This window comes from Euleptes europaea, chromosome 15 (assembly GCF_029931775.1).
Source record: "Euleptes europaea isolate rEulEur1 chromosome 15, rEulEur1.hap1, whole genome shotgun sequence".
Taxonomy (NCBI): domain Eukaryota; kingdom Metazoa; phylum Chordata; class Lepidosauria; order Squamata; family Sphaerodactylidae; genus Euleptes; species Euleptes europaea.
Genome location: NC_079326.1, coordinates 5,221,959 through 5,510,316, shown reverse-complemented (window position 1 = coordinate 5,510,316; position 288,358 = coordinate 5,221,959). Strand labels below are relative to the sequence as shown.

Here is a 288,358-nt window from a genome sequence, read left to right as displayed (position 1 = left end):
TTGAACAATGAAGATTCTTTTTATTGCTTATTTCAATATATTAAAAAGCGAGTTCCAAAGCATAAGACAGAGTATAGAATCATAGAATCATAGAGTTGGAAGGGACCACCAGGGTCATCTAGTCCAACCCCCTGCCCAATGCAGGAAATTAACAACTACCTCCCCCCCCCCACAACCCTCGCCCCGCAATGCAGGATCCCACAATCAAAGCACTCCCGACAGATGGCCATCCAGCCTCTGCTTAAAGACCTCCAAAGACTGGGACTCTACCACCCTCCGAGGCAGTGCATTCCACCATCGAACAGCCCTCACCGTCAGGAAGTTCTTCCTAATGTTTAGGTGGAATCGCTTTCTATTAGTTTAAATCTATTACTCAGTGTCCTAGTCTCTGGAGCAACAGAGAACAAGCTAGTTCCCTCATCAACATGCCATCCCTTCAAATATTTAAACATGGCTATCATGTCTCCCCTCAACCTTCTCTTCTCCAGACTAAACGAACCCAGCTGCCCAAGTCTCTCCTCATAGGGCATGGATTCCAGACTTTTGACCATTCTGGTCGCCCTCCTCTGAACACACTCCAACTTCTCAACATCCTTCTTAAATTGTGGAGCCCAAAACTGGACACAGTATTCCAAGTGAGGTCTGACCAATGCAGAATATAGTGGTAGTATTACTTCCCTTGATCTAGACACAATACTCCTGTTGATGCAGCCCAGAATTGCATTGGCCTTCTTAGCCGCCATACCACACTGTTGACTCATGTTTAGTTTGTGGTCCACTAAGACTCCCAGATCTCTTTCACATGAATATAGGCAGAGTTGCAACAGGCTATTGTAAATATTTTCCACAGAGTATACAGATCATAATATGCACAAAATACAATTGTATATGTACCAACCACCGCAGGGAAGGTCTCTGATAGATTTCCGAATTCTAAACAATGCCAGGCCCCTTTTATTTTTTTTGGCATGGGAATTCTAATCTGTGGTTTTACATTTTCAATCATTTTATGACATTGTCTCAGGAATCTTTAAACTTTCCCCAAACAACTGAAACCTTCTAAAATTAATCCTTTTCACCTTTTTCGCACCTCACAAGGTTTCTTTATATGGCCAGAGGCAAGGTTTGCTGATATAAACATAATCAGATCTTCAGTGGCAAACCCATCACTAAGAATAAAGTGAGAAAGTCCTAGGAAAGATGCCTGAAGCATCCTGTAAAGGGATCCAATGCAAGAAAATTACCCCCCATTTTAGGATTTAAAAGGGAAACTTTATTCCAGTAATCTCATGTTTATACTTAGCGAAGGTCATTTTGGCTGTGAGCCCAGGCTTTTCTGCTGCTAGTTAATGATGACGCTACTGCATGAGGCTTTTGCTTGCATGCCAGTTACTGACAAGAAATCCAGCTTTTAATTAACATACGTTGCATGAATATATATTCTTTAAGGCTAAACATGACTAGTGCTGCTACAATCCAAAAGTTACCACTAGCCAATCAAACATCATAGGGAAAATCTAGTGTGAAACAGCTGAATTCATCTCTGAGCAAAATTCATCCAGATGTTTGATACCTTTACACCAGGATTTAACAAAGACCTGGAATTCCTAAGCCATTGCAGGTGTGAGCAAAACTTTAAAAAAAACCTGATAATCAATTATGGCTAATAACTTGGATCCACCATGGATGGGATTTCCATCCATAGAGCAAGGATTCATCCCCTTCCCCTCCATTCCAAAATTCTCCTCATGTAGAAAAGGAGCTACCCAGGACCATCATGAGAAAAGATTTATAAGTCTCTCACAAAAGGGGAGGTCAGTGGAATCCACACAGAAATTCTTCAGTAGATCTAAGCCATTGTGAATTATCTCTGTACTTTTCTTGATTACCTTTGAATTTTACATAATTGTATTCTTACTACACTTCCTGTATTTCATTTGTCGTTAACCCTGCGGTTTCTGTTATTTTCTCTCCATGAACTCATATATAGAATCATAGAGTTGGAAAGGACCAACAGGGTCATCTAGTCCAACCCCCTGCACAATGCAGGAAATTCACAGCTACCTCCTCCCACACACACACACCAGTGACCCCCTACTCCATGCCCAGAAGATGGCCAAAAACAAAACCCTCCAGGATCCCTGGCCAATCCGGCCTGGAGGAAAATTGCTTTCTGACCCCAAAGAGGCAATCGGCACTACTCTGGGCATGCAAGAAAGGGCCACGAGAGCCAAACACTGGTGCAACCCTTCCTGCCCTCCCTCTCATGATCTGCCTAAGTTCACAGAATCAGCATTTCTGACAGATGGCCATCTAGCCTCTGCTTAAAAACCTCCAATTTCTGCCTATTGAAACATCTGACAAAATGGGCTGTAGTCTAGTCTTTAAGGCACCAAAGATTTCCTGCTTATTTTTGCTACAAGAGACTAGCACAGCTACCCACCCCCTGAAATCAATGGGCAGCATACCTGAAGCATCAAGAGGAAGGGTCCAGACTGGCAGCTGAATCTGAGTGTGATTTGCTTATATAAATATCTGTTATTTTAATTTTGAAGTCAGGAGGAAGCTGGGCTCATTACTTAAGACTCTGCTTTGAGCTCTGTTCCCGTACTATGTCTTTCTTCTCCCTCCTTGTCCTGTAGTTCCATTATGTTGTTAACCCAGTGTAAATTCCTGGGGCTGGGGTTCTCAGAGATGAATGTAAGGCAACTGGTAAATGATTTTAACCATGTAGCAACAGTGCCACCTTATGACACTTCACCTCAAAGACAGCTTTAACTATACAGATGAATAAAGCAAGTTTTGCTGATTTCTGGGTCACCTAGAATGAAGTTGACTTCAGGTGTCTATCTGACCAGTTAAAAGATGGAATAGAGATGATTTACTTCCTAGGGTAGGATACACAACTGTACGTTTTCCCTCTGACAAACCCAGTGACCACTGGGACTGCTTGTGTAGACAAAAGTATAGTATGAGAACTTGTCCTTTATAGGACCTGGGAATGTGGACAACACACTGCAGATAAATCTGCCAGACTACAATGAAGAGGCTGAAGGAAATGGAAGGGAAAGATTTCTGACCAAGGAATGAAGATAGCAAGTTGAAGGTTAAATGTCAAGATACCAAGAGCTGCATGAGGGTGAGCACACACGGAAAAGTGAAAGAACCCAAAATACAAATTTATTTATTATTTCAACTTGCTACCCTGCCGGTGGGCTCAGAGCAGCTTACAAAGAATATAAATATCTCATTAATTCAATAAACCATTAAAACAACATTTAAAATAGCCCTGTAAAAAAAATCATATAAAACAGTTATACAAAATAACCTAAGGCACCGCTAGAGTGTAAAACATAATGCTACAACTCGGTGAGCAGATGGAATAGAATCCCAGATTGATATAGGAACAGATGTAACAACAGCAGGGGTTAGGGAGGCAAGCATTTATACATAGGGAGCCGTAGCTGGACTCGACCATAGGCCTGGTGGAACAACTCTGTTTTACAGGCCCTGTGGAACTCTTTAAGGACTTTGTCAGGCCTCAGCAACACGTTGTATTTCTTGCAAAGGAACTTCCCTCCAGACATTGCAGCGAGTTAAAAGTTTATTTCAGAAAGACAGTGAGTTCAGCAGGTCATAGAGACTTAAGGCTAGAATACAGACATGGGGAAATATCGGTACATATATAGGGTAAATACAATGGGGTTGATTAGGTTTTAGAAACAAAGAAACAATACAGAAATTAACTACCGGTAAAGACTTAAGACAACGCATCCGGGAAATAAACTCGTGCGTTAACTGGCTGATCTTCCCGGGGTTCCGGCATTGTCTTGTGGGACCCGGTATCAGATCAGCGATTACTCGGGCGGGTCTCCATTGAGGTGCAGCTCTTGGGCAGGTGACCGGGTGCAAACGGGGAGGAATGGAGTGCACAAAAAACTCCATTTTGTCTGTGCGGGGAACCATCTTGTTTCTTATCCGGGGCTGGCAGAGAGCCTATCTGACATCTCGCCTTCCCAAAGACCCCCTCCCCGGGTTCCCAGGTTTGTTGGGACAACTCCGGTGGAATTCAGCGATCGGGAAGGGGGCGTTCACGTGCACCGCAGAAACCCATTCATCATGGCTAGAGTTCAGGTGCTTCCAGTGCACAAGGTATTCCAGCTGACCCCTCCGTAGTCTGGAATCCAGGACCTTAGAAATTTCAAAATGTTGTTCCCCCTGAACCATGATAGGGGTTGCAGCCAAAGGGTTGGGATGCCACTCGGGGGTGGGGGAAAACGGTTTTAAAAGACTGATGTGGAATACCGGGTGTACTCCCTGCAAAGTTTTAGGGAGGTCTAGTTCAGCGGTGACCTCATTAATGACCTGGGATATGTAAAACGGACCCACATATTTCTGGCATAATTTCTTACACGGGCGCAACGACTTCAAATTCTTTGTGGAGAGGTAGACCTTCTCCCTGACCTTAAGTTCCCATTGGGGCGCTCTGTGCTTGTCTCCGACGGTTGCAGTCCCGGGGTTGCTTCTTCCTGGTTTCCCCCATTGAGAGGGGCCGTTCTCTGCCAGTCCCCCTGGCAGGGTTCCTCCTCCACTCGGAACGGGTTGTTGGAGCGAAAGGACATCTTATCCTAATGCTAATTATTACAAAAATAAAAAAGTGATTCTAGCCTACTGTCAGCCTCAGCAACACGTTGCGTTTCTTGCAAAGGAACTTCCCTCCAGACGTTGCAGCGAGTTAAAAGTTTATTTCAGAAAGACAGCGAGTTCAGCAGGTCATAGAGACTTAAGGCTAGAATACAGACATGGGGAAATATCGGTACATATATAGGGTAAATACAATGGGGCTGATTAGGTTTTAGAAACAAAGAAACAATACAGAAGTTAACTACCGGTAAAGACTTAAGACAACGCATACAGAAAATAAACGCGTGCGTTAACTGGCTGATCTTCCCGGGCTCCCGGCATTGTCTTGTGGGACCCGGTATCAGATCAGCGATTACTCAGGCGGGCCTCCATTGAGGTGCAGCTCTTGGGCAGGAGACCGGGTGCAAACGGGGAGGAATGGAGTGCACAAAAAAACTCCATTTTGTCCATGGGGGGAACCATCTTGTTTCTTATCCGGGGCCGGCAGAGAGCCTATCTGACAGTCTTGCAGGGCCCTGGTCTCATTAGAGAGACTATTCCACCAGGCAGGGACCAGGTCAGAAAAAGCCCTGGCTCTAGTCGAGGCCAGCCAGACACTCCTCGGGTGGGGGACCACCAGAAGATTGGGATTAGCTGAACGAAGAGTCCTCTGGGGAACATACCAGGAGAGGTGACCCCACAGATACGAAGGTCCCAGACCGTGTAAGACTTTAAAGGTAATGACCAGCACCTTGAATCTGATCCCATATTCCAGCTGGAGCCAGTGCAGCGGTTTAAGCAGTGGCGAAATGTGAGCCCATAAGAGGTCCCCGTAAGAAGTCTCACTGCAGCATTTTGTACCAGCTGGAGCTTCTTTGTCAGCCTCAAGGGCAGCCCTACATAGAGCAAGTGACAGTAGTCTAGCCTGGAGGTGACTGTTGCATGGATCACTGTAGCTAAGATGGGGCGGGAGAGGTAAAGCACCAACTGCTGGGCTCAACAGAGATGGAAAAAAGCCACCCCGGCCACATCTGTGACCTGGGCCTCCATAGATAAGGAAAAATCCAAGGACACACCCAGGCTCCTGACAGTGGGCACAGGTGTTAACTGCACATCATCAAGAGCCAGGAGTCGGCACCCTGCCCCAAGGCCACCCCGGCTGAGCCACAGGACCTCTGTATTCATTGGATTAAGCTTCAGCGAGCTTTGCCTCAACCACCCAGTCACAGCATCTAAGCACCTGGCCAGTGTGTCTGAGGCAGAGTCTGGATGGGCACTGATCAACAGATAAAGCTGGGTGTCATCAGCATACTGATGACACCCCAGCCTGAAACTCCGGACAAGCTGGAAAAGAGGACACATATAGATTTTAAACAACAGGGGAGAGGATCGCACCTCGCGGCACCCCACACACCAAAAGGTGCCACTGTGACACCTCTTCCCCAAGCATCACTCTCTTCCCTGACCACAGAGAAAAGAACCCAGCCATTGAAGGGCTCAGCCCCGGACCTTGATGTTGGCGAGGTGGTGGTCTAAAAGGTCATGATCGACCATGTCAAAGGCTGCTGACGAATCCAATAATATCAGCAGTCCCGCCCCAATCCAGTTGTTGAAGTTCATCTGTGAGGGTGACCAGAGCTGTCTCCATCCCAAGCCAGACTGGAATGGGTCCAGGTCTGATGCTTCATCCAGAAAAGCCTGATGCTGCTTGGCTGCAGCTCTCTCAACTACCTTTCCTGGGTATGCAAGATTGGACACTGGGCAGTAGTTGGCAAGGTCTCCTGGATCTAATTAGGGCTTCTTTTAAGAGCAGACGCACCATTGCCTCCTTTAAACCCCTTGGGAAGATCCTGGTGTCAAAGGATGCATTGATAATCTCTCTCAGGGGGGCCCACATCACCTCCCGGGAGGCCTTGACCAACCAGGAAAGACATGGGTCCAAGAGGCAAATGGTGGGCCTTACAGCCATCAGGACTCTGTCGACATTGTCCGGAGAAAGCCAGCTGAAATGGTCCAGAATTGGACCAGAAGACAGGCAAGGGACCTCCAGTTCCCTTACTGTATCAAGGTGGGCCGGAAGGTTGTGGCGGAGCAACAAGACTTTATCCACAATAAAGCCTGAAAAAGCCTCACAGCTGTGGGCTGAATTTAAATTTAAATTTGGCTATCTTCCTGTAAGGGACGTTAATGAACTAATAACTCTAAATAATTGTGCCAGGCGACAGCTAGCAGATGCAGTTTCAGCTACATAGTATTCTTTTTTAGCAGCTTTCATTGCCACCTCATAGGCTTTCATAAGCATCCTATAAGGTGTTCTTGCAGACTCGTCATGAGTACGCCACCAAAATAACTCAGAAACATTTGGCTAGTTCCTAGTAGGATTCAGAAATGTTTCATTCTTTTCACTGCCAATGGGTGCCTCTTCTGTTCTTCCCATAAAGGTAAAGTTCCCCTGTGCAAGCACCGGGTCATTCCTGACCCATGAGCAATTCTCTGATTTTGACCTGGCAATGATCATTTATGCTCTCATAGCATTTAGATTCCATGGACTGCTAATGAGATGTCTGCTAGTTCAAGTGCTTTGCCAGTATATTGAGAGTCAACATTAAAGAAGAACATATTTGTCTGGCAAATCAGATTTCCGTTCCAAGACCTACCAGATCAATCACCGTACTTGCCTAACTTCCTGTAGGTGGGCTCCACATTTACCAGAAAAACAGTAGCTCCATGCTTTATGTGGGATTACCTTTGAAGTTGATTTGGAAGTACTAGCTGTCAGTGGCAGGACATACTGGCCTGTCTCCAAGGAACTGTTGGTAGTATTTCAGTGGTCCTGCTGAGGCTTCATTTGTTTGCTATGAATCTCTATAACCAAGGGATGCTGTCTCATGATTTTATCCCTGTCTATATTCATTTGGTCACCCTTTCCCTTCTACCCCATAATAATCTCAAATTGGGATAATGCCAAATTATTAAATGCATGTTTTCTCTCCCTTGAAACTTCAAGGAAAAACAGCTTGAGCTTTATTTATTTTATCATTCTTATAACCCGCTGTACCCCAGCATAGCCGGGCTCAGATGCCCACGGAACCCCCTACATTTTAAGCCAGGCACAAAGCTTGAGAGCTTTATTTGGAAAATATCTATCAGCTTGTTGTCTTAATATATAGAGTTACGTTGTCTTCAGACACTTACCACTCTCAGCAGTTAACACTCTCATGCTGTTGTAATATGTCCCATTTAAATGTAAGAAATACTGCAACTGCCTTGCCAAAGGCACATAGTGAATGTCAAGATTAATAGCTCCCATAATTTTACTTGTCTTGCAGGTTATTTGGCTTTTTAAAAATGGTAGGAACCATGACATTTCAGAGCAAGCTCTGGCTTCCTGTTCCTTCTCTTATATTGTCATTGATCAGAAGAGGAACATATCCCCCTCACAACCACACACATTTCAGGCAACATGCATGCCTTCCAGCTGCAGTGCCTATTGTGCAGAGTTAACATTAAGCCTCACTGAAATTTGTAGTACTTACAGTGCCATTCTAAGTTGAATTTCCAGTCTGGAAATTTGTGTGGATTTAGGGATGGTGCCTGAAGAGGCCATAGTTTGAGTATGGTAAAGGTCTTGAAAGCACAGACACAATGGGGAGAGCAAGTGAGTGAGCAGAGTGAGAAGCCGGGTGTATGTGCATATTTGCTTGCGCTGCATTTCTGTTAAGCTCAAGCGAGGAACTCTCTCTCCCCTGCCGCCCTCCTCGTGAAGTCTGCTGAGTCTAAAGGAAATAACAACAACAATAACAACAATAATATAACTCTTGTTAAATCGAGACCCTGCACAAATGAAAGGGGGGGTTAGTACAACACCCAATGTTCCTTCATTCTTCTGTTAGTCCCCCCAAAAAAAAATTTTAAGTGCCCAAAATGTTTGCAAGAGAAGAGGGGATGGGGATTTGGGAAGCGGCAATGCAGTGTGTGTGTTTAACAGAGTGGGCAGAGAAATGAATGTCTTCAAAATGTCCACACCTCTGGGGAAGTCATCCTGGAAATGGCTAAAGGGGAAACATGGTCATAAAAGCGTTTGTAGATAACACGGCAATACAACAAATGCAAAACGGCTTCAACCCCAAACTGAGGGAAACTGGTGTGGACAAGAATAAATATAATGTCTCATTGAACTAGTGTCAGGAGCAGGCCATGAAGCCAGTTCATGGTTGTGCTCCCAGGTGTTGTTTTGCAGTTCTCTCCAAGGCCAGTCCGTGCCCCGTGTTTAGACTTCAGAGATTCCTTTAGTGTGGGAATTGCCAAGTACTCCTTCCTGCCTCTGGGAGGGGGGTTGCCTGGGTTACTGGTTATCACCTTTTGCTTTTCTATATATGCCATGTGCCTTACTTCAGCCCCTTACTAGTATCATTCTGAATATAGTTTCTGTAACCTGTCGATTCTACCCAATAAAACTGCTTTCGTGGATTTGCCGTCTGCTGAATTCTGTTTGAGGGATGGAGCGCAGGGCTAGAGCTTACAACTAGGTGCAGAAACAGCCAGAGTCTGGACATTTTGTTCCCTTATGTTGGACTTACTCCCACATAAGCATGTTTAAGGCTTGCAGGCTATCATACTATAGTCCATTAGTGGCTGGATCTTGTTGTATTTGCAGGTGGGAGACATCAGACCATTACACCTAGAGGCTAAAATTACCTCACTGCACCAACTGCTTGATGCACATCATTATTGCCAAAAGACCTGATGGGAAATGTCCTGTCCTTTTAATAGAGTCTTAATGTGTGAAAATAGGCTGCTGAAGCTCACTGTGGCATGGAAGTAAATATCACCTGGCAAATAACACCCCATTAAGCCCCTATTAAAGTCATAGGACATTTTATCTCCAGGCATATAGCAACCCTGTTGCCCAGTGTAAGGAGCTCTGTTGGGCTTGCACAGCAGCTCATGAACTGAACTAGGAAGAACTGGCGCCAGAGCATAGCTGAGCGAATCCCCTTGCTTTAGTGCAAGACCCTAGGCAGCTATGTTAGGATGACTTCTCCTTCCTTGCCCTGCATGACACAGCTGTAGCATGTATAAGGTGTACATAAAGTAATAGAGGTTAAGTATTTAAGTGGAGGTGCAGGCATTGCCATTCTTTTGCCCCCTCTTAATCACACTAATGGTGGCTGACTGAGCCAGGTAATTTACAGGCCCCTATCAAAGCAGCTGCAGTGCTAGAGAATTCCTGGTGAGAAGGGGGTAGGGTGTGGTGGGTGGGAAGCTAACATATCACCCACATATATAAAATCATCATCATCACTCATCCCATATATTCAAACCTAGCCACTCTAGATAAGAAGAGCTAATAGTTTTTGTTTAGGTACCAATCCTTAACAGACGCTCACATTAAACACTTTGTTCAGATAAGAAGTGGATGGCCTTTTCAGCCATTTACCCCCTTCCCCCCCCCCCGGGGCAGGAATATGATCAGCCTATTAAGGTTAGTGCCACTTCTGCACACACATTAAGACAGAGAGCCATTCTCTTAATGAACGTACACTTCCTTGATGGGATTTAATTGGCGCCTGGCAGGGGATCTGCACTTGCTAAAGAGGTAGAAAGTTCAAGGGAGAAGAAAAACAGTTAAGAGTCATTACAAATTTAACCAGCTGTGTTAAAGCCCAAAAGCTTAGAATTAAAAGCTTTTAAGGAGTTTCAGTCAGACTCATTGAGTCATCAAAATTTAAAGGCAGAATGACTCAAAAGTGGATGTTAACTGGGTCTTTAGCTAGAATAACAGGAGGAAGAAAGACCAGGCAGGGGAAGCACAAGAGATCCTGATAATATTGATATTTTTAAGCAGTTATAAATCCAGTGCTTAAACTACAGAGTGTGGCAGGAGGACAGCATGATGTCAATGGCCCATAAATGATAAGTTGCCGTAGAGGGGAACAACCTAGCCCTATGATGGTACAATGCTCACAGTGGCCCACTGAAGTGAATGGTTGCCATCCTGTTGGAATCTCACTGTAAAGTAACCTGTGTTGAGCTCCTACCATCTGTTGTATTTTATCCCATCTCCTCCAAGGGGCTTAGGGTGATATACACACTTCTCTCCCCACCCCCATTTTGCTTCCATAACAACCCTGTGAAGAGAAAGTGACTGGCCCCAGGTCATTCAATACACTTCATGGCTGAGTGGGGATTTGAACCCAAGTCTCCCGGGTTCTAGTCTGACACAGTAACCACTAAAGATGCACTGAATCCAACTGTTTAAGTCCCACTGAAAACAGTAGAAATTAAGTGCACATTAAATGAGTGTCTGTAGTCACTTGGATTAAGAAAATGCAGATGGAATTCCTTCTTTGGATACAGTGGGATTTAGCAGGAACTGTGTTCATAGAGACCTGAGTGTACAGAAAGTGAGAGCTCCCTTGATAGACTGCAAAGGTTTAAGGAATAGAACCCTGAAAAATAAAGACAAATTCAGAACATCTGGAATACCTGCATGACCCCAATATGCTTCACCCACATTTTTAAAACCATATTTCTTTTCTGATTTATAAACCTGCTTCTAAAATGTTCACCTGTTCCTCCTGGCTCTTTCTGAATGATTCTCCAGAACTCCTTGGATTTCTGATTCTGCAAAGGCTTAAGATGGGTGGGTTACAATCAAGTAACAAAAAATATCCTTAAAAAGATAAGTAGATCCACCCCCAGTTCTGCAAGGAAAGCACCAAATTCTAGCAAGGTAAACTGAATGCCATTGTCAGAAATTAGTCCTTTAGGATTCCCATTGCTACTGAAAACTGTAGAGAGAATTTTAATCAGTATAGCAGGAGAAATTTTTGATTTAAATGCTAGATTAAGACCATTTACTGAAATAGTCTATTAGGGTGATAAGTCATAGTATAGCAATGGTTCACTGAAGCAATGCCAAAGGCCTCCACAATGTCAATTGCAACCTTTCCCCCATGCAGCATGTGGGACAGGAGCTGGCTGTAACGGCGCTGGATTTGTCACTGCTGTCTTATTATGGAGCTTACAGGTAACACAAGCTTTAATAGTTTGGGACTCCTAGAATTACAACTGATCTCCAGCCAAAAGTGAACAGTTCCCCTTGAGAAAATGGCTACTTTGGAGGGTGGGCTCTATGGCAATTACCCAGCTGAAGTCCCTCCCAAAATGTTGCCATTCCTAGGCTCCACTCCCACATCTCCAAAAAATTTCAAACCCAGAGTTGTCAACCGAAACTCCACCCCTGGGCACCAATGCAGAACTTGTAGTCACTATTTGGTCCATATGATGACTTGTAGTGCATTTTGGACAAGGTGTATGAATATGGACTACAATTCCTCTGGTACAAATAGCCAGTGCACACTTTCTTCCTTTAGAGACCGCTGTATCAGTTTGCTAGCAAATAATTATCAGACATCTGAATCCAAGCAGTAAAAGAAATTGCCCTCTCATCTGGGCTTTGAAGAGAGGGTGCAGGTGAGTTCAGAGACAGACGATACCTCTTCTTCACCACAATGATATATCAAGCAACGGAGTACAAATGGGCATAACAACTGCTACATTGCTTTGTAAGTCAGCATAGACCCAGGCCAAATGTCCTTTCTACTTCCTGTTTCCTGTTCTATCATAGTACATCTCCCAGCAGGCAGCACTTTCCAACTCCACTATTATAGCTCTGAAAACCACAGGTCTATTGTGCCAGATCAGGTGAATGGGAATAGCACTTTCATGTAAGCTATGTGGACTTACAGATGCCAGGCAGGGCTTGGCAACCAGAGGGGGACTTATCAGTGGCAGGGGCCTCACTAGTGACATAATGACATATCTAAGGATTTGCTGATGTCACTTCCGGGTGCACACGGAGTGATGTCAGCACATAGGGATGATGCTGGAGTTCCTTCCCATTTGCTGCCACTTTTCTTCCCATCGACCAACTGAGTGGCAATGGGGAAGTGCCTACAGGGGGCAGGGGTCTGGAAAGCCTGCTGGACAATCACCAGATCTCAAAAGCCACTACTGAATAATCAGTGCTGCAAAAATGACAGCTGATACTGCCCAGAGCCTAAGGGTTATGCTCTATTGCACTGTACCAATGGGAAGAGACTACCTTTGATTTTCCTGTACGTTAGACCTAAAGTAAGGTTGCCAGTAAGCTGTGCATATCAATATACCTGAACCGAAAATAAACCCAAAATTAGCCATTTCGGCATTATTTGGGTTCCAGTTTTACCAAACACCAAAATCCTGAAGCTGAATAGGTGATTCCCCAAAAAGCCGGATAATTATTCGCCTTTTTTGGTTTGACTATTCCCCTTTGCTCAGATGCATGGCTCTGTGCTTTCTCCCATTTCTCTCTCTCTCTCTTTTTTTTACTGGTTTTGAGGTCAGGATCATGTAACTGGAGCCAACTTGGTCTGACCAACCATTCAGTGGATTGATCTGGATCAAGCATAAGGGTTTTTTAAAAGACAGGGCTCACCAAGTCCCATCTGGAGGGATATACCTTCCAACTAAAAAGAACAGCTTCATCAGCTGTTCACACCACCAGGCTTCTGAAAGAGACTTCCTCACCCGCATCGATAAGCAATCTCCTTCAAATAGCCCCCGTGGTCAAGACTTCGGCTGGCTCCAATATGATCCCCTCCCCCGTAAACCTGCTGTCAAACTGAAGGTCTCTCCAAGTAGAGGCTTTGTTTCCCCATACCATGACCATCTATTGAAATCAGATTTCTGATGACTATGATAAAGGACTTTTCACAGGATGTCATTTGCCACAAAAGAAATGTTTTATGTGCCTTATTTTTCTTGCCATTAAGTTTTTCCCCTCAGTTTGGAAGCTAATTTGCATGGACATCATGCTATCTGCCCCAGATATGAACAGAACCCCCAGACTTTGAGGTGCCAGCTTGTCTCTGGCTCTTTCCGCCAGATCTCAGCAATGCTGAACTTCTGAGCCTGAAAACCGATGGACAGCTTGGCTCACAAATGCCTGGAGTATGGGGGTGACCCCTTTACTGGCCCATAAAATTGGACCCCCTGTCCCAAAGTTTACCAAACTTCAGTGACCACCTAAGGAGAGTCCCTTGCAGCCACGCTGCAAACTTGGGGATTCTACCTCCAAAAATGCCCCCACAGGAACTTCGGAAAAAAATCCCCATAGACTATAATGGACCAAAAATTTTTTGTAAACCCAGTAATAAAGCCGAATGCCAATATTTACTGGTATGAGTGTTTGACTTATTCTGGGTTTACTGGAAAAAAAATCGGGCCCAATAAACCTGCAATTTGCCTTTTTTTTTTTTTTTTTTTTTTTTGCACAACCCTAGTTGCCAGTAGGGATGAATGCCTCAAGGTGGGGACCTGGGTAATCCCCTGGAATTAGCTCATCTCCAGATTACAGACATCAGTTCCCCTGGAGAAAATTGATTTTTCGGAGGGTGGACTCTACGGCACTGTCCCTGAAGTCCCTGTCCTCCCAACCTAGATCTGGCAACCCTACCTTCCATTCCCCCACTGGTGGCTGGGGGAACCTGGCAACCCTAGTTGCCAGTTTTTAATCCAGTCTCTGTAGCTGTTCCTTTAACAATTGGCACATTTTCAAGTTTAGTCCCCTCCTGCAAAAAATTTTACCTGCCAATTTTTGCATATCAGACTTCAAGTACAAGAGCAGGAGAGGCCCAATTGGCAACCCTGGTCTAAGCGCAAAATCCTCAGAGGCTGAAGGAGACTGAGGGCCAGCTCTGCCTGCCTTTCTCTTACTGTAGCTAATTGGATATTTCAGTCAGAGGGGACTGAAAGGGGGTATCATGTTGCTGTCTTACCATCATGTCTAGAGATCCTAGGAATCTAAAAGCACAGAGGTAGACATGACTGAATTACATTGGTTCTCATAATTCTCTTTCTGATTTTTTTAACATTAACAAACGCCTGTCAGTGCATGCATAATAGTATATACCAGATCAGAATTAAACTCTTCTTAAGATTTAGCCCAAAGATGCTAGGGCAACATTCAGGTAAAGCCTGGGAAATACAAACAGAGTTCACTTAAAGTTGAAATTGGGGGGGGGGGTAATGTAAAATTCATTGTTATGTTGCATTTAGCAATAGGCGGAATAAGTATTGAATGTAGCAAGCTTTATGTTACCTTACAATTAGTTTAAAAGAGCTGATATCATAGTTGTTGTTGTTTTTGAATAAAGGAATCCCCAAAGTCAAACCTGGAAATTCTGAAATTCCAAAAGTGTGAAATGTTGTATTGGTGTAAGAATTCATTTTTGGCTGTCCAGCAAAGAGCATGTCTGATTTTCAGATACATCCATGCTAATGGATGTTATACCTTTATTTGTGCATTAGCTTTTTCTGGAAGCTGGAACTTTTGAGAAGTGATGGTTTCCTTTTATTTATTGCAACTAAGTTTGCCAGGCCCTCACTGGTAACCAGCAGGAGATTCAGGGTGGGGACATAGGAGACCTGTGATGTCATGTGTGCCACTACCTCACTTCCAGGAAAAACCCAGAAGTGATGTAGGATAGCTGTAGGAATCACTTGGATTCCTAGAGCTACCTGATGTCGCTTCTGAGTTTTCCCCAGAAGTCATGCAGTGGTGCACATAATGCTGACTTTCCCCCCCTCGCCACCATTCTAAGCAGTGGCAGGTTGTGAGGGCCTTTGTGTATGTGTCTCTGCTTCCCATCACCTGCTATCAGTGAACTCGTAAAAGCAGTTCACACCTTTTGGTCTCAGGCGCCAGGCCTGATCGCCCCATGTATCTTCCCCCCCGCTGTTCTTCCTGTCAGTACTCCCTCAGGCCGATGCGGCCTTGGAAGTGTGATAGCTTCACCAGACTTCCTGGGACTCGTCTGATGTTTTGTATTATGCCAAGCTTGTAACTTCCCATAACAATAAGTGTGAACCCCAGTGCCCCAGTGCCCTGGAGTCAATATATTCTGTAAACCCGATTAGCCCCTCACTTGCAACTTGCTACCTGTGCCTGTCTCATCTCCTGATGTCTTCAATAAATCCTTTGTTTCTTTATCAACGTCTGAACATTTGATTTTGAGAAGTAAACTCAGAGAGAGGGGATCTCTCACATTAAGTTGCAAGTCTTTGCCTCTCGAACTGCTGCTGTACCTTTTGGGACAGAATGTCAGGCGATGAGGAAAACACCCCTACTACCCCTGACGCACCGGACGGACCGGTGGTACCGGAGAAACCGGATCCCAAGGAGGAGGGTGCCAAGCCAAAGAAGCCTAGGGGTCCCGTCCCCGACCAAGGCCGAGGACTTTTTAACAATTGGCTGGACTCCCCCAAGGGTTGGTCTCTCTCCCGAACCGCGGCGAAGGATCGCCGTTTGGCCTTCCCCAGCACGGGACTTGAGGGGGACCCGGCGCGCAAGGAGGCCCTGATGGAGGAGGAACGCAGGCAGTGGCTGGAGGATCGCCAAGCCATGCAGGAACAGATGGAGTCCATGCGGCGGGTGATGGGTGAGATGGCCGCGGCCCTGGACGCGTTGAAAGTGCAACCGCCTGCCGGCAACCCCCCGGACGGAACACCGGCAGCCCCCCCCGCGCCTCCTAGCCTCCCGTCCCGTCGGGACCTGAAAGTCACCTATGACGGTTCAGGAGACCAGTTGACCTTTTTCATGGTCCAAGTGGACATTTTTATGCGAGAACAAGGCCGAACCTTCACTTCCGAGGAGTCCCGGGTGCAGTACGTGGCTTCCCTGCTGCAAGGGGAGGCGGCCGCCTGGATGGTGTTGCAGTATGAACTCCGCTCGCCGGTGCTGCGAACCCTGGATGAGTTTATGGTAGCACTCCGAAACCGCTTCGAGGACCCGACTCTGGGTGAGCGGGCTAAAGCCTCCCTGATGCAACTGCGCCAAGGGACCAAGTCGGTGGCGCAGTATGCAAGTGAGTTCCAATCACTAGCCAGCCGAATCCTGGACTGGAGTGAGGCCACTTTGGTACAGTGTTTCAGGGAGGGCCTCAACCCGGACCTCCAGCATTGGGCTTTTATGCAAGGGAACCCCCCGGATGTGGAAGGTTGGGTTCGCCACGCTGCCGACATCGAGAATCGCAAACAACTCCTGACCTTGTCCAAACAACGCGTTGGACGAGACCCGAGACCCCGGAGTGACCGGGGCCGAGACTTCCGACCGGGAGGGAGCGGGGGTCCCTCGGCCGCTGAACGCCGCAAGCGTTTTGAGACCGGCGTCTGCCTGACCTGTGGAGGAAAGGGACACTTTGCGTCGCAATGCCCCTCTCGTGCGGGTCGTCCAAACCCCCCTCGCCAAGCCCCGACCGAACCGCAGAAGGCGGCCGCTGAGGACCAGCCCCGCCGCAGGAGCGGGCCACCGGGCCGGCGTTCCGGCGCACCCTCCGCTCTCCATGCGCGCCCCCAGGATGTGATCTCCACCTCTACAGGCCCAACGGGGTCCCGGATTACAAATACTACTTTTGATTCGGACGGATCCCCGAATGCCACCACTCCATCCCCCTCTTCCAGCGAGGAGGAAGAATGGGAACAGCCGGCAAAAAACGCCGTCGGTCTGCTGTAGAGGGGGCTCCGCAGCAGACCGCCCCTGTCGTTGTGCAAGGAGCTCCACCGATGGTAAGCGCCCAAGAGGACAATGTGTATGTACGTGTTCACCTGTCCCTACCCAAAGGGGGTCCCAGTTTAGAATTCCCCGCTTTGGTTGACTCGGGGTGTGCCCGCACTATGATCAGTGAGGAAGCTGCCAAGAAACTGGGAGTCCGGCGCAAGCGGCTTCCGGGACCCCTCCGCTTTTCCCAAATGGACGGGAGCGATTTTAAACGGGGCCCAGTGACCCACCGAACTGCAGCCGTGATTATGTCGGTGGGAGAACATTGTGAACGCTTGTATTTTACCATCGCCCCTATTGTAACCCCAGTGGTGTTAGGGATGAACTGGCTACGGGGACATAACCCCTCCATCGACTGGGTTAAACGGGTGCTCTCGTTTCCCGAAAGCCCCTGTGGGTTGCATGACAAGGAACGGGTACTCAAAACTCCGGCCGCCGCATTGGTAGGGTCCCCCAACCCGATCTCCATTCCTCCTCAACTTCCCACAGAGTACTCGCAGTTTGCGGATGTCTTTGATGTTAAAGAATGTGACGAACTACCTCCCCACAGAGAGACGGACTGTGCCATCGAAATCGTGGGGGAAGGCAAACTGTCTAAAGGGAAGGTCTATCCCATGAGCCCTAGTGAGAAGGCGGTGTTGCGGGACTATTTGGACGCCAACTTGGCGAGGGGTTTCATACGCCCTTCCAAAGCTCCTTATTCGGCCCCGGCCTTCTTTGTGAAGAAAAAGACGGGAGATCTAAGACTGTGTATTGACTTTCGTAGGCTAAACGCGGTCACCCAGTCTAACGCTTACCCTCTCCCTCTTATTCCCGACCTTTTAGCACAATTAAAGGAGGGCCGAATCTTCACCAAACTGGACTTAGTGGAAGCATACCATCGCATCCGCATTAAAGAAGGAGACGAACCCAAAACGGCCTTTTCCAGCTGTTTTGGAATGTTTGAATACCTAGTCATGCCGTTCGGACTTTCGGGGGCCCCCAGTGTGTTTATGCAATTGATTAATGAGGTTTTACATGATTTGCTGTTTCGGGGGGTGGTGGTATTTCTCGATGACATACTTATTTACTCTGAAACCATGGAAGAACATGTGCGCCTAGTGCGAGAAGTGCTCCAGCGGCTGCGGGAGCACAAACTGTATGCTAAGGTATCCAAATGTGAGTTCCACCAACCTTCCATTACATTTCTTGGGTACGTGATTTCCCACCAAGGTTTAGAAATGGACCCCGCAAAGGTCCAGGCGGTGCGAGATTGGGAACCCCCCACTACCCGCCGCCAGCTTCAGCAATTTTTGGGGTTCGCTAACTTTTACCGAAACTTCATTCCCAACTTTGCCCAAGTTGCGCTTCCTCTCACCAATCTGTTGCGCACCAAGGACAAGGGGGCTAGCGCCGCGCTTCCCTCAGCCCGTTTGCAATGGTCCCCCCAGTGCCAGCAGGCTTTTGAGTGTTTAAAACTACTTTTTTCATCCGAACCCGTTTTGGCTCACCCGGATTGCACCAAGCCTTTCGTGGTGCAGGTGGATGCCTCGGATGTGGCCATGGGTGGGGCCCTATTGCAGAGGGATGAAGGGGGGCGGTTGAGACCATGCGCCTACTTCTCCAAAAAGTTTTCCCAGTCCGAAATCAACTGGGCTATTTGGGAGAAGGAGGCGGCGGCGGTCAAACATGCCCTCACCATATGGAGGCACTTTTTGGAAGGTGCCGAACTGCCGTTTGAAGTGTGTACCGATCACAAGAATCTCGAGGCTCTCAAGGGAGCTAGAAAGCTCAACGCCAAACAAATTCGGTGGGCCCAATTCTTCGCCAAATTCCGGTTCACTCTCAAACATGTCCCGGGTAAAGACAATGCCCTAGCCGACGCTCTGTCTCGACTTCCCCAGTATCGCAACGATTTCGATCGCTCTGTCGACTCCCTGTTCACGCCCGAGCAGCGTGGGGAGATCCCCGGCTTAGCCGTCACCACCCGCTCCCAAGCCCACCAACCAGAGACCCCCCCTACGCTCAAGGGTATCCCGGAAGCCTTCCAACAGCGGCTCCGGGACGCTTCCTTACAGGAGGAGGAGCACCATCTCCTCCCTACTGGCCTGGAACGAACCAACACTTGGTGGATGCAGGGGGGGAAACTGTATGTCCCATCCTCCCTTCGCAAGGAGGTATTGGGACTTGTACATGGTGCCAGATTGGCGGGTCATTTTGGCTTCATTAAAACACTTCACCTGGTACGGAGGCAGTTCTGGTGGCCCGGTATGAGAGCCGATGTGGAGCTATATGTGCGCAGCTGCCCCACTTGCGCCACAGCTAAGAAACGGATGGGAAAACCCCCCGGGCTTCTCAAACCGCTGGAGAACCCCTCCCGCCCCTGGGAGGTCATAGCCATGGATTTTATCACCGACCTACCTCCTAGTCGGGGAAAAACGGTTCTCTGGGTAATCACGGACCTTTTTTCCAAACAGGTCCATTTTGTTCCATGTGCAGGTCTTCCTTCAGCCCAGGGTTTGGCTAAACTATTTGTTACACATGTCCTCAGGCTACACTCGGTACCGAGGAAGGTCCTCTCCGACCGGGGGGTCCAGTTTGTTGCCAAATTCTGGCGAGCATTTCTAAAGCTCATGGGGGTGGAGGAACAGGGTTTGTCTTCCGCCTATCACCCCCAAACGGATGGTCAAACGGAACGAGTAAACGCGGTGGTAGAATGTTATTTGCGTTGCTATGTAAATTTCCACCAGGATGACTGGGTCGATCTGCTGCCATTCGCCGAATATGCGTACAACAATGCGCCTCATTCCTCTACCGGCTTTAGTCCCTTCCAAGTAATATACGGGACGGAATTCGGTCCTTTCGGTTCCGCCCCCGTCACGCCAGAGCTCCAAACCACCCCTGATCTTCAGGAGTGGATCCAGGCAGTTAAATCTACCTGGCCGTGGCTGCTCAAAAATCTTGAGAAGGCGAAAAGCAAGTACAAGGAACAAGCAGACAAACACCGGTCCCCGGGATGGGAGCTAAAGGTGGGGGAGCAAGTGTATCTGTCTACCAAAAACCTCCGCTCTCTTCGTCCCTGCAAAAAACTGAGCGACCGTTATGTGGGACCTTTCCCCATTACCAGAGTGATCAATGAGGTTACCGTGGAACTGAAGCTCCCAAAGACTCTCAAGGGAGTCCACCCTGTTTTTCATATTAGTCTCCTCAAACCGTATGTGGCAGCTCCCCAGTTCCACCCCCCTCCCGACCATGAGATTCCTACTGTGGTAGGAGGGGATACCCATCTGGAAATATCCAAGGTCTTAGATTCCAAATGGAAGAAGGGGAAACTGTTCTACTTTGTTCGTTGGAAAAACCTTGGGTCCGCTCACGACGAGTGGGTGGCCGCACCCCACATGGCGGCTCCTCGCTTGGTCCGAGAATTCCACCTCGCTTATCCCGATAAGCCTCGCCCTCTCGAGGACCCCGGAGGGGGGCCTTAAGGGGGGCAGAATGTGAGGGCCTTTGTGTATGTGTCTCTGCTTCCCATCACCTGCTATCAGTGAACTCGTAAAAGCAGTTCACACCTTTTGGTCTCAGGCGCCAGGCCTGATCGCCCCATGTATCTTCCCCCCCGCTGTTCTTCCTGTCAGTACTCCCTCAGGCCGATGCGGCCTTGGAAGTGTGATAGCTTCACCAGACTTCCTGGGACTCGTCTGATGTTTTGTATTATGCCAAGCTTGTAACTTCCCATAACAATAAGTGTGAACCCCAGTGCCCCAGTGCCCTGGAGTCAATATATTCTGTAAACCCGATTAGCCCCTCACTTGCAACTTGCTACCTGTGCCTGTCTCATCTCCTGATGTCTTCAATAAATCCTTTGTTTCTTTATCAACGTCTGAACATTTGATTTGGAGAAGTAAACTCAGAGAGAGGGGATCTCTCACACAGGTAAGGATAGCAGCTGGCAGGAAGTGTGTAACTAGCAGGACCCCTCCCGGTAAAGGGTGCCATGAAGGCATGGGGACCAAATACTGGCATAGAACAAGACACTGTTCCACTTAAAATGGAGGCCCCTGGACTTCCGGCGGAGAATTCAGCCTGCCAGGTGCAGCTTTCGTCACGGGATCCCAGCCGCTTACATGGGAGGCCCCCCCCAGGCCTGGGGGGAGTGGCCCAAAGAGGAGAATATACTCCGTAAAGCCCCCCTTTTTATACGGGGGTCCGACTGCCAGCAAAAACACCACAGAGGCATCTGGTGATGAAAGAAGCAGCTGGGGGTGAGTCGACTGAGAACATGGCGGCCCTCCAGCTAAACTTCCTTCCCCCCCCCCACTTCCGCCTAATGGAAACTTTTAGTAACTGTTGGCTAAAGCAAGTTTGAATTTAAAATAAAAAGAACTTACCATCCGAGCATGCCATTTTTGATATAATAAGGGGCTGCATGTGAGTGAAGAGTAAGAAGAGAGAGCGATCGACAAAAGTGGGGTGGGACCATTTACTCTCAAGCGACTATTTACCTCTGAACCAGTGTTAAAGCACCCTGATCCTGATCAGATGTTTATAGTTCAGGTTGATGCCTCAGACGTGGCAATGGGGGGTGCACTCCTACAGCAAGGGAGGGATGGTCTTCTACATCCATGCACTTACTTCTCTAAGCAGTTCGCGCAATCTCAGCTCAACTAGCCAATCTGGGAAAAGGAAGCGGCTGCCGTCCACCATGCCCTTACGGTGTGGAGACAGTTTTTGGAGGGGTCTAAAGTCCCTTTTGAAGTGTGGAGCGATCACAAGAACCTGGAGGCGCTCACGGGGGCCCGTAAACTGTCCGCGAAACAAGTTCGCTGGGCGGACTTCTTTGCTCAGTTCCGTTTCGTATTAAAACATGTGCTGGGGAAACAAAATGTCCTGGCTGATGCTCTATCCAGACTTCCCCAATATCCAACCAAGGTTGAACGCCCCACGGAGTCCCTGTTCACTCCTGCTCAAAGAGGTTTGCTGCCCACTCTAGCAGTCCAAACCCTATTGCAAGCCTGGCTCCCATCACAGCCTCCATGGGGGGGGACTTCAAGCCCAACCACACCATTCAGCCCGACCGCGCCACCCCCCTCGCCTCCTTCACCAGCTCCACCGGCACCCGGTCACTCTGACAATCCGGCCATCCAACCCCCCTCGGAGGCATCCCCTCCCTCCAACATGGAGCCCACACTGCCAGATGGGTTGGATCTCACGGACTCTTTTTTGGCCTCACTTCGTTCCGCTTGCCAAGCCGAACTCTCTGTGCAAGCCCTCCCCTCTGCTCTAACGGAACATAGAAGTTTGTGGTACAAGGACTCTAAGCTGTATGTGCCTAAAGAGCTCCGGAAAGAAGTCCTACAGCTAGTCCATGGAGCCAAAACCACGGGACGCTTTGGTTTTCTAAAAACATTACATTTATGACGGAGGCAGTTTTGGTGGGCGGGCATGTGAACTGACGTGGATTCATTCATCTGCAGCTGCCCAGTCTGCGCTATGGTCAAAAGGGCCCAGGGGAAACCTCCCGGATTGTTGCAACCATTAGAGACCCCCACTAGACCTTGGGAAGTGGTTGCTATGGATTTTATGACTGACCTCCCCCTCAGCGAGGGAAAAACTGTACTTTGGGTAATCACGGACCTGTTCTCTAAACAGGTGCATCTCGTCAGGGAAGTGATTGCTATGGATTTTATGACTGACCTCCCCCTCAGCGAGGGAAAAACTGTACTTTGGGTAATCACGGACCTGTTCTCTAAACAGGTGTATCCCATCCGCCCCAAAACTGGCCAGCCTCTTTGTGTCACATGTCTTCCATTTACATTCCTTTCCGCGCAAGGTGATAAGCGACCACGGAAGTAACTACGTGGCTAAATTTTGGAAAGCTTTCTTAAAATTAGTGGGGGTAGAACAAGGTCTCTCAAGTGCTTTCCACCCTCAAACCGATGGTCAAACCAAAGAGTGAATGCTGTACAAAAAGCTACTTGCGCTGTTATGTTAACTATCATCAGGAAGATTGGGTTGAATTGTTACACTTTGCTGAATATGCATACAATAATGCTGTGCATCAATCCACTGGATTCAGCCCCTTTCTGGCTGTTTATGGGCAAGACTTCGGACCCATAAGCCATACCGATGTCTCCAGGGTGGAGGGGGGTGAAAGTGTTGCTAACTGGGTTCACACAATTCAGACAACCTGGCCTTGGCTGGTACGAAATCTGGAGCGAGCTAAACGTAAATACAAAGCTCAAGCTGATAAACATCGCTCACCAGGCAAAGACTACGCAGTGGGGGACATGGTTTATTTGTCCACCAAAGATTTACGGTCTAACCGCCCGTGTAACAAACTCAGTGCCAAGTACGTAGGTCCCTTCCCCATTGCTCATATCATTAACCCAGTGACTGTGGAACTTTCACTCCCAAAATCACTCAGACGGATCTATCCTGTCTTTCATGTCAGTTTACTGAAGCCACATGCGCCTTCTCCCGAGTGGCATCCTGAACCACTTCCTGAAATACCGGTAATGGTTGGGGGGTGGAAAATTTTGAGATTGCAAAGATCTTGGACTCATGTATCCATCATGGGTCTCTCCACTATTTAGGTCGTTGGAAACATTTCGGCTCCGCTCATGATGAGTGGGTACGCGCACGAGATGTGTCTGCACCCCGTTTGGTCCGCCAGTTCCATACTGCCTACCCTCATAAGCCAGCACCTCCGAATGGACCAGTGGGAAATGGTGGGGAGGGGGCCTAAAGGAGGGCGGGATGTCAGGCCGGCTTTCCACTGCTCTCAGCAGCCTGTCAGACTGAGAATGTTTTAGTTTCGATTCCACCAGGTGCCTCTCAAGGTTGAACTTGCTAACTGCTGAATTCCTGTTCCAGCGCTATCTCCCATGGGAATGGCTCCTCGTTAGAGGGGGGCCCGCCATGACCCATTGTGACTCGTACTTTCCCTTATAGGCCCTGCTCTGTGCTCCCCGTTTCCATTCGTGCCAATTTACCTGTAGCTCTGCAAACCTGTATGTTTTCCAGTAAATCAGCTCTTTTGGACTCCTCGTCTGTGGATGCTGTTTGTGGGATTACCACGGGGACAAGTGGTTACAGCCCAGCCGGTCCAGAAAGCCTACTACAACCAAGGCACAAAAGCCTGGGAATTCCATCAGGGTAGCCAGGTGCTGGTGTGGAGTTGCATTTTGGGGTCAGGGAGGGAGACCCCTGGTGGGGGCCCTTTAGAGTGACGAATGTTGTCAGTTCCAGCATGTACGAAGTGCAGTGTGGGACCCGGGGTCAGGGGCAGAAGCAGGTACGTGGACAACCTCAAAGAATGTGTAGAAAGAAAGAATGAGGAGACAGAATGTAATCTCGGGGCAGACCCCTTAGAGCTATCCGAGGGGTTAGTACCCTGGATGGAAGGGGAAACAAGCCAGATGCCCCCACAGGTGGATACGACCTTGGAGCCAGAACAACGAAACCAAATTAAAGAACTGCTGGGCCACTTACCCCCAGTGTTTGCACAAGAGCCTGGACAGACCACCTAGGACCCCCGAGGGAAAGGTGGCCAGAGCACCATGGTGCCCTATTCCATGATGGTAATGGGAGGCAGAAGAAAAGGGGGTAAAAAAATGCTGGCAATGGGGGTTATAGAGCCCTCCCAGAGCACCTGGAGGAGCCCTATTGTATTGGTCCCAAAGCCTGACCAGACAGTATGGGTCTATGTTGATTACTGGGAGGTCAATAAGTTGGCCCAGTTTGATGCCTACCCCATGCTGAGGGAAGATGTTCTGATTGATCAGTTGGGATCAGCCCAATATATCTCTGTGCTCAATCTTACAAAGGGGTACTGGCAAATTCCTATGAGGCCAGAAGACCGAGAGAAAACCACCTTTGCCACCCCATTAGGGCTATACCAATTTCGCGTCATGCCATTCGGGCTGCATGGGGCCATGGCCACGTTTCAACAGCTGGTGGACCAGGTCCTGGTGCAGTGCCAGGGATTTGCTCTGGCCTATATAGACAACATTGTGATCTTTAGCCCATATTGGGAATCCCACTTACACCATCTGGAGATCGCCTTAAGAGCCTTGCATGATGCTGGCCTCAAGGCCAATCCTGCCAAAGGTCATCTAGGCTTTTGCAAACTCCAGTATCTGGGCTATGCCATTGGGAAGGGTCGACTGGATCCTCTACCAAAGAAGATAACGAATCTAGAGACAGCTCCACCACCGCACACCAAACAACAGCTTCACTGGTTCTTGGGGATCGTGGGGTACTACAGTACGTTTGTATGCCACTTTGCCAGTAGGGCGGCTCATTGACTGACTGTCTTCAAAAGAGCCTAACTGACTCCAGTGGACAGTTGTACAGGATAAAGCCTTCCAACACCTGCACGCGGCATTATCTCGCAACCCCATGCTGAAGAATCTGGATTTTTCCAAACCATTTGTGGTCCATACAGATGCCTCCTATGCAGGCCTAGGAGCCGTACTGGTACAAGAGCACAACTGGCAGGAACAGCCCATCCTATTTCTCAGCAGGAAGCTACAGGTGGCTGAACATAAATATGCAACAGTGGAGAAGGAGGCCCTGGCCATTAAATGGTCTGTCAGAGTTCTGCGGTACTACTTGACCAACAATCCATTTGTGCTAGTAACAGATCATGCCCCACTAGTATGGCTGAGTAGAATGAAAGACCATAATGCCCGGGTCCTTCAGTGGTATGTGTTGCTCTTACCATTCCAGTTCGCCATCCAGCATCGAACAGGCGTGCAAAACCTGCTGGCTGATTATATGTCACGGGCATTCAAGCCACCAGAGGAGGGTGTGATGTCTCTGCAAAGAGGGTGTGTGTGTCCCGAAACAAGGCCCCATGGGGCCGCCTTAGATCCTTCCCTCCACCCACTCTCCTGGGCTCCGAGGCCAGGAGGGAAGTTAGAAGCTGGGGACTCCGACAACTCAGACAGGGAGACGCCACCCACACCAGACCCAGGCCTTTGTCCCCACACTTCCTCACTTACCAGCAAGCTGGGCAGGGAAAGGGAAGCTGAGGCTGAAGCCGAGCCAAGAGCTGCCGCCCACACGCTCCTTCTCTTTCACAGGGTCAGCGGCCATGGAAGGAGGAAAGAGCTGGTGGATGGGCTACCTAGAGGCCCTCAATGAGGGAGTTGGAGGAAAGCCGGCTGGGAGCTGGTAAGTTGACGCTGCCGCTGTGCGGCAGTTCCAAAGACCCACTGAACAGCTGGGTGTCGGGCGAGCCTGTGTAGGGTGGGGCCGAGGAAGGCGAGACATTGGCAGCATTGGGAAGGCTAGAGAGGCTGATGTAAGCCCGCCTCCCCTTTACATGGTATCGGTGGGGTAGGGATTAGAGGAAAATGGATGGAGCCTAGGCTGGCTGGCATAAAAAGGTCAGTGTGAGCTGAGGCTGGGGAGGAGGGAGGTCAGAGGCTTGGCTGTCTGGCTGCATACAGAGACCCTGGCTTCCTCTGAAGGAGAGGCAAATTCAGACTTCCCCTCAGAGTGGTCTGAGGCTGCGGAGGCTCTACTGATGGGACAGCTGCTGGTTGCTACAGCTAAGGGGGTGGGGCGCTGGGAGTCAGTGCCCCACATAAAGCAAATAAACTATTTAAATATATTTAGGCAGATCATGAGAGGGAGGGCACCTTGGCCATCTTATGGGCATGGAGTATGGGTCACTGGGTGTGTGGGGCAGAGGTAGTTTGGAATTTCCTGCATTGTGTAGGGCCGTGTTGGCGAACCTATGGCACGGGTGCCACTTCCGGCACGCGTAGCCCTCTCTGCCGGCACGCGTGGTTCCTCCAGGCTGCTGGCCATTCCGGCTCTGCCCTGCCCCGGATGGGGGAAAATGTGCATCTGGAGAGTGGCAAATCCAAGGCAAAACTTCTCATGCTTGAGTGGCCTCTTTCTTTCTCCGTCTCCCTCCGTCCTTTTCTTTCCCTATTTTTCTTTCTCTCCCTCGCTCCATTTCTTTCTCCCTTTCTCTTTTTCTTTCTTTCTTTCTTTCTCTCCCTCCCTTTCTTCCCTTCCCCCCTCCCTTCCCTTTCTTCCTTCTTTCCTTCCTTCCGTCTTTCCCTCCAGAGGCTTCTCCGGCGCCCTCTGGGTCGGTGCGGGCGGAGGGGCGTGCAGTCCTTTTCCACCTTTGAAGTGGCCACAAGCCATCCTCCAAACACCTTTCCATTTGTCTTGATATGTAGAGAGAAAACACTAAGGAACTAGTTCCCAATCTCCAGGTACTAGCTGGAGATCTCCTGCTATTACAAGTGATCTCCAACCAATAGAGATCAGTTCCCCTGGAAAAAATTGCCACTTTGGCAATTGGACTCTATGGCACTGAAGTCCTTCCCCAAACCCCGCCCTTCTCAGGCGCCACCCCAAAAACCTCCCACTCATGACAAAGAGGAACTTGGCAACCCTAGCCTCTCCCTCTGGGCCCCCTCTGGGGGTGGTATTCAGGTTAAATTGCCGCATTGGCACTCGGCGATAAATAAGTGGGTTTTGGGTTGCAGTTTGGGCACTCGGTCTCTGAAAGGTTCGCCATCACTGGTGTAGGGGGTTGGACTAGATGACCCTGGTGGTCCCTTCCAACTCTATGATTCTATGAAATATCATAAAACAACATCAAGTAAAACAGTAATCATTGGCTATATCATCAAACTTTTAAAAACTTCATTTGAAGGTGTAGTAGGATAAAAATTGCTTATATCCCATCAAAATGGAGGAGAGGACAATGATGCAAACTACTTTAGTTCCAACCTGTAGGGAGGCAGGTATAAATGAAATAAATAAAACAAAGAAACATCCAAATTACCACCAGGGAGCACTATGTAGAGAGTCAAATTGTGTGTGTGTGTGTGTGTGTGTGTGTGTGTGTGTGTGTGTGTGTGTGTGTGTGTAAAGTGCCGTCAAGTCACAGCCGACTTACGGCGACCCTGTATGGGGTTTTCAAAGCAAGAGACTATCAGAGGTGATTTGCCATTGCCTTCCTCTGCATAGCAACCCTGGTATTCCTTAGTAGTCTCTCATCCAAGTACTAACCAGGGCTGACCCTGCTTAGCTTCCCATATCTGATGAGATCGGGCTAGCCTGAGTCATCCAGGTCAGGGCAGTACAATTTTACCCCCTTCTTTTCCTCCAAAATGCTGATTTTCTTTCTCTGGTAAAATTCAGATACACTCTTTCTTGTTATTCTCTGGCCCACACTCTGGTCTATATTAGGACCATGTAAACCAGTTTCATAGCCTCATCCCATCTTTGTTAAGGGGCAGATCTCCAGATATAGAAAGGGGGCGTATCCATGTGATTGATTGTGTTCACAGTGCGTGCATCTGGGTTACAGTACACTGTAGCAGTGCTTGCCTACCAATTAATATAAAAAGGCAGCACGGCTGAGGGGGTTGCTTTTTATCCTTCAGGTCTGGCAGCTACCCCAAGGGCAAAATTCTGCCTAGCTGTCCAAAGAAAGAGCAATGCTCCCTTGCCTATTTACCTTAGCTAGCTGCTAAGCTGACACAAATAGGTTGCCGCTTGCCTCAAGACCAACAACATAGCCATGTGAGTTCCTCTTAATCCACATACTGAATCATGCCGTATCCATTGTGGATGAAAAATGGACTGTGCAAGAGGGTGACACACAAAAGAACAGTCTTGTAAGTCATTGGAAGTTAGGCCTTTACAAGAACTGCAAATGCAAGCCAAAGCATGGAAAGAGGGGGGAGGTGATCCATTCTGTGATAACTCTCACCGTGGAAGTTCCCTGAAGCAACGGCAGGCCGCTCACTTTAACCGTACTATTATTTATGACAAGTGAAGTGGGCCATAAAGGCAGGGTTGGGAAGAGGCTGTTCAGATGGAACAAGATGCTCTTCAGCGGCTGCTCAGGGGACAGCAAAATGTTTGCGCTCTGCTAATTGCCTCATAAATTGGTTTTATTCTTGTGGCTGAGGCTAACCTCCCAATTTAAAGTTCATAAAAGGACTCCGTGTGCTAGTTCAGCAGCAGTGAAAAGAGCTGTTTGCTGGAAGGGGCAGAGGGCAAGGGGGGTCTGAAGCTGTTGTGAATGACCATTATAAGCTTTAGGTAAGAATGAATACCGTGCCCCTTTTTAAGGTTGTGCTAACATTTACTTGGGTCCAAGTCTGGAAAAGACAATAAAAGCCAAGATCTAAACACTTTCCACTGCCTCTCTCCCCTCCCCCCATCAGCTGTTTCCTGAGGGCCCATTCCCATTAATCAAGGGCATCAGCCACTGCTGGACTTTGCTAACTCTGAAACCATGACGGCATCAAGGTATTTGATGTTTACGGAGAGAAAATTGATATACACTACTAGCACAGCTTAATGAAGAAACCTACAGTTCATATCATACTTTAGCTGAAAAGCTCAAGCCATGACCTCAGAGAACCTTCTGTTGTCCCAGTGCTTGCCCCCTAGCTTGCAACACAGGGGCCTTAAAGGGCTGTTGTAAGGATTATGGACATAATGCAAATGAAGTGCTTTGAAATAGTGTAGCTGTTTCAGTCTTTTAGCCTGGGAATAACTGGAGGCATTTCTATCAGGGGAAGAAAGTGGGAAGTACCTTCCTGGCTGCTGAATAAGATCTGGTCTGAGTTTCCAGTCATTCCACCTCTCTGTCAGGTATTTAATAAACTAGTTGCATCCCAATAAGGAACAACAAAACTTGTTTTCATAAACGTTGGAGTAGCTTCCAGATTTTGGTATTTGTATCATTGCTATAAAGGCTTGGATGGGGTGACCCAATGTACACAGCATTGTAACTAGAAGATAGGGACAAGAAAAGTCTCCCACCCCACAGACTGCAATCACACTGTGGTTTACCTCATGCAACACATTATTATTATAATTACAGCCTGCTTCTGACAGTGCAAAGAGGCTGGAAAATAATGATTTTAAGTGAATGATTTTTATCCCACACTTTGTGCACAAAGGCTGCCAACCCCTCTTCTTCCCAAAAATGCTGCTGGGTGGCCTAAATATTTTAAATGTGTAGCTCACAAACTCAGTGAAACTATGTTTAGGTACAGCAATGTACACTACAATCCAAATAGTAGCTGCTAGGAGGCAGGTGAATCAAACACATTCTCCTATGCTGCACAACAATTCTAATAATATTAGGACAGCCCATTAACACACATTGGGTACTGCAGTTTCTACCAAGTTAGCTGGCTTCATGGTAGCTTTTTTGCTAGTGCAATACCACCTGCACTTCTCTGAATGTCTCTCTTCTTTTTTTTTGTACTATGTTGTAATGCATTCAGTTGTGAAGGGTGTTTTCAGTCTGATGGTGCTGAATATTCTTCTTTGCTGATGCCATCGTGACTTCACACAGTATAGTCTTTCCATGTCAGTCATTACACCCCACTCAAAATTCCCATTGGTGCATAGGTTCATATAACCGGCTTGTAATGCTTTAAGTAATGCTATCCATGTCATATATGATGAAATTAATATGAGCCTCTTTCTTCAGGAGGAGCAGTAGGGATGAAAGCTGTTTGCAGTTGTGGAGGAACCTTTACATGCAGGCCATAGAATGGAAACTTGGTTGTTCTCCTTCCCCGGCCTGATTACAACTCAGTTAACTCCAAAGCACAGCCTCATACACTGGGTACAACTCAGGAGAATGTAGCCACCACCCCTATATTTCACTCAAAACAACAGGAAACTGCTGCTTATTTACCATGTTCTTCGTATTGTTGATTGCAAATGGACTGGGACATTTTTGCACTTGACCTTTAAGAGGCCTTTGTGCCTTTCTTGGTCTGTGCACAAATGTGAGGAATGTGGGATAAGGCAGGAGAGAACCATTTGTAAGTAGGCTGCACTTTACAGTGACTTTCAACCTTTCTACTGTTAGGGCACTTTCCCCACATTACCATTCTGGCATGCTGTGCTTCAAGGGTGTTCTGAACATAGTCAATGATGTATGTTACGATTAAGGTCAAAACAAACAAGATGCTAAGATATCCATGGCTCAATTTTTGCAGCACCTTTTCAAGCATGATCAGGGAGAGGCAAGAGAAAGAATCCTTTTCACCTGTAAAGAAAAAGATGAGTACCCCTTTCTCTCTCCCCCCCCCCCACCAAATAGATCATTTACAGCAGGATAAGGGGAAATTCCTCAGTGTTGGTTTTGCTTGGTTTTTCCTTCACGTTTGATACTGTTGATTGCAGTGTTCATGAAATGTTTGGAAACTAATTGTAATGTTTCTGGGTTCCAAAATAGGGATCAAAAGAATGAGGAGTAGTTCAAACAGGGAGCAACTCAAACAGGTTCATGCAAGCACTCTCCTCTAACTGAACTGCCTACTTGAACATGTGACCATAGGGAAGGTCTTCAAATTAACAAACTAGACTAATATAAGGGAATATCTTGAAAGTATAAATTCTATCGCAACACTAATGTGGAGGGGCAGAGTGCTTTGGAAAAGTTTATGTCATTATTGACTCACTGATCAAAAAGTGGTAGTATAGGAGGAGTTGGCCATGTGGGATCCATTGCATAGGAGCTCTGTCAGCATTTGGTGCTTTCCCCATGCTGTTTAATACCTATGTGAGGCCCCTCAATGACATCATTCATAGCTGATGGTACTTAGCTATATGTTTTTTCGAATAAGCCCATCAGGTGCTGCTGCTTGGTCTTGGGGCAATGCCTGACTGTGCAGTGGTCATATGGCTGTGGGAGAAGAAGGGTCGAGCTACACATTACATTTTCCCCTGGTCTATGAGATCAGACATCCTGTGCTGGGAACTCAGTTTCCAAGTGTCTGTGGAGAGGGGGACTTAACCCTTCTTCCCATGTTGTTTTCCTGACCTGAAACTTCCCTAGGGGGTGCTACTTGTCCCAGCTGGGCAACCTAGGTGTACCCTATCATTACATGTGGAGCCCCAAACAAGGCAAATAGCACCCCAGACTGTTTTAGGTTGGGAAATGGCAAGGGGAAAGGCTGAAGGCCCTTCTTTCATGCTCCACAGTCCAAATACTAATTGGGCCCATGCATACCTGGGAATTAAGTTCCTAGCATGAACACCCAATGCTTCTGACTGTGCAGACCCAAGGAGTATGACCTGGTGAAAAATATAATGTGTATTTGATCTCCAAGTTGACACTGAATCCAGACAAGATGGAGCTGATGTTGGTTGTGTTGCGGGAGCTGGAGGATTGTGCCAACGCCCAGGAATAACCACCAGTACCAGTGGCGCTTGTAGAAAATGCAGTTGTTTATTCACAGTGCTATACACACACTCTTCCACCACTATCTCCCGACATTAGACTCATGGAGTCAAATACTTATATACAGATGCCATCTCCAGGCAGCAATTAGTGTTACAGGCTGAGTCACCCTCAAGGTGCAACTCATTACCTTCAGGCTGAGTCACCCTACAGGTGCAACTCATAACTCAGTCTCAGGCCTTCTAGGGGCTTTCCAGGTTATTACATCAGCTTAGCTTGACACTTATATCCCCTGAATCTAAATCCACCTGTCATAGCTAATATGAACAGACTTGCATATTCTGTCAGGTTGATAAGGCTGACATTTTGTATTGGGTGAGATGTACTCTACTCTGTTAACAGCCTGGGTGTGTTTATTTGTTTGCTTATTTATAATCTTCCTTTCTGGTTAAGATCCTCCACTCCTGAAGGATAAAAATTCTTCTTTTAAGCTCCATATAGTCCAGGGTTTAGCTTCCAATCTTGAGTCAGCTAAACCTGGCCATGCCCATTCATGCTGTCATAACCTTAAGGCTCAACTTCTCTAATGCACCCTATGTGGGGCTGTTATGCATGGGTTTCTTCACCATTAGCAATCTTGGCCATTTCTACATGGGTTATTTGTGCTGTGGTCAATACTGTTGGAAGTATGTTTTTTTCCTCTGCTTCCCTACAGCATCATGGTGCATTCTGGCATTTCCCTGCTTTTCTATGATCTCTGTCAAACGTTCATAGCTGCAAAGCTTTGGGAAAGATTGCAGCAAAGCCAATTGCCCATTTAAAAACAAACAGAAAAAATCCTGATTATACAGGGTGGAGGGTCACTGCTTCTGGGGGACTGGGACAGGGAAGCTATGGGGAATCCTGCCATGTGGTAGCCCTGTTGCTATTATGCTGTATTGACAGCTGTGGCAGCAGTGGAGAAACTATACTAGCCTGTTCCCATTGTAAGCATACGGGCCGCCTAAACTCCCGGACTGGACATGGCAACCCGATATGCAGTCACACGACTACTGTTCCAGCCGCACGTGTGCCCCAAACGCTACTGGGATGGCCGCAGCGCGCTCCGTTGAAACTGACATGGCTGCTCCTGTGCGCTTTGTGCAGCCGGCAGCTAGGAAGCAGAGGCAAGGGCAACCTCCAGTGAACCTGAGAGACTCCATGTTCCTGTGCAGACTCTGATCCAGCCGCAGCCATGTTGTGGAAAGCAGACAGTCACGTAGTCAGCGCCAATACCCCCCTCTCCCATTGCAATATCAGCAGCTTAATGGGCAATCAGCAGCGATCCTGATATCAGCGATGAGTCATTCCTCCAGCTATGCTGCAGCGATCCCCAGACATTAGCAGAGATTGCGCCTTTTGTTTCAGAACGTTAATCACTTCAGCAAAGATCTCCCGGTTCCTCCCGGGTTGCAAAAGCCATTGGAATTAGAATAGATTTCTACATTCTCATTACCCAACCCCGGCAGCCGAAGATTAATCCTTTTTGTCACCTAGGAGGGCTAATCCCAGCACCCCGTCCCCAGAAAAACAGTATATCTGGGGTGCCCCCAGCCCATAATGTTACCTTAGGTCTTTCCTGACATACTTGCCATTACTCTGTTGGTCTGGTTTTTGCGCAGCTTGACCACGCTCCCTCCCGCCTCGCTGGCCGAGTCTACGGGAACCCCTTGCCCCCACCTTTGCTCTTATTTTCTGCTATCTTAGTCTACTGGAACTTGGACATCTCCTCTTCAAGAACGGTAAATATTACCCCACCAACGATCCCTGCCAAATGGACATCTGTCTGTATTCTACTACCTTTTGAATTCTTAGATTCTGTGTATGTTTGTGTTGCACCACTGAATGCTTGAAACAACATAAACTCTCTTAATTTGTAAATCCCTTGTCTGTCTTTATTCTTAAAGTCACAGTTAATGGCCTCTGGTATAGTTGGTTGATCTCGCTATAGAAATATTAAAGTTACCAATCTGCTCAGCTAATTCCCCATTCAAAGAGCATTTCGGGTAACACGATGTAGAAAACACCCTTTTCATTGCTTCTTGTTTCAAAATCAGAAAGTTTACCTTTGTATTACAGATGTGGGAAAAGCACTTCAGATATTATGGGTTTAAAAAAGCCCTTAAAGGTAAAGTTCCCCTGTGCAAGCACCGGGTCATTCTTGGCCAATGGGGTGATGTCACATCCCGACATTTACTAGGCAGACTTTGTTGCGGGGTGGTTTGCCAGTGCCTTCCCCAGTCATCTTCCCTTTACCCCCAGCAAGCTGGGTACTCATTTCACCAACCTTGGGAGGATGGGAGGCTGAGTCAACCTTGAGCTGGCTAATTTTCTCAGAACTGTACCGTGGAGCTGCAGCACCAGATTCTCTAAAGTCTCTAGTGTTAAAATTTAGCATTTCTATGGTGAAGAATCTGTAGCTAATTTAAGGGTTGCTCCCCCCCCCCCATTTCTGTTGACTCTGAGGGGGTATTTGTATCCTCCAATTGAATTGCAAGTAATTCCATGAGGGTGGTTGGGCTTAATTAAATACAAATGTGAAGCAAGTTTAAGTAAGGGCAATTAGATGGAAAGCCTGTGTGGCTGGATATGAATGCTGATTAACCTAATAACAGACCATAATGCAGCTTTATGGGAACTAAATGGTTTGTTTAATGGATAGAATGGCTCATAGTGTATTATATATAAAGTCCCTAACAATAAACATTTAATTAGCAACTCCTCTTCTGTTTTTCCTCAGTGCGCAAAGCAAAATGGTTAATTAAAAAAAAGTCACTGGATTGGAGTTATTTATGTCTCAGTGAAAACTAATCTGGGGTAACAAATGCACTGGGGTAACAAATGTAAAATGTGTGTTCCTCTTAGGTTCTGGAAGGTATGAACAGGCTGATATTTTATCATGTAGTATTTTACATCTTCCAAGGGAGTACCCCATCTTGTCCTTCTAACAACCCTGAGAGGTGGGTGAGGCTGAGAGTGAGTAATCCATGGTTACCCTCTAATCCTATGACTGAAAGAAAACTGCAGAAACGGGAAAAGCATACTCCTCTGGCATGGAATTCTTAAATCTTTGAACAAAGACCTCAAACAGACATGTTGTGACATTTAAAAAACCTCGCAGCCTGCTTTCTTTTAATGCCTTAATTTGCCCATCCTTTTTGTTTCTGAAATTGTTCAGAATTCTCCACCCTGATTCAAACATGCAAGTCACCGTACTGGACAAGTTGACATTGTGGTCATGCATGTGTGGGTAATGTGTTGTTTTGACCCTGTGTTATCTGTGCTGTCTGTTGGGCTTTAATAAGGACACTTGTCCATGTTCCCATCTTTCATTATTCTGGCAGCACCAGAATTGCACCCACATCATTCCTTCCCCCTGTAGCAGAATAAGAGGTCACATGGAAGCAGCTGCTGTTGGGGAAAGGGCAACACCACATGCTTTTTTGAACACTGGAGGGTGATATGCTTATCTGCGCAGCAGAATCAAGGTATTTTCTCCCTATTTTGTCATGCTCAAATGTGGTGTCCCTCATCATCCACAAGGAACTTGACACTTTCCTTTTTCCTGCAGTAATCTTCTTGTTTCTGTCTTTGTTCTCTCTGAAGAAGTATATACTCATGGCTATCGTTCCTCCATGAGAGGTGCAGGCGAGCTTCAATATACCTGCCACACATATTTACATGCATGCAATCAGCTAGGGCTCGTTTGTAGCAATAGTGTCTAGATAGAAGTGATCTGGTGGCTTTAAGCCAAATGCTGTAAAATAGCTGAGCTTTGTTGCTGTACAATTAACTCTGCAATTCAGGCTCTAATAAGCATAAAGCCACACCATTTCCTAACAGCTACAAAAGTGACAAGAGCCAAAGCAGCATTGCCCAGTTTCCTCAACTCTCCTCAGGAAGAGGAACACAGCTGTTCATGATTTGGAGCCCTCCTTGCCACCTATTGTCCCTCCTACTCAAAGTTGGTGCTTTAATGTGCAAGAGGGTAACTGGCAGAGATGGGTATATTTTCCCACCATTTGAGGTGTTTCTTGGACTTCCTATCAAATGTGTGCAGGAAAGGGGAGGGGAAGGTTTGTGCACTATTTACAGCACTATGGTGAAGTGAATGTGCAACTTTGAGATCCTAAAGATGAACGGCCTAAGAGTATGAAAAATAAAAACCAGTGAGTTCAAAACAGTAATCAGGACTTTCATCCATTAATTGGGAGACAGCTTATTTTATTTGCCTTTAACATGTATTGTTATAGAGGTTACAGCTATTAGATGTAAAAAAAAGATAACCTGGTTCCCAACCTTTAAGAAATTATATAGAAGGGAGTTGGACAGCTGGTCTTGCAGGGGTGAGAACAGCTATATAGGTTTGAAATGTCATCTTTTACAGATGGAGGAGCCTCATCACCCTTTGGCAGCTGGCCACCCTAATAAAAAGCTTTATTTCCTGTCAAAACATTTGCTATTCTACCAAACACACATGTTTCAGAGATCACATATAAGGCCAAACTAAGCTCTCTCCCTTTATGGGTAATCTGGGTGGGGTAAGAACTTTACTACACATTATGTACACAGGTATGGTAAAAGGGTAATCTATAACCATATTAAGATCATCTGGGTGGCCTATGGCTCAGTGGTAGAGCATCTGCTTGGCACGCAGGATGTCCCAAGAACAATCCCTGGTATCTCCAGTTAAAAGGATCAGGTAGTAGGTGATGTGAAAGGCTGCCATCTGATACTCTGTAGAGCAGCCGCCAGTCTGAGTGGTCATTACTGAGCTTGATGGATCTACTTCAGTATAAAGCAGCTACTTCATGTGTCCTCCAATGAAAGAATAGGCTGAGAGAGAGAGCTATTAGCCCCTTATAGCTAATGAAAACTTCCATCAGTTTTAGGGGTATTGTGCTTCTAAATAGTTGTATTGGGCTGAGCTGAACACTGAATATTGGCAGGCAGCAGGTCTGCCATCCAGCCAGCTATTCACAATAGCTTCTTGAGCTACTCCCTCCTTAGCAAAAACAGCTCAACTGTCAGAAACCAGCAAATGAACCATAGGTGCTTGCTACTTTTGCTGTTCCTGCCTTATTTATTTATAGCCTTGCAAATTGGACAGTACAGAAGCTAGGACAGACTGATTGACAATCACAGTTTGTTTCATTTCTACTGTTAATGAAGAAGAAAGGGACGCCGTGCCTTAGTAGAGGAGCAGTGATAGATTTGGCTCAGGCACAGGTCGTCCTGAGACAAAGCTGCCAGCCCCACATCTGCAGCATCCTTAATTTATGGTGTTACTGAATGTCCTGCTGTGGCTGCTTTCCAAGGACACACTCCATTCAGAGGAGGCAGCACCATTATAGTAATAGGGGTGCAGATGTTATTTATGGATTGGACATTGCTACTTTCTGATATCTCGTCTGTAACTGTCCCTCAAATATTAGAAATACAAACACCATCACACAGATACAGAGATTAGGCAACCAACTCTTTGCTCAAGGCAGACTTCTGTAAACTTGGTTAGGGTTTTCACTAAGAGCATCCCATCATTTCCCCAAAATAAAAAGACCATAAATCTATCCATTCATCATTAATGCTCCGGGAAAGGTGGTAAATAGATCCGATTTAATTCTTAGCCTGGACTTGTGCAGTCAGTTAATTTTAAATATGACCAGTTCTGACAATACTTTGCATGTACTAGAAGATGCATGCCTGTAACTTAGCTAAGAAGAAGAGTTGGTTTTTATATGCCGACTTTCTCTACCACTTAAGGAAGAATCAAATCAGCTTACAATCTCTTTCCCTACCCCTGCCCACAACAGACACCCTGTGAGGTAGGTGGGGCTGAGAGAGCTCTAAGAGAACTGTGATTAGCCCAAGATCACCCAGCTAGCTTTATGTGGAGGAGTGGGGAATCAAACCCTGTTCTCCAGATTTAAGTCCACTGCTCCTAACAACCACTCTTAACCACTACACCACGCTGGCATTGCCACACTTTCTTCTTCTCATGCTGATCCACACAGAAGAATCAGAAGAATCATGGAAATGAACTCCTGGAGTGTCAGGAATATTTCCCAAATGCTACAGTAGTTAAAAACTCTACAGTTATGCTACAAACAAATACAAATGCATGCAGCTAGGGCAAGTAAAGCATGGTTAAAAAAAGACCAAGGCCTTTTATGCATGGTGGGGTGTGTGTGACCGGACCCTTCTCTGCTTTGGCTGTAAAATGCCCACTCGGTTCAGTTAAAATGAAAGAATCCTACTTCAGGGCTTGCGATGTATATATATATATTACAGCCAATTACAAAGCCATGTTTTCATGGGGGAGGGACTCAAAAGCTCTGCATTTTTACTGGAGATGCATAATTGATCACAAGGTACTCCTGGAATTTCTTCAGGGCAAAAAGCCCCCATAAATTGAGTTTTGAGAATTTGGATGAGAAAACAGAGTTGCAGTTACCTGTAACTGCCGTTCATCTAGGTCTTCAGTGCAGGCACACATAGGGACTCCACTTGCACAAGCCAACATTCAGAATTATTTTAGCTTCCAGACACTAGGGGGCGCTGCATGCTGTAATGCACAGGCATGGCTCCACAGAAAAACAGTGTGTTGCAACCCTTCTCTCAGATCCCCCTGAGCCGGAGTCAGGAACCAAGGAGCTCACAGCAGGGCAAGAGGGAGGGTTGTGTGTCTGCACTGAAGACCTAGATCAGTAGTGGCAAACCTATGGCACATGTGCCAGAGGGGGGCCGCAGAGCCCTCTCTGTGGGCACGCGCGCCATCGCCCCAGCACAGAAAAGCAGCCCCAGCAGCAGCAGGAGAGGCGGCGGGAGGGATTCCCCAAGCCGCCTCATGGTGGCGACCCCTGCCTGCAGCCCCGGCTCTTGCACCGGGCAGCCTCTCTCCTCTCCTTCTTTTGGCAGCCACGAGGGGAGGGGAGGGGTGGGGAGAAAGTTAAGCTCTCCGGGTCCTCTCGCTGTTGCTGGGATGCCTGCGAGCTTCCCTCTCTCCCCCCCTCGGCGGTGCAGAGCGACCTTGCTGCGGCCGCCCCCAGGTGCCAGGACCGGCCGGGATGGGTGGCGGCATGTCCGGGCTCTCCTCGAGCGGGAGCTGCCGCGCTGCTCCTGCTTTGCGCCGCCAGCGTCTGTCCTGCACGGCGTGAGCGGCGGAGAGACTAGAGCTGGCTCCGGCTGCCTGCACTGCGCCCAGCCCTGCCCTTGGAGGAGGAGTCCCGCCGGGGCAACCTCCGCCCTCTCTTCTCACCCAGAACTGCTGCTGCTTGCGTGGCCTGGCCAACTTTGGAGGGTGGACTCTATGGCATTATACCCTGCTGAAATCCCTCTCCAAACTCCACTGTCCCCCAAATATCCATGAATTTCCCGGCCTGGAGTTAGCAACTGTTTCCCCAGGACATACTCCTTACAAGCACAGTGCGTTTTTCCCAGGAGAACTTTTCCAAAACCTCAATATTCAGGTTAAATTGCCATGTTGGCACTTTGCGATAAATATGTGGGTTTTGGGTTGCTGTTGGGCACTCGGTCTCTAAAAGGTTCGCCATCACTGATCTAGATGAACAGCAGTTCCAGGTAAGTGCAACTCTGTTTTCATCTGTGGTCTTACGGGGACCACACAGGGATAGTCCCAAGCCTTACCAGGATGGTGGGGAGCTCCACTCTCTCACAGGAACGATGACTGGAGGACCATCTTCCTCACTGACACTTTCTCTTGCCTGTAGGTCCAAGGCGTAATGGCGGATAAAGGTGTCGGCTGACAACCAAGTAACTGCTCTGCAGATTTCCTTGATGGATACCCCTTGTAAACAAGTAGCCGACAAAGCCTGCATCCTCGTGAAGTGGGCACGAATCTCCACCAGACATGGGATCCCAGCCTCTGGTTAACATAACCTAATTGTAGACACAATCCATCTGGACAGCATCTGCTGGGATGCCCTCTTACCCTTCTTGGGCCCCAAGTGGCACACAAACAAGGACATATCTTTCCTAAAACCCTTTACCCTGTGCACGTAAAACAGTAAAGCCCTCTAAACGTCCAAAGAATGGAGTGCTTTCTCTGAGTCAGACAAAGGGTTAGAGAAAAACACTGGCAAAATGATCTCCTGGTTTGAATGAAAGGCTATAGCTACTTTTGGTAAAAATTTGCCCATGGCCTAAGCATCACATGCTCAGGAAACACCCTCATGAAAGGTGGCTCCATCTGTAACCCAGCAATCTTGCTCAGCCTGCAGGCTGAAGTTATGGCCACCAGAAAACAGGTCTTCATGGAGACTAGGTGCCAGGAGCAAGAGGCCAAAGGTTCAAAAGGGGACCCCATAATCTTTGCCAAAACCAGTGAGAGAGACCACTTAGGAATGGTAGGGGTTCTAGAGGGAAAGAAATTAAATAAACCTTTCAGGAAGGTTTTAGACGTTCTATGCAAGAATACCATAGAACCCTCCACCTGCTCATGGTGGGCCAAGATGGCCACTAAATAGGCTTTGATGGAAGAGAAGTCCATACCCTTATTATCTATGCATAGGTTACACACGAGGCTGGAGACAGAGTTCCAACAACAACCGCTTTATTCATTTAACAGGGAAGAGAGAACTAACTTAACTGCAAAACACCCCAACGGATTGATAGATAGATAGATAGATAGATAGATAGATAGATAGATAGATAGATAGATAGATAGATAGATAGATAGATAGATAGATAGATAGATAGATAGATAGTTTATTTGCAGCCCTTGGCCAGATAAAACAAGATACATGGACTAAAATGGTCTTACCGACAAAAGTTTACAGTCCGAGTCTTAAGTCACTTAAAAATATATAAATAAATAAAATAATAACATCCAAGTTACATCTGCCATTTGGACTAAGAGACTACTCTGTGGCAACAAATTTTCATTGCAGCCGTACAAAATTTTGCTACCTGAGAAGTAATTGGGGGATTATCTCCTTGTAGGAGCTTTTCTATCTTTTCTCTTTCCCTGTCAAGTCCCATTCTCAGTATGAGGGGCTCAATAAACTTAGAACGGGGTATAGTGTAAAAGTTACAGTTCAGGAGAACATGGTCAGTGGTTTCTAAATCCCCGGATTTGCAGGGGCATAGTCTCTCTGCCCTGGGTATCTTCTTGAATTTCCCCTCTAACATAGCAGAGGATAAGGCTGCGCACCTAGCCAAGGTAAAAGCCCTCCTATATTTGTTTATCTCTAAGTAACGGAGATAGGCTGCCAGTGCAAGGATAAATTTGGAGTGGGGGGAGCCATAAATAGGGGCACTCTTGCTAGATCTACTTGTCGCTCGATACCTTTAACCCTTTGGTTTATAGTTGACTTAGCTTGATCCCATCCTAACTGAAGTAGTGCTAGGGGAGTAAAACCCAGGTTATTTAGTTTGTCTTCAATGGCTATTATCCACTTTGACCTAAAGGTATCACAAATAATCAGTGGAAGAAGACCCTTGGGGTTGAAATTATTTTTCAGCCAGAAATAAAGCGAGGACAAGACAAACCTTGCCTCCACCTTCATCATGCCAGTTTCTAAACGGATCATAGCATTTGATACACATCTTGGCAATTGCAGGGCATCTCTAAGAAACTTGGATTGCACTCGTTCCATAGGAATAAGACATGAGGGTGGAGAGTCAAGTTGTGTTCAATATAACATTTGTGCTAGAGTTTTCGCCTGAAAAGGTTTAAGGGCAGCTGGAATATAGTGTGCCCCTTTGGTCCGGAGAAAATTTATTATTGAACGGGCTGATCTTTCCCCTAAACTGGCAACATAGGTATTATGGGCCAGCTTGGAGCCAGATGCCTGGATTGTCGTTCCAAGATATTTGAATTGGGTTACCTGTTCCAACCTATGGCCATTTATGCTCCACCTCCTATAATTAGGGCGATTAACAAAAGTCCGCATTTCGAAAACTTAATCCACTTAACACCATACAACCTTCTAGTAGATAGTCTGCGGGCCTGGAGAAGGACCTACTTAACTGTTAACTCCGGGCTCGCCATACAAATCCCACAAACAGACTTCCAGGCAGGTTTTCCTACGAAAGCTGGTTTATTAAGAAACATACAGTGAATTGCAGAAATTGACTTGTAACTTAGCAAGGGCACTAATGGGAGGGGAACTACAGGGATGGGTTCTATAAGGACAAAAGTACACTTTCAGGACAACTGCTGGTTGCTAGGGCAACCCCTTAGATAGCATAGTTTCCCAGAAAAGATCAAAGACTAAACAGAGCTAGAGATGAACAACAGTTAGACCTTGAAACACCACCTGGCCTAACCACTGGGCGCCTTTCCCAGGCAAGGTGCCTGACATTAACCCCCTCTGAAAATTCTATTCCAGGAGCTCTATCCTCCAAGCTGCCAAGTGCAGATGGTCGACCTGTGGGTGGTATCATCTCTCCATCCTCAGTAGGTCCGACCATGGTGGGAACAGTGTTTACCGACCCCTGGACATGGACATGAGGGTTGTGAACCAAATCTGTCTTGGCCATAATGGGGCATTCACTATTCTGTACCATCTACTCTCATCTTCCCCAACATCCTTGTTATCAGGGGAATTGGTGGAAATGCATAAAGCAGCTGTCAAGAAGTTGAGGTCCCTCAATTTCTTGGATTGCAGGATTTCTTTTGGGTTCAGGCCTAGAAGCCTATGAATGTTGTGTTGTTGGGATTTTAGACCAGCAAAATAAGTTTCCTTTTGAAAACTGCTTCTGTGGAGGGAGTAAGGTAAGCCCTAGCTGGTGCTTGTTAAAGCCTTCTCTCCCCTTTCTGGAATGCAAGGCCGTGCATTGCCATAGTAACAAATCGGTCAGCCATCATGACAATGTCCAGGTGCAGGTAGTTCTGTAAGCTTCCTCACCTGAACACATCAATGAAGGAATCAGCATTTCTGACCAAGCGCTTAATTACCAGCTAATTGCTTTCGTTTTCTCAATTGGCCTCTATGAGCTCATCCTTTTGAGAAAACGGATATAAGGACAGACCAGTCCTGAGTAAATCATTCATGCTTTGGGGTACAGCAGGAGAGCTGTGCGGGCAGCATCACAACCCATTTGATTTTGGCCCTTGAGGGGGAAACTTTGGACAATCTTTTGAAACTCTTGAATGCTGGAAGCATCTTTGGAACTTGGTAACTATAAATCTGATGCAAGAAACCTTTGCCAATCCTTTTGAACCAAAAAGGCTTTTGAATGTACTAGTTAGCTATGCTAAATAGTTTATTATTTTCTTGCTTGAAACTTCATGAACCTTTTCTTTCCTGTAAACCAGCCTGAATCTTATAATAAATTGTTAGCCTTTAAATGGATTGTGTCTTTTGATTTTGGGATTCCAAGCCTAAATTCTAAGTGCCTTGTTTGAGTGAAAAAACCACCTACCAAAAGAACCTAAGACATTTTGTGAGTGTAATCTTTCCCTGGCAGGCTTCTACCTTGCAGGGTAAGTGTTGCACTTAACTTTTGAAGCTTGGCAGGGGTTACTCTGGACCCCGTGCCTGGAGGCTTAACATTTGGTCCAGAGTTGGTGGCAGCTACTGATTAAACTTGGGGTGAAAGCCTGGAGTTTAATGTTTTGTCCCTTTTGGGAAACTTTTGACTAAACCAAAGCAGCTCCAGCTGGTGGAGACTGGTTGGAGCTCTTTGACAGCAGCGTTCCCTGCCAGGTGATCTGAAAAGTGTTGCCCAGGGAGCACCTGCCTCTGCCCGCTAGAGACCAAAAACTGGGGGGCTTGGCATTTTCTCTGCTTGCAAAAAGGTCCACAGGAGGCACCCCCATACATCAAAGACCTGGGACAGGTACATGTTGTTCAAAGACCACTCATGCTGGGGCATAAAGGATCAACTGAGAGCATCCGCTCTCACATTGTGCAATCTAGCAATGTGCACGGCCTGAAGCATAACATGATGTTATAACATTTGGCCAATGCCAAATGACTATTGCCTCCTGGCAAAGGACCCCGTCCCACCCTGCTTGTTTAAATAAAACATAGCAGTGACATTGTCCATGCGGATGAGAGTGGACTGGTCTGTGAGGGTATCTGAAAGAGTTTAGGGCATAACGAATTGCTCTGAGTTCTAATACATTTATAAGCATTATCGCCTCCACCCACAACCATCTGCCCTGCACCAAGTATTCCTCACACATAGCCCCCCAGCCCAATAGGGAAGCATCCATAGTGAGCACCAGATTGTAGTCTGTAACTCCAAAGCTCACCCCCTGGGACAGATTATAGGCATCTCACCACCAATCCAGTGTAGCCAAAAATGGGGCATGGGATTGAGAATTCCCTAGGCATGTATCCCAGCCCTGTACTGAGAAAGAAACCAGAGCTGCAAGGAACGCATATGTAGTAGCGCCCAGGGAAGAACAGCTGTAGTGGATGCCGTAAATCCCCATATGAAACCTTTGAACTCTTAGGTATCTATTAAGCTTGCTGATAACTTCCTATCTCAGAAAGTGGACGGGGAAACAAGGGGATCTGCTATCTTTGACTTGATTCTCACCAACAGGGAAGAACTGGTTGATGAGGTTAAAGTAGTAGGCACTCTGGGTAGTGGTGACCATGTAATCTTGGAATTTACAATCTTGGGGAAAGGAAAAACTGTACATAGTCAGACATATAGGTTGGACTTTAGGAGAGCAAATTTTAACAAACTTAAATCTATGCTGGAAGAATCTCATGGTCAGAAATACTTGAGGAGAAGGGAGTTCAAGAAGGGTGGGAGTTTCTTAAAAATGAAATACTGAAGGCGCAATCACAAACCATTCCTATGAGTAGGAAAAATGGGAGGTGCCTAAAGAGGCCAGGGTGGCTCCATAAACAGCTTTTTAAAGAGTTGAGAAATAAAACTCATTTAGGAAGTAGAAGGAGGGCCTTATAACCAAAGAACAATATAAACAAATAACTAGTGCTTGTAGGTAGTGTTAGGAAAGCTAAAGCTCAGTATGAGCTTAGACTATCGAGAGATGCTAAACACAACAAAAAGGGGTTCTATTCCTATGTAGACCCAACAAGAGATGGATTGACTCAATAAAGGAAGCCACAGCCTTCAATTTGCAAGATCTGAGCAAGGCTGTCAAAGATAGGACATTTTGGAGGACTTTCATTCATAGGGTCGCCATGAGTCGGAAGCGACTTGACGGCACTTAACACACACATTCCTATGTACAGAGTAAGAATAAGAACAAGGACATGATAAGCCCACTGCGGGGACCTAAAAGTGAAATTGTAACAGGAGATGAAGAGAGGGCAGAACTGCTCAATTCCTACTTTTCCTCAGTCTTTTCTTGCAAGGGAAACGGTGCTCAACATTGCATAAACAGAATACATGATGAGGGAAGGGAGTGGCAGCCTAGGATTGGCAGAAGACTGGAGGTGGGCAAATGTTGTCCCCATCTTCAAGAAGGGGAAAAAGGAGGACCCAAGTAACTACTGACCCATCAGCTTGACGTCTATACTGGGAAAGGTTTTTGAACAAATTATCAAGCAGTCAGTTGTTCAGCATTTAGAAAAGATGGATCTGATTACTAAGAGCCAGCACGGGTTTCTCAAGAACAAGTCATGTCAGACTTATCTCATCTCCTTTTTTGAGAAAGTTACTACCTTGCTGGATCAGGGGAATGCAGTAGACATAGTTTATCTTGATTTCAGTAAGGCTTTTGATAAGGTTCCCCATAATATTCTTGTTGACAAATTGGGAAAATGTGATTTAGATCCTGTTACTGTTAGGTGGATCTGTAATTGGTTGACAGATAACACCCAAAGATTGCTTGTTAATGGTTCCTCTTCCACTTGGAGAGGAGTGACTAGTGGAGTGCCTCAGGGATCTGTCCTGGGCCCTGTGTTGTTCAACATCTTTATAAATGATTTAGATGAAGAAATACAGGTGATACTTATTAAATTTGCAGATGATACTAAATTGGGAGGGGTAGCAAATATGGTAGAAGGATACAGGATGATCTTCACAGGCTGGAGAATTGGGCTAAAACCAATAAAATGCATTTCAACAGAGATAAATGTAAAGTTCTGCATTTAGGTAGGAAAAATCAAAGGCATAATTATAGGATGGGAAGACTTGTTTGAGCAGTAGTGTGTGTGAAAAGGATCTTGGGGTCTTAGTAGACCAAACACTCAACATGAGTCAGCAGTGTGATGCGGTGGCTAAAAAGGCAAATGGGATCCTGGGCTGTGGCAACAGAAGTATAGTGTCCAGATCACGCAAAGTGATGGTATCGCTTTACTCTGCTCTGGTTAGTCCTCACCTAGAGTATTGTGTTCAGTTTTGGGCACCATAATTTAAGAAGGATGTAGACAAGCTGGAACGTGACCTGGGTCTTGCAGATTCTAGTCTGAAACACTAACCATTACACCCCATGGGCTTCCATGGGGTGGCTGCTGTTGAACAGTAGCAAGCGGCTGGGCCCTGGTGTGTCATGCAAGTTGTGTGGTGGCAAGACAACTGGTGGTTGCTCCTCCCTCAAAGGCCAAAACTGCACAGGAAAGGGCTCTGACCTCTACCCCTGCCTTTTCCTGAAAGAAACCAAGGCTGGAACCAGCTGGCAATACGGTTATGGTTTCCTAGCAATTACCACTGAGGGTATCAATTTCTTAAAGTTACAAGTGATTGTTTTATTATTGGGTGTTAACACCCCCCAATGTATTTTTTTAAGATTTCAGATTTTTCTGCAAGATGTGTATTGTCTATCCATAGACTCAATCTCTGGATTTAAGTATCCACAGATGGGCCATGTTGAGTATTAGATATACTGACTAGCAAGAACCTGCAAGGACTTGCAGGAGTGGGGAAGAGATCTAATTTATTCTCCCCCACTTTCTTCTTTCCCTTCCCTGAAAGCCCCCATTGCCTCTCCCCTTTTCCTGCTTCCTTCTCTCCTTCCTACCAAACAGAAAATATACCTTTATCTGTCCTTCTGTCTTCAGAAAGCAGACTCTATCTAGGAAAACTAAGGCACACTTGCATGGTATTAACCTTTAAAAACTTGTGGGGGTACATAATTCCCCCCCCTGTATACCCCTACCATTATTTCCCCTTTTCCTCTTTCTGTCAACCCACACATCCTCTCCCCTTTCCTTGCTTCATTCTCTCCTTCTCAGCCATTCACTAACCTGTCTTTTAGCTGCCTGCCGTCTTCAGCTATATTTACTATTTATTTACTTAATTTATACCCTGCCTTTCTCCACAGTAGAAAAGAGCAAGAGTCCAGTAGCACCTTAGAGACTAACACAATTTCTGGCAGGGTGTGAGCTTTTGTGAATCACAGCTCACTTCTGCAGATACTTTCACTTCTTTAGCTGTAACTCATGAAAGCGCATACCCTGCCAGAAATTGTGTTAGTCTCTAAGGTGCTACTGCTCTTTTCTACGGTTACAGACAGACACGGCTACCCATCACGATCTTTCTCCTCAGTGAGGACCATAGTAGCTTACATTGTTCTCCTCTCCTCTTTTTTTATCCTCACAACATCCCTGTGAGGTAGGTTAGGCTGAAAGCATGTGATGGGCACCTAGTGAGTTTCCATGGTGGACTGGTGATTTAAACCTGGATCTTGCAAACCCTACTGTACACCACACTGGCTTTCATGGGGTATCTGCTGTTGAACAGTAGCAATATATCCTCTGGATATATTAGCCTCAGAACATCCAGGCTGTAGGGTGAAGGGGTCATCAAGTTTAGATAGGAGGGTGAAGGAGTTCCTCACAGCTGAAAGACTGAGAGCCAACCACGAGGTAGTTCACAACTTTCAAAAAACAGATGATCCTCTGAAAAGGTATGAGGAACTAATACAAGGTCTTAAATCCCTTCTGTTTAGTAACATAGAAAAAAGAGCAACAAAGGCTAAACCTGTTTCCAAGCTGTGGTTTGATCACTCTTTTGCTATTGGCAAAAAAACACCCTGATTTCTGCATATAAATTCGCAGTAGGGCCTGATAAAACAAAGACAGGCAGGGAGTATACTTTGCCTTACTGACTCAGAAAAAAGAGTATAAAGCCCTGAACCAACTCTGCAAGAAAGAATATAATAAAAAGGTATGGGCCAATTTGATTGAGGCAGCAAAGAATAAAAATCAGCCCCTCTTCTGGAAATTAGTTACAGAAGGAAACTCCAAGGTCACTTCCCCTCTGTCAACTTGTATTCCGCCAGATAGATGGGTCTCCTTTTTCCAATCAATTTATGAACGACCCCTCAAATTATATACCAATCAGTTTGCTAATTATAATAAGCAAGATATACTCAAAACATCTATTGGAGAAGTTAGTAGACTGGTTAGACAAAAAGAACATATTGGCAGAAGAACAAGTGGGATTCAGAACAGGCAGATCTACAGTAGACTAATCCCTTATCTTACGGTATTGGAGAAAAATGGCTCAGGGAGAAATACATCACTCCACGCAGTGTTCATAGATCTAAAAGAGGCTTTTGACACGGTTCCTAGGGGGAGACTGTCAGGCATGGGTCTGTGAATGGTATGTGGTGGTTTGGCCAGGTGCTGGCCAAGGTCGCTGTATTATGCCGCTCTTGGGATGTTTAGACTGTCTGCCGTGGGAAGCTACCTCCAGCTCCGAACCTGCTCCGGGGAGGGGGGGTTGCCATGGTACCCTGAGCTGGCCTGCTTTACTCCTTCTATATATGCCATGGGATGTACTTTAACTAGTAACTTTAACTAGTAACTTTAACTAGTAACCTCTTGATTCTCAGCTTCTGCTACCTGTAGAGTATTCCTAATAAATCAGCTTACGTTGGACTGTGGGTCTATCGAGCCTGTTTATGGGTTTACCACGGGACTAGAGCTCACATTAGGTTACTAGTCTCATTTGTCACCATCCTCTGGCTGGAGCCCTGGAGGGTTCGCCGAGGAATCCGCTCCCTCAGGTTGGAGCTTGGGACGAGTTCCCCGAGGACCCTAACCTTCTGCGTGCTACCCTTGAGGAGGCGCGTCGGACTCACGCTGAGTCCACCCAGCTGGTTGGATTGGTGGTAGACCAGTGGATTGACTTGAAGCAGCAGCCCCGTGGGAAATGCAGGAAGCTGACCTCCTTGCCCAAAACGAACTGTGGTGGAGGGACGCTTTATTGGAGGAGGCTCGGTTGGCACAAGAGGACTTTGCCCTCCTGGCTCAATTAGTGACTGGCCTCGGAGCATGCGGTAAGATGCGAGGAAACTCGACTGCACCAGCCCGGGGGCTCACTTCCCTTTCCACCATGGTGGAGGGTCAGGGAGGCGTGTTGCTGGATCCAGGCCAATTTACCCTGGGTGCTCAAAATGCGGCCGGCCGGACCCTGCTATGCCTCATGGATCTCCCTCGTGACACGGCATCGGAGGAAGACGTCTGGAAAGTCTTGGAACCAGAGTATGGCCCTTCCTCTGCGGATCTAGCTTGGCAGGCTCAACCGCTGCAAACGGACTACCGTGAACTGAAGTTACTGCTGCAGCAAGCGGCCGAGCCGCTCATGGTGACTGCCTGCAGCGCCACTCTGGAGGCGGCCCGGGCCCAAGCGGCCCGGCAACAGGTGACGGAGCAACTTTTGGCGGAGACGGCTGCGGCTCAAACGAGAGCGGCCCTGGAATGGGCAGTGGCAGCCGGCGCACGACCTAAAAACGTCGGGGGTCCAGACTGGCCCTCTCTCTCATCGTTCCCTTCATTTTCTCCGGAACCCTATGTGCCTCGGGATGTAAGCCGTAGATGACGGCTCGCCTTTGCATCTGATGTGCCGGATTACCTTGATGAGGGGGAGCTGGACGAAGAGGATTCCGACGACTGGAACACAAACCTCTGCGTTAGCCAAGCCTGACAGACTGGGCGGGCTGAGGAGGAGATATACTGGGGGGGCTGAGGAGGAGATCAAAACCGAGAACTACTGGAGCATATGGCCCAAATGCAAGACCAAATGGATGTGTTAGTGCTCGAGTAGGGACGCTTGCATCGGGCTCCACCATCAGTCCCAGGGCAGGAGCCAGTTCCTGGGCAACCGCCAATACCTGGGCAGCAACCAACACCTAGGCAGCAGCCGGCTCCTGGACAGCCGCTATCAGCGCTACCTCCGGGGTTGCCAGCCCAGCCAAGGGCCCCAATCCAACCGGTAGCGCCGGGAATACCGTGGCAGCCCCGTCTTCCTTTGCAAAGGGAGTTGTGGGTAACTTTTGACAGTTCTGCGGAAGCATTGCCTTGCTTTCTGCACCAAGTGGATAGTTTTATGAGGGAACAGGGGCATACTTTCCCCACTGAGGATAGTCGAGTGCGGTTTGTCTCGTTCCTTTTAACCAAGAGGGTGGCTGAGTGGATGATCCTACAGTTCGACACCTGGGCCTGATCCGTTCGCTCGCTCAACGAGTTTATGCGAGCATTACGGAGGCGTTTTGATGACCCATTCCGAGGCGAGAAGGCTAAGACCGCTATCCTGCAGCTGCGGCAAGGATCCTCCTCAGTGAGGGAGTTTGTCGATGACTTTCAAAGGCTTGCCAGTAAAATAGTGGATTGGAACGAAGCCACCCGGGTCCACTACTTCAGGGAGGGTTTACGCCCTGACATCCTGTCTTCCCCTAAGTCTGCTATGGGTTCTTTTCCCTAAGAAGGAAGACAGAGTTGAGTTCCTATCAAGGTCAGGCTGCAGCCATGCAGAACAGTTGCTTTTAGCAATTAGTTCATTCTTTTGTCTGTAGGGGCATTTGCAGTTTTCTTCTCATTTATCTTTGTATCTTTTACTCAACTACTTCAGCATGGGTGTGTCATTTTGAGTTTTTGTTCCAGCCATGCACACTGTCCAGTGCTGTTTCTAGGGTGTTCATTTAAAATAGATTTTCAGGGTGTTTGTTTTAAATAGCAGCTTACAATATTCTCTTCTCCTTTTTATCCGTGCAACAACACTGTGAGATAGGTTAGACTGAAAGTATGTGACTGGTCCAAAATCACCCACTGAGATGCCACAGCAAGATGAGTAATCAAACCTGGGTCTCCCAGACCCTACTCTGAAGCTCTAACTTTGAAGATCTAACAGGCAACCCTAGATAGGCCTGGCACCAATGAATCCTCCCTCAAAGACCTGGACCCTGCCTTCTCCCCATGCCCTTTCACTCCCAGCATCCCAGCCTGGAATACTGTGGTTGCCTAGCAACAACCACTGAAGTAATTAGTTGCTTAAAGCTACAGGCACTCCTTTTATCATTTTCAGGCTTTTGAAATCCTTTTTACAAGTTTCACATTTTTCTGCATTCCTGGGGTGTTTTCCAGGTTTGTAGAAAGACCTGTCTTGCCCTTCACAGCTCCAGCCACCAGGTTTAAGTATCCTCAGATTTATCTGACTTTGCTATTAGTGTATACCCAAGAAACTTGCGGGAGCAGCTATCCCATTTCCCCCACCTTTGCTTCCACACCTCTCCCCCTACTTCCCTCAGACTCTCACTTTCTCCCTCCTGCCATCCCTTTACTTACTCTCTCCTTCATGGCTGTCACTTTCTCTCTTTATACTTCCCACCCCATCACTTTTTCTCTTTCTGCCCCCATCACCTCCCATCCTCCCACCTGCTCCACCCTCCAGAGCAGCAGTGGTAACAGCTGCTCTCCTGGAATCCCAACTACAGAGATCAGTTCCCATTAGGGTTGGCAGCTCCAGGTTGGGGAATTCCTGGAGATTTGGAGGTAGAGCCTTGGGAGGGTGAGGTTTGGGGAAGGAAGCATCCTCAGCGGGGTATACTGCCCTAGATTCCACACTCCAAAGCAGCCATTTTCTTCAGAAGAAATTATCTCTGTCATCTGGAGTTGTAATTTTGGGTGATCGCCAGCCCTCACCTGAAGTTTGGCAACCCTAGTTCCCCTGGAAGAAATGGCTGCTTTAGGGGGCAGAGTCTATGGCATTATACCCTTCTGAGGTCCCTCCCTAGCTCAAATCCCACTCTCCCCAGGCTCCACCTCTCAAATCTCCAGGAACTTTCCAGCTTACATTAGCCTCCTCTCCTCCTTTTATCCACACAACAACTCTGTGAGGTAGGTTAGGCTGAAAGTATGTGACTGGTCCAAAATCACCCAGAGGCTTACTGCACCACTAATTTACTCCAAATTATTAGCGTGGTTGAACTATGTGGCTTGGCTGCTCAGTCAGATTTCCCCCGCGCACCTTGGCTAAATTCATCGCTGCATTTACAACTGCCTGTCTGCACTTTACCCCGGGGAGCGTCGCATAATTCATGATGTCATGGATGTGCGACAAGCTCCCCTTCCCCCCTTTTTAATATTTTGCAAACTTCTCCCCGGCAGCCTGCAGCCTGGGGACTGCATCTCCACTCAGACCCCCTGCTGTCCCTATAAAAATGTCCACAAGCACATACAAATTGGGACAAGCAGCGTGAGAAGCTGGGCAGAACTTGTATAGGGTTGAGCAAGGGAGATTGCAAGACCAAGCAAGGAACTCTCTACCGTTGCTGCCACCTTCGTTTGAAAACTGCAGTCCCACAGTCTTCACAGAACTCATTTAATTATAATAAACACTGCACAAAGTTGCTGGTGTGTCTGCAAAGCCCCTGTCCTGGAGGAATCCCTGCTCAGAGAGCTTGTATAACTGCTCTCCAAATTTCTCTGCAACTTTTTTTTTTAGTTCACTTTAGGCACAGACGGGTGCCTGAGGATTCATTTTTTAAAAAGCTACACTAAAAGTGACAAAAGACTGCTCAAAGCTGGAAATCATTCCCATCTTACCTTGGGGGTATTGCACCGGGAGGAAAATGGGGGCGGGGGGAGGGGGAGAGAAGAGAGAAGAAACTGAAACAATCATTCTACTGCGGACAGAACAAAAGCAACAAGTACAGCCTCCTCCGTAACAACAGAAACAAAAGAGACTGGCTGGAGAATGGGTCGCTTCTTTGCAGGCTTTAAACACTATGCTTGACACCCCGATCCCTTTTTTAAAAAGAAGAGGAACGATCCAACATTACTCCAACTGCATTTATTTTTTTAAAAAAATTGTCAGAAAATGGCCACCGGAGGGAAAGGGGAGGGGACATGGGCTACACAGTGGGTGTGGGCGGCAGAGGGGCGGGGAAAATAAACAGCATCTTAAAGCTATCTGCACCTCAGGGGAAGCCGTCTGGGAAACGGAGAAAGGAAAAAGATCGCCTTATAAGTGTTTCTGGAAACCACATGGATTAAACGACAGCGAAACGGTTCCACCACCAAAGGGAGGGGGGAAGGTGCTACCGTGAATCGATAAAACGTCTCAACAAACGTTTCAAACAGTGAGTGCATTAGCTCTTCCAGTGAGCTTCCTCAGAAAAATGGGGATTCGAAACAGGGCCTCCTAAACCTTACTGTAAAGCTCTAACTGCTATAGCACACTGGCTTTCATAGGGTGGCTGCCATTGAACCATAGCAAACAGCCAGACCTAGTTGAGTCATGCAAGTCAGGTGGTATCAAGTTACCCACAGATTGCTGCCAGGCCTAGGGTTGCCCACCTCCATGTGGGACCTGGAAATCCCCTGGAATTACAACTGAACTACAGACAACAGTGATCTGTTCCCTCCCCCAGCCTTTTACTCACAGAAACTGAAGCCTGGAGTGGTGTGGTTGCCTTGCTACAGCCACTGAGGGAATTTGTTGCTTAAAGCTACAGGAGCGCCTTTTATCATTTTTGGGTTTTTAAACCCCCAATGTATCTTTTGTAGATTTCACATTTTTCTGCAAACCTGGGCCCTTTTCAGGTTTTTAGAAAGATCTGGCTTGCCTGTTCACAACTCCAATCAGCGGATTTAAGTATCCAAAGATTTGGCTGACTTCTCCGTCAACTTACCCCCTCTATTTCTCCACCCCCCTTCTTGTCAATATCCTCCACCAATCTCTCTTTCTCCCACTCCTTACCTTACTGGCTGCAGCAACTGCAGTGTCAGGAAGCTACTCCAGATCCAGAGGAGCTCCACTATCGCCCAGCCAGGCATGGCCCCAGGCCTGACAGTGTTGTTTGGGACCTGCTCTGGGCCTGCGGAGGCTCCAGGACTCTACCACCAATGCAGACGGGTCCAGAGAGGCTCCTGGACCCCGCTGTCAATGCAGTCAGGCTCAGAAAGGCTCCCGTACACTGCCACCAATGTGGACAGACCTGGAGAGGCTCTGTTGTCTGCCACTACCAGATAGGAAGAAAAAGGTAAGTGCATTGTCTGTGCATGTGCAGACAATGCTTTTTTTATTTTGGGGGAATCTAAACCCCCAGTGTATTTTTTAAGGTATCAGATTTTTCTGCAAACTTGTGTGTGTGTGTGTGGGGGGGGGAAACAAGTGCAGAAACATCTGTTTAGAGTCACTGTGACCACGATCTAACAAGGGGGGGGTCACACTTGAGAAACAGATGTATAGATATTATGTTAAGAGGTGTGTTGGACTATAACTGCATACATATTTATATTTCATTACAGAACACCACATCTCATGAGCTCTAAAGGACACTAGAGTGGAAAAGACCCCTCTGAAGCAATATCATAAAGCCTAATAGTTAATGCCAATAAAGGTACTGTTTACTGTTAAAAAAAAAAAAGCCTAATTAGTTGCACCAGTATGGCTCAGACATAATGCAGGGCCCTTTCAGGTTGGAAAAAGATCTTGAGGGGAGAAGGCTTGAGCCCAGTCTCCTCATCCACTGAGATCCTGATCCAAATCAGGCCCTGCATGTCTGGGAATTGCATTCCTGGGATTCACCAGTGTACATCTGATCATGTGGCCCCAAGGAAAAAATATAGTTAGACCTGAGGGTTTCCACTGTTCAAAGATCTTACAGAGTTAGACCATACTTTGTATGTAGGTGTGCATGCACACAAAAGGCAGGATGCATTGTAAAATGTCCTAAAGAAAGTGGAAGAGGGGAAAAAAGAACAGAACACAATGAAGGATGACACGAATTATATTTCTGAATATTTCCAAGGGGAAAAAACATATGGGATAAATAAATCAATGTAGTACATGTCACTCAAAGTGGAACTCACAATTCTCAATACACTGGGATCCTTTTTCCTTTTTGTAAAACAAGGGAAACTCACCAAAAAAATTGTGTTCCTTGGGAAACAAAGGTTGAACTAAGTGGATGAAACAACATAAGAAGTAATAATGCTCAAAGTACAGAGAATCAGTCAGTGAGTTATACTGGAAAGCAAGGGCAGCATCCAGCAAGCCTCAGATAGGATAGGAAAGTTCCACCAGTCAAAAAGCAGAGCTCAAGTTAGCTGTGTATCTGCAGTGGAAAGAATTAGGCTGAAAACCTCAAAATGTACTCTTTTTACACACTCCATGGCAAATACATCAGTGCAACATAACCTTATTTCCCAGCATTATTGTGGTAAAAAAAAATCATGTATGATATGTGAAAGAGTCAAGGCAACCTGCTTTTGAGGACAGTGTCTGTGGACAGTTTGATATAACTTGCTGCTCAGAAAAGTAACTTTTTTTGCCCAGGAAATCTTGTTGAGTAGGGAGACATTCAGGAAATTCCTAAACCACAATGGCAAAAAACAAAACAAAAAAACCCCACTCTGATTTGGCCAACTCTGGCTAGCAAAACATTTCTATATGATTGTTCCATTCACTAACATCCAAAATCCATAGTCTGAATCCTAACACTTTGTCTCTCCCTCCATAGTGCCAAAAAACTTACTTTCATACAATACTACAAAAGGCAGCTTCCAAACACCTTGAAAATATCATCTCCAAATGAATGATACACTATCTCCAAAGCATCAGTGCAGAATGTGATATATGACACTGCACTCAGAGCATTTACACAACTCCTACAATTGCAAAGCACTGCCTGGACCAGGACCATCCAAGGTTCTACTCTGTCCAGCAGAGCTTTGGGCAGATGAGGAATCCAGATTCTTTCATCCCTAAACGGCGCAAATAACTAGGACTATGTTAAACAGGAAATGTGCCATCTATAGTACTAGTTTCTTCTTGTTCTATCAGCAGCACTCTTAACCTTAACTGAATGCTTGTGCTACATTAATCCAGCATTCAATGTCCTGTAGGCTCACTCTTAATAGAAATTTTTCTTAGTGACCTTTTACTAATGCACTGGGTGGCTGATTGTCAGTAGTTAACATGCAGTAAATGTTGTCAGCCTGAATTCAACCAAACTGCTCACATACTATGGAGCACTGGAGCGTAGTTCTCCATGGAGGTAACTAAACTCTATAACCGTGTTGGCGAACATATGGCACACGTGCCACTTCTGGCACACGTTGCCCTCTCTGCTGGCAAGCGCGGTTCCTCCCAGCCGCTGGCCTTTCCGGCTCTGCCCCATCCCGGATGGGGGAGGCTGTAGGCACGTGGCCGCCCTGCTGGGCTGCGGGGGCCCACGTGGAGGAGTGGGCTGGGGGCGCACGCGCACACACTTGTGTCGGGGGGGCTGGACTCCCGGCCCGCCAGAAGCCCCCCCCGTGCCCCTCTTCGGTTGGGCCAGTTCAAGGATGTCAGCCCTTCTTGCCTTTGAGGAACCTGCAGGGGAAAGGTAGGTTGTGGGGGTCGGCTCCTGCCTGGGGGGGGGTGTCGTCAGCGCTTCGCCCCCCTCCCCCCAGCCAGGCACCCGACAGCGGAGGTTTGTCGGCGGGCGGAGGGAAGGACGGGTGGGAGGTGCTTTTATCCTGCCGTCCTGACCCCTTTTCTCCCCCGCGTGTGGGGGCTAGCCCCCGCCGGTTTCTGGGAAGTCCGGAGGGGGCCCGGGGAGGCCTGGGCTCGGGACAGGTGTTATTGGCCATTTGTGAATGGGAGGTTTTGCCTTGGATTTGCCACTCAGATGCACAACTCAACAATAACCCCCCCTGCAGAGATTTGAGAATGCAGATGGGGAAAATGTACAGTGATTGTCAGTCATTGTCATGATTTAATTTTATGGATACCTTACTTACTTTTTTCCCTCCTCAGAGGCCATGTCTACCCACTGGCAATCTTGACGGTAGACCTGGACTCCGAGGAGGGGAAAAAGTCCCCCTTCAGAGGCCAGGTCTACCAATGGGCTTCTATGGGCCTCCGGAGGCCAGGTCTACTGCCAAGAAAGCCAATGGGTAGACCTGGCCTCCCAATGGGACTCAGCCTGAGGCCAGGTCTACCAATAGGCTTTTATGGCGGTAGACCAGACCTCCAGGCGAGGACTCCGGACGGGGAGGGGGAAATGGCAGGGACTTACAATTTAATTTTTATCAATAAATAAGATCATTATTAAGTATGATATCGAGTTTTATTCAGTGTACCTACCTATATAGTTTAAGAAATTTGGCTCTCAAAAGAAATCTCAATCATTGTACTGTTGATATTTGGCTCTGTTGACTAATGAGTTTGCTGACCACTGGCCTAGGGCTGTGCCGTGTTGCCATGGTGCGCATTGGCACTCGGCGATAAATAAGTGGGTGTTGGGTTGCAGTTTGGGCACTCGGTCTCTAAAAGGTTCGCCATCACTGCACTATAATGAATCAATGCAGTGAGCTCCACCAGGGAGTTTGCAATAATACTTGGCCAACAAGCCAGAGGAACAGGATTTCTAAACTTGTTCTTTGTACCATCTGCTCATCTACAATCTGTGTCCAGTTATGGACTCCAGGCTAATTTAAATATCCCTATAGAACTTTGAAATTGTATAACCCTGCAGAACAGAGGCTTGTTTAGTTATGTGGGGGGGATGTCAGCCAACTATGTTTTCCTTTAAGCTCTTCCAATTATTTTGTACAGTTGTACCATGGCTTTGCCTGAATGACTTTTTTTTAAACAAAGATTACGGTCAGCTAGCAGCTGGGAAACTTCCAATATATGGCAAACTGGGGTGTCCTTTGAAAGAGGACCAGTCTTACCTTTTCAAAACACTTGAATATCTTTGTAAAAGCTGTCTCAACTTGCCATGCTACATGAATTTACACTCGCTCTTCAGTTTGCTATCTATTTCCTTACCTTCATATTACAGTCTGATGTTTGAACCAAGTTATGCCAAGTCATGGGCCTTTTTAAGGAGATGTTGTTTACAAATTTTAGCTTCCTTAGAATTCAGGGAGGCAAAAAAGGTAGTTAGCACCTTGCAGTAGCTGCTTAACTAATCTACCAAAATGAAGCCACATCATACCCCAAAAACGTATTAATTCCATTGCTCAAAGTCGGCTGCGACTTGACGGCACTTTACACACACTCATATGGTGACCATCAACCTTTCATGAAAACAACTTGAGGGAACTTAGAGGATAACTGTTCATCATCCCTTTCACCTAAAAAAAATCCTCCAGAAAGTGACCTCACACGCTTCAGGCACACAACACAAAAATAGACAGAAAAGCACCTACAGCTTCCCCACTTGCTTTCCTTCCTTCCCTATCTCTTAGATTATGCCACAATAAAAATTGCAGAAACGCATTCCTTTCAAACAATTGGCTTGCTATCAATCACCATGTGATATCAATATTTTTGTATCCATTTCTGTTGTGGCGAAACTCAGTCTAGATTCCCAATACCATCCAAAGAAATACTTGTACATTACCGCTGATATCTCTGGTTTTTCTCAGTTTGGGAAGTTTGAACAGGGCATGTTGTGAATTTAGCATTCTATGCACTGTGAGATCTAAACCTCGAAAACGCCCACAATTGAGAATGTGGGTAAATACTGGATATATTTAATTTTTTAAAATTGAAATCCTCAACCAGAACAAAATAAAAAATATAACAAAATTTAACAACAGTGGTGGCAAGTCTACAGAGAAGCAGCTATAAAAGGTTTTCAAATATTTAAAAATATGTCCATGGGCAGTTGTCTATATGCCATACGTTCAAATGTTGATAAGGTTGCAAGGTGCTCAATGAACTGGATTACTAGAGATGGACATTTATTTCTCCAGTGTTGTAATATTAGTCTTTTAGCTACAGTAAGGGCACGCAGGGCAATTTTCATTGACCAGGAGACAGGCAAATAGTTTAAAAATGCAAAAGCATCCTCAAAGATCAATGACTATTTAATATTGGGTGAATATTGGATGAATGGGAAAACTACCCACCACCTGGGTTTCCGGTTCTGGTCTGACAGTGCAGGACATCTGTAGCCTACGTCTGAAGGCTGAGCTCTGTTTAGCAGCTGCCAATTTTAACTATTTTTTCTTAATTTTTTATTTTGTTTTTATCCTCCCTATTTACTTTTGTACTTTCCTATTTCTTTGTTGAGTTTCATTATCTCTATTATGCAGCTTCTATCGCCTCTAAGTAGTTTTTATCTTAATGTTTCTCCCTCCCCCTCCTCTCTGTTGTATACTCAAGGGACAGTGTGGATGAGGGAGTGGCAAGAAACTCTTCAGCCCTGTTGGAGCTCTTGAAGCTTTCAGGCGTTTATTTTTAAAGTTTTAAAATACCTGTTTAGGGGGGTTGGCTTATCCTTATAAAGGGAGCCTGTTTTTTGTTTTTTAAAGTAAATATACTTTGGGAGAAGGCAGGCAATTTGAAATAGCATATTCTGCAGCAATTTATAATTTACAACCTATCAGTGTCTCCATTGGCAGTAAATCTTTATTGGTGGCTAGGTAATCAACTTAAATCTACAATTTTTAACTGTTTAAAAATTAATCTTTGGGGGGCTGGCGAGGGGTACTCTTCTGGCCTGGAGAAAGCAAGACTCACCCCCTGCTTCTATAGACTTGGGGTGGAGTCAATTACATTTACAAGCTCAATTCCCAGTTCTAACCCTGAGTTGAGTTATGAAGGCTAGCTCTCCTTTTAGCCTTCTTAAAATAATATAAGCTTTTATTTTTTTTAAAGATCGCTAGGGAATCCTTCAAAAAGAAATTGAGATCCATCATTTTCCTATCAAAAACTGCCGTCTTCTAACATCTGAGTAGAAACATAAGACCAGTTCACACACAGCCTTTTCTTACACCAGTACCACACCGGTACTACACCAGTGTAGTGGTTAAGAGCGGTGGTTTGGAGCTGTGGACTCTGATCTGTAGAACCGGGTTTGATTCCCCACTCCTTCACATGAGTGGCAGAGGCTAATCTGTGTGTGTGTGTGTGTTAAGTGCCGTCAAGTCGCTTCCGACTCATGGCGACCATATGAATGAAAGTCCTCCAAAATGTCCTATCTTTGACAGGCTAATCTAGTGAACTGGATTTGTTTCCCCACTCCTACACACAAAGCCAGCTGGGTGACCTTGGGCAAGTTACAGCTCTGTCAGAGCTCTCTCAGCCCCACCTACCTCACAGCATGCCTGTTGTGGGGAGGGCAAGGGAAGGTGATTGTAAGCTGGTTTGAGTCTCCCTTAAGTGGTAGAGAAAGTCGGCATATGAAAACCAACTCTTCTTCTTCTTCTTCTTCTTTTCCTAAGCTCAAAATCCAATGGGCCATAAAATCTACTTGTTTGCACTGGGTAAATATATCGGCCTGTTATACCAGTAACCCAACCTTACTATATCATGGTCCCAATCCTACATTCCATGCGTGTTCTATACCTTCACTGACACTTGCATTCACACCTTGTGCAAGAACCAGGCTGCAGGGGTTTCATTTTTATTGTCAAATGAATGATTCCTTTTTAATGGATCAACTTTCTTCAGAAGCAAATAGAGATCAAGTGAAACACACCTTTGTTCCCCCCCTGCTGCAGCAACCGAAAATTTTTTAATGACAGACCTGAAACTATAAACTCATCACTGTTATTTCAAAGATGAAGAGCTATACCAATTTGTACAGCATCAGGACACAGTATCAATAAGGACACAATACAATACTGGATGGCTGCTTTTCCATAATAAACAAAGTGAAGTGTTGATCAGAAAAGTTTTATAACACTTGCCTGGAAATCAGACACACATATACACACATCAAAAAGAAAAAGAAGTAACAGTGAATGAGAAGTCAGCATAACTTCCAAATACACCAACAGCCAAAGAAGCAAGTGTTTAGACATCATCATGTCATCAATGTAGCTATCATAATACTTTTGTCATCTTTTTAAAAAATCCATAGTTCCCTCCCCCCCCATAAAAATAGATATTATACTGAGATATTCCATATTGGGTAAACATGTTTTAATTTATATTTCTTTATATATGCCTCCTAATGTTGCCCCAAGGTGGAGGACAAACTGGGTTACAAATGCATAAAAATAGAGTTTTTAGGACAGACTGTGAGTAAAGTGAGAATAAGGATTTACAAGTGCAACAATGCAGTCACTTACAACCTTTCAGTGGACTGGACTCGGGAAGATGACTATTTTTGGAATACAGAAGACTTTAAACAACATCAGCTTGGCTGGGAGCATCACCAAATCCAGAACATATTGAATCTATAGAGAAGCCTCTTTGAGACAGATCTGAATCTTAATTACATGGCTGTAAAAACTGGAGCCATTCCATTAAAGAAAGGTGAATGGGTTCTAAATTCATTGACAAACTAACCAAATAATACTCTCTCACACACAGCTTTCTCCAAAACCCTTGGCATTGTATACACACCAATGACCATGCAATGATTCTGACAGTGATTCACATCCACAATACAAAATTGGACCATTTCCTTTTTTGCTGAGCAAAGCAGAAGTCCCATCTTTCAACCCAGAGCAAAAGGCTCTCTGCTTTCTCTCTCTTAAACACCCAGAGTGTTCTACAAGGAAGAGACCTGCTAAGCTGGGTTTTTTTAGTCATCTATCTTGGCTTGCCATGCTTTGCTAAAAGCAGCTTTTATAAGATTCTTAAATGCAACAATACCACATCATATGCCAGTGAAATGGGAGGAAGCCTGTCCAAGAGGAGTCCCTTCAAGCCAAAACAAAAACAAAAAATCCAAGCCAAAGAGCAACCTGGAAACAAATAAATGCAGCCACAGAAAGATCTGAAAAGCTCACTAACTGCATCCATAATTCAAGTAAAGTTTATCCTTTTTAGGGATCAGGTACAGGCAAAGAAACCTCTTGCTTTTGATAGGACCATTGCTCAATTTGAAAACTGCCTAGCAACTTGCTCACTTATAACAATATGCAAAACAGCAAACAGGAGCAATATAAGCAATAAGAATCCCAGTACATAATAGACCAGCAGTTTCAAACTTTCTGCTAGAAGAACTTTATTCTACCTCTGCCATGTGACCTCTGAGCATTGCAGAGGATTATGGGTCATGTTCCTTGGCATTCACATTCAGTTCACAGGATGCCTGTTGGACCTCAGAGTTGCCCAGCATAGACTCAGAGGGCACCACAGAACATACTTGAAATTCTCAGGTGGTTATACAGTGCCGGAGAAGAAGGAAGGAAAGTTTGCCTTCTCTTCCTGTCTTCTCCTTAGGCACACCATGGAAAACCACAAAGGAACACCACTTCCAAACTGACAGCTTGCAGTGCTGTGATTTAAAGGGAAGATATATCAATGTCAACTAGCTATGTTTTCTAAATAAAGCCTTATTACACTTCACTTTCCCTCCTGATCGCATGAGCCACTGCCATGGCAAGAGGATGGAGTGTAGCAACTGTGGCATAAGGAGGGCTTTTTAAATTTTTTTGCAAATGGCAATGGTGCCCACGCAGCCAGAGAATTACAGGGGTGTAGCAGCAGGGGAAATGTTGCTATACCATGGACCACCACCACTGTAAGAATGCTTATACACAGCAGTACAGGGAGAATAGGCATGGCATTGGGATCTACCCACCTTGCCTCTGAAGCCTCAGAAAGGGCATCCCAGAAAATACTGAGCCAGCTAAACTGCCACAAGTGTATGCATTTGGTATTATAATGGAACATCCATTGGCAGGTTCTACAACCAGGTAGACTTGACATGCAATAGGGTACCACTATAGCTACAACACTGGAAATCACTGTGCACTGTCGCAGCTACCTATAAAGCTCAGGCTGTCCAGCACACCTGCCCCCTGTGCATGGGACGAAACAGGTGAATAGCATTTTGCCTGCAAAATTCTCCCACTGTAAGCAATTTTCCTGCCCGCATTTCAAGCTACAGTAAAAAGTTCTTTTAAAAAATCTAATAACCTATTTATATTTTTTTAAAGAACGTTTAGCTTTTTAAAAAGACATCAATTAGCAGGTGCCAGTGTAATATTTCAAAGATCACATGGCAGAAGGAGCTTTGGATCAGGTTATGCTTTCTGATATGCACTTACATTTGCATTTAAATATATAAAATCACAGTTCTTGTTACACTTTTCCAAAGGGAAGAACACACACACACATTTTTACATATACATTTCTTTTCAACAGCATGGGCTTATAGCTGCAGGTCTGAATAACTGCAGGGTCAGAAATCTGGGGGATGCCACATAAGCAACCTTAGCCACAAGACAGGTTGACCTCACTTGCCCACAGGGTAAACTTGAGTGTGTAGTTTTAGGGGAAATGGACAGTTAGTATTTCAGGGCTCATGATGCTGCACACCCTTGTTCCATTTCACACAAAATTGCTCAGCCACCTAGGTTAACAACTTTCTGAATAGCAACACTGTTCAAATCAAAAGGAAAAGGGATGTTTTCAACCTGCCTTTCTTTGTTATTTATATATTGATACTAACACTTTGAATTCAATGTACTTCTAAAACCTTGTTTTCTGTGAAGAACACAACTTTTAGGCTTTTGTTCCTTTAAAAAATTTCTCCTTTTTCAGACTTCTCTGGGAGAGGGGGGAAAGACTTCTTGCTTTCTTCTGCAGAGAAGCTACATAGCAGCTCCAGGACTTCACTGCACTCGTTCTGTGAAATTCTCTGGGAAAACTCCTCGGCATTGGTCAAATTCTTTGTGCTGCAGCCAATCAGATTCTTTCACACCCATCAGCCATCCTTCATCCTGTCACAGAAAAAGTTAGGGTTAAGAGAAATAATTTATGCATGTAGTTTGAGCAGCATACAGGAGGATTCAGTTGTTAGGTTACTGACAATGGGTAAAGAAATCCCCCCCCCCATATTTTGTTGCCCACTGGCAAATGCAAACCTTATCTGAAGGAGGTGACTGTTAGGCTGCATACATTTTAGACAAGAGCTACATGCCAATGACCACATTAAGCTTAAGCTAACCAGCTTTGCAATATGAGCTTTCCATTCCAAGTATTACACCAAACATACCCTTTAGGTTTTCCTGGAATTGTCATACTATATCATTCTGTTTATATAGCTCAGCGCCAAATTTCTTAGTGTATTTAAAACATACTACAAGTAGGTATTCCCCAATCCCAGCTGAATTTTTCAAGTGCTGCACCAACACTTGCCCTGACCTGGGTGGCCCAGCCTGATCTTATCAGATCTGAGAAACTACGCAAGGATGGCTTTGGTTATTACTTGGATGGGAAACCACCAAGGAAATCCAGGGTTGCTATGCAGAGGCAGGCAATGGCAAACCACTTCTGCTTCTCTCTTGCCTTGAAAACCCTACGGGATCACCATAAATCAGCTGTGACTTGGCAATATTTTATACCACCACTCCCACAGCCAACAATTCTCCTACCTTCCTTTAATCAGCAGATTGGTTGATAGTTTCCAAGGCATAATGAGTGATCCTTTGAAAATGGGAAGGTATTGTAAGATAAAGGTAATGAAGCCCACTTTGAGAAGGTGTCACAGTAATTTCACTATAGATTGAGAGAAGTGGTCAGTTCACAGAGCTTATCACTGCATTCCCACCTTCCATGCAGAGCAAATGTGATAGGTACAGCTAGGCTGACAATGCCTTTCATTATTTGTAACACAGCATCATGATGCTAATTAAATGCTGCATCAATTCTTGTAGCATCTCATAACATTTCACTGAAAATGTATTGCCAAGTGCTACTCTCATGCTTGTCATCAACCCCTTCTTTCTACAAGTATATCAACTAATGGGGCTGGTATGATTGTCCAAACCTCCAATCATTCAGAGGACTTTTTAGGGGTGACTGAAACAGAAAAGAGAAGTGATCATTGCCAGACAGAACATTTTCCTCACCAGACTTAATGCTGGTATGTAATTGCATGTGCAACATGGGGAAGGGGGGAGAGAATTTGCTTAAGATAAATACATTCTAATTTGATAAGCAAATTAAACACATTTCAAAGGTTCTCTGAGCTAAGAGGAGATTTATTTTATTTGTTCTCTCAATTCTAGCTCACTCACTTTGGGAAGAGAGTTTGCTTTAGAACCAAAATAATAAAGACTGGCTCCAAAAACAGGATCGTAGTGCCATCTGCTGGGCAGCTTATTTATAACATCTCAAAACCTGGAAAGATACTTTTATTTCAGACATTTTCATACACATGGCTTAAAGAGGCTGTTGCTTCAATTGGCTTGGTAATGGCTAATGGGACAGAATGCCCATTTCCATTATAAATGTCTTACATCCATGTGAACAACCATCCACCATTAATTTAAATAGCTGGGGAAAGGCTCAACTCGTGCATCCTTTCCTTACCTGTTCCTCAGGGTTGTCAAATGGAACCACCAGGACAACATCCCCAGTCTTCAATTGCAGCTCATCACTGTCAGTGGCTGAATAGTCATGCATAGCTTGTACCTGCAAAGGAATAATGGCTCTGCTGAGGCAAAAAGATCTTTGGAGATCAGACCCCTAATTACTTATGGTGACAGTTCCTTCTACTCTGAGGTAAGGAGGGCACCTGGAGAGATGGGTGATTCCCTTCCTGTGGTCAGGGTAGGCAGGATCAAATTTTACTTCCTGTTCCTGCCTGGAATCGCCCACCCTCTTCAATTTCAATGATTCCGAGATAGGGTTCCAGCAGGAAGATGACTGCAATAAAATGGTTTCATTAGCTCATGCCCCTTTGGAATGCCGCTTTTATGAGGAACTTAGGTCACGTTATATCTTTCCCCTTTCAACATATAAATCTAATGCCTCTGTGTCTGGCATAATGGCTTTTTCATTAAGTGACAGGAATCCCAAGGCTACATTGCCAGTGGCAAGATTTATTTCAGTCCTTATATCCCTCAAACATTAGATCTAAAATTATGCTGTTCAAGATCAATGGCTCAAGGAGCTTCTAAGGGATAAAGGAAAGGTAATAAAATGGTTAAAACCTGTAGAAGTGTAGGGGCCATATAGGCTCTCATGAGTAAAGAATCACCAAAGAACATGGCTGGATAATTGTAAACTTCATATAATTTAAATGACTCAACACAACAAAAAGGAACGTAATAACGAGGAACATAAGAACAGTGCAACAATTATATGCTGTCAAGGTCCAGCCTTGAAGCATAGGTGGGGGAAACATAGCCCCCCCTTATGTCCTGAGTCTACTGTCGTGGGTTGCATACCAACCCGGACCTTCGTCCTCAGTGCTCCAGACTTCACCCTGGATGGGGACCAGATGCCCTCCCTACCTCAGAGTAATCAGGGGTCCGTTCTCACTCTGAGGGGGAGGACCTCTGGAGAGACGGGATGTCCAAGAGCTCCAATGGTTGTCGGGTGGGATTGTCCATTGTGTGTGATGTGCTGGAGCATTCTGCAGAGGAATATGGAGGGCCGTATGGCCACCTTGCAGATTTCCTCCATGGAAGCCTGTTTGTCAAAGGCTGCCGATGTGGCTGTGCTCCTTAGGGAGTGTGCTGTGATTCCTTTGGGAACCAGCACATTGCAAGCTTTGTAGGGCTCTTTGATGCACTTGCACAGGGTGCAGCTGATAGCCACCTTGGACATTCTCTTGCCCTTATTGGGGGCAGAGAGGGAGATGAATAATGCATGTCCCTCTGATGTCCTGTGTGCAGTCAAGGTATATACGCAGGGTGCGCCTGATGTCTAGGGTATGCCATCCCCTCTCCCTGGGTGAGGCTGTGGGCAGAAGGATGGAAGGTGGCATGTGGAGTTGACCTTTGGGGTGAAGATGGTGTCTGGCCAAAGGAGATCTTGTCTCAATTGAAATACGCAGAGGCCTTCCCTTGACGACAACGCGCCCAGCTCTGAGACCCTGTGATCAGAGGTGATTGCCTTGAGGATGATCATTTTTATGCTCAGATATTGTAATGGCACCTCCCACAAGAGTTCGAAGGGGGGCCTGGTCAGGGCCATCAGAACTACGTGGAGCCCCAGGTGGAAAATCTGTGAACCCCAGAAGGCAATGCCTGTGTGGTGCCCTTGAGGACTGAGACGACGTGGGAGTGTCTTGTGAGTTGATGGCTCTCGAGGACTGGGTGGATCGCGGTGATGGTCATGACGTTTCTATGTAGTGTTGAAGGTTTGAGGCTTTGTTGTATCCCATCCTTTAGGAACAACAATATTCCAGCGATTGTGGGGTGCAAGGGGTTCACTTGCTTTCATCTGCACTGATGCACGACTGCACCAGTGCACAAAGGCCTTCCACGTGACACTGTTGATGTGTTATGTGGATGGTCTGGGACACTCTAGGATGGTATTGACTACTTCAGAGTCATACCCCAGTTCTAGGAATTGGGGCCTCTCAAGAGCCAAACGGTCAAGTTCAGCCAGCCTCGGTCTGGATGTGAGAGGGGCCCCTGTTGGAGTATGTTCCGTGATAGGGAAATTCTCCATGGTTCCTGGATTGATAGTTTCCTGAGGGTCGAGTACCAAGGCCTGTGGGGCCAGTCCAGTGCTATGAATAGGATCATGGCCCTCTCCTGACGAACTTTCCTTAAAGCCCTAGGGATTACTGGAAGTGGTGGGAAAGCAAAGAGCAGTTCCTTTGGCCATGATAACATCAAGGCATCGACTTCTTCCGCCTGATGGTGGGCATACCTCACAAAGAAGCAAGGCATCTGATGGTTGGTTGGGGAGGTGAAGAGATCCACTACTGGTGTCCCAAACCACTCTTGTGATCGGTCCAAACATGTCCTGGTGTAGGGCCCACTCCCCTTCGTCGATCCTCTGGCAACTGAGCCAGTTCAAGTCTCCCTGGATATGCTCTGCCCTGATGAACAACAGATGCTTTTCTGCCCAGAAGAGAATCCCTTCGGCTTCCTTGTGGAGTGTCGTGGACCTGGAGCCACCTTGGTTGTTCAGGTGCGCTTTGGCCAAGATGTCCATCTGGATCAGGACATGGTGGCCCTGGATGATGTGGTGAAAGGTCATCAGGGCCCTGTATATAGCCCTCAGTTATAGCTGATTGATGTACATCAATTGTTCTGTTGAAGTCCACAGCCCTGGGTCAATTGTTGGTTGATGGTACCCCCCATCCATCTAGACTGGCATCTGTGAAGCTCTGTATGGTGTGGTTGTGGATGTAGGGTTGTCCTTTCCTGAGATTTGAGGGCTTGGACCACCAAAGGAGACCCTGTTTAGTTGCTGTTGGGATGGTTAGGCGAGGGTTCCTCTTCTACAAGATCTGGCTCTGGTAGGGTTTGAGGAACCATTCCAGCAGTCACACATGTAATCGGGCCCATCATCATGCCTTAAAGCTTGGCAAGGGATGACAGCCCTGTGGATCTGGCTCTGATTACTTTTTTCAGGTGTGAGATTTCAGTGATCTTCTCCCTGGGAAGGGCGAAGGTGTTGTGCCTGGTGTCTATGAGTACACCCAGATGCAGGATTTGTTGTGTGGGGATGAGAGTACTCTTGGTGCAGTTGAGGAGGTATCCTTGTTGCTCCAGTACCTGGATAACTCTGGCAGTGTGACTGACAGCTGTTTCTGTGGTGGAGGCGCAGACCAGGATGTTGTCCAGATGCGGATGAATGTGGATGTTCTCCTTCCTGAGGAGTGCAACCAGTGTGATGAGGACTTTGGAGAAAACCCTTGGAACTGAGGATAGTTTAAATGGTAGGGCCTTGAACTAGAAATGCTGTGTCCGTAGGCAAAGCACAGGAAGCGTCAGTGCACAGCATGAATGAAGATGTGCAGGTATGCCTCCATCAGGTCGACTGATGACATGAAGGTCCCTGGGTGAAGGGCTTCCATGACGGACTGCAGTGTCTCCATGAAAAAGTGTTTTGGCTGTATGAATACTGTTGATGAACTTGAGGTCCAAGATGGTGCGCCAGTCCGTTCCTTTTGGGAATGGTGAAAAAGGTGGAGTGACTCCAGAGGATCTCTCATCTGGAGGGACCAGCTTGATGGCCCCATGTTTTGTAGATGGTTGGTTGCTGCCAAGGTTCTCCAGTATTTTTCCGGTTTGTGTGATGTGGGTGATGGGACGAACCAGTCTGGGGGGACCTGTAGGAACTGTATTAGGTAGCCCACCTGAATTAGTTGTTGAATCCACAGGTCTGGCTCTGCACATTCTCACTGTTTGCAGAAGAGTTGTAGTCGTCCCCCCACTTGTTCCTGCTTGGCGTCACTGTTGCTTTGGCTTGGAGAAGCGGTCTGTCTTGTCAGGTTTGTGGTTCAGGTACTGATTGGTTTTGGTGAATCAGTTTCCTCCTTTGAAGGAGCCCCTTCTGCTTGACCAGGCCTGACATCGAGGTTCATGTTGTGAGCATGGTAAGGCATGAAAGGATCGAAAGGATGGATATGACGAGGACGATGAGCCCCTGCTGTCCTTCCTGAGGCTTCGTGTCATAGCCTTCTTTTTGTCCCTGGTTTCCACCAGGATTGACGCCAGCTAATCCCTGAAGAGGCATCCGCCTTGGAATGTGTAGGCTAGTAGGATGGCTTTGGAGGTATAGTCTGCCTGCCACGCTCTGAGCCATAAGTCCCAGTAATAGGGGCATCCTCTAGGGGGAGCTGCAGCAATTCCATGGAATGAAGGGCTAGCGTATACATTTTCTTAGGCCCAGTAGGAAAGTGCCTGCTGGATAGGGGCTTTTCCCACTCCATCTTCAAAACATTCTCGAAGCTCTCTGGAAATGGGACTGTTTTGGTGGAGCTGTGCTTGCATGGGAAGAACTCTTTAGGTCCCCTTTAGGTCCATTCTCTCTGATCTCCTTCCTCGCTCTGTGGGTTCAGATAGGTCCAGGGTCATAATGACCTACATTAGGAGACTCTGGTAGTCATATCCGGCAAAGAGCCTGATCTGCTGCTCTTCAGTTGGAACTTCCTTGGAAGAGGAGGAGAATTCCCCTTCCTCTCATTCCTCCTTATCTGAATCCCAGTGGGGGGGGGGGGAGCCTTGCCTGTGGGTAGGGTCTCTGGAGAGCACAGGTTGGAGGCAATCATTGCTCGTGCTGGGCCCTTTCCCCTCCCCCATTGGAGTACTGGCCTGGGTGGCCTGGGAGCCTCCGACTGAGTCGGAGGTGGCTGGGGCCTGCTAGAAGGGGAACTCCTCCCTGAGGGCCCTTCTCATGAGTGCCAAGAATTCCTCGGCCTGCCACTCCCCTTTTGCCTAGAGAATGGGAGCCGGCACCTGATCATGCGGCAGCTGGTGTTCCAGCAGGTCCTGGGGGGTCGCAGCATCCGCCAGTGGCTCCTGAAGGCCCTTGTTGTCCTTCTAGGCCAAATGGGCTGTGCAGGCCATTCCTGCAGCCACTCCCTCTGGCTGCGTCTTTTTTGCAGCCTTTTTATCTGATTCCGGCTTCTTCCATTTCCATGTGGAAAGCCAGGACCTCTTTGTTGCAGTTTCTGCGGCTGCGGAGGGTTGGGCGGTTGCCTGCCGCATCGGTTCCTCTGTTGCTTTGCAGCTGTGGGAGACCTGAGTGGCCAGCTGCCGCATTGTTGGGATGAACCTGTCCACGTGGTCCTCAGGGGCAAGGAACCCATCTGCAATGGTTCCTATTCCTTCTGCCATGACTCGGCTCGTGTCATGTGCGGGATGTCCTCCTGTGCAGGATGGAGGCTTGAACCTCTGATTGCTCCAGTAGAGGTAAAGCTCCCCCCCCCCCCCCAAGGTAGAGGACAGGGGGAACAGAAAAGGGCTGTTTTCTTCTGAGTGGTTATTGCTTTGGAGCAACTGCTGCTGCCGCATTTATTTATTTATTTATTTATTTATTTCCATTTGTTACCCCGCTCTTCCCAGCCAAAGCCAGGCTCAGAGCGGCTTACAGAATATAAAAGTCATATTAATCAATAAAAGCATTAAAACATTTAAAAATAGCCCTATAAAATTATAATCATTATACTAATTTACCTAGGCACCTCTAACATACGCGTCATAATACAACAACCCAGCTAGGCAAGCAGATGGAAGGCACCAGATGGAATAAAAGGTGTTAATCGCAATGGGGAGATTAGGGAGGCCAGTCTTTATATATAGGAACCGTAGCTGGCCTCAAACATAAGCCTGGTGGAATAGCTCTGTTTTATAGGACCTGCGGAACTCCTTGAGGTCCCGCAGGGCCTTGGTCTCGCTACTGAGGCTATTCCATCAGGCAGGGGCCAGGGCAGAGAAAGCCTTCCTGTGCAAGGCAGGAAGGAAACTGAAGAGGCCGGGCGATTCCGGGCAAGAACCTACCCTGACCACAGGAAGGGAATCACCCTTCTCTCCAGATGCCCTCCCCCTCAGAGTGAGAACTTTTGATTTACCTAATACACAAGTGCTTCTCGTTTTTACAAGGCTGCAACCCCACTATATACCAAACAATTGAATGCCTGGTTAAATATTTCCCTATTGTGGCATATATTTGAACCATGAAGTTCTGCAGTATACCTCTCTCTGGGAGATATAAATGATGAATGACATGAATAGCTATGCTTTATTTTGGCTCCTAAACCAAGTTCCTTAGAAGAAGGAAGTACTGGAGTGTATGAAACTTGTGTATTTGTTCATGAGCCAATAGCCAAAATCTCAAATAAGTTGAAACACAAATTTGTTTTGTTACAATTTAGCACATTTTTAGGTTGCCACCTGTAATATGGGAATAACCAGGCTATTAATTGTTGTACATATTCTGAAATTATGTATGTAAGTCACTTTGTTCATTTAAAAAATAAACACATTATTTCAATAGCACTTTGCATACTAGAAAGTGTGCTACAATTCTTATTTCATCACATAATAACTCCATGAATATTAAGCTGAGAGAGATACTATATGTCTTCCTAGGATGAATGTTCAGATAGGTTTTCCTTGCTTACCTTGAACAGGAAACCTGGTGGCATATCAGCTCTCTCAGAGGGAGCTCCGCTTTCAACTGTTCCATTGACTGTGGCTGGGAAGGTCTCCACAACTACAGCAGGCAAAGAACTCTAAGGACAGGAGAATGAGGTAAAAGACAGAGGTAAAAATGGACCACTTCAAACAGTAGCATACAATTGATGAAAAGCACAGGGAATCTGTCTTGGTTTCTTGCTCAAAACAGCTCCCAGATGTGGGTCTTCTGCTTAAAATCCCTTGGGTTTTTCTTTCCCCCTTCTATGGTGCACGGCTTATGGCCCAAAGTAACCATTAAGGTGAAGAAAACCATTAATGACAAGATGGGAGTAAAAAAGAACATGAGAAGGTGGCAAATATTAGAGGGAAAGCAGGGTTTACAAAGATTAGTGGAACAAACAGCATGTTCTGCCAAAAGGGTTCAAACAAGGAGAAGTTTACAGTGGTAGGCAGAAGTTTTTTTTTTTTTTGCCATGATCTAAAATTATTTGTGTTCCTCTTGGATGACTCAGTACACCTCAGCACCTTTTTGTCCACTTCAGCTAACAAGTTCGTCAACTGACTTTGTGAGGGAACATACTTTTTGTAGCCTCTGGTCAGATTGTTCAGAATTGGTGAGAACATGGACAGGGCAGGGGTAGACATGCCAAGCTTTTTTTGGGGGGGGGGGTTTCAGTGCCATTTTTTAAAAAAAACAATTAGCCCTCTATACTTTGCCTAAAGGGAGTTGTCAGAACAACTGCCTCCTGGTACTTCTGGCCACATGAAAAAGCAAGGAAGACCATAGGAAGGAAAGGGTGGATAGTCTTCCTAATTTGGGCCCACTGCAACCGCTGCCATGTGCTAAGCTGTGTGTGTCAAGGAGAAGAGGGAAGGCCATCTGTGGATCATAAATAAGGGGTCAAGATGAAATTGTATCTTCATGGTTCTACTTGAAGATTCGAGCAAATACTAGAACATTCCAGCCTGAATGAGTTCCTATATGGCTATTCTAGGGGGAGATGAACAGATACCAATCTAGTTTGTCCCTACAAGCCAAAGGGGGGGAGCCTTAGAGGAGGAAATTACCCACTCCCTTGCCTATATTCTTACTGAGGCAGATCCTGAGTCAGTTTCGGTTTTAGCTGCTTCGGCTCCAGCTTCTTTGTCTGCTGCCTCAGCACCAGCGGCTTCTGTGGACTGCAATACAAAAGCCAGTTAAAATTCCTGCCATTCCAGTGTGCAAACACATGCCTTTTTGAAGACCTGCCACTACCGGCCCCAATTTTAGGGCTTGCCTGAACTCTGGGTCAGTAGCAAGTTGAGTGCGTTCACTTAGCTGAACTGCAACATCTACAAAGGAAATATTTGGGTATCCATGCCAGGCACTCCCAGTTTATGGGCTGGCTGGCACAATTCATAGGGTACCACTTCAATGAGAAGCAAAACACCCCTGGACAGAACATAATTCACACTCATACATTTCAAGGCCATTTCAAGGCATTTTCAAGCATTAAGCTGACAGGAGGCGCACCTTCTCTCATCCTCCACTGTTATAAATACAGTCATCTGTCAATAATGTCTTTTGGCTAGATACATAGAACAAGCTGGTCACCCTCTGCACCCAAGAATAAATGGTATAAAATCTGACACTAAAAAGGCATGTTCTCCTGTAGGAGAACATTTCAAGCTACCACAACACTGCTGCAGGCCGTCACCATTCCTTAACAAAAGAACTTCAAGAGAAGATATGAGTTAGAAATTGCTGAATAAGAATTACTGCTGTTGTGTCACTGGGTACTTTTTATACTTTTGAGCTTTACACAGAAATGTCACAGTCTGCACCTCTTACATTGATGCATGGGATTCTAATCCATAGACTTATTCTGACATAAGAGCCTTCTACACATGAACCTTCCATGTGTTGACTGAATAGGTGGAGAGAGAGAGCAGGCTTGAGCACACTGGCCTTCCTCATGATCGCCAGCTCATGATCGCCTGGGAACCTATGTATGGAAGGCAGTGTCAATGCATATACTCCCTTCCTGTGACTGGCAATGTTAGGAAAGCAGCATTCTGAATCATGGAGAAGGAGAGTACTTGTGGACAATGGCTCCTGACATAGGCACCATGCTCACAAGCCGGCAATAAGGGGAGGTGGGCCTGGGCCAGAGCACTCATGCTCGCTCTCCCTTCTTTAAGATGCCTCACAATTCCTTGTTGTTTCTGTTCACGTGGAAGAGAAACCAGAGGAGTATCATTCGTAACTGCAACATTCACAATACAAAGCTTATTGAAGCAAGGAACACCTTCAACTCCCACATGGAAACATGCTTTTGCATTCACCTCTGTCTGGTTTTGCTGCTGGATTTGAGATCTGACACAAGACAAAAAGGGTACCAAAGAAATACCCCACACACACTTTTTGCATTGTTGTTGATCACTGTGCATATCTGTAGCATCCATGTGTGCAATTGCACTGCTTCAAAATACACATTTCGCAATGTACAAATTATTTAAATGTGGGCAACAGACAAAAAATTCCTGCCATGTCAACAAGTCTAGGGAAGAAAACATCAAAGCTATGAACTTTAGTTTGACAATAAACTTGCTTACAACAGACCCTGCCTTTTGGACACAGAATAAATAGATGCATAGAACTCACTCAGAATAAACAGATGGCATAGAATAGTAGGAGGTCAGATTGGGAGATGACACAAGCCCCACTGATCAGTATGTCAAACATGCCTGAGCTAGAGTTTGATGCATCATAGGCTAGCCCTAAAGTGGGCAGTGACAGTTATGAATTGGCAGGAAACAGCACTCCCTTTTCCATCAGAAAGAAAAGAATATCAAAGACTCTGCCAACTCCTGGGGGGAAAGGCCACCCAAGTTCTCCATCTCAACATATTCTCTTCCAGGGATGGTACAATTCTCAGTACCAGTATGGTCTATGGGTGGTTCGTTCAAGCAGATAATAGAGACTATAGAACTGGAGAAGACACAAACCCATAGGATTCACTAACAGTGCAATCCTAAGGGAGGGATAGTTAAGTAGTGCCCAAGTATGGCACAAGCCACACCACCTCCTGAGCGGCTTGCTACCAAACACAACCTGAAAATGCTATTTTTAGAAGAAAAAAAACTGAAACCACTCCATTGAGTTAACAGGGATGTGTCATGATTTGTGCAGGCACAAGTTGGCACCTGCAAAAGGGGCGTTTCCTGGGCAAAAAAAACTTAGGGAGCGAACTAATGTCTGCTCCGCCCTCAGGAATGCCTCCTTTGGCGCCTCCAGAGGTGTTTCGGCCTCCCCTTAAGGATTGCTCTGTTACTGGGACAAAAACTGCTTTGGCGGAAAGCCCACGATGAATCCCAAATCCTCCAAGGCAAACAGTGCCAGTTTTCTCAACATCGACATTACATGGTGCGAGAGGACAATGGAACATTAGCTGATAACGGTTACCTACATCTAACACAATTCTTAACTCATTTACAGTGGTCTATTATATCCAGTATAAATATGCCAACATCTGGAAGCTCTTAATATGACTTATTAAGAACTTTAAAAGTCTTCAAGGATCACAAAGATAAATTCCAAAATATTGCCCCCAGGGAAGACTGGCTCTTGCAATGCATTGAAACCTGTGTTGTGTTCAATTAAACTATTTCCTATTGGAATCTCTCTTTCTGTGTCTTGGATTTATGGTGCTACTCAGTTCTTTGCCAGCCAGTTAATAACAAAGGCAGAGCTTAGTACTTTGTTTTATGTATTTCTCTATTTATATTCTGGCTTTCTACCCCCAGCAGATCCCAAGGCAGTTTCTTAAAGCCTCTTTGCTGCTTTTCTTGTTTTAGGGCATCATAGGGGTACTCTGAATTTAGGCTAAATGACAAACTAGTCTGTCCTACAAACCATAATATTTTGTTTTACTTTTTCACTTACTAGACCTGTATAAAAATCCCAATTATTATATTGGTAAAAAGTAACTTATGAAAGCAGACCAAGGACTATCATAACTGAAAGTTATCCTCTGTGAGCAGAATATGTATCCAAGAGTGGTCACTCTGTATACTTTCCAGGTAATATAACAACAGTATATCCCAAAGATTTCAGGAAGGTCATACCAGAAGATACACTCCAAATACCCTATGTATATTCTAACAACAGCCAATTATGTTGAGGCTGAGGGATTTAGGAATGTTTAGTCTGGAGAAGAGGAGGCTGAAGGGGAACATGATTGCTCTAAGTATTTGAAGGGCTGTCACTTAGAGGGGGCAGGGAGCTGGTCCTGTTGGCAGCAGAGAATAGGACTTGCAATAATGGGTTTAAATTATAGGCAGTAAGGTACCGACTGGATACTGGTGGGGGGAATTTACAGTAAGAGTTGTTCAATACTGGAATTGGGAGGAGGTGAGCTCCCACCCACTGGCAGTCTTTAAGCAGTGGCTGGACAAATACTTGTCAGGGATGTTCTAGGCTAATCCTGCATTTAACAGGGGTGTTGGACTAGATGGCCTGTATGGTGCCTTTCAACTCTATGATTCTACGTGTTAATGTCATTAGAAATAAGGATGACACAAAAGCAACTGTATGCATTTTGAGCACAAGGAACCTAAACAGCAGAGGTGCCTGAGTTAAAGCATGTCACCAAATTCTCTTGGGCTCCCAGCACATGCAAGATAACAGAACACAACTCTTGTCTCTCCCACTTCCCTTTCATCAGTAAAACTCAGTAGATCAAATTAGGAATTACTAGTGGCAAAGGACAACAGAGACATTGGCAATTCTAACACAAAGTAGTCCTGCTTTAACCTAGAAGGTGGAGGCAATCAACAATACTGCAACAACATACAAACACCTTGTTAAATGTAACAGCCTTGGGAAGTTGCCACTGATGAAATTATGCTAGATGCTCCAGGACCTGCCATCACTTTACCACTAGACACTGCCAACTTTTTCAGAGACATTACATTGGAGGTGTTTCACTCTCTCTCCTTGTGACAAAAGGCTAGGAAAAGATGCCAGCTACAGGAGGCCTGTGTGCAGAGGTGACAGATTTAGCCAGCCCATGGATATTCCATAGATCAACACCTGGAAAAGCCCTGTGATAGAGTACAGCAGTCAAAACATGGATGTTAGGACCATTTTGAACAGAGGACAATTTCAAACACTTGCACTTACTTGACTGACCTCAGTCTCAGTGGCCTGGCTGGGCCAGTCCACCACGAATTCACTAGTGCTAGGATTATCGGCAGGAAACTGATCCATAGATTGTATGCTGCTAGAGGGAGTCTTTTCAGGCTGATGGAGAGAATTTTGAGGGAAGAATAAGAGGAGAGAAGTAGACATGGGAAGAGGGGCATGGGTACAGAAAGATTGAAAAATGAGAAGAGTGCAGTGAGAAGATAGCAGACTATGAAACAGTCCCAGGATAAGTAGATCTGCTGGACAGGGAAAGAGTCAAGTGCTTTTGAATGAATGGTGGAGAAAAGGAAACTAACATTACCTGTAAACCCAATGCCCTGGCAACACTATGTCATTCACTGACCCTGGGTGGTTTGACTGTAAAGGCACTGTTAGGGTGAGAACTAGTTTCAGGCATTATCATTGAAATTGTCCTGGATTTATACTAACAGAAGCATCAGCCTGCCCACTTCCTTAGTATGTCCTGGTTTAGCTTTATACAGCCAATTGTCTTGGTAGTGCAATCCTATGCAAAGTTACTCCAGTTGTAACTCATTGGTTTCAGAGGGTTTACATCAGAATAACTCTGCATAGGACTGAACTCTTAGACAGTTTCCATTGCCTTCTATATTGTAGCTTCCTAACCCTGGAAGGGAGCACTGCCTGGGTAGCTTGCTTCCTGCTGCAGGAAATGGGCCACACTTTAAACTCTGCTGTTGAATCAAACATAACATTTTATTTCATCTGTAATTTTGCAACATAGAAGGAAGCAGGATGTACTTCACATTGATGATGCAGTTGTTTTGAAAAAAGAGGATTAACATTAAAAGAGATGGAAAATTGCTAAGAAATGCACTACTCACTTGGGTATTGCGAGAATTTGAAAATTTGAGATGAGCAAAATTCCTAAACTAGTTTGTGAGCCATGGATTCCAGACATGGAATGTATGCATATACCTTGCTGAGCTAAATTAAGCCTGAAGCTACAAGTAGAATTTGAGTTTAGATCTACAAGGTACAGGCTGAGTTGGCTTATGCTGTTTTCGAACACATATGATGTGTTGCTATTTTATTTGGAATCCATTTTATAGCTTGCCCTTTTAATAAAATTCTTGTCCCTCACGCCCTCTATGACCTCTTAAAACCCTTTTCCTGAGTTCTGCTCAAATAGGCTGGGAATAAAGGGTGAAAAACAGAACATTTGTCTGGAGAATGAAGAAGAATGCTGTATTGCCTGCCATTTGATCAAAATACACTCTCTCAGGGCCAGCAGCAAGAGGATATTTAATTAAAAAAATAATTTTCTTGAGTAAAATATAACAAAGAATTATTTGGAATGGTCTTAGACTACCTAAAACCAAGCCAACTTGATACAGTGCTTCTAGTAGTAACATCAACAGTAAATGAACACCATATCACAGAGACTGTTTCACTTAAAAATACATGTTTTTAATCTGAAATTAATAAATCATTTAGCCATTTAACTATTTCAATCCTAATATTAGTATGTGGCTAGTATACTTTAAAAGCAGATTGTAAATAATCCCTTCTCAAGGACATTTGTAAATAAAACAGAGCATGTCATTATAAAAGGACACCTCATTGCAACAAATGACATTTTAAGGGAAATACTGCATATGAGATAGATGCCAAGCACTGTGGGCTACGGAAACATAAGTACCTGTCCCCACTGCCTAAAGAAATGTGGCATGCATTTCCATACAGCATTGTTTTTCTGGAGTGGATGCACATAACAAAGTGTGAAATATGCTCTCAAATTCATATGTAATCACACCATCAACACAGAGTCACTGAGACCCTACCTAATGTAATGTCACCTCTGACTGGGCTGCCACCACTTGCACAGAGGACAGAAAGGTAACAGACCAGAATAGACCCTGCCATGGCATTCCTTCTTAATCAAGGAGCCTTACAGTATTTTCAATGGCTCTTCTTCTTTTCAATGGCTTGATTTTAGGGATTGTGGGTATAAAATAATATGCTTCAGCCTGGGCTTTAAATTTTAAATTATTAGCTTTAAATTAACAGTACAATCCTAAAATAAGTTACACCCTCTGCTTATGTCTGCACTGTGTATATTAACTATGATGGCCAATTTTATGAGCCTATGCAAGTTTTTAAAAAGGATATTTTTGTTCTATATGCTATTGCAATAGGAAATAAAATGTTGCAGGTGGCCTTTCTTTTTAACAATGAGGCAGGTTTGGTTTATTAAGGTGCAAATTATTTTGGACTTACCTCAAAAAAAATCCTATGAATGTCTACTCAGAAATAAATCCTACTGAATAGTCAGTACACATAACATTGCAGCCTGACATCACAACCCTAAACAGAGTTACGCCCTTCTAAATCCATTGAAGTCAACGGGTTTAGAAGTGTGCAACTCTGCTTAGGATCCCACAGTCAATTTACTGGAAGTTTAACTACAGAATACTTTCATCTGGGGACAGTCCTAGCCTCAGCACACAACTCCTGCTTTAAATTAGTATATTTTAGCTGGGATAAATAGCAAACAACCAAAAGGCAAGTGGAGCAATGTTTATGTCTCTTAACCTGAACCAAGTCGACTACAAATCCAATGTTATTCTATACATTGTGAGGTCACAAACAGAAAAATCTGTTTACTAAATATTTATACGTATCTTGGACATTTTTTAAAGTGTAGGATAAAAAAAGGTTTAATTACAAGTTTAAGTGAGCAAGGGGAAGTTGAAGGAAAACTAGTATAGAAAATGCTTAGGAAGACACCACTGGGGAAGACACATTCAGCTGCTTGAGTTGAGGCTAGGGTTGCCAACCACCAGGTAGTTAAGCAAAGCAAGAGTAGGCACTTATGGCAAGAAAAGCACTACAAAAGAATGCTGAACAACATGTTTGTAATGACTAATTAAACAAACAACACAACCAAGAACAGAAGGAAATTCCTGTTACATGTGTAGAAAAGTCACCTCGTTCCTGCGGTGTAGACAGGTAAGTGAAGTGACTAAATATCAAAGTCCTGGAATGCCATGAGTAGAGAAAATAGGCTTCCGGTAATGAGTCCTATTTCGCTGGTGCTTTGTCAATTCAGGCAATCCTGTGATGTTCCGTCAAGGTTCCACGGAACATATGTTCCGGACAAGAGGGCATATCCCTCTTGTCCGGAACATATGTTCCGTGGAACCTTGACGGAACATCACAGGATTGCCTGAATTGACAAAGCACCAGCGAAATAGGACTCATTACCGGAAGCCTATTTTCTCTCTACTCATGGCATTCAAGGACTTTGATATTTAGTCACTTCACTTACCTGTCTACACCGCAGGAACGTGGTGACTTTTCTACACATGTAACAGGAATTTCCTTCTGTTCTTGGTTGTGTTGTTTGTTTAATTTGTCATTACAAACATGTTGTTCAGCATTCTTTTGTAGTGCTTTTTGTGACATAAGTGCCTACTCTTGCTTTGCTTAACTTCCTTGTAAGGCACTAGTGATTTTGTTTGATTTCCAACAACCACCAGGTAGTAGCTGGAGATCTCCTGCTATTACCACTGATCTCCAGCCGACAGAGATCAGTTCCCCTGGAGAAAATGGCAGCTGTGGCAACTGGACTCTATGGCATTGAAGTCCCTCCTCTCCCTCCGCTCTCCTCAGGCTCCGCTGCAAAAACCTCCCGCCGGTGGCAAAGAGGGACCTGGCAACCTTAGTTGAGGCCCTTCTGATGGAGAACCAAGGGAAATAAACCAGGCCAAGGTATTTCTTTTAAAGGGCCAGTTGCACCTTACAGGCATCAAGCTGGTGAACATAAGTAACCTGGGTATGTACATTTAAAACATATGAAACTCCTCCTGCAAAGACATAGAATTAATAAAGACAACAGAAAATCCACAAATGTGATGGACAAAAGTTTACGTTAGCAAATAAACATACATTTCAACATGCCCAGTGGTCTTGCAGAAAATATGGAAGCTAAATGTTTTTAGATGCATTTTGGGCCAACTGATTTCACTGTGTGTAGGGACATGTGCCAAGAAAAAAAATTATTATAATTTTGAATCTGGGATGTGGGGGGGTGTTTACCATGATGACTGATTTTTGGGTAGGATATTACCGGTTCAGGATTCAAATCCAAGTGGGTTTTTGGGTTCTGGTGTTTCAGAACAATTATTTTCAATGGAGAACCAAGCTGAGGGTTTGAGGAAGCTGTTTTTAAAGACAATGGCACAACATTTGCACAGAACCCAGCCTTGCCTATAATCTTAAGACCCCACCCCCTACGTTTCAAGCAGATTGAACAAAAGGGATTTGATTTTACAGACTTCCAAGGAAGGTCCCATTGAGAGGAAATGGCATCAATCACTGGTATTAAAAAAAACTCTGCATTCCTTTCATTTTCCTACATTCACAGAGACTGACAATTTTAAAAAATTACTTTTGCCAAAAAAATCTGTGTCTGTCATCCTTCTTTGATGTGGTCTATTGTTTGTTTTCTTTCATAAAATGAGGGAAAAGGAAGGGAAGGAGAACAGCAGATCTGCTATTATTGCACATGGGGGACTTTTTAATGGGGAGATGAAGTGGCACGTTCAACCAAATGACCTCAAAATTTCAGGGGAGCTAGTGCTTCCTGTCCACGCCCCAAGTTTCAAGTGAATGGGAACAAGGGGTCCAGTTCTACGGGCCCCTGAACAAGATGCCCCCAGGCATTCTACTTGCAAAGAAAAAAAGGGCTCTGCTCCCAGGGAGGGAAGGAGAAGCGACTTAGAATGGCAGCTCTGCCAGGCCATGCACCTGGCTTGCACTATCCAAAAGCCACCTTCCCTGGGCTAGTGCCTGGGAAATTTGGAGAATCAAAGAAAAACAAGATGTTTGCTGATGATGATGGCAAGCTCCCATACGCAAAAAGAAAAGGGTTTTTTTTTGGGGGGGGGTTATAATGCCTAAGAACCTGAGATTTGTGTAACCATTCCAAAAAACCACTGTAACAACCAGAAACAGTGATTTCGAAGTATATTTTCAGCTTGGAATGCACACCCCTATCTGTGCGCAGAAGATGAAAGGAGGGTCGGTGGTAAATATACCTCCATATCTGCTATCAGAGGCCCATAGCAATAAATATAACAATATAGGAAGAACTTCAATAAAAGGGTAAATTTGATGGCTGTTGAGAAGTATGCATACTCCACAATTGGGGACAAGAACGAAAGGCCATGCAGTCATTTCAAGTTATGAAGCAGAAGCAGATGCCAAAAAGCAACAAGGTTTAAGCTTCAGGAAATGTCATCAATATGTACTGTCAAAGCACAAGATGGGGGCTGCAACATACTACTTTAGAGCAATACACTGAAGAGGATGGTAATGGAAAATCAAGACAAGAATGACAAGCTTTGCATAGTAATTGACAACAAAGATATTGTTAACACACGCTGAGCAACACATGGTGTAGTTTACTGCACTGAGGGATATATTAAAAGAAAACTTACCTCCCATAAATCCCAAGGCAAAGACTAAGCATAGCAAAGAGCAACAGGAATAGAAACATATTAAGATATAATTATTCCAGCCAACAAACAAAGTACAGCCATATGTACAAAGTGTCCATGTACCACCCAGGTTGTTGCTGTTTTTTTAACCTAATTTAAGGGTAGACATTTAAGAACATACCATTCCCTGACATGAATTCAACATTACTATAAATTATTTTGGAGTGATCATTTCAGTACTTGTGTTTTAATTTTATTTAAAGTACTTGTCTCCTACTAAATAAAGGTGATTCAGAAGACAAGTTTTCATCTCACCATGTAGTGATTTGTGCAACTGTCACATGAGAACAGGGACATCCTTGTAGAGATGAGCAATCTACAGAAGCCTAGTGCATAACATACCAAGGGCATTGTGATAGCCTACCATGTGTCAATGGCACCAGAGTGCATTGGATGTCTTCAGGGAACTCTGTTCCCTGAAGATCTCCTACCAAATAGGGCCAGAAAAAAGCCACCATGTGTTAAGGGAGTAAAAAAAATACAACAGCCATTCAAAGCCATCCCAGATAACACAATGGATGCAGGTGCAAAATCCTTAGATTAACTTCCTATTAATATTGTCAGGAAAAATATCATAGGAAAGCCTTGTCAGAGTTTTCCAAAAAGGTTCATAATTGGAGGGTGGTGCAGAGCAGTGGCTAAGATAGTAACCTCCAGGAAGGTGACTTTTTCTCAGTCCCAGCCCTTTCAATTACAGTGTGGAGATGACAACACTATCCTACCCAATAGGGCTGTTGTTAAGGATTACTGTGATAATACATGTAAAGCACTCTAACAATAATATGTAAATGCAAACTATTGTTACAGAGTGTAAAGGGCAAGGTTTATATGAGACTGTCTGCAAGTATATTTTAAAAAAATACTTTCAGGACTCTCTCAGTTCCTATGGACACACAACCCTTCCCACCAGACTGACGAGGTTCCCCAAATGCTTAATATTTCATGGAGTCAATGAACAGCAACGGTAGACCAACCTGGGCTGCAGGCGTGGGTGACTTCCCTACAGGACTGTTATCTGGCTTAACGGGATCAAAATCCAGATCCAACAGGCTGGCTCCCTCCTGGAAGGGCCCAGGGGCATCAAACTTGGCAGCATTAAGGGGAAAAAGCAGTGCTGAGTATTAGTCAAATATGGGAAGAAATTAGTATGTGGAAGGTGTTATCCAGGTGCTGGAGATGCAAAAGTGATGTGTAAAGTCATGTAGTACAAACAACAAACGCTCACAAATTCCCACAGAATGCTTAATATCTTTGTAAAGAAAGACAGCCATGAAACAAAAAAGCACCAGTATCTCACATAACTGTTATCCAGACTAAGTTTCTATGTTATTGACAGTCACTTCCATCACACTGCAGCCCTGGGTGATACATAAAAGATCCTCTTCTGGTTTCAGTCATCTGTTACTTTTCTAAATGGGGACCAACTTCTCAAACGTCTTGCCTAAAATCCTTAGGTCAGCAACATTTTATTCAGCCGTAGCACCTACGCTGCTGCTGGAGACACCTGGGGCTACCTCGAAAGGACTGGATTTCAGGGAAATCTCTACTTTAGCCTCACAGCTCGCAATTCTGCCATAATCAGGAATACAGTACATGCTTCTCTGCTTAGAAGTTAGCTTTTCCCACTCCTTTCTTGTTTGGTCTGTCCTGACTGTAATGCTTTCCATAGCAGAATGCTGTGTTGAACAGCAATAATAATGCAAATTCTCTTAGCCCTTTTCAAGGCTTTCAACCTATCAAAGTTCTGTCTTCTAAGGGTAATATAATGATATAATCTTACCAATTGGAATTACTCTTACTGGAGCTATCAACCCTTCCTTTGTGGTGGCAGCACAACTATACAGTTACACGCACATTCAAACAGGGCATAATGGCCCTATTCCCGCAGAATGATTTACACAGTATACAGCTTTCACAGCTTGCTATTTCTGTAAAAAAGCAGTTTTGTTCAGAGATTTCATCATTATTTTATTTGACCCTAACAGTTCATAGTTTTTCTGGTCTTAGGCAAGGTAACAAACTCCAACTAGGGCAATATACTGAAGATTTCTGAAACAGTAGAATATCTAGTTAAACATAAGGCCCCAACTGAGGGATGTAAAATTGATGGTGCATCCAAACAGAAGCCTTCATAATTTTGATACAAACACAAGCACCTTACTTAAAGAGAGAACCCCTCTGTTCCACACAGCTGTAGTTCTCTATCAACTGCACTTCATATTTAATGCAATCTTTTTGTAGTATCTTTCTCTTGCTTCCATTAGAATGTGCTACCAACAGATGCGGTTCTTTTTCTCACCATTTCCTTATCTCAAAGAAATGAAACTTAAACTAAAGTGATGACTTGTCATCTAAAGATTTCTGGTGTATAGATTCCAGCTGAGATCTATAGGTGCTAGTCTTTCTTGCTTGAAGAAAAAAACAAAAAACAAAAAGACTGAAGTCAAATATTATAGCGATGTTGGACTCTTACCTGTCACTGAGTCACCTGTACCATGTGTCAATGAGTCCTTTTATTTGGGTTTTCCTTCCCATTCCACCCCCACCCCAATCAGCCCAACAACATACTGAAACTTTCACAGGGAAAGCATTCATGGCTAGAAATTTTCCAGTGGTTTCTGCTCTAAGCACCATATGCATCAGTTGGAAATCCATACTCCTTTAAAACGATGCTGTCCAGTTCAGGTGTCCTGTACTCTAGTGCAAGTTCAAAGCCAAATGCTCTGTTTACACAAGTGTTTACACATTAACATACAAAACACACAATATGGTGTAACAGTTGTTGAGGCATGCTGCATGGAAAGGATAGGTGTAGACAAGGATAGAAGGCTGCTCAGTGGCCCACGGCTTTCTCTAATACGCAAGCGTGCATGGGGCATACAATCAGAATTTGTGGACTAGAAACAGCTGCTTGGTCTCCCTAAGAAACATCAATTCTCTTCTCTACTGCTGCAAAAGTTCTTACAGTCTTCTCTGCCATTTCCAGTTACCTCAGAGGTCTCTGTTAGATCTATCATATATTCCTGAGGAGGGGGAGAAAGTTTGGTGTATGTTTGTATATGTCTGATTCATAAGCATAAAATCTACCTGTTGACTATTACAAAGGCCCCATTTTTCAGTGAGGAAGTACATTTGTGGCCTGGCTGTACTGCTCTGGAGCACAGGTGACAGCTCATAGGGTGGCCTGCTCCTCCAGATTGCAGCTGACTGCTCATATACAGGGTTGCCAGATCCCAGTTTGCCATGGGTGGGAGATTTGGGGGTGGAGCCTGAGGAGGGCAGGGTTTAGAGAGGGGAGGGACTTCAATGCCATAGAGTCCAATTGCCAAAATGGCCATTTTCTCCAAGGGAACTGATTTCTACCAGCTGGAGATCAGTTGTAATAGCAGGAGATCTTCTGCTATTACCTGGAGGTTGGTAACCCTACTCATATAACAGAATGCTTCTCCATTCAAAAAGGTTGCATCTACATAGCTATTTAGTATGTCAGAGAAATGTTAAGGCAAGGACCCTTTGTTCTGATCTTTGTGGGGGATTTTTAAATTTGTTGTGTTTATTAAAACATTTTTACCCTTTTTTCCCTTACAGTCCATGTGACTCAAGGCGTCTTACAAGCCAGCACAGAGGGAAAAGGCATAAAAACCAACCAGATGGGTCTTTTTGTATTGATTTAATAGTTGTTACCTTGCACTTTCACCCCTAAAAGGGAAATCAAGTGAAGCAGCAAAAATGGGGCAGCAAAAACATAGATTTACTACCTCATTAACAACTAGGCCCAAGGCTGAGTACATAAGAAGTCTAAAAAAAAAAAAAAGTCCATTTGGATTTTTCTGGAAATAGCCACAAACAATAGCACACCTAGGCATGCCTGGTTGCTGGGCTGGTGATACCTTGGTGCTTGAATGAAAAATCCAAATGGCAACCCCACCTCCCACTTAGCAATAATACAATAAAATGAAGAACTCGACACCTTCTGATACTGTAAAAAAGTGCCACCTGAGGCAATATCCTCATAGCAACTCTAAGTATGACTTGCCCTCCCTGTTGCAGATTCTGCCTTCCCCCACAGAATTTGTCCCTGCCGATTTTGCTGTGTGTAGTGTTGCCAGCTGCCTGGAGGAAAAAAAATGTTCCTGTGCCTAACATGGGCTTAATGGGATGTTATTTACCAGGTGATGTAATTTACCTCCATGCAATGAAAATCTTCACCTGTCCATTTCCACAAATTAAGCCTTTATTAAAAGAGCTGGGACATTTTTCTCCTCCTCACAGGCATTCTTACACATGGCCATTAAGTCTTTACACCTGCATTCTCCGGGGTCTTATTTTAATCCTCAACAGTACAAATACAGGACTTTGTGCATGCATGCACCCCTCCCTTCTGCATGTTGGTATAATTTTTCTGCCACAGGCTACCTATCTGCCTCCTGTAATTCCTTCATTTCTGATCTCTCAACAAAGGAGATCTCTACATGCTATTGTTCCTTATCACTAAAATTAAGAGACAGAGAGATCTGAAAGAGCTGTCACATTTCCTCTGCTAGAATTGGCTCATGTCTCCATTGTCACTACTTCCTGGCCAGACAGGAAACGATGCCTGATACTCTTTCATATTTCCATTTAGGTAAATTCAAAATTGTTCTCTCACTAGTCATGACCAGAGCCTGGTGTTTTTAAAATAACTAGGTGGCAGCTTTATAAGCTTCCTTGGAGCGCCTAAAAGGAATCCTAATCCAACAGCTCACGCTCTCCACATGACTTTGTGAGATGACCCCTCAGCCCTTGAAACCTGTGGCCTAAACTTGCCTTTTTTCCCAATTCCAGGCCCCTTGTGCAACGTTTCAGCCGTCGAACAGGAGGAAGAGGTAAAAGCCGCAGGCCACCGTGCTGAGGTAAGGAAGGAAGAGTGGAATCAGGAAACAGAATGGCTAGAGGTGTCACTCAATGAATAATGAAAATGATGGTGACAATGATGGATTTGAATTGTGGCAATGTAGCCAGAAAACTAGTCAGGATGCTTTCCTTCCATCCGCTCCCCCCACTGGAATTTAAAGATCCTTAGGATGAGCTAGTGATAAAGATTCACATTTGCTTGTCCAGGAACTCTTTTGGGCACTAAGCTACAATAGAATTTCCCCCCAGTCATTTCTCAAGCTTTACAAGGTTAGCTTGAGTGGCCATAGGATGCCGAATTGTTGAAGGATGCTAGTGATTTTTAGAAGAGACTTCAAACATAGGCTACTGGGATAGAAGTGATCTGTCCGGAGGATACAGATTAAAGCCCCACAGAGAGTTGCAGAATGTAAAGTCACAAACCCATCTCTCTTATAGAAATACTACTCATGTGAACAAGCTACTCATTCCTATTTCTAAGGAGAACAGCTTGATTTTGAAGCTTTCAAAACCACACATGTGCTTTATATAGCTATTTCATGTGTCTTTGCAAGCCAGGCCTGGTTCATAGTCTCAAAAATACCAGACACAAAGCAACCATCTCATTAAAGTACATGGAAGAAGTAATATAAGAGTCAAAAATAGGGTTGCCAACCTCCAGGTACTAGCTGGAGATCTCCTGCTATTACAACTGATCTCCAGCCGATAGAGATCAGTTAACCTGGAGAAAATGGCTGCTTTGGCAATTGGACTCTATGGCATTGAAGTTCCTCCCCTTCCCAAACCCTGCCCTTCTCAGGCTCTGCCTTAAAAATCTCCAGGTATTTCCTAACCCGGAGCTGGCAACCCTAGACAAGAAGCATGCATCAAAGTCAAATGCCAGGGAGGCACTGTTCCATTTCCGGAGGGAGAAAAATCAAGTGACCAAGGGACAAAGCATTAGGATTTTCTATACATGTTCTGTAAGAATATATCTTATCCAGCATATATACATATTTGGCTGAGGAGAGATGGGTTTGGTCTCCATGGCCTTAGCAGCTGTGATAAAGATAAGAAGCAAGACAGATTGAGGTGGAACCACTCCACACTGCCTGCTTCCCTCTTCCCTCAGTCACAGACAGACCACAGCCTAATAAAATGGAATTAAAAGCTCACTATTCTATTTGCCTACTTCAAATCCTATTGGCTCTCTACAGCCACCTGACTTCCCCGGCCAGAGAAGTTTTCATGGCCTGACACCTCTAATAAGGAAGAAATAAAAAATGAAGTTGAAGTGGATAAAGGATGAGGGAAAGAGGCAGGGAAGAAGGAGAAGCTAACCTGTGAGGGGGTTGTCACACTGATCTCTGGGACAAAATTGTCATCAAACAGGTTGATGATGTTCTCCTGCTTCATCTCCTTGGACGGAGTGAGTTTTGGAGGTGGCGGCACGGGAGGGCCTTTCCTCAACTGCATGCAAGCGAACACATGGCGACAGCACAGACAGCAACACCCAAAAAACCAGAGACAGGAACCTAGTTAGCAAAAACTTAAAAAAATAAAAAAACTCACACCAATGAAGGATCTACAGGGAGGTAAAACACAAACAAAACAAGCATGGGAGGAGGGGGAAACAGTCACACACTTCCAAAAGAAGGCTTCGCATCATTAGTTACACTTCGGTCGTGGGCAGGTTTCCCTTCTGCAGAGGAGAAGCGTAACACAATTAATATGCATAGGATATATCATGCATACATAATTAGAGTCTGTGCAACCTTCTGGAGGACAAGGTAGGAATGCGCACGCTACAATAGAAAGTGCTGAAAGTTTGGGGAAGATGGCAGGCGCTACTCTTGCTAGCAATACCTATTTGGATAGAAAATGAAGACACCCAAGCCAACTCTACTGGCTCCTAAAGAAAGCATGCTCCCAACAAGCTGAAACCCACTCTTTATGATGGATACTGGGCCATCTTCACCACTCGGAATCACACCTCTGCAGACTAAGCAAAAATGGAATGAGATCCAACAGAAATCAGGACCAACTCAAACACAGCATACTTGTGCTACAACAGGATAAAATTATGCTGGACTGGACATTCCTACTCTATATTACATTAGGAGGTTTTTTTTTATCATCCCGAGCAAAATTTAGAGGAGGATACATGCAGGATTTTGCCTTTTCTTCCATCATCCTTCTTCATTCAGTTTTATGCATCAAACTGAATACATTAAGAAATTCTGCATTAGCTGAATTAGTCCCATTTCTTAAGTAGAATGTTAGAACAGAATGTATCGTAGCAATTGACCATTCCACGTCAAACATTATGCAAATTCCTCTTGTTACTCTCTACCAATCCTAGAACCATAATTTCCTAGGACAGGCGTCTCCAACATGGTGCCCATGGGCACCATGGCATCCACCAGCACCTTTCCTGTCAGTTGCCAAGTGTTTTTTAAGTGCCTGGGGCCAGGAGGGGCTTTTGCCCAGCAAGACTTCTGATTGGCTGTGCAGATTTTTTTTTTTTTTGCCAAAAAAGGCTTCCTATGCAAGCTTCATATCTTATTGGCTTTTGGGTAGAAATGCTGCAGTTTTGATTTCCAATAAAGGACTGATTGAAAGGTCCAGTTCTAACTCTTGGGAATAGGAGGGAATGTATGAGAAAACATGCCTGTCTGCCTGCACCAGCTCTCAAAAGGGGCTCTGTTTTCCTTCCTCTGATACTTAAATAGCATTTCACCCTCAACCATTCTTACTATGGACTACAGATCAGATGGAAACCCTATACTCTGTATAGAATAGGTTAAAACTGGGCAATATTTTTTTACTAAATTCAAAAAAAGACCCAGTAGTTGTAATTTCTTCATGTCTTTTTTGCATGCCATTACATGTATTCAGAGGTCTTTAAAAAAAGAATATCACTTTTGGACCAATCCATTCTCCTTTCACTGTGTTGAATGATCTCATTCTAGAGCTCTAACAAGGAAACCAAGATCACAACATCATCCTTCTAGCAGGTAGGTGATCCATTTGTATGCATCCATCTATAAGCAAACTATCCAACATTTAAATAGTGCTGCAAGCAACTGTATGAGGGGAGATACTGCTATTTGAACCTACCCTTTCACACTGGTCATCTTCAGAGGCCCTGCTTTGGTTGCCCCGCCATCTGAGGCTAGAAGGGCTTTCTTGGTCATGGCACCAAAACTTTGGAGCTCCCTCCCCAGGGAAATTTTCCTGCTATTAGTTTCTTCTTCCAGTGGATGAAGACTTTTTTGTTTCATTTGGCATATCCTCAGTATCGATTATTGGTCCTCCTCCCTGGTTCTGATGTTGCATAATTCTTCATATTTATTGAACTATTTTATAAATTTAAAGATGGTTTTTAATTATTCAAATGTTTCAATGGTTTCATGTTCATAGCCTTGGAGACCCTGATTGGGTGGAAAGGTGGCATAAAAATGTTTTAAATAAATAAATATTATCATTATTAATAATGATAATAACAATAATAATCCCTTATGATCTGCTCTATCCTCTGGCTATATCTTCTCTTTATTACCTGATTTCTAGGGTTGATGCAGTTCTTCTTGCATTTGTTTTTTTATTATTTCATTTTTAATAACAAAATCCATTATTGATTTACATTGTAGAAATTGATCCTCTCTATAGCTGTGCAGAGAATTAAATCACAGTGTTTAAAGGCCCAGAGGCACAACACCAGAGTTCCTGAGCTGGCCAAAAGAATAGCAACAGAAGCAATTTTACTCTTTTCGAAAACGGCTCAAAATGTTTTGAGAACCCTTCTGTCTCCCACAAGATACGCAAGTGTATAGAACAAGAACTATTAGTTTTTTTCAGATATTTGGTGGTGGTGGTGGTGGTGGTGGTGGTGTGTGTGTGTGTGTGTGAAAAGCTAATCACTGTGGCAAGAAGAACTTAGTTGAACCCTGGTCTGTCAACATTGCTTAGCCACCATGGTGTAATGGTTAAGAGTGGAGGCTTGGAACGGTGGACTCTGATCTGGAGAACCGGGTTTGATTCTCCACTCCTCCATGTGAGTGGCAGAGGCTAATCTGGTGAACTGGATTTGTTTCCCCACTCCTACACATGAAGCCAGCTGGGTGACCTTGGGCTAGTCACAGTCAGCCCCACCAACTTCACAGGGTGTCTGTTGTGGGGAGGGGAAGGGAAGGTGATTGTAAGCTGGTTTGATTCTTTCTTAAGTGATAGAGAAAGTCGGCATATAAAAACCAACTCTTCTTCTTCTGATGTTCTTTCAAAAGTTCAAATTGAAGCTCACACCCAATTTAGTAATCTACCTGCAGGTACAACCGATGACCCGTGCTATTAAGATGTACTCTCAAGTGATCAACAAAGCTTCTGCTTTGCAAATGTCTTCATTATCTGTGTATAAGGCATATAAATTCTTATAAAGGAATTAATCCTGTCTTTCCTTTAGATGTTTTATGCTCTTTTGGCTCCTTTGCCTTATAAGTCTAATGCATTACATGACCAGGATTAGGTATGGTAGCTAGTCTAAACATGTCTTAAAGGAGAACCACCAGCTGATGGCAGTGTTCACCACATGTTCTATTTTGTGTTTATGCATTGCATTCAACAGCCTCTTCAGCTATTATAGCTTGGATGAGATTTAGGTATTCTATTAGCCTTCAAAGCCAGATACAGGCAGTAATTTCTTTTCAGGGAGTTGAACATGGCTCTAAGCAAAGTTACACCCTTCAAAATCCATTGACATCAATTAGTTTAGAAAGGTGTGACACTGCTTAGAATGGCACTGTTTGTTGCTTATGTTGGACACTCATCTCATTGTCATCTTTATTCTGATTTGGTAGGCTTTTGCAGTAATTTCACAACTAACAAACTCTATTTGATTCTAGACAATAGAGCAGAAAATAAAAGGAGAATATACTATTGATAACACTGGCACTATTATATTGTCTTTGGGTCTCCTAAGGCTATCATCCAAGTCCAGCTAAGAGCAACCATTCAGATTTGCCCCATCATGAGAAAGAGAAGCTTGTTCAACATTGTTGGGATGCAGATAACTAGCAAAAGTAACACAGCTCAGCCAAACTACCAACTCTTGAAAGTCTTGAATGCACAAGGCCATCTTCCTAGAATTATGAAGGTATGTCATTTTCTAAAGGAATGCAGAGCAAGAAAGCCACACAGTTAGCAGTGCCCTGCATGAAAACTCCATAAAATCCAGTACTTCTCAGACTGTAGGCTGAGATCCAAAAGTAGGTGAAGGCCAGGAGGGTCACAAGACCAGAAGGACAGGGCGAGCTGTGGAAAGATGCTCTGTGCCTGCAAGCAGTTTACAAACATTAACATCCTTTGCTCTGCAAGTCATTCTCTCAGAAAGGGAAAGATAGGCTCAGCCTGCCAAGCACAAGGCGAGTGCTGCACAGAGAGGTTCTCTAACCAACCAGTCCAACAACTTCTCACCAAGCTGAGCCCTGGCATGAGGGGACATTTGTAACCTATGCCTATCACCTCCTGGTAATAATAGGGCAGTGGTAAGAAGTGAGGCAACATTTTAAAAATGTGTCATCAATATTTTAAAGAAAACTTGTCCTTAAAAAAACTTTTGGAATAGGAGTTGCACCCATAAATATTTGAATTGGGGAAACCTTTAAGTTAATGGTATTTAGAAAGACAATATAGGAGCATCTGTCCTTCACAATTTATTGACATGAGGTGAAACAGTCAGCCTCCCACCAAATGACTGACATGTATAATAAAAGGAACAAAAAGAAATTGTTCCCAGGACCAAGGGAACTCTGAGGAGACATACCCAGCAGTACAAAAGTGTAGATTAAAAATAATAATAAAGGCCACCAGGAAGTATCTCAGAACAGAAGTACCTTCTGTGAACAGGAAATAAGTCGCCATTGTTACTTTGAAGGGATAAGGACTATGTAATCTTCACTGAGTGGTCTGAACAAACAGGAATTTGGCACTCCAAATGTGTGGCTTGAACGTACCCAGCATGCCAATTCCTTGTCTGAAAAATACTGTCATTCCAGGCCCCCTATATGTAAGGAAGCAGGATTCTGAAGTGAGACAGGGAAATCAGGCATGCCAACATCTTGCTGTATTCAACTGGAGCTTATGTCAGGAAGCATCCCATGAAACCACCTGAGAAGTTACTTTTCAAAGCAGAATACCTGGTTTGAATCGCATGTTTTAACATATCTGGGCCTATTTCATGTTCACACTAAGCATTTTTTTTCCTCCAGAGAGGTTGGTCTTCTACTAAATTACCTTTCCAGTTTAGATTGGGTCTGTCAATTTAATAAAAAGCCCTGTCAGATGCAAACTCCATTTTCAAGGGTCCTGTCTTACATTAGGAAAATCCTTTCCTTCTCCCAGACAGCCTTTTCATATGTCTACACTAAAAAGAATGGAACTTATCCTGCACTTATATATCCCACAAGTACAACTCAGCAAGCGGTACTGTAATTCAACCTCCTTAAGTAACAATCTGGTACACAGTTCAGAATAAAAATAATTTCATTTTTTTTAAAAAACAAAAACCCTGGAACCTATACCATAGTTCTGACCGCAGAAAATTTCTCCATTCGCAGTTTGGTGCTTTAAGAGGAAGGGGGAAACAACTACCTTTGTGTGGCCAACATAAACTGTCGGAGTTGCAAGGCTGTCAGATTAGTTTGACAGACAGCATTTAGATCAAGTGAGTCTGTAAAGATGCAACAGGTCTGGAAACTCCCTGGAGAGCCTGAGGGAGCTGGCCAGAACTGGTTATGGCCAGAAGACTGATGCAATGTATTGAAACGTCTGTATGACTAGGCAAACTACTGTGATTGGTGCCTGAGACAACATTGTGTATATAACTGAATGCAACTAGAGCCCATGTGTTGGGATGCTATAAGCGGAGGAGGAGTGTGTAAGGATTTGTATGATATCTGTGCGCTGTAAAATAAACGAGCACTGCTTTTCTAGTAGCAAGGAGTTCTGGTGGTGTTTTCCTGGACCAACTGCATAATTTGCTGGCACCCACATCATAAATAACAAAAAGGATAAATAAAAGCCATTCACACTGTATATTTGAGAAAGTTTACAGGTCAGCAAGAATTTTTTTAAAATTGTATTTTTCAGACACAACTTTATATATTGGAAAATAATACAAATATTTTTAGGGCTGACTCACATTTGCCTTTTTTTCTGATATACATACTGGGGTGCTACCATCCCTACTGGTAGTAATTCACATAAACTCCAGCTGGTGAGAAAACCACAATGGCAATACAAAGAAGCATCCAGATTTCCAGATAGAGGGTTCACATTGTTATTACAGGCCTACCATTCCCAATGCTCTGTTAGTGTGAGTGGCGTACTCCTGCAACAGGGCTTCCCACTATCATTGTGACCACATAGGTCACTCAAACCCAGTTTTTTTTTAATGCTTACAGAGGACAGGATCTGTTCTGTAGTCTTTGTGCCATATTGAATTTCAAAGAGCAGTCCACACAAACTATGAGAACCAGAACTCTTGAAATTGTCACCTGTATGTCTTTACCCTGTATCTAAGTCAATTGATTTACCTGCTTACCTAATTTACCCTTTCCAACTAACAAAACCACCTGCCTTGCTTTTTAGGCATCAAATTGTCTTCCTTATTCTACTAGGTGCCTGGTTTCATTGACTTCCCATTTCATTGACTTCCTGTTTCACTATTTCTAGTGGTCTTCAAGAAGCTGTACCAACACCAACACATGCCGACCCCGGCCTTCTTTGCTTAGCCATACCTTTTCTTGCTTTTATGTACAATCATTTACCAGACATAGTAGAGAACAAGACAAGGTTAGTCTTGCATGACGGACCCATTGTGCTGCTGAAGAGGAACTACTGTGGCCCATTTCTACTCAAAGACATTGCATTAAACCAGAACAACATTAAAAGAAATTCAGGATGCTTCCAGTATCTAGAACTGAAGAAGAGTGGAGAGAAGACAAGGATTCAACATTCAGTAGTCACTAGAGAAACCTGAGCAGGATAGAGGTGACCTTGCATCTCCCAAAAAAACAAAGCAGAGGCAGCAACCCTCACTACCTGAGATGGAGACTTAGGGATGCCTCCCCCAGGGGTTTCCAGAGTGGATGGCTCCAGCTCATGGTTGATTGCCTTGGTCTCAGGGCTGGTGATGGGAGTCCCATCAGGTGGAGATGAAGGGGTTTTGTTTGCTTTTGCAGGGGTACTGTCACTGCAGGAAAGAGAGAAAGAAAGAGAGGTTCAGAATCAGCATTTTAATGTGTCATTTAACAATTCTTGGAGACATGGCACAGGGATGCTACAGAAATGCTCCTTGCCTGGGGCCCTTCAGTGTGTCTGCATGTGTACCTTCTACCTGAGAAAGGAAAACCAAGAGCATAAAGTAGCAACAATATATTATTCCTAGACCATAAGAGAAGGTCCAGTGGCCTGTTGGCATATGGGATGAGGGATTCCTTTTGGTAGGAATAAAAGTGTGCTGATGATCAATACCTGGCCCATAATGATAGCGCATGCAATAAATTGTTAGAACCTGTGATTTCAACTATGAAGAGATGGATTTTGATTAAAATACTGCTTAGTTTTAAACAGCATATCCAGTATGTGAAGCAAGAACTTCAGCCTCATTCTGCATTGCACAGTAGCTACCACAGTCTCCAAAACCCAAAAGTCATTCACTAGCCATGAGAAGTGCCTACTGATAGAGCTCACACTAAAGCTATACATAATGTAGCCGGCTAAAGAGGAGAGCAGAGAAGCTGCACTGAACCATCTTGTTTGTTTGAGAAACAAGCATCAGAGGTGGTTTGCATGGCCACAAACACAGATGGCTTTAAAAGATGGTCAGACAAATTCATGGAAAATAGGGCCATCAAAAGCCATTAGCCACAAAGACTTAAGGGAACCGTCATATCCAGAGGCAACAAATCACTGAATTCCAGTGCTAGAAGGCAACATCAGGAGAAGGTCTTGGCCTCTATGCCCTGTTTGTTGTCACTCCAGGACAACTGGTTGGCTGCTGTGTGAAACAAGATGCTGACTCAGATGGACCATGGGTCTGATCTGGCAGGGTTCTTGTGTCCTTAAAATTCAACATTTGCTCTTTTCAAAAATCCTCTATGGCTGCATTTTTATGAGGCTCTCTTAACTCAATAGGACTCATTTCTAAGAAAACATACTCTACAAGGTTACCATTTGACCGGCAGTGAATTACATGGAAGGTATAGGTTCAAGTAATAAGAGGTGAGCCAACAAAACACACCCACAACCATTTCTACCCAACTGCCTTGCTGGGACCTTATTCAGTAAGGTTCCAGACTTTTAAGCTTCAAAAGCCAAACTGACGGCACACAGATAATTTAGTCATAAGATGGTAGAAAGGCAACACTGAGAGCTCTCTCAGTGCAGAGTAACACAGAAATATATGCCGCTGTGCAAATTTTATTTAGCAGGCTAATTAGTAGATGAATGAAAAAACCTGGCTCCCTTGCAGGCTACATAATTTCTAGGGACAATGTAGAAGCACTGAACAGAATTAATTTTGTTCCTCTTCACAACTGAAAAGCAGTGCCTTCAGGATAAAACCATAATTTATGTCACTCCAGGATATGACAGAAGAAGAAAGGGTGTGGGGAAGGCAGAAAGAAACATTATAATAATTTTCTAGAAAGAAAAAAAACAGATGGTTTTGTGGGAGAGGCAAATCCACCAGAGGGGATGAAGAACACAGACACTGGAAGAGCTGTGATTTCCTTGTGCCTTGTGGTGAAAAACAAAACAAATCTCCTCACACTTGAGCTTTCTTCTTAACTGGTACCCCCTGTTATCAGTATCCTCAAAGTGGGGCCACCAACGTTTGGACTGAATCCTGTAGTAGTTCCTTGAAAAAAAGCTTGATATACTGACATTAGCATATGACAATATTTAGCTCCATGCCATGGGAAACTTCACATGCCGATTTCTGCATATCAGGTCATTGCCCATTACAGAAAGAGCAACTTTTATTTGCTATGTTAAGCAACTATCTGTAGTGCGTGTGCACAGCATGAGCAGACAGGAAGGTATTACTATCATTCCTCCCCCCAATGATGCTTTTGGAATACATACAGATGCTTCATTTTAAGGTCTACTAAAAAACCCTGGATTTTTAATTGAGGTGCAAAAACAAGGAAGATATTAGAACAAAGACTTAAAACACGTTATTTGGATTATTCAGACACACAAAGAACCCAAAACAATTCCAAGGCAGAGCAGATGGAACCATGCAAGGAATTCCATTCCAGCCACCAAGTCAACAATACACTATGCTATTAGACATCAGTCTTGTTTTTGAACTTTAACATCCCAGTCACAGCTTTCACAGAATGCAGCTTGCCATACCAGTACCTGCTGATCTTTTTCCTCAGCCTGGAGAACAGTTTAGTTTTCTTTCTGTTGAGGATGGCACACATCAATGATCTCCGTCACAAAACAACATAACTACACTAACAGATGCACAAGCCAACACAGTTATCATGAAGATACTAAACCAAACATAAATCAGACAGGCTTGGTCCAGACTTCACACGATGGATATTGAACCTTCTCGGTAAAGAAACATCCACTAACTGCTATGCAAATGCTTCGAGGTTAGGTCGGGGTAAAGGCCTCCTTCCTTCCCTTTGCACACTACTTATCACCATCTCTCCCTCTAGGCCCCTAAAAGTTATAACAGAAAGTATGGTGGGAATGGTTGAGAATCAAAGTGGGTACCCTGAATCACATTCAGGAGCTGCCCATTGCCCCTCACAAGTCCCTTATTAGAATGAACTGAGAATACTCTTGTACTCATTGGAATCTGACAGTGCAATCCTAGGGTGGGGATGTGCTCAGAGATTGACCTTTACACCAGCATATCTCTTGAGTTACGCTGCCATAAGGGCTAGTTACACTGGTGCAAACCCCCAGTGCTATTCCACCACTCTCAAGCACCACCACAGCCCCACACCAGTGTGTTTTGTGGCAGTTCTAGGACCACGGCTGGAGTTAGTCAGCTCCATAAGCACTTTCAGCCCAGGAACACCCAAGCCCAGTTGCACTGCAGTTGTGCGGGAGTAGGGATGTTAGCCTCCAGGTGAGACCTGGGGATCCCCTGGAATTACAGCTCATCTCCAGTCTACAGAGATCAGTTCCCCTGGAGAAAATGGATGCTTTGTGGGGTAGACTCCATCCCCAAATCCAGGCTCCATCTCCAAATCTCCAGGAGATTCCTAACCTGGATCTGACAACCCTACCCCATTTCCCCAACCAGTGGCCAAGGGGGACCTGGAACCCTATGCAGGAGCACATGAGCCACAGCCTCCTGGCACCATGGCCCCTCGTGCACAAGGGGGATTGGTGCATCATAAAAGCTGAGAGAGATGGTGTGGGGAAGGGGCCCATATTTTCAGCTCCGCACTGGGCTGTAAGCTCATTCCTTTAGCAGGCTCCCATCTCCCACCCAGACAGGGTGCTTTATTGGTGTTGTGTGGTGGAGCCCCTCCATTCTATGTGGAGTACGTTGCCAAACAACCCTTAACTCATTCACTTTCAGGAACACAGCCTTGAGCAGCTGCTGCCATGGTGGATGGATCATTAGCAGTCGCTGAGCGCTTCAACACAGGACTGGTGAGAGTAGTTCAGATGGCACCAGCCTGTGCCTCGGGGGGGGGGGGGGTGAGTTGCAGCAGAGTTCTGCCCCATGGGCCACATAGTGGAGTCGCTGGTGGGACATGACCAACATGGCTGCACCCTGCAAGACATTCCTGGCCACTTGTTGCTGCATGTGTCTCTGTTTTGCTTTCCTGCAAGTGAGGATTCAAGGGAGACCTCTGGGTGTGGTTAGTGCCGTTTCCCCCCACACACTCTGCTCAGTCTGCTGTTCCAGCCTGCCCCCTGGAGTGGTGTTGCACCTAGCCAGCCCTTCCAAGTTCCACCTGAGACACCAGCCCACTTAGATGCATACAGTGCCAGGGAAGGCTTAGTCCATCTCCCCATGGCCTCAGGGAGGTGGCAACTTGAGTCATCAGACCTCACCATGCTTTCAAGTTCAATAAACTCTATCTTGTGTTACAACTGAGTCTCTGTCTGTTTGGTTCTGACTGCATGGCAGGTGCTCCACACCCCTCCCTGCCCCACTCCATCCCCACCCCATCTGTGACTCCCCCAAGGTCTGCCTGATGACGTACAAGAGGGAGGGCTCTTGGGTGGCTCTGGATGGTTGTGCAAGTGGCCTCTGGTCCCTCGTCATGGTCTTCTGCCAAACATAGCAGGGGCCTAGCAGAACCTCCAAGGCTGACCTCACACCTGGTCCCCCCTCTCAACTCAATGGCTGCAGTGTGAAGGGGGGATGGGCCAGTGGGTGGAATGAGCCACTGTGGGATGGTGGTTAGAGTGTCAGACTAAGATCTCAGAGCCTTAGGTTCAAACCCCCACTCGTGCCATAGAAGCTAGCTGGGTGGCCTTGGGCCAATCACACAAACTCAACCTAACCTCCCACACAGGATTGGTGTGAAGATAAATGGAGGATAGGAGAAAGATGTAAACCACTTTGGATCCCCATTGAGAAGAAAGGTGGGATATGAATGCAGTAAATGAAGTAAATAAATGCGTGCCTGCTCTAAGAAGGGGGGGTTCTCTGGGGAGGTATCACTGAGGGGGCAGGGGATTGTGAAGTACCCAGAGTCAATGGCTGGGTAGTAGGCATTGCAGCAGACAGACTTGATATCTTTGAAGAGGGTGGGGAGGGTGTTGGAAGGGGAGACGGGCATCTGACTCAGGTCCTAGATGCTGTAGCAGGGCACTCTCTCCTTCTGGCATCTTAGAATGTATCACTAGAGAGGCCACTCACTGTGCCCCTAAATCTTCCCTTTTCATCACCTCACAATTCTTATTACAAGGCCCCTTTGTCTTCAAACCAGTGTTGTGCTGGCAAACATCACAGCAAGAGTAATAGGACAAAAAGAATCCATCTCAGGATAGAAGTGTAGCTTCCATTGTGGCAGAGCTTCTTCCAAATTGTTATCAGAAATAATTGAATTGAAATAGAAACACTAAAATTTGAAAAAGTTGCATTGAATCAAAGCAGTTAGAGCAACCAAGATGAAGTTAAAGAGATAAAGCCAAGGGCCAAAACAGATGCAAGAAGTGACATCAGTGTTTTGGAAAGAATAATGGCTGTTGCATGGGGCTCAGATTCAGATTGGGGCCATGATGCAGGAGGAAAATTAACCTTTCCAACTTCCATGTGCTTTCACCAATTGAAAATGATCACCCAAACATTGTGATTGCCCTGTCAAGGGAAATGATATTCACCCTCCCTTTGTTCAGTGTTTTTCTTTTAGAGGACTAATATGTAGGTGTACAATTTCACAGCAAGCACAACCACCAGGTAAAGATACCACGTAATGTGTGTTGCTCATTGACTTCCAATCTCTTCTCTCTCCTTCTGGCATCTTAGATTTTAACATTTTAACTAGCGTCAGTTGTTGGGAAGAACTGTGCATATGAATGATACTTTAACAGCAGTAATCTAACCATGGGTTCAAGCTAATGTTCCATATAAGAGGTTAAGAAATGGCAGACCACAGGGCTTCCTTAGTCAATTGCCCTTCAATTTCACATTTGAAAACATCTGTGCATGTGTATGCAACAGAGTGACTGAGCACAAGACCAGATGTAAAGCAGTAGGTGAAGATTCCACACTAGCTTCCATTTGCTTTCCTAAAGCAGCGCATCCAAGCCCCGGTTATCTTTTCCTTAATGCTGTTGGCACATTTATCGCATTACTGCACACACAGCTGGGAGTCTGAGTTCCTAAATTGCTTCATCACTCATGAATTTGGGAGAGAGCCAGAGGCCATCTCATCCATTTAGTGAGGCCTGCCTTCCCCTTAACTGTAAGAACTTTGAGGAGGAGGCAGAAAATTTACATTCAATCCCAACAATAAAATTCCTTCTTTTTCCTCTTGCTATAAAGTTGTGTTGGTGTGTTTAGCAAACAAAGTTCTAAGACACATTGAATTTCTTTCCAAAGAATAACAAAGTAGATTGGCTGAAAAGTGGTAAAGAGTTCTTTCAAAAACAGAAATGGATCATGGTGACTGTTATGTATGTACATAGTTAGGATAGTAAGCAGGGGGAAACCGAGGAGCTTGAGTTCCAGGCGAAGGCTCCTAAGCCCTGCTCGCGCGATTGGCCCGAGCCAGCGCGCCCCATTGGCCCTAAGCCAGGTCGCGCTATTGGCGACCCGGGGGTTGTTCCCTCCTATCACGGATCAGGGGGGAGTGGCCGCACGCGGCCAGGGGGAATATAAGCGGGGCCGGTTTTCACAGTTCTCAGTTCTGTCTTGTACTACAATAAAGCGTTGTTGTTGGAACTCCGTCTCGACCTCGTGTGTCCTCCCCATGCGGACTTAACAGTGATCAGTTTGCCTGACCTTTTCCTTCAACAGCACATAAGCTTTCCTATTTCTAGAACAAAGGTGTCCAATTAATAGAAAGCAGAGTAAGAAGGGGCTTTACAGTCCATCTAGAACAACCTCCCACTCAATCATTTAGTGAAATACATAATCTTTCCAACGTAATAACTCCTCTTTCTGGGACAGACAAGGACCCAATTGCCTATTATCATAGGGAACTAAAAGGAAGGGGAAATGAAACCTTCTACATGTAACAGCTGCATGGAGACAGGGGTGAGATAGCAATGGAGGAACTTGCTCATTTAACAGAGTAGTTCTCATATTAAGGACAGCCCTTAAAAAACTGCCCTCCTGCTTAACTAAATGGACTCCTAAATGCATTTCTTCATGAGTTAATCCTATCAATTTATACTAAATTTGCAAGAGATATCTCACTCCATCTTTGAAATTATGAATTGTCTGAAAGAGTCACAGGGGCTGTCTTCAGCCCCACAGCTGAGAAATAGTTTGACATATTTGGAAACAGACCTTTAAATAGCATCCTAGCACACAGAAATGTAGATGGCTAAGTTCTTCCCCAACGGTATATCTCCATATCAGAAAAAGCTGCAGTTACTAAACTCTTTTGTGGCAGTCTGCCATTAGAGGCACAGTAGAAAAGAGCAAGAGTCCAGTAGCACCTTAAAGATTAACACATTTTTTGGAAGGGTATGTCAGGTGCAGGCCATGAGGATGGTATGTGGTAGTGTTGTTGTGCTGCTTCCAGGTGCTGTTGTGCTATTCTGTTCAAGGCCAGTCTAAGCCCCATTTTTAGTCTTCATAGATTCCCATACTGTGGGAATTGCCGAGTGCTCCTTCCTGCCTGTTGGAGGGGTTGCCTGGATAACCGGTTATCTCCTTTTGCTCTCCCATATATGCTATGTGCCTTGCCTTTGACCCTTACTAATGTCCTTTTGAATATGGCTTCTGAAACCTGTCGATTCTAACCAATAAAACTGCTTTCGTGGATTTGCCGTCTGCTGAAATCTGTTTATGGGTTTGCCTCAGGGCTAGAGCTTACAGGGTATGAGCTTTCGTGAGTCACAGCTCACTTCTTCAGGTATCTGAAGAAGTGAGTATTGACTCAAGAAAACTCATACCCTTTCAGAAATTTAAGGTGCTACTGGACTCTTGCTGTTTTCTACTGCTACAGACAGTCTAACACAGCGACCGATCATGATCTATCTCCATTAGAAGCAAAGAGACAGGAAAAATGTTGCAGCCACCCCTGAGAACACCACCCATTTAAAAGCACAAGGGATATTATTTCCTATCTCTTCCCTTTTCTTGTGAATTCTCTCCCTCTTCTTCCCCTTCAGATACTACTGTATTAAAAACAATGTGCCTTTGATGAAATAGTACTTTTTTCAACAGTGATTCCCACCTTCACAGTATTCAGTGTATGTTAAGAACAGAATGTCTGGCGCCTACTGGGAGACGGTGGAAGGATGGCTCTAGAAAAGGAACAGACAGGAAGGCACTGAGTGACTCTGTTCTTGAGTTGGCCAGAAGAAAACAGGCAGAAATGGCAACCAGTGCAAAACAGAAGGAGCTACATGTTATCCTATGCAGAGTTACTTCCATCTAAACCCAATGAACTTGGACTGCATAAGCTTGCACTGGCACAAACACTGCATGGCCAACTTGCTGCAACGCAAGGCGGTTCTCTCATAGCCCTTGAGAAAAAGTAGTCAGTCAGTGCTCACTAACCTTGGCTGAGCTTTAACAGGATAGGTGCTGGTTCCATGTTCTTTCTCTAGATCCACAAGGACATCATTCAAGTTTTGGTTCAACTGAAACAAAAAAAAATATTTTAAAAAAAGCTAAACGGGAAAAGACTGAAAGTCAGTACAAAAAAGAAGATTCAGAATCCATATCAGAAATGTATAAGAACACCAACAGCCCCAGGAAGAGGGCACTGCCCGAAGGGAAATGGTCTTGTTCCAATTTCTTCTACTTAACAGTCACATAACCCTATGTGCATCATTTGACATCCAGAAACAGGAACCATATGAGCAAAATCTGTATCTCATTTACCCAACAAATTCAGCTCATGTCTCTTCTGTTTCCTGTCTTTATTCCATTCTGCCCCAACAACCACACACTTGCACTATTATTGAACCCTTGCATCAACGCAGGGTCTTTGTTTCTCTTTGGGAACTAATGCCTTCCTTCTGCTCTTTCTTCCCATCTGCAACTATGAAACTTGCCTACAACTGCAGACTTGGTTGCTATGGAATCAGAGTCTACGGGGGACACACACACACACACAAGATTTTAGGACAAGCGTAACATCCACACTGGGGAAGGAGGAGGGATTTAATCCATGCTGACAGCCATGTGTCTGATATGGCAGCAATTCAGTTGACCTTCTCTATCCACAGCTCTAATAAAAGGCAAATAATTCTTATGAAAACTTTCACACACATAACTTTCACCATGAGAAAACAGCATACAAAACCTTGTTACTAAGTAATAACAAACTGTCCAAAAGCTTGCTTCACAACATGCTACAGTGTGCCAAACTCACTTTAAGTAGGAGAGATTTCCTGCCCTACAAATTGAGTGACAGAATGACCCCACTGGATTTTACGTTTCACCTTTGCACAAATTGGCATAGACTTCTGCAGCCATTGTCAAATTCTTACAGACATTTTGGGGGCTAAACTGAGAACCTCTGCCACAACCAGAGGATCTGACTTTAAGGCCCAGAACATGGTCTGGATGCATATAATGTAACAACCTTCCTGAAGCTAAACACATGTGCATCTGGTCAGTGTGTGGATGTGGGAGCATCTGGAACACTATGTATTTTATACAGTCTTGAGTTCTCTGGCAAAAAGGCAAGATATAAAACAAAATAAATAAAAATATATAGATAAATGCTAGGATTCCACTGTCACTTTCTTCCTGATTCTCTGTGGGACATAAACAGACAGTATAAAGGTAAAAGTAGTCCCCTGTGCAAAAAACCAGGTCATTTCTGACTCATGGGGTGATGTCACATTACAACATTTACTAGGCAGACTATTTTTACGGGGTGGTTTGCCATTGCCTTCCCCAGTCATATACACTTTACCCCCAGTGAACTGGGTACTCATTTTACCAGCCTCAGAAGGCTGAGTCAACCCTGAGGCAGCTACCTGAAACTGACTTCCATCAGGATCAAACTCAGGTTGTGAGCAGAGCTTTGACTGCAGTACTGCAGCTTATCACTCTGAGTCATGGGGCACAGGACAGACTATGTACCTAGGGGTAAAATTAAGCTGTGACAGAAGCGGTTCCTCCCATCTTCTGCTTCAAGCCCCTTGAGAAAGAGAAAACTAGTAAAACAATTAAGTTACTTTCACCCCCATATGTATGAAATGCTTTTTCGATTGTCTCCAGCATTCTGTTCTTCTAAAGTATTTCTATCTTGCTTATTCCCTTCCACAAAAATGGAAACCACATAGTAAGATAATGAAACCCATGAAGATTTCTTGAACTTCAACTGGGAGTGCATAATTTCCTTATTCTGCATTCACTCTCTTGATACCTACATTTAGTAATTCCCTATTGTAGAATTTGTGCAAAAGCACTCATAGAACACTGAATGACTGTAGACCATAGTGGTGGAGTCAGTTTCAGTAAACTCCCACATGGAGATATTTAGTTTTCTAAAGCAAGTGTGAATTTCTTAAATGTATGCATTATACAAAATACCCTTTAGGATAGTCTATCTACGTTCAGGTCACTTAAGGGAATTATGTAGGACGATAGTATGTCAGTAATCTTGAAAATGTGCCACAGCTGAGTCTCCACAAGAAAAAAAGGAAATCCCTTAAGCATTCCAAAGTCTAACAACAATGAATTAGATGGATGAATTAATAAGGCCCATGGAAAGACTGATCAATTAAAAAATAAATGGAGGGAACAAGACCATATAGAATAACGACTTATTTTAAAGGTGCCCCAAAGGAAGACATCAATTAGTCTGTAAAATGAAGTTGGAAATGGTATTACTCCAGAGTCCCATAAAGTGATGCAGTCAGCCATGCTAAGGCAATCAAAATGGGGGCGGAACACACCCAGGAGCTTTATCGATAATATGCAACAGGAAAAGAGAGTATCATTCATCCTCACCTTGCTCATTTCCTTATGGAAGTTCTCCTCCAAGCCTGCAATACTCTGGAATGTGTTGACATAAAATCCAACACGACTGGTAGACAAAACACAATACAAGTCAATGGAGCCAAAAGGGTGGTTCAAAAATATATTGTTAGCTGCCCATTCCACCCCATTCTTCCAAATTTCCAATTCTTCAGGCACTTGAAGGGCCACAGTGGTAAGCATGGACCACATCACATGAGCTTCACTGGACCGATGCAACAGTTTGGTTTTTCATGTGGCTACCCCAAATCTCTTTCATATATTCTCCAATAAGTAAATACATTATCAAGCTACAGAACTGCCTCCTGGGCTCTGTCAGGCTGCTATCTCGGTTTCGTTATTGCCTCTGTCTCTGCGTTGTATTGTCTGCCCCCCAAGGTCGCATACCTAGGCCTGGGAACCCAGCTCCTGAGAAACTGTATTCAGCCTGTACGTGTAATCTCCCGCCTTCCCTGCCTTATAATATCTCCCAGCTAGTGAGCCTCTCATAGCTGTCATTTTATTCGTTTGCACTGTATGCCTAATTGACCAGTAAAAGCCATCTGTTTGGACTCTATATGACTTTGTGGTGATTTCTGGTTCTGTGGGCCAAGGGCTGACATTATGACAGCTATCTCCTTCTCTTCACCATTCTACTAGCCAGGCTGGAGCCCAGGGGGGTTCGCCTGCCATTTGGATGGGAGCTGTGCTCTCCAGGTGATCTACACCCTGGAGCCCTTCTCTGAGGATCCTACTCTGTTACAAGACTTAATCGCTGAACTTTTCCGGACGACCCGAGAGGTTTGCCGCTTGAGGGGACTGGTACAGGAACAGTGGCAATCTCTTAAAGGACGTCTCTGGATGTTAACGTCGGAGGATACTGATGCTCGTCTAGATCTTCAGGACTTGGATCAATTACTGGACGATGCCCGATTGGCGACTGAGGATTTACAAATATTAACTGGACTTCTGGATAATCTTATTTCTCGAGAAACTCTTTCTACCATGGCGGGAGCCCCACCGGAGGGTTTTTCCCTGATCCCGAATGCAGCCAGCTGTCAGGCTGAGGCCAAACGAGTCGCTATTAGCACCGCTCTTCTCCTTGTGGAATGTACAAAGGACACCCCGGTAGCCACCTTGGCTCAAGTTTTGACCTCGACCTTCGGAGCCGAGGCACCCGCACTGGCGGTTCGAGTACAACCTCTGCTGGGCGGGGAACCCGACCCCATACTCTCACTCCTGGAGACAGAACTTTTGCCGCGCATTACGGCAGAGGCTGCCCTGAGACTTGAGAACGCCAAAGTTCTTGCGGATCAGCAAGCCGCCGAAGCGGCTAAGGTCGCAAGAGAGAGAGAGGCTGCGGAAGCAGCCAGGGCGGCGGCAGCAAGGATTAGGAATCAGGCGAACGTGGACACGCGCCCTAAAGGCAATGTACTAGGGCTATCAGGTCTGTCCTTTTCCCCGGCGTTTGTCCCGTCGCGCGCGACCCAACGCGCACGCCGTTTGGCTGACCGACGTCGAGACTCAGAAGAGTCTGAAGACGAGGATTTATATGGGGATAGCTCTCAATGGGCCACAAGCTTCCGGACCAGTAAGCCTCATCTTACTGGTGGCCCAAGTGAGGAGGCTCATCTCTTAAGAGCCCAGAATCGGGAGCTCTCCGACCGTGTTGATCAACTCCAGGAAGTAATGGAACGTATGCTTCAGGAGAACAGGCAATTACAACAAACCCTGATAGCTCTGAGACAGCCCGTTCCGATACCGGGTCAGGGGGTACCCGTACAGCCACCCGCTAATGTGCCTGCTCCACCCTTGCCTCCTGGAGCTCCTGTTGCTCCTCCGCCCGGACCACCCGTGCAACCACCCGCTAATGTGCCTGCTCCACCCTTGCCTCCTGGAGCTCCTGTTGTCCCTCCGCCCGGACCACCCATGCAACCGGGTCAACCTGCGCCCGGCCCTTGGAAGCAACTCAAATTGAGGACTACGTATGACGGATCTCTCGAGACTTTGCCTTGTTTCTTGCATCAAGTGGACAGTTATATGCGAGAACAGGGACAACTTTTCCCCACGGAAGACAGCCGGGTGCGTTACGTAGCTTCCCTTCTGACAGGTAAAGCGGCTGACTGGATGGTCCTCCAGTTTGACACCCGCTCTCGTGCTATTCGTTCCCTCAACAACTTCATGACTGCCCTGAGAAGGAGGTTTGAGGACCCCTTCCTGGGGGAAAGAGCCAAAACGGAACTCTTACAATTAAAACAAGGCTCTGCTACAGTTCGAGAATTTGCCGATGAATTTCAACGACTGGCAAGTAAAATTGTAGGTTGGCCCGAGACCACCCTGATCCATCATTTCAGGGAAGCCTTGCATCCTGACATTTTGAACTGGTCTTACATGCGAGGCGATCCCGATACCCTCGAAGACTGGATCCTATTAGCCGAGGAAGTGGAAAGCCGCCGACGCTTCATTTCTCTCGTCCGTCAAAAGCACAAGGAAAAAGGCACCCAAAAGCCTCAACCCAAGGCACCACTGCTCGTCCCACGAAATCCCCCACGTCCGCCCCAGGAACGTGAAGCCCGATTTCAGAGGGGTGCCTGTCTTACTTGCGGAGAAATGGGCCACTTTGCAGCCGTTTGCCCACGCCGCCAGGAAATATTTCGTCCCAGCACAACAACCCGCGCCCGAGGTCGTCCACCACGCAGAGGCACCGCGGCCACCCGCAGCGCAGCTCCGGGAAGACCCACACCCTCTGCACTCCATGCCGGGGACCCAGCCTCCCTGCCTACTACCAACGACCCCGCCGGGTCTCGGATTACAAGTGCCCCATTGGGGGACGATTTTCCCTCTTCGGATGAGGAAAATCCTTGGATTTCTCCAGCCTTAAACCTGGAATCTCCCCTCGACTTGTCAAAAAACGGCTCCGGTCTGTGGTGAATGGAGCGTCTCCACAGACCTCTCAGGATCTTCCTATCAAACCGAATGCTCCTACCAAAATTAAAGACGTGGACTCCACCGTCTACGTGGATGCAGTTTTACAGCAACTTAACGGTGGCCCACAAATCCCCGTCAAAGCACTAATTGACTCCGGTTGCTGTCGCACTCTCATAAGCGAAACCACTTTTGCTGCACTCAGAGCCGACTCTGAGGCTTTACCCGCCCCCGTCCAATTTGCCCAAATGGACGGAAGCCATTTCCAGGGGGGTCCAGTTGATCACCGCACCATAGGGGTGGCAATGGGAATTGGTTCCCACTGGGAACAAATAGACTTCACTATAGCCCCTATCCGATTTGAAGTGGTCTTGGGAATTAACTGGATTAAAGGACATAGTCCCAGTATTGATTGGGATACAAACACTATCTCCTTCGCTAGTCCCACCTGCGACCAACATCGGCAAAACTTTGCTCTGCCATATCCGCCCGTTCCAGCATTAACCTCTACTGCCCCAGCACCACCGGCTCTACCCGCTGTATACCGAGACTTTGAAGATGTCTTCGACCTTAAGGAATGTGATGCCTTACCCCCCCACCGGGCCTCAGACTGTGCGATTGAAGTGGTAAAGGACTGCACATTAACCAAGAGTAAGATTTACCCTATGAGCGCTTCCGAGCGCACTGTCCTCCGGGACTTTTTGGACAAAAACCTCGCCAGAGGGTTCATTCGCCCTTCGAATGCCCCAAACTCGGCCCCCGCGTTTTTCGTCCGGAAAAAAGAGGGCGACCTTCGCCTGTGCATTGACTTCAGAAAGCTCAATGCGGTTACCCAGACCAATGCCTATCCTATCCCATTAATATCCGATATTTTGGGACAATTACAGGAAGGCCGTGTGTTCTCTAAATTAGACTTGGTGGAAGCTTACTACCGAGTCCGTATCCGCGAAGGGGATGAGCACCTCACTGCCTTCTCTAGCTGTTTCGGAATGTATGAATTCCTTGTGATGCCGTTCGGATTAAAAGGGGCTCCGGGGGTCTTCATGCAACTCATCAATGAAATCCTACATGACCTTCTATATCGTGGGGTGGTGGTCTACTTAGATGATATTCTCATTTATTCGAAAACTATGGACGAGCATGTGGCTCTGGTCAGGGAAGTTCTGCAACGCCTGCGTAACCATCAACTTTTCGCAAAACTAGCTAAGTGCGAATTTCACCAAAGCAAACTCACGTTTTTGGGATACATCATCTCCCACCAAGGTCTTCGCATGGACCCCGCCAAAGTCCAAGCCGTCCTCGATTGGACTCCCCCCACCAACCGGAAGCAAGTCCAGCAGTTTCTGGGATTTGCAAACTTCTATCGAGGATTCATCCCTAACTTCGCCCAGGTGGCTCTACCCATTACGGACCTACTGAAAACTAAGGGAAAAATAAGCTCGGCTGCCTTGCCCTCCGCGAAAATCCTATGGACTGAGCAATGCCAAGCCGCCTTTCTAGCCCTCAAACGCCTCTTCACTTCGGAGCCGGTGCTACAGCACCCAGACCCAAATCAAATGTTCATTGTGCAAGTCGATGCTTCCGATGTAGCCATGGGAGGGGCTCTCCTCCAGCAAGGACCGGATGGTCTTCTTCACCCTTGCGCTTACTTTTCAAAAAAATTTGCGCACGCTCAATTAAACTGGCCCATCTGGGAGAAAGAGGCCTCAGCAGTTCATCATGCACTGACTCTATGGCGACAATTCTTGGAGGGGTCTAAAGTCCCCTTTGAGGTTTGGACCGATCACAAAAATCTAGCTGCCCTCACGGGGTCCCATAAGCTATCGGCGAAACAACAACGGTGGGCGGAGTTCTTTGCGCAGTTCCGTTTCACCCTGAAGCACGTCCCTGGGAAACAGAACGTTCTTGCGGATGCCCTCTCCCGTTTACCACAATATCCGGTAAAACTCGAAAGACCCACCAACTCTCTGTTCACCCCTATGCAACGTGGGGCTCTACCTATGCTGGCTGTACAAACTCGATCCCAGCATCAACACACCTTACCCAACGTACAAGCTCCGCCAGCTCAACCGGCTGCCCAGCCGCCACCACAACAAACCGGAGTTCCCGCCCTTCCTACTCCTCCGACCGCCCAGCCGCCTGCAGTCTGCGCGCCGCCGCACATAAGCACTAGCCCCATAACTGTTTCTAAGATCTCCATGGCCGACGGGGGGGCCCCCTCCAAAATCCCCATTTCCGAGTCCTTTTTAACTGTCCTTCGGGATCAGTGCCTTTTAGAACGTTCCGCTCATACCCTACCTCCTGGTGTTTTGGAACAAGGAGGATCCTGGTACAAGGACTCGAAATTATATGTCCCCAAGGCTCTCCGAAAGGACGTTTTACATTTAGCCCATGGAGCCAAAACAGCTGGGCACTTTGGGTTCCTGAAAACCCTTCACTTATTGCGCAGACAGTTCTGGTGGGGGGGAATGCGTTCCGACATTGACTCCTTCATCCGCAGCTGTCCCGTTTGTGCCGCTGCGAAACGATCGCAGGGCAAACCCCCGGGACTGCTACAACCTCTTGAAACGCCCAGCAAACCTTGGGAAGTGATTGCTATGGACTTCATGACTGATCTCCCTCTCAGTGGGGGTAAAACTGTATTGTGGGTTGTTACTGATTTGTTTTCTAAGCAAATACATTTGATTCCATGCGCAGGAATCCCCTCTGCTCAGAAACTGGCCCGCCTCTTCGTGACGCATATCTTTCGTTTACATTCGTTTCCGCGTAAGATAATTTGTGACCGCGGCAGTGGTTTCGTTTCTAAGTTTTGGAAAGCTTTCCTCAAGTTGGTGGGAGTGGAACAAGGGTTGTCTAGTGCATACCATCCTCAAACTGATGGTCAAACTGAACGTGTCAATGCTGTACTTGAATGTTATTTACGCTGTTATGTTAACTACCACCAGGATAACTGGGTAGAACTGTTACCTTTAGCAGAATATGCCTACAATAATGCCATGCATCAATCCACAGGTTTTAGCCCATTTTTTGCTGTGTATGGACAAGATTTCAGTCCCATCGCTCCTACAGATGATATAGAGGGGGAGGGGAACCCCGACATTGCCTCCTGGGCACACGCCCTCCGTACCACTTGGCCCTGGCTCGTTAGCAACCTCGACCGAGCCAAACGTAAATACAAAGCACAAGCTGACAAACATCGCTCCCCCGGGGGTGATCTGCAAGTGGGTACTTTGGTTTACCTTTCCACCAAAAATCTCCGTTCCACCCAACCGTGCCATAAGCTCAGTGCCAAATACATTGGCCCTTTCCCCATCACCCGGGTCATAAACCCTGTCACGGTGGAACTGGCTCTCCCCAAATCCTTGAGGCGTGTGCATCCTGTTTTCCACATTAGCCTCCTCAAACCCCATGTTGCTTCTCCACGATGGCATCCGGACCCACCTCCTGCGCAACCCATCATGGTGGGGGGGGAGGAACACTTCGAAGTCTCCAAGATCCTTGACTCCCGTGTTCACCATGGCAACCTGCAATATTTGGTCCGTTGGAAACATTTCCCCCCTGCCTATGACGAATGGGTACGTGCACGGGATGTCTCCGCCCCCGACCTCGTCGACGCCTTTCACATTGCTTACCCAGATCGGCCAGCCCCCTTGCGAACTGGGAGGGGGCCTTGAGGGGAGCAGAATGTCAGGCTGCTATCTCGGTTTCGTTATTGCCTCTGTCTCTGCGTTGTATTGTCTGCCCCCCAAGGTCGCATACCTAGGCCTGGGAACCCAGCTCCTGAGAAACTGTATTCAGCCTGTACGTGTAATCTCCCGCCTTCCCTGCCTTATAATATCTCCCAGCTAGTGAGCCTCTCATAGCTGTCATTTTATTCGTTTGCACTGTATGCCTAATTGACCAGTAAAAGCCATCTGTTTGGACTCTATATGACTTTGTGGTGATTTCTGGTTCTGTGGGCCAAGGGCTGACAGGCTCACCTATTCCATAGTGAAGGCAGTTCTTCTTGAAGATCAATGTTCATCTCCTCAAACACTTTTTGAGCTTTTACTAACTCTTCTTCAGCCTAGAGAAGAGAGTGAGAATGATCAACACAGTCCATATAGAAACACTCATGGGGCAGGGGACACATGTGCTCATTGTACGTTCTTTACACAGGACCTGCCTAGGGTCTTCCTGACTATTACAATCCAGTTTCTTATAGATGTATTGCCCAAGAGTCTCTTGCAATTCACTTCTATATAAGAGAAGGATTTTTCATGTCTGGGCATGGCCTACAACTGGCATAGAAAAGCCCAATAAACAAAGTGAGAAAATGCCCAAAGTGATGAAGATGTTAAAAGAGTAGGAGGCTCAGGTAATCTGCCCTTCCTGTTTCTTGACATCTCAATAATGTCAGTTTGAATCATGTCCAAAACAACTCTTAACCTTAGACCCGTGGCAACCATACTGTAGCCAGGGGTAACTGAAGAACTGGAGGGGTTGAAAAGCACCTTAAAGACTAACAAAAATATTTTCTGGTAGGGTATGAGCTTTCATGAGCCACAGCTCACTTCTTCTCTGAAGAAGTGAGCTGTGGCTCACGAAAGCTCATACCCTACCAGAAAATATTTTTGTTAGTCTTTAAGGTGCTACTGGACTCTTGCCCTTTTTGACTACTGCAAACAGACTAACACGGCTACCCACTGTGGAGGGGTTGAGTGAGCTAACCTTGGCTGGGCTGATGCAAACTTGCAAGCCTGAGCTGAAGAACCAGCAAAGCAGAGGAAGCCCATGAGGTGGGTATAGGCAGAAACTGGTGCCGTGGGGAGGGGCTGATTGGCCGTAGTGGTTACTATTGGCAGAGATGGCATTCCCCTGGGTCTGCAGAGGGCCTGGAAGAGCCAAGGAGGGGGTGGGCCACATTTGAGCAAATGGGTCCAAATATTAAGAAGAGCTTTGAAGGAAGTGTCCAGAGGATCTGGGGTGGTTGGAGTGAGGGGGCAATGGGACAGATGGACGCACAGATAGGAGTGAAGAAACTCCCCAGGACCCATGCCTGGCTGATACTGTACCCAACATGCAAAGTGGAATAAAAGATGTTTACTGGCCACCTGTTGTCTACAAGTTTGTGGGAGCCACCATGGACCAGCACCCTATTCCTAGCCCACTGGGCACCCCCTCCTGCACGTGGCCCAGAGCATTTCTGCCCCACTGCACACATACATCTGAATTATGGTAAGCAAAAGCTGTATATTCAGAAGCGACCATGGTAGATTCCTGCTACACTAAATTGTAAAATCTCACATACATTAAAACAGAAACATGAACTTAGGTTGCCAGGATAAGGTTTTTTAAAAGGCACAGAATGTCCTTGAGCAGGATGAAATATTCTAAAATAAAGAACAATTATTCATCTTGTCAGTTGGCCACCTGAGCAGAGCACTAATTCAGACCATAAATGATGGGGTAATATGATGTTCTTCCCTCTTCATAGTTTAGAGAAGGTGACCAAGACTCTGTAGTGGACAGTGATATGTCAGGACTGCTTATCCGGGAATTCTGAATTAGGAGCCATGGATACAAAATGAAAACAGGTCTTAGTTTTTACAAGGATAAACCAACCATTATCTAACAGGGATCCTCAATTTCAGTTAACTCCAGACTTCAGTTAACTCCAGACTCACATGCCACCTAATGGTTCCATGTATTCTTCATCACCACACTTGTCTTCCCTGCCCAGTTCCCTCTCTTTCCACCCAATAAAGGTAAGAATTTTCATGTGTAGTCACAGGACCGAACACATTTATTCAGTAAGTGATGACTGCTTATGATGTCACATCAGCTAACCTGACCCTCACCCAAATTCCCTGACTTTCTTCTCAAAAAATTCTAGATAATCCCCCAGAAACCAATGAGAATTATGACCCCTTTGCACAGATATCCAAGAATGTTATTGGCAGCGCAACATTCAGGTCAATGTGAATCTGAGGGGCTCTTCTGTGAATACTGAACAATGATTTTATGAAACATAGTTGCACTTACCTGTAACTGCTGTTCATTGAGGTCTTCAGTACAGGCACACATATGGGGCTGCACTTGCACAGGCCTACTATCAGAGGTTTTTCAAGCTAAAGCCACTAGGGGGTGCAGTGGGCCAGTCCTGAAAAGGAGTTCCGACACCAATCCATGTGCTTTCCGGATGCTGCGCCCCCTTCCCTCAATTCCCCCTGAGCCACCAGAGTCAGACCATAAGCCTAAGAGCTCACAGCGGGGTAGGAGGGAAGGATGTGTGCCTGCACTGAAGACCTCAATGAACAGCAGTTACAGGTAAGTGCAACTCTGTTTTCATTTTCGGTCTTCAAGTGCAGCCCCACATATGGGACCATCCCAAGCCACTTACCAGGAAGGTGGGATGAGGTCTTCACATCAAATAACGATTTAAGCGCAGCTTTCCCCACTGATGCTTCTTCTCTCGCCTGTAGGTCCAGTGCATAGTGTTTCATAAATGCATCCGCTGATGACCATGTCGCTGCTCGGCACACCTCAGCAATGGAGACGCTCTGCAGACATGCAGCTGACGAAGCATGTGCTCTGGTAGAATGGGCATGGACACCCAACAGGCATGGAACCCTTGCCTTCTCGTAACATAAATGAATAGTGGCTACAATCCACCTAGAGAGGGATTGTGGCGAGGCCCTTCTGCCTTTCTTAGGTCCCATATGGCAAACAAACAGGGACATGTCCTTTCTAAACTCCCTAGTGTGGTGTATGTAAAACAGTAAAGTTCATCTAACATCTAACGAATGTAGTGCTCTCTCTGCCTCTGAAGACGGGTTAGGGAAAAACACTGGGAGTATCAATTCCTGATTAAAATGAAACCTGGAAACAACCTTTGGCATAAACTGAGCCGCAAAACCACCCTCTGTGGAAACACCTTTAAAATGGGGAATCCACTCTGAGAGCCACCAGCTCACTTACTCTGCGTGCTGATGTAAATGGCTACCAGAAAACAAGCTTTCATAGAAGCCAAATGGGACAAGATGCTAATGGCTCAAACGGGGCCCCCATCAATTTTTCTAGAACCAGAGACAAAGACCACTGCAGAATAATGGGTGTTCTGGGCAGAAAAGAGTTTAAAAGTCCCTTAAGGAACCTCTTAGACATTCTATGAGAGAACACTGTAGACCCCTCCACATACTCATGGTATGCTGAGATGGCTGTTAAGTACACCTCAATGGATGAGAAGGCCAGCCCCTTCTTTCTTAATTCCAGAAGGAAATCAAAGACTATTGATAAGGTTGCTCTCTCAGGAGGCACCTACACCATTCAACAAAACGCCCCCATTTTGTCTCATAGGATTTTCTGATAATCGGCTAATCTTGCCATGGATGCATATTCAAGCATTTTTGTAATCCACTCCACTAACTCTGGTGTCTTCTTGTCTTTCCAATACTTTGCAAACAAGATTCTAGCTGCGGTCATCGCGTATTGGTACAGTTCCTTGTTGACTGGTTTGATTTGGGGTGGAGTCATTCCAAGCAGGAAATATTTGGCTTCTACGTTGAAGTTCACTTGAAACATCATCTGTAGTTCTGCGTGAATCATCTTCCAATACTTCTGTGCTTTCTTACATGTTCACCATTGATGGAAATAGGTTCCTTCAGTTTCAGAACACTTCCAGCAGTTTGCTTGATTTGACTTATACATTTTTTGTAAATCCTTCGGTGCAAGATGCCATCTATAAAACATTTTATACCAATTCTCTCTAATGGCTTGTGAGCTGGAAAACTTAATTTCTTCCTTCCACATTTTTCCCACGTTCGCATAGGAATCATCTCGCCAAAATTTTGCATCCACTTAACCATACAGACTTTCACCTGTTCAGAAGCTGTTTCTATGGTTATTAACTTGTATATCTTTGAAAGAAGATGGTCCAGTGATTTAATAATCATTTGTTCAAACTCTGCTTTCTCTTAGGTTCTTGTGGGCTATCCGGGCTGTGTGACCGTGGTCTTGGTATTTTCTTTCCTGACGTTTCGCCAGCAGCTGTGGCAGGCATCTTCAGAGAAGTAACACTGAAGGACAGTGTCTCTCAGTGTCAAGTGTGTAGGAAGAATAATATATAGTCAGAAGGGGGTTGGGTTTGAGCTGAGTCATTGTCCTGCAAAGTATTAAAGGTAATGTGCTAATCATTGTCCTTGATTAGTATCAACTTGATTAGTATCAAGATAATGTGCTAATGAGGGTGTGGTATGTTAATGTGGAACCATTGTATCCTGAAGTGATCTGTTAACATGTGGAATCCAAAGCTAATCCGCATGGCTATTGTGGACTGCAGTCTTTGTTAGTCTGGAGGTTTTCAGGACAGGAAGCTTTCTCTCTTTTCCTTTTTGTAAATAGTCCATTCTTAATGCATGGGTAACTTGTTGATAGGCGAACCATGAGATCTTGATGTTTGCCTCTATCAGCTCTTGAAGTATTTTAATTTTTCCATCTTCCTTAAGAAGATCTTTATAGGTTAAAAAGTCATTTTTAGATCTGCCTGCAAAGTCCATATATGCCTCTGCCGGTGACATCAACCCGGGCGGAGATAAGCTGAAAGTCCTCTTTAATGCGTTCCACACTTTTAGCATTTGGAATGTTAAATACTCCTGATTCTTATCCCTTGGGATTGACAGCGGTTTATCCAGCCATAACCAATAGTGGAAACCCTGTTCCAAACAGGCTTTCTCAAGTCTTGGGTTTTCAGGTCTTAAGATCCATTCTGTCATTGCCACTAGGGTAGCTGCCTGATGATATAGCTTCAGGTTTGGCATAGCCAACCCTCCTCTGCTTTTGTCATCTTGTAATATGGAAAATCTTATTCTCGGTTTCTTGCCACTCCACTCAAATTTATTGATGACACGTTGCCACTTAGCGATTGTCTTAGAAGTTATTCCGAATGGTAGCATCAGAAAAAGAAAGTTGAGCCTTGGTAACATTTTCATTTTGATTGTTGCCATTTAGCCCAACCAAGATATCTGAAGTCTATTCCATCTTTGGAGGTCCTCTTCTATTATGGCCCATAACTCTTTATAATTTAGGTCAAATAAAGTATCTGTGCCTGTAGGGATTTTTATTCCTAAATACTTTATAGATTTCTTTGGAATTGTACATTGTAACATATCTTGAATCTCAACTTTGTCCTCTGTGGAGATGTTAAATGTGATCAGATTTGTCTTTTGTTTATTCAATTTATACCCTGAATAGTAAGTAAAGGTATCAATTTGGTGAATAATCTCCTTCATTGAGGTCTTCGGGTTTTGACAGATTAACACCACATCATCTGCATAACTTCAAATTTTATATTCTTGTTCTTCATATTTTATTCCTTGAATTTTTGGATCAGCTCTAATTTTATTAGCCAACACTTCCATTGCTAAATTAAACAGTAGTGAAGATAGTGAGCAACCTTGCCTTGTTCCTTTTTCTATCTTCAACTGAGTTGTCAGCATCCCATTGATAAGCAGTCTCACTTTCTGCGTGGCATATATAGCTTTTACAGCAGTTAGAAACTGTTCTCAACATTCTATTTGTCTTAGTATGTTAATAAGAAAGTTTCAGGAAACATTATCAAAAGCTTTCTCTGCGTCAAGAAATAACATAGCCACTTTCCGCTTAATGGACTTAATATAATTGATTGCAGCCAACACCACCCTGACATTGTCCTTCAACTGATGCTTTGGTATAAACCCAGTTTGATCTGGTTGAATTGTCTTCGAAATGCATTTCTTTAGTCTTTCAGTTAAAATTTGTGCCAATATTTTGTAGTCCACATTCAATAAAGAGATTGGTCTGTATACCCGTGGGGAACATCTGTCCCTCTCCTCTTTGGGGATTAGTGAGATATGGGCTTCTTTCCATGATTCGGGTATTTTACCCTCTTGAAGTAAGTCATTAAAAACTTTTTGCAGTAGAGGTATTAGAACCTGTTCCATCGTTCTATAGTAACTAGCTGTAAATCCATCTGGTCCTGGAGCTTTGTCCAATTTTAACTTCCTGATGGCATCAACAATCTCTTGGATCGTGACCTTCTGATTTAGTAGTTGACGGTCCTCGGATGAAAAGCCCCGCAGATTGGCTGATTGAAGATATGAATCTAAATTTGACTGGTCTGTATCAGTATTTTGATAATGCTCTGTATAAAAGGTTGAGAAAGCTACTTGAATATCTTCTTCTTTATTCATCAATTGACCATCATTCATGACTGCCAATATCCTTCTTTTCTCCGATTCCTTCTTTAACATATTGGATAATAATTTTCCCGGTTTGTTGGCTTGCTTGAAGTATTTATGTCTGACAAATCTTAGTTTTTTCTGCATTTCTTCTACTTCAAGTCCATCAATTTTGTGCTTCAAATCACGAATTTTTACCAAATCTTGTTTATTTCCAGATTTCTTGTGTTCTTCCTCTAGCTGTCATAGCTGTTGATATAGGTTTTCCAATTGTTGTTCTCTTTCTTTCTTCAATTTCAACGCAATTGCGATCAATCTCCCTCTCGTATATGCTTTACTTGTATCCCAGACAGGCTTTGCATCTACATCTGCGGTGGAGTTTCTTTCAAAAAAATCTTTAATCTCTTCTTGACATTGTTTTGATATATCTTGTCTGAGTAGTAAATTGTCATTCATACGCCTTCTTCTGAGACCTTTTCTTTCCCCTCAAAACTTCAGTAACAACGGATTATGGTCTGCAAAAGTCACTGGTAGAATAGTCACCTCTTCTAAATGATTGAGTAGAGTATCGGAAATCAGTCCTAAATCAATTCTCGATTAGAAATAGTGTCTATTAGAGAAGACGGTGTAGTCTCTCTCTTTTGGATGTTTAAATCGCCACACATCAGTTACACCCCAGTCTTTCAAAAATTGAAATACTATCTTGGGTAATTTATTTCTTTTGGATTTAGTTGATTTGTCTACCTTTGGATCCATAACTCCGTTCACATCTCCGATAATCAAGATTTCTCCTTGGTGAATGCCGATTAGGTCTTCAAAAAAGACCTTAATTTTTTTTTCTTTTGCTTGGTTAGGTGCATATAAATTTGCAATGATGTATTTTTTGCCATTAGCTCCTTGAGCCACTAAGATCACATATCTTCCCTTCTTATCTTTCAGTGAGTCTAGAATTGTGAGTTTGTTCCCCTTGACATAAATTGCGACCCCTTTCTTCTTCTTCACTGATGAAGACGTGTATACAGTTCCTAATTTTGTATATTCCAAAAAATTTTCATGTGTGTTTTTAATGTGTTTCTTGGATGCAAATCAAATCAGAGGTTTCCTTGATCAACTTGTGAAATATCTTCTTCCTTTTAGCTGGTGAGTTCAGTCCGTTGACATTTACCAATATGATCTTTATATTCTCCATCTTAACTTGTTCCAGTTGCTTCACCTTCCTTCAGTTCGTCCAATTCTTCTTCCTCCTCCGATTGGACTCCTTCCAATGCTAAGATCTCAGCTTGTCTCCTTTCTTCTTGGGTTATTTCCAGAAGAGTTTCAGGGGAAACAAACGGTTTGGCTGCACTGGCTAGTTCGTTGAGCTGCTCTCTCTCATGTCTAGGTGTCTGTGGGTCAACTTGAACTAATCCTAGGACTGCTTCTCTGAGTTCTTTCTTGTGTTGTCTCCTTTTCCTCAAGAGTTCCTCTGCTATAGCTCCTCCTTCAGGATCCTCTTGATCTTCACTGGTTCCTCCTTTATGGTATTTATAGGCTAGTTCGGCCGCAAGTTGGTCTGCTTCTTCTCTGTTCCTAACTAGTCTTCTCCCACCTGGTAGTGAGATGTCCAAAATGTATGGTGCGACCCAACGAAATCTAATATTTCTTTTTTGTAGGACTGCTCTTAACTCATCAAACGGTTTTCTTTTCTGAATTACTGCTGGTGGCAGATCTGAGAAAACCAGAATTTATTTCCCTTCACGTTTGAGACGTTTCTCCCTTTGAAGACGTAGAATCTCGTCTCTTGCCTTTTGATGTGTGAATTTAACTAAAATGTCTCTAGGTCTGTGTTGGCGAACCTATGGCATGCGTGCCGGACCTGGCACGCAGAGCTCTCTCTGTGGGCACATGCAGAGCCGTCGCGTCGGCCTAGGCCAGGGCTGTGTTGCCGCCCCTCTCTCTCTCTCAGCTGAGCTGAGGCCGCTTCCTTGCCTGGCCCAGCTCAGCCTCCAGAGGACGCCAGCCAGCCTCCTTTCGCTGGGGGTTGGGGAAAGCCTCCCCCAGGTCCGGTTTTGCTTTTGCCGGCCCCACCGCAGTGGGTGACATCAGGTCTCCTCCCACGGCCAGGGGGCGGGTCGCCTCACCGGGCTGGGCAGCGCAGCCTCCCTCCTGCAGCCCTGCAAAGGCAGGCAGGCCGGCCGGCCGGCCAGCAAAAGCAAGAGGCAGGCAGGAGTGCGTCAGGCTGGAGCTCCGCCGAGCGCCTTGGGGAGCGAGCGAGCCCCTCCGGTGCCCCCCAGGATGAGAGCCAGGTAGCGCGCAGGAGCCTCTTTCCCCGATGGTGAACCTCATGTGGTCGAAGCGGCCGCAGCTCAGCTGTTTGTTGGCGCCACTCGCCTCTCTGGCTCTGCGCTTGAAGACCGGGCCCCCAGGGAGAAAGAGCGAGAGAGAAGCGAGTCCTGCTCTAGGAGGCCAGGTCATCCGAGCTGGTAGACCTGGCCTCTGGGAAAAGCCACCCGGGCTGGTAGACCTGGCCCCCGGGAGGGAGAGAGAGAGAGGGGGGGGCAAGCGATCCCTGCTCCGGGAGACCAGGTCATCCGAGATGGTATACCTGGCCCCTGGGAAAAGCCACCTGCTGGAGGCCAGGTCATCCGAGAGGGTAGATAGACCTGTCTCTCTCTCTCTCTCTTCCCCTCCTTACCCCTGGGGAGAAATGGAGCCATCCCTCCTTTCAATAAAAAGTTGTTTGTATAATTGAAAGCTCTGTTATTGTGTTTTTCTTTTAAGAACATGTTAAAGTATGAGTTGTTTTTTCTAAACTAAAATCTCAGTTTTCAGGTTAAATTGCTATGTTGGCACTTGGCGATAAATAAGTGGGTTTTGGGTTGCAGTTTGGGCACTTGGTCTTTAAAAGGTTCGCCATCGCTGCTCTAGGTGTTTGGAATATGCCTAATTTATCCTAAATGTCTTCTCAATTTGCAGAAATTCTTGCAGTTCATAAGTTTCTTGTAGCAATTGTTGCAATTCTGTTTCAAGGTCTGTTAAGCCAATTTTTTCTCCAAGCCCCCTAAATTTCAGATTATTCTCAAGATTAACAATGTCCTAAAGATCAAAACGTTCTTCTCCTTGACTATGCTTATCTTTGTGCAGGCTCAAAGTGATGGCTTGTTGTACTAATTCTTCTTCTATCTTCTGTTGTCTAGTTTGAAGTGCTTTAATGACTTTGGTGTTGTCGTCTATTTTTTTCTCAATCTAGATAATGTCTCTTGTAAAGAGTTCTGTTTTTTATTGCTCTCTTGCAATTTTTTATTGCTGTCTTGCAAGCTCTGCTGTAGGGTTTCTTGCAGACTTATTTTGTTTTCTTCCTGCTTCTTAGCATTTTCCTCACTTAGTCTTATTATTAAATTCCTAAGGTCTTCCACTTGAGTATCTTCGTCACCAGAGTTTTTCCTTTCCCTTTCCTGTTTTTAGGCATGCCTGCATGGTGCAAAAACTGATGTAAGTTTGCCCCCAGAGATTGTATAGTACTCCTTACAACTGTTGTCTCCTCTTCATCTGCTGTTTCTGATGTTGCTGGTGTTTTTGACAGATGCTTCTTCTTTGTCTGATTTATGTGCTTTTTCATATTAATTCATACGTTCAAATTATAACAATCAGTTTTTACTGATCTATAATTCATTGAGACACCCCTTACATCAATTTAAAAAACCTTTCAATTATCAATAAATTTGTTATTTAATTAATTACTACTATTGATCCTGATTCAACTTCCCAGCATTTATTCAAATTAATATAATTAGTAGATTAATTTGTTAATAATTATTACTATGACTGTTCCCAAAATTAACTTATTAAAATTTGTTAGATTCCATTTAGTCCCTCAGTCTGTAATTAATAGGAAAGACATACACTTTAAACAGGGCTCAATGTATTAGTAGCTATGGGCAATAGTTAATTGCGGGGGAGCTATTGTTTTTCTGGCCACTTGGTGTTGCTGCTGTCCACTTTACTGAAGTCTCTTCTATCCTCCAGGTTAAGTAGCCCACTTTCTTGAAGAAGCCGGATATGGAGGTTGTTTCAGTGGGCACAATGCCAAGATCAATGAACAAAAGGTCAGAGTTTCCTTCTTGAGCTCCTTTCTCACAGAATATCTCTTATCTCTGATGCCCCAAACAGTTTCAGTTGAAGCTGAGATCACTTGTCAGCTTAAGTTCCCCTCCTTCATTATGCCACCGTTCACCCCGTCACAGTAAAATCGAAACCAATCTTCCCTGCAAGTTTTGCAGCCTGAGCTGGTCCCCTCCCGATTTGCTCAATGCAATCGGCCCCGCTAGAGTCCAGTCCAAGAAAAGCCCTTAGATCAGGGGCCTTTATTCTTGCTAACTGGCAATTTCACTTAGCTTTCGGTTTCTCCTCGGATCTTAGTCTGCCGTCATCCCCATCACCCTCGAAGTCACATTTTTGTCATCTCGATTGGTTGTTTCCAGTTGCCTGTTATCTTTGCAAGGCTTTTATTAGATGCACGGCTCGATCCAAACACATCTCCGTAATCGATCGTCAGGTGTGCTTGCCAGGATTTAGGAATCAGGGTGTGGGAGAAAAGGAAAATAGAAGGGGGGGAGAGATGGCGGGCGCAGGTCGGCTCGGGTGAGCCCGACACAGTACCGGCTTTGCCTGGACCCGCTGGGAGTTGCAGGGGTCCAGAACTCATGGACCTCGAAGAGGGGGGATCAGAACATCAGTTCTCCTCCCCCAGGGGGGTCTAAGAGGCTAGACTCCCCTCCAGTCGGTGTGTGCTGAGAGCAGCTCAGTGAGGGCTTTGCTGCTCTTCGGCCATGTCCGCCGGAAGTCACCCCAAAGAGCTTCTCAGAGCCGGGGAAGTGGACCGATTCCTATTCTTCGGTTGTGACCCTCAGACAGATGAGACCAATCTGACAGACGGTGACAAAAATCCCTTCGAAGGGTGGGTCAGTTCCGAGGCAAATTTCTTCAAGGGCTCCCTCGTCCCCAGGGCTTGTTCCCAAAGAGCAGCTTTAAGTTTTAGCACTCTATCATTCCTTGCCTTGGTAGTGAATTTTTGGCAAGCTTTGCAAGCTGCAACATTGTTCTCTTCCCCCAGACAGAGCAGGCATCACTCATAATCATCAGGTTGAGTTAACTTTTCACTATACTGAGTGCATTTCTTAAATAAACTCTTCTGAGCCATCTCCCATCGTAGAGACGATCCAAAGGGAGAAAATCCAACTTGCCTCTTATTTCTTTAGAATCGAAACTTGCAGAGCTTGGCTAAATGCAACTGACTCCAATAGCAGCAAAAAAGGAACTGAGGGAAGGGGGCACAGCATCCGGAAAGCACATGGATTGGGGCCGGAACGCCTTTCCGGGACCGGCCCACTGCGTCCCCTAGAGACTTTAGCTTGAAAAACCTCCAATAGTAGGCCTGCACAAGCGCAGTCCCATATGTGGGACTGTACTTGAAGCCCGAAAATGAACACCATTTCAAAGGATATTGTCAAGCTGTGAAAGTTACAAGCAAGAGCAATCACAGTGATCAATGGGTTGGAGCAACTTTCCCAAACACAAAAATCACTGCATTTAGGGTTTTTAAAAAATAAAAAATAAAAAAGATGTCTAAGGGGTGTGAGGTGCCTGGTGACACATTGAATGGTTTGAAGAAAGTAAATGCAGAGCATTTTTCTCTCCCTCTCTCAATGAATTGCAACAGATTCAGGACAATTAGAAGGAAGCACTCATTTGTGCAATACTTAATGTATGGAATTTGCTGCTATAAGATGGCTTTTAAAATGGAGAATTCATGGAGGACAGGGCATTCAATGTCAAATAGCCATGAGGGTTCAATGGAACCTTCATGTTCACAAGCATTATATCTTTAAAAAACAGTTGTTGGGGAAAACAGAGAAGGGCTGCTGCCATCACACCTTGTTTGTGGGCTTCCTGGAAACACCTGGCTGGTCAGTGTGGGAAACTGGATGCTGGACTAGATGAACCCTGGGTCTAATCAGCAAGGCCTCTGTTATGTTATAAAGTGATACTCAGTGGCTTGGGGGCCAAATGTAGCTCTGTGACATGCCACTTGTGGCTCTACTGAGCAGTGTTCTCCAATTTGGTACCTGCCTCATGTTTCAGAAAACTTACCAAGTTGGGCTTTTAGTTGGCAAGTGGTTCCCACCCTGAAAAAGCTGCTCCCAGAATACCAAGCTGCAAGCCTTCCTGAGGTGCTGGCCTCATACCAGGGATGGAAATAAATATGGCTCTCCATGAGCCAGTGAGTCCTACTGAGTTAGAGCCATCACCACAGAACTTTTAAGGAGCCAAATAGACTAAAAGCAGTAGTTTATTTCCACCTGAAAACATACATCTTCAAAGTTTCCATGTAATGTCACCTGGAGTCTAATGCAATACAAAGAAACAGTGGATCTCAAGTCTGCTTAATCCGGTAGCTTGTCATAGCAAGGAAAGAAACATAAACAACTTGTTTCTATTTAACCTCAAGGAGCAGGAAAGTCACAAGGTCACAAGCCTCAATGGACTGCTTACAGCATACATCACTATCATATACTGGACTCCTGAAAACTTCTATTATCAAAAGAGACCAGGGCTCTGTGTCCTTGTGAAAAAATACAAGTGAGATTCCAAAATGTCTGTGCAGGATGCTAATTGCAGAAACACTACTGAATACTGGGTCAGATTCTCTGGCTGAAACATAGTTTTGATACTTCTTAGAGAAGGCATCTGCTATAATGGTACACAAATGGCCTTTTTTCTTATGAATTAATGTTTTTTTTTTTTATCTCATTTTGGATAGACAGACAAGAGGAATGATAGATATATCTTTATGAAGAGAAAATCCCATATACTTATTGTCCAAATTAACCAACAGCCAGAATTCAGTTGAAAGGATCTAGAAAAGCAATCTATGTGACTATGTACTTATTGTGACATCCCAGTATGAGGAAAAGAAACATCCAAGGCAACATTCACTCTAGAAATGAGAAAAAAGAAAGGATTCTGAGGCCCAATCATGATCCCATGGATTCTCCATGGGATTTGCACCACCACTGGTAACCAGCCAGAGGATTATTGTGATTTAAAATTATAAGAAACACTGTCTAAAGCATTGTCAAAGGGCTGATAATAAATAAATTAAAGACAGACCCTACTTATAGACTTCAGGTTGAATGGAGAAAGATAGCTCAGAAATGGAAAAGGGTATAATAGGAACCAAATACTGAATCTGTCCTATTGCTTCTTAAAGAGATTGCTAGCCCAATCATACAGAAGGGCTATTTTCCATACTACCTTTTTATATCACAGGAGCATTTCCACAAATCACTTGTTTTATGTTTAAAAACATTCCATCATAGTGGAAATTGCTTTCTGCTCCCACCAAAGCCACTCTTATCAGTTGAGAGCTATCAAAAAAAATAGCAAAAATCACAGATATAAAAACTTCTAAGTGAAAAATATTGCTGTGTACTGATACCTACTTTCCAGACTAGATTTCTACTCACATAATTCTGAAATCCATCCTAGTGGAAGGTAATATGTATCTACCTCCCATTGGTTTATCCACTGCAACACAAATAGTGATAATTCCCTGTTTTACTATACTTGTTTAATATGCTTTTTGTTATTTACATAATCCTTTAAAACCATATTTCATTGCTATAGCTTCTTTTTAAACCATGTACAGCCCATTGTGCTCAAGCCATCCCTGTATCATGACACCACTGGGAATTACCTAAAATGCTACCAAAAAACTGAATTTCCAATTAAAATCTACTAGCAGATTTTAGAGTTTGCTTGCCACCAGGCTATTGTTCTGGACTACTTCACAAAACAAAAGCACCAGTGCTGCTTTTAGTCAGCATTTCAATGGAATTGTGGGAAAGCAAGAATTTGCTGTGCTGAGCAGTTCTTCTCCATCCACCCCCAATCACCCTAAAAACAGCTTACTAAACAGAGCATACTGCTTGAGCAGTAACTGAATTTAGGCCTTAGCCCTCTCTAGAAGTGTCTTCATTTCAATTTTCACTTTGTCAGGGGCAGCAGGCTTTGTCTACCCAGCAAAATTTGTTTTCAGACCCTAAAGAAAGACTGGAATTATGGCAGATAGTGAGAAACTGAGAGCATGACTACATTTACATTAAGAGGTAGAGACATTTTAACTACCAACTGTAAAATCATCTAGCCCAGAGTGGTAATCACCACCTGCCCATCCCCTAAGCCTAGTTCACCCCCTCCTGAAAATAAGGTTGCCAACTCCAGCTTGGGGAAATTCCTGGAGATACAGGACCAGTGTCTGGGAAGGGCAGAGGGCTCAGCAAGGATATAATTCCATAGATCCCACCCTTTGAAGCTGCCATTTCCTCCACAGGAACTGCTCTCTGTAGTCTGAAGATCAGTTGTAATCCCAGAACTCCAGGCCCCTCCTAGAGATTAGTAACCCTACCTGAAAAGTGATGCCCAAATTGTTTTTTCCTTCTCCTCGCATAGTCAAAAACAAGAGGGAGAGCAGTGGAAATACTGATAAATACTGATAAAGGACCTAGATAGATTATTAATTGAATAAATATCCAGTACGATATGAATGATTAACTCAAAACGAACTCCTTGGAGGATAGATTATACTGTATGCATGTGGATGATTGAGTATGTAATGTGTGTTTTTCTTTTTGAAAATTTCTAATAAAAATATTGTTAAAAAAACAAGAGGGGAAGCAGTAAGAGAAAGAAAGGAATAGGAGCGACTGTGTCATCAGGAAGTCTTGGTGGCCGCCATATTGAGAAGGTGATCACTACATTCAGACATCATGATTAAACCTTGTTAATTCACAGTTCTGTTTATTGAATTAACCATGGTTAGGGCAGGAAATGATCAAACCATGGTTAGGGCAGGAAATGATCAAACCATGGTTAGGGCAGGAAATGATCAAAACTGTCTGCTAGGAAATCCTAGTTTCTCTGCTGCAATTGAAAGGCAATTGCAGGAGGAATGGTTAAGATTTTAGGTCTGTTCTGCAGCTGTGACTATGTCCTAGGGGTGGTGCTACCAGATTAAACCAGACCAAACCAGATTTTCCTCCACTGAGAAGTACTGACTAGGCAAATTAGTACAAATCAGGATTAACAAACCAGGATACAACTCTTCCTACGCATCCCAGTTTGTGGCCCTCTTGTTAACTCAAACCAGCATTCAGACATCACACTAACCTAGAGTCAAAGCACTATTTATAAAATATGGTTTAATGTGATGTCTGCGCAAAGCCTAGTTCAGTAGGAATCTCTCTTATCTGCAAATGTGAGCAGTTTCATGTTAGTCCACTGTCATGCCCCCCAAGCATGTAACTTGGAGAATATAGGTTTCCCAAAGTGAAGGTTAATATCTAACTAACCAACCAATCAACCCCCCCACAATCCTAAAAAAAAATATTAAAAGTTTTCCCAGAGTTTTGGGGAGCAAGAGCTTGAAGCTAAGTCTGTTAGATCTACAGTTTGGCTCATCTATACTACAAGTTTGAAAAAGTTTTAAAACCAAATTCAAACTGGCTTTCTTCCCCATAAATCTACATTGTTGACCAAGGCTCATTAAGGTTGCTCTGGAAACAGGCTGACGGAGTCACATACCTCAGCCCAAAGTTGGTGCAGTAAGCCAAATGGGAACCACTTCATTTGGTAGTCAAGAGGTCAGTGCTTCTCTTGTACATATAAAGAGTTCCTATTCAAGGTTTTTAGCCATGGAATCCATGGGACTTGTGGAAGCATGTTACAGAAGAACAGGAAAGAGACTTAAGATGTGGACACTAGTACGGACTCAGGCCATTTGCAGTGGAAGTAACAAGATTAGTTAATTTGGAATCCTATCAACAGCTTGTTAAATCTAAAAGCAATCTGTTGCAGCAAATTGGGCAGTTGTACTATAAACCAGGCCAAAAAGAAGCAAAAGAGATCTTTGGGGTCATTTTTTTCTTTAATAAGTCAGGGCAAGCTTTCTAGGAACCTATGTTGCTGGCAACATAAAAAGAACTGGAAAGAAAGACATCTGAATTCTTATTTTCAGAAGTCTCACTTTTGAGTTCATTTTATCTAGCCAAAGTCAAACTATTCCTGCAAGTTCAACCTGCATTCACCCTTTATTCTTTTTATATACTTAGCAAACAAAAACAAAATAACTCCAAACCAACCAATATGTAAGGAGTAAAAAAAATCAAAAACCTTTAATGGCATAAAAAAGAGCATGTTAAGATAGTACAATACGTATCAAGTTCAATATAATACAATAGTAGAGTTCCACTATAAGCACCAAAGAACACAAGCAATTGGCATAACTATTACTTGTCAATACTAAAATCAATAGCTAAAATCTTTGCCAAATATTCGGCAACTGCTTCTGTAGAGTTGGGGGACTTATCCGCTAGTAAAAGTTGGGTAGTCCTATTCACTGGGCCAGGGAAATGTAAGGAGTCATTACTCTTGCTGTTTCAGAATCTCTTCTAAAATTAATTCATTCATCTTGTTATGTGATGCCAAGATTGGGGCAGGCTGCCCTCTGGGTGGTCTGCATAGTCAAATGTTAAACTACCATCCAAGAATTCACATTTATAAAACTCCCAATTTGCAAACAGAAATTCATTTGCTGACAAGCCCCAGGAAAGTAACAGTTAGTTCCTCAGGAACACACTAGAAATTTGGTTCCTTCCAGCCAAGGCAAAGATTTATTGTCCACTTATAGTTACGGAGTTTTTATACTTCTTCTGTTGCTCAGACCCTCATGATCTGCCAGTTGCATCATCTATTCCCCCAAGTGTGCTTAGGAATTTAAGTGCCAAAATACAGTTTCCCTCCCCCAATGCAAGCAGTGATGAATTGCAGATTTTATTGGTTTATTACAGAGCTCCATCCCATATGACTCATGGATTTTAAGGATACCTGGCTGGCTTCCATTTTTCCTGGCAAAAAGCTTCATAGCACAGCCCATAATCCAAAGCAGAGGGAGCCTCCAAACACATGTGGAAGCCGCCCTCCTAGTGCTTGCTCAAGGTCCAATTACAGAACCCCATGAGGGGGAGGGCAAAACCACTGGACTTCTATCCAACTTTGAAGGTGAGATACAAAATAGGATGTCCATACTGAGGCTGAAGTTTCCAGGTCACAAGGAAGACTGGAGAGAAAACTGCCTCTCTGCTGTCCCTCCTCAGCTAGCCATATGCTTAGCTAGAGAACAGGGGGAGGGCAGCAAGCACATCAGTGCCTTTTCTTCCCTTCAGACGCCCAGGAAATATGGGCTGAGGAGGGAGAGAAGACCGTGATCAGAGAACTGGGAAGTTAAGTAGCAGCAAGTGAAGGAGGGTTTCAACATGGGAAAGGTAGCAGATGGAACAGGTCAATACTGGGAAGATTTTTCTACTTAAAGACATTTAGTTGCTCCCCAGAAATGGAGGGATATAGTACAAGAATGGGTTCTATAAAGTGGCAGAGATGAGCTTGCCATCAATGTTATCCCACATGTAGCACCTCATAAACCACAGGCATTATACCAGTATGCCAGTAGTCAGCACAAGCACCCTCAGAGCCAAATCTGACCTCCTCAATACCATCACAGCTCTCCCACGCTATTCTTTTCTACACAGGAGAGAAAGGTGTGGTAGAAACAGTGGCCATGGAATTGAAACTTGCTGACAGTAAAACAGAATTCCAGTAGCAATGGAGAAACCAAAATTTCCAGGATGAACTGGCACCCAGGGGAAGTCGGGGAGAGAGCGGGACATGGGGGAAGCCATCATCAATGGTATGATTCTGGGGGGGGGGGAACTCATAAGTGATGTCATGCCTCTCTAGGAATTGCCCAAATCTTTATGGCAAAACTATAGATTTCTAGAGTGGATTGACATCATTGCCAGATTTTTCATGGAAGTAACATCATGATGTCACCAACAGTTCCCTCCCCCCCGCCCCCAGTTATTTTTCTCTAGAGCAGCAGGAGTGGAAAACAGAATCAAAGGGATCCTCCACTTCTGGTGTAAAACTGGCAGCCCAGTTCAGAGATCACTTCATCAGATGCTATGGAAAGGAAATCATTTTGGAGATATTTATAAGAAAAATCACTGGGGAAGGGGAGGAGTTAGAGCAGAGAAAGGCTTGGTGTGAATACTTTCAAAAATCTTTCAGGTATGATTTCCTGTGTAAGGGAATGTTTTTGATAGACCTGTGTTTCTACATTGATGTGGGACCAGCACAGAGAAACTTGAGTCACAGGCCATTAATGCATGGCCGCTTTGTCCCTCTTTTCTCCCGGGAATGTAGCGAATTGGTGAGGTCTACACACACGTACTTTTCCCGCGTGCACGTTCAACCCTTCTCCTTTGGTACATCCCCAGGAGAACCCCTTTTCTCTGTTATCACAACTTAAATGGAAGGACCGCGCAACAGAGGAAGGAGTTCGCCTGTGCGTGCTGGGCGCCCAGGTCAACTCCCCACCGGGAGACTTCTGGGCCCCGACAGCAGCAGCTGTGGCTCCTTTCCCCGCCGGGTAGAAGGCAGTACCCGACCCGGCGGGGGCAGCAGCAACAGTGGTGGCACCTTTTCCTCCCCCCCACCCTGCGCCTCTCCCTCTCCCCCCTCTCTCCCCCCATCCCCCATCTCCCCCCAGAACCAGCCAGAGTTACAGGCCCAAACAGCCCACATTCAATTGGCCTGCAGCCTGGGGACGTGAGCGCAGTGTGGTGGCCGCTTCAACAACCCCCACCGCCTCCACCCACTGTCAGCTTCCCCTCGGCTCTGCCTGGGGACGGGAACGCACAGCGGCAGCTGCTTCAACAGTCCCCGCCACCTCCACCCACTGTTGAAGCAGCTGCCGCTCTGCGCTCCCCCCCCCCCGGGCGAAGCCAAGGGGAAGCCGGCAGTGGGTGGAGGTGGCGGGGATTGTTGAAGCACTCTGTGCTCCCGTCCCCGTGGCCTCCACCCACTGTTGAAGCCGCCGCCACTCTGCACTCCCATCCCCACGTGGAGCCCAGGGGAAGCCGGCAGTGGGTGGAAGCAGGACAGGAGCGCAGAGCGGCTGCTACTTCAACAGTCCTCGCCACCTCCACCCAACTCCTAGCTTCCCCTCGGCTCTGCCCAGGGAGGGGTGAGCAGAGCAGCAGCAGCTGTCGCACAGCCCATGCTCCCTCCGCCAGTCGCTGCCGCCTCCTCCTGCTTCCCCCCCTCACCTCCACCAGAAGAAGGCAAAGGAGGGTGGCTCCTTCCTGCCTCTGCCCGCAGACCGGACCCCACATTTCTCTCTCCCCACCGGCGCGCTTTATCAGTCCATGTGTTCAACTTTTTGAATGCATAACTAAAAGGCACGCTATAGAGGAGGAAGAATTTTTTTTAAAGGCCATGCGTTAATGGCCACAATTTTACAGAAAGGGGTAGCTAACAAGGGGGGGGGGGCTTAGAGTGGATGCTGCCTGTGGATTAAAAGCATAGTACAAAGTTTGGGACAGAAATAGCACGTGCAGGGTTAGAGAGCAAGGTAAGCAGACTGTCACCTGGTTCCGCAGCAGATTAGTCTGAGCTACGAGATGCGCTTGTAGCTTTCCTTGGCACCACTGAGGCGCAGCTTTCTCGAGCAACGAGACAGGCTGTGGGATAGCATTTTCAAGACAAAAACGAGAGAACAGATGGACATCTTTTGAGGGTGTGTTTTTTTTTTTAAAGAAAAGTAAAAGTGTTACAGGGGCAGGTTGAGCAAACAACCACAGAAAAAGGAAGAAAAAAGACACATTAAGAGACAAGTACGGGGTGATTCATATGCAGCATGCCAAATTGAGCAGTAATTAACAACTCCCACAGTATGCTCAGAGGGCACCAACAGGTCAGGAGAGCTTACGAACAGTCCAGCTGCAGAGTGCAACAGAGAAGAAACTGTTAGTCATTTAGAAGGCAACGAATTCCAGCTTTGGGGTTTCCCTTGGTGAGATACCAGCAACTTTCAGAGAAGAGGGGATTAAACAGACATAGTTATTACAGACATGCAGATTTAGAACTTGCAGCACTTCATTTTTTTTCCAAAGCATAATATAACATGAGTAGCAATGTATGCTCTTAAAAGTAGGCCTTTCATCAACTGGATGGCAGCGAGAGAGATACCTGACAGGCGCTGGTTCTGTGGGTGCTGAAGGATTAAGATGGGGTCTTGACCATACTTCTCCCTGCCACACTAGCTGATATGGAGCCCTTTCTGGTCAGAATTTGGGAAGTAAACACTGCAAATTGAGCAGTAAGGTAGACAATGGTGTCCTAAGAAACACCATGTTACACAAAAGGGGGGAAAGAATTTCTCTGAGAACCAATACGGCTGGGGTCCTCCTAGTCTGAAGAGGAATTACTTAGAACTCTCTCAGTGCATTCCTGAAGGGGGGTGAATGCTCTTAGGAGCCGGTGTGACCTCATGTCTGTACCACTTGCACCATGCAAACTGGAACAGACACTGGCATTGGGGCACTTATGCTGGCCCCCCTGGACTGTGATGGCAGCACAGCCCTCGGATGCGGGCGCAACCTCCCACCAAACATGCCTAGTAAACATGCCATTTTTGCATGGTCAATTTTGATGCTCGCTCAAAGCTCTTTTTTAAAATGCGCCTTTAAAAATGCCTTTTCATGGTCCCGACGCAAAAGGCGAAGTTCCACTCCTTTCACTCGCCAGCTCCTTTGTTCCTGATTGCATAGCCATTAGCAAATGCATAGCTAACGCGCCTCTGTTGTTTTGCATTGTTCCTTGAGGGGGATTCTTCGTGGCAAACACCAAAGGTTGGGTTAAATGGGCTCTTTGGTAATGCGAAGCAGGTAAGCACCAGCTTTGCAGTCACTTCCGGAATGATGGTTCAGCGTGCAAAATTCAAAAAAATATGTGGGGCAATTCAGCCTGGAACGCGCTGCTAATTACCATGCAAAAATGGCCTAGGATTGTGCCATTTAGACCTTGTATGTGCTGAGGTTAATTACTCTGATGCTATGCTAACAGAGGAATGAGTGAAGCAAAACTATTTTGGTCCTTAGGGTGGAGGCAAAAGCAGCAACCCACTCTGTTTAGTATTACTAATCTGCATCACCTCTCCCCTGTCCTTGCATGAAGAAAGAGAATTTCGACTTAGACTGTGCCTTTCCCATAAATCTCTAACCAAATCTCTTAGAAAAATAAAGGCAAGTATTCAGTGAGGAATCCCAGGGATATAGAGAACTGAATTATTCTATTAATAACAAAATGTTGATCCTGTCAGAGCAAAGGAGCAATGTTCATTAAGCGGTTAATGCAGAAGATATTTAAACGTGGGTTCTAGGTGGGATATTCGTCCCACGCTCATGAAATCTTCCCAACTCATGTCTCTGTTGACTTGGTCAGTAACACTTAAAAACATCTGAGTGGCCTCAGATGGGAACATGTAGCATCTGTACCTTCCAAGAAGTGCAATATAGCCCCCAAAAGGTCCAGGGTTTGGATGCAATCTCCTCTACCCTCATGCATCAAAGATGGCACTGCCTCCAAGATCCTATTGGTCCATCAGTAGACAAGGAGTAGAGAGCCATCCTATTAAGACTCCTAAGTGCTTTGACCTTCAAGAAGGAACAAGGGGAGTACCAAGAAAGGATGGTTCTCAGAGAAATTATTCATGCTGAGCCAGCACAGAGAGAAGCTTTCATCCTTTATGGGCCTCTCTTTTTCCTTTCTTTCATTTTGTCATCTCAACATAATTATGTGCCTTGCCATGGCCACTGTGAACAACCACTTTAGTGCTGTTTTTTTCAAACTAGTACTAGTGCCTGTAAAACACTATAAAAAACTAGACCAGAGATTTTAAATTATAAGTTCATCGTTTTCACACTGAAAGTAAACAGCAATTAATTTCAAGTCTGTTTAAAAATGCATTGTCACCTATTCAAGAATAAGATGGCAATCATGCTATCTCTAACAAGTACACTTCACCTTGGCAATTTTGGCTTCATCTTTCTTCTTTGCTGTCTGTAGAGATTCATAATGGTGCCTGGCACTGTCATAATCCACAAGTTTCCTCCCCCGTTTAGCAATGCGAGACTGGAAGAGAAGTGAAAGGGACAAAAGAGAACAATCATTGCCGAATTCCAGTCATGTAATCTAATGGAATAAGAAGCTCTACAGCCCAAATGTACAAGCATTTGGTTCAGTATGCCATTACTTGGCAATAATCTGAGAGACAATTTATGGAAGGCAATTTAGAAGGCAACATGGTGCACTGAATGAATGCAGTACCACTTATCTTCTTCATAGTATGAGTTGGACCCTGTGGCAGAATTTCTGCAAACAGAAGGGCTGTGATTTCCAACAATTCCTTAATCCCACTGTAGACTTCCAACTCTGTTGTCCCCTGTCCCCCAATGACAGCATATGGCCGGGGTGGGGAACCTTTTTCCTGCCAAGGGCCATTTGCAAATTTTAACATCATTCGGGGGCCATACCAGGCGTAGATCTCCCAGCCGGGGGGGGGGGAGAGGTTAGGGTTGCCAGGTCTCAAGCCACCACCTGGAGGTTGGCAACCCTAGGGGAGGCTACACAGAGAAGGAAGGAAGGAAGGAAGGAAGGAAGGAAGGAAGGGGAGGGAGGGAAGGAAGGAAGGGGAGGGAAGGAAGGAAGGAAGGGGAGGGAAGGAAGGAAGGAAAGGAAGAGAAGGAAGAGAAGGAAGAGAAGGAAGGAAGGAAGGAAGGAAGGAAGGAAGGAAGGAAGGAAGGAAGGAAGGAAGGAAGGAAGGAAGGAAGGAAGGAAGGAAGGAAAGAAAGAAAGAAAGAAAGAAAGAAAGAAAGAAAGAAAGAAAGAAAGAAAGAAAGAAAGAAAGCAAGCAAGCAAGCAAGCGCAGGCTGGGAGTGATGGGGGGGGGAAGAGCCTTCACAGCTTCCCCTTCCCCAACACACTCACACACATAAACACACACACACACACACATATGCAAGCTCCCAGCCGCGCCCGGCTGGGAGCAATGGGGGGGAGCATTCGCGGCTTCCCCTTCCCAAACACACACACGCATGCACGCGCCCGGCCGGGAGTGATCACGGCTTCCCCTTCCCACACACACACATACACCAACACACCCGGACGTGCAAGCAGCCGGGAGCGATCGGGGGAAGCCTTCCCGGCTTCACGCACGCATGTGCATGGCCCTGCAGTGGCAATGGCGGCGGCTTCCGCAGGAGAGTCTGTGGGCCACAGCCAATGATGTCGCGGGCCGTTTACGGCCCACGGGCCAGAGGTTCCCCACCCCTGGCATGTGGGGAGGGCATTTGGGACAGCAGCAAGAGGGGGAGACAAGAAAAATGAAAATCCCTTCCATCAGCTGAAATGCTCTTCAAAGTCTCTGCCTACATATACAACTGCTTTTGGTATGTATTTGGGTAATTAAAAACAGCCTGGCCAGTAGTGATAACAATGAACCAGGCTCACTGCTGACCTCCCATGTCGCCACCAATTGGGCCTGAGTTGATCAGTAACCACAACGGTGGCAACAAAAAACCCATGCCTCATCCTGTGTTGCAGGCCTGGGTCTGAACCAAGCAGTTTCTGCAGCGCTGGGTTCTGCTCAGCTTGCAACCAGCTGTTCAGGAGAGTGGTCCCCTAGAAACTTTCCTGTTAAGTAAAACCAACCATCTATCACTGGACTTCTTTATACATGCCAATCACCAGAGCTGCACAAAGAACAGGTGGCCTGGTAAACTGTTGCCATCTGCGTAGCAAAATAAAAATAAAAAATTACTCATTTATCTAGAGTAGAACTCTCAAACTGCAAAGCGCATCTTATTCAAGATAAACTGGTTAACATAAAAAGGAAGAGATGCACTAAAACCTAGGTAGGCATATGTATAAGGCAGCCACTGTGGTGTAAAGCAGAGTGTAGGGGGCTGAACTAAGGAGAACTGAATTCAACTTCTTGCCAAACTATAAAACTATGGGTGGTTTGGAGAAGTCATTATCCGAGAGCCCCAACCTATCTCATAGGGCTGTTTAGTTTTTATATGGGATAACTATACGTATCCACTGGGCTCTTTGGAAGAAGGGCAAATGGGGTAAGTGCATTTAATGTAATGCTGGACAAGACCATTGGATATCTTCTCGTGTTGCATACCATAAAAATCAGAGACAGGGAAGCCAAACATAGAAGGTACTTCCCCTTGCTCTGCTCCCAATCAAATTTTCTAACTTTTTCAGAGCAAAAAGTGGCCCACACCATAAGAACTGCATTTCTACCACCACTTGACATAATGGAAGAGATTCATTCCATTTGCACAGGTAGATGTTGCTGTTTGAAGGAACTGTTATTCCTTCTGAAATACTAGGTAACATTCTAGAATGGAACGACTGGCATTAAGTATTGTATATGTCATTCCTAAGGGACACTGAAAACAATTCAAGGGATTTATACAGTATTATCTCCAAACACATGTGGCTTTTGCTCTGTTTATACCCCAGCCTGTACACTGTGCTCTCTCGCCCTGCCAGACCAGATATAATTGTCATTTCACGCTTTCTCTCTACTTTAATTAAATTTCACAATATAGTTCTGAGTGATGCTGCTGGCCATCTTTCAAGAATTCTGCCAAATTACAAACCAGACAGATTTCAGATGATCATAATAAGGAAGACGTTTTCTGTTAAGTATTTGGCCTAAGCCCATTAAAAATCCACTGACACCCACTCCCAACCTGCAGCACAGGTTCACCTCACCACATTTTCCCCAGACGTTTTAATTTGTGACACAAATTACTGATTCAGCTTAACCTCACACTCCAGCAATGAGTCTTTTCAGAATCAACCTCTAGAGGAATGTATAACAGGTAGTTGCTCTAAAAGGTAAAGCACCGGGTCATTCCTGACCCGTGGGGTGACGTCACATCCCGACATTTCCAAGGCAGACTTTGTTTACGGGGTGGTTTGCCAGTGCCTCCCCCAGTCGTCTTCCCTTTACCCCCAGCAAGCTGGGTACTCATTTCACCGACCTCGGAAGGATGGAAGGCTGAGTCAACCTTGAGCCGGCTACCTGAAACCGACTTCCACAGCAGACGGAGAGTAATTTAGTTGAGAATAAGTAATTTAGTTGAGAACTTATCATCAAGATCCTTGATGGAGGAAGAAATTAATATCTTGGATTTATGTTTATCATTTGTCCCAACTCCACTATACAATAGCTTTCAATGACCAAATTAATCAGGTCATTGAAATTAAGAACTTTTTAAAATGATACCCAGAATACTTTCATTAAACATTTTCATCCAAAATCTACATCAGTTCTCCCTAGGAATTACTGGAAATGCTACGTTTTTCCTCAGAAGTGACATCATGCCATCAGGCCAATTGCCTTTTCCCCCCTTCCCATGCCAATCAGAGCAGTGGCCGGAATTAGGAGCTGGGGCAAAGAGTCCCCCAACCCCACTGGGGACTTGGCAACCCTAGTGCAAAGTAACCAGCGTGCCTGCTCCAACCTGAGGAGGGAGAAGCCATCTGTCTCAGCCTTGGTTTCTGAAGCCTTGCCAGTTATGAAGCCACTGCTGTTAAACGGCTTCCAGCAAGTAGCTTTCTAAGGCAAAGGTTACTTTTGCTACTCTCTGTGGCATCAACCAAACAAAAATGCGCTATGAAGGATGATGCATGCAGCTGCTTAAGGCTACATGAAATAGATAACCATGAGAGTGAGGGAAAGCCAGATATGGACACTGCAGAAGGGGATTAAATACGGTATTTGATTTCACTGGGATGAAGCCAAGCTGACCTTTTCCATGTGGGAACATAGTTACAAGCCCTGCCCATATGGCAAGTACATTTCCTTTACAACTTTCTCAAAGCCATTTGATTCTTGGGAAAGGAGCACTCACAGGATAAGGTCTGGTTCTGGGAAAGAAAGAAAAAACTTGTAGAAAGGGACTATACCTTTCCCTGGATAAAAGAGATTTTTACCAGATGCATGCAATGATTCCCTCAAGTGTGTTGCCAACAACAACAGATCCTTCACAGTTAATATTCCTTGGGGTGCAGAGGGATGTTTCAGAGAAGAAGGAAAAAAGGGGCAGAGGCATTCTACCCTAGAGGCAAAGGAAAACTTTAAATATGATGATGTACACAAGGGGTCCCCAATCTTTTTGAGCCTGCAGGCACATTTGGTCAGTGCAGCAACAAAATGGCTGACACAAAAAGGCTGACCCCTGATGTACACTATCATGTCGCTCAGCCACAAAGTCAACTTTGCATGGCCTTTATTTTCCATTTTTTTTGAAAGTTATAATCTTACCAACTTGAAATAGCTCTGCTTCTGCACCAACTATTATTCAAGATCTGCAAGTAGGTTGTAGGTTGGATCCTAGACTCTGTCCAGAAGGTACTCACAGATCGCTCATAAAGATCCCTCCCCCTCAGCAGTCCCCTGAGGGCCAAACTATGTGACACTTTTTTCCAAGTTGAGTTTGGGTTCCCCTGACCCAACTCACATTTTTCTCATTCAGACATCAACTGCTGGGAACAAATATCCTAAGTACCACAGGAGCCTGATTTGGATTGGGACCATGGGGAGGAGGGGGAGAACGGGGTTCCTCCATGCCACTTTTCCAACTCAAAACAGTCCTTGGGGTGTTTTTTGCCCCAATGTGGGCTGCAACTGCACACGCAGCCCCCAGGGCCATTTTGCATCAGAAAAATAGCATGGGAGTAGGCTGAAGCCCTTTTCCACTGTGGCCATGATTCAAGTTGGACCTTTGCATACCTTGGGAAATTAATTCCTAGAAACCAATGTCTGACTCAGGGGAATGAGAGTCGGGTTGAGGGAACACCGACCCAGATCAGGAAAAAAGTCATACCTTGTTTAATCCTAAGACCTCTGAACACCTACTGCTTGGAGTCACAGGGGCAGCTGTGAACAGAGGGACTCAAGTGATGTCACCGCTCTTTCAGTAGTGGAGCTCCTGCTGGGGCAAGAACAAAGCGGAGGCAATATTGCCCAACTCCCTTTACATACAGGCCCATGGAATTTTCTGCACAGGGTGCCCAGGACTCCAACCTATGCTTGCCGGAGGTCTCGGGATTCTCAGGGGAAGAGAGAGATGGGCAAGGTTCACACCTGCCCTGATTCACAGTGTGTAGGGTACAACGCTTTACTCATATTTTCTATTTAGCAAATACTGCAGAACACGGGATCTGTGCTGGGCCCTGTGTTGTTCAATATCTTTATAAATGATTTGGATGAAGGAATAGAGGGGATGCTTATTAAATTTGCAGATGATACTAAATTGGGAGGGGTAGCAAATATGGTAGAAGACAGAGCCAAGATGCAGGATGATCTTGACAGGCTGGAGAAATGGGCTAGAACTAATAAAATGCACTTCAACAAAGACAAATGTAAAGTTCTGCATTTAGGTAGGAAAAATCAAATGAATAATTATAGGATTGGGGAGACTTGTTTGAGGAATAGTGTGTGTGAAAAGGATCTTGGGGTCTTAGTAGACCAAACACTGAACATGAGTCAGCAGTGTGATGCTGTAACTAAAAAGGCAGACACAGTCTTGGGCTGCATCAACAGAAGTATAGTGTCCAGATCACGCGAAGTGATGGCATCGCTTTACTCTGCTCTGGTTAGACCTCAACTAGAGTACTGTGTTCAGTTTTGGGCACCACAACTTAAGAAAGATGTAGACAAGCTGGAACATGTCCAGAGAAGGGCAACAAAGATGGTGAGGGGTCTGGAGACCAAGTCCTATGAGGAAAGGTTGAAGGAGCTGGGTATGTTTAGCCTGAAGAGGAGAAGACTGAGAGGGGATATGATAACCATGTTCAAGTACTTGAAGGGCTGTCATATAGAGGAGGGTGCCGAGTTGTTTTCTGTTGCTCAAGAAGGTCGAACCAGAACCAACGGGTTGAAATTAAATCAAAAGAGTTTCCGTCTAGACATTAGAAGAATTTTCTAACAGTTAGAGCGGTTCCTCAGTGGAACAGGCTTCCTCGGGAGGTAGTAAGCTCTCCTTCCCTGGAGGTTTTTAAGAAGAGGTTAGATGGCCATCTGTCAGCAATGCTGATTCTGTGACCTTAGGCAGATGATGAGAGGGAGGGCATCTTGGCCATCTTATGGTCACTAGGGGGGGGGGGAGTAGTTGTCAATTTCCTGCATTGTGCAGGGGGTTGGACTTGATGGCCCTGGTGGTCCCTTCCAACTCTATGATTCTATGATCTGTGCAGAAAATATGTTCCACCCTAAACTACTTCTTTTTAAAAAGCATTGAGAAAGGTACCAATGCATTAATGACCATTTTTTATTTTAGAGCCCTGACTATGAAACTGGAGGGGGGGTGGGAGAACCCTGAATAAATTTTGTGACTAGGCTAATTTTATATACACTTTAAATGATCAGTTAAAGAAAATGCAACTGCTGCATTCCACAGCCAGAGGTCAGAGCGATGCAAAAAAAAAAAAAAACAACGTTTCACTAGGAATACATTAAAAGAAGGAACCTAGAGAAGAGAAAGTGGAACTAGTGCATAACAAAACACAGCAGTGAACATCTGCCAGGAAATTAGGCAAGAATTTCTCATCATACTTATGCTTTACACATGCTTTACACATTCTGTGGAGTTAAATGTAACAACAGCCCTATTCACTTGCTGGACAAATACATGATGTTGGACATTACATGTTCTATACAGCAATTATATTTTATCTATCAAAATTAGGACAGGGATAGGTAAAGAACGCACATCCTGCCTACACATCAGACTTCAGAATGAGAGTTGGAAGGGGTCTTACAGGCCATCTAGTCCAACTTCCTGCTCAAGGCATGTTGCCAACCTCCAGGTGGCACCTGGATATCTCTTGCTATTACAACTGATCACCAGATGACCAAGATCAGTTCTCCTGGAGAAAGTGGCTGTTTTGGAGGGCGGACTCTACAGAATTATGCTCTGCTGAGGTCCCCGCCCCCAACCCTGCCTTCCCCAGGCTCCACCCCCAAAATCTCCAGGTATTTCCCAATCCAGAGCTGGCAACCCTATCAATGCAGGAAATCCAAAAGATCCCCAACAGCCCCTGAAGACCTCCTGGCAGGAAGCGCCTACCCCACCCAAAAGTAATAGGTTTCATTGTTCAGCTGCTCTTACCATTATGAGGTGTCTTCTAATGTTCAACTGAAATCTACCCTCTTGTATCTTAAGCCCATCATATGTTGTCTCGCCCTCTAGAACAGCAGAGAAACCCCTTCAGGTATCTGAAGAGTGCAGTCACACTCCACTCAGTCTTCTCTCCTGGCTAAACATATCCAGTAGTGGAAGAAAGAAGAGGGGAATAAAACCCAACCTAAAAACAGAAGCTGGGTACCCAAGGCTGGGTGGAAAGAAAATATATGTGTGTGTGTGTGTGTGTGTGTGTATAAATAATGAAAATATAATTTATTAGAAGCTCTATATAAAGGTTAAAATTATTTAAAAGCATTAAAATAGCACAATGGCATTTCCTGAGGTTGATAACTGTAACCACATACCAAACGCGTTTCGGCTATAGGGCCTTCATCAGTGGTTAATTAAAACCTTTGTTAACTGTTTGTATATGTACTTATTAATTTATTTCTGTAAATGTGTGCAGTCTTAACAAAGGTTTTAATTAACCACTGATGAAGGCCCTATAGGCCAAAACACATTATTGCCCTCCTCCGAACAGGTTTTGATCTTACATCTTTCTTAAAGTGTGGCACCCAGAACTAGACACAGTAATCCAGACGAGGTCTGACTATCAGGGAACAGAGTTAAACTATTACTGCTCATTATTCAGATTCTATGTTTCTCTTATAGACTAATCCTGAGTGGGTGGGTAGTTAGGGGACAGTCAGGGATAGCGCATCCACATCGCCTTTTGAGAGGCTTCCCAGCCCGCCCACCCCAAAAAAATAGGGAAAAAATTACTTTTTACAAAACCCCATTAAACTTCTCCATTGAGTTTACGGGGCTACGCCAGCTATTTTGCAGGCGCAAGTAGCAGCAAGTAGCCGCTTGCAAAAAGGAGTATTCCCAGGCCAATAGGGCTTAGGGAGCTGACTAACGTCTGCCCCCAGGAATGCCCCCTTGGATGTTGGCATAAACACTTTCACTGGAAAAACGCAGCAGGGCAGCGCTGCTGCGTCGCTCCCTGGTGCTGGCATAAGTTGCCTTGCATCAGCGCCCATGCCACTTTAGACCGTGCAAGTGGCACGGATGCTGGTGCTGTGGTCATGCTAGCTCCTAATCAGCTCCAGCCCCCCCACTCAGGGTCGCTTAGTTAATATGGCTTAAAATGACATTTGACTTTTTTTGCAGCCACATCACACCACTAACTCGCACTCAGCCTGCAAGTGAATCAAACTTGTTAAAGATTCCCTCCATCCAGTGGCAGACTGGCCATTGTGTCAGCTTGCCCGATGGCAAGTGGGCCCTGTGGGCCCCTGATGAAGTGGGGCCCCTTAAACATTAGACAATACGTTAAAAATAAAAATTAATAAAATTAAATGATAGCCTTATACTTGTGGGTGGGCCCCCTTTGTCTCCTGGCAACCAATATTTTTAGACCCAGTCTAAAAATATTCCATCCCTTCATCAAAGACAATTATTAAAAGATTTATATGTTAGTTACACATTACATCCAACACTGGCCCAGAGGTAAGTAGCTGGATGGAAGCCTGTTCCCCCATCCCTCCCTGACCAGAGTCATTTGCCTGATATGAGAATTGGACTCTCAGCAAAGAATCCTTATTTCCCCCATGATAGCTCATAATAAACAAAGTAAGATCTCATACAGATAGTTTTCTTATACAACTCTCCCCTGGTGTCCCCCGTCCCCCAATACACACCAATATTAAAAAAGGAGTACAGGAGAGTAGATAAAGATCCGTACTTTTATGTCTGGGAATTGGCCGAGGTAGGTGTCCATAGTTAGCAGTGCCTGATCCACCAGCTTCTGATGGAAGTCTGTCCACAGCAGGTCATTGTTCTAAAAGACAATTGAGAACGTCTGTGACCAACCACACAGCCACATTGGTACCATTACATGCACAAAAAGAAAGTGTTGCATTTAAGGTTAAATGTCATATGTTATACGTGGCAAACCCAACAAGCACACATTTGCACCAAGCTGCAGTCAATCTAGTCTCCCTAGGTAATACACATTTGGCAACATTTGCTTACTTCACTTTTAGGTGTAAAAATGTAGCTTCAGCTACATCCACATGGTGATGATTGTCCATGTAGTTCTCATTGCTACTGCAAATGCACAGCACAGTTTGCCAAGCATTTTCCTTGTCTCAGCCCCCTGTGCCACAAGCACCACACACACACACCAGCGGAGGTAATTGCTATATCACTGCAGTGACATTAAAGCAATATATCAACTGCTGATTATTTTAAAAATCTCTGCAAGGGTTCAGAGAGGGGGAAGGAAATGGGACCGGTGTTTTCAACCTGTTCATCAATGACCTGGAGTTGGTGGTGAACAGCGAAGTAGCCAAGTTTGCAGATGACACCAAATTATTTAGGGTGGTTAAAACAAAATCGGACTGTGAAGAGCTCCACAAGGATCTCTACAAACTGGAAGAAGGGGCATTAAAATGGCAAATGAGATTCAATGTGAGCAAGTGTAAAGTGATGCACATTGGGGCAAAAAATCCCAACTTCACATATACACTGATGGGATTTGTGCTGGCAGTGACAGACCAAGAAAGGGATCTTGGGGTGGTAGTGGGTAGCTCGATGAAGATGTCAACCCAGTGTGTGGCTGCTGTAAAAAAGGCAAATTCCATGCTGGCCATAATTAGACAAGGAATTCAGAATAAAACTGCTGATATCATACTGTCCTTGTACAAATCTATGGTGAGGCCACACTTGGAATACTGTGTACAGTCACCACACCTAAAAAAGGATATTACAGAGCTTGAGAAGGTGCAGAAAAGAGCAACCAAAATGATTAGAGGACTAGAGCAACTGCCCTATGAGGAGCGGTTAAAATGCTTAGGGTTGTTTAGCTTGGAAAGAAGGCGGCTGAGGGGAGACATGATAGAGGTCTATAAAATTAGGCATGGTTTGGAGAGAGTGGACAGGGAGAAATTTTTCTCCCTCTCCCATAATACTAGAACATGGGGTCATCTGCTAAAGCTGGAGGGTGAGAGATTCAAAACAGATAAAAGGAAGTATTTCTTCACACAATGCACAGTTAAATTGTGGAACTCCTTGCCCTAAAATGTGGTGATGGCTGCCAACTTGGAAGGCTTTAAGAGGGGAGTGGACATGTTAATGGAGGAAAGGGGTATTCATGGCTACTAGTTGAAATGGATACTAGTCATGATGCATACTATTATCACCAGGATCAGAGGAGCATGCCTATTATCTTAGGTACTGTGGAACACAGGCAGGATGGTGCTGCTGCAGTCATCTTGTTTGGGGGCTTCCTAGAGGCACCTGGTTGGCCACTGTGTGAACAGACTGCTGGACCTGATGGGCCTTGGTCTGATCCAGCAGGGCTTTTCTTATGTTCTTATGGTGGTTGCAGGGGATTGAGGAAAGGAAAGTGGCACTAAAGTGGGAGTAACCTTAAAAATACAAACTGTTCCATGTGAACAGCATGAAAAGGCATTTGAACTGCAATCTTTCCAAAAATATCATATCAAACTAGGTTTTGGAAGATTGGAGGGGAAAAGCTGAAAGGTGTATGATTACAAGATTACATCATGTGGCCAAACAAAAGAAAACCCTCTAAAATTATGGAACAATCTGGTCAAGTACTGTATATCTTGAAAGGCCATTAGATTACACATGGTTAACTTTTCTCATTGAAACCAATGGGACTCAAAAGTACTTAACTCTGTCTAGATTGTGCCTAAGATGTATAAAGAGGCCCCAGCTCAATGTACATTCAATTCACTTACTGCCTTTGAGTACATAAAAGGGGTCCTACAGCAACAACACAAAATCACAGCATCTAGCAAGTGGGACAATTCAAAGGAGGTACAACTAGAGAAAGGGAACTATCATAACCAGGTGTATTCAGAAATAAGTCCCATGTCATTCAGTGGGACCTTCTCCCAGGCAAGTACCTTTCGGATTCTAGCCAAAGCCACTCCCAGTGAGAAACCCAACAGTTCAGTAGCAAAACAGCCTCAAACATTCAAACAATACAGCTCCAGCGCCCTCAGTAAAAAAGGAAGGGTAAAAAAGTAAAAAGGAGTGTTTGCTTCACTTCTGATTAGGGCAAGCTGCTCATCTGCAAGAGCAAAAAAGAAATAACCTCTGGAAGCTTAAGGCGGGCAAGCAATTGGGACAGACTCTGACAAAATCTTCATCCAGTGTCTCTGTGGCATGGCAGCCAATGGCCCAAACCCCTGGTCAGTCACAGAGCTTGATGCATACCTTTGGTCAAGTCATCATCCCTCACTCTCAGTCAACTTTGTTGTGAGGACACAAATAAGTTTTGGTTGAAAAGTACTCAAAACACTGAGGGGTATTCTTCATGGATATTTGCTGCTGCTTCGACGCTGTTTTGCGTCGGAGGCAAATTTTGGTTATTCACTGCAGAGCCGTGTTTTCACTCACTGAGCAAAATAAGCCGGTTTAAAAGAGAGGCAATCCAAACCACTTCTGAGCCGTACTTTCCAGTAAAAGAGCGTTTTTTTGCTCGGATGCCCATGAAGAAATGTTTGCTTCGCTCCCCGGGACGTCTCCTTTCTCCTCCCCCAAGAACGGTGATTGGCTGGGGGAGTTGCCACTCTAACAGCATCGCACCGGCAGGAGGGAGACCCAGAGCAGACTGGCTGCCCCTCTTCAGAAGGGTGATGGGGGTTTTGCCGCTCTCAGGATTCCCCTCCCCAACACACACACACATAGGATCGCACCGGCAGGAGGGAGACCCAAAGCAGACTGGCTGCCCCTCTTCAGAAGGGTGACGGGAGTTTTGGCTTGGGTTTGCCGCTCTCATGGTCCCCCCCCCAAACACACACACACACATAGGATCACACCGGCAGGAGGGAGACCCAAAGCAGACTGGCTGCCTCTCTTCAGAAGGGTGACGGGAGTTTTGGCTTGGATTTGCTGCTCTCAGGATGCCCTCCCCCCAACACACACACACAGGATCATGGGAAGAGTGGGCGGGATTAGGCGGATTTGGAGCGGTGAGTCATGAGCGGCAGCAGACGTAAGCAGCGCAGAGAAGTGCGCTGTTTCTCCCGTGAAAAATTGGGATGGGGGGAGAATCTGCACTGCCATGAAGAAGCTATTTAAATCAGTTTATTATTTGCTCCGGTTCGAAACCGAAGCAAAATCCACCGTGAAGAATACCCCTGAGAAGAACTACGTGTCCTGCCTGCTCTGTCCTGGCTCCCAGCTTCTGTGCTGGGAGGAGTTTCAGGAAGAAACAATAAGCTATTATTAGGTGTTGTTCAGAAATGTCTATTGTTGCCAACCTCTTTTTCCGATAAGGCTACTTTACCTTTAAAAACCACTTTTACCCACAGACATGCATTAAGCACAGACTACCTTTTTGCTTGCTTCATCACTGGGCAGCATGAAAAGCCAAACACATTTCTGATAGTCATGGAAGCTCAATAGCGACGGTGGCTGGGAATGAGTAGTGATAACCTTATCTGTGACTAAGGTGGCCATCCTCCAGGAGGGGCCTGGAGTTCTCCTGAAATTATGACTGGAGTACTAGGAGACTGCTGCTCAGCCCCTTGGCCTTTGGCCTGTGGGGTCCCGCAAGGTTCAGTCTTGTCCCCTATGCTCTTTAACATCTACATGAAACTGCTGGGTGAGGGCATCCAGAGATTTGGGCTGGGTTCTCACCAATGTGTGGATGACATTCAGCTTTATTTCGCACTTTCAGCTGATCCCAGGGAGGATGGCAGAAACCCTGAACTGGTGCCTGGAGGCAGTTTTGCAGTGGATGAGGGCTAATAAACTGAATCTCAATCCTAACAAGACAAAAGTGCTACTGCTGGGTAGAAGGTCTGACACTGGATTTAAGAAGTCACCCATTCTAGATGGGGTTGCACTCCCTTTGAAGGAACAGGTATGTAGTATGAGGGTGCTCTTGGACCGAAGCCTACTGCTGAATATGCAGATAGCAGCTGTGGCCAAGAGTGCCTTTTATCAGCTTCAACTTGTTAGCCAGAAGTGGACTTTCCTAGACAGAAAAGATCTGGCTACTGTGATGCTTAATCTGGTAGCATCTAGATTAGATTACTGCAATGCACTCTATTCGGGGCTGCCCTTGAGAAGTATTTGAAAGCTTCAATTGGTACAGAATCCTGCAGCCATGATGCTGACTGGAGTGGGTCTTAGGGACCCCATTACTCCATTCTTGGCCTATCTGCAATGGCTCCCAATTTGTTTCCAGGTACTATTCAAAGTGCTGGTCTCGACCTTCAAACCCTGTACATCCTGGAACCAACATACTTGAAGGACTGCCTGTTCCCTTATGAACCCTCCTGACCACTACGTTCTTCTTTGGAGGCCCTGCTTTGGGTGCCCCCACCTTCAGAGATTAGGCAGGTGGCAACCCAGGGGAGGACCTTCTTGGTCATGGCATCAAAGTTCTGGAACTCTTTCCCCTGGGAGATTTGTCTGTCCCCTGCTGTTGCCATCTTCTGCCAGTGGGTGAAGACGTTTTTTGGTGTTGTTTGGGATTCACTCAGTGATCCCTCCTTCCTGACCAAAGTTTTCATCGCTATTTTAATGTCTTTGTATGTATTTTAACTCCATTTTTAATTTGTTTGAATGATGTATGTTGGGGGGTTCATTTTAATGGTTTTAAAATGTGATTTTATCATGTATGTTTTAAATTGTTAGCTGCCTTGGTGGCCTTTGTGAGGGCAGAAAGGCAGGATATACATGTTGTAAATAAATAAAATGACTGAGCTCCAGGCTACATCAATCAGTTCCCTGGAGGAGATGGCAGATTTGGAGGGTGGACTCTATGGCATCACATCCCCAAAGAGCTCCTTCCCATCCCCAAATTCTACATTCCCCAGGCACTGCCGTCAAATTTCCAAAATTTTCCCAAACGAAGTTGGCAATCTCAGCTTCACATGTGTGTAAAGTGCCGTCAAGTCGCAGCCGACTTATAGCGACCCCTTATGGGGTTTTCATGGAAAGAGACTAACAGAGGTGGTTTGCCAGTGCCTTCCTCTGCACAGCAACCCTGGTATTCCTTGGTGGTCTCCCATCCAAATACTAACCAGGGCTAACCCTGCTTAGCTTCTGAGATCTGATGAGATCGGGCTGTACCATGCTGCCTTCCCTCCTGTGCTTCACATAGACTGGCCATTTTACAGCCCATTTTACATTAAGCTCTATCTATGCAGCCAGGAATCAGTTTCATTTATTTACTTATTTATTTACTTTATATACAGCTTATATCACTCTTCTGTCCTCCATGTTATCCTCACAACAATCCTGTACTGTGTAGTGATAACCTTAACTGTGACATCATTTCCAGGGAAACCCACATGTGATGGCACTCCTAGAGCAACATGGATGTATATGCGGATGGCCAAAATTACAGACTCTCTACATGGTAAAGATATGGATGAACTTAAACAAACATGGTCAAAGGCCGCCGCATATTGGGATAAATTGGCAAAAACGGATTTTAAAGGTATAGTTAATGAATATAGATTAATGTGCTTTTTAATTAATGAATGAATAATAACAGATTTTTATATACTGTCATAACACCGCTCCGGAAGTCCAATGGTGGAGGGCACATAGGTGGGTGGTAGTGGTTTGGGCACTATAGACCTCTTTTAAAAGATAGTAAATAATGTATTAGCAATGGATGTAATAGTGCTCTGTATATGTATTTGTGTATTTTATGTTCTTTTTTTGTATTGGATTATGATTTTATTATTGTTTAATTTTTTTCTTTTTTTCTTTCTTTTTCTTATGTTTAATTATAAAAAATAATAAAAAAACATGATGCCACTTCCTAGAGTGATGTGACATCACTTCCGCACACTCCCCAGATGTGACATCCTGCTGCACACAACACCAGCACCCACCATGCCCACCAATCTCATGCTGGGTGCCAGCCATTGGCTGGTGACCCTAAGTGTGCAACTGGCTCAAGACCACCCAGCAAGCTTCCATGGCAGAGTGGGGATTCAAACCTAGGTCTCCCACATCCTAATCTGACCACTACACCACCCTGGCTTTCAGTAAATGTTCGAAGTCCACACTACAGTTGTAGACAGGAAACTGGAGATAGAAGTGTCTTTTAGTGCCACGTGCATTGCCATTTGAAGGATTTTAACCAACATTTTATGCTTGCATTGTTGCAATAAGGAACTTAAGATGATATGACTGATTCACTCACAGCGCCAGAAACCCCAAATCATCTCAACTCTTTACTCAAAGAACTATGCCCCCCACACACAAGCAACACAGAAAGGATATTCATATGTTAATTATGTTGACTCGTGATGGCATAGCGCCTCACCTCTGATATTTTGTTAGTGTCATCTCTGCCAGGCCAGTCCGGCTCATACACTTCTTGCAAACACTCTGTCAGTTTCTTGGAAGCCTCATGCATTGCTTGAAGATAGAAAAGAGAAATTCAGAATTTTTGATGACGCAACAACATCCCATCAAGAACCCTTCCGAATGAGGAAGAAAGAGAGTCATGAACCTCTCTTATTGACCAAGGACTCAACCCAACCCCAAGTGAATTATTTTCTAGGCAAGAAAAATAGAGTTTAACACAAAACACACACACACACACACACACACCAATTGTCATTGGGTGTAACATTTCTTCCTGTATTGTGGAAAAACAGAAATAAAAGCATCTTTGATACAAAATGGTATTTTTAAGCCACCATTGTTTAAAGAAACTATCTATTGCAAGTGGTCAGTTTGCAGCTGAGAAGGTGGGTTTTTTGTTTTGTTTTGTTTTTTGTATTTTGCTGAGTTGCACTTTACAAATAATTTGCTTGGCTGAAATAAAAAAGCAATTTCATTTTCCATATAGTTATTTAATATTAGGGATGGAAAACCAGAGAAGTCCCATTTGACTAATTCTGTTAACCAGGAACAAAACATTTTTAAATGCTAACAAAAATACTACAGAGAAAAGGGAGAGAAGATCCCCATTAGGAAACTCCAGGCCAACTCCTTGCTCCCGGGAATTTAGGACTTTAAAAATACCAGTTGCCAAGCAATAGGAAATGCTCCACAGCTCAAATAGCTTGACAGCAAGAGCCATGAGCATCTGTGAATGCTACTGCAGTCTTGTTTGGACATTGCATTTATGTAGCATGTGCTCAAGAGATAAGTAGTTTCTGTGCTAGATTAGAGAAAGGGAGCAATTGTTGTGACCTGCTGACCACCTCCGAACTCTCTGCTATTGCTTCGCTACATACATGAAATTTCCTAACATCAATGCAAGACCAACTTTTTGGCTGAAATAACCAAGAATAAATGTGATGCATACAAGTGCTGGTTGTATTTGATGTTATTTACCTAACAGCAGAAGGTTCTATAAATGCTATCATGAGATTAATTTTTTTTTCCAGACTTTACCTTTTACTGATGCCAAGTATGTCCGGAGGTCCTTCTGCAGCTTGGAGCCTTCATACTGAAAAGACATTAAGCAGAACCAGTGACTAGACTGCATAACAAAAGGACAGCATCAATCTGTAGTTCATATAAAACAGGAAACATCATAGCCCCTAGTGAAAAGAATACACAGCTGGGACTTTCAGGGAGGGTTTGCTCAAAAGGTTTGACAAGTACTTCTGTGAATCCAGCACACCAGCAGAAGTTCTACCACCCTTCCAGATATCTCCAGGAGATAACCACTCTAAGTAACAATATAATTCGAAAGGCAGCATGCTAAAGTGGTTAAGAGTGTCAGATTAGGATCTGGGAGACCCATGTTTAAATGCTGACTCTGCCATGGATGCTCACTTGGGCCACTCTCTCAGCCAAGTATACTGCCCAAGGTTGTTGCTGTGAGGATAAAATGGAGGAGAGAGAATGATATTGTAAACCACAACTGGGGACAAAAGTGGGGTATGAATACCTACATAAATAGAACTGAAATGAATATTTACAAATATCTGAAATTTGTCAAATTTTCTAATTAGTTTTGAATGTGAAATTTCATATTCAAAATGTGATTTTATATTTTGAATATTTAGATTCAAGTCCAGTAGCAGCTTAGAGACCAACAAGAGTTTCAGGGTATAAGCTTTTGAGAGTCAAAGCTCCTTTCATCAGATACGAGTAGAAACGGAGATCTCTGACTCGTGTCAGATGAAGGGAACTTTGACTCTCAACAGCTTATATCCTGAAACTCTTGTTGATCTCTAAGCTGCTACTGGACTCAAATCTAACTGTTCTACTGCAGACCAGCGCAGTTACCCTCTGAAACTATCTACATTTTGAATATGTCATTTTACTCAAAACTTTGTTTTACTCTTGACCATTTTGGCAGGAACTGGGAAAAATTTGCTGTCCCCTGTTAGTTATCTAATACTGCATGTCAATGATCAAATACAATCAGAGAACAGAATGCTCTTGCACATTATCTAGCAAATGCTGCCAGACAGCATTGTGCACCAACTATTAAATGCTGCCAATGTCAACCATTAAATACCAAAACTGGATATCATAATCTTATCATAACCCTCTTTGGAGAATAGTCAACAAATATTCAAGAGGGCAGATAATATCTGACAACCCATTTTCTAGAGGGGAATATTAAGGATTTGGGGATCTGTTATGTATGCAGAGGGAAGCAAGGCTCATGTTGAGCTTGCTATCTTCTCCAGGCTCCTTCGCCTGCGATTCCTATTGGACAATGGACTATAGCCGCCCAATCACGGACTTGGCTTCGCCTGTGTCCCCATTGGACTATAGACTACAAGGGGCCAATCACGGACTTGGGGTGTGTGGCTCCAGGTGGCTGGGATTGGCGTATAAGCCAGGGTGTTGTGCAGTTCCAGTTCAGTTCAAGAGAGTTCACTCAGTTATGTTCTAGTGCAGCACAGTTCACCAGAGGTTGTTAATAAAGGGGTTGTTGTTGGAACTCCGTCTCTGGTCTCATGTATCACCCAAGCATACATAAAACTGGCGATGAGGATGGGATTCAGCTGGTAGGCAGCCTGGCTAAAACCCAGCTGAAATCACAGGCGAGAGCTGGTAGACAGCCCGGCTAGTCCAGCTGAAATCACAGGCAATAGCTGGTAGGCAGCCCGGCTTGACCAGCTGAAATCACTGGTGATAGCATGAAAGGGAGACACAACACACAACTCGTGGTCACATAGAAAGGTTTGACACATCCACCCCGGAGAGGTGGGAGAGCTACGCTACATGGCTCACGTTTTCTGCAAGCTAACAGGATCACCGATGCTGATCTGAAATGGACGACATTCCTCCGTGGGTGCGGAGCTGACACGTTTGTACTAGCACAGGTGCTACTGTCTCCCACCAAATTGGAAGAGACGCCTCTCAATGTCATCCTAGAGAGCCTGAGGAACCACTTCACACCAAAACCGTCTGAGATCACTGTGGCAAGAATTCTTTTTTATTGGTTTGGGTTAATAAGAACCATTTTTATATTACAATCTATAGCTTAAGAAGCCTGTGACTGACCTCTACCTTAAAGGGCACCGGAGATGGCATTTGGTAGGAGCTGATTAAAACAAAGCACACTAGTTGCTTGCAATTATGTTTTAGGGGGAAGAAGGTCATTTAGACAGGTAACAAGCTATCTGTTAGATTGGGGGAATTTGCTTAGGTACACAGGCTTCACAAACAAACAGTTGAGAGAGACTCTTTTGAACTACGTAACTTATTTGGGAACAAAAAAAAGAAAAAAACAAACAAGATAAAGCCATGATTTGTGAAAACTCATCTCCTGAAGTATTTTACGGGAGGTGGTCGTTTTGAGACCCCTTTCTCACGGCTCAACTTATAAAAGGCTAGTCCAGTTGCCCAGTCCCTCGTCCTTCCACGGAGAGACCACAGACCCATTGAATGGTTGCCATCTCTGTCTCTCTCTCTGGAAGTGACCCAGAGGCCTCTGTAACTGTTTGTCTGTACATCAACTTGTGTGTGGGTATGTTAATTTATGTCTTATATATTTAGTCAAGTATTATTTTTCTCTTTGCCTTACAACCTTTGTAAGTTCAATAAACCTATATGCTTTACTGCTATGTGTGTGTGGTCTGAGACTGTCCTAAGTACATGGTCTGTGTTTCCTATTACATTCTCTGGCTTTGCTTTGGTAAGAGGCAGGCAGAGAAAATCCAAACACAACGAACTAAAAATTTCTCACGTCAATCACCAGGCGGAATGCTTTTTACCAGCATAACCAAGCCCCAGACGAGTCCGTCGCAACATACATCATGGCCCTGTGCAAGGCTGCCGGCTACTGCAATTTCGCCAACCTAGACACCATGCTCAGGGATCAACTGGTTTGTGGCCTTCGCGGTGAGAAGGTCCAGAGACACCTCTTCGCAAGGAAAGCCGTCACATTTAGTTCGGCCCTGGAAGAAGCCTTGGCAGGGGAGGCAGCTGAGATTGACTCACGAGGTGCGCTACATCAACCAACCAATGCCAACTGACCAACCAGTTCCAGTCCAGCTGAATGGCGACAGCGCGGTGGAGGAGGTCAAGAGGCTGCATTCCAGAGGGTCCAAGCACGCCAGCTCGAGGACCATGACAGGGAAGCAGTGCGCGAGCTGCAGAGACCAGCACGACCGCCAAACATATAGGTTCTGCAAAGCAAGGTGCCAAATGTGTGGCAAGGTTGGCGACATCGCTAGAGTCTGTCACTCAAAGAATCCAGACAGTGAAGACCAGCCATCCCACTCGTCACAGGATGTCAAGCCTGGGAGGGGCAAGCATACAAAGGGACACTCTGAAGCGGCTCATTCAGAGTGTGGAGTGCGACAAGTTTCACTCAGTGAAGAAAAGCAGCATAACAGTCCAGATCCAAGGTTTCCTGTGTGAGATGGAGGTTGACTCGGGATCCCCCCTCTCCATAGTCTCAGCCAACACATTTAAACAGCTGTGTGCCAAAAGGAGAGCACCCCGCCTACATCGAAACAACCTCGTCCTCACAGATTTCCAGAGGAGAAGGGTTCCCATCAAAGGCATCGCTAGGGTCAACATCCGCTACAAGCAGTCATCCAGAAACCTGTGACTCATGGTCGTTGAAGGGCAACGCGGCAGCCTCCTGGGGCTCGAATGGTTCCAGGACCTGGCAATCCATGTGATCGGGGTTTCACACAGCGACCAAGTGCAGTCCGAGGCCGGCGGGAAGGAAGGTGTCTGGAATGCACCAGTGGGCCACTACATGGGCCCGTCAATGGGTCGTCAATGCGAGTCAAGTGTTGCACCAATCTAGGTCCAGCCCCGGCGACTGTGCTGCATGCTCAAAGCAAGCCAACGTGTTTCCGTCAAGCTACACCACTGTTCAGAGTGGGGCATTAGCCATGCTGATGCCCGCAGCTGCCTTCCCCAGGGCAATGTGGTCCCTGACCTGGACTGCATGCATCCAGCATCTGATCGACAGTCTCCAGCGACTCCCAGATCCCTGGTTCAGGGACGAGCCTGAACATGCCAGGAACTACGGCTCAGATTTTATGGGTGCCAGCAACCGCCACAGCAACCAGCTACGATGCCAGCTGGCAGACCCATCGTTGGATGGGGTTGAAGCAGGTCAGTGCCTTTCAAGTGACTATGCTCTTAGAATCGACCCCTTCCTGAGAAGGGGTATGTTATCTTATTCAGTTAGTCACCTACTAAGCAGGACTCAACTACTTTACTCACTTTAAAAAGTAAGTCTTTTTATTGACGTGCTCCAATGTAATTTAATGTGTATATGCAAGTATTACAAAGTCTTAAAATTCAATAACAATGTATACAGTAAAGCAAGCAAGTTCTACATACTATTCAGTTATAAAATCCAACGCTTAAAATACAACAGTTAAAGAAGTCTGATTTAGTTCAAAGTATCTAATTCACATTCTAGAATAATATATTTGTAAAGTCATACATACCAATACCATCTTCTGAGCCTCCCTTAGAGGTCTGAAGTTCTAGCCCTCTCCCTGCCTGTATTTATACTGTTTCAGTCACCTTCAATGAGCTTGAAACTAGAGCTCGAGCAGGAGACAGTTGTACTGCACATGCTCAGTGGCTTCCCTTTAGATTGCCTTATAAGGACTTCCACCAGGCTGTTTTGCTAAACCTTAAACAGTCGGTTTTGAATCATGTTATTTCTCTATATAATCAATTTTGCCATCATTCTCATCTCCAGAAAAATACGTTGAGATTGAACCTATTCATGAAATTCTAGCATCATGTATTCATGTTTAAATCATAAAATACAATATATTGTTTACATTACATCATTACATCTTAGTCAGCATAGAATACCCTTGGAATGGAGAGCATTTCAGCACTTGAAGTCATTGGGAAGGCAGGGAGCAAACACTCTGTCCTGTAGCTTAAAGAATGCAGGAAGTGTTGCAAAGGCTTTTCTCTCTAGCCATTGAAAAGGCTGAGAAAGGTCATAGAAAAAGGCAGAAAGTACTGCTAGCAGATCTGCACTGACACTGAAACCTTTGACAGAGTAATTCAGAAACATAAGCCTCTGGCAAAGAATATCTAGGCATTCTTTTCCTTTTAAAAGGAAATTAAAACCTCTGCTGTATAGTTTGCAGTTTATATGTGTAGCTTGGTTTTACATTGAATATTTCTGCATATGTACAACACTAATTCCATAGTTCATATGCTCTAATATGTCAAAGCCTGTAACAGTCCCAGCACCATCGGCAGAACATTGACTGGGAGGAACCCTACAGCGGCTCCAACAACGGTACAGATCCCTCCCCGGGGGACTTAGCTACCTGCAGGACTTTAGCCTCACCACTGTCAGGTACGGGGCAACCAAGAAAAAGCTCCCTCTGTTCAAAAGGCAAGTGGTTGTTGTTAAGAGTGGATGTTTTAAGTGTTTATTGTGCAAGCTTCACAATTTTCCAGTATTATTCTGGTAAAAAGCCTCTGTTCTCTCCCTTACCCTTTCTCAGGAGATACACATCACAAAGATGAAACCATCAAAAAAGGAAAAGGTCACACACTGGATCCCTTTCACAGCTATATTTAAACAAAGGTTGATCAGGATTCTCAACTGCCACAGAAACAGCTGTGAAGCTTCAAAGGGTGGCTGCAAAAAGGGGGAATGCCAAGTCTGATGGCAGACACACATGGGAGATCCTATTTCCATTTTGCTCTCATCCTTCTAATGGGGGGAGGCTTTAAAGAGAAGAAGCTCAAAGGACATCTCACAGGACATCTGCTTCAGAAGGTACTGATCTGGGAACAGACATTTTCCAGCATCATCACCCTCTCCCTTCTCCCCCCTGAATAAATTTATTCCCACGAGTTTGCTTCCTATTTCTCATCTGATGCACTCTAAACTAAGCAAAGACCACACTGCCATTTCCATTGGTGTGGTGTCATGCAAGCCACACTTTGTGCAGAACAGACCATCCTGTTGATGCTAAGCTGACAATCCAGGGACTCTCATCCCTGCTGCTGAGGTAGCAAAACTGCCTCAGGAGGGAAATTTAGTTAAAGAATTATTTGCTACTATCACTGTACTGACATATTAGCCGCAAGTAAAATTTATTTATTTATTTACTATCACTGTATCCTGTTACATCCAAGCAATACTATGTTAAATCAAAAGGTGAACTTGGAAAAGCATAAAAGTGACGCAAAAAATATCCCATACTGCTCATGGAACTGAGACTGCAATCCTACGCACACTTATTTGGAAATAAGACTGAGTGAAGTCAGTGGGACATTTTTCCAAATAAATAGGCACAAAATAGGGCTATATGATATATTAGCTGTAGCAGGAGCAAGTGTGGGGTTGGGGAATCATTTTAGAATGCTAGCTTGGACTCAAGTAGACAATGTTATTGAGATTTGTGTGCATTTGTTTGTATATATGATGTGCATTTAGAAAGAATGGAATAGTACTTGTAGGCCAATGACATGTATTTTCAATTTTAAAAGGAACAGAGGTAGGCACACATGATTCCATTCCAAAGATCAACACTTTACCAAGATTTTACAGAGGTTTAGCATTACACCAATACATTACCCAATATGCAAGAGCATAAAGCATGTCTTAGAAAATGAGCTGAGATGTAAACTTGATTGAGCTGAGATGTAAACTTGTTTGTACACTAACAAGTTGGCTTCAAGAGCTCAAAAAGCAGGACTTCCGGTAGGCTTGTTTGAACGAAACGCAGCTTCTCCCCGGTACTCCTGGCGGAGAACCAAGAATCATCTTGAAAAGGGCCCCCCCGCCCCCCCCCCCGATTCCTAAACAGTGGAACGGGACAACAGGATTACTCCTGCTGCCGATCAAGAGCGGTTTGACTCCCGAACTCTCCGAGAGTGCTTTTTTAAGACTCTCGGAGGCTCGGATGCTGTCGCTGCCGGCTAAAGGGTTTACATCGCCGCAGACGCTTTCTTGGCATAGGTTTCGCTCTCACCTACCCAACAACATCATATAACTTAATAAAAGCAACGAAAGCCTCGACCTTCGAAATCCTAGTGAGTACTAAGAACTTCTTCGCTTAACTATCTACAATTAAATGAACTTATTACCGGCTGAAATGAGAACATGACCTCCCACTTAAATATTAGAAAGGACCTTTGGATTTAAACATATTTCTATGTAAAACTGCGGCAAAAAAGTTTTAAAAAATACTGATCGGGGTTTGACTAAACAAAAGTCTTGGAACTGATGTACAAACCTCCAATGAAATGATTGGAAAACTGGTAGAGAAGGAGGAAATCCCACCTCTTTGAAATGGCGATTGAAAGGAGAAGAAATTAACTGCGACATCACATAGAGTTAACTGCTCCTGGCTGTGGACAAGGAACACTGGCAGCAAAGCGAAGCCGACGGACCGGAAATGCTCCTCCCGGTGTAGCAGGTAAAATCATTCGACTGCTGTGGACACAGAGAGGAGGAGATAGAAAGTCCGAGGTACTTCCTACTTCCTGTCCTAGAAGCCAACCTAGAGCGTCCTGATACTCTATGGTACATGGATTTTTAAAATTAAGTTTTCTACTGCAATCTGAAAGCTAATTTTTAAATAAACCAAGCGAAATAGGTGGGAGAACTTGGGACACTTGGACTATTGAATTTAAATGGGATTGGAGCCGCATTTATATTTAACTTAAGCTCTGCTAGTTTGCATGTCTACACCAAGGCAGCGTTCAGGCTCTTTACATAGCCCAGCAACAGCCAAGCCGACCACAGACATGGCATCAGACAAACTGGATAAAAAAATGCAAGACCTTTTGACCGAACAGACTGAGACCTTCACCAAACTTATGGAAAAGCAGATGACACAACAGACTGAGCTGCTGGCTGGAAAAATGGACAATGTTACAAAAGAAGTTCAAGAGATGAAGACCCAGATGACAACACTTCAAACAGATATGAAGGCAATGGATACCTCCTTCAAGAAAATGACTGAAGAGCATAAAGAAGTTAAGAAAAAAATTGAAATGCATGACAAGCAACTGAATAAAATGTTGTTACAAAAGGAATCCACGAAAGACCAATTAGCAATGATGGACATGAAAGTCAGTGAACCTAACCTACACATACGAAATTTACCTGAAGATTGTGGTACCACCAGAGAATCACTTATAAAAGAATTAGCAGGGATATTCCACCTAAATGACCAGGAGTTGGACAATGCTGTGAATAGAATTTACAGGATGCCCTTGCCTCCAAACTTAAAGAGCCAAGGCAAGCGATGTGATGATATCTTTTTATGACATTAGGATGAAGGATATGATGATGCAACATCACTATAAAGATCCAATAATTTTGGAAGGTAACCCACTGATTTTATTAAAGGACATTCCAAGACACCTAATGACAAAACGGGCACTGTTCAAGGATTTTACATCAACTTTGAGAAAGAGTAGAATTAAATATAGGTGGTTGTTACCACAAGGCCTAGTCTTTACCTTTAAGGAGGTGAAATTCACCATAACAACTAAAGATGTTGGGAAGTTTATGAGGAAATATAAAAAAGAGTTGTCAGGATCTACACTGGAACACCACCAAGACTCTAGCCAAGATGATGATGAGGAATCTTCAAAAGGTGCAGTAGGCGGACTTTAAAACTTTAATTCTGACATCATGGCTAAAGTTATTTCATGGAATGTGAATGGACTTAATGAAAAAGTGAAAAGAGGATGGATTTTTAAATTTCTACAACAAAGATTCTCCTTGGTATGTTTGCAAGAAACACATATTGCAAGGAAAGATAAGAAATATCTTCAAAGGAATTATTTGGGGCAAGTTTTCATTGCCTCTGCGAACACAAAGACTAAAGGATTAGTCATCTATGCACATCCCTCTTTAGCACCTGAATTTGTATATAAAGATGAGGAGGGTAGAATTTTGATGATAAGACTCAAAGTGTTAGGCCAAAAAACGTTGGTGGTAGGGATCTACGCACCAAATGAAGGCAAAGCACAATTTTACCAACGATTACATTTTACAACAACATGCACAAGAACAAATATTGCTCATGGGTGAATTTAATGGAGTTGTAGATTGTGCTATAGATAAAAAATCTAAGGCCAAAGATGATAAAGAGGGTTCTTTACCTAAAACTTTCTTCCAACTGGCAGAGGAACTTAAAATACAAGACATCTGGAGAACAATCAACACAACAGCGAAGGACTATAAGTTTTATTCCGCAAGACACAAGTCACACTCTCGGATTGACATGATTTGGGCAAATAAATCAATATTCACCCAACTTCGCAAGGTACATATTTTACCTAAGACATTTTCTGACCATAACCCTGTCTCTTTTGAGTGGAATAATAGACAAGCATTTCGATGGAGATTAAATGATAGATTACTGCGTGATGATAATATACAAAAAGAACTACACAAACTACTAAAGGATTATTTTGAAATTAATATGGATGGAGAAACTAATTTGAATATAGTTTGGGATGCCTTCAAAGCTGTTTTAAGGGGATTTATGATTCAAAAGAATACTGCCTGGAAGAAAAAACAGCTGCAACAAACCAATGAAATACTATGGGACCTACAAAAACAAAACAGCAACTAATTCAAGAATTAAATGATGTCAAAAGACTTGAAATAACTCAGAAGTTAAAGATAGTGAAACATCAACTAAACTTAGTAGTTATGGAGGAAATGAATAAAAATCTGAAGCACGCGAAGCAGAGATATTTTGAACAAGCAAATCGATCAGGAAAATTTCTTGCTAGTCAATTGAGGGACTCTAGACAAAAGCAAATAATAAATAAACTACAGATGGTGAAAGGACCGGTCTTTACAACTATTTCTATACAGAAAGAATTTGAATCATTTTATACAAAATTGTACCAAAAAGATTTGATCCCGGAGAAGAAAATGGAAACCTTTTTGAGTACAGTAAATATCAACAGGTTAACCTCAGAGCAGCGAGACATGATTGATGCTTCAATTACAACTACGGAATTAGAAGAAGCTATATCTAGGCAAAAGATTAATAAAACACCTGGCCCGGATGGTATTACAGCCATGTTTTTTAAATTATTTAAAGAAGACTTAAAGACTCCCTTTTTGAAGGTATGTAATTCTATAATACAAACAGGTCAAGCCCCAGAGACATGGTCACATGCATTTATATCACTCATTCCTAAGGCTGGAAAGGACTCAGAGAGAGTAACAAATTACAGGCCTATATCATTATTGAATGTGGATTATAAAATATATGCCTCAATACTATCAAACCGGTTAAAGCAGATTATAACAACCCTGATACATAGGATCAAGCGGGTTTTGTACCTGGAAGGCAGATAAAGGACAACTTGAGAATACTATTTGATGCAATAGAATATTACGAACAAAATATACAACATAAAGTGGCTTTCATCTTTTTGGATGCGGAGAAAGATTTTGACATGGTTTCCTGGGAGTTTATGAAAAAGGTTTTGGAAAAGATGAATTTTGGAAATAAATTCCGAACAGGGATTGATGCCATCTACAAGGTGTAAAAAGCTAAAATACTAGTAAATGAATCGATGTCAGCTAACTGTGAGATACATAAAGGAACAAGACAACGTTGTCCTTTTTCGCCTTTATTGTTTATTTTGACTTTGGAAACTCTCTGTAGTAAAATACGTGATATGGAGGCTATTCGTGGTTTAAAAGTAAACAAACATGAGTACAAACTAAGAGCCTTTGCAGATGACCTGTTACTTATTTTGGATGACCCAAATAGCTCTATAAAGGAATTGCTGCTTTTGTTGAAACAATATGGTGAAGTTTCAGGATTTAAGATAAACCAAGATAAGACTCAGATATTATTCAAGAAACTTTCTAAAGAACAACAGAAGGACTTTTTGGAGATTTCTAATTGGACGAAAATGAGTAAGGTACTATACTTGGGAGTTTGGATACAAATAAAACCAAGGATTTACTGGTAAATAACTATTCTAAACTTTGGGAAGTAGTTAAAAAAGATATGATATTGTGGTCAAATAAAAATATCTCTTTATTGGGTCGTATTGCTGTAACACAAATGAACATTTTGCCAAGGATGTTGTTTTTGTTTCAGAATTTACCAATACTAACACAAACAAAATATTTTGACGTATGGAGGAAAGACCTGTTGAACTTTATCTGGAAGGGAAAAAACCAAGAATTGCATATAAATATTTGGTAGATGCAAAAGAGAGAGGTGGCTTTGCTCTTCCTAATTTTAAACTTTATGCGGAAGCTTCAGCTATGGTATGGTTAAAAGACTGGATAATGTTGAAAAATGCACGTTTACTGGTTTTGAAGGCTTTGACAATAGATTTGGGTGCCATGGGTATTTGTGGTATTATAAAACTAAAATGCATGTGGCTTTTCAACACCATATTATTAGATCATCATTGATAAAAACCTGGTTGAGATATAAACATCTGTTGGAGACAAAGACACCACTATGGATATCCTCTCAAGAAATGTTAACTTTGCGACCGTTAAGACCATCACAATTTATAATATACCAAGATCTTTTAAAATGGGAAGAGAATAAATGTGCCCTGAAGGATTTTGATGAGGTTAAAGACCACTAAACATGGCTTCAATATTATCAAGTACAATCTGTATATATCCAAGATATGAAAAGGATTTCTTAAAGAAAAATCAATTTTACAACAGACACTTTTGGACAATACTGATCATCTAATCTCTAGGATGTACAAGCTTTTATTGTTGCTATATACAGAACAAGAAAGAATCAAGCCAACAATGATTACCTGGGCACAAACAATTGGTCATTCTATTTCCTTGAAATGTTGGGAAAGACTTTGGTCAAGAGACATGAAAAAGATTCTTTCCCAATCGATAAGGGAAAATATCTATAAAATGATCTACAGATGGTACCTGACACCGAAAAAATTGTCTGCAATGTACAGTACAATGTCACCAAACTGTTGGAAATGTCAGGATAAAGTTGGCTCTTTTCACCATGTTTGGTGGCTTTGTGATAAAGCTAAAACCTTTTGGGATATGATATACAATGAGTTAAGGTTAATTTTACAACAAAATATCCCCAAAACCTCAGAGATGATGTTGTTAAGCATTATACCAGACTATATTATAACACAACGAACCTTTTTACTCTATGCCACCACAGCTGCGGGAATGGTCTATGCAGCTAAATGGAAAATGACTGAAATACCGGACAAAACTGATTGGATTCATAAAATGTTTGAACTAGCAGAAAAGGCAAAATTGACTGAGTTAGTAAATCAAAAAGACAATGATGAATTTGTCAAGGAATGGGAGGCATGGATTGTTTATTGTAAAAATGAACTTAATGTGCAAAATGTTAAAGGCTATGACTTAGACTAATTCAACTTGTTATAAGTTAAGTTAATTTTCTTGGTTTTTTTCTTTCCTTTTTTAATAACTGTAGAAGGTTCTATAAATTTTTTTTATAAAGAATTAGAAAATAATTGCTAAGAGGATTATGAAGATAAATTAGAGATAGAAGAAGGAAGAGGGGAAGTCAAAGTAGGGGAAGATGATTGTTACATATATGTTAGATTTAATTGAGAATTAGAAAAGATTGAAAGGCAATGTTAATTGATTGTATAGAATGTATGAAAAAACAATTAAAAAATTAAAAAAAAGAGCTCAAAAAGCGGATTCAAGGTAAGGTAAACCCGAAAAGCTACCAGTGGCAAACTTGTGGCGGTAAGAGAATGTTGACTGTTAAACCTGCAAGCTTGGCCCTTGACGGCCACATAGGAGGTTAACAGAGAACCTGAAGTGCAGTTGGAGAAGTCTATAGCAAAAACAATAATCAGTGTGATCCTATGCAGTTACTCCAGTCCAAGCCCACTGATTTCAATGAACTTAGACTGAAGTAATTCTGCATAAGATTGCACTGCACATCTCTCAACTCTTTTTTTTTTTAACCTAAGGGGGAGAGAGGATACAACTTTTATTGGAGCAGCAGTTCTGGCAGAGGGGGTTTAACACTTTTCCTTCTGCTGTCTGCCTAATCAAAATCAGCCCAGTTACACACAGCCATTAGCCCTGCAGCAGAAAATAAAGGATACAGGCACTTCCCTTTTTCCCCTACCGCCCCCAGGACCATCAAGGCTGGGACCCGGTGTGTCCCCCCCCCATCCCCGCGGGCCTGCAAAATCGGATCCCTGCAGGGGGATCCGCCACTTCTGGAAGCCTCTCACAAGTCATAAAACTGATGCTCCTCATTTGTATGAGCTCAGGTCTCTCCTGGGTTTGATGAACAGTGCAGATGAAAATGGGGTAGAAAGAACAAAAGAGTCATCCTATGATGTCTCAGGCAGGAGATGAGCCATTCTGCTGACTGCATTAGGCTGCTACGTTCTTCTAGCTTCTCCATCATAGGACTATTCCAGGATCTTCCCTACCGCCATTTTGTTCTATTTGCTGACCACAGTAGACACTTACTCATTGGTGCAGAAGGCTCTGTGCTGAATTACAGCTCCTTCAAAAGAACATGCTGGCAATTATTTTTAGCATCAACACTTTCCTTGACAACAACTTCACCCAAGTGGGAATTTCTACATATGCAGCACACCTGTTTTCAGCTAATAAACCTAAAATGCCTTCCTGCTCACGTGCAAACTGAGCTTTCAAGCAGGTCCAGATGTAACTACACACAAAAGCAGCAGCAAACATTGGCAAGTACTGTTTACAACACAATAAAAAATCTTGGTAAACACCCACTGGCAAGATGCATTTCAAATTGTCCTGAAAATAATCAATGTGAGCCTTTCAAGCAAGAACCAATTATTTGGGACTCCTGGGTTCAAATCCCTATTCAACCATGAAGCTCATAACAAGTCTTTGGACAACTCACAAAAGCATGTCATAGGGTTTTTGAGAAGATGGAATAATTTCATGTGTGTCTTCTAAGCTCCTTGCTGATAGGATGGGATGTAAACACATGGCAAATAATTAACCAAATGCAAGGAGATGCCCCTCATTTTTCTGATTTTTGAGAATCAAATCACATATTACAACTAAGAAACCTTGGATCTCATTTCACAGAGTTAATACAAAGCAACCACCACTTCTTGGATTCATGCCCCCACCCCCCGGATCTGATATTGATCCGTTTTTGAAGTAAACAGTAGTTTGGTTGGAGATGACCAAGATTTGATTGCAAAACCTACCCTAATAGACTTTTGTAGACATCTCTACTTATATTTTTAAAATAATTGTTTAACTTTTTTCTTCCCATTCCTGATGACCACATATTAGCCACATGTTGCTCTGTCTCAGATGTTCAGAATGACAGCTGCTGGGTGGTGCATACTCCAGGCCTTCTCCTAAAACTAGATATCTTTCATATTCTAGGAGCCAAGCAGGGAGGAACCAGATGCAGCTCTGCCTGCTGTTGAGAGCTCTCATATTTCAGTGTCAGAGCTAAGTAGCATCCTTGGATTGCAAGATGTGCCACATTATATGTAGAGTTGACTGGTCGCTTGGATTGGTGGGCAATTGCTCAGGAACAGGGATTGCTATCGTTTTGGGATTTGAGTGGTAAAGTGGCCCATCGTGATGCAGCATTTCCAGGTGTAAACTGGAAGTGGTGTAATCGACTTCGCATGGCTGCACACATGCAATCTCTACCCCAGCTCCACCCCAAAAACTTCCCACCAGGCAACCCTAATTATATGATGAATTCAAGAAGTGGGGGAAACCCTGTGGGCAAATCGGTCCAGCCCTTTCAGTGACATGCAGATTTACCATCTGAAGTTTAACACAAACTACAAAACTGAAATCCACTATTTTTATTTTAAACCAATGGCCTGGAAAGACCCCCAAGTGAACAGTCTGCTTGTATAAGCAAAGTAACACACAAACATCAAACTTACACAAGATTCACACTTTGAAATATTTCAGTTCAGGCAAGGGAAAAGGTGACCTTGTGCTCATTTGTCGCTAGCTCAAGCAAATGATTAAAATGTTGCCTCACAATCTTCCAAGGCTCATTCTCATCCTGAATTACAACTAATAATGAAGCTCAAGACAATGCATTCTCCTGGACTGAATAGAGATCTGGCATTCCTGTCTCATTACCAATGCTGATTTCTCCATGCCTACTACCCCTCTGCCTATCACACTTAATCCAATCACGCCTGCTAATGTCATTTACTTGCTTATAACATTTACATGCTATTATTATTGGGTACCCTAATTCACTCTTAGAATCACAGAATCATAGAGTTGGAAGGGACCACCAGGGTCATCTAGTCCAACCCCCTGCACAATGAAGGAAACTCACAATGACCTCCCCCCCCACACACACCCAGTGACCAGAAGATGGCCAAGATGCCCTCCCTCTCATCATCTGCCTAAGGTCACAGAATCAGCATTGCTGACAGCTGGCCATCTAATGTCCATCTAAATCCTCAGTACATGTCCCGCGGTGTCATCCCCTCTGGCGTCGTGGGACTCCCGGACACCCTCACCCGGGCGGGAGTGTCCCAAAAACAACAAGGCATGGGGAGGGCCAGGACACAGGCCCAACTTACCAGAAGCTGGCAAGGCAGGCGAGCAGAGCAGCAGCGGGGCCCGGTGGACCAACATCCTCCTGGCGAGGCAGCTGGACATCAGCGCAACTGGCGACACCCCCACATTACAGCTGACAGGCGGGGAGGAGTGCGAGCAGTGGAGGGGCCCGGACACCTGCACCAGCGTTTCCCCACCGTGCCAGCCGGATGACACCGGTCCCGTGCAACAGCTAACAGGCGGGGAAAAACTCAGGTGACCGGGGTGGCAGGAAAAGGGAGTGGGGGAGGCAAGGCAGCCTAGCGCAGGCAGCAGAAGACCTAGGAATGCCCAGACAAGGACAGGCGGAAGGGCTAGAGCGGGAAAAGGACAAGGGGTGCAGCCAATCACCATCTGGAGCCCAGCTTCCCAAGCAAGTCACCGTGGAACCGGCGGAGGCAGCTGCAGGCGGGAACATGGACCTGAACCAGTTTGAGAAATGGCTTAAGGAACAATAGGGACACCTTATGCACAAGCTGTTCCAACAACAGCAGGAGTCCCAGCAATGCCTGATGAGAGACATGGCAGTGCAGCACCAGGAGGCCCAAACGGCCCTCCTCAGAGATGTCTGTAGAACCTTTGAAGGCAACAAGAGTGGAGCCTGGGGATTAGGGCTGGACTCTGGTAGGGACCTGGGATACCTACTGTCCATCCCTCTGACTAAATTAGGTCCCGACGACAAGATTGATGGGTACCTGGAGGCCTTCTAAAGGACAGCAGAGGCCTCAGGTTGGCCTAAGGAGCGGTGGCCCTGTATTCTGGGGCCCTACCTGACCGAGCCCACTCAGGCCGCTCTTAAGGCTCTGCCCAAGGATGAAGGGGCTGATTATGCTCGGTTGAAAGTCTCCATCTTGGAATGATATGCATTCTCTGATGAGACATACAGTTTGAAATTCAGGAACATGGTGCAGGGAAAATGTGACACAACCCCCCATGAGCCTTCGTGACAGCTCTTCACAATGCAGCCTACAGGTGGATGCATCCGACACTCCCAGAGAGTAAAGCAATAGTTCATTGGATGGTCCTAGAACAGTGATGGCGAACCTTTTAGAGACCGAGTGCCCAAACTGCAACCCAAAACCCACTTATTCATCGTAAAGTGCCAACACGGCAATTTAACCTGAATACTGAGGTTTTAGTTTAGAAAAAACAACTCATACGTTAACATCTTATGCTCACAAGCATAAGATGATTCAAACAAAGTAAGGAAAGCAATCCCAAGTGCTTTCATTGACTTAAAATTATTTGGCAGAGAATTCCACACATTAAGGATTTCATTTTCAGAACTAACTGTGCTATCCTTTGTCATCCATAAAATTAAATCATGGCAATGACTGACAAACACCATTTTCCCCATCTGCATTCTCAAAACTCTGCAGGGGGGCTTATTGTTGAGTTGTGCATCTGGACAATGTGCATCTCAGTGGCAAGTCCAAGGCTAAACCTTCCTTTCACAATTAACAACAAACCCCCCCCCCCCATGCAGTTTTGAGAATCTGGATGGGGGAAATGTGCATCTCAGTGGCAAGTCCAAGGCTAAACCTTCCTTTCACAAATGGACAACAAACCCCCCCCCCCATGCAGTTTTGAGAATCTGGATGGGGGAAATGTGCATCTCAGTGGCAAGTCCAAGGCTAAACCTTTCTTTCACAAATGGACAACAACCCCCCCCCCCCAATGCAGTTTTGAGAATCTGGATGGGGGAAATGTGCATCTCAGTGGCAAGTCCAAGGCTAAACCTTCCCATTCACAAATAGACAACAACAACAACCCCATGCAGTTTTGAGAATCTGGATGGGGGAAATGTGCATCTCAGTGGCAAGTCCAAGGCTAAACCTTCCTTTCGCAAATGGACAACAAACCCCCCCATGCAGTTTTGAGAATCTGGATGGGGGAAATGTGCATCTCAGTGGCAAGTCCAAGGCTAAACCTTCCTTTCACAAATGGACAACAAACCACCACCACCCCCCATGCAGTTTTGAGAATCTGGATGGGGGAAATGTGCATCTCAGTGGCAAGTCCAAGGCTAAACCTTCCTTTCACAAATAGACAACAAACCCGCCCCCATGCAGTTTTGAGAATCTGGATGGGGGAAATGTGCATCTCAGTGGCAAGTCCAAGCAAAAGAGCTGCCTGCTGCCAGCCTCCCGCCGCCCCGCTCCGCCCCGCTCCGCCCCGCTCCGCCTCAGCAGCAGCGCCTGTCGCCCCACCCAGGCGCCGCTCTGTATATTTTTCTTAAGCTTGGTTTCAACTCTATCTTGCCTAATGGTCAGGGATGAAATTGTGTCTTGCAAAGTAGCTATTGCAGCAGAATTTTGAGATGTAGTTGCTGTATTCTGGGATAACTCCTGCTTCATTTCTGTAACATCTTGATGAGTCTTAGTTAAAAGTTCAAAAACAGAGGTCAGTGTTACTTCAGGCTTTACTTTTGGAGGCATCTTGGCAATAACAGATGTTGATGCAACTGGAGAAGTTGTCTGTTTAGTTGGAATTTGAGTTATAGAGGGCCTTCTCTGAGGAAGCTGTACCACCAACTTTGTATCCTTAAGAATACCTTTGGTATGTTTCTCTTTTTCTCCCATTGGTAAGCTGTGAAAACTGAAGACAAAACAGCTGGCAATTGTAATCCAAAAACAAAAAGGAGAGGGGGGGGGCAAAGACTTTCTTTTAGTTTATTACACAGAAATTATTTCAGATGAAAGAATCCCAATCAGAGAAAGCAATCACTATGACATCTTAAATGAAGTTATTCCATGTCACTTGATTGTTCTCCAACTCTTTGCTTTTATTTCCAAGTTTTTGCTTTAGTGAGAAACTTTTTGGAGTGCGTCACACAGCTGGCAAAAAGCCAAAAGTCTCAAAACAGAGCGTAACAGAACTATAGATAGTTCTAAGTAAAGTCTTTAGAAAGCAATACTGCCACACACCCCAAGTTAATGTTTTAAGTGCAAAAAAATTCTTTATTCCAAATTTAAAAGAAAATCGGATCCCACCTCGCTTGCTTCTTGCTGCTCCTTTAAGATGGCGCCGGCCATTCAGCAGAGTCCCGTCAGAGCGACCGCCGCCGATTTCGTGGCGGCTATCGCTCGGATGACAGGTCTGCCACCGGCACCTGAGTCTGCATCCCCTCTTACACCGAGGGGTGCCGCTTGCCGGATCTTCAAGGGGCCGATTAATCGCCCTGCGGCAGCGAGACAGCAAGAGCGCGGCTCCGCGCTTGCGGCGGGGGGGGCCGTCCGACCCGGAAGTCCCAGGTGCCGCTCTGGACCCGCCGCCGCCACCGGCCGCTCACGCTCGGACCCGAGGGCTGCCCTGCTGGCCGCACCGCTACGCCCACCGACTCGCCCCCGCAACAAAGTTGGCTGGGGTGCGGCGGAAACGTGGGGCGAGGCCACGAGGAGGGGCGGAGGAGGGGGCGGGGGTGACTCGGTGGGCGTAACAGTGTGGCCAGCAGGGCAGCCCTCGGGGCCGAGCATGAGCGGGCAGCGGCGGGTCTGGAGCGCCGCCTGGGTGGGGCGGCGGTGCTGCTGCTGCTGCTAAGGTGGAGCGGGGCGGCGGGAGGCAGATGGCGTCGAGGCCGCGAGGAGGGGGCGGGGGACGGGCGGGGGGGGCAGCGGCTCCACGTGTGCCCATTGAAAGGGCTCAGCGTGCCGCTTGTGTCACGCGTGCCATAGGTTCGCCAACACGGTCCTAGAACAATGATTGATGGTGGTACCTCCCAAAGCTTGGGATCAGATCCAGTGTAACAAACCAGCCTTGCTGGATGATGCCATGAACCTGCTGGAAATGTAATGCCGGTGGAAACTCATGAGAGCCTTAAGGAGGCCCCTAGGGGAAAACTCCACCTGCGGACAAACCTGGAGTCCTTAAGGGGTGAACGTGCTTGGGTGGCACCCCAACTACCAGTTTTAGGGGGGCCACGCCTTTGGGCGCCCACACCAGCACTATCTTCCAGAAGTCCCGTGACACCAGGAGACTGGGTGAAGCCAGCAGGGCAGGAGGACAGGACCCTGAAGGAAGAAAAGGCAGTCGGACCTTGCTATACCTGTGGGCAGTGGGGGCACCTCAGGCACGAATGTCCCCTCATGGAATGCGATTTGGGATGGGAAGAGGCTTTGCAGGCCAGCCTCCCCAAGAAGAGGCCTTCGGATCCCCAGGTGCCTTTGAAATTAAATGGCCTGATGCTCTGTTGTTTTGTTTACTGCTCTGTTATTTTGTGCTGGCCAATGGCCGTAACAATAATGTAAAATGGCCAGATGGTGCAAGCCTTAGTTGACAGTGGCTCCTCGATATCAATGGTAAATTCTTAGCTCCTCCCAGAAGAGATGCTGGTGGTGAGGAAAGCCATTGTGGCCTGCTTCCACCAGCACACTGAACGTTATCCGGTGGTAAAGGTCATGCTACGATGGTTGGACCAGGAGTATGAGATGGAGGCTGCAGCGGTGCCCACCCTCCCTTATCCTGTGCTGATCAGAAGGGATGCACCTTGCTTCCCGGCCATGTTCTGCTACCCCAGTCAGCCAGAGGTGGTAGAAAACCAGTCCCGGGTCCTGTTAATGGAGGATGACCCCCAATCAGGCCCGTTGGGAAACTCTCGGGAGAGACACAGAATCGCCCTACAAGGATAGAAGAACAAATAATTCAGTGGGAGGGAGATCCCGCCTTCAGAAGAAACCAGGAGCAAGATCCAACGTTGTCCGCCCTGCATCAGATGGTGGTGATAAAGGAGGGGCAGATACAAGATGCCCGACGGGTGGCCCAGGTACCTCACATATCCTTTGAAAAGGGTTATTGGTATCGGGTAGCACCGGGATGAAGGGGCCAAACCGCCAGCTGTTAGTACCTCGCCCTTACCGAGCCCAGGTATTAGAACTAAGCCATGATCATTCCTGGGGTGGGCATCAGGGGGTCAAGAACACTCTGGCCTGGATCTTGGCCCAGTTCTTCTGGCCAGCAGTAGCTCAAGATGTGAAGGCCTTTTGTAAGTCCTGCTCCCAGTGTCAGTAGGGAGGGAATGGGGCACCCCCAAGGGTCCCATTGCAGCCCCTGCCCATTATTTGGACCCCATTTGAAAGGGTGGCTATGGACTTTGTAGGACCCCTTCCCCAGACCCCCAGAGGGTTCAGATTTATCCTGGTCCTAATGGACTATGCTACCCGATACCCTAAAGCCATACCACTCAGGACGACGCAAGCACTGGGGGGTTGTCGGCCTTAGTCCACTTTTTTGCACAGGTAGGCCTCCCCCGAGAAATAACAACAGATAGGGGCACATACTTCACAACAGCCGTGATGTGGCAGTTGTGCCGAATGTTAGGAATTCGCCAAATCTTCACGTCAGTAGCCCATCCTCAGACGGATGGTCTAGTATTGCGCCTCAATCAAATGTTGAAGGCCATGTTGAGGAAACTGGCAGGTGAAAAGCCTCATCAGTAGGATCTCTACCTAGATCCCATCCTGTTCACAATGCGAGCGACGCCTCAGGCCTCCACAGGATATGCTCCCATTTGAGCTGCTGTATGGCCGAAAGCCTCGGTGGATCCTGGCAGTCATAGAGGATCAGTGGGGAGGAGCCGAGGAGGCAGACGGGATGGAAGCCCCAGAGTATGTGAGGCAGGTGCGGGAGAGGCTAGAGACAGCACAGGAATTGACCAGTCAAAACCTGGCCAGAGTTCAACAGATTCAGAAAGACCAATATGATAAAACTACGAAAGATCGGGCACTAGAGGAAGGATCCCAGGTACTAGTGTGGGCACAGGTGTTTGGACCTGGGAAAAGGGGCAATTCCTTGGTGTGGACCCTATAGGGTGGTATGGGTGTTGGGATCAGGGTCGTATGAAGTTCAGTGTGGCCACAACAGGCGACAGTGCAAATGCCTACACATAAACAATCTTAAAGAATGGTATGAGAGGGAGAAGAGAGAGGGAGAAGAATGCCAGTTGGGACAGGAGCCCTTAGAACTGTCGGAAGGGGAGCTGTCATGGGGTAGGCCCATGGCCAAGACTGAAGAACCCCAGATAGATGAGGCCCTCTCCGCTAAGCAGAGGACCCAACTAAGGGAGCTGATTTGTTAATTACCTCCTGTCTTCTCACGACAGCCTGGTAAAACTCACTGGGCAAGCTGGCCCCCTTTCTGGAGAGGGCACTGCTGGGGGAGCGGCAGAACCAGCAGAATCACGACAGTTCATAATGGAAATAAAACTGCCTTACAAGTTGTCATGAGGCGTACCAAGATTTTAAAAAGAATGTGATGTGCTTTGAACACTGTAAAACACTAAAATTGAGGGGGGGCACGTTTCCTAAGTATTAACTGGAGCTTCATGGATCGGAGTCCATGCTCTGTACTGCTAAGCTGCATCACCCCTCAACAACCAATTACCTATTAATAAGCAACTGCAATTGGATCTGTACCACTGATATAGAAACGCTCAACTGCAGATGCTCTATATCCAATCTGGGAAAGTTAAAAGCAAACAAGGAAAGTTTGGGGGGAAGATTTTCCCAGCATGCTCCCCTCTCTTACTTCTTTTTTTTTATAATAAATTTTGTATTGATTTTTTAAATATGGGATACAAACATTAAAAAAGGAATTTTTGGGGGGAAGTGAAAAATATCATAAATGTAAGCAAGGTAAAACAACCACCTGAAGCATTATTATTAGAATCCCTGCTATTTTTATTACTAAGATATTTTCTATCAATGTTAAAAAGTATTGCTAAATAAAAATATAAATTCCACCATTTTATACCATTTACTGTATTAGTTTGTGCTATAGATACAATATCTTGTTGTTATTTTTTTAAACAGTTCTTGCATCTATATTTATACCTAACTATAACAAGAAGCTACTGTTGGATATATCTCATTTGTTTTTCCAATTCAATTACATATCTTTGCTTACTTCATATATCCCCTTTACCATTTGATAAATTCTCATTTTCATAATATGATATTCAACCCATAGATTTTCCCATAATTGCATTGGGACTTGTTCATTTAAATTCTTCATCCACTTTATCATACATGTTTTGACCTGTTCTGTTTCTGTATCGTATCTCAACAGTAGGTTATATAGTCTTCCTAAGATATGATCTTTGTGCTTTAATATAGTTAACTCAAAATCAGTACTTGGCCTATTTATTATTTCCCAGTCTTTCTTAAATCTTGAGACCAGTTGGCTATATAATAACCAACTTACATTCTTCTCTTCATCTTTAATCATTTGCCATGATTTGATTTGACCTTTCTTGGTAATCATGTCTTTATAAGTAAGAAACTCAAACTTTTGTCTCTCCTGTGGGTCAAAAAAGGCTTCGATTGGAGAAGTTTATAACACCTGCGTCGGGCTCAGTCTTTCTTTATACGTTTACCATATTTTCAGTAAACTCTCTCTTATTATATTAGTAGTTGTCTCCAGGTTTTTCCTCTGGTATAGTTTTTTAGTCCACAAATAGCAATGCAAACCTTGCCGGATACCATCTTTTTCTGGCTTCAAAAATCTATTTTCTGGATTTGTTATCCATTCAGCGATCCATTCAAGTCCAGCTGCATGATAATATAATTTCAGGTTTGGAAGGCCTTGGCCTCCTCTTTTCTTGTAATCTTGAATTACTTTCAATCTTACTCTTGGCTTTTTTGAATCCCATACAAATCTATTTAATTTCTGTCACCATTTTTGTAACGTAGTTTGATTAATCTCTATTGGTAGCATCTGGAAGAAGAAATTAGGTCTGGGCAAAACATTCATCTTTATTGTTGATATTCTTCCAAGCCAGGATAGATTCAATTTTGCCCATCGTTCTAGGTCTTCTTTGATTTTATTCCATGTCTATTTGTAATTATACTGAAATAGTTTGTCAGTATCAACATGAAGATTAATTCCAAGATATTTCACAGGTCCCTGTGTAAGTATATACCTTGTTGCTTGTTGTATTTCCTGTTCTTCTCTTGTGGATAAATTAAAGGGAATAATCTTAGTTTTAGATGTGTTAACTCTGTATCCTATCAGTTGTCCAAATTCTTGAATTTGCTTTATAAGATGACCAATTGATTTCTGAAGCTTGGTAATTATTAATGCACCATCATCTGCATAGCTTCTTATTTTAAACTCTTTGCTTCCCACTTTTAGCCCATTTATGTCAGGATCATTCCTGATTCTATTGGCCAATAATTCAATTATTAGATTAAAAGCAAAGGTGAGAGCGGACAGCCTTGTCTCACTCCTTTCTTGATTTCAATATTCTGTGTAAGTATTCCGTTGATTAAGAGATTGGCTTTTTTATGTTGGTAGATAGCTCTTATCCATTTCAAAAAATTTATTCCGCAATTTAAATTTTTCAGTGTTCTTATCATAAACTGCCAAGAGATATTGTCAAAATATTACTTACTTCTCTTATTTCTAAGGTGCCCCACTGCTTTTACCAACTGCTACTTTTACCATGATGCTAAGGGCTTATTCTGAGGTTGTAACCCAAAGGTCAATAACTTAATACAGATCATTACAGCAGAAAGACTCAGCCTCCTACTGTCCACCTCCAGCAGTGCTGCTCCCCAAATCACAGACTACAAACAATAGCGCTGTATAACTAGGAGCATATGAGCTAAGAAAAACAGCACAAGCTATGTATAAAGATATACAATGATGTATTTGAAGGTATGTAAACACACCAAAAAGAAATTTCTATTAAACTGTACAAACGGCGCAATTACAGTGAAATAAGCAGTTCATAGAACTAAATATAAACACAAAACAATCTATTAATGCTATATACAAAAGGAACGAGGGACCACAATGAAAAGTCAACTCTGACAATCAGGTAAGTTGGTCATGCGCAGTAAAGATATGAAGATAAATCCAATGAATGGAGTAGCAGCAGACATGCGCAGTAAAGATGTAGAAGGTAGTTCCAAGGTCTGGCAAAAAAACAGTCATGTGCAATACAAAAAGGGACGTATAAGCTGGAATCCACCTATCATTCATCCAAAAAAATAGCCGTATTGATGTTATGATAGCGTATGGCCGTAGTACAGGTTGAAGGATCACAAGAATGTGATTTCTAGATAATATCACGTTTCGCTTGAGTGCTTCTTCAGCCTAAGGAAAAGGGTGTGCAAGGAAATACTTAATGTGACTAATTACAAAGATTACAGACAAACGTATATACATACATGGAAAATACTAATATATGCCAACAAATTAACTTACCAATAATCATTCAATATTATACAGATAGTGCTGTCTTATGAGTGACCGACAGGTTCAAGTGGTAATCAGGAGATCTTAGCCCATTAAATGTCTGACCTTAATTATATAGAACAGCAAGTATCTATCAAGGCATTCATAAAGAAACAGAGCTACATTCACGTTCCAGGTTATAAAAAGCATGAAAGATCCATTTCAGTATTTAACCCGTTTGGGGCCATAGTTTTAAACATATGGATAAATTTACATTCTTGCTGCATAAAGAGTGTTTCATAACAGTCAAATTATAAGGGTGGGGTTTGTATTGCCATATTACAAAGAAATTGAAGTCACTGTCCCCGTGGTCTTTTTCCAGAAAATGTGAAACTAAGGGAGAATCTAAAACCTTTCCTCTAATGCAAGAAGGTGTTAATAGATAACCACCTGCCTTATTCCTTACTTGTCCGGAGTTTAAGAACAAATGGGCAGCGATCTTGAGTCATTGCTCTATGGACCTGATGTTCCTCGTTATTCAACAAGCTTCATATGAAGCAGATACTGTTGATAAGGAAATAGAAGCAACCCATGCTGAACTAAGTAATAAATTACCTGATGACTCCTTTAAGAAACAACTGGAAGCACTAGAGAGTGAGTTAGAAAATTATATTTCTAACATTAAATCTTACAAGATCAAAAAGTTTAATAGAGATTCCAATGATTATGCACAAAATAAAGTGTATTACTGGCAGTTTCAAGATCCCAAGAACATGCAGAAACCCTATGAAAATAGGAATGATTCTAATTATAGACCTCCTTCTGAGCAGGACTCAGAACTTGGAACTACCTTCTACATCTTTACTGCGCATGTCTGCTGCTACTCCATTCATTGGATTTATCTTCGTATCTGTACTGCGCATGACCAACTTACCTGATTGTCGGAGTTGACTTTTCATTGCGGTCCCTCGTTCCTTTTGTATATAGCCGTTAATAGATTGTTTTTGTGTTTATATTTAGTTCTATGAACTGCTTATTTCACTGTAATTGCGCCGTTTGTACAGTTTAATAGAAATTTCTTTTTGGTGTGTTTACATACCTTCAAATACATCATGATATTTCTTTATACAGAGCTTGTGCTGTTTTTCTTAGCTCGTATCCTCAAATCACAGAGGCAATTGGGACTCCAGGAGTGCTGGTACCTCTGCCAACAAAAAGAACCACGTTCAAGCTTGTCTATCATGTAGCAAAGTCCATCTCCAAGCAAAGAGGGAGAGGGATCTTGGGCCATTCATAGGGTGAGAGCTGCAGGCTCGTAGTTCTCTGAGTGGACTAGGGTTGAGCAAAAAGATTTTTTGGTAAATTTGGGGTTGGGGGTTTTTCAGCCCAACTTTTTCAGTAAACCCAGAATAAGCCAAATACCCATACTGATAAATATCGGTATTCGGCTTATTTTTGGGTTTCCTGAAAAATTTGAGCCTATTTTAGTCTATGGGGATTTTTGGAAGCTCATGGGAGGCGGTTGGAGGTAGAGTCCCCAAATTTGCAGCTTGGCTACAAGGGGCTCTCCTTCGACGGTCACCAAAGTTTAGTGAACTTTGGGTCTGGAGGTCCAATTTTATTGGCCCACAAAGGGGTCTCCCCCATCCTCCAGGCATTTGCGAGCTGAGCTGTCCATCGGTTTTCAGGTTCAAAAGTTCAGTGTTGCTGAGGACTGGTGGAAAGAGCCGATTCCAGGCTGGAGCCTCAAAGTCTGGTGTCTGCCTTTGTTTCTGGGTTGCTTTGCATGATATCCATGCAAATTAGCTTCCAATCGGAGGAAAAGGGCTTAAATGCAAGAGAAATAAGGCACTGAAAACATTTGGTGACAAACGACATCCTGTGAACAGTCCTTTATCGTTGTCCTGAAAAATCTGATTCCAAGAGATGGTCACGGTGCAGGGGAAACGAAGCCTCTACTCAGGGCGAGCTTCAGTTTGACAGCAAGTTTTTAGGGGGGATGAGATCAGAGCCAGCTGAAGTTTCAACCATGGGGGTTGTCTGAAGGAGATTGCTCATCCATGTGGATGAAGAAATCTCCTTCGGAAGCCTGGTGGTGTCAGCAGCTGTTGAAGCTGGCTCTTTTTATTTAGAAGGTATATCCCTCTGGACAGTACTGGGTGAGCCCCATCTTTTAATGACTCTTCTGTTTGTAGACTAGTCTTTTGTTGGGTCATATACCTGGAAAGTTGCTCAGACCAATCTGGCTCTGATTACATGATTCCCATCACAAAAGGGCCCCAACTATGGGGCCCTAACAAAACCAATCAAAAGAAAGAAAGAAAAAGGGGAGAAAGCACAGAGCCATGCCTCTGAGCAAAGGCGAATAGCCAAATCCGAAAAGCCGAATATGTATTCGGCTTTTTTGGGAATCAGCTATTCAGTTTCGGCTTTATCCCCAGGTTTTGGCGTTCGGTAAACCCGAAACCTGAAATTTACTGAAACAGCTAATTTCAGGTTTATTTTCGGTTTCGGTTTATCGATATGCACAACCCTAGAGTGGACATACGAGATATTTAGAACAGGATCATCTCCTCCCCATTGAGAAAGAAGGAAAGATGACTACACTAAACAAGAAAACTGACAGCTAATTTTATATCTCTCCCTTCCACTTTCTACAGCAAGTCTTGGGCCCCCCAGTGACTGTACAGAAAGACTCTCAGCTCGGCAAATCAAGGACAGCTGCCTTTATTCACAACAGCATAGCAAAAAAACCACTTCATTTTTCAATGCCCTTTGGATCTCCAGAAGCCTTTCTCACCCTGTCCAAGACACCATTTGAATGAATACACACACAAACACACACCAGACTCTTTAAGTCTTCAGTTGGCTTAGAAAAGTACAAAGTTCAAACAAGTTTACCCTTCATCCTCATTTGGGAAGCAGAAATGATGCCCTTTCTAGATGCAGAAGGTTGCAGCAGCAGAATAGCAAATACTAACCATAAGAACATAAGAAAAGCCATGCTGGATCAGACCAAGGCCCATCAAGTCCAGCAATCTGCTCACATAACAGCCAACCAGGTGCCTCTAGGAAGCCCCCAAACAAGACAACTGCAGCAGCACCATCCTGCCTGTGTTCCACAGCACCTAATATACCACTGTAACAAAACTTCAACATAAAACTTTGGAACTCCCTCTCCATGGAGAGTCTGGCTCTTTCTATAGAAGTCTTCCACCAGCTAGTGAAGACTTTTTTGTTTCATTTGGCATACCTCCCTGGTTCTGGTGCTGTATGTTTATGTCCTTTATATAATAATTTTGTAATTTTAAAGGTTGTTTTTAAGTGTTCAAATGTTTCCGTGTTTGCCATCTTGGGGACCCTGATCGTGTGGGAAAGTGGCATAAAAATGTTTGAAATGAATAAAAATAAACATAAGAATGATGGTTAAACCACAGAGTTTTTAGCAAATCCTAGAGCATTACCACCCAATGTCATGACATAATTTCCAGTTTTCACCAGAAGTGTCATCATATGCTGGCTTGCCGCTCGCACCCCCTCCACACACACACACATTTTCCCTTTATTTTTCCCCCTCTGTACTTTGAGGTGCCGGCAGGCAACAGAAGGGATGACCAGGGGGCCTCCTGCTACAGTAGGAGACCAGACATCCCCAAGTTGCCCCATGTTAACAAACACTGTCTTAACAGTGTTTTTTAGTTCATAAGAACTCTGCTCCCATTCAAACGAATGCACATAGGAGGGGAAACCAGTATTCTCAGTCCCAATTTCTCTCTGCACACTGTGCCTTCTACACCAATACGTAGTGTGCTCAGTGTCGCCATTTTCCCAGATCTTCCTCTCTCAGCCCTCCCCAAACTATTTCTGACTGAATCATCATATCAAGGAAATACTAATCAAGAATTAAAGGGTATTATTGAAAAACTGCTTACCAGCTGTTTGTTGAAGTTTTGCACGCATTGCTCAAATTGCTCATCTTTTGTCTCATCAGCTTTGCCAAGCTTCTGTAGGACCTACACATACAAAAAAAGAGAAGAAGGGGCTTTAGAACCACAGAGTCACAAGGTTTAAACATTAATGAAAGACAGCAGAATGGGGGTAGGGAGACTGCAGCTTCAGAATCCTTCTGTGGCAGAGCACATGCTTTGCATCCAGAAGACTCCCAGAGTGATAGTCTAGGAGCACATGAAGCTAAACAAGCCTGGGTCTGGTCAGTGCCTGAATGGAAGACCTCCCAAATATTGTGTGTAGGTCTCCTTGAGTTTCATGATGAAAAGAAGATGGGATGTAAGTACAAGGAAGTAAAGTAGAGAGCCAGCATGGTATGGTGGTTAAGAGCAGTGAACTCTAATCTGGAGAACCGAGTTTGATTCCCCACTCCTCCACAGGAGTGGCAGACTCGGTGGCAGAACTGACTTGGTTTCCCTATTCTTACACATGAAGCCTGCTGGGTGACCTTGGGCTAGTCACAGTTCTCTCAGAACTCTCTCAGCCCCACCTACCTTACAAGGTGTCTGTTGTGAGGAGAAAAAGGGAAGGTGATTGTAAGCCAGTTTGAGGAAATCAGGGTATAAAAACCAATTCTTCTAAATAAGTCCAGGATATCTCCTGTTAGAGATTTCAGGTAGTAGAACTGGGAAGACTCAAAACTTTGGAGATCCACTGCCTGTCAGAGTTTATGGTCCATCCGGTCCAGCACTCTTTGTAAAACTTACTATGAGGCAGTTTTGTACACTGATATGCTCATACTGCTTTGGGGTCAAGATAAACAAAATCTCCTTTGCCCATTCACCTGAGCTCAGCACATTTTGTTCTCCTACTAATAGACGGGAAACCTCTGCCAAAAAAGCAGTGCAAAATATAGAACCTTTCAGTTGTTCTCCATCTACTTAATTGTACACTGAAGGAAAGGACTGACAGCAGCAGTGGGGCAGACCAGTTTACCCACTCTAGGGCGCAGCCTCTGCAACAGTAGTGGTGGGAAACCACATGGACTGCATTTCTCAGATTCATTCATTTGTCCAGGCCTTGACTGAGAGTTGGCATGAAAGCTTTGTTGATGGGCCTGCACAGTGGTGTTACTCCTGTTACATTTCTGCTTTCTGGAGTTTTCAATGCTAAGTGTCTATACTTCAAAGCTTTAAAGCAGCGGTTCTCCAGCTGTGGGCCACAGTGAGAAACTGAAGATGTACTTTCAGAATGGGGGGGGGGGAGAAGAAGAAGAAGAAGAAGAAGAGGAAGAAGAAGAGGAGGAGGAGGAGGAGGAGTTGGTTTTTATATGCCGACTTTCTCTACCAGTTAAGGCAGAATCAAACCAGCCTACAATCATCTTCCCTTCCCCTCCCCACAACAGACACCCTGTGAGGTAGGTGGGGCTGAGAGAGCATGACTTGCCCAAGATCACCCAGCTGGCTTCATGTGTAGGAGTGGGGAAACAAATCCAGTTCACCAGATCAGCCTCCACTGCTCATGTGGAGGAATAGGGAATCAAACCCGGTTCTCCAGATCAAACTCCACCGTTCCAAACCACCGCTTTTAACCACTACACCATACTGGCTGGAAGAGAAGAGAATGTTTGCTGCAGTCTGTTAGGTGGAAGACTCAGCAGGGGGCAGGCCAAATGAAGAAACGTTCTCTTGTTTTCCCATCCTTTGTCCTCCTGCTCCTTCAGACTGCCCATGTGCCTTTCATTAAAGGCAAAGGCTCATAAAGGTAAAGGTTTCCTGTGCAAGCACAGGGTCATTCCTGACCCATGGGGTCACGTCACATCTCGACGTTTCCTAGGCAGACTTTGTTTACGGGGTGGTTTGCCAGTGCCTTCCCCAGTCATCTTCCCTTTACCCCCAGCAAGCTGGGTGCTCATTTCACCAACCTCGGAAGGATGGAAGGCTGAGTCAACCTTGAGCCGGCTACCTGAAACCAACTCCTGTTGGGATCGAACTCAGGTCGTGAGCAAAGCTTGGACTGCAGTACTGCAGTTTACCACTCTGCGCCACGGGGCTCCTTAGAGGCTCATAGTGCAGTCCTAAATGGAGCTACACCCTTCTAAGCCTATAGATTTCAATGAACTAAGAAAAGTGTAACTCTGCTTAGGACTGCATTATCCACTGCTGGGTGCAAGGTTAAATGTTCTGGGGATGCAACCAGTTCTCTACCTAAGCTGCTAAAGAAGTGGGGGGAGGTTTAAGGCAGTCCTGAACACACATGAAGCTGCCTTATACTGAATAAGATCCTTGGTCCATCAAAGTCAGTATTGTCTACTCAGACCGACAGCAATTCTCCAGTCTCAGGCTGAGGTCTTTCACATCACCTACTTGCCTAGTCCCTTTAACTGGAGATGCCAGGGATTGAACCTGACCTTCTGCAAGCCAAGCAGATGCTCTACCACTGAGCCACAGCCCCTCCTCCTGGAGTGCAGAAAAAAAAGAGCCTATGCTTGTCACATCCCAGAACTGCACCCCTGTAGTTAGGTGCAACCTGGACCCCAACATACCAGCATTGCTGTACAGGCTCACCAGTACTGCACCTCAGCTCACTTTGGCTACTAGCAGTATGAGGAGATGGATGTGGCAGCCTATGTCCATCACCCCCCTGGACTCACACCACTAAAAGCCAGATAGATAGATAGATAGATAGATAGATAGATAGATAGATAGATAGATAGATAGATAGATAGATAGATAGATAGATAGATAGATAGATAGATAGATAGATAGATAGATAGATAGATAGATAGATAGTTTATTTGCGGCCCTTGGCCAGATAAAAGCCACTAAAAGCCAAGCCCATGAGGCAATGGGTATTGCTAAAGCAGCTTGCATTTGGAGGTGGCCTGCCTCCTGCTGAATCTTCCACCCAGCAGAATGCAGCAAAAGAAACCCACAACAAACTAAAGTGGCTACCCCACTTCAATTTGTATTCAAATCAGAGGGAGAGTCTGGCTGTGGTATCTGCCATGAAGGAACTAGAGGGGGTTTCTTCACCTGTGCCCAGACCAAGGGGGTTGGATGGGAAGTGTCCTTGCAAGCTGGTCCCCCCAAAAGTGGGGTAAATTTAATAGTGAGTCCTGCTTCAGAGTTTGAGAACCACGACTGTAAAGCCTCTCCTCACACACAAACAAGATATTTTGTGAAACACGGAGAAATTCATATTCAGAGAAGGTCCCTTCAGATTTTGCAAATCTGAGTTGAGACTCAGCTTGGACGGAAAGTAGCCTTGAGCTATTGTCATCATTCTGTCACCAGCAAGGCTTAGAATAACCATGGCGAGGAGCCAAGCCTCTCTCGGTACCAAAGAGTCCTTTTTACGAGGTAGTCTGCCCACTGTTCCAGACAGAGCAAATGTTAATCAAGACTCTTCATTTATCATCCATTTCCTTTTAACACTCTTGTGTACTGAGTCAAGTGGGTTGTCAAGGGGTATGCGTGCAACACTTCCTACACAGGACTACCCTGGCTTGAGTGATTACCAAGATGAAGCTGCAGAGGCACTTTCAGAAGTAGCTGTAGTGCACAGTATGTGAATTGTTCTGGCTGCCACAGAGCACACAAAAGACAACTTCACATGTTACAAAAAACCAGAGTCCAGTGGCTTCTCAAAGACTAACACTTATTCCAGCATATGCTTATCAGATGCAAGAAGTATACATCTACCACACTATTTATATACAAACAGAAAGGGGGGTTTTCAGAAATGATTACATATTCTATGTTGTTCAAGTGTATATACACAAGCTATTTTACATGCATACCTAGAGGGTAACATGTTTTTTTTATATATATATAAATTTTATTGGGTTTTATACTAGAAATTTTCCATTGCATTAAACAACATCTATGACAATATAAAGTTTCAATTCTAACCTAAAGTTGTTATAATTCCATAACATATAATAAAGAGGAAAAAAAGAAAGAAATGGAAAATTTTTGACTTCCCCTTCACCTCTATCTTCCTCTTAATAAAAAGTTCATCCCGTCGTAGTTAATCTAATCTTAATAAACTATCAATACCATATATTAAAAAAAACCATAATCTGTTAGTAAATATAATTATGCTTATTCATTATAAAAAAGACCAAAAATAATCCTCTGGATCAGATTAGAAAATATTCTTCCATTCTTCCCAATTTTAACTCATATTCACAATAGTGCATCCACGCCCCCCATTCCCCCAGAAACCGAACGTCATTTTCTTCATTTAGAATAGCTGTGAGTTTTGCCATTTCTGCCACTTCAAACATTTTAACAATCCAGTCTTTTTTCTCAGGAATTTCTAACCCTTTCCATTTCGCTGCATAAAGCAGTCTCGCAGCTGTTGTGGCATAAATCAAAAAGGTTCTTTGTGTTGATAAGTCGTCTGGAATCATACTCAATAACATCATTTCTGGTGTTTTGGGTATATTCTTTTGTAGTATTAGTCTCAATTCATTATAGATCATGTCCCAAAAGTCTTTAGCTTTGTCACAGGTCCACCACATGTGATAAAAGGAACCAATTTCTTTGTTACATTTCCAACAGATAGGGGACATTGTTTTATAAATCTTTGCAATTTTCTTAGGTGTTAAATACCATCTATACATCATTTTATAAATGTTTTCTCGCACTGACTGTGCTTTTATTCCTTTTAAATCTTTGGACCATAGTCGTTCCCATTTATTTAAAGCAATATCATGTCCCACATTTTGAGCCCAATCGATCATAGTTGGTTTAATCGTATCCTGCTCACAATATATTGTTAAAAGGAGATTATACATTTTAGAAATCAGTTTTGTATTATTATCTAGTAAAATCCTTTGAAAAGAAGATTTCTCTTTAGAAAAACCTTTTTTAGCATCTTGTACAAAAACTGATTTAATTTGGTAGTATTGGAGCCATTGTAAATCATCCTTAAGAAGTTTAAAGTCTTTTAGTGAGCATTTCTTTCCGTCCCAATTAATTAAATCTTGATAAGTAATAAATGTGTCTGGTCTAAGTGGGCGCAATGTTAGCATTTCTTGAGGCGATATCCACATCGGTGTTTCTGGTTCCAAGATGTGTTTATATCTCATCCAGATACGAAATAAAGAGGACCTGATTATATGATTACAAAATGTTGCTTGTAACTTAATTTTATCATACCACAAATATCCATGCCATCCACTTAAGTTATTATAACCTTCCAAGTCTAGCAAACGTATATTTGACAAATTCATCCAGTCTTTTAGCCATACTAAAGCTACCGCTTCAGCGTAGAGTTGAAAATTAGGCAGTGCTAAACCTCCTCTAGTTTTTAGATCCACCAAATATTTATAAGCAGTCCTTGGTTTTTCCCCTTGCCAGATGAAGTTTGAAATGTCTTTCCTCCAAGTATCAAAATATTTAGTGTGTGATATTATTGGCAAATTTTGGAATAAGAAGAGCATCCTTGGTAAGACATTCATTTGAATCGTTGAAATACGTCCCATTAGTGACAATTTTTTATTTGACCATATAATCATATCAGTTTTAATCTTACCCCATAACTTGAGGTAATTGTTGGTTATCAAATCTTTATTCTTTGCAGTAATCCAAATTCCCAGGTATTTAACTTTGTTGGCTTTCTCCCAACCAGTATATGATATAAATTCCTGTTGCTGTGTTTCCGGTAGATTTTTAAATATTATCTTTGTTTTTTCTTGATTCACTTTAAAGCCTGATATTTTCCCAAAATCGTCCAAAGTCTCCCGAAGTATATTCATTGACTGTGTTGGGTTCTCCAAAATTAACAGTAGGTCATCCGCGAATGCTCTCAACTTAAATTCATGTTTTTTAATTCTTAACCCGCGGATGTCCTCCATACTTCTTAGTTTCACACATAGCGGTTCCAACACCAACAAAAATAAAAGTGGAGACAAGGGACATCCCTGTCTGGTCCCTTCCGTGATTTGGCAATTATCTGACATTGATTCATTAACCAAAATTTTAGCCTGTTGGGAGGTATAAATAGCCGATATACCTTTCTGAAAACGATCTCCAAAATTCAATTTATCCAAAATCCGTTTCAAAAAGTTCCAGGAGACCATATCAAAAGCTTTTTCTGCATCCAAAAATACAAAAGCCGCAGTTTGTTGGATATTCTGGTCATAATATTCCAGTGAGTCTAGTAAAATTCTCACATTGTCTTTTATTTGCCTTCCTGGTATGAAACCTGCTTGGTCTTCGTGTATAAGATCCTTAATGAATTGTTTTATCCTACATGCCAAAACTGAAGCAAAAATTTTGTAATCCACATTTAACAGCGATATAGGTCTATAATTGGATGTTTTTTCTGGATCTCTTCCTTCTTTAGGTATCAATGATATAAATGCATGTGACCAAGTCTCCGGGGATGTTCCCTCATCCAAAATTGCATTGTAAAGTAAGCCAAAAAATCCAACTAAATTGTCACTAAATGTTCTGTAAAATAGTGCAGTAATTCCATCTGGTCCAGGTGTTTTATCCGTTTTTTGTCTCAGTATTGCTTCTTGTATTTCTTCCCTTGTTACTGGAGCTTCAATACATTCTCTCTGGGTCATTGACAAAGCTTTCATCTGTATTGAGTTTAGAAATTTTTCTATTTTCTGTTTTGGAATATTTTCTTTCTGATATAACTTAGAATAAAATGAAACAAATTCTTTCTGAATTTCTGAAGTTGAATAGACTGGTCCTTTAACAGTTTGGATTTTTGTTATAACCTTTTTTTGGAATGCGTCCTTCAATTGTGTTGCTAAAAGTTTTCCTGGTTTATTTGCATATTCAAAATACTTTTGTTTAGCAAGTTTCAAGTTTTTATTCATTTCCTCCATTATTACCAAATTTAATTGATGTTTAGATGCAGAAATCTTTATTTGAATTTCTCTTTTCTCCTCTTCCTGTGTTACCGTTACCAATTTCTGTTCCAAATTTTGTAAATTCCAAAGTAAATTGTTTGTAAATTGTAATTGAGTCTTCTTCCAAGCCGAATGTTTCTGTATCATAAAGCCTCTCAGAACGCATCCCAAACTGTATTTAAAGAAGTTTCCCCATTAAGATTAATTTCAAAAAAGTCTTTCATTAAAACCTGTAATTCCTTATGTATCTTGTTGTCTTTTAGAAGTTTATCATTCATTCGCCATCTAAATGCTTGTTTATTGTTCCAATCAAAAGTAACAGGATTATGATCAGAAAAAGTTCTGGGTAAAATATGGATTTTACGTAACTGAGTGAAAATTGATTTACTGGCCCATATCATATCGATTCTGGAGTGTGAATCGTGTCTCGCTGAATAAAAAGTGTATTCTTTAGCAGTTGTATTCATTGTTCTCCAAATGTCTTGTAGTTCTAATTCTGAAGCCATAGTAAAGAAAGTTTTAGGTAAGCATCCGTCATTGATGTCTTTTGCTTTTGATTTTTTGTCCAATGATGGGAGAATAACTCCATTGAAATCGCCCATCAGTAAGATTTGATCTTTTGCGTGTTGGGCTATCAAATCATGTAGATTTTCATAGAAGGATTTTTTCCCTTCATTAGGTGCATAAATTCCAACCACTATTGTCCTTTGTCCCAATATTTTAGTTCTAATAATTACAATTCTTCCTTCATTATCTTTGTATAATAGTTCTGGACAAAGACTGGAGTGGGCATAAATTACCACTCCCTTTGTTTTAGTTTTAGCTGAGGTAATAAATGCTTGTCCAAGCATCTGTTTCTCCAAATATTTTTTATGCTTTGAAGCTATGTGAGTCTCTTGTAGACAAATTAGGGAGTATTTATATTTCTGTAGATATTTGAAAATTCTAGCCCTTTTAGTTTTCTCATTCAGTCCATTTACATTCCAAGAAATTGCTTTTGCCATAATGTAGTATTTTTAACAGAGTAAAAAGTCTATAATTTGGTACCTCCTTCTGCACCTTGTGCCTCTTCTTCTTCCTCTTCTTCTTCCTCCTTCTCCCCAGATAGTTCTTTAAGGTCCATTTTATACTTTCTCAGAAATTTCCCCACATCAGCTTGAGATAGAATTGTCGTTTTCACTTCCTTGTAGGTAAAAGCCAAACCTTGTGGCATGATCCAACGGTATTTGATACCATTAGCTTTCAATGTAGACACAAAATCTTTGTAGTTGTTCCTCTGTGAAAGTAGATGCCTTGGAATATCCTTCAGTAATATGAGAGGGGAATCTCCTGCTGACACTGGATTTTCATAGTGAATCTTCATAATCTTATCTTTAACTCTAGTGTCATAAAACACTATCATCAAATCTCTTGGCTTAGATCTCCTCATTCTAGCAGGTAATGGTATCCTGTATACTCTGTTAATGGCTTGTTTTAATTCTTGTTCATCTATCTGAAATAAGTAGGCCAAATTTGGTAGTGCAGTTTCTTTATTGTCTCCCATCATGTCTGGAAAGTTGCGTATACGAAGGTTAGTCTCTCTCACTCTCATCTCCATCATTGCCATTTGATTTTTTGCCGCCATCTGGTCAGTTTGTATTGTTTCAATCTGTTTTTCTTGACTTGTTAATTTTTTCTTTGTATCCTTATGCTCATCCATCACTTTCTTAATTGATGCATCCATCGCTTGCATATCTGTCTTCATGACAGTCATTTGAGTTTTTACTTCTTTCAAGTCTCCTGTAACCACATCCAACTTCTGATTAATAGCTTGGGATGCTTGACCAAGATTTGTCATCATAGAAGTCAACTGTGCCATCTGTGTAGACATCTGTTCAAACTGTTTATTTGTTGCCTCTGTTTGTTTAGTTAGCATGTCCTGTAATTTTTTTTCCATGGTTGAGGTTTGTAGTGATTCCCTTAGTTTAGTATAGGCAGGGCTGTGTAGTGAGCCAGAGCGGGGTCGAGTTCCCAAAATTTACATTCAAAAGAAGCTGATAAAATACATGTCCACAGACAGGGCCTTTAAAGTACTAATTAAAAGATAATGATTCAAACATCAGCCTTATAATTTTTTCGGGTTGAAAAGAGTCGAAATTAGCTCTAAAATTGCGTTTTAAAGTTTTGAAATACCAGTGAGTTTTTTCGGTCGCTCTAGGTCGGGCTGATCAGGAAGTATACAGGACGTTGCTAGTGCCGTGGACCTTCTACCGCCTCTTCTCGATGGTTGTTCCTTCAGGAATGATTTCAGAGTAACTCGAGTGCGACGCGTAATCAGTCCTACGACTACTTCCTGTTGTTTTAGTTCCGATGATAGAGAGGGTGTTATAGAGGGTCTTCCGTTCCAGGCACTCCCTTACTGCAAACGTGGCAGGATATTCTTTTCGCCGGAAAATCAGGAAGAAAAATCACCCTCCCCTTCCCTTGGACCCATTGGTGATAATTCTTGTCAATCAAAAGGTATCCTTCCGACTCTTTATTATGGTTTAGGCTGATCGGATTGATAAGGCTCCTGTCGCTAATCCCGATGGCTAACTCAGATCAAACTTTTTCAGTTCGGATTAAGGAGGAGTGGGGGTCCCAGAAATATTCTTATCAGCCCCCCGTCTGTTCAAGTTTCCAGTAGGTAGACGAAGAGTTCTTTTGTACTCACTTGGGTGTCAAGAGGTGAGGTTCTTTTCTTTATGTAGTCCTTATGTTGGTATTAAGGTGGTGGAGGGTGGAGCTTGATGCCTAAGTTGCGTTTTGGCGATGTCCTTCCCTAGTGCCCTCGCAGGACCGGCGTCCAGGACTCCGAGGGGCTTAAAAAAGCCCCCTCAGAGTACCTAGGAGGTCAAACCGCGTTTGCGGGCTGCAGGGAGTTCCTGCTTTCCAACCCACTTGCAAGGGTCGGATTGGGGTATCTATGTACCCCAGAAGTAACGCAAACTTGGATTTCTCCCAGGACGGCCTGGGGAAATGGAGTGCTCTCCCCAGCAGCACCACCGGAAGTCACCTAGAGGGTAACATGTTAAGAACAACACACAAGTGCTATCCTGCTGATCAAATTGATTTACACAGTAATCCACCTTCAGTGTCAGTGAGAAAAGCAACTATAAATAATGTAAATAAATACATAAATACAGTTACATTGGAGCTAAGATCAACCATGGCTCTTCGTCAAGTTCACACTGTGGCAAAACCAGACTTTCAGCCAAGTAATGAAGGAAACAGCCCTAAGAGAGCCCTGTTAAATTGTTTTAGTTCTCTTGCTGCTTAAAGCAGAGTTTCTCCATTAACAGAATAGCCCAAGCTTTCTTGAGTGTAACAAAGACTGCTTAGGCCAGCGGGTCTGAGTAGCCACCACAAGGGCCAACATCTTTCTCATAGAGTCCATTGGGAAGAATATTGGGGGGAGGGGGTGAAGCTGTGAGGAATCAGACTTCTCCATTCACTCCCCACATTGCTACATTCCTGAATTCATATGTAGATTTCACACTATGAGTCTTGGCCTCAACAGGGGATGGATCAGGCTAGCTCACTACAGAAATAATTATCTTTCTGTACTAGTTTATGTATACTAGCATTCTTACTTCACCAGTTCATCAGCTGTAGAGAGTGGTACACATCCACTCTGGATTGCTTACGCAGCTCAAACTTGCTTTCATCTGTGGGCCACAGTATAATGTTTTGAATTGCTGAGCCTTCTGGCTTCTTTGTGATAACTGCCCACCTTTCCTTCAATCCTTCATGCACCTGGTGGAGTCTGCTCTGGGGTATGAAAGCTAATGCCAACCATATGTGTTAGTCTTTATAGTGACACAAGATTCTCTGTGGCGTTAACAGTGATCATGAATGCAAAGGATGGGAACCAACCTCTTGTTCTGGGCATGACAGAATTCAATGACAGGGTACACCTGCCTTACACTTGGAGCCCTACAATTAAGGGTCACCCTAAATCTCCAGTTCATTTCACACAGTCATCTTGAATTTTGTCATAAGTATGAATAGCCAATACCCTGTAACATTATATCCAAGTGAGCAAAACTTCACTGGCCAGCATTGCATGGGTGCTGGCTAAGCCACATCCTCCACAGAAGTCAGGGCTCTCAGTCACTTTGGAGGCTAGGTTAGCAGGGATCATAATATGCCCTTGACCACCAAATTGCATTTCCATCAGATCTATTTGGGAGAAGAGAAGGAGGATGTGATGTTAGTGATATTTAGTTTTAACTCAGTGCTGAGCAATTGCAAATGTGCAGGTATATAAATATTAGCAAGGAAAGACAGTACTGGCCAGGATGCTCCTCCTGGAATTGTAGTAAACCTGCCACCAATGTGAAGTAGTCTACCTTATATGTGTCATGAATGCCCATCCTGTCTGACATATTGTGCTTTAAAAGAAAAGAGATGCCACATTAGAAACAGGGACCACAGACCCCACAGCTAACAACCGGGGGGGGGGGCTTCATCCCTATTTGCACCCTGCCAAATTTCCCATCAACTCTGAGACTGCAATGAGCATGGCAAAGTTGTAGGTGTCCTTTGGACTCAGCATTAATATTATTATATATATGCTGTGTTTTGAATGCAAAGCACACATTGTACTGGCTACTCCTAAGAAATGTTTTGAATGTCATACTTTAAGTTATCCAAGACACAAATTCTATACCTTACTACTACTCCATCCAGGTTGTTCTACTGCCAGCTGGCAGGAAATACCCACAAAGCATAATTGCTTGCAACCTTCACCAAGGTTGCAGACAGCAGGCTGGTGCAGTTCGCAGCTCTGCAGGATTAAGCCGCTGAGTCATTTTCTCATTTGTTCCGCACACACTCTGATCAAGATGGGATGATGAAGGCTTATCCACACACACAGGGCTCTCAAACCATTGTCCTCAGAGAAGCATAGCATTGCTTGCCAAAACTGACAGTGGTGTATCACTTAGGGATTTGAGGCAGGCCCTCGAAGACTCTGAGGCCAGAGGACTGGATATTATTTGAGGGGTCTTTCAGACTGCACCCGGTGTCAGCATAATTTTTCCCTCAGTTGGAAAAAAAAAAAAAGATACAGAGACACACTATCTTAAAAAAAAAAACACCTTTGCTTGACCTTCAAAGTTAATAATGTAAGTACATTAAGATTTTATGTCTCAAAAAATCAAACAAAAACAAATACACAGTTAGGTTTAAGATATTGCTTCAGAAAATGGAAGTCTCTGTCCTAGAAGGTTTGGGATTGACATTAGTGGGGAGGGGGATTAGCAGCTCCTCCTATCAAGAATTCTCGGGGGGGGGGGATACTCATCCTCTCTCCTGCCTTATCACTTAGGGGTTTAACGCACGGCCAATTTGTCTCGCTTTTGTGCCTTAATAGTAGCGAATCTCCGTGGTCCACACGCACGACCGTCCAAGTGCTGCGCATCGGACCCACCTTAGTAGCGAATTAAGGCAAAAAAAACCGGGTTAAGCAATCCCTGTTTTCTAGCGATCTTTTCAGTGCTAAACCGCTACTTTTTTTTAATTTCGCTACATTACTGGAACGCCGGCGTGCGTGTAATCACATGACTAGCCCGCGACTAACCTCCTTTCGTTCAAGGACACGCCCCTTACTGGTCTCCCTCACGTAGGCGTAAACTTTGGGGGGGCTCAAGCCCTCGAGCCCCCCCCCGAACTTGCGAGGGGGGACTGAGCCCCCACCCCAAGGCAAATGGCAGCTGAAGCACAGTCCTGTCCTACCTTCCTTTTGTATAGGCTGACCCGTTTTTTTTTGTCACATTTTCTGGCCGTCCCGTCTTTTTAATTAAAATGCCCATTTTGTCCTGTTTTGAATAAGCCCAGCCAGTTTTGTTGCCTCGCCCTCACAACACAGCTTTATTTACACTCGGAAGGAAAAGGCACAACTTTCCAGCTTTGGGTGGAAGCAAAACGCGGTCCGTCAATCTGATCAACGCGTTCCCATCCGCTGTGCTGTTGCGAGCCTCTGAAGCGGCACACTGAAAAATGTACAAGGCTTTCCTTCCCCTCTCCTCTGGGCTGGCCACCTCGGGATCATCGCACCTAGTTTCCGGGTGTGGGTGGAAGCAAAGAGGTGAAGTCGGGATGCACTAAAATGAATGACAGGCTAGCCGATTAGAAACAATGGGAGAGGATGCATAGCCTATTGAAGGAGCCTGGATTGCCAATTGCCTTGCATGAGCTCCATTGAAATACATTACAGCACAAACAGAGTTGCAAAGAAAATGTGGAATGGATTTTCCAGTAAGATCTCTAAACCCAGAGCTCTGGGACTGGAATGACAGCTCATGGGATTAGCACAAGCCATCCTGTCATCCACACCAGCTTCTACTAGTGAGTTCGTTTGCAATGCCTGTAAACCTCTGAGGTATGCTAGCTTCACCAGATTGCCGGTTTTCTAACATCTCAGCAAAAAAATACCCACATCTTTTTTTCAGTAGCACCAACGCACCTCCCTCACTCTAGTATGCATTCCACTGCCCCACTCCAAAAAGCCATTTTATGCCTGAGAAGATCAATGCTTAACAGGTCGAGACGATGGTATACCGGAACGCTGGTGTTCCAAGAAAAAAAGGGGGAGAATCGCCCTTTGATTGGATAACCCCTCAGCCAATCCTCGGGCGATGTCACTCCCCTGCTATCCCGCACTGCGAACTATCCCACATTATATGGTTGGTTCAAACGCACGGGGAGCCTCCAGCAGCTACTTAATGTGGGATAGGCTGGCGTCATGCGTTTGATTATCCAGACTTAAATATTGTGGGATTAAAATATTGTGAGATAACAGAGGAGCGAACCAGGAACATTCTGCCCATGCATTAATCCCCTTAGTCTAAGAAAGCAGCAAAGAGAGCTCAGTTGCCCAAGGTGCATGCTTGTGAGGAATATCAACACCTTTTAGGAAACTCCTTCCTGCCCAAATTCCCTTGCCTGTTTTTGGGGTCCCTGCTAGAAACTGCAACCACTAAAGGTAATCCTAATTCTCTGAATCCCAAAATCCTTCCAGTGCCTTGAATTACCAGAAAGGTGGGATCTGTGTGTATGTGCGCACGCACGTAAGTCAGAACATCTAGGCAAGTGGTAATGGTTCACTACAATCCAACAACCTTATTAAAAAAAACTTTTATTAACTAGCAAACATTCAACAGATGAAATGAAAATGCATCAGCATACAGTGCAGATTACTGCACCAATCTATGAAATACTCCCTTCCAAAAAAACAGCTAACTAGTTTATCCTGAACATAACGGGGGTTACCGCACTTTGTATTCCCAGCAATGTATTAAGAGTTTGAAAATGTTATAAAAAACATCGCTTTAAAAGGGTTTTTGGATACCATGGCTTATAAATGGTTGGAAGACGTCTTCACAGCTAAAGGGGCCAAACAAAGTGCAAACAGTATTTTTTATAACGTTTTCAAACTCTTAATACATCGGTGGGAATACAAGTGCGGTAACAGCCAATGTTACCTTAGCATTCTCCCCACCCACCGAAGAATGGGTGTAAAGCTGTATGATCTTAATCAAGGATGCTCTCTCTTGTTTCCCTTTTTCTTGGCATGCCTTCTCCAGATGTTTTAAACTCTTCATCTCCCAGCAGGGAGCAGCTCTGTGAGATCAATCCTTAGTGTGTGGGGTTGGTTCCCCATTTCACACCAAACTGCATTATCCATTCCCACAGTGTTTTGTACCACTGATTCCAAGCCAGGGACATTAAAACTTATCCAATCCTGCCCCGCACACACATACACACCCATATGGTGCAAGCTTCCTCCACAAATCAGTCCTTCCTTCTCACACATCAGTCTCCATGTATGTCACTACTTTCCTGCCTGAGTGTAACTTATGGAAGTGTTCATGCAGGTTTGTGTATTTTCCTAAGGCAAACAGGTTCTCATTCATAACAGAACTAAGCCAGTAAGTGGAGGTATCCATTGGGAAGGAACAGAGGCAGGTATTACAGCCCCCCCCCCATTTTGCCTTTGCACTGGATTCCCTGCCTAGGTCTGGTTTAAACTTCAGCAGTTTCAGCACATCTTCCAGTGCTGGTCATCAGCCACCTCCTGGCCTCCCTTGCCGGAGGCCGAGTGTTCACAAAGCTGGACCTCACCCAGGCATATCAGCAGCTGCCTGTGGACTCTGAATCAGCCGAGACGCAGACAATAGTCACCCACCGGGGTGCCTTCCGGGTGACGTGTCTGCAGTTCAAGGTCAGCACAGCCCCGGGCATCTTCCAGAACCTAATGGAAGACCTCCTCAAGGGCTTGCCAGGCGTCGTTCCCTACTTCGACGACGTCCTGGTCGCCGCCGGCTCCGAGGGAGAGCTCCTGGAGCACATCCGCTGAGTGCTCAGCCGATTCCAAGACGCCGGCCTCACTGTGAAGCGGGAAAAATGCCAACTGGGCCTACCGCAAGTGGAGTTCCTGGGCTTCCTGATCGATGCTGACGGCATCCACCCCACGCCCGACAGGATCAAGGCCATCCACAGCGCACCCCCGCCCCAGTGCAAGCAGGAACTCCAGTCGTTCCTGAGACTCCTTAATTTCTACCACGCCTTCTTGCCCAACAAGGCTTCGGTTGTGGAGCTGCTTCACCGCCTCCTCGACAAGGCCACCCCATGGTCCTGGGGCAAGCCACAGCAGCGGGTGTCCGAGGCCGCCAAGGGCCTCCTGTCTTCTTCTATGGCATCGGCGCAGTGATGGACCACAAGCCGCTCCTGGGTCTGTTCGTGCCAGATCACCAGACGCCGCAGATCCTGTCCCCCCGCATGCTCCGCTGGTCAATCTTCCTCAACGCCTACGACTTCAGGCTCTTGCATCGACCCGGGAAGAGCATCGCCAATGCTGACACTCTCAGCCGACTGCCGGTCGATGGCCCCAACCCCAACCCTATCCCTGGTCCCGCATCCACATCGACTTCGCGGGGCCATTCCAGGGCAAGATATTTCTCATCACTGTGGACTCGTTCTCAAAATGGCTGGAGGTAGTGGCCATATCCTCCATGACTGCCTGAGTAGTCGTTCGGGTGCTGCGGCAGCTCTTCGCGACGCACGGATTGCTGGACATGGTGGTTTCGGACAACGGGGCCCAATTCACGTTGGCCAAATTACAAGAATTTCAAGAATTCATGGCAAACAACTTGATTCATCACGTGACCTCTGCGCTTTTCCACCTCGCCACCAACAGCCAGGCCGAGTGCATGGTGCGCACAACCAAATACACGTTGGGCTGCATAATCCATGGAGACTGGGACGCGAGGCTGGCGGACTTCCTCCTGACCCAGCATGTCACCCCAAACTCTGTGACCGGCAGGAGCCCAGCCGAACTATTCATGGGCAGCCGGCCAAAGACCCTGTTCGACCGGCTCCACCCTGACCTCACGCCAGAGTGTCTGGCCCATAAGGACTCGACTGCCACCCCGAGGGTTGTAGAGCAGGACGACCCGGTCTACACCCGCAACTACGGAGCGAGCCCAGCCTGGATCCCGGCAACGGTCCAGGAAGCCAACGGTCATGTCTCTACCGGGTCGCCACCCCAGAAGGTCGTGTCTTGTGGCAACACATTGACCAGCTGTGCCGCCGCCCGGCAGACACGCCCGACCTCACCACCACCTCGGAAACCCCAGCGCTCCCCAGAGACACGGAGCCGGAGCACGGCGAAGCAGCGGAGACCGAGCGTGCTGCGGAGCGACCGCCAGCATGCGCACCCGAGGACCGGCTAGAAGAAGGACTTTCCGCCCCGAGCGCACCCGAACCAGCCACCACCGCACAAGCGGCAGTTCCCGTTCCAGCAACACCCGTTCCACTGCCGCGCCGTTCTCAGCGAGTACAAGCACGACCAAGCCACCTCAAGGACTTTGTGTGTTCCTGCATTGTCCGGAATTAGGGGGGAGGGGTGTTATGTACATAGTTAGGCCGATATGCAGGGGGAAACTTAGGAGCTTGAGTCCCCCGATGAAGGATCCTAATCCTGCACGCACTATTGGCCCAAGCCAGCACACGCCATTGGCCCTAAATGTAAGCTCTAGTCCTGCGGCCCCATTAAGACTTCAGCAGACAACCAATCCACGAAAGCAGTTTATTTGGGTAGAATCGACAGGTTTCAGAAACCATATTCAAAAGGACACTAGTAAGGGTCAAAGGCAAGGTACACAGCGTATATGGAAGAGCAAAAGGAGATAACCGGTTACCCAGGCAACCCCCCCCCTCCAGGAGGCAGGAAGGAGTACTTGGCGATTCCCACAGTATGGGAATCTGAAGACTAAACATGGGGCATAGACTGGCCTTGGACAGAATAGCACAACAGCAGCTGGAAGCAGCACAATCGCACTACCGCATACCATCCTCATAGCCTGCTCCTGACATTCTGCCCCCCTAAAGACCCCCCTTCACCCTCCAAACTGTCCACTTGATGCAGAAAACAGGGCAACGAGTCCGCGCAGCCATCAAAAGTCACTCGCAAACGGGGTTGCTTCCACTGCACGACCGGGACCACAGGCTGGACCGGTCCCACTGGCGGCCCCGCTGGCGGTTGTCCAGGGATGGGGTGTCCCGGGGCCGGCTGCCCGGGAGTTGGTTGTACCGGGGCCGGCTGCCCCGGAGGCGGTTGCACCGGGGCCGGCTGTCCCAGAGGCGGTTGCACCGGAGGTTGCCCTGGGGCCGGCTGCAGCAGAGGCTGCTGGCCAGGGGGTTGTTGGCATGGGACCGGTGCCGGCACAGGTGCCGCTTGAGCTCGCTGTAGGCGACCGTACTCATTCATCAACATGTCCATTTGGTCCTGCATATGGGCCATACGATCCAACAGCTCTTGGTTTTGAAATCTCAAGGCATGGATCTCCTCCTCAGCCCCCCCCCCGACCGTCGGGCTTGGCTGACTCGGTAGTTCGTATTCCAGTCGCCCTCCTCTGCATACAAGTCCACCTCCTCTGAATATTCTTGCACGTCAGGAGCAAAGGTGAGCCGTTGCTTGCGCGCTACCTCCCGGGGCAGGCCAGGTTCCAGGGAGCCCAAAGAAAATGAGGGGAAAGACCAGTCCAGTCCCCCGCTAACTTTCGACCGCGCTCCAATTCCTGCTGTCGCTTGCGCCCGAGCGGTGGCCGCATCCACCAACAGTTGCTCCTCCGCCCGCCTCTGGTCAGTGAGCGCTCGGTCCGCCTCGAGTTTGGCGACCGCGGCGGCCGTCACAATTGGTTTGGCCGCTTGTTCCAAGAGCATTTGGATCTCCTTGTGTTGGCCCAACAGTGGCTGGACCTGTTGAGCAAGATCCGCAGAAAAAGGACCGAACTCAGGTTTTAGTACCTTCTCGACATCGGCCGCCATTGCTGTGGTTGGCGGTAAGTCCATGAGGACCAGTACTGTCCTGGCGGCAGCGCTCTGTGCTTCCCGGCGGCATAGGGTGGGATCCGGAACAGTTTGCGGAATGTCTTCCCCCCAAGCCCCCGCCATTGGAAAACAGAACTCGGGCCCCTGGATTGGGGCCGCCGACTCCTGTTGCGTCCCGTGGAGCGTAAGCTCAGCCAATAACCGAGTTAGCAGAGCAAAGTCTTCTTGTGCTAACCGGGACTCCTCCAGCAAAGTATCCAGTCCCAAAAGGTCGTTGTGGGCACGCTGATCAGCGTCCTGAGTCCTCCAGGGGGTTGCTGCTGCCAGGGGAAGCCACTGATCAATCACCAGCCCAACCAGCCGGGTGGACTCCGCATAGGTCCGCTGCGCCTCCTCCAAGACGGCACGCAGAAGGTCAGGGTCCTCGGGGAGTTCGTCCTGCACCCCAAGCCGAGTGTCCAGGTGAACCCTCCAGGGCTCCAGCCAAGGTCAGCAAGTAAGGACAGGACTAGTGTCCTAATGTAAGCTCTAGTCTTGCGGCCCCATTAAACAGACTTCAGCAGACAACCAATCCATGAAAGCAGTTTTATTGGGTAGAATCGACAGGTTTCAGAAGCCATATTCAAAAGGACACTAGTAAGGGTCAAAAGCAAGGTACACAGCGTATATGGAAGAGCAAAAGGAGATAACCGGTTACCCAGGCAAAAAACCCCCTCCAGGAGGCAGGAAGGAGTACTTGGCGATTCCCACAGTATGGGAATCTATGAAGACTAAACACGGGGCATAGACTGGCCTTGGACAGAATAGCACAACAGCACCTGGAAGCAGCACAATCGCACTACCGCATACCATCCTCATGGCCTGCTCCTGACACTAAGCCGGAACGCGCCATTGGCAACCCGGGGTTGTTCCCCCCCTATCATGGATCAGGGGGGAGTGGCTGCAGGCGGCCAGGGGGGCATAAGTCCACTAAGACTCCCAGATCTCTTTCACATGTACTGTTGTCAAGCCAACTCTCTCCCATCCTGTACCTGTCGGCATATAAAAACCAACTCTTCTTCTTCTAAAACAAATTAAGAGAATGCCCACTGGAAGAAATGGGAGCTCTCTAAAGGCATTCTGAAGAAGGAGGAGCAGGAGGAGGAGGAGTCTCAAAGTGGCTTACAATTGCCTTCCCTTCCTCTCCTGACAACAGACACCTTGTGAGATAGGTGAGGCTGAGAGAGTTCTGAGAGAACTGTTACTAGCCCAAGGTCACCCAGGAGGCTTCATGTGTATGAGTCGGGAAACAAGCCTGGATCACCAGATTAGAGTCCACCGTTCTTAACCACTACACCACAAGGAATGCCAATTGGCTTGAATGGGCTCCACTAAAACACACTGAAAGGTACAAGTGAAATAATGGAGAGTAAGAGAAATAATGGATAAGTCAACTATGTTCATAGGGAGCAGAACAGTGACACTCCCCCAGCAGCCATACGAATATCAGTCAGAGAATGGGTTCAACTGTCAGATAATGGGTTCACTTAGGACAGTATTGTCAGCTCTTCAGAGTCTTGGATTGATCAACAACTTTCCCCATACCTGCTCTGTATGAAGCCAAGGATTAAACCTAGAGGCCTTTGTCTATGCCCTCTACCACTGAGTCATACTGTCTTCTGATCATTTGAATTCTGATGCACAAAAGATAGATTCAATGTGCAAACTCTGAATGTTGCACATTTCCACTCTCAAGCTGACTGATAACTTAGTGCTTTAGCTTTGAACTTCGAATATTCCACATTATTTCAAATGAATACATTAGACCATCCATTCTCCTACCAAACAATAAATATTTGAATACAATTTTCAAATTCAAGAAGCTTATTTTGTTCCAGATATACTTGTAGATCCCCACTCTTTCTATTAGACAGAATCTAGGGATTTCTAAAAGAAAACAACATTACAGTGTGTAGACCAGAATGCATAGTCATCCTAGACCCATGTGTGCACATGAATGGTTTGTGTCAGTGTGTGTGCATGCCATGCACATGTGCTGAAATCCATACAGTAACTAGCTAACATCAAATATGCCACAAATCTTTGGAGGTTTAAAAGCAGCAGGTTAACAGAAATGCCTGGGGAGTCAATAGTGACAATCAGTGACATGTACAACATCATGACTCTGTGATGTCACCCACACTACAGCACTTTGAAGCTTCTAATAGTCTTATTCTCTGGGTGGAAGTGTTTCCTATACTTTTCCCAAAATGTGGAAACATTTCAAATCCTGCCTGAGAAGAAACTCTTCAAGGAAAGGCATGTATTAATAGCTCTAGTGTTAGCAGACATTCCTATTCAGATTGGGGGTGGAAATAACAAAATGACATGGGGAGATGTCAGTCACTTACATGAGGCTGCTCTCCAGACAGTGAGGAACAGGTTAGGCAACTGTCCAAAAGGTGTATATCCAAATCTGATCCAAACAGGCCTTCAGCACATATACTTAAATACAAAAACATTTGCTAAAGCAGCAGATGGCAGAATGAGTGCAAAACTGGAAATGTGTCCATTTCAGCTGTTCATGAACTCTGAGCTCATAGGATTACACCCACCCCCTCGAGAAGTGCAAGCGGTGTCAGTTCTAACCATTTCCAGACAGCTACTGGTGTTCTGGTCCGTCTCTCCCCCTGCATAATAGCATCAGGCTTAATCTGCCAGATCATTGCAAAGCCAGACAAGTTAGTTTGGATGGAAACTTCAGGTCGTTTGGTATTAGTAGAGCAGATGTGACTTATAAAGATGGTTAATGGAAGCTGACCCAAGTGAATCCCACGTGCTACAAGTAAGAAGATGGTAGATATTTGCTAGGTGGAAGGGAGTGGAGAACTATACTACATGTGCCAACAGCAATCTGAACTAATGATCTGGAAGCAAGGTGCTAGCCTAAACAGTTATTATTTTCCCCAAATTCTAGCCTACTCACATTCAACTCTAAAGATTGGTAATTAGATGCAAATGTTAGAATTCATCCATGCAATGTAAAATTGACACTCATTTTATAGATATGAATCCATGTATGAAATGGCAGCCCAAACTGACGCTGAACTCCAGTGTGCATACACAGCATAAACATTCATGGAAACTACTCAGCAGATGTAGGGCTACTGCTGTTCCATCTTACTAAATCACAACAATGGAGCAACAGGACAAAGCAGTCCCAGCCACCACACAGCTGATTCTTGCCACCACACAGCTGATTCTAGAATTAACATGTTCATTTCATAGATGGTGGCAGAAGGTGGAAGGAGCATTTAGAATATTTGCAACTGAGCTGTTCAAGTTCACCTAGGGTTGTCAACTCTGGGCTAGGAAATTCCTGGAGATTTGGGAGCAGAGACTATGGAGGAGGGAATTTGGGGGAGGGTTTTTACTTGGAACCTATGGTATACCATAGAGCCTGCCCTCTAAAGCTACAATTTTCTCCAGGAGAACTGATATCTGGAGTTGAAAGATAAGTTGTAAATCCAGGAGAACTCCAGGCCCACCTGGAGGTTGGCAACTCTAGGTATGCAATAACAACCATGAACCTCAAACACCCAACTGCTAGTCATAGCTTTTCTTTGGTAACCACTGACTAACCTAAATGTAGTGTCATGATAAAAATTTGCTGAGCTCCTCAGGTATCATGCAAGATTCAAATGTTCTGGCAAGGAAGGCTCAGCAGTAAAATGCTGAAAAATGGTGCAGCATCTGGAAGGGAAGGGAAAGATCAGTTTGGTTAAGACATGCACAACACACAGCCTATAGAAGAAAAAGTCATACAGTGTCAGCGGTTTAGGGTGGAATGGATGAGTGATGGAATAAAAAATAATAAGTGATGGAATAAACTTTAAAAGTGAGGGCAGAATATTCAATATTGAACTGCCATGAAAGTGTACATCCACTGTTTCCCAATGTAAAGAATAAAGGATTTTAGTGTTGCAGAATATAAGAAAAACTTCCTAACATCAATAGCAGTTTGGGGGTACTATAGAATTGCTTTCTTTCTTGGGGAAACATCCACCACTCTGTACAAGAAATGATCCTTCCACACTTATGGAATATTAAATACATGAATAAGAATATACAGGCATACCTCATTTTATTGTGCTTTTCTTTATTGCGCTTTTTACAAATTGAAGGTTTGTGGCAACCCTGCGTCAAGTAAGTCTATCGGTACCATTTTTCCAAAAGCACGTACTCACTTTGTGTGTCTGTGTCACATTTTTAGCAAAAAGTATTTTTAATTAAGATATGTACAATTTTTTAGACATAATGCCAACACACACTTAATAGACTACTGTATAGTGTAAACATAACTTTTATATGCACTGGGAAATAAAAAAAGTCACGTGACTCACTTTATTGTGGTGGTCTGGAACTGAAGCTGCAATATCTCCGAGGTATGCCTGTAATTTAATCTCTAGACATAGCCCTTCCATTAAGTTTTTAACGAGATGAAGAATAATTTTATTTCTGGAATTCATATCCATCCTCAAACTGATTTTCTTTGTTACTAGTAAAGATCAGCTTTATATTCTCATTCGGGACTCAGCTATCTTCTCTACCTAGGATAGTTCAAATTGCTTTGTTTCTGATTACTGACATGGGAGGAAAACAGGGTCAGAAGGCTTACTTCCTAACACTGGGAAGACATGGAGTATAAGATTGTTCTCAAATCTTGTGTCAAATTGGTTTTCTAAATAAGGCACTGACATTTCCCTGAACCAACATCAGTCCCTCAGGGAAGCCTCAGTTACTAGGAGGGGTCATGTTGCATCTAAGTATAGTTTTTAGCTATGGAGGGAATGGACAGAAGAGGATTGCAGGATGGTTCTGCTGCTTTCTACCCATCTATCGTGCATGCTTCATATGTGGGAGACCTTCTGGAGAGTTATTTTGACTACCAGTTGTCAAGTACCCCTAGTATAAAAATTTTACCTCTGTCAGCAAAATACAGTGGATTGTTTCCGGTGCTAAATTCATGTAGAGAGGGATGACAGGAAACCAAGAACGCTTAGAAGCCCTGCTCCTTGACCAAACCCCCCCCCCCTAAAGCATGGAAGCTGGTTTACTTTACTTTTTAAAAAGTTTGAATAGTTACATTAGTTTGTCATTTTAAAGTAAAATAAGATGCCATCTCTTTTCCTCTTCCTATGACGTCTCACTCATCTCCTCCCAGATGTATGGTACCATCACCACCCCAAGCACCCATAATGCAGAACTTCATTTATTACATATAATTATGTCTCTTGATATGCAGTCTATCTGGCAACAGTATCTAGGTATTAATATATCTCCACAGAACAATACACTCTTCAAAATGAATTATGCAAAAATCTGGGGAGAAATAGAAAAAGATTTGAATCGATGGACAAAGATGAATATCTCCTGGCTGGGAAGAATATTAACAGTAAAGATTAACGTACTTCCAAGGTTAAACTTTCTATTTCAATTTCTACCAATAAGTATAAGTGACAAAATGATAGAGGGTTGGCAAAGACAGATAAACCGGTTTGTCTGGAAAGGGAAGAAGCCAAGAGTCCGATTTAAAGTTTTACAAGATGACAAGAGGTGGACTAGCGTTACCGAACTTCAAACTATATTATCGCGCTGCCTGCTTGATGTGGATTATAGATTGGATTAAACAACCGAAGAACAGAAATATTACATTAGAAAGAGCAGATTTCTCCAAAGGCTTCCACAAGGTTTTATGGAGTTCCAAATGCTTGTCTCAACCAGGAAAAAATCATGAAGACTGTGATATCAAACCAGCGCTTTTAAAAGTTTGGGATAGTTATAAGAAGAGAATTAGTCCTTCTCCGTCACCTTTAATGTCACCGATTGAAGCATATTATGAAGACACCATATTGAGACACGAATCACTTTTAACATATCGGGATATGGTTGACACAGAGGGAGAAATCAAAAGTATACAAATGCTTCAAAACGAGTTTAAAAATCTGAACTGGTTGACATATCTTCAATTGAGATCCAGGCTTAAAAAAGACTGTCTAAAAACTGGGACAATGAGAGCACTGATGGAGTTTGAAACAATTATAACAAAGAATAATGATCATTTATTAAGAAAAATTTATAAACTATTACTGAAGTATGACTGAAATAGAACAAGTGAAGATAAACATGATTAAATGGATGCAAAACTTTGGCGAAATGGTTACAATGGAAACATGGGGAAAACTTTGTATGTTGGAATTGAAGTATACTGTAAGTCAAGAAGTAAAACAAAAATCAGTACAAGATGCATTACAGATGGTACTTGACGCCCAACATGATCCATCAGATGATCTGTGCCAAGGAGAAAAAAGGAGCGTGTTGGAAGTGTCGAGAGACAGACGGTTCTTACTTCCATGTCTGGTGGACTTTGCCCGAAGTTACAAATATATTGGAAGAAAATCCACACTGAAATACAAAATATGCTTCATCAAAAATTAAATCTGGACCCAAAATGTTTTTTACTAAGTATAATACCATCTGACCTACCTTCAAGACTCAAAGACTTGTTTAAATATGCTACAACAGCAGCAAGAGTTGTTGTGGCAAGAAGATGGAAACAAGCGACAATCCCAGATGTGGATTAATGGAAAGATAAGATGTTAGAATATGCAAATATGGCCAGAATGACCTTTATGATGAATCTCAAGACCAGTTTACTGGACCCCTGCATTTCTCAGTTTACTGAGAAATGGCAACCATTTTATGCCTATATATCAGTTAACACCTAATCTTTTCTTTTTCCTTAGTAATAATATGATGTCAGGCCCATGTCTTCATCTTGGCCTGACTTTGCTCCAGGCCTGTCTGACAAGGCCCCGGTCATGTGCCTTTTGGTTCTCATGCTTTGTACAGTATATTTCTATCTGCCTACTGGTGTGGTATGTGTGCCCATCCTGTTTATCACAGCTGCACTCTTGTTATGCCTTGTTATGCTTTGTTATGACTTTCTACCCTGAGAACACTTATCATAGATTCTACTGGCCTGCCTGACACCATGCAATGTATTTTAACCCTGTATTCTAACCACATTCCCCATTAGCCTCCTTCGACTGGAGTGGCAGTTGACTTCTGAATCTGTCCAATCTTGCTCTCAAATAAAGCCTAACCTGTTTCAGACTCTTGCCTGAGCGAGTTTTGCTTGAGGGACACTGGGGACAGAACTCTGAGTCTGACATTAGGCTACGAATAAATTTCTACCTGCTTTCTTGTGGGCCACCCGTGGTTCACTATGGGGGAGAATGGGGATACACCTAACGTGCCGGATATGGTGGAGCCGATCCCAGACACCAAGGAGCCTGATATGGGCGGACAGCCCAATGGCGGCGAGCGCCCGGTTGGTGCTCCCAGAGGGCACCTAGAATTCCATCGGAGCGACTGGCTGGATTCCCCCCGCTCTTGGATGACCTCGGGGGCAGAAGCCCAATGGTGGTGGCCAGTGATTTCAGGCTTACCAGAGGCCCTGTGGGGTCCACAGACTTTTCCCAAGGACTTGCAATGGCGCGAGTGGGAAACAGAATGCCAGCATCTCCTGCATCAGAATTGGGAGCTGGAGGAGCAGCTCACTACGATGCGGGGGTTTATGCAGGACTTGTGGCTAGAGATGGACAAGCTGCGACATGCTCCCCCCCCCAACCAGCCGGTAGGGCTCCCAGGGCAACCTGTTCCAGTGCCAGTCCAAGTACAGGTTCCAGCATTGGCCTCTGTGCAACCTGTTCCGCCGCCCAGGGGTCCTGCACTGCTGGCCCCACCGCCGCCTCCTCCCAGGAGGGAGTTGAAGGCGACGTTTGGTGGGGCTAGTGAAAAGCTAGCTTATTTTCTGATCCAAGTGGATGTATACATGCGGGAGCAGGGGGCTACTTTTGCCACGGAAGAAAGTCGTGTGCAGTACGTAGCTGCCCTGCTGGAGGGCGAGGCGGCAGCCTGGATGGTCCAACAGTACGAGCTACGCTCCCGTGCCCTCCGCAGCCTTGACGATTTTATGCTAGCCCTCAGATGACGCTTTGAGGACCCCCACCAGGGCAAGAGAGCGAAGGCGGCCCTTCTACAGCTGCGCCACGGAACTACATCGGTGATGCAGTATGCCAGTGAATTTCAATTACTTGCCAGCAAAATTATGGACTGGAGTGAGGCCATCCAGGTTCAATATTTCCATGAGGGTCTCAATACCAATTTGCTGAATTGGGCTTTCCTCCAAGGGAACCCACCAGACCTGGAGGGCTGGATCCATCTGGCGGTGGACGTAGAAAATCGCCGACAACTTCTGACCCTGTCCCGGCAACGTAACATGCGGGAGTCAAAACCACGACAAGAGAGAGCCGTCCTGGGAAGAGGTGGCCAGACCCCGGGGAAGACCCCAACAACGGAAAAAACCAAGCGTTTCCAAAGTGGCGCGTGCCTATGTGGCCGGATGGGCCACTTCGCAGCCAATTGCCCCACCCAAGCAGAAGGACCACCACTCCTTCCACAAACGCCCAAGGAGGAGACAAGACATCCCGAAGGGAAGGACCGTTGCCGGAGCATTGCGGCAGTCAGGCGGGGGAAGCCGCCCACCGCTCTCAATCTCCAGCGGCCAGATCGACAGGAACAGCATCCGTCTCCATCTCCTTCTGGCTCTCCAGAGCCACGGATTACAAATACCCCGCCCTGACAGCCCCTCCACCACTTCCAGCGAGGAGGAGACTTGGAGCCGTTCGTCAAAAAACGACCCCGGTCTGCTGTAATTGGGGCTCCGCAGCAGATTGTGCCTAATCAAGAGCAGGGAGCTCCAGCGATGGTAAGAAACTGGGGAGACACGGTGTGTGTAGACGTAGTTTTACAGAACTATAAGGGGGGACCCCAACTGACTGTAGAGGCCTTAATTGATTCAGGCTGTGCTCACACCCTGATCAGCGAAGAAACCTTCAAAGCCCTTAAAGTGAAAGCAGTTAATTTGCCTGAGCCCATCCGCTTTGCTCAAAAGGATGGCAGTGACTTTAAAGGGGGGCCAGTCACTCAGCGTACAGGCTATGGGAGTTGGGGTACATTGGGAACAACTCCACTTCACCATAGCTCCTGGCATCAGATATCCCGTGGTACTGGGGGTGAACTGGAAGGCCATAACCCAGCAAGGAGGTTTCTGGTTCAAAGAAGGAAAATTGTATGTACCAGGCTCTGTGAGAAGGGAGGTGCTTCAGCATTGCCATGGTGCCAAAATCGCAGGACACTTCGGCTTTGTAAAATCCTTGCATTTGCTCTGTCGACAATTTTGGTGGCCAGGAATGCATACGGACTTGGACAATTACATCCGCAGTTGTCCTGTATGCGCCACAGCCAAACGCCTGATGGGGAAACCACCGGGCTTGCTCAAACCATTAGAAGTTCCCTCGGCCCCTTGGGAGGTGATTGCAATGGATTTCATCACAGATCTCATCTCTAGCAGGGGGAAGACAGTCTTGTGGGTAGTCACAGACCTTTTTTCCAAACAAGTACATTTGATCCCTTTCAAGGGGCTCCCCACGGCATCAAAACTGGCTCGCTTGTTTGTGACCCACATCTTCAAACTCCACAGTTTTCCGTGCAAGTTAATCACAGATCGGGGCAGCCAATTTGTTGCCAAATTTTGGAAAGCCTTCCTAAAACTGGTGGGGGTGGAGCAAGGGTTATCTAGTGCATATCACCCCCAGATAGATGGGTAAACCGAACGTGTCAATGCTGTATTAGAATGCTACCTATGTTGCTATGTGAATTATCATCAAGATGATTGGGTTGAGTTATTGCCATTTGCTGAATATGCTTACAATAATGCTTCTCATTCATCCACAGGATTCAGCCCCTTTCATGTGGTGTATGGTAAAGATTTCCAACCCTTTGGGGGTGGGGATCCTTTGGGGGACGGGGAGATCAAAGATGTGTCTGATTGGGTGGAGGTGGTACAAAGAACATGGCCTTGGTTACAAAAACATTTAGAGAGCCAAACGCCATTGTAAAATCCAGGCCGACAAACATCGTTCCCCTGGTTGGGATATCAAGGTAGGGGACCAAGTATACCTGTCCACAAAAAATCTCCGTTTTCTTCGGCCCTGTAAAAAACTGAGTGAACGATTTGTGGGACCAGTTCCTGTGTCACGGCTGATAAACGAGGTTACTGTGGAACTCACCCTTCCAAAATCCCTCAGGAACATTCATCCAGTATTCCATGTCAGTCTCCTCAAAAAGACTGTGCTAGCCCCCAACTGGCACCCGGAGCCTACTCCCGAACCCCTCTGTTGGGGGGGGGGGGTGAGAACACTATGAAATTTCCAAAATCCTAGATTCCAGGATCCGGGGGAAGGGACTCTTCTACCTTGTTCGTTGGAAACACTTGGGTCCCGGTCATGATGAGTGGGTAGCTGAACACCATGTGTCTGCTCCTCGTCTAATACGTGAGTTCCATGAGGCTTACCCACACAAGCCCCGATCATTGGGGGGAGGCCTTAAGGGGGGCAGAATGTCAGGCCCATGACTTCATCTTGGCCTGACTTTGCTCCAGGCCTGTCTGACAAGGCCCCGGTCATGTGCCTTTTGGTTCTCATGCTTTGTACAGTATATCTCTCTCTGCCTACTGGTGTGGTATGTGTGCCCATCCTGTGTATCACAACTGCACTCTTGTTATGCCTTGTTATGCCTTGTTATGACTTTCTACCCTGAGAACGCTTATCATAGATTCTACTGGCCTGCCTGACACCATGCAATGTATTTTAACCCTGTATTCTAACCACATTCCCCATTAGTAGCCTCCTTCGGCTGGAGTGGCAGTCGACTTCTGAATCTGTCCAATCTTGCTCTCAAATAAAGCCTAACCTGTTTCAGACTCTTGCCTGAGCGAGTTTTGCTTGAGGGACACTGGGGACAGAACTCTGAGTCTGACATATTCTAGCAGACCTACAATAAGACTTTAAACAATATAACCAGATAGAACAAGATATGAAATGTTTTTAATATGTATTGCAATGACCAAAAAGAATATACATTAAGTGTAGATGGATTGTCTATCCCTTCCCCCTTTCTTTCCTGTACCACATATCTATAATAAAATCTTTTCAAAAATAAATAAATAAATAAATATTAAAGCTACAGCTGCTGCCTCTGTTGCCCTGTGGATATAGCATTCCTCACTGTGTAGCCCCAGAAGTGTATGTAATATTTGTTATCCCCCCTGGAAGGGTCACATTATACAGAGAATGTGGAGTTTTGGGGTGGACAGGTGAGGGAGAACAGAGGAAATAAAGGAACACATACAGTAACAAAGATGGCAGAAAGATGAAACCTTAACATTTGCTCATTCTTCTCCATTAGCACTTGCATGCAAGCATGGGGCCTCTGAAGGGCTGGTGGCTGGAGTAGCACTCACATCAACACACTGTGTGAACCAGTGTGTGTAGCCACTGGAATGTGCCCAGTTTCAAAAACTCAAAGAAGACCTACCCTAGTCACTGGAACCATGACAACTGCATTGACAGTTCTGCGGAAGGGCCCCTTTCCCACACAAACATCCTCTCCTTCTGAACTCTACCCAGCCACAAACCCACTCGCGTGTACCTGAGCACTTCTGAGGCTCCCGTGCAGGAGCTGCCAGCAAGTAGGTACCATTTCCAACTCAAATTGGAGATATCCAAGGAGAGGGAAATCAATAGAAAGCACAGAAGAAATAATGGGATAGAAGAAAATAGTGATATGATCTTACATTTCCCTTCATTTCCCTTTCTGTCTTCTCCTTTCTTTTCTTCCCTCCCGTCCCTTTTCCCTTGCCCTTCCCATACCTCCCCTCTTGCCCTTTGCGTTTCCCTATCCCTGTGTCCTCTGGTCTTCCTCCTTTCCTCCCAGATTGTGTGACATTGATGTGGGTTATCTGTGCACAACCACCTTGTTAGAGCATCCTCCCTACGGAAGTAGTTTTTGGTGCCATCTGTATAGAATATATTTATCCAGTTGTGATTTTAAGCTGTATTTTAAACTTTTGTATTATATTATGTACACGTAAATGATGTTAGCTGCCCTGAGCCTGTCTCGCCGGGAGAAGGTGGGGTATAAATAAAAATTGTTGTTGTTGTTAATTCCGACGCTCCTCACTCCCACTTTATATGCCATACTTTTCGAATGACCCCCACACAACTACTTCCTCCCTGAAGCTGGAGCCATAAACAAAGAAGATTTCAAGCTCACACATTTTCTGCTCAAAATGTAAATGCCATAATAAAGTAAAATAAAATTTGGCAGTAGTAGCACATATCCCTGTAGCTGGAAAGCACAGGTTTTTAAATGAAAAGGGAAGATGAAAGAATTTTCTCTCAGATCTTTTTGGTGCTTTTTAGTGCTTTCAGATCTTTTTTAGTGCTTTCAGGAAGTTGTCTATTGGCCATGGGTTTGTCCCATTCTTCTTTAACCAATGTCTCAAAATATTCTGGGAATGGGACAGTCTTGTCAGTATTTTGGTTCTTAGGAAAAACTCTTTGGGGCCATTCGGCCTAGCTTTGCACTTAGGCACCTCCCCTGTCTCAGTATCCTCATTGAGATCCAGCGCCATTATGGCCTTAGAAAGGAGACTTTGGAAATCCTCTCCTATAAATAGTCTTGTCTGCTGGTCATCAGCAACCATCTCCTCTTCATCAGAGGAGAACTCACCCTCCTCCCTGGTATCAACTTCTGAGTCCCTTTCTCTATACTGAGGATTCCCATGACTAGGGCCTGCATTAGCTTTCCTGGCTGCTTTGGTCAGCCAGGAAGAGGATTGCTCCCCAGAGGGAGGAAAGAAGTGACTGGGCTGAAAAGCCTGCCTCCTTGGTGGAGGTGGAGAAGGTGAGCCCCTGGATGATGGGGCAATAGAGGCCGATTGTAGACAGTGCAGCTCCTTGAGGAGTGCTGCAAGCTCCTCCCTGAGGAGGGCTATCTCAAAGCCAGGGGATGGTAGAGGTCCCAATGCCCCGATGGGGGGGGGCAGACATCTTGCTTACTGGGTGGCTAGATTGTGGCTGAGATGGTTGGGGATCAGATTTAATTTCACCAGACTGATCCATTACTGCTCTTTCTGAGGTGGGCAAGGCCCTGGCCTCCTCGTTGCAGCGTGGCATTTTTAAGCCTTTAAGAAGGTGCGTCCTTGCTCTTGCGCTTTTGCACTAAGGCCTCTTCCATGCCCATTTCCTTGGCTGACTCACATCTGCAGCAGCCCGAGGCTTCTTTGCTGAGTTGCTTTTTAGTTTTAAATAGACCTGATACAAGGTCCTCAGCATTTAAATATGAATCCTCCCTTTCATCTCCGGATGCCATGTCATTAGAAGGAAGAATAGGGATGAACACAGGGAAGGAGTGAAATAAGTGACTAGATTACTTTGAATAATAGTAGGTTTAGAAAAAGGATTAAGATTAAAAGGGTCTAGAACAAAGAGAAGAAAAAAGGCTTCTCTAGGTCTGTCCTCTCTATATAGCTAACGCAGAGAGCTAGCTCAGCAACGTCTGCTCCCTATTGAGGCAGGAGGAAAATTGGACAATGGGCGTCTCCAACCAACACAGCAGGAAGTAGAACTTTAGTCCTGCCTCCCTGAGTAGCCGGTAGGAAACACCCGAAGATCAAGGTGCCCTCCTCCTCAGAGCAGGAGACTATAATATTTCTAAGACACTTCAATATATTTTTCTCCCCATTTTCCCCCCTTCCACACACATATCTAAATCAAGGTTTGCTTTTATATTTCTTAAAAAACCCAAGAGACACACAAAAAAACCAGAATCTCTCCATTTCCTGTCTTCCTACACTAGACCAATTCACTCACTTCTCCTCTTCATAAACTTTTCAAGTTCTCAGATAACAGAGGCTTGATTTAAAGCTCAGCAGGTTTTATTTTTGACAACACTGAGAAACAGCTTGATTACCAAGCTTGGATATGAAGCCTTGTTTGCTCAGTTCTGGGTTCGAAGGGTGGCAACAGATGCTGAATATATTACATACAAGTGGACAAGAGCTGTCGCTGTCAGATGAGCTGGAGTGAGGCACAATGGCGAGCTTTGCCAATGCAACTCAATAGGAGCTCTGTTGAGATATCCCCAGTATAGCTTCTCTTTATCTCCACTGTTTCATTTAACACATTCATTGTGGTTATTTTTTAAAAGAATTCCATAGCAACAATAGCAAAAGAGATTCTTTAAATTCTCACCAACAGAACACATAAATGAAAAAGTTGAGGAGTTTCATGGACAGCTTTGAAACATGAATATCCCAGTCTCTCTCTCTTACACACACTTTTTAAACAAATGTATCCAGCCCAATTAGATATTAGAGTTGTTGTTTTTTGTGGTATATCCTCAGTAGAAGGTTTTCTAAGCCTCAGTGTGAACTGAAGCTGCATGCATGGAATAAAGCAGGCTCTAGCTTATGTACCAATAAGCCTTTAAAGGGGCTATAAGAACCTTTGTGGTACAATACACCAATACAGGTGCCCCAGGGATACAAATGTTGAGTTATTACAGGAAGGAGCACAGCTCCAGTTTCTTGCTCAGTGGTTTGAAGGGGTGCAACATTTCTCTAGTCCCAATTCCTTGCTAATATGCCAAAATTACCATGCCTCCTGTTCCATATTTGTAGAACTACCAGGAATGGACCAAGACTTTATAGCAGTGAGGAGTGCAGCACTTCCTGGTATGGTTGCAGGAAATCAACCCATTAGATAAGGATTGCTGGTAGGTATGTTGGCAATGTAAAAACTCCCCCCCCCCCAAAAAAGTAACACCTTTTTTGTTAGGACCAACTAAAGTATCACAAAATAGTAATCACACTGCTGTGTCACTAAGACTCAATCGCAGAGGAAGGCATTCAACTTCTCACAGTAGCAAGAATATTATAGGGTTATACTTTAGCCCTATGGAATGTTCACATATCTTGGCATCAGAGTCAATTAGCATAATCAGAAGCACATTGAATGAATGACTGAATGAATGAATGAATGAATGAATGACTGAATGAATGGATGGTTTTATTTGCATTTAGCCATAGGCCATTACAAACATATCAAGGATACCACAGATACATAATAAAAGAAAATGTTAGGTTAATAAAATGCTGGAATAATAATAAATATATATAGTAAAACTATGCTAAATCGATGCATTTTAAAAAAAAAACTAAAAATTGTGGTGGTGTCCCAATCGGCCAATGGGACCTAGCAACCATTAAAATCAACTCAAAGGATCTACTCCCTTAGCAGCCATATTGGCCCTTATTTTCTTTGTTGCCAGAGCATACAGAAGCACATTGGGTGAAGAACTCTAGCTCACAGATGTGCCAGGATAACTAAACAAACAGTGATGTATCATGCTGTACTGAAATTAACTTGAATTCTCCCTCCAACTCTAAATCTAGTGTAAGCTAGAGATGCTACAGCAACGTGATGGACATTTGACCGCTGTGCAACAATGTCTTATATAAGTGGAAAAGAATATCCACAATGCTTTATAATAGTATTACAATTTGCAGTAATTCTGAAGGCTGAAAGATGTGGTGTCTTCCCAAGAAAGCATGCAACCGTGACTTATTGGGGCCGACCCATTGCAGCCAGCTGGGAGGCAGCTCCACTCCAAAATGGAGCTCTGTGCGTGAGCACCTTTCCACTCTCCTCTTTGCCACATGGCCAGGTGCTTCCTGCCCACCCCCTTGTGTATTGCAGCCTATGGCTGTTTCAGGGCCGGGCTGTGCAACATCCGGGTGTTGAGGTTTGATGACGCAGGGAGCCCCTGCGTCATCAAACCTCAACACCCGGATGTTGCACAGCCCGGCCCTGAAACACCCCACCTCCTTCACCTATTTAAGGAGGCTTTGCCTGGCCACTTGGCCTGTTCTGTTCCTGGCAGCAATGGAAACCCGGCCAACATCCCTCTGTTTTATGGTTTGTTCTCTTTACTTTTGTCACAGCTTAGGTGGTTTTGGCATTGGGATGGATGCAATTTGGGGAAGATGCGACTGCATGCCTGCCTTCCCCTGTTTGGGGATTCCAATAAGGGGTCTTGGGATGGAGTCCTAGCAGGGACACCCAGCTCAGGGGTTGTCAGTAGCTCCACACCCAGATGGCGTAGGAACCACTCAGAGATTTATGTCCTAATTGAACCACTGATAAACCACTCCGGTTGCTACCCCAACAGGTGGGTTGGGGTTTATTTTATCGGATGACAAGGTGGTCACCCGATGTCTGGATCCATTCCCTATGCCTCACCAGTGCTCCATGTGATGTAATCAATAAAGCTGTGGCCTTTGTTGTCCCAATAAATTGTTGTTTGTGTCCTTATTCTCCCTCCGTTTCCTGGGAGGGCCGCTTCACCCATGGGGCCGCAAAGAGGGTTTTTCACAATCTATTTATTCAGGTCCTGTGTTTAAATGCTGTTTTAGATCAGGTAGAACAATTAACAACTTCTGCTTTGGGCTTTCTTTTGCCATCTTTGTCATTTAGACACACATACACACGTTATGATTCTATCCCTCAAGTATTTTTACCAGAGTCATTGTCACCTATCCCTTGGCCATGCACAGATAAGGTACATGTGGTCCTTGATGCACCCTTGATGTTTTTGGGAGAGCTGTCCTCAGTCATTGGCAAGTGACTGTCACTACTATCTGTGAGTGATAGGAAGCTATCTCTCTAATGGTACAGCAGCCAAGATATAAAACAAAATGTTGTATTTGCTGCCATTCTACCAGATAGACTTCCAGCACTACCCATCATCTTTCCTGCAAACTCATTAGTCAAAAGAGCCAAATATCAACAGTACAATGATTGAGATTTCTTTTGAGAGCCAAATTTCTTAAACTTAAACTATATAGGTAGGTACACTGTTTATTAACTTAATAAACTTTAAGTAAAGTTTTAAGTCTTAATTAAACTATAGGTACACTGAATAAAACTTGATATACTTAATAGTGATCTTATTTATTGATAAAAATTAAATTGTAAGTCCCTGCCATTTCCCCCTCCCCATCCGGAGTCCTCGTCTGGAGGCCTGGTCTACCGCCATAAAAGCCTATTGGTAGACCTGGCCTCCGGCGGAGTCCCATTGGGAAGCCAGGTCTACCCATTGGCTTTCTTGGCAGTAGACCTGGCCTCCGGAGGCCCATAGAAGCCTGGCCTCTGAAGGGGGACTTTTTCCCCTCCTGACTTCTGAAGGGGGACTTTTTCCCCTCCTTGGAGTCCAGGTCTACTGCCAAGAAAGCCAGTGGGTAGACATGGCCTCCCAATGGGACTCAGCCAGAGGCCAGGTCTACCAAAGGAAGCCCCCCCCTCCCAACAGCTGATAGGCGGGCGGGGGGGCAGGAACCGCTGAGCCGCCCACCCAGCAATCGCGCAGCTAGAGGGGAGGGGAGGCTTTAGCCTCCCAACCATTGAGGGAAAGGGAAAGGGGGACCCGGCCATTCTCCACGGCGGGGGGGGGGGGAGAGACAGCGCGCCCGCTTGCCTGCTCTCTCTCTCTCTCTCTCTCTCTCTCTCTCTCTCTCTCTCTCTCTCTCTCAGGCGCACCGGCTCCGCAGCCCAGCTGCTGGAGCGAGACCAAGTTCAGAGAGCCTCACTCAACGGGCCAAAGAGACGCATGCGGCTCGGGAGCCACAGTTTGCAGACCCCTGCACTATGCGGTAATGGCCCCTGATCTAGATGGCCGAAGCTAGCCCAAACTCTTCAGATCTTAGAAGCTAATCAAGGTTGGCCCTGGTTTGTACTGGGCTGCAAGACTACCAAGAAAGTCCAGAGTCACTATTTAGAGACAGGCAATGGCAAACCACCTCTGTTCGTCTCTTGCCTTGAAAACCCCATGGGGTCGCCATAAGTCAGCTGTAACTCGACCGCACTTTCCACGAGCATGCAATAATGGATCATTTCATTCCAACAGTCACAGTTCTAAAATTAAATAGCAACTAACCCATCTACATGAAGCCAAACCTTCCTTGAACATCTGAAGATGACATAAACTAAGTCAGGCAATCAGTCTGACATAGTACTGTAAGTTCTCTAAGCTCTCAGGCAACTGTGTCCATTGGTCCTGTTGCTCAATATTCTTTCTAACTGGAGAAGCCAAGGATTAAACTTCATTATTACTCATTATTAAAACACTGAGTTAAGGTCCCTCCACTTCCTTGCACCAATGTGTCTGCCCTTCCTACCTCAGGAATTAATGTCTAGTTCCACAAGCAGAGTGGCATATTAAAGCCAACCTGGAGCAAACTGAGCCAAGTGTGGTAATAATGTGCTGGTAAAACCACAAGGTCCCCTCATGGTATTTATGGCAACAAGATGTAGACTCACCCATTGGCTGAGCCTATACCTATTGCCACTGTCACTGTGACCTGCATCCAAGCCTCATCCCCCTCCCCCTGAACATTCATGGTAAGGTAACAGGGCAAGCCACCCTCATCTAGTTCACATTCATACTAAACAGGCCATTTCTACATGCAGTGGGGAAGCAGAAACACATATGTTCTCTCACCAGGCCTTTAAAGGGGGGATCATGTGATCATAATACCACATATTCTATTCATGCCACATATTCTATGGTAGGTATGATGGGAGCATGTGAGTTTCATGTTCCCTACCACATACAGAAAGAGTCCATTCCACTAAATGTGAACCATCCCAAAGTGATTAAATCTGACTAAGAAAAATGCATAGTTTCCTTTTCGATCATCCAGTCTTTTTATACCCCCACCCATTATTTTGAAAAACAGGTGGCATATAACAGCCTCGCCAGGCATTATTCCATCAACTGCCCTTTAAAGTTCTAAATTAAAAAGTCATATGACCACACCAAATGTGAATATACTGAACAGTATTTGGCAGACAGTTTGGTAGATGCTTCCATCCAGTACCAGGTGTAAATCCAGAAGAGGATGTGTGATAGACGTTTCTCAGGGGCTCAATGACTTAGTAAAGCCTTACAAAGAACACAATGCTATTTAAAATGATTCTATCCATTCCCAATATAGTTTTCAAGTTCCTCCATGAAGAGTAAGAACCCTACAATTGATTTATTTGACCTGAGATTCTCACTCTTGCTTTCTGGCCTTGCAAGGTTCTATTTGTCATCTCTACTTGGACAATAGGGAGGATTTTACAAGATTCTACTTCAAGGGAAAGTATTACTATTTACAGGATGCTGTTATGGAGTGAAAGCTTAAAGGGAACTCCTGGGTGATTCCCAGGAGCTCAGTAAGGAACAAGGAAGCCTTCCCCCTTCAGGTCACAGCTCCAGACCATGTAAAAAGGTTATCTGCCACCTGATGATCACTCATTGGTTGAATGTCCATGAAAACACTGTGACTCAATGATTAATGATTAAGCGGTTGACATTTTAGGACAGTCACACTAAAAACAGTCACAGAAGCTGAAGACATTTGAATGGTGTGTGTGTGCGGGGGAGTAAACTGGGGAATCAAAAAGGGGTTATTTAGGTCAGAGTTTCAACTCTCCTCCTTCACCTTATTTCATAATGAGTTCTGGATGTTAAAATCCAGTATTCTAGTAACTAAAATTCAAATAACACCAACAACAGAATCATCAGGTTTTAATGGGATTAGACTGCAAAGTATAGATAATAGACTAACCCCAACAGCACTTTCTCAGTTCAGCAGCCCTACAAAAGCTCCAGTGAAACAAAATGTGTGACATAATGATTAGGGAATTATACCTCTTGAACATCTGGAGCACAAGGAATTCTGAACAGCCTTTTAAAATGTTTATTGACTATGTCAGCAAAAAAGTTACACATTTAAAATCACAGTATTAATGAATATCTACCTGCACTTTTCCTTTTGTGCATTCTGTGGCCTGAACTGTTCAGCATTTTGAAAAGTCTGATTGTACGATAACCCAACTTGTTTATACCATCATTTTTATATTGCAAATTACTTAACTTTTGTTACAAACAAATATGCTAAGATGCTTTCATGGCACAAATAAAGGGAAACTCTTTGAATAATTTTTTAAAAAAATCCATCTCTGAACAGTAAGATCCAAGTGTTTCCTGACAGAAATTTCTTGTCACATACACATTCCTTTTTTGATTTCTGAATTAAAAACACTGCATATGATCAGCATCTAAAATTGGTCTGCAGAAAGTCACTCTTGATTGCAAATGTCATGCAGTCTAAACTACGGCGAGGATGATAGTGGATATGTCGCTGTCAGTCAAATACCCAGTAGATATGTCAGCATATCGGACACCACTGTCAGCTGTCGTCTTTAGAGCCAAGCATCTATTCTCAGCTATCCTGGTTCTTTCCGTCATCAGTAATAACCACAGGATTGTCAGTTGCCATTAACATGTCCAATCCCTGATGTCCCTGCATGCACAGAGCACTCTCAGGATGCATAAACATGCTGGAAAAATGGGGAGGCAGTGAATTATCAGAGAAAGGAATTCAGTGAGCTTGAAGGGCTGAAAAGGCTTGATGATGCACTAAAGCTGTCATCCTATGCATATTACTTGGCAGTAAATTTAATAGAACTTCTGAATAAACAGGCATAGGATCAGGCTGAACGTTTCTGATGGTGCCAGTGAATTCAGATTGTTACACAGAGTCAGTCTTGCTAAGCAGTTTGGGGAGGGGGTTATAGAATGATGTTATTGAGGCTTGCAGATAAAAGCATTCTAAAACGTGAAGGCTGTGTTTGTGGATGCATTGGAAATAAAGAGGGTCTGGGAAAGTTCAGGAAGTTCTGCTGATGGATGGACTTCAAGAATGGGAATAAGTAAAGGAAAATGGAAATAATTCAACAGTACTAAATTATTAGGGCAAGTATCTGAGGAATTCAATGTTTGTTACCGGTGAGGCGGTCTGTCAATTGGGAACTGGGGGGGTTGGAATCTGAAGGATTATGGTTGACTGTAATATTAACGCACCAATGGTAAGGAGCAGTTTACAGTGTCTTTGACTACTAAGTACTGCCTGTGGAGATACATAAGTACAACAGAAGTCTCTTTTAGAGTTCCATTTCTGTTACCCCATGCTAAGGTTGTGTTCAAAGCTCAGGTGCAAAAAAGAGTAGCTAGATAACTTTTCATTTCTTAAATCAGGTTCAGCTATGCAAATTCAAAATCTGATTACTGCAAGCGACCTATTGCATGTGTGAAATGTCCATCATGAACCAGCTCCAGACAGGTAGACATGTTAGCCTGCAGCAGAAAAATAAAACAAGAGTCCAGTGACACTTTAGAGACTTATTTCAGCATAAGTCTTTGTGCATCAGAGCTCACTTCATCAGTTGCTAGAGTCAAACAGTTCAGCTCCTGAAATATCTATGTAGTCTAAAATATATCTCATGAATAAGGTTGCCAACCTCCAGGTACTAGCTGGAGATCTCCTGCTATTACAACAGATCTCCAGCCAATAGATATCAGTTCACCTGGAGAAAATGGCTGCTTTGGCAATTGGACTCTATGGCATTGAAGTCCCTCCCCTCCCCAAACTTTGCCCTCCTCAGGCTCTGCCCCCAAAACCTCCCGCTGGTGGCAAAGAGGGATCTGAAACCCTACTCATGAAAGCAAGCAGGTGTTTCTGTTTGATTTCACAATGCTGGCTTGAAGATAAAACTGGTGTGCATGAACTTTGCATGAAATTTGGCCACTGTCACAGCGCGGAAGTTAGATCAACGAATTTCTTTAATATTTAATATATCCTCAATGTCTTATACAGTCTGCATCCTCCAGCCCACCTAAAAGGCAATTTTTTCCAGCTAGAAATAAGCAGAATCATCACCACGGTCCCTTGGCCCATGCAAGTAAGCACAGGTTTAACCAACAGTGCAATCCTAAATAGAGCTGAAGCTCTTCAAAGTCCATTGAAGTCAATGGATTTAGAAGGCTGTAGCTTTATTTAGGATTGCACTACAATCCACATGGTTTTTATAACACAAGAGGAAGCAAATAATTTAAAAAAAAAATAAGATTGCATTAAAGGGTGTGGAAAAAGAGAGTTGAAACAAATAACCGTTGCATTGTGCACAGAAACGTGGGTCATCTTTTGGAAGTGGTCAGTGACTCACTCCCCAAACAATGCAATTTCATACGAGAACCGCTTTAAGCAGCAAAGGCTGATCTGCCAAAACATTACAATTAGAGCCTATTCACTGCTTGTGTTATGGTGGTGAAGCTCTAACACTGTGACCAGACATGAGTGCTGCTCCAGCATGTCCGGATTATAACCTGCCACTTCCTGGGTTCAGTATTTCCATTTGCAAGTCACATGCTTGCCTCATATTGTAGCAGCTGCCATTACACACACACAAAATCTACTCATGCAGTCCTCCTCACTGTGTAAATAAAAATCCATGAAACCAGACCATCATGAGGAATTTAGATGCCTCTTTTTTAATCAATATATATTACTTCTGAAACACATGCAGTGGCTCCAGTCACTTCTCTTTCCAGCATTTGTTGTCAAATTTGGGGAAAATAGAAACTAGGAAGAGAAACTAGGTGTCCCTATGAAAAGTCCAACAGTTTGTTTTGCTTATGATTTTATCAGTTAGTTCCCCTCCTGCAAAAGTTTCAATAAAACAAAAAAATGAAAGGTGCAGCTTTCAATGGTTAAGATTCAATTGTATTATTATTATCTCAAGGCAGCAGAACTATAACGATGCAAAAAAAGTTTCATTTACATTAGGTAAAAGAAGTCTTAGAACATGCCTGGTCCAAAACAAAACAGAGGAAGAATCCTGTCTATCCACAGGATTAAGAACTGGAGAAACAATAATAAAGAACTTTTATATAGCATTCTCCCAAGCATTAACAGCTTATATGAATGCTAATAACCAATATAACCCAGTAAAATGCTCCATATTACAGGTGGGGAGGTGGAGGTTGAGGCTGAGTGGGTGGCTTACAGTCAATTGGAAAGTCCATGGTAGAGGCAACATTTGAGCTAGGGACTTCCCACATCACACTCAGCCACTGTGCTACACCCCCCCTCCCCAAGTAGTGGATAAAAGACCTGACCTGGAGATCTCCAGCTCATCACCCTCAAAAGTATCTATATAGCATTTCCCCTCATTTCACCAAGGATATAAAAGACTGATGTTATTGAACTTTTAAAGTACTATTTTCATCTTGTCGTGCCAGATGAACCACCTATTTTTCATTATAATTTTTTGTGCACAGCGCCTTTACTTACAACCCAATCTAGAATACATAAACTGAGCCAAAATACACATGATGTTGGGGATCCATGGTCAGGTCACCTTATGCAATCATGCAAGGAGATAATTTGAATCAGGGACCAGAAATGGAGTGGAACGACTATATTACTATTTATTCACTTCATTTATACCCACCTTTCTCTGCAATGGGAACCCAAAGCAGTTTACATCAGCAGCTTGCGGTAGTTAAGGCTGTGATAGGGTTGCCACCACCCCCCCAAACTGGGGGATCAGCTGACCACCAGTGTCACCCCATGGGTCAGTAATAAACCCAGTGCTTGCCGTTACCTTTAAGACATAAGTGAATGGGACCTTACTACCTACTTTACTGAATGTCTCCTAGATCATAGAAGCAGATTCAGCATGATCTATGAATTTTCTAAATGGAAAACAACAACATCTAGGTATATCAGGAAGTTACCCATACCACAGACTCGACTAACAACAGCAGTATGTCTGGGGTAATGGGCAAAATCAGCCAAGCTTGCCATAGGATGGAAAGTCCAAGAAAACCAAAGATTAGTTTTCTCTTGGAGCATTAAACACATTGTGAACAAGAGCTGTTTCACATCTTATATGATGATCATTTATGGGCCCACATTAAAACATAATGTGTAAATGGTCCCTTTAAACTCTCAATAGAATTGTAAAAGTACAGGAAGTCCTTGGCACTTAATTTTAATTGTTGCGATTCATGGATCTTATGTGTTTGCCACTTCTGACATTGCTTCTCCCCATTACCATCCTGAAAATAAGTAGGCAGAAAATAGCCACAGGTGTTCATCTTCATGCCATCTCAATTTGTGTGGCAGAGTTCCCAGAGTCTTCCCTATCATTCATGTATTTTAAGACTTGCCTCTGACCATTTCAGAGATACAAGGATGAACACTGGTGCACATTTTCTGGATGTGCCCCTGTAAATGTCATCAAAACCAAATGGGTAGAAGTAATGTTTAAGTGTGCCCCCAGAATACGATTAAGTAGCAGGGAAGAAATGCCATGGAAAAAGAAGAAAGAGCAGAAACCTATGCAGAACCAAAAAAAACCCCACTAAAATAAGCAAGAAGAATTCTTCAAATAGGCTGGAAGAAGGGCAACATCACCAAAATAGATCAGCACCTTTCAGATGCTTATGCATAATATAGAGAAATCCTATACTGTGTGCATCAGAGAGACCATTCAGAGTCACTGCTTACAATCTGAGAACATTCAAGGCATCACTTCTACCACCGACCGCGTAGGAATCAAGCTACAGTTCCAGTCAAGCCCTAGATACACTTATCACAAAACAACTTGCTAACTTCTTAACAGGAAGTAGAAAGGAACAATTAAGAGCTTTTCGTGGGCCAGGTAAAAGCTGCCATTTATTTAAGATGGGTTGGCACAACTGGTGTAAAAGCAGGAAGGTGGCATTTTATTTGATGCAAGAACCAAAAGGAATGCATAAGCCACTGAGCTCAGAGAGGACCTAAGAAAGCCTCAAACTGGGGGCTTGGACAGAAGAGTTTGATCCTGGAATAAAAGCACAGAGGTCTGTAAAGCACTGTCCAAGTGAAATAAGTGCCCCTCTACACAGGGCTGCGTAGTGCCACTCGGGTTCCTAAGCAAGGATTCCCTCTGGGCCTCTCTTCACATCACTCCCCTCCCCAATCAGATGAATACACACAGGATGCTCAGTTAGAAAATGCATCTGCTATTATTCTGGAACAGCACCTTCCCTAGCTCCATGTGGCCCTTTAAAAACCACTCTTAGCAGCCCTGCTGGTTCAAATCATATTGTCTTCTCCCTTCCTACATCTACCCCCATACCCTTATTCCTGCCTTGCACTGAATAATAAACAAAGGCCCCAACAAGCAAACAGAGTATGACTCATGGGTACACATGAACACACATGAAGCTGCCTTATACTGAATCAGACCTTTGGTCTATCAAAGACAGTATTGTCTACTCAGACCGGCAGTGGCTCTCTGGGGTCTCAGGTGGGGGTCTTTCACATCACCTACTTGCCTAGTCCCTTGAACTGGAAATGCCAGGGATTGAACCTGGGACCTTCTGCATGCCAAGCAGAGGCTCTGTCACTGAGCCACAGCCCCTCCCCTAAGTAGCAACGACCTGCAAAGAAGTGGTAACTTTCTAATAAGTAAGCCACTGGTGGCGTAATCAGAGCTATGGGATATGGAGTTTATATATATTAAAAACACACACATACACAAATGGATTCTATCATTGGGGGATAAGGAGAATGTTGGGAAAATCCAGCATATGGGGCTCAGCACACTATGTTCAGAAACCAACTGAAAATTAGTTCCATACTCTCACCAGATAGCCCACGCTATTCCATCTAATACACAGATTTGGGCTACATTAAGCAATTGCAGAAGCTTCTTCCCCCTCCCCCTTCCCATCTTCCCATCCTGTACAGAGCAGTTATGGCACAAAGCACATGCTCTCGCACAAAGCTGCCTTTTCCACTAGCATCAAATTAGCCTTGCACAGGAAGTACCTATAAATACTAATTTTGGCCGGGTAGGACTTTAAGAAGGGTGAGTCACCATGGATAAACATTCTTCCATTGCCTGCATCCATCCTACTACTACAAAGAACGGATGAACAAAAGATACACACACACACAATAGTACAAGTTACAGAAGATTTTTTTGCTCTTTAATAATAAGACTGGGATATAGACAACCTCTGGAAATCAGGGAAAGCTGCTATTACAAGAATGTTGTTGCCCAGAGCAAACTTGCATTTGCGTACCACCGAAGCAACAGACGTGTCCCCATAAGCAGAACCAAGGGTATCTTCTGATTTAGGGGCCTAACAGCACATTCCTCAGCTGGCGGGGTGCAGGGATGGCAGGGAGGAGGCAGCGCTGCACCACCTCCTAAGCAGTTCCCCTCACGTCGAAAACATTTTAAAAGCCTTTTTGTGGCTTTAAAATTTTTTAAATGGGGCTTTTCGCCCCATAGAGAATAGCAAAGCTGCGCCTGCAGCAATGCCATTCTCGGCGCCGGCGCCTGGGACTGAAAGGGGACAGGAGGCTGCCTAATGGCCCCCAGAACACCCCGAGAACGCCTCCCGGGATGCCAGAACGCCCCCCCCCCCCGAATGCCAGCAAGGACCTTTACACCGGTTGGACGCCGGCGGAAAGCCCCACTGCAGTTCCAGGGTGATGCTGCCACAGCAGCGTCCAGAGACTGGCGTCCGGGCCTCCACGACGGCGCTGGGGCCACTAACGCCAGTGTAAGTAGCCCGGACGCGTGGAGGGCCCCAACGCCAGCGCAGCACCTTCCTGGCCTCCTAAGGGCTTTCGCCCTTAAAGGTCAGGAATGCTCTGTCAAAACTGTGTTGCCACCAGGCAGAGTTAGTAGATTTTCTAGCACGTGCAGGATGCGGCTCGTGTTTTGTATTAGTAATGTGCAAGGAAAATAGTACTTTCCCTTTCAGAAAAGTGCATGCTAGTTAGGAAACCCACTAGTCACATGTCTCTGTAGTAGTACACTGATTGGTCAGATGTAATTCCTCTTCCAGCCAGCTTGCTGGGGAAACTGTAAGCACTTTGGTTTTCATTGTTAATGAGACTGGAAGTAGAGAGAAGTGTGTGGCTCTATTGTGTTTTCATAGACAGCTACAGCCGAAATCTCATCAAGAAAATGACTGTAAATCTCTTCTATTCAGGTTGTGACACTGAACTGTTCGGATATATGCAGATTGCAAAATAAATAATTAATTGAATCCATGTAGCTTCCAGCTGAACACTTAACTCGCAAAGGGTCTTAACTACCAGCCTCCTGGCTGGGAATAAGAATTCTGGAGGAATTCGATTCTGGGGCTTAGAACACTGAATTGGTTTTCTAAAACTGTTGCATTCCACATTGCTGCAGTTCTAGCTAAAGTAAGTATTAGCTCATTAGATATTGTTTAAAATAGTATTATGTTAACCTTCATTACTGCTAGCAACTAATATCAACTAACAACCTCAGCCCCTTTGTTAATATTACTGTCCTGTTTATCCATAAAGACTAACAAAAATATTTTCTGGCAGGGTATGAGCTTTCGTGAGCCACAGCTCACTTCTTCAGATACAGCTAGAATGCAACAGAATGTCCTGGAAGGTTGAAATGATGATAAACTACTTAGCAGGAACATGGACTCTGGCACCAAGGCCTGCAACAAACCAAGGTGCCAACTTTGCCCTCATATAGATTCTAGGAACATCATCTCTGGACCCACCAATGTCAGCCATACTATCTCAGGTTCAGACTCCTGCTCATCTTCTAATGTGATTTATGCCATCACATGCCAGCAATGCCCTTCCACAATCTACATTGGACAAACAGGTCAGTCTCTTAGACAAGGATTAAATGGACATAAGTCTGACATCAGAAACCAAAATATTCAAAAACCAGTGGGAGAACATTCAACCTTCCAGGACATTCTGTTGCAGATTTAAGAGTAGCAGTTCTCTTACAAAGGAATTTCAAAGAGAGATTGGAAAGAGAAACTGCTGAATTACAGCTGATATTCAAACTAAAGACAATGCATTTACCTGGGCTGAATAAAGACCTTGCATTCATGGCTCATTACCAATGCTGATTTCTCCACACCCATCTCTCCCCTGGACATCACAGACTCTTCTGCATACCACACCTAATCCCATCACACCTGCTATTCACATTTACATACTGTTAACATTTACATACTAATGCTTGTCTGAATTCACTCTCCTCTACTTAAAGACAGATGGATTCACATTCTAGCTGTATCTGAAGAAGTGAGCTGTGGCTCACGAAAGCTCATACCCTGCCAGAAAATATTTTTGTTAGTCTTTAAGGTGCTACTAGACTCTTGCTCTTTTCTACTACTGCAGACTAAAACGCCTACCCACTGTTTATCCATGTAACTCTCTCCCCGCATACTCATTTCTTTTCCTAACTGAAACAGGGAACCAGAAAGACCCTTGCTCAGGGAATTAGATTGAAGCATATTCTCCCAATACAAATGAGGTGAGGGGGTTCGACGGTGGAATGCCCTGCCTGGGGGGTGCGGGTGGAGTCCCCGTCTTTGGAGGTCTTTAAGCAGAGGTTGGGTGGCCATCTGTCGGGAGTGCTTTGATTGTGGGATCCTACATGGCAGGCGGTTGGACTGGATGGCCCTTGTGGTTTCTTCCAACCTTGTGTGATTTTGTGATTTTTGTGATTTGAAATGTTCACCTCAGCATCTCCTCTCCACTACATGCACTGGAGCCAGTGACTGCAATGCCATCTGAAACAGAGCTACACCCTTCTAAACCCATCAGCTTCAATGGGTTTACAAGGGTGTAACTCTGCTTAGGATAGCACTGCAAAAGTCATTAGCCTTCTGGTCACAGTGCCCAAGACATCACATAACAAATAACTGTCACATCTTATCTTTACATATTACCATGGCATCCATTTCAAATGACAAATTTATCCAATCACCTTTGAAAGCAAAACTGAAATTAACACTGGGGGGTATTATAAATTTCAGCATTTGATGGTTTTCAGCATTTGGTATGTCTACAACTATCATTCATATTTTTAACAATAAATCTCAAGTTTCTCTGTGCTTTACCCATCAGCATTTCCTAGATTATTCTGTTCCTTGGAATGGAGTGTGCATAAACAAAACCAATATTTTATTAATCTATTCACTTTCTTAGTGAAAGAGCTGAACGATGCAAAACAATTTACCTGCATACAGTGCTTATAAGGTTGTCAGTCCTGACTCAGGAAATTTCCGATCCCCTGGAGATTTGGGGGCAGCACCTGGGGAAGGCAGAAGCTCAGCAAGGATGTGATGCCACCTCCACTCCCCAAAGCTGCCACTTCCTCCAGGGGAGCTGACCTCTGTAATATGGAAATCTGTCATTCAGGGAGAACGCCAGGCCCCACCTTCAGGTTGATAACCCTAAGTGCTTCTGTGGAAAACTCTTCCAGAGCCAAGTAAAAACAAATGTATTCTTAAGATCATGGTACTTAGCACTGCCAACAAGACACGGTAATACTTAAAGACAAATAGAAGCTGGCAATTTTTTTTAAGATGCTGCATGAACAAGATCCATGCAGGCACCTCATATTAAAGCCAAAGGGAAAATAGCAGCCTCCTTACAGCCAGCCTAAATGCCAGCCATTGTATAAAACTGAACAATACTCAGCTCTGCACTGCAGCCTAATCTCTAATTAAACTTTAAAGATGAGAAAGGAGCCAAGTTGTGTGTGGTACATTTATCTCTCATCAAAGTAACCAAATCCCTGTTATTAACTACCAGCCTGACATTTGAGGAGCATTTAAGCAGCAGTTTCACATGAAATTGGTTCCCACCACACTGCCATCATAGGCCACTGGGTGGGGGTTTAATAAAGAGAAGGGGAGAAAGATACTAGTCTCCATAGCACACGGCACTGGAGTAGGCCCACAAACATTTTACAAGGGAGAAAGTATGATGAACAGAGATACTAGCGACAGAATAATTCAGTATTCTATCCTGTGAAGTACCATTACTTCCATATGTTCCCATTGTTCTTTTTCCCCCAGAGACAGTCCAGATTGTCTAGGCGTTGGTAAATCACTATCCCAATTTTTGGTGATACCTTATTAAAATTATGTTACAGTTACTACTAAAGCTGTCATTCTTCAGTGCTAGGGTGTCCTACTCAGAAAATACCTGGAGATTTGGGGGTGAAACTTGAGGAGGGGAGGTTTTGGGGAGGGGAGAGCCTGTGCAGGATATAATGCCATGGAGTCCACCCTCCAACGCAGCCAGAGAACTGATACTTGTTGTCTGAAGATCAGTTGCAATTCTGGGAGATCTCCAGCCCCCACCAGGAGATGGTAACCCTAGTCAGTATCCTTCCTTCAATATCTGTTACTCTCAGAAAGAGAGAAAGTCTGCATATGCATCTTGCCTCTGGTGTGCATGTGTGTGTGTGTTAAGTGCCGTCAAGTTGCTTCCGACTCATGGCGACCCTATGAATGGTGCGCATACGGTAATTAGACCAAAATCTTAGTTCTGGCTTCTTGCTCCCCCACCACTCACCCTCCACCCCACACACACACATCAATAGGCACTGAACCTGGATCAAGAAATGCATTCATACTCTGGCCTGTAGATAACAAAAGGTGAAGGAACCCCGCCTAATTCAATCATGATGGCTAGGAATGAAGAGGGGCTGTTTGCAAAAGCCTGAAGCATGAGGCAATGGCTCACAGAAAAACATGAAGATCAGAGCACAACCAGGAACCTCCAGACTTTACATTAGCATGACATTAACTTTCCCTGTCTTATTAGCAGATCTTATTGTTTTCATACCAAACCTTGCCTTAAAAACCTTGTTGGATCGCCATCAGTCCACTGCAACTTGACAGCACTTCCCACCAACAACAGTATCTCACTCTGGATCTCCCCAGCCGCCTGTTTTCTCAGTCCCCCTCTCTAGTCTCTCATCTAAATAAGGTAACCGGTTCAAACTGTTGGTGCTTAGAACCACTAACTCATCCAGAACTGCTGATTCCCCCTGCCCTGACTCTTTGATTCCTTTTTCTGTTTTTAATTACCGTATATACCCGTGTATAAGCCGACCCGCGTATAAGCCGAGGTGCCTAATTTCTCCCCAAAAATGGGGGGAAATTGGGTACCCGCGTATAAGCCGAGGGTCGGCTTATAACCCCCTTCCGCCCCCCCCCCCCCCCCCGCGCAGGCTTACCTAACCGGCTCCTGGCGGCGAAAAGCGGCGCGGGCCCGGTGGGGGTGGATTTCCTGCAGCCGCAGGAGGCCGCCCCCAGGCCGCTCCCGGCGGCGGCAAGCGGCACGGGCCCGGCAGGCCGCTCCCAGGCTGCGGGAAGGGGCGCAGGCTGGCGGCGAAGGATGGTGGTGGGGGCGGCCGCGAGGCCTGCCTGGGAGCAGGCAGGCCCCGCTGGCGGCTCCCAGGCCACGGGAAGGGGCGCGGGCCGGCGGCGGGGGGGTGGCAGGGGCGGCCGCGAGGCCTGCCTGGGAGCAGGCAGGCCCCGGGGCCGCTCCCAGGCCGCAGGAAGGGGCGCGGGCCGGCGGCGAAGGATGGCGGCAGTGGTAAGTTTCCCCTCCTCCCTCCCTCCCCTCGCCTACCATATTGACCCGCGTATAAGCCGAGTTGGCTTTTTTCAGCCCTTTTTTTGGGCTGAAAAACTCTGCTTATACACGAGTATATACGGTACACACATGCACATTTTAATTCTATTTGGGCTGTCCGTATACTCCCACACAAGCCTTGCGAGAGTACTTCATCGTCCAGTCAAGGATTCTTATTGCTGCCATGTGAGTTAGTGCTTAAATTAGAGGCACAGGACCCACTGTGCTACAAGTTGTGATGAGTCATATGACATCATGGTTGCATGACAGGACAAGAGAGAGCTATTTATTGTCAGGAGTCAGGAGTCGTGCGGTCCAGGCAGGCTCTTGACATGAGTTAGGCCCGTTTCTGTTCAAGAGCATCTTTCGGTTTTGTTTCCCTGAGCTGTTCAAACTATCCCTGCTCCCTGCCTTCCCCCCTGCTCTGAACTTGAGTCACAAGCAGGCAACTTCAGTATTATGGCTTGCTCACTCCCTGCTTCCCACCAGGCACTGTTATCTCCCAATTCCCAGGCCTGCTTGATCTTGCACCTGGGGTTGCTTTGTGCTTAAAGTTATGCTTTGTAGACTGGATGGTCATTAGCAGCTTTGAACCTGTGGATTGCTTATGCTGTACCTGCAGCTCCTGAATAAACGTTAACCTGCTTTAGATCTGCCTGTCTGAGCGAGTGACTTTTTGGGATTGCCAAGGTTGGATGGAGAACCTCACAGTTATGACTTCACTGGTGTTAAAGCCAGGACCACAGGCAACAGATCAAGAGACCCCAGGCCACAAACTACAAATTGAGTACCAGACGGTGTACCATATTGAGGAACAAGCCAAGTGTCAGATCTATAGAGGAATCTTCACCGCTACTGACTCCTCTCATCAGGCTTGCAAAGAAGCAAGAGTTTTGGTGCCCTTGCTCTTTATACATGCCCACTAGCAGCATGTTCCTTAATAAAAAATAGCAAAAAATATAATGGCTCTATAGAGGCTTATGACCTAGAAGGTAGGGCCATGTGACTCACCTGAAGATCATGACCCATGGGTTGTATATGACTGCCAACCATGGCTTGGGAAATGCTGGGAGATTTGGAGGTGGTGTCTAACGAAAGGAAAGAGTTCAGCTGGGGTGTGATGCCATACAGCTTACCCTGCAAAGCTACAATTTCCTTGTCAGGCCTACTCTCTGCTGAGACAGCCAGACTGTGTGTGTTATGATTCCGCCAGGTGCATCCCAGGGCCAAGCCTGGTAACTGCCAAATTCCTTTCCTCGGTGGGAACCGCTCTCGTGGGGGGGGGGGGTTGCCATGACTGCCTTCACTATCTGATATGAGCAATGCTCTTCCATATAGGCCTTTAGCCATGCCTTTAGTTCTCATTCGTGCCAATTTACCTGTTAGCTCTGTATACCTGTAGGTTTTCTAATAAATCAACTCTCTTTTGGACTACTCGCCTTTGGATGTTGTTTATGGGATTACCACGGGGACAAGTGCTCACATTTTGGCACAAATCCCTCTCTATTTTTTACCTGCCTGGCTGGAGCCCTGGAGGGTTCGCCGGGGTCTCGGATTGGAGCAGGGAACGTGCTCTCCGAGTGAATAACCTGTGGCTGGAGCCCCAGAGGGTTCGCCTGGGTCCCGGGTGGGAGTAGAAACAGCACTCCGCGGGTAGAGGGTTTCTGGCCGAAACCCTGGAGGGTCCTGAACCTTGGTACCCTCTGTTGGGACCGTCGGGCGAGTACCCCGACGACCCTTCTCTGCTGGATGACATTCTTGCTGAGGCACTGCGGACGGATGTGGAGATCAATCGCCTAATTGTACTAATTTGAGTTCAGTGGCGTCACCTGGCTGACACGACCCCCTGGACGACCCCCGACGCACATCAAAGTGCCCAGCACGACCTCTGAACACTGGATAGTTTGTTGGAAGAAGTTCGGCTGGCGCAGGAGGATTTAGCAGCTTTGATCTGCTTGCTAGCAGGATTAACGTGAGGCGCAACAGGAACCAGCAGCGGCCCCGATCCGCCTCGCTCCCCCCTGATCCATGGCGGGAGCACAGGCAGAAGAGCTCCCAAACTCAACCGTTCCTGATCCCAACTTGTGCTTGAAAGAAGCACAGGATGTAGTGGCCCGGACAGCCTTACTGTTTGTAGGACTGACCTCAGCCACGGCCATGGTGGCCGAACTCACGAAGCGATTAACCCCTGAGTTTGGAGCAGACGCTGCTGCTCTGGCAGTTCGGGTTCAACCATTATTGGACCTAAAAGATTCCTCTGAACTCCTGCAACTGTACTTTGGGTAATCACGGACCTATTCTCTAAACAGGTTCATCTCATCCCTTGAGCAGGTATCCCGTCCGCCCCAAAACTGGCCCGCCTCTTTGTGTCACATGTCTTCCGACTGCATTCCTTTCCACGCAAGGTGGTCAGCGACACCGGAAGTAGCTATGTAGCTAAATTCTGGAAAGCTTTCTTAAAATTGGTGGGGGTGGAACAAGGTCTCTCAAGTGCCTTCCATCCCCAAACCGATGGCCAGACGGAACGGGTTAATGCTGTGTTAGAATGCTATTTGCGTTGTTATGTTAACTTCCATCAAGATGATTGGGTTGAATTGTTACCCTTTGCTGAATATGCATACAATAATGCTGTCCATCAATCCACTGGGTATAGCCCCTTCCGGGCCGTATATGGTCAGGACTTCGGCCCCATCAGCCACTACGATGTCTCAAGGAAGGAGGGGGGCGAAGGTGTAGCCAACTGGGTACACACTATTCAAACAACCTGGCCCTGGCTGATTAAAAACCTGGAACGGGCCAAACGTAAATACAAGGCTCAAGCTGACAAACACCGCTCACCAGGGAAGGATTATAAAGTGGGGGATATGGTTTATTTGTCCACCAAGAATCTGCGGTCCAACCGCCCGTGTAACAAACTCAGTGCCAAATACGTGGGACCCTTTCCCATTTCTCGAGTCATCAACCCAGTAACTGTGGAGCTCTCACTCCCAAAGTCCTTAAGACGGATCCATCCCGTGTTCCACATCAGTTTACTGAAACCACACCTTCCCTCCCCGGAGTGGCACCCTGAACCTCTCCCAGAACCACCGGTGATGGTGGGGGGGGGAGAACATTTTGAAATAGTAAAAATCCTGGACTCGCGTCTCCATCATGGTTCCCTCCAGTATTTGGTTCATTGGAAACACTTTGGTTCTGCGCACGACGAGTGGGTGCGCGCACATGATGTTTCTGCACCCCATTTAATCCGTCAATTCCATACGGCTTACCCACACAAACCAGCACCCATGCACGGAACTGTGGGAGGGGGGCCTTAAGGGGAGCAGAATGTCAGGCCTACTCTCTGCTGAGACAGCCAGACTGTGTGTGTTATTTGACAGCTCTTACTGACCAGCTGTCTGTCACAATATTATGACATGCTTGTATTTCTGACAGGTACAGCTAGAGTTTCTGTACCTGCTCCTCCTCTGTGTCAGAATAAGGTGTTTACCTGTAGCATCCCAAAGCAAACCCACTCAGGCAGGTGTTCCTGAAGCAGTATACTTTATTAGGAGCAAAAAGGTAAATATAAGAACTGACTGTATAGAAACAGAGGAAGGCTGCTAATGACCCCAATAGGGAAAGCATAAGCTTAAAAACACTTTAGTCACAAGAGTACAACAATGAGGTAAAACCAAGATAAGAGTTCCCATGAAGCGTAGACCAAACAACTAGGCAGCTGCGGGAAGCCGGACAGAGGGAAGTGTACACAGTATTTACAGGCATGTGAATCAAGGTCTTTTGACTTGGAGCCAGAGCCAGGCCTGAACCAGCAAAGGGCCTGACAGAGTCATGTCACGGGATCAGACTGAAACAGCAAAGGCCTGACATTCTGCCCCCCCCCAAGGCCCCCTCCCCGCCTTCTCCCCAGGACAGGGTCTTTGGGGGTAGGCGTCATGGAATTGTTGAACCAGTCGAGGGGCAGCAACATGGTGTTCGGCCACCCACTCATCATGTCCTGGACCTAAGTGTTTCCAGCGGACCAGGTAGAAGAGCACCCCCTCCCCGTATGCATGAATCCAGGATTTTGGACACTTCAAAATGTTCTCTCCCCCACCCCCAACACTGGAACTTCTGGCGGAGGATCAGGATGCCATTCTAGTGCAGGCACATGTTTCTTTAAGAGACTGATATGAAACATGGGATGGATTCCCCTCAAGGATTTGGGAAGTTGGTGCTCCACTGTGACTTAGTTGATGAGTCTGGAAACTGGAAAAGGCCCCACATACTTTTCAGTGAGTTTTTTACAAGGCCGTAGGGAGCTTAGGTTTTTTGGGGATAGGTACACCTGGTTCCCCACCTTGATATCTCATCCCGGGGCGCGGCGTTTGTCTGCTTGGGCTTTGTATTTGTTTTTGGCCCGCTCCAAATTCTTTTGTAACCAGGGCCAGGTATCCTGTATAGCTTTTGCCCAATCACCCACCTCAGCACTTTCGGCCTCCCCTGTTAAATCTACATTACCAAAGGGTCCAAACTCTTTACCATAGACCACATGGAACGGGCTGAAACCGGTGGATTAGTGAGAGGCATTGTTATAGGCATACTCTGCAAAAGGGAGGCGATCCACCCAATTGTCTTGGTGGTAATTCACATAGCAATGCAAGTAGCACTCTAACACAGCATTGACACGTTCAGTCTGGCCATCTGTTTGGGGGTGATAGGCGCTAGAAAGCCCTTGTTCCACCCCCACCAATTTAAGGAATGCTTTCCAAAACTTAGCAACAAATTGAACCCCGCAGTCAGAAATTATCTTACGCGGAAACGAGTGATATTTGAAAACATGTGACACAAACATTTTAGCTAATTTCTGGGCTGTAGGCAGCCCCGCGCAGGGGACTAAATGCACCTTTTTTTAGAGAAAAGGTCCTTAACCACCCAAAGTACTGTCTTCCCCTCGCTGGGAGGGAGATCAGTGACAAAGTCCATGGCAATGACTTCCCAGGGAGCTGAAGGCGTTTCTAATGGCTTCAAAAGTCCAAACGGCTTTCCCACCACCCTTTTTGCTGTAGCACATGTGGGACAGCTGCAAATGAAAGAGTCCAAGTCCGTTCTCATCCCCGGCCACCAGAACTGTCTGCGTAATAAGGGCAGGGTTTTAACGAAACCGAAATGCCCTGCTACTTTGGAACAGTGGCCCCGATCCATCACCTCGCTCCGCAAGGTGGCTGGAACATACAGTTTGGATTCCTTAAACCAGAACTCCCCCCACGGAGTCAGTTTGTCTGGTACATGGCACAGGCCTTGACAGCCACTTCTCTACGATGGCAGTCGCACTGGGGCTGAGCGAAAGCAATAGTCCTGGCTGCCAGTCAATGGTGGGACTGTGCCCTTGCAGCCAATTTGCTCCTAACACCACTGGGTACTGGATGCCCGGAGCAATGATGAAATGTATTTGTTCCCAGTGCGCCCCAACTCCCATTGCTACTCGGCTCGTACATCTGTTTACTGGGCCACTTTGAAAATCACTGCCATCCATCTGGGCGAATTGGATAGCCTCAGGCAAGCACACTGCTTTCACTTTTAAGGCTTTAAAAGTCTCTTCACTGACCAAAGTACGTGCACACCCAGAGTCAACTAGGGCCTCTACCGTTATAGTTCTGTAAGACCACATCTAACAAAAAAGTCTCTCCCTTGTCGCTCACCATTTCTGGAGCTCCTTGCTTCTTGACAGTCTGGGTCTGGTGTGGAGCCCCCCTTATAGCAGACTGGGGTCGTTTTTTGGCTCGTAACGTTCAGGCTCATTGTCCTCTGACGTGGATGAGAAGTCCAGGCTCGGTCCGGCAGCAGTTGTAATCCATGATTTCGTTGGATCGAGCAACGTTCTGCGTCGGTCCTGTTGGCCGGTCGGAGTGAGGGTGAGAGCAGTGGGCCCTTAGCTTTCCGGGCACTGCGCTCCTTCAACGATCCTTGCTCCTGACTCATGCAGTCTCCCCTTTGGACGGTTGGAGAGTAGCAAGAGGCCCCTCCGGTCGGGAAAGACAAGCGGCAGCGAAATGTCCCATTCCACCACAAATGAGGCACACCCCATGCTGGAACCGTTTTACTTTCTTAGCTGCTGGAGTGGTTAGCGCCTTTCCTGGCGACCGGGAGCCTCCTCTTGTGGTTGCCCGCTCCGTTGCTTAGATACGTTCAACAGTGGCGGTTTTCCACTTCTACTGCTAAAATAATCCACCCCTCCAGATCTGGAGGATTGCCTTGCATGAAAGCCCAGTGAAGAATCTCGGGGTTTTGTCCTTCTTGGAAATACTGCACCCGAGTTGCTTCACTCCAATCTACAACTTTGCCAGCCAGTAGTTGGAATTCTCCCGTATACTGCATCACTGACCTGGTCCCTTGGCAAAGTTGAGGAAGAGTCGTCTTAGCTTGTTCACTTTGAAACGGGTCCTTAAAATGCTGTCTGAGTGCAGCCATAAAATCATCTAGGGTCCGCAGCGCGCAGGAACGGAGGTCAACCTGGACTACCCAGCTCGCCGCTTCTCCTTCCAGGATGGAGGCCACATACCGTACCCGACTCTCCTCGGAAGCGAAAGTAGCTCCCTGCTCTCTCATGAAACCGTCTACTTGCAGCAAAAAGTAGGGAAGCTTTTCCCCTGAGCCGTCAAAGGAGGTTCGTAAGTCCCTCCGTGAGGCGGTTAGTTGTGGAAGGGGAGCGTGTAGTTGCGGTCCCCCCGTGGGCGCACCCGGAACAGAGGGCACTACTGGAGGCACAACGGGCACCGGCTGCACCTGCTCAGCCCAACGGAGGTCGGTGACTTCTTGCCAGAGTCCCTGCGTTTGGTCCTGCATCGCCGCAAAGCGTTCCAAAAGTTCCTGATGCTGGTGAAACAGGTGTTGATACTCCTCATCGCTTTCTCGGCTCCGTGGCCCTTGGCGTGGCCAGCCTCCCTCCCGGTCTCGCCAGTCCTGGGTGCAGTGGAGGTTGGCGCCCCACAACGACGGCTCCTCCAAAAGCCCCAAGTTTCTGATAGCGGCATCAAAGGGAAGGTCCCAGGAAGCTTCCTAATCCCTATGATTCCCCTGCTGCCGATGCCGGGTAGACACGCCCATTGAACATTCCACCCGGGTGAAGTCCGGTTCTCTCGTAGTCCTGCGAACGGCACCCAGACCCACACCCGCAGTTGCTGTCTCGGCGAGGCGTCGCACCGCATCCGCCTCAAGCTGTAAGCTCTCCTCCCGGGCGCACCGTTCCACCTCCGCTCGAGCATGCTGGCCAACTGCTGATCGGCGGCCCACTGGGCCTCCTCACGCCACAACGCCTCCTCTTCGGCCAGCAGCCGTTCCACCTCCGCTCGAGCGCACTCCTCGGCCAACTGCTGGTCGGCGGCCCGCTGGGCCTCCTCATGCCACAACGCCTCCTCTTCGGCCAGATGCCGTTCGACTTCCAGGGCGGCGAGCCGTCAGGCCATGTCGGCCGTTCGTTTAATGACTCAACCGAACGACTCCTTGATGAGAAGATGTGCTTGTTCCCCAGTAAGGTCACCCTTGGCCTCTTCCAAGAGTATATGCCCTCGAGCCGCCCGCTCGGCCAGCTGCGCAGCCTCCTGCTCGGCGAGTCGTGCCTCAATCGCCTCTAGGAGCGAGGTCCAGAGGTCCTCCTCAGGGGCTCCTGCCATGACACTGGAAGGAGCACAACCCCCCGGTCCAAAAAGGTGGGTGTTGAGGATTAGCAGCCTAATGTCAGAATCAGGCGTTTACCTGTATCATCCCATAAGCAAACCCACTCAGGCAGGTGTTTCTGAAGCAGTATACTTTATTAGGAGCAAAAAGGTAAATATAAGAACTGACTGTATAGAAACAGAGGAAGGCTGCTAATGACCCCAATAGGGAAAGCATAAGCTTAAAAACACTTTAGTCACAAGAGTACAACAGTGAGGTAAAACCAAGATAAGAGTTCCCATGAAGCGTAGACCAAACAACTAGGCAGCTGCGGGAAACCGGACAGAGGGAAGTGTACACAGTATTTACAGGCATGTGAATCGAGATCTTTTCACTTGGAGCCAGAGCCAGGCCTGAACCAGCAAAGGGCCTGACAGAGTCATGTCAAAGGATCAGGCTGAAACAGCAACGGCCTGATACTCTGTGTATTTCAATTCATGTACTTCAATTTCAATTGTATTTCAATCCATGTAATTCAATTCATCCACAGAGAGCTCATATTGCTCTGAAAATTACTTCCTCCTAAAAAAGTTGGTAATTGACCCTGAAGAGCTGCTGATGAGTTTGTTGCTGAGTGAGGAGGGCCTGTTTGCCTGGGGTTGATTGTTGGCCCCACCTTTGAATTGAAAGGCTCCTCCTCACCAGAGGCATGAGGTGAAGGGTGAGAGCTAAAGAATTCTTGCCCAATTGCTCTTAGCCTGAGGATCGGGCCTGGGGACCATGTAAGTAATTAAGAAGCTTTTACATTGTTGTACTAGTTACCCCTTTTGGCTTAGGTAGACATTTGGTCAGGTCTGTAAGTTTCAGGTTAGATCAACACACCAAGGTATTTCTAGGGTGAAGGAATCCACTTGAGAGGTGATGATGAATGCTCACAAAACATTTCCAGTCACCTGCAGGCAGTGTGCTGTGTTTGTTTTCCTCTCTGAGGACAAGATGGACTTCACTTGTCAGAAGTGTAAGTTGATATGGCTTTTAGAAGAGAAGGTTCAGAGCCTGGAGGAAAGGATTACTACTCTCCATGAGATCAAGGAAGAATTCATTAGCAGAAGCATTGATGCCATGCATAGGGATGGGGAGACAGGTCAAAGGGACAACAGCGTGGTTGACCACCCTAACAAGACTCCTCAGAGTGCTACAGCATGACCCCAAATTAGAACTCAAGAATCAATTCCAGGCCCTTGCGGTAGTGGCACAGACAGAAACACTGCCAGCGGAAGAATCACAAACACAAAAAAGACTGATGGAAGAGGACAGGGGGATACAAAGAAATGGCACTGAAAGGAAAGTGTTGGTCATCGGTGAGTCCCTGCTGAGGGGTATGGAACATTATGTGTCCAGGCCTGACTCCTTGGCCCAAAAGCTGTGTTGCTTGCCAAAGACAAAAATTAAAGATATTGTAGACTGGATCCCAAAACTGATGAAACCTACAGATCATTACCCATTTGTGATGGTCCATGTTGCAGCTAACGACATGGATGTGAACACCATCAAAAGCATTAAGGCTGACTATGAAGCTCTCAGGAGGAAGCTGAAGGGATTGGGGGCACAGGTAGTGTTCTCTTTGATCCTGTCAGAGGAAGGGGAATGTGACAGGAACAGAAAAAAATGGAAGTGAACCACTGGCTGCATTGGTGGTGCTGGCAGGAGCAATTTGGATTCTGAGACCAACGGGCTAGGTTTTCTGGATGATGACATACTAGCATGCAATGGACTTCACCTATCAAGGTTGGGAAAGAATGTGTTTGGTAGAAATCTGGGGAGATTCATCAGGAGGGCTTTAAACTGACACAAGGGGAAGGAGATGACCAACACAGGGATTTAAATGAAAGAGAGCAAACACCAGAGGCCCATCTGGGAGGGCCAGGTCTAATGGAGCCGAAGGTATGGGGCGTCAGGTGTCTATGTACCAATGCCCAAAGCTTGGGCAATAAGAAAGAAGAGCTTGAGCTTCTAATGCAGACAGAGGGATAGTAGGCATTACAGGGACTTGATGGAATGATTCCCATAAATAGAATGTAGTAGTGGTGGGATATGAGTTGTTCAAGAAAAACTGGTAGGGTTGAAGAGGAGGCGGAGTGGCGCTGTATGTGAGGAGAGGGTTTGCTTGTCAGGATCTACTGGAAGAGGAGGGTGACAGCCCAGTGGAAAGTATCTGGGTGAGGATAAGGGACTAGGGAAGCAAGGACAAACAGTATTATAGTTGGAGTCTGCTACAGACCTCCTGACCAGTGTGAGGAGGTGGATGCTGACCTCCTTGAGCAGCTTGACAGGGTATCCAAACAACATGACCTGGTAGTTAGGGGTGACTTCAACTTCCCTGATGTGTCCTGGGAGACAAACTCTGCTAAGATTCCAGTTCCACAACTTCCTGACCTGCCTGGCTGACAACTTCCTTTATCAAATGGTGGAGGAAGCTATACTTGACTTAATATTAACCAACAGGCAAGAGATGGTAGATGCGGTGAAGGTGGTGGGGACCTTATGGGGAAATGACCATGTCAGCATGGTGTAGTGGTTAAGAGCGGCTGACTCTAATCTGGAGAGCCGGGTTCAATTCCCTGCTCCTCCACATTAAGACTGCTGGGTGATCATGGGCGAGTCACAGTTCTCTCTGAACTCTCTCAGCCCCACCTACCTCACAATGTGTCTGTTGTGGGGAGAAGAAGGGAAGGTGATTGTAAGCCGCTTTGAGACTCCTTTTGGTAGAGAAAAGCAGGGTATAAAAACCAACTCTTCTTCTTTTGCTGTGGGGGACCAAGGAAGTTCGTAGCCACACATGTCTGTTAGATTTTAGTAGGGCAGACTTTAATAAGCTCAGAGGAATGATGAGAGTCATTCCATGGACAAGACTGCTGGAAGGGAAAGGAGCAAGTGAATGGTGGGCTCTCCTAAAATAAGAGCTCTTGCAAGCTTGGGAGAAACCATTGGCCATCCCAGGCCAGGAGGCACAGAAGGGCTGAGTCCAACGGGGAGGAGAAGGAACCAGGTGGCACAACCCCTTCCCTACCATTCTGAGGCCTGAGGAAGCCTTCCCCAGTACCTTCACAAGACGGCTAACCGCAGACCGTCAACTCCAGAGCAGCCAGAGCCTCACTCATCATTAACAGCTTCACTTGGGTCTTGAAAACTGAGGGTTTCCTTGATTGAGTCAGTCCATCTCATGTTGGGTCTTCCTCTTTTCCTGCTGCCTTCAACTTTTCCAATGACTTTTGTCTTCTCATATGACCAAAGTACGATAGTCTCAGTTTGGTCATTTTAGCTTCTTGGGAGAAGGATGGTAGATAACCTTTTATTTTAATGGGTTGCCAATTCTTCCTGAATACTACAGCCTAACATAATGGCTTTTTTTAGAATACTGCAGTGACACTGCATAGCTCACAACCTTCAGTGTCCTCCAGTAGTTCTAGGTAATGGAAATAGGGTTGACTTTTCTTACTGGTGATTAGTATATCCTTGTCCCCATTTCCCCCTCTTACACCAGACTTTGGGGGAGTATTTTTAAAATGTTGTCATGGAAAGGTTCTAGACTTTTTCCCGAAAAGCTGGCTTTAGGACATATGTAAGTAAACATATACATATGAGCACTAAGGCACACCATAGCATACAGCCTGCCATTTTACAAACTGCAATTGGTAAGTTTTTAAAAATTAAATACAATAACTCCCTTTCCATTTAAATTGGTACAGGACAGACTATTTTAGAGTAAACAAATAGAGCAGATGATGCTTTTAGTGATGTGTAACACTGGGGTGGATGAATACTCAAGCAGAAACCCTTAATACGATAGGCATCTTTGCAAGAATGGCCTCATTGTCAACTGTGGAATGTTAGAAATACGGGATTCTTTTAGGGGTATACCACCCCTTCAAAGATGGCTGATAGCATACTATAGGGCTAAATGTGGGTAAGAGACTTCCAGGCTCAGTAACTGCATCCAATGAGAAAGGCTTGTGACGGTTCCCATTTCCCCCAAATTCTGATCTGCTTCTCGAGCTAGCTCAATCTTTTATCAGTACAGAAGATCCATTGCTTTTCTACTTATGTCATGCTTTTTGCATCAGGTCTCTTCTCTATTCCCATCCTACTGTGTTAACTTAATTTTATCCTTAGATTTACCACCTCCAAAGAGACAAAAATAATTTTTGCAAATAGATCAGCATTTTAAGGCAACTGTTTCAAAGGGGAATAGAAGAGACAGGCAGAGGGTGCACAGTATGTGCAATTGGTACTATTTTTTGCTTCCAGTGCCTCTTGCTAGGGTTACAGCTAGCTATAGATAGGGTTTAACTAAGACATGTTAAATACCTACCCAAATACCAGAGACTTACTCCGTTGCGAAATTACAGCACATGGAATGTGGCATTGATGCAAACTGAATTGATACTATTCTGGCTGTAATGGTTACCCAGTTACTAGGCAGTTAATATTTCAGGGTTTTTTTTCTGGATATCTGCAGAACTCATCCCTGGCAGCACAAAGAATGTCTTTGAAAACTACTGCAGGAGTCATGCTGGAAGTCACTTTAATTTCTGTTATTTTTGTTCATGCTTAACAAGTGACCAAATTAAGATTTTTGCATTGGATCATAGCTTTCTGAACAGTTGCATTCCTCAGGAGAGTTGCCTACTCCTTGCTGGACCTGTTCCTGTGCTTTGAAGTGACACAAAACTCACCCAGTAGAGCTTTTCCTGGTAAAACAATGCATGATGAGAAAAGTTGAGTGAATATGTGTATTATGTCAGGTTGCTGTTAAAAACACAGGGACATCAAAAAAGTGGTAACTATTCCTCAGGGATAATTGGTGTGAAGTCTTTGGAACATACTCTGCAAAATGCTGTCATGTGGGCCTGCATTAAAAGGACTTTTTCTTGTAGCTTGTAATATTGAACCAGATTCTAAGGCTCCATAAGGCTGCATTTACCCAGAGGCACTTGTACACAAGCTCAACATCATGTTCCCAGACACCTTAAAAACATTGTGCCTCTAGGCAATTATCTACCAGTTCTCTGGAATGACCAGAAGGCTCTGTCCAGTACTCTTTCAAACAGCTGTGAATGCCAGAGAACTTGGGGACCTACAGCCTCTCTCACCCATGTTGAACTCAATTGTTACAAGGGATAGGTATGATATGTCACTTGGTCGGGCTGGGCCATGGTTCGCTAGTCCAGATTGAGAGAGGGGGGCTGCTGCCACGGTTGGCTCACGGGCCAGATAAGAGCTCTCAAAGAGCTGGAGCTGGCCCATGGGCCTTACGTTTGATAACTTTGCTCTGTGGCCTATGAACTTGCCCATGTGTCTCCATTAATGATGGCACCACTGGCATGAACCCACACAAAAACAGAGCCACGTTGCTGCTGAAAAATATTTAGTCTGGACATGGCCAGAGACGTTTCCAGCAAGGGAACAAGGTGGCAACCATCTGAGTGGGATCTGAGCCTGAGCTTCTGTCCCTCCTCTACAGCAGTTATTTAGCCTAGGCATGAATCTTTGGCACAAGCTGAAGGGCTCATCCTGTCTCAGCTTAATCTCTCTCTCAGCAATGTTGTCAGCTAAGAGAACCATGACTGCCCTGTGCTCCTTAGAGACAGAGAAGGATAAAACTATGGGGATATGATAACCATCTTCAAGTACTTGAAGGGCTGTCATATAGAGGAGGGTGCTGAGTTGTTTTCTGTTGCCCCAAAAGGTCGAACCAGAACCAACGAGTTGAAATTAAATCAAAAGAGTTTCCGTCTAGACATTAGGATTTTCTAACAGTTAGAGCGGTTCCTCAGTGGAACAGGCTTCCTCAGGAGGTGGTAAGTGCTCCTTCCCTGGACGTTTTTCAGAAGAGGTTAGATGGCCATCTGTCAGCAATGCTGATTCTATGACCTTAAGCAGATCATGGCAGGGAGGACATTTGGGCATGGAGTAGGGTCACTGCAGGTGTGGGGGGTAGGTAGTTGTGAATTTCCTGCATTGTGCAGGGGGTTGGACTAGATGACCCTGGTGGTCCCTTCCAACTCTATGATTCTATGAGTCTATGAAAACTGTTATATGAGAAAGAGGATAGACATTCTTTAAATAAGCTAGTAAAGGTACAGAATTCTCATCCTCTTTCACATGTGGTACTATACTAGAAAGAGCTTGCATCACCCATTACTGTCCCCCCCTTTTCCCCCTTAAAGCCTGCTTGGCCCTACAGTCCCAGGTCTACATCACTACTTTATATTAATGCAGTTTCCTAGCAACCATTTCAGCTTTCCTCAGAGATTCTGGGCCTGTTGAGTAGCAATGTTATATATTCCTTTCCCCACTTCTTTCCCTTTTCTCTGATTCATGGTTGTATCATCTAGGCACTTAACAGTTGTCATGCTAGTGCTGTTGGATCTGGTCATATAGGCATAGACCTGAAATCTACCATACTATAGCAAGGCTGGCAATTGTTTGGGTCAGGATCAGTAATTTTCCCTCAGTGAGTATGGCCATTACTTCCCAGATAAGTTCATATATAAATTACAACTGCTGCAGACAGAGAAATTTCTCTCTTACTCCTGTAATGCAAGAATTCTGGCTTCACCCAGTTAAGTTGATTTGAAATAGGTTCCAGATAGACAAAAAGAGAAGTAACTTTTCCCTCCACAATCAATTTATCAAATTCGCCCCTAAGAGGGCACCTTGAACAGAAGACTTTTTTAAGCCATGACAAATTTGGCAAGGATAGGTCACTGACAACACTGTAGTTATGATTCCTTAAGGCTGAATCTTGGGCAACATGTTTAGATGGGGGTATTCCTGAAAAGAGTAACTGTTATGTCTGACAGTAGATTAATCTGTTGTCTACCACAGGAAAGCTGAATTCATGCTTAAGTAGCTGGCTCAAGGGTACGTGGAAAATATCCCTTGAATATGATTTAATATACATTCTATTGATATTGTTCAGTTTCCTGGGGGGAAATGCTACCATTCAAAAGAATGAGTAAAAGCTATATTGTACTTTTATTTTTAAAATACAAGTCACAATATAACATCTGTTTGTATGTCAAAGCAGCAGAGATTCTAAATCATTCCCTTCCATCTTCTCACAACAGCCTTTAGGCCTGTTGCTGTGCTTTATGACTTCCAGTTGTCCTTATTTCTCTTTCCAGAGTTTCCATTGCTATAGGGTATCTTGCATAGTTATACATGTGCCACTTTTCAAAATGGTTGCAGCATGATAGGCATGTTTATCTTTAGCATGGCTTCAGGTTTCCTTCATGTTCAGCAAAGAAATCTGGACTTTTTTCTTCCTTTGAGCCTATGGTTTGATGTTGTGACACTGGACATCAGCTTCGGTGGCTTAGTTTTACCTTCAGAAGGATCTCTGCAGAAGACACTGAAGATGCTGTAGAACTGGATGCAACTCTTTTCATGATGCGGAATCTGTAAACTCTACCGGACAGAGTGTGGCATTTGGAGTGACAATCTGGGATCAAATTTTGTTCTGCCAAGAAACTCACAGGGTTGTTGAGATGTAATGAGATCCCATGGAAGAATGTCCAAGCTCCATGGAAGGACAGTTGTGACTATTCAACTATAAGATGTTTGAATAGATAAAATGGTTCCTTGAAAGGCAAGGCGTATGAATGAACGGCGAAGCACCCAACAATGAGCAGCTACTGGTAAGTTATAGGCTGGGAGTGAAGGCGATAGCCCCTCTTCATTTGTCCCCAGCATCTGATAGGTAGAAGTATACTGTATCTTGCAGGGAGTACAAATAGCAGCAGCTGGGTCTGCAGGAATCTTGGAGATAGGACTTCAGCCACCACCATCATCATCTCCAAACTTCTCTTTTCTGCTAACAGGAAGCAGAAGTAATGAGGAAAAGGTCCTGAACACCAATGAGTAGTATGGCCAGAGTGATAAAAGCTTTGCCCTGTCAACCTTGACGGGACTATCAAGGATTGGAAAGCTTAGAATGAGGGCAAAGCAATCGCTCAGTTGCCATTTCCAACACAGCAACCACTGAAGAATGCCATTTCTCCAAGACTGGCTTTTTATTTTTGTCTAAAAACGAAACTGCTTTTCTTTTTGTCAAACAGAGTTTTTGACCACTCCAACGGTAACACAATTGGTTGCCATTAGTTGAATTATGAACTGCTTTGGGAGCCAAATTTGTTTGAAGAGTTTCATATAAATATGTGTTCTCTTAAGCAGTACTTTTTAAGTACCTTGGAGTTACATTCAAGGAGACCCTAAACTGGAATGTGTGTATAGTTAGTTAGGTCCTCTGTGCTAAGGACAGTGGGATCTATTATGCTTTTTCTCTATACAAAGAGAGGCTTTCTTATAGACCCTGTCTTAAAATTATACAAAAGTAAGGTCATTCCACACCTCCTTTATGGGGTGGAAGTGTGGGGATGGAAAGAGGAAAATTTATCTAGTTTAGAAACTATTCAAAACTATTTTCTAAGGCGTATTCTAGTTCTCCCTAAGGGGACCCCAGCCGCCCTGATGAGAGCAGAAACCGGCCTTCCCTCGCTCAAGGCATGTGTACATCTAGCTGTATTAAAATTATGGGAATAAAACTGAAAAGTTAGAACAAATTCATTTAGCAGTCAATAATTTAATTTTATGCTAATGAAAAATCCATCACACCTTGTCTTCCTCAATAAGATACTACCCCAATACTCAATCCCAGACTATCTCTTAGGGTAATCAGCAAACATTTTCTCACTCAAAGACTGGGTCTATGAATCTGATGCCCTGATGGATAGATCACTAATATTGAAATCGGTGACCGCCCCCTGGTTTAATTTTTAAAAAACTGACCACCTTAGAGCTCCCTACTTAGTAAATATTTCAAACAAAACACAGAGCAGCTTTTACATCCCTACGCTTTCAATCAATGCCAATGGCTGTATTGGCTGGGCGCTACTGTCGGATACCTAAAGATCAAACACTTTTGTATTTGTGGAGCACCTGCTCTGGAGGATTTACATCATTATATACTTGACTGCCCTCTGTATGGGGAACCTAGGGCTAAATTTATTGCTGGGTTGATTTCTGGTTTAAATACTGTGCAAAAGCAGCACAGTCCTTTAGAGCAGAGCTTCTCAAACTGTGGGTTGCAACCCCATTTGGGGTCGCGTAACTGAATTTTGGGGTCGACAAAAAGCCCTCCCAGCAAAGAGGGAAACGCCAACAAAGAGTAGGAGAAAGAGGGGTGGAGAAAAGAAGAGGACGGGTGGGAGATAGGGTTGCCAGGTCCCTCCACTCCTCTGGCGGGAGGCTGTGGTCCGAAAGCGTGCGTGCCGAAGTGCCGCCTCGCAAGGGGCATTTACCACTTAGTTGGAGTGGTAAAGCGGCCCTTTACCACTCAAACTAAGAGGAATAAGGCCCCTCGTGAAGCGGAACTTCCGGTTCTAAACCGGAAGTGATGGGCGCGTGCACATTTGCCCGCCAACCCTCAGGTGGTCGGCGGGCAGAGGGGTTTGCCCGCCACTAGCGGGCACCTGGCAACTCTAGTGGGAGAGGGGAGGAACAACGTGCCCAGCGCCAAACGCCTTCACAGGACAATGAGCTGCTTTGCCCGCCCACAAGGAAAACGTGCCCACATTGGTCAGGGGAAACACAAGGGCGTCTTCCTATTGGCTCTGTGGCTGAGAGGAGTGGTGCGCAGGAGCTTTGCACAAGCTCTGATCATGCTTTTTAGGCTGGAGTGAAGGCTGTGCCGTGTAAGTCAGGGGTGTCAAACTTACATCCCGCGGTCCATATCCGGCCCCTTAAGAGCTCCTGTCTGGCCTACAAGCTAGCCAAGGGCCTCTCCACAGCTTAGCCAGTGAGTTTCCATGGCAGAGTGGGGGTATTGGGGGGGGGGTATTGTTCTCAGAGCATTTATGGTGGGGGATGTACCAAAATGAATGACAGGATTGCCAGGTAGAAAGAATGGGAGAGGCTGCACAGCCCACTGAAGATAATGGGTCTGTCATTCCAGTCCCCCAGTAATGTATCTGGGCCCAGAGACCTTAATAGTGAATCCGTTCCACATTTTCTTTGCAACTCTTTTTGTGCTGTAATATATTTCAGTGGCGCTCACGCAAGTCAATTGGCACTCCTGGCTCCTGTTGTCTTCAATGGGCTGTGCAGACTCTCCCATAATGGACAATCCTGTCATCCGTTCTAGTACATCCTCATGGAGGTTCCTGATACAAGGACAGAAGCAAGCGCAGGCCTTGTTTGCTACAACAGGTTGTAGCTTGTGGTTTAATTATTAAAAACTCGTCAACAGTTTCCTTGAATGTGTTATGGATGGTATTGTTTTGTGCCAGGGCGGCATCTTCGGTGCCATCCTGATAGCTCTTGGCAGTTTGTTTTTTGAGCAAAATGCCCACCTCATTGCATACAGTTCATTCACCTACTCTCCCCACCTTGCACAAATCAGAACTGTTAAAAATGCGTAGTCCAGGATGACTACTAGTGTTTTGGGTTATTCAAGAAGAAATAATTGACTTTAGCAGCAATAGCAAAACTTCTTTAATAAGATGGACAATAGATAATTTCTAGTCTCTTACGTTTTGGCAAAACAAACAAACATTCTTGACAATCCAAATGCTGCTTGTGAAAAAAAAAATTGCTAAGTAAGCCAGTATTACAAATCAAGCCTGCCAATGTAGGGACTTGCTATGACTTTTTTTTTTCTTTCACTTCATATCTACGTATGGCGACTGAAGGCAAGAGACGTTCAGAGGTAGTTTGCTATTGCCTGCCTCTGCATGGCGACCCTGGTATTCCTTGGAGGTCTCTCATCCAAATACTTGTCAGGCTTGACCCTGACTAGCTTCTGAGATCTGGCTAGCCTGGGCTATCCAGGTCAGGGCTTGTAGTGGTAACATAAAGCTCAGTGGGCCTTGAGCATAGTTTGTTGCTAGATACAACTAACAACCAGAACAGGAATCCTCAGCCACTCTTGAAATGTGTGTGTGCGTGTGCGCACACGTGCAAATGGGTTTGTTGGGATTGTATAGTGTTAGAATGTTTGATTTTAAAAACTGCTGTTATCTCCTTCTTTTACAGAAGGATACATGTTTAATTGCAGCAAGTATCAGTAAATGTTTGATTTGTATGCCTATTTTGATTTGTATACCCAGGGTCCCCTAAAAATTTCTTGAGCAAAAAGGGGTCATGAGTGGAAAAAGTTTAAGAAGCTCTGGTTTAGAGCAGTGGTGGGATGGAAAAAGATTAAATAGCCATTAGCCTACTAAATTTTTAAAAATCACCATCGAGCCAAAGCCATGATGTCACTTATGGTTTTCCTAGCTCTCTAGGAATCACCAGAAACTCTATGGTCTGCCTCTGTGTGTCCCTGCCCACCCCATCTCTCACTCATTGCCAGGGTGGGTAGGCTTGGCAACCCTAAACAGTAGCTAATTAAGTTACTTAATTAAATGGGTAAAATTTGGGGTGCACAGTCTTGTTGAAAAGGTGACTTCAAAATCTGGAGTTGGGGGGAGCAGTAGTTTAAAATGGCAGGTTGACAGAAAATGTTAAGTACAATTTGTGTGGAATAGGGGGGCTATTAGAGTTTGACCCTTTGCAAGAGGAAGGAGGGGTTCATTTGACTTCTGAAAAGGTTTTGCTAGAGACAATCAGGCCCACTCTGGCCCCAGTTTCTGCCCGTACATCAGCTGAGCATCAGCAAGCAAGGGCCTCAACTACCTGGCAGTCTCCCTCCATAAGTGGGCAAATGGGACCCCTAGGCACAGTGCACTCGCTTGCTGTCTATTTGAGGTTCAAGTGCTAAGAAACTGCACGGTAGAGTCTCTTACTGGGTGGCCAGGAATATGCTCAGCACTGCAAACTGGGCATTTTTGTGCATTTCTTCTGCAAAAGCCCTTTCTTATGCTGAATACTATCAGACCAAACACGTAGTTTCAAAACTTTATATTATTAGATATAAACAGAACTTTTCCCTTATGTAGCATCCAGCATTGTTCCCAAGGACAACTGTAAAACCTTCATTCCCAAATCCCTTGTAAAACATCCCTTTAAATAAAGTGGGCCCGAGAGCTTATAAAACAGCCAATAAAAAGCATAAAGCAAACAAGACTTTAAAAGGCCATCACTACATCATACCCATAAAACACAATCTCCAGACACTCTACTGTCCAAAGAAGATAGGGCAAGACGTAGATTACAATATATCCCAAAGCTTTGAGAAAAAGAATGGTTTTTGACAGGCAACCAATGGAGATGGAGCCCAACAGACCTCTCCAAGAAGACATTTCCATAATCCTACACTCTGTATATTTCACAGAGATTTGGAACACTTACAAAAGAGATACTCCATCCTTGAAATACTCATAGGTCGGGTTGCCAGGTCAAACCTGGCAACCAGTGTGGGGGGGGGGGCAGGGGCATGGGAGGAAGGTTTCCAGTGATTCCTGAAACTACCTATTGTCACTTCCAGGTTGTACCCAGAAGTAAGATTGCCAGGTCCCTCTTTGCCACCGTTTTTTCTTTATTGCCCAAGGGGTAGCTCTTTCCTTCTAACTGCATCCACTCACTAGTTATGGCACTGAAAGTAACTATGAGTGGTGTGTGGGTGTGGATTGGATTCATTGCAGTACTTTTGCTTAGACTACATTGTAGCTCTGGCTAGAGTCCAGAGATTGTTATAAATTCCAGAGTTAGTCATGTTAGTCTGGTATAGCAAAAACAAAAGGCAGTCTTATGACACCTGAGAGATTGGCAGATTTATTGTGACATTAAGCTTTCCAGCAGGCTCCATGGACGTTTATGCTGAAATAAATCTGCTAGTCTTTGAAGGTACCATAAGACACCTTTCTATTTTTTAATGATTTTAATAAACTGATAGTATTCTAAACGTACTGGCTGTTATTTTAAATAGTAGTGGATCTAACAGAGAGTTTTTAGAAATAAGAATATTTTTGTGCCTATAGATTATACAACTCTTGTTCCCAAAAAATTGCCATTATCCTATGTTTTTGAAAGCCAGAATTATTTACCACTCATTCCCTATTGCTACACTTCTACGGTTGCCAGGAGTTGTCCTTATGCTATGTGGGAACAGGTGCCAGCTATAGGGAGATCGTGATGCTGGGAGAGGGCCACTGTTGAATTAAACCAGAAGTATGAAATTGCAAAATTCTCTGAAAAGTAAAATAGGGGGAAAGAAATCCTGGCTATTATTAAGCTAACGAGACAATGGAGTGTGAATGTGGCAGAAGGTGTTCTGTTTGTAATAAACTGTTGTTGTTAAAAGATCATAGAGTCTCTGGCACCAATCCGACATGGTGTCAGAAATGGGATCCACTCCCTAGAGACACTGGTCTGGCTGAAGGGCTTTCCTGAGCTATCAACAAAAGAGAAACAGAAGAATACGAGGCTTAGCATGTCAAAGTTCTTCCCACCAGAAGCAGTTGATTTTAGCAGGCCTGCAGGATGGCCTGATCAGAAGCAGTGCTTCTCTCGATACAGAACAAAAGTTAATGCAGGATACCTTCCACCTAATCAGACCCTTGGTCCACCAAGGTCAGTGTTGTCTACTCAGATTGGCAACGGCTCTCCAGGGTCTCAGGCAGAAGTCTTTCACATCAACTATTGCCCAGTTCTTTTTTAACTGGGGATGCCAGGGGTTGAACCTGGGACCTTGTGCATGCCTAACAGATTCTCTGCCACTGAGCTATTGCCCCAGAAGGGCATTCAGGTACATCCCCTAATTTATGCCATGGGCCCACAAACAGAACAGCTTTTCCTCCTTTGACATCCTTTCCTTTGTGTTGTTTGTCTCCCTCTGCCTTTTTCAGGACCTGCGGCTCCTCCTCTCCTCTTCAGCCATAGCAGAGGATCGCACTTCAATACGGATGTAGTGGCGATTTTGAAAGATAGACCAGCTTTCAAAGGTAGACTGTGAAAGGACTAATGGAAGACATAGTAATGGCCTATTTTCATCAGACAGCCGTTTTGACCATCTTTGGAAAGTTCCTACTACCTTGCTGCCTCTTCATTTAAATGAACAAGAACAGTCTTCACCACTGGGCTGCATTTGTGATCTGATTATTTCAGTGTGCTGCTGCAACACACATCTGAATTACTAGATCTGTACAGAAAACTATGTAACCGAAGTGCAGGGCTGTCCTGCAGCACATCATTTCCAATTGAAGTGGTGCAGGTTATACCCCTACCATCTACAGTACCTGTTGGCATAAGTTTCAAAATAGCCAGTTATCCTAGTATGCCATTCTTTTTCTGACTATAGTAAGAAGATAGGCATGTACTAATTTAATTATGTTAATTTAGAGTTGCTACATAGTGGTGATACGTACATTGGTTATTGGCTGTTGGCTGTTATTTCTCCCCATTCTTCCTGCTCTAAAGAAATTGCACAGAGCAGACTCAAACATGTAGAAAGCACACATGTAGAATGCTCAAGGGCACATGCCAGAAAAGTCAAAAGAGAGAGACAGTGTGGAGATGTTTCTATGCTAATGCTGAAACCTCCAAGCGAAAATGGGGGAGTTGGAGTGCATGGTTTTAAAGGAAAACATAGATATAGTGAGCATTACAGAAACCTGGTGGAACGGACAGAACCAGTGGGATACGGTCATCCAAGGATACAAACTCTACAGAAATGACAGTGAAGGGTATATTGGAGGGGGTGTTGCTATGTATATCAAGCAAGGCAGTGTCTAATAAACTAGAAACCATAAAAAGGGCAGACTCATCCACACAATCCTTGTGGCTGACAATTCCAGGCCCCGAAGGTAATTTAGTACTGGGGATATTCTATCAGCCCCCTAACCAAAAGGCTTAGGGTGATCTAGAGATGGAGAATGAAATCAGGAAAGCATCCAAAGGTGATGAAGAAGTAATAAATGGAGACTTGAACTACCCTCATATTGACTGGATAAATGCATGCTCCAGTCAAGCCAAAGAGATAAAATTTCTAGACATCCTCAATGACTGTGCCCTCGAACAGTTGCTCATGGACCCAACCAGAGGGGAGCGGATCCTGAACACATGAACACATGAAGCTGCCTTATACTGAACCAGACTCTTGGTCCATCCAAGTCAGTCTTGTCTACTCAGACCGGCAGCGGCTCTCCAGGTTTCACATCACCTACTTGCCTAGTCCCTTTAACTGGAGATGCCGGGGATTGAACCTGGGACCTTCTGCATGCCAAGCAGATGCTCTACCACTGAGCCACAGCCCCTCCCCGTGGACTTAATACTCTGTGGTGCTGCTAGCGACTTAGTGCGAGATGTGGATGTAGTTGAGACAATTGGCAAGTGACCACAGTGGCATCAAATTTAATGTATATGTATGTGGGAAAGTGCCTGGGAAATCTCACACAATTATATATGCATACACATCTCCTTTCTAGTGGGAAGATCCATTATTATTTGGTCATGTATTGTTATCCTATGCTTATAATTTATTAATATATTATGCATTGCCTGATTGTATTTTAAGGATACAGTCAGAATCGAGGAAGTTGTGCGAAACGACTGAATACTGGGGTGGCCTTCATCTTCAATTCTATCTCCAATTTTCAATCAGGATGTTAACCTTAGTAGAATTTGTATAGAGTTGTGCACTGATATTTTGGGACTGCATTATAAAATTGTTATTTAGGATCTTCTATATACTTGGTGGCCTCGTGGTGCTGTTATTTCTTTACTTCCTAGATCTAACCCATGAACTGAGAAGAGTTGGTTTTTATATGCTAACTTTCTATAACTTTTAAGGAGAATCAAACTTGTTTACAATCATCTTCCCTTCCTCTCCCCACAACAGACACCTTGTGAGGCTGAGAGAGTTCAAAGAGAACTGTGACTAGCCCAAGGTCACCCAGCTGCCTTCATGTGTAGCAGTGGGGAAATCAACATGGTTCTCCAGATTAGAGTCCACTGCTCTGAACCACTACACCACACTGGCTTGACCTGCCTTCCATTCTTTTGACACTGGCAACCAGGAAACATTGCGACTTTTTAAAATATCAGTGATGTCAGCTGTCCTCTTGCGCAAATAAGAGAGCAGAAGATGAATAACCTGGAAATAGCCACTGAAGCATAAATTGGAATAGGGATATGTACTGGGACATGATGAGGGTAGCGTTTTTATTCTTGCTTATGTTACTATTCTTTTAATTCAATTAGTAGTTTAAAAAAAACCTAAACATGTTCCATTCACAACTGAGACAAGGCACATGCTCTTCCAAATGAACAGAAGGAAACAAATACCGAGAAGGGTCCTTCAAAAACTTGCTAAGAATCTACCCCCTGCAACTAAAGAAAAGGAATTATTTGGCTTCAGAGGGACAGGACAGTTCCTTTTTTTCAGCTTTTCAAATTCTAAGTCTTATTTGCTGAGTGTGGGACGTGAAGCAGAGTCTACAGCCAGCAAGATGAATTGGAGATCCTCTGGAATATTAGAAGGTAATGGCCCCTTCAGCAAAACTTTACTTTGTCTAGTACTGAAGAGGTAAAATACATAGCATTAAGAACATGCACTTGCAAAAGCCTGTGGCAGGGGGTATCAGAACAATTCCTCTGTCCTTCGCAATTATTTCTGTGCTCCAGTAAGCAAGAACTCACTGACAGTGAGGGAAGTAGTTGTAAACACATATAACACAATAAGGGAGGAGGGTCTACATGTTTTTACTGAATTATTTTATATACACTTTATTTTTAAATGATGTTCTAATGCTCACCACCTTGGGGACCCTATTTGGGTGGGAAAGCAAAATAGAAATGTTTTCAATAAATAAGATGCACATGTGAAACTTTGGCCTATAGTATTTGACCCCTGGGGCTCTTGTTCTGCTGAGGGAAAGGGGTCTCTGCCGTATGAGAAGACTTTTCTCTGCCCTCTTCTTGGTTTACTACCATAAGCGTCCACATGCAGACTTCAGAAATAATAATTAAGAGCTGTGAAGCAGCCAAACCTTCACAAAAGGATTTTAATGTTAAAGATTTTAAAGATCTAGTCACCAATATGTGAATAACTGCACAATCACATTAGTAAAAGCTCTACAACAACAAATCAGAATTTGTGACGCTATCCTCAAACAAAAGCTGTCAAGACATTTTTGCCTCCTGAAGGCACTGGCAAACCACCTCTGTTAGTCTCTTGCCATAAAAACCCCAAAAAGGGGTCGCCATAAGTCGGCTGCGACTTGACGGCATTTTACACAATCACAATAGTAAAGATAATTCACAGTGGGTAGCCATGTTAGTCTGTCTGCAGTAGTAGAAAAGGGCAAGAGTCCAGTAGCACCTTAAAGACTAACAAAAAAAATTTCTGGTAGGGTATGAGCTTTCTCATCTGAAGAAGTGAGCTGTGGCTCACGAAAGCTCATAACCTACCAGAAAATTTTTTTGTTCGTCTTTAAGGTGCTACTGGACTCTTGCCCTTTTCTACAATAGTAAAGGACAGAGATATTTCAGTTCTCAAGGGCATGTTAGAATATCATTATTTGCACTAAAGAGAAAACATAAGGATTGTGAAAGGTTTATTTGAGGACATAAACAGTTACCTGTGAACAAATATTAAACTTGCTATCTTATTACAACGTCATGAAATATCCTAGAATACTCAAGTGCATATAGAACTACACTGAGGAAAAAAGTTGAAGGATATAATTAGGCAATGCAATCCTAAACAGAGTTACTCCCTTCTACATCCATTGAAGTCAATGGGCTTAGAAGGGTGTAAAATGGGGCATGCCAGGAAGTCGCTGCACCCCCATGGGGGCAGGGCCTGGAGGGCAGGAAATTCACTCTGAAGCAGCACTTTAAGGCCGGGCATCATTTGACAGGTAAGCCTTGCATGGGGCTGGCATGCTGCTGGTCAGTTCCCCGGGGTGAGGACTTTGCGATTTTTCCCTCCAAGTAATGACCGTTGGGGACTCTGCCTGGCCCACCCCTGGAAACTGGGGGTGGGGTGGCTCGGCCTCGAGTCTCCCTGGTGGACTGTGGGTGGGTGGGCGAGTGTGTGGGTGGGCGAGCTCTCACTGCTGACGGGAGCCTAGGCCATGCCAACCATCCCCACCAACACAGTGGACCCGCACTTGCCCTCGCAATAGCGAGAGGCAATACCAAGTCCCTCTGGTCGCTCTTTGTGGTTTTTCCAGATGCTGAGGCCTGGCTGCCAAGGAGAGGGGCTTGCCGCTCTCGAGATTCCACCCCGCTCATCCCCCACCGCCTTGGAGTGCTGTGCCGCCATGTGCTCAGTTGACGCGGTGGCCACTGTCAGGCCTCCACAGGCTTCCTGGCCAGCCTGAAGCTGAGCCTGTCGGGGTCAGAGATGATGCCGCAGCCGCCAGCCCCGGCCAGATGCTGGCCAGGTGTACGGTGCCCCCCCCCCAGCCTATTTCCTCATTGCAGATACCACCTAATGCCAGACCGGCCCTCCCTCAGACCCCCCCCTTTCCAGGCGCCAAGTGTCTCAGGGAGGAAGCTGTCAGTGGCCACTAGTCCCGAGTGCCTGTCTGACAGAAGATCACCGCAATATGGATGGGAACTGACACTCTGGTGGCGAGGAGGCGTCAGGCACCTTGCAGCGGCAGCTGGGACCTAAGGCTGCCTATCTCAGCAGCCAGGTCACGGCAAAGGGCTCAACATCAGATGGCAGACCTGCACGGCTCAGCCCTCCTCTCCCCCACACCTGGGCAGTGGCTAGAGTGCCACCACCACCCCATTCCAACATCCCCCCCATTGCAGAAACCCTTCTCTGCACCCCAGCAGATTTCAATAAATGCTTAGTGCGCACTGTTAGCCTAGTCATTTATTTGGGGAGGAGGGGTGCTATGTGGAGCTCCTTAGGGCAGGGTCCGGGGAGGAGGGGTCACCGGAACCCCCTCAGGGGTCCAGTTGCACCTCCTGTGGAATCTGCCATCGTCTCCTGAGGGGTCACAGCAAGCCCAGGGGGGGGGGGGGGAAGGCTGGCAGCGCCTCAGCTGGGCGCCCAAGGACAACACCAGGGAGGGAGCTGGGAGCGACAGAGCCCCTGGTGCTGCGGCACAACGCCCCAACACAGGCTGGGCGCCAGGAGCTGCCCCCTCATTTGCAAGCCACCCCAGCCAACTCTTGGGACTGCGGCATGCCCCCCCCCCCATCCACAAGCACGTGAGGCTCTTTAGCAATGTCCCCGACACATACATGCCACTGGCAGCCGCTCTGCCTGAGCCACCCTACTTTGACCAGGCCTCCCCTTCAGAACGGAGGGCCACCTGTAGCCAGGAGCAGGCAGTCAGCTGTGGCTTTTGCCATGGCCGCTCCCTGCTCGTCCGCCACTGTGCTGCTTGGACATTGCCCGGCTACGGGAAGACCCATCTGATCAGCTGGGCTATGCCCCTGACACAGGCTCACAGGGTCCAGGCTGCTAATTTCCAAGTGCTGGCATAGAGCCAACTATCCATCCATTATGCGGAGCGCAAGCTGTGTTCTGGGCCCTGGAACCCAAATACCTGCTGTCAACTAGCATGATTCAGCCAAGCTCCACAGACATCTTCAGCCCACCTTCTCCCCCCGGGGAAGACTCCCTTTCCTTAGTGAAGAATAGAGATTCACCTGGCCTTGCTACAAACAAGGCGTGCCCTCGCAGATCAGGTCCTTGCAGGTGTTGCCCCTCTCCATGGTGGCATAGTCCCGTGTGTCAGAAACAGGCGTTTACCTCTAGCATCCCTCAAAAGCAGGTTCATCCCGGCAGGTAGCTCTGAAGCAATAATACTTTATTAGGAGCAATAAGGTAAATAAAAGAGATGACTGTGTGCAGAGCGAACAAGGCTGCTAATGGCAAGAGGAGTCCGGCGCCCCCTCTAGGGTGGGGACAACGATAACCCCTCTGGGCGGGAGGAGGGTAGAAGTGCCGAACTTCCCTTTAGTTTTTAACAGGTCCGTAATGGGCAGCGCCACTTGCGCAAAATTGTTGAGGAAACCCCAGTAGAAATTGGCGAACCCGAGAAACTGCTGGAGCTGTTTGCAAGTTGTGGGGGGTTCCCATTCCAACACAGCTCGCACCTTTTTGGGATCCATGGCCAGACTTTTGGGGGAGACCGCATACCCCAAGAACGTCAGTTTATCTTGGTGGAACTCACACTTGGACAGCTTGACAAACAAATTATTGTCTCTGAGATGTCTCAAAACTTCTTTAAGCATTTTTACATGCTCTTCATGAGTTTTTGAATAAATCAAAATGTCATCGAGATAGACGATCACCCCTTTGAACAATAAATCATGTAGTACCTCGTTAATCATTTGCATGAAGACACTGGGAGCCCCACTCAATCCGAAGGCCATCACTAGGTATTCGAACATACCAAAACAGCTGGAGAAGGCTGTTTTCCACTCGTCTCCTTCCCTCATGCGAACCCAATAATAAGCTTCAACCAAGTCCAACTTTGTGAAAATATGCCCTTTTTTCAATTGGCTGAGTAGATCGGGGATCAACGGAAGGGGGTAAGCGTTTGTCTGGGTAACCGCATTGAGTCTGTGAAAGTCAATACATAAACGTAGATCGCCCATCTTTTTCCGCACAAAAAACGAGGGAGCGGAGCAAGGGGCGGACAAAAGGCGGATAAAACCGTGGGCTAAATTCTTGTCCAAAAACTCCCGTAACACTGTCTTTTCTTTTGGACTCAAGGGATAAATTTTTCCCTTGGGCAACTTGCCCTCCCCCACCAGTTTGATAGTACAGTCCGTCTTGCGGTGGGGTGGTAGAACATCCCACTCCTTTTCATTGAACACATCTGCAAACACTGCGTACTCCTCAGGCAGTACGAGGGGAACAGATTTTTGGGGTGCCGCAACCATGGCCGCACACTTCCGCACGGCCACTTCTCTGCGGTGGCACTCACACTGTGGTTGGCGAAAGCAATAGTCTTGGCTACCCAATCGATGGTGGGGCTATGCCCTGGCAGCCAATTTACTCCATCAATCTCAGCCGAAACTCTATGGAAACAAAGAATAAAACCCTCCACCAGACAGAATTGCTAAGACTTACAGCCCATTCCTGAGTCCACAGGTACTGTGCCACAGTGGGGAGAGGTGCAGCAATGGCGCAGGCAGGAGGGCTCCTAAGGGGTTTGGCCGTGGCGTGCACCGCCACAGAAAATAGAAGGGGAAATAGGAGGGAGAGGAACGGGGTGATGGGTGACGGTGCCCTGGCGGCGCAGGCTGGGCCCAGCCACAGGCATCACATGGTTGAGGCCCACTTCCGGAGGAGGGGGCGAAGTGGCGGGGCATGGGTTGGGAGGGATAGGCCAAGGGGAGGGATTGGCCTCTCAGTGGAGACTGCTGTGGGAAGCGTGGGGGCAGGATCAGCGAGGGAGGGTGGGAGGGAGTGGGACCAGGGCTGGATAGGATGGCCAGGAGAGCTCCTGAAGGGGCCAGGAGTGTCTGTAAACAGAGGCCGCAGCCACGGAGACATGGGGTGCTGTACCGACAGCACCCACCTTCAGCTGCACCCAAGCACCAGACCCTCCCTTGCCACGACCACCAGGGTGCCTCTGGGGGCTGTACCTGACGGGGGGTGCCTATTGTCACCCTTGGCGTCTAAGCAGGTAGCTCTGAAGCAATATCCAGAAGCTTACTTAGAAATATGACTTGCTAATTATAATGGAATTTTCACCCAGGGAAGTGTTCTTAGAATCACAGCCTTGCTCTTTGGGGGCACTTTCCACAAGGCAAAATTCTTCATACCTTTATAAAATATCTTTTCAAAAGTGGATGGTAAAATATTCTACAAACTGTGCTGTATAGCATTGTTGAAACAAAGCTGCTGTCCTATTATGACTGTATGAATCCATTGTAGACCTTATCTGTACCAGGACAGAAGAGTACTTGGAGCCCCCCAAGGAAGCTGCTTTTATCTTTGTAAGCTAGAAGTCTCATATAAATTGACCCATACCCAGGAGAGAATTGGGAAGTGAAAATGAGCCCTGGAGCAAGCCAAGCAGAGTGGTCCTCAGCTGTGCAACAAGCCAGCACTGCAGGGCAACTCTGCTCATTAGGACCAGCAACAGGCCTTAGTTCACCCATTGCAGACTCCCCCCAGCTGCAAGCAGTATAGGAGGCAGTAATGCGCTGGGTGACACCAATTGCCATTGCTGATGAGGAGTCAGAGCCAAGGGGCTCCTAAAGTGTTGGCAGAGTTGCTGGGGCTTGGCTCTGCTTGCTCCAGGCCACCACCAGCCCTTTAGGGAAGTAGCCCACCAGAAAATTTCCATCAGTTAAGTCACAGAATCATAGAGTTGGAAGGGACCACCAGGGTCATCTAGTCCAACCCCCTAAGCAATGCAGGAAACTCACAACTGCCTCCCCCACACACCCCAGTGACCCCTACTCCATGCCTAGAAGATGGGCAAGATGCCCTCCCTACCATGAACTGCGCAAGATCATAGAATCAGCATTGCTGACAGATGGCCATCTAGCCTCTGCTTAAAAACCTCCAGGGAAGGATCACTTACCACCTCTCTAGGAAGTCTGTTCCACTGAGGAACCGCTCTAACTGTTAGAAAATTCTTCCTAAAGTCAAGACAGAAACTCTTTTGATTTAATTTCAACCCGTTGATTCTAGTCCGACTTTCTGGGGCAACAGAAAACAACTCAACACTATCCTAAATATGACAGCCCTTCCTTCAAGTACTTGAACATGGTTATCATATCCCCTCTCAGTCTTCTCTTCAGACTAAAGGTACCCAGCTCGTTCAACCTTTCCTCATAGGACTTGGCCTCCAGACCCCTCACCATCTTTGTTGCCCTCCTCTGAACATGTTCCAGCTTGTCTACATCCTTCTTAAATTGTGGTGCCCAAAACTGAACACAATACTCTAGGTGAAGTCTAACCAGAGCAGAGTAAAGCAATACTATTACTTCACGCGATCTGGGCACTATACTTCTGTTGATGCAGCCCAAGATCGCATTTGCCTTTTTAGCTACCGCATCACACAGCTGACTCATGTTCAGTGTTTTGTCTACTAAAACCCCAAGATCGTTTTTGCACACACTACTGCTAAGACAAGTCTCCCCCATCCTATAATTATGCATTTGACTTTTCCTACCTAAATGCAGAACTTTACATTTATCACTGTTGAAATGCATTTTATTGGTTTTAGCCCAATTCTCCAGCCTGTCAAGATCATCCTGTATCCTGGCTCTGTCTTCTGTGGTATTTGCTACCCCTCCCAATTTAGTATCATCTGCAAATTTAATAAGCATCCCCTCTATTCCTTCATCCAAATCATTTATAAAGTTATTGAACAAAAGCCAGTCCACCTCTGTCCAAACTTCAGTTTCACATAAAGCTGCTGTATACTCAGTTAGACTACTGGTCTATGAAGGTGAGAATTGTCTGTTCTGACTGGCAGTGGTTCTCCAGGCTCTCAGACAGAAATCACCTCTGACCAAAACCTTTTAACTGGAGATGCTGGGAATTGAACCTGACACCTCTGGCATGCAAAGCAGATGCACTACCACTGAGCAATAGACCTGAAGACATTTAATTTTAATGGGAAGAGTCATGACTTGGATTACCGGTAATAGGATTTATTAAGGCCAAGCCCTTAAATTCAAACTTTTACAGTTTCCATCCAATGTTACTGCCTGTAACCTGGTAGGGATACTCCCATATGCACACAACTACCAGTTAGCTGTTAGGACATTGTGCATCTGCATATATGGTAAATAGTGTCCTTCCTGCAGCACAAATAACCCTAGAGGGCAAGGCTGACCCTTAGTATGAATGTTATAAAACAAGCAGACTAGCTCTTCTAACTATGAAATAATATAATATTTCATTGATAACTGGGAAGTTTATTAACAAATTGTGTGACCCCTAGGAAAAATGCAACTGGTCACACTATCATTTGACAGCATAAGCCACAGATTCCACTGAAGCAGCTGTTGAATCAATAGGAACATCACCAGCTACAAAGCAAGTCATAGCATCTTTTATTTCAAAGAACGCAAGATGGGCCAGTGTTTCACATCTTCCTTTTGATGCCATGATAAAGAACCTATTGCTGAGTTGGTTCTGAAAGATACCCAAATACATATGGATTAACTTGTCCTCAGTTTAAAGGACCCAGCCTTAGTTTCTGCTTTAGAAATGTTAGGATACTATGGGCTGGCTCCAGCAAAACATTCCTGTGAGTGGAGCATTTCTACCCACCCAGCAGGACTTTCTCATCTCCCTCTTTCTGCTGCAGCCCAAAATACCCCTTGAAACTCTGCTCTTGGGGGACAGGGGGGACAGGAACAGCATTTCAAGGGACATTTGTACTGCAGGAGGAAGCACAGAGATGAGAAATTTATGGTCTGTGTGTGGAAATCCTTCCATCTATCACTTCACTGATTCCAGCTCCTCCTCCCTCTGCTAAAATTCATTACATTTTTAATTTTGAATAGATGACTTTCCCATCCTGTATGTATGTAATGCCAGCAAATGGGGACCACGGCACCCTAAGATTCAAACTACTTGGAATAAGACCCACCCACCACAACCAACTGAAGTTCCTGAAACCCACAACTATTTTTTTATACCCCTTGTTTAGTTTTAAAGGCATTTTGTCTTTGGGATGTTACCTTAATGGGGAACACTTTTTATAGTAACTACATCAGCAGGTGTAGCTGGGCATTTACCGTATATACTCGCATATAAACCGAGTTTTTCAGCCCAAAAAAAGGGCTGAAAAAGCCGAACTCGGCTTATACGCGGGTCAATAAGGTAGAGGGGGGAGGAGGGGGGAGGAGAGAGGGGGGAACTTACCACCGCTGCCGCTTTCCCCCGGCCGGGAGCGGCCTGCAGGAGCCTCCTGCGGCTGCAAGGAGGCTGCGCCGCCGCCGCCTCCACCTTTCCCCAGCCGGGAGCAGCCTCCAGGAGCCTCCTGCGGCCGCATGGAGGCTGTGCCGCCGCCCCCGCCACCTTTCCCCAGCCGGGAGCGGCCTCCAGGAGCCTCCTGCGGCCGCAGGGAGGCCGCACCGCCACCCCCGCCGGGCCCACGCCGCTTCCCGCCGCCAGGAGTCCAGTCAGGTAAGCCTGCAGGGGGGGGGAGGGGTTATAAGCCGACCCTCGGCTTATACGCGGGTGCCTAATTTTTTCCCATTTTTGGGGAGTAATTAGGCACCCTCGGCTTATAAGCGGGTCGGCTTATACACGGGTATATACGGTACCTCAAATAATAAAGTAGTATTTTAAGTTAAATTATATAACTTCCTCTCACACTTACAAGGACTTTCCTCAAGATCCTTGAGGAAAGATCATATGCAAATCCAGAAAAATCACAAGTGGGCAGTCATCTGCCTGACTGAATCAAGACTTTGGTTTAAAGGGTGGAAGTCGTCCAGACTGCAGGTTGGGATACAGGCATTAGTATATAATATTCAGGCAGTAGGAAAGGAGCAAACAGAATGAGACGTCCTCGCCTGAGCCAAATCAGTTACTCCAAAGCAAATCAAGGACTGTTTGCTCCAAACTGATATGGAACTGTGCAGTCATGCCTTTGCCGCTCCCAACCCAAGTAAGGTGACACTTTGCAGTGCACAGCAACTTGCCACTCAGGCAAAGGGCTCTGCTGTAAATAGACCTACCTCATTTAGGAAGTTTGCCCTAACCAACTTGTACTCAGAAAGGCAGGGAAAGTGCTTTCCCTCCCAGCCTCAATCTTCAAACTATGGACCGGAAGTGCAAGACCCCTCCAGAGAAGCCATAAATGCAAGAGCTCCTGGGAGCCAACTTATTATTGATCATATTTATACCCCACCCTCACCCGCCAAGGCAATTAACGTCACCACCATCATCATAAAAGTCCACAATAATTAATAAACTATGGGCCCAACAGTAGAAATTTAGAAAAATCAAAGAAAACAACCTAAAAACAACAAACTTATAAACATCCTCCCCGCTATAAAAATAACACAACATGCAAACCTGGTCCACAGTTCATGGAGTCAATAAACCAGATGATGGTCCAGGAGAGGGTCCAGGATTCAGGCCAGAAACCAGGGACTGTGGACTGTTCCCTCTCAAGAGGGTGCCCATCTCCACCCAGCACTACTGCCCCATTTCAGAAAGCAGAATCCTGATCCCAGCTGAGAGGGAGTGGAGGATGGAAGTGCAGCATGAGAAGGAATGCAGCAAATTGAATGGAGAAACCACCTTAAATACAGTATGGGATGCCTTTAAAGCGGTTGTAAGAGGATTTATGATCCAGAAGAATACGGTATGGCAGAAGCAGCAACTACAGTTGACTAACAACATACTTTGGGATTTACAAAAACTTGAACTGGATTTACTTTTGGAATTACAAGATGATCGAAAAAAATATGGTTTTGAAGAAAATAAATGCTCTTGAACATCAATTGAATATGGTGGTCTCTGAAGAAATGAATAAAAACTTGAAATATGTGAAACAACGACATTTTGAACAGGCCAATAAACCTGGTAAATTTCTGGCAACTCAACTTCGGGACTCCTTTCAAAAGCGGATTATAGCTAAAATACAATCAGCACACGGACTACGGACATTCAAAAAGAATTTGTTTCATTTTATACTAAGTTGTATCAAAAAAATGAAATATCAATAAAAAAAGATGGAAAAAAATTTAAACTTTACAAATATTAAAAAATTATCATTAGCCCAACAGAATCACCTTGACGAGCCAATCTCTTTAGAGGAACTAGAAGATGCATTCAATAAACAAAAAACAGATAAAACTCCAGGACCAGATGGTATAACTGCCTTATTTTATCGCACTTTTAAACTCCAATTGTTGAACCCTTTTTTGATGCTTTGTAATTCAATAATGGAGGCGGGAATAGTACCAGAAACATGGTCACATGCCTTTATTTCATTAATTCATAGGTCTGGTAGAGACCCTGAAAAAGTAACCAATTATAGACCTATTTCGCTACTCAATGTGGATTACAAAATTTATGCCTCAGTTTTATCATCCAGAATCAAAAAACTGATTAAGGAATTGATACATGAGGACCAAGCAGGCTTTGTTCCAGGAAGACAAATTAAGGATAATGTAAGGATACTTTTAGATGCTTTGGAGTATTACGAACAGAATCCTCAACAGAAAGCAGCTTTTGTCTTCCTGGATGCGGAGAAAGCTTTCGACATGGTATCTTGGGACTATATGAAAAAGACTTTGGAAATAATGAACTTTGGAGGAAAATTTAGAAGAGCTATTGATGCCATATATACCAAACAGCAAGCGAAAATATTGGTTAATGAATCAATGTCAGGAGATTGTATAATACAAAAAGGGACGAGACAAGGATGTCCACTTTCTCCTTTACTGTTTATTTTGGTTTTGGAGTCCTTCTGTTGTATGATTCGAGATTCTAAAGATGTAAATGGACTGAAAATAAACAAACAGGGGTATAAATTGAGGGCGTTTGCTGATGAATTGTTGTTGATTTTGGATGACCCTAACCGATCTGCAATTAAATTGAAAGAGATATTGGATTCTTACAGTAAAGTTTCAGGATTTAAAGTTAATCAGGAGAAAACACAGACGATTTTTAAGCATGTTTCTGGTTTAGAACAACAGTATTTTACTACCTTGACAAATTGGCAGAAAGCAACTAAAGTGAAATACTTGGGAAAATGTTGTTTAACAATTATACTAAACCGTGGAAATAAAAAGCGACATGAGGATTTGGACTCATAAGAATTTATCCTTATTACGACGTATTTCGACAGTACAAATGAATATATTACCAAGACTATTGTTTTTGTTTCAGAATCTTCCTACTATATCCCAAGTAAAGTATTTTGATACAAGAAGAAAGGACTTACTGAATTTTATCTGGCAAGGCAAGAAACCAAGGATTGCATATAAGTACTTGATTGACTCAAAAGAGAGAGGTGGACTTGCACTTCCAAACTTTAAATTATATGCAGAAACGGCTGCTTTAGTATGGCTGAAAGACTGGATGGATTTAAAAAATACTCATTTATTGGATTTAGAAGGATATGACAATAGAAGTGGATGGCATGGTTAAAGTGGATAGCATGGTTATACTTTGTGGTATAACAAAGTTAAAATGCATGCATCGTTTCAGCAACACATGGTTAAATCATCTCTTTACAGGATATGGACCAGATATAAACAATTGTTAGAAGTAAAAACACCACTATGGATTTCAGCACAAGAGATGTTAACTCTGCGCCCACTACGACCTGCCCAGTTTTTAACTTATCAGGATCTTTTGAAATGGGATGGCACAACATGTTCACTTAAAGACTATGAAGAAGTTAAAGACTTACTATCTTGGTTCCAGTATTATCAAATACATTCGGTTTATTTACAGGATTTGAAAACAGGATTTCTTAGAACAAAATCAACTTTACAAAAACTTTTACTGGATACAAATGATCATCTTATATCTAAGATGTATAAACTACTGCTAGAACTTTATTGTGAACAAGAACGGATAAAACCCACTATGATTAGCTGGGCGCAAATGCTGGGACATGATATAATGTTGCAGAAATGGGAAAGGTTACAGACAAAAGATATGAAACTTATATCCTCGCAAATATTAAAGGAAAATGTATATAAAATGATGTATAAATGGTATCTAACACCGAAGAAACTTGCAAAATTCAATGTCACCAAACTGTTGGAAATGCAACAAAGACATAGGTTCCTTTTATCATGTTTGAAAAAGCCAAGAAGTTTTGGGAGATGATTTATAGCGAAATACGGAGGATTTTACAACAAAATATTTCTAAAACACCTGAAATGATGCTATTAAGTATGATTCCAGATACTGTTTTTACTCATCGAACTTTTTTGATATATGCCACCACAGCTGCATGTGTGATATATGCAGCTAAATGGAAGACTGACGAGTTGCCGACAATAAATGATTGGATAAATAAGATGATGGAACTGACAGAGATGGCGAAACTTACAGCTTTGATAAACCAGACTGATAATGCACAATTTTGGGGGGAATGGGAGGCATGGAGAATTTACTGTGAAAATTATTTTTCAATGGGATCGTTTAAAGGATACTCTTTGATTTAATCCCTATTATAGATTTGGTAGATCGATTGTATTAAGATTTTAGTAATACTATCTATAGTCAAGATAAGATAATCATATATTAATTAATATAATTTAGGGATTAAAATGTGTAATCAAAAGTACATACAATTAATTATCGGAGAGAAGTGAGGGGAAGTCATTATCTATAATCGTTATTTCTTTTTTCTTGTATTAAATGAAGAAAAACAATAAAAAAATTAAAAAAAAAAGATAAAGCCAAATAAAATGGAGGGAGAGCAGGAAAGCCTACTGTATTTGGGGAAAAACACATTTTTAAAAAAGAAAAAAAAAAGAAGGAATGCAGCAAACAATAGGGTTCCTGCTGTTGTGGGGCTCGCAACACTAGTGCACGACTCCTTTCTAGCCTCCACAGCCACTGCTCCCTAGGGAGACCCGACTCCACAGCAGTACCTTCACTGCATATACACAAGACAGAAACCACCATATTTGCCACATCAATCAATGTTGGCAGTATTACTACAGTGTAGTAGTAGTAATTCCAGGTTAATAAGTCCAAAACAATTGTCACATGCTGGAGTCGCATACATTCAAAATCATTACTGCAGTCCTCACTGTATGCATTAAGTAGGCATTGAAAGCAGGGGAAATGGAATCCTCCATTTTAACCCAAACCATTATTTTATTTATTACATTTTATCCCACCCTGTCTTTAAAAAGCTCAGGGTGGTGTACCTAGTGGTCCTCCCTCCATTTTATCCTGACAGACCACCCAATGATTGGGCCAGTCATCCTCACTCAACGTCACCCAGTGACTTTCACAGAAAACAGAGATTTGAACCTGGGTCATCCTATACCCAGCCACTACACAATACTGCCAATGGCAAAGAATGGTGGGTTAAGAAGTGTCTAATTCATTATGGAGGCAGACTTTCAAGTAATTGTGCACAGAACTTCAGCCTTTTGTATCCATCTCAAGAATGCATACCTTTAAAACTGCAAATAACTTTCTTTTTTAAAAAATCCACCTCAGTACCCATCTTTATTTTGAGTCAATCCACTTACTCTCAAATGACCACTACATTCACAATTTAAAATGAGCTTTATTTCATGCGTATGTGCTTCTTTAGCATGTGCACATTTGTCAGCATTCATTATCATACTGAGATCTGAACATGCTCTAGCAGCAGCTGCCAGCAAAATCATACATGCCCAAGATCAGGGGCCCAAGTTTATGGGCTGTTTTTCAATCTGCCCAGCATTCATCACCACATTATGCAGCCAGCTAGTGGCCACTGTTAGCACATGTTCAGTGTTAGCACATGTTGAGCAATGTACTGTGACACTTGACATTCACAGATTATTGCATAGTTATTGAAGTTATAGGATGCCTCCCCCAACATATAAATCACAGTTCCTATGTGGCAGTGCAAGAATTCACACAGCAAAATATTTATAACCCAGTTCAGGATATTGAGGATAAAGTAGGTGCTTCTTCAAGAGTTCAGAGATACTATTCTCTATTTACAGCTTGAGCAGTGGAAAGCTCACTTCACCCATTTTCTCTCCCACAGAACAAGCCAAGCTTCTACCTCCCTCCCATTTTCTGCATTCATGCAATATTCAACAATTCAAATGCTAATCTCAGTCATCTGTGTTGCTCCTCCCCCACATTCAGACAAACAGTATTTTGAATGAAGAATGGACATTGTTTAAATAAATAGCTTGCTTTATTATTTTTGAGGAGATTTTAAGAGATAACAAACCATTCCAAAAAGAGGAGACAGGTGTGTGACATCACAAGAACTAGCCAAACAACAATGTACAAAGTTGGCAGAAAAACTGATAAGTCGCCCACCCTGCAAACTTAGCCCCGCTCAGGAAGTAGTAAATCTTTGTAGAATGCAGTAAGCGCACCTCTTACAGATGTTCAAACAATGTGTGTCTGTATGCAACTTAACAGTCACAAACTAGCCCACCTTGGTAGTAACTGCACAGATAATTAGTGGCTAAATGTAGAAGGCATATAAGCAGCAAGAAGGGGACCAAGGAGGCTCAGTTTGTTTCAGACCCACATTACTATTGCTGATACCCTAGCATTTCTGTCAGCAGCCTGTAGCCCAGCCAACGTGTTTTGTCAGAACTGACATCACAATTTAGTGACATTTATTTGGTTTGGAGACAGGAATGTTCCTTTGCAGTAGATGCACCAAGACACTTTGGGACAATTCGGAAACAATGACAAACCATGGTTTGTTCCACTCCACGTGTCACCGCCCCTTTTCATGACTCAACATCAGATGGCAGACCTGCACGGCTCAGCCCTCCTCTCCCCCACACCTGGGCAGTGGCTAGAGTGCCACCACCACCCCATTCCAACATCCCCCCCATTGCAGAAACCCTTCTCTGCACCCCAGCAGATTTCAATAAATGCTTAGTGCGCACTGTTAGCCTAGTCATTATGCACACTTCCACACGGCCACTTCTCTGCGGTGGCACTCACACTGTGGTTGGCAAAAGCAATAGTCTTGGCCGCCCAATCGATGGTGGGGCTATGCCCTGGCAGCCAATTTGCTCCATCAATCTCAGCCTAAACTCTATGGAAACAAAGAATAAAACCCTCCACCAGACAGAATTGCTAAGACTTACAGCCCATTCCTGAGTCCACAGGTACTGTGCCACAGTGGGGAGAGGTGCAGCAATAGCGCAGGCAGGAGGGCTCCTAAGGGGTTTGGCCGTGGCGTGCACCGCCACAGAAAATAGAAGGGGAAATAGGAGGGAGAGGAACGGGGTGATGGGTGACGGTGCCCTGGCGGCGCAGGCTGGGCCCAGCCACAGGCATCACATGGTTGAGGCCCACTTCCGGAGGAGGGGGCGAAGCGGCAGGACATGGGTTGGGAGGGATAGGCCGAGGGGAGGGATTGGCCTCTCAGTGGAGACTGCTGTGGGAAGCGTGGGGACAGGATCAGCGAGGGAGGGTGGGAGGGAGTGGGACCAGGGCTGGAGAGGATGGCCAGGAGAGCTCCTGAAGGGGCCGGGAGTGTCTGTAAACAGGGGCCGCAGCCACGGAGACATGGGGTGCTGTACCGACAGCACCCACCTTCAGCTGCACCCAAGCACCAGACCCTCCCTTGCCATGACCACCAGGGTGCCTCTGGGGGCTGTACCTGACGGGGGGGTGCCTATTGTCACCCTTGGCGTCTAAGCAGGTAGCTCTGAAGCAATATCCAGAAGCTTACTTAGAAATATGACTTGCTAATTGTAATGGAATTTTCACCCAGGGAAGTGTTCTTAGAATCACAGCCTTGCTCTTTGGGGGCACTTTCCACAAGGCAAAATTCTTCATACCTTTATAAAATATCTTTTCAAAAGTGGATGGTAAAATATTCTACAAACTGTGCTATATAGCATTGTTGAAACAAAGCTGCTGTCCTATTATGACTGTATGAATCCATTGTAGACCTTATCTGTACCAGGACAGAAGAGTACTTGGAGCCCCCCAAGGAAGCTGCTTTTATCTTTGTAAGCTAGAAGTCTCATATAAATTGACCCATACCCAGGAGAGAATTGGGAAGTGAAAATGAGCCCTGGAGCAAGCCAAGCGGAGTGGTCCTCAGCTGTGCAACAAGCCAGCACTGCAGGGCAACTCTGCTCATTAGGACCAGCAACAGGCCTTAGTTCACCCATTGCAGACTCCCCCCAGCTGCAAGCAGTATAGGAGGCAGCAATGCGCTGGGTGACACCAATTGCCATTGCTGATGAGGAGTCAGAGCCAAGGGGCTCCTAAAGTGTTGGCAGAGTTGCTGGGGCTTGGCTCTGCTTGCTCCAGGCCACCACCAGCCCTCTAGGGAAGTAGCCCACCAGAAAATTTCCGTCAGTTAAGTCACAGAATCATAGAGTTGGAAGGGACCACCAGGGTCATCTAGTCCAACCCCCTGAGCAATGCAGGAAACTCACAACTGCCCCCACACACACCCCAGTGACCCCTACTCCATGCCTAGAAGATGGGCAAGATGCCCTCCCTACCATGAACTGCGCAAGGTCATAGAATCAGCATTGCTGACAGATGGCCATCTAGCCTCTGCTTAAAAACCTCCAGGGAAGGATCACTTACCACCTCTCTAGGAAGTCTGTTCCACTGAGGAACCGCTCTAACTGTTAGAAAATTCTTCCTAAAGTCAAGACAGAAACTCTTTTGATTTAACTTCAACCCGTTGATTCTAGTCCGACTTTCTGGGGCAACAGAAAACAACTCAACACTATCCTAAATATGACAGCCCTTCCTTCAAGTACTTGAACATGGTTATCATATCCCCTCTCAGTCTTCTCTTCAGACTAAAGGTACCCAGCTCGTTCAACCTTTCCTCATAGGACTTGGCCTCCAGACCCCTCACCATCTTTGTTGCCCTCCTCTGAACACGTTCCAGCTTGTCTACATCCTTCTTAAATTGTGGTGCCCAAAACTGAACACAATACTCTAGGTGAAGTCTAACCAGAGCAGAGTAAAGCAATTCTATTACTTCACGCGATCTGGGCACTATACTTCTGTTGATGCAGCCCAAGATCGCATTTGCCTTTTTAGCTACCGCATCACACAGCTGACTCATGTTCAGTGTTTTGTCTACTAAAACCCCAAGATCGTTTTTGCACACACTACTGCTAAGACAAGTATTCCCCATCCTATAATTATGCATTTGACTTTTCCTACCTAAATGCAGAACTTTACATTTATCACTGTTGAAATGCATTTTATTGGTTTTAGCCCAATTCTCCAGCCTGTCAAGATCATCCTGTATCCTGGCTCTGTCTTCTGTGGTATTTGCTACCCCTCCCAATTTAGTATCATCTGCAAATTTAATAAGCATCCCCTCTATTCCTTCATCCAAATCATTTATAAAGTTATTGAACAAAAGCCAGTCCACCTCTGTCCAAACTTCAGTTTCACATAAAGCTGCTGTATACTCAGTTAGACTACTGGTCTATGAAGGTGAGAATTGTCTGTTCTGACTGGCAGTGGTTCTCCAGGCTCTCAGACAGAAATCACCTCTGACCAAAACCTTTTAACTGGAGATGCTGGGAATTGAACCTGACACCTCTGGCATGCAAAGCAGATGCACTACCACTGAGCAATAGACCTGAAGACATTTAATTTTAATGGGAAGAGTCATGACTTGGATTACCGGTAATAGGATTTATTAAGGCCAAGCCCTTAAATTCAAACTTTTACAGTTTCCATCCAATGTTACTGCCTGTAACCTGGTAGGGATACTCCCATATGCACACAACTACCAGTTAGCTGTTAGGACATTGTGCATCTGCATATATGGTAAATAGTGTCCTTCCTGCAGCACAAATAACCCTAGAGGGCAAGGCTGACCCTTAGTATGAATGTTATAAAACAAGCAGACTAGCTCTTCTAACTATGAAATAATATAATATTTCATTGATAACTGGGAAGTTTATTAACAAATTGTGTGACCCCTAGGAAAAATGCAACTGGTCACACTATCATTTGACAGCATAAGCCACAGATTCCACTGAAGCAGCTGTTGAATCAACAGGAACATCACCAGCTACAAAGCAAGTCATAGCATCTTTTATTTCAAAGAACGCAAGATGGGCCAGTGTTTCACATCTTCCTTTTGATGCCATGATAAAGAACCTATTGCTGAGTTGGTTCTGAAAGATACCCAAATACATATGGATTAACTTCTCCTCAGTTTAAAGGACCCAGCCTTAGTTTCTGCTTTAGAAATGTTAGGATACTATGGGCTGGCTCCAGCAAAACATTCCTGTGAGTGGAGCATTTCTACCCACCCAGCAGGACTTTCTCATCTCCCTCTTTCTGCTGCAGCCCAAAATACCCCTTGAAACTCTGCTCTTGGGGGACAGGGGGGACAGGAACAGCATTTCAAGGGACATTTGTACTGCAGGAGGAAGCACAGAGATGAGAAATTTATGGTCTGTGTGTGGAAATCCTTCCATCTATCACTTCACTGATTCCAGCTCCTCCTCCCTCTGCTAAAATTCATTACATTTTTAATTTTGAATAGATGACTTTCCCATCCTGTATGTATGTAATGCCAGCAAATGGGGACCACGGCACCCTAAGATTCAAACTACTTGGAATAAGACCCACCCACCACAACCAACTGAAGTTCCTGAAACCCACAACTATTTTTTTATACCCCTTGTTTAGTTTTAAAGGCATTTTGTCTTTGGGATGTTACCTTAATGGGGAACACTTTTTATAGTAACTACATCAGCAGGTGTAGCTGGGCATTTACCGTATATACTCGCATATAAACCGAGTTTTTCAGCCCAAAAAAAGGGCTGAAAAAGCCGAACTCGGCTTATACGCGGGTCAATAAGGTAGAGGGGGGAGGAGGGGGGAGGAGAGAGGGGGGAACTTACCACCGCTGCCGCTTTCCCCCGGCCGGGAGCGGCCTGCAGGAGCCTCCTGCGGCTGCAAGGAGGCTGCGCCGCCGCCGCCTCCACCTTTCCCCAGCCGGGAGCAGCCTCCAGGAGCCTCCTGCGGCCGCATGGAGGCTGTGCCGCCGCCCCCGCCACCTTTCCCCAGCCGGGAGCGGCCTCCAGGAGCCTCCTGCGGCCGCAGGGAGGCCGCACCGCCACCCCCGCCGGGCCCACGCCGCTTCCCGCCGCCAGGAGTCCAGTCAGGTAAGCCTGCAGGGGGGGGGAGGGGTTATAAGCCGACCCTCGGCTTATACGCGGGTGCCTAATTTTTTCCCATTTTTGGGGAGTAATTAGGCACCCTCGGCTTATACGCGGGTCGGCTTATACACGGGTATATACGGTACCTCAAATAATAAAGTAGTATTTTAAGTTAAATTATATAACTTCCTCTCACACTTACAAGGACTTTCCTCAAGATCCTTGAGGAAAGATCATATGCAAATCCAGAAAAATCACAAGTGGGCAGTCATCTGCCTGACTGAATCAAGACTTTGGTTTAAAGGGTGGAAGTCGTCCAGACTGCAGGTTGGGATACAGGCATTAGTATATAATATTCAGGCAGTAGGAAAGGAGCAAACAGAATGAGACGTCCTCGCCTGAGCCAAATCAGTTACTCCAAAGCAAATCAAGGACTGTTTGCTCCAAACTGATATGGAACTGTGCAGTCATGCCTTTGCCGCTCCCAACCCAAGTAAGGTGACACTTTGCAGTGCACAGCAACTTGCCACTCAGGCAAAGGGCTCTGCTGTAAATAGACCTACCTCATTTAGGAAGTTTGCCCTAACCAACTTGTACTCAGAAAGGCAGGGAAAGTGCTTTCCCTCCCAGCCTCAATCTTCAAACTATGGACCGGAAGTGCAAGACCCCTCCAGAGAAGCCATAAATGCAAGAGCTCCTGGGAGCCAACTTATTATTGATCATATTTATACCCCACCCTCACCCGCCAAGGCAATTAACGTCACCACCATCATCATAAAAGTCCACAATAATTAATAAACTATGGGCCCAACAGTAGAAATTTAGAAAAATCAAAGAAAACAACCTAAAAACAACAAACTTATAAACATCCTCCCCGCTATAAAAATAACACAACATGCAAACCTGGTCCACAGTTCATGGAGTCAATAAACCAGATGATGGTCCAGGAGAGGGTCCAGGATTCAGGCCAGAAACCAGGGACTGTGGACTGTTCCCTCTCAAGAGGGTGCCCATCTCCACCCAGCACTACTGCCCCATTTCAGAAAGCAGAATCCTGATCCCAGCTGAGAGGGAGTGGAGGATGGAAGTGCAGCATGAGAAGGAATGCAGCAAATTGAATGGAGAAACCACCTTAAATACAGTATGGGATGCCTTTAAAGCGGTTGTAAGAGGATTTATGATCCAGAAGAATACGGTATGGCAGAAGCAGCAACTACAGTTGACTAACAACATACTTTGGGATTTACAAAAACTTGAACTGGATTTACTTTTGGAATTACAAGATGATCGAAAAAAATATGGTTTTGAAGAAAATAAATGCTCTTGAACATCAATTGAATATGGTGGTCTCTGAAGAAATGAATAAAAACTTGAAATATGTGAAACAACGACATTTTGAACAGGCCAATAAACCTGGTAAATTTCTGGCAACTCAACTTCGGGACTCCTTTCAAAAGCGGATTATAGCTAAAATACAATCAGCACACGGACTACGGACATTCAAAAAGAATTTGTTTCATTTTATACTAAGTTGTATCAAAAAAATGAAATATCAATAAAAAAAGATGGAAAAAAATTTAAACTTTACAAATATTAAAAAATTATCATTAGCCCAACAGAATCACCTTGACGAGCCAATCTCTTTAGAGGAACTAGAAGATGCATTCAATAAACAAAAAACAGATAAAACTCCAGGACCAGATGGTATAACTGCCTTATTTTATCGCACTTTTAAACTCCAATTGTTGAACCCTTTTTTGATGCTTTGTAATTCAATAATGGAGGCGGGAATAGTACCAGAAACATGGTCACATGCCTTTATTTCATTAATTCATAGGTCTGGTAGAGACCCTGAAAAAGTAACCAATTATAGACCTATTTCGCTACTCAATGTGGATTACAAAATTTATGCCTCAGTTTTATCATCCAGAATCAAAAAACTGATTAAGGAATTGATACATGAGGACCAAGCAGGCTTTGTTCCAGGAAGACAAATTAAGGATAATGTAAGGATACTTTTAGATGCTTTGGAGTATTACGAACAGAATCCTCAACAGAAAGCAGCTTTTGTCTTCCTGGATGCGGAGAAAGCTTTCGACATGGTATCTTGGGACTATATGAAAAAGACTTTGGAAATAATGAACTTTGGAGGAAAATTTAGAAGAGCTATTGATGCCATATATACCAAACAGCAAGCGAAAATATTGGTTAATGAATCAATGTCAGGAGATTGTATAATACAAAAAGGGACGAGACAAGGATGTCCACTTTCTCCTTTACTGTTTATTTTGGTTTTGGAGTCCTTCTGTTGTATGATTCGAGATTCTAAAGATGTAAATGGACTGAAAATAAACAAACAGGAGTATAAATTGAGGGCGTTTGCTGATGAATTGTTGTTGATTTTGGATGACCCTAACCGATCTGCAATTAAATTGAAAGAGATATTGGATTCTTACAGTAAAGTTTCAGGATTTAAAGTTAATCAGGAGAAAACACAGACGATTTTTAAGCATGTTTCTGGTTTAGAACAACAGTATTTTACTACCTTGACAAATTGGCAGAAAGCAACTAAAGTGAAATACTTGGGAATATGTTGTTTAACAATTATACTAAACCGTGGAAATAAAAAGCGACATGAGGATTTGGACTCATAAGAATTTATCCTTATTACGACGTATTTCGACAGTACAAATGAATATATTACCAAGACTATTGTTTTTGTTTCAGAATCTTCCTACTATATCCCAAGTAAAGTATTTTGATACAAGAAGAAAGGACTTACTGAATTTTATCTGGCAAGGCAAGAAACCAAGGATTGCATATAAGTACTTGATTGACTCAAAAGAGAGAGGTGGACTTGCACTTCCAAACTTTAAATTATATGCAGAAACGGCTGCTTTAGTATGGCTGAAAGACTGGATGGATTTAAAAAATACTCATTTATTGGATTTAGAAGGATATGACAATAGAAGTGGATGGCATGGTTAAAGTGGATAGCATGGTTATACTTTGTGGTATAACAAAGTTAAAATGCATGCATCGTTTCAGCAACACATGGTTAAATCATCTCTTTACAGGATATGGACCAGATATAAACAATTGTTAGAAGTAAAAACACCACTATGGATTTCAGCACAAGAGATGTTAACTCTGCGCCCACTACGACCTGCCCAGTTTTTAACTTATCAGGATCTTTTGAAATGGGATGGCACAACATGTTCACTTAAAGACTATGAAGAAGTTAAAGACTTACTATCTTGGTTCCAGTATTATCAAATACATTCGGTTTATTTACAGGATTTGAAAACAGGATTTCTTAGAACAAAATCAACTTTACAAAAACTTTTACTGGATACAAATGATCATCTTATATCTAAGATGTATAAACTACTGCTAGAACTTTATTGTGAACAAGAACGGATAAAACCCACTATGATTAGCTGGGCGCAAATGCTGGGACATGATATAATGTTGCAGAAATGGGAAAGGTTACAGACAAAAGATATGAAACTTATATCCTCGCAAATATTAAAGGAAAATGTATATAAAATGATGTATAAATGGTATCTAACACCGAAGAAACTTGCAAAATTCAATGTCACCAAACTGTTGGAAATGCAACAAAGACATAGGTTCCTTTTATCATGTTTGAAAAAGCCAAGAAGTTTTGGGAGATGATTTATAGCGAAATACGGAGGATTTTACAACAAAATATTTCTAAAACACCTGAAATGATGCTATTAAGTATGATTCCAGATACTGTTTTTACTCATCGAACTTTTTTGATATATGCCACCACAGCTGCATGTGTGATATATGCAGCTAAATGGAAGACTGACGAGTTGCCGACAATAAATGATTGGATAAATAAGATGATGGAACTGACAGAGATGGCGAAACTTACAGCTTTGATAAACCAGACTGATAATGCACAATTTTGGGGGGAATGGGAGGCATGGGGAATTTACTGTGAAAATTATTTTTCAATGGGATCGTTTAAAGGATACTCTTTGATTTAATCCCTATTATAGATTTGGTAGATCGATTGTATTAAGATTTTAGTAATACTATCTATAGTCAAGATAAGATAATCATATATTAATTAATATAATTTAGGGATTAAAATGTGTAATCAAAAGTACATACAATTAATTATCGGAGAGAAGTGAGGGGAAGTCATTATATTCTATAATCGTTATTTCTTTTTTCTTGTATTAAATGAAGAAAAACAATAAAAATATATTAAAAAAAAAGATAAAGCCAAATAAAATGGAGGGAGAGCAGGAAAGCCTACTGTATTTGGGGAAATACACATTTTTTTAAAAAAAAAAAAAAGAAGAAGGAATGCAGCAAACAATAAGGTTCCTGCTGTTGTGGGGCTCGCACCACTAGTGCACGACTCCTTTCTAGCCTCCACAGCCACTGCTCCCTAGGGAAACCCGACTCCACAGCAGTACCTTCACTGCATATACACAAGACAGAAACCACCATATTTGCCACATCAATCAATGTTGGCAGTATTACTACAGTGTAGTAGTAGTAATTCCAGGTTAATAAGTCCAAAACAATTGTCACATGCTGGAGTCGCATACATTCAAAATCATTACTGCAGTCCTCACTGTATGCATTAAGTAGGCATTGAAAGCAGGGGAAATGGAATCCTCCATTTTAACCCAAACCATTATTTTATTTATTACATTTTATCCCACCCTGTCTTTAAAAAGCTCAGGGTGGTGTACCTAGTGGTCCTCCCTCCATTTTATCCTGACAGACCACCCAATGATTGGGCCAGTCATCCTCACTCAACGTCACCCAGTGACTTTCACAGAAAACAGAGATTTGAACCTGGGTCATCCTATACCCAGCCACTACACAATACTGCCAATGGCAAAGAATGGTGGGTTAAGAAGTGTCTAATTCATTATGGAGGCAGACTTTCAAGTAATTGTGCACAGAACTTCAGCCTTTTGTATCCATCTCAAGAATGCATACCTTTAAAACTGCAAATCGCTTTCTTTTTTAAAAAAAACCACCTCAGTACCCATCTTTCTTTTGAGTCAATCCACTTACTCTCAAATGACCACTACATTCACAATTTAAAATGAGCTTTATTTCATGCGTATGTGCGTCTTTAGCATGTGCACATTTGTCAGCATTCATTATCATACTGAGATCTGAACATGCTCTAGCAGCAGCTGCCAGCAAAATCATACTTGCCCAAGATCAGGGGCCCAAGTTTATGGGCTGTTTTTCAATCTGCCCAGCATTCATCACCACATTATGCAGCCAGCTAGTGGCCACTGTTAGCACATGTTCAGTGTTAGCACATGTTGAGCAATGTACTGTGACACTTGACATTCACAGATTATTGCTTCTTCAAGAGTTCAGAGATACTATTCTCTATTTACAGCTTGAGCAGTGGAAATAACAAATAACTTGCACTGTCACAGCAAACCACAGATTGTTGCTTCAGCTGAACCACAAATGATTATTGGTTCTCTTCCCTTCATGCCATGATTCAAAACCAGAATTAATGGTTCAGAGGCATCATTTATGGCTTGGGTGAAATGACAACGTCTAGCATGCCACAAAAGCAATTATTTCTGTTTGTTTTATCTGGCATATTAGCCGCAAATAAAATTTATTTATTTACAGCAATTATTTCCAAATTACATGCATGGGGAGGAGAGATAGGAAGGAAGCATGCAGGCCAAAGGATTTCCAAGGCATATGCCTTTAACAACCAACCATGGTCTGTTATGATATACGTGTTGTGCCAATAGTTCAATACCACTCTGCTCAGACATTTTAAGGCAATAACATGCACAGTCTATTTTCAGCCTCTTTGAATAGGTGTAGGGAGAAGTGCATCCTACGGTCTTACAGAAATTGACCTGTACCCAAGGGCTCAAGTCACCAAGTGCTCTGATTTCAACAGATGCAGATCCCCTGCTTTTCAAAGAAAGGAAACCCCAAGGTACAGGCCTGCTCTGAAATCAGCTCATCTACTGTTACTGAATCCTAATGTGTCCAGTGGGTGATCAGAAAGCAGTTTGTGCACATTGAGGGACACTTTTAAAATTACTTCCCATTTGAGAAAAGCATGACATGTGAAACACAACTCTGCAGAAGAACAGGTGCAATGTCAAAAGAACACTTGCAGTCTATCTTGTTTCTTACACACAGAGTCAGAACTGAATGAGAAGCAAAGCAAGGCAATTTGTATCAAGCAATCTAATTCAAAACAAAGGAAGTGTGGTATTTGTGTGTGGCTCTTTCTCCAGCATGTCCTGCAATACACCTGCAAGCCTCTTTTGCAGTAAATTGCAAAGCCTAATAGCCAGGATTGAACGCACGTTCGGTGAAATGCATGCTTTTGATCCTGGCTCAAACAGGGAATAAAGGAGGCTAAAGTGACCGTGAGTTTTCGCCCAATATGTTTTCCTTCCCTTTGCAGCCAATCCTCTGTCCTTACAGAAAGCAGCGTTTAAGGAAAGCCACCCTCCTCTTGCCAAACTTTGGAACACCTGTCAGTTGAGGAAAGGGTCAGTGGGGGAGGGGTGAATTGGAGGGGCGCTGCCAGGCCCCAAAGGTGTCCTCCTTTCTTCTCCAGCAAGCACTACAACGGAGACCTCCAGAGGAGCCAATATCACTCACGCAGAGCCAATGGGCTGGAGCAGTGGTTCCCAACCTTTTTTTTTTTTGGACCAGGGACCACTAGGACTTTTTTGTTCGGTGCAGGGACCCCAAGGTTCCAAATAAAAATTCAGAGAATTTGAAAATAAACTTTAACCATAACTGTTAGTTAAACATTAAACTTAGAATAATATTTGAATATATATATTTTATAATAGAGAACTTTTTAATTGAAAATATTAATTTATTATGGGTTTATAACTTTGTTTCGCGGACCTTAATTTAGTTCCCGGGGACCCCTGGGGGTCCACGGACCCCTGGTTGGGAACCAGTGGGCTGGAGAATCAACCCTGGTATTGATGACATTTATGCAGGCCCCCTTTCTTCCCTCCTCGAACGCAAGGGGGCGTTGGTAGGACCCCGGCCACATCTCCCCCCGCCCAGGGCAGCTGACCGGCCTTCGGCCCCTTCGGCTTCGGCCCGCTGGCCCCGAGCCGGCGCCTTCCGCCGCCCGTGAGCCCAAGCAGGCGCCGGTCCGGCCCAGCCGCTTCTGTCTCCGTTTGCAACCGGCCTTTCCCGGGCGAGGGAGGCCGGGGGGGGGGTGGATTTGCAGCTGAGGCGCCTGACCCCGGGGGCGAGCAGCTGGACGAGACTGACAGCCTCGCCGGGTTCGAGTGCGGGGGGGGGGGAGAGACGGACCTCTCGCCCACGTTGCAGCTGGCGCCGCTTAGAGCCGCGGCGGATTTGCAGCCCCTCCCGGCCCGGGGCTTGGCCGGCTGCTCGCCTTTTTTTAGCCCGGGATGCCTCCGCTGGCGGAGCCCAGTTCTTGGGGACGCACGAGTCGTCTAGGCGGAAACCAGGGGCGAGAGCGCACGGGCGCTGGAGCCTCCTTGCTTCCCTGTTCCAGCCAGGATCGAACGCGCGGACGTTCTTCGAACGTTCCAGCCAGGATCGAACGCGCGGACGTTCTTCGAACGTTCCAGCCAGGATCGAACGCGCGGACGTTCTTCGAACGTTCCAGCCAGGATCGAACGCGCGGACGTTCTTCGAACGTTCCAGCCAGGATCGAACGCGCGGACGTTCTTCGAACGTTCCAGCCAGGATCGAACGCGCGGACGTTCTTCGAACGTTCCAGCCAGGATCGAACGCGCGGACGTTCTTCGAACGTTCCAGCCAGGATCGAACTGAACGTTCCTGGCTGGAACGTTCGAAGAACGTCCGCGCGTTCGATCCTGGCTGCATCCTGGCTGGAACAGGGAAGAAAGGAGGCTCCAGCGACCGGGCGCTTTCGCCCTTGGAACGGGGGGAGGTCCCGTCAGGGGGCAATCCTACAAACCCCCCCCTCTCTCCCTCCCTCCCTCCCTCCCCCTCCGGCCGAGCCCCGCCCAGCCCCCACTCCAGGCCCGGCCGAGCCCCGCCCGCGGGGGTTTCTCTTTCCGACCTTCAGCAGCTATAAATAGGCGCCGCGGGCGGGGGGGGGGGGGCGCGCAGGGCGCTCCGGTGTCTTCCCCCGGGGCCACTGCTCGGTCCCAAACGGCAAAGGAGCAACGCAACGCGGGACAACGAGGCTTCGGGGAAAGGCAGCCAAGACGCGAAAGCCGCCCCCCCCCCCTTTAGCAAGAGGATGCGGGAAAGGAGCCATCTCCCGGGGCTGCGGTCAGTGTAGCAACCCGCAGGGTCTCCTGCGCGTGATGCTGCTGCCCACCTGCGCCCTCCGGCTTCCATCGACACCGGTTCATTGGAATTGAAGGCGGGGGGGGGGTCGTTGCTCAGAGTCAACCAACCCCAACCTTGTAGGCGGATGCGGTTTAGACTTCGCTGCGCTTTACCTGGGAGCCAAGCCCCCCGGTGGGTCTTCCTTCGAGTAAGCAGGCGGAGAGGATCAGGACCGCCCGCCTTTCCCCTACGTTTCGCTTCCTCCTGCCCCCGCTTCCTCAGCCCTGGGCACCCAAAACGCGACGAGGAGGGAGGAGGCGGCGTGGCTGAGCTGTCAATGTCGGGGCAAAGGAGGAATCCTGAGCAGGGGGGGAGGATAAGCAGGTCGCCCCCTTGCACGACGCGACGCCGCTTGCGCGTGCACACGCCCGCTGCACGCCCTGCCCTCCCCCACCCACCCCCCTCGCGCAAAAGAAGGCCAAAGCTGGGGCTCTGCGGACGCGGCCCCGTTGCCGCCCCCCCCCCCCGTTACCTTCTCTTGGGCCCTGGTGAGCTTCTTCTGCACGTTGCTGGCGATTTTCCCCGCAGTGACTCCCTTGCCCATCTCAGCCATTTTGCTGCCCCTTCCCGACGGTGCGGCGGCTCAATGAATCAGCCCGGGAGGAAAGGGGGGGGGCGAGAGCAGGGGCGGCACAATGGCCAGCGCCCTCTCCCAGGGACGGGAGGATCCAGCCTTTTAAAGAGACAGCGCCGGCGAGGCACGGCCGCGCCTTAAAGGGGCACCGCGCTTGAGCGCCCGGGAGGCGGGAGGCTTCCTGCCTGGAGGAGGGACTGCGCCGGCCGAAGAGTTTTAGCTCGCGTCCGGTCCTTTGACGGTTACCTTCTCCCAGGACAATATGTATTTTTCTGATAGAAATGGAATATAGTTGCCATATATAGTATATCAACCAGTATGCCATATATAGTATATCAACTACTATATATAGTAGTCAACCAGGGGTGTAGACTTCTCAGTTTCTCATGGGAGAACAGGAGGCCTGGACCCGGCCCGTCCTTAGTAATCTATTTTAAATAATTTAATATGCACTCATTTATGTTTCCCAAAACAATATGCCATCAACAATTAAGCGTGTGGTTTTCAATATATATTTTTACTCGCAATAGTCTGAATCTCAGTCAAAGAAAGAGGACTTTGTAAGAGAAGAAAAATGTCATGAACTCCTTCACTGAGCCAGTTAAGAGTAAATATTTCATTTGTAAATGAAAAGAAATACTTCCTCCCCCTCTCTCTTTTCCTCACAACTGCCCTGTGAGGTAGGTCAGGCTGAGAATATATGACTGGGCCAAGGTCACATAGGTGCAATTTACACAGCCCAAATAATGCACTTTCAGTCCACTTTCACTGCACCTTAACGATTATTTGCAAGTGGATTTTGCCAGTTCACACAGTAAAATCCATCTTCAAAGTGCATTGAAAGTGGACTGAAAGTGCATTATTTGGGCTGTGTAAATAGCACCATAGTGTGCTTCACGGCTAAGTGAGGATTGGAACTAGGGCTGCCGACCTCCAGGTGGTGACTGGAGATCTCCTGGGATTATAACTGATCTCCAGGTTACAGAGATTAGTTCACCTGGAGAAAATGGTGAACTAATCTCTGTAACCAGGAAGGTGGGCTCTATGGCATGATACCCCATTGAAGTCCTACCCCTCCCTAACCCCTTCCTCCTTAGGCTCCACCCCCAAAATATCCAGGCATTTCCCAACCCAGACCTGGCAACCCTATTTGGAACTCTGCTGTTCCCAATCTTAGACCAACACTCTAACAACTACACTGCTCTCATACTGGATATTCAGTAATAATCTCCACATGAATCTCAGAGTCCAGAGTATATAGTGGCTTCTCAGATACCCTGGGCTGAAAATATGGGAACATTTGTTTTGTTGAAGTAGGGTCCAGGACAGCAGAACCACCTCACTTTCCATATTTGGGGAACGAGCTTTATATCTCCCCTAATCCACCCCGCATGGACAGAAACACAGAGAAAACAGAAATGGCTAAAGACAGAAGTATTCCTATCTCCTTCATTTCTTTTCCCCTAAAGCAGGTCCCAAGATACCAAAATCAACAACTTCCACCATTTGGGCCATAGGCCTCTGCTCACCCACCCTCCAACAGACATGACTGAAAACAGCAATAGTCCCATCTCCACATGCCTTATTTCCATCTCCTACATTTCTTTTTCTCTAAAGCAGATCCCAGGATACCAAAATCAATTTAACTTCCACCACTTGGGCCACAGGCTCACCCATCCTATCTCACCCCTGCACACAACTTCCAATATTTGGGCAACAGGCTTTTGGAGGCACACCCCCAAACACACTAGTCTAAATTTAAATGGAGACGGAATGGAAATATTTCTTTACTTAAAGGAGGGCCTAGGTAGTACAATGACCTTGCCACCTTTGGGGACCACTTTTTCACCTGTTGCCACATGTGCTTCCTTTCACATATAACTTTAGACACTCATGGACTCTCTAACTTAGGTTCAGGCCAGAATACACACCCAGAACCCCAACCAATTTGGGGGAATTAAGCTCATTGTCAGGGGGACCCCTTCCCACTTCCATTAGCCAGCTTGGAAAACTGACACAGTTGCCAATGGGAGGGAGCAGAGCATGTGGTATAGGAATCTTTACCTGGATCATGTGTAGCTCAAAGGCCCTCTAATAGGTTACCAGTAATCATGACACAACCTTCTGGATCTCATAGCAAGTGAACTATCACTAAATAGCCCCATGGTGTCAGGATCAGGCGTCTGTCCCTAGCATCCCATAAGCAAACGCATCCAGGCAGGTAGTCCTGAAGCAGTAATACTTTATTAGGAGCAAAAAGACAGATAAACAGCTGACTGCTTACACGCAGGTAAGGCTAGTAATGGTGAAACATTGGCAGATTACATGTTTAAAAGCATTACAGGCTATGATGGTAAACACGGCTAAGCATCCCCGAGATAAGCTATTCCCAGGACAGGCAGACTAAACATCAGCGCAGGTGTGGGAGAAAGGAAGAGTGAAACTGTACACAGAGTTTACAGGCATGGGAACCAAGGACTTGGTGTGTAGCCAGAAGCTGGCCTGCTCATGTCAGGAGCCTTTACCCCTGCTAGCAGCAAAGGCCTGACATTCTGCTCCCCCTAAGGCCCCCCTCCCTTCCCAGTGATGGGGCGAGGTTTCTGGGGGTAAGCATCATGAAACTGGCGAACCAGACGGGGGGCGGTGACATGGTGTTCGGCTACCCACTCATCGTGCCCAGGACCCAAGTGCTTCCAACGCACCAGATAGTAGAGTACTTTACCGCAGATCCAGGAATCAAGGATCTTGGACACTTCGAAATGTTCCTCCCCACCACCACCACCATCACCGGAAGCTTGGGAGTAGGACTAAGGTGCCACTCTGGTGCAGGCACATGCCTCTTTAGCAAACTGACATGAAACACTGGACGGACGCCCCGCAGGGATTTTGGAAGGCTGAGTTCCACAGTGACTTCATTAATGAGCCGTGAGACTGGGAATGGTCCCACATATTTCTCACTGAGTTTCTTACAGGGGCGTAAGGAGCACAGGTTCTTTGTGGACAGATATACCTGATCCCCCACTTTGACATCCCACCCTGGAGAACGGTGTTTATCTGCTTATGCTTTGTATTTGCGTTTGGCCCGTTCTAAGTTTTTTTGTAACCAGGGCCAAGTGTTTTGTATTACGTTTACCCAATCGGCCACCTCAGTGTCAGCCCCCTCGCCCATAAGATCCACATTTCCAAAGGGTCCGAAGTCTTTACTATATATTATCTGGAATGGGCTGAAACCTGTGGACTGATAGATGGCATTATTATAGGCATACTCTGCAAAAGGCAAAAGATCCACCCAATCATCCTGATGGTGATTTACATAGATTTACAAATAACACTCTAGTACTGAGTTGACCCGTTCAGTCTGACCGTCAGTCTGGGGGTGGTAGGCACTAGGCAACCCCTGTTCCACCCCCACCAATTTCAAGAAAGCTTTCCAAAACTTTACCACGTATTGTGGGCCCCGATCCGAGATCACCTTGCGCGGAAAAGAGTGATATTTGAAGACATGTGATACAAACAATTGAGCAAGTTTTTGCGCCATGGGAAGTCCCGTGCAAGGAACTAAATGCACTTGTTTAGAAAAATGGTCTGTGACCACCCATAGGTACCGTCTTCTCTCGGCTAGGAGGGAGATCTGTGACGAAATCCATGGCAATAACTTCCCTGGGAGTCGAAGGTGTCTCCAAAGGCTTTAGCAGTCCGGGGGGGGGGGGTTCCCCCCACCCTGTTGGCTGTAGCACATGTAGGGCAACTGCAAATGAAAGAATCTAAGTCGGTTCTCATCCCTGGCCACCAGAATTGACTGCGCAGAAGATGCAGGGTTTTAACGAAACCAAAATGTCCTGCCACCTTGGAGCCATGGTCCCGACCCATCACCTCCCTCCAGAGGGAAGCAGGGATGTACAATTTATTTTCTTTAAACCAGAACCCCCCCCCCCCCCCGCTGAGTCATTTTTTCGGGCAGTTTATTTACAGCTCCCTCTGCTTGGCAGGCTTGAGTCAGGGCAGTCTTGAAGGAGTTGGGTAGTCCATCCAATGGAGGGGACTCTCACGTTTGGGAGCGGGTAAGGACGGCCAGGTCAGGCAAATCCCCCCGCTGCTCAGGTGGAAACAGTGAGTCCGTGGGACGGTCCACTTTACTCTGATACTGGGGGAGACGAGAAAACGCATCAGCCGGCTGATTTTGCTTGCCGGGTACATGCTTGAGAACGAAATGGAATTTGGAAAAGAATTCAGCCCAAAGCACCTGTTTTGCTGTAAGTTTGCGCGTTCCCTTTAAAACCTCTAAATTTTTATGGTCCATCCATACTTCGAACGGGACCTTGACCCCCTCCAGGAAATGTCTCCAGACTGTGAGAGCGCTTTTTACTGCGGCTGCCTCCTTTTCCCAAATGAGCCAGTTCAATTCAGACTGTGATTTTTTTTTAGAAAAGTATGCACAGGGTTGAAGCTGCCCCACTGCAGTAGTGCCCCCCCATAGCTACATCAGAAGCATCTACTTGAACAATGAAAGGTTTCTCACAATCTGGGTGTTTAAGTATAGGCTCAGAAGTGAACAGTTTTTTCAAAGTGTCAAAAGCCTGCTGACATTCTGTGGTCCAGTTCAGCCGGGAGGAAGGCAGAGCCGCTGAACTCCCCTTCCCTTAATTTTTACAAGTCCGTTAGGGGTAATGCCACTTGCGCAAAGTTGTTGAGAAACCCTCTGTAGAAATTGGCAAGCCCAAGGAACTGTTGCAACTGTTTGCGCGTGGCTGGCGGCTCCCACTCCAAGACCACCTTCACTTTGTCAGGATCCATGGCTAGGCCCTTGTGCGAAATCACATACCCTAGGAAGGTTAATGTATCCTGATGGAGGCTCCTCCGAAACACCTGTGTCTCCCATCATCCTGTCGAAAGGGAGATCCCAGGGCCCCTCCCGGATGCCAGAGTTTGCCAGCCACCGCCATAAGGTAGTCACACTGGAAGGCTGCCCCGCCCAGGGATAGTGCATCCACGGTTGTGCAAAAAACTCTGACAGCCCCAAGGCCCTGCGAACGGTGCCTCAGGCGTTGCTTTCACACGCTGGGAACTCCACATCTGGAAATAGCAGCTTCTCCGGTCTCCCCCCTGGGATAGCCAGGTCCCCGACGGGCCGCCCAGCACCCTCCTCGGTGGTTCAGTCGGGCCCTCCTCGGTGGTTTGGTCGGCACCCTCCTTGGTGAGCCGCTCGGCACTCTCCTCAGTGAGCCGCTGGATATTCTCCGGCTCACCCGCCATGGCGTTGGAGGAGAAGGCGATACAGCTGCCCGAAGGAGGTTGAAAACATATTACAAGCCTAATGTCAGGATCAGGCAGCTGTCCCTAGCATCCCATAAGCAAACTCATCCAGGCAGGTAGTCCTGAAGCAATAATACTTTATTAGGAGCAAAAAGACAGATGGCGAAACTTTGGCAGATTACGTGTTTAAAAGCATTACAGGCTACAATGGTAAACATAGCTAAGCATCCCCGAGATAAGCTATTC

At 45.1% G+C, this 288,358-nt stretch overlaps 1 protein-coding gene across 16 annotated transcripts; it reads right to left on the bottom strand.

Annotated features, from left to right (window-relative positions):
* Window positions 1-63,670: 63,670 nt before the first annotated feature.
* BIN1 (bridging integrator 1) lies at window positions 63,671-282,858 on the bottom strand. 16 transcript variants are annotated; one of them, XM_056861325.1, is made up of 20 exons: window positions 282,758-282,858; window positions 180,967-181,047; window positions 152,257-152,311; window positions 151,175-151,269; window positions 144,590-144,685; window positions 135,659-135,766; window positions 133,222-133,314; window positions 113,483-113,568; window positions 106,572-106,647; window positions 104,160-104,242; window positions 98,360-98,404; window positions 96,035-96,185; window positions 89,276-89,404; window positions 84,037-84,147; window positions 83,003-83,026; window positions 77,517-77,636; window positions 73,445-73,531; window positions 72,337-72,447; window positions 65,835-65,936; window positions 63,671-64,240 (listed from the first exon to the last, which is right to left on the bottom strand). In XM_056861325.1, the coding sequence occupies exons 1-20, from the start codon at window positions 282,836-282,838 to the stop codon at window positions 64,133-64,135; spliced, it is 1,842 nt and encodes a 613-aa protein (XP_056717303.1). In that variant the 5' UTR covers window positions 282,839-282,858; the 3' UTR covers window positions 63,671-64,132. The 16 variants fall into 16 exon arrangements, with proteins under 16 accessions (XP_056717303.1, XP_056717307.1, XP_056717308.1 ...); XM_056861329.1 differs by lacking the exon at window positions 77,517-77,636; XM_056861330.1 differs by lacking the exon at window positions 89,276-89,404.
* Between the last annotated feature and the right edge of the window lie 5,500 nt (window positions 282,859-288,358).

Coding starts and splice junctions, on each gene's coding strand:
- BIN1 (XM_056861325.1), bottom strand. CDS start 282,838: ATGGCTGAGATGGGCAAGGGAGTCACTGCGGGGAAAATCGCCAGCAAC. Junction 144,686..151,174: donor ACACTAACAAAATATCAGAG/GTGAGGCGCTAT, acceptor ATTGTCTTTTAG/AACAATGACCTGCTGTGGAC. Junction 83,027..84,036: donor CACCCACGCCTGCAGCCCAG/GTTGGTCTACCG, acceptor TGCTATGCTTAG/TCTTTGCCTTGGGATTTATG.